This window comes from Marmota monax, unplaced genomic scaffold (genome assembly GCF_021218885.2).
Source record: "Marmota monax isolate L192 unplaced genomic scaffold, Marmota_monax_Labrador192_F-V1.1 WCK01_AAM20220418_F8-fsc00064, whole genome shotgun sequence".
NCBI lineage: Eukaryota > Metazoa > Chordata > Mammalia > Rodentia > Sciuridae > Marmota > Marmota monax.
In genome coordinates this window covers 4,283,611-4,571,968 of record NW_026694542.1, presented here as the reverse complement: position 1 = coordinate 4,571,968, position 288,358 = coordinate 4,283,611, and positions in this window count along the sequence as shown.

Here is a 288,358-nt window from a genome sequence, read left to right as displayed (position 1 = left end):
ACAGAATCTTTAAACATCACAAAAGCTTGTAATACTGCATTAAGCTCTACCTTTTGAGCTGATTGTTTGGGTACTAAAAATGTAAAAGTTTGATCAGGTATAACTATTGCTGCTGTACCATTATTTGACCCATCAGTGAATATATTTTGAGCATTCATGATAGGTGTTTTTCTTGTCATTTTTGGAAAAATTACAGGATGCAATGACCAAAAAGACAATAAAGGATTAGATGGTAAGTGGTTATCAAATGAAACATTAGATTTGCACATGATTATTGCCCAAGTATTTAACTCATTAGCTAACTCATCAATTTGATCCATAGTATATGGAGTAATAATTTTATTGGGAGAAATTCCAAACACTCCCTTTGCTGCTTTTATTCCTTTGAGTATTAATTGTCCTACAGCCTCAGGATACCTAGTAAGAATAGTGTTAGGAAAATAAGATAAATGTATCCATAATAATGGACCTTCTTGCCAAAATACTCCTGTAGGAATATTTTTTGTTGGTAATACAATAAATAATAAAGGCAAACTTATATCAATTCTATCCAAATGCATATTTTCCATATATGTTTCAATGATTTTTAATGCCTTTCTTGCTTCAGGCGTTAACATGCGGGGTGAATTTGGATCTGATGGACCTTTTAGGATATCAAATAAAGGTCCCAACTCTCCTGTTGGTATACCTAGATAAGGCCTTATCCAATTCATGTCTCCTAATAACTTTTGAAAGTCGTTAAGTGATTTGAGTTGATCTACTCGTATTTGAATTTTTGGTGGACAGACCATGGTTGAGGATAATAGAACTCCTAAATAATTAATTGGAAAATTTAATTGTACTTTATCTATTGCTATCTCTAGATTATACTTTTTTAATAAGTTTGTAAGTGTGGCATAACATTCTAGCAATTTTTTTTCTTTGTGTGCTAATAATACATCATCCATATAGTGAAATATTTGTAGTTCAGGATTTTGATTTCTAAGTGGCTGGATTACTTTGTTAACAAAAATTTGACACATAGTTGGGCTGTTAGCCATCCCTTGAGGGAGTACTTTCCATTCATATCTCTGATCAGGACCTTCATGATTCAGTGCAGGGATAGTAAATGCAAAACGTGGACTATCCTCAGGATGAATTGGAATTGAAAAAAAAACAATCTTTAATATCTATAGCTAAAACGTACCAGGTTTTTGGCAAAGCAGACAATTGAGGAATCCCCGATTGAGCAGGTCCCATAATGACCATCTCATTATTAATGGCTCTTAAATCTTGCAATAATCTCCATTTACCAGATTTCTTTTTGATGACAAAAATGTGAGTATTATGGGGAGATACAGAAGGTTGTATATGTCCTTCCAGTAATTGTTGTTTGACCAAGTCATTAGCTGCTTGTATCTTTTCTTTAGTCATGGGCCACTGAGGAACCAATATTGGTCTTTCTGATTTCCAAGTAATTTTTATTGTCTCAGTGACCCCTCCTGAAAATCCAATCCATGTCTGTCTGTTCCTTGATCTATTTATATTGATGCTGCTATACATTGTTCTTGTTCTCCTAATCTTTTTCCTTTCCTAAAACCTTGTCTAGCCATAATAGTGGGCACATTTGGATTGATGTTATTTGTTAATGTTAGTCCTAATTGATCTAGGACATCTTGTCCCCATAAATTTACGGGAAGATGATCCAATACTTATGGCTGTATAGTTCCTTCACATCCTTCAGGATTCTTCCAATCTAATACCATTCCACTTCTATGGGGATTAGTCACCACTTCTAGGCCTCGAAGCGTTTGAGTGGCTTGTTGTAATGGCCAATGTTATGGCCATTCTTGACGAGAGATGATGCTAAGGTCTGCACCTGTATTCAGTAGCCCATTAAATTCATGTACTTGAATATTTAGTTTTAGGATGGGGCAAGAATCTAAATTTAAAGAAAGCATAGCCCAATCTACACCTGTGGAGCCTAATCCCCTGGAACCTCTTTCTACAGTATGACTGGAAAATTTATCATGTAGGCTGGGTATTATTAATAACTGTGCTATTCTTCTCCTGATGAAATTACTGATATACCCTTTGGAGAACTGGCTATAATTTTTATTTCACCTTCATAATCAGGATCAATTATCCCAGGACTTATCATAAGTCCTTTTAGAGTAGAAGAACTGTGTCCCAATAATAAGCCTACTGTTCCTTTAGGAAGAGGTCCTTTTACCCCTGTGGGAATGATTTGAACTCCCATCTCTGGAGTTAGTACTGTTCTGGCGGAGGCACAGATGTCCAATACTACGCTTCCTCTGGTTTGTCTAGTGAGGGATCTAATGGACAATGTATCCTGGGCACTACCCTGATGGGGTTGCTGGGTTCCTCCAGTGCTCCGTATATTTGTGGTCTTGGGCCCTGGAGCATTGGGGCCCCCTGTCCATTTTTTGGCAATGGAGCCCAATGCCTTTCTCCACGATATCATGGATAAATACCTGGTCCTTCTTCATTTTTTGATAATGGAGTACTCTCTATGGTGGCTTGAGAATGGCATTCATTAGCCCAATGTCTCCCTCTACAGCATCGTGGGCAAATACCTGGTATTCTACTCCTTTGATACCTAGTTTTGTTAAACCCTCCTCCTGTGGGACAATTCCTTTTAAAATGTCCTGTTTGTTCACAATTGAAGCATGTTTTTGGCCTGGCATCTAAAATCTATTGTACTGCAGCTGCTAAGACTTGCCCTTATTCATTAATGTCTCTACATAATTTAGTATATGTGTTTAAATCTTCATGTTTCCATGGTCTAATGACTTCTCTGCACCAACGATTCGCTTGCTCATAATCCAGGTGTTTTATTAATGGCATTGCTTGTTCTGTACTCCCAAAAACTCTGGTAGCTGTTTGAATAAGCCTATCTACAAATTCAGCATAAGGTTCATTAGCTCCTTGTATTACCTTAGATAATTGACCTTGTAAACCTCCATGTCCTTGTAAAGTCTTCCATGGCAGGATCATATGCAATTTGTTGCTGCTGATCCTCATAAGGTCCCTTTCCTAACAACATATCTAGATTTCTCTGAGGATAACCAGCTGCTGCATTTCGCCTAGCTGTCTCCTTGCAAAATTCCTCATTGGCAACCTTCCATAACAGGTATTGTCCTCCATCTGGCACAGCTTTACACATATTAGCCCAATCTGCTGGCGTCATGTTCAAGTTGTTAATGGATTCGACCATGCTTACAGTGAAGGGTGCTTGAGGACCATAGGTTGTTACAGCCTCTTTTAGCTGCTTCACTGTTTTTAAATCTAAAGTATGGTGAATTCGCTGCCCTCCTCCTTGCTCAAATACAGGGCATGTTAATATTTGAGGTCCTGTCTCAGGATCCCATCTATCAACTACCAGGATTGGAGGCCTCCCAGCATATGGAGGTGGCGCTATTGGTTGGACACTTACGCCCTCTGGTGATAGAAAGGTGTTAGTAGCAGTCTCCTGTTGTAACTTTTCCCCTGATGGCTTTTTCTGCTCTAAACTTTCTTCCTCTGTCTGACTAGCTGGAGAGACCTTCTCTTTTACTTGAATTTTTTCCTCTGTCTGACTAGCTCGAGAGACCTTCTTTTTTTCTCTGTCTGACTGATTTGAGAGACCTTCTTTTTTACTTGAATCTTTCCCTCTGTCTAACTTGAGAGACCTTCTCTTTTACTTGAATCAATGTCTTCTTTTTCCTCTACCATTGTCTGAACTGAAGGCTTTGGACTAAGTAACCAAGATACCAACACCCACAATGACAATGTGCCAACTGGCAGAGTTCCTGGGTTTTTCTTTTCCTTTTCCCTTAAATCTTCACCATGATGGTCCCATTGTGATATATTTAACAACTCCTCCTTAAAAAGCCATGGGCTACATTTTTGCATTGTATCAACGTATGCCCTGACTGCTCTTGATTTTACTGGGATACCTCCTTCCTCTAACAATTTACTTAAAACTCTTTTGGTTTGTTTTTTACTAATTTCTGATCCCATATTTCTACTATAATACAACCCAATAAGATGATGCCAAACAAAACCGAAACAGAATGAAACAAAAATGGAACAACAAAGAATCATTATATCAGCCTTTCTATCCTCCTGAAATGTCCATCCGTTCTTTCTCCCTATCTGTTCCTCAGACACAAATCATTTTTCCTCAGATGTGAGCAGTTTTTCTTCGGTCTCACTCATCTCCAGGGACAGGCAACTTAAAACAAAAGTGAAACAAAACGAAAGAAGAATCTTAAAATGGCTACCCATCCTCTCGCCCTGCCCTCAGGGGCGAGCAGTTTACCTTATCACTTACCCTCAGTCGTTCCCTGTGCGGGCCACCAAATGCCACAATCTGGCTGGACACAATTCACGAGCCACTTATCAAGCAGAAACGAACTTTATTTTTAAAACACACACACCACACCACAGGAGCTCTTCAGGAATTCCCTCAGAGCCCAACTGCCACCACCGGCTTCCCACAAGCCTCTCAACCCCCCCACTCCTCCTGCTCTTGAGGCCGATTGGCTGGGTCGCATGGGCGGAGCCAAAAAAAGTCCCCCAATGAGCAGCTTCGTGGTCTGAAAGGGCGGGGAAACAGCCCAATGAGCTTCACCGCAGAGGAGCCAATCAGCTGGCAGCTAGAAGTTTGCTGGGGCCGCTGTGAGCCAATCATCAGCTGGCAGCTGGAAGTTTGCTGGGGCCCCTTCGGCTGTGGCTCTCAACAAGCATGTGTGAGGCACTGGGTTCGATCCTCAGCACCACGTAAAAATAAAGATATTGTGCCCATCTAAAACTAAAAATAAATATTAAAAAATAAATAAATAAAATAAATCAGTAAATTTAGTTAACAATTAAAAAAATCAATAGCAACAATTAAAATAGGCTAAGCATGCATCCTGGTTTAATCCCAGGAACAAAAACAAAATAAATAAATAAACAAATAAAAACTTGTCTTTATTCTTCAAATCCATTCCCAGCTCTGTTTTCTTCTTCTAGGTATCCTTTCTCAAATCTACATACAATTAGGGTTTAGGTCATGTAGTTACACAATCTACCTATTCATCTACCATATAATGGATAGAATATACAGAAGGACACATTGATGGATGGTATATGACAGCAGAACTCTCACCATCAGCCTTTGAACTATCCAATCAGGAAAATCAAACTACCAGCAATCATTTCAGAAGCAACAGGGCTTGCTAATTTCCCTAATGCTTACTCTTTTTTCCAACTTGTGACTAACTAGAGAGCCAAATACGCTCTACCAACCCATCACACAGAATGCTCACCTCTAGTTTGCTGCTACCAGCTTCCATGTGCCAAGGACTTCTAATCGGAGCATATTTGAAGCCTTCCTTTAATTGTGTTTTCACTATTGAGCTTACTCACTTTGTTCTCTGCCTTTGAATATCTGCCAAACACAAACCATGTTAATAAGCTTTAAATAAATGCCCTTTGTTTGTTTACATTTGGGTGGTCTTCATTTATTTTTATACCCTCTTCATCTGAAATCCATAATTTCTTTCTTTCTTTTTTTTGTGCATAATATACAGGTGATCTACCATGTCCTCAGTCTTCTTTATTTTTAGTTGAGATGGGTTCTTGATAACTTGCCTGAGTTTTCTTGGAACTTGGGATCTTCCTGCTTCAACCTCCCTAGTCACTGGGATCATAGACATGTACCACCACACCTGACTTTGCCATGTTTTCACTCTGATATTTTGGTAACCTCCAATTATTTTAATCTCTCATTTTTACTCTCATAACATTTATGCATTCGTGCACTCAAAGAAAACTTCCCCCATGGTTACTCTGTTGGAATTTCAAACTCTTATTCTGACTGTGTTTGTCTCTCCTCAAATATTTTCAAAAACTCCTCAGTTCCTGAAAGGCAAATCTAAAATGTATCATATAACCACAGGACTCTGTGATTTGATGACTTGAAGTTCAGCAACACTGAACTTCTAATGTTCCATGTTTATGCCAAGACATGGCAATGCCTTCATTTACTTTACCTTGCTATCTTTTGCTTCAAATGGTCTTTCTTGATTTTTTCATTAAACATACTAAACTAATTCTTTAACTCTCACCTTAATTGTTATTGCCTTTGATGAGTTTTTTGACTTTCTCCAAGGAAATGTGGATCCCATATACAGTTTTGGTATCTTCATTTAAACAAATAGCATGTAATACTAGAAGGCTTGATTACCTGCCTACTTCTTCTGGATTTCATGGGGTTATCGGAGAGTTCCTTTTTCTCTTTTCTTTTATATTCCCAAGATATAGCACTTAATAGGTGTTTTTAAAATATTACTAGAAATAACATGGACATAAATAGATGTTCAAGAATCTGTCCAGAGTGCCAGCTTTTCTTTTCTTTAGATTAGTTAAAAATGAGTTTCTTTTTCTTTTTATATAGAGAATCCTATAAATATGTTTTAATCATGAAAAAATTAAGGGTGGGGACACACATTACTTAAGTTTGCTATACATTTTGACTATGACCAAATTTTCCAATTTCCTGATAGGTAATTTCTAAATATAGTGAAAGAAGCCAGAGAAGATAGATCATGATATATTTTAATCTACAATTCCCCACCACTCCCAAAACAACATAAAGAACATTGTATATTTGTTTGTTTGTTTTACAATGAACCTGAACATAATCTTTTGGGAAGATTCTTCATCATATTTTAGATTAATTCCAAATGTATTTTCACTGGGAAATGTCTTATACTCATTATGCTGAATTTAAAAGCAGTTAGCATGTTATGACAAAGTACTCCAAAACTGTTTGAGCACAAGTGTCATTAAAATTTGCAAACTGAGTGCTGAGCCTTTAGAGATATGGATGAACCATCTCTTCAAATTTCCAGAAGGCTCTGTTCTCCTAATAAAAAGGCAAAATGTGCAAATAATAAAAGAGTTATGTGCATATGTTTGCTATTTCAAAACACATATTGGCTTTTCACTCAAACAAAATGTAGTAAAGCAAGCTGAACCAGATAGAATGGTAAATACTTAAAATGTGTCCAGGGTGATCCATTTGGAAAGCAGAACAACATTTCAGTTTGAAGCTTGACAAAAGGGTGTTAAATGGAAACACGGATATGCGTTTATTCATGTGTAGAGGGATAGTTGAAAATCTGAATGTAGTATGGAAAAGTCATCTGGAGAGAAGGATACTGGTGAAATAAACAGACATAGAGATCAATGGAACAAAATGGCCAGCCCAGATATAGACAAACAAATGTATTCGAGTTTGAAAAAAAAACAAACAGGAAATTCAAAAGAGGTTAGCCATTTTAACAAAATTGTGCCGAAATAATTGCACATACACATGCAAAGTAGATATGCTGAGTGGATGAATATATGACACACATAAACAAATGTAGACACACTTTATACCTTTAAAAAAGTAACTTAAATGGAAGATAAATGTAAATGTAGAACAAAAAACTCTAAAGTTTCTGGAAGAAGTAAGGAGAGAAAATTATGTGATGTTTATATCTAAATCAACAAAATTATGATCTATGAAAGAAAACTGGTAAGGTACAATTTATTAAAATTTAGAACTTTTCTGGAAAATACACCATTGAGAGAATAAACTAACAAGCTTCATAATGGTTGATTATATTTGAAAGACACGTATTTGTTAAATGTTTCATGTATAAAACACATAAAAAAAACCTATTCGAGTATAGCAATAAGGAAAACAAATTTAAAATGGGGAAAAAATGGACAGACATCTCACCAGTGAAGGTATACTAGTGTCAAACAAGCATATGAGAAAATGCTCAATATAATTCATTATAAGGGATTTCAAACTGAACAACGATGAGATAACACACTTATTATTAAGCAGGGCTGTTTATAATGACAATACCAATTACATTATGATGTAGGACAACTAGGACTTTCATACATTACTAGTAGGAATATAAAATGTTGTATTAGGGCTGAGGCTGTAGCTCAGTAGTAGAGCACTTGCCTTGCACATGTGAGGCACTGGATTCGATCCTCAGCACCTCATAAAAATAAATAAATAAAGATATTGTTTCCATGTACAACTAAAAAAATACTTTAAAAAAAAATGCTTTGTTAACTTTGGAAAACAGTTAATCAGTCTTTAACAAAATGAAGCACCTTCTTTTTATATGATCCAGTAATTGCACTACTAAGTGCTAGAATTAAACGTGATGGTGTATTCATTTCCGGCTCTTGCTGTAACAGGTTCCTCCAAATGTGGGTGGCTTAAAACGACAAAAATGTTTTGTTTTTTGTTTTATTTTTTTTCTCATGGTTCTGGAAGCCAGAAGTCTGAAATCGAGGTGTTACCTGAGCTCCACTACCTACAAGGCGAGAGTGGACACTCAACCCTGCCTCTTTCAACTTCTTAAAGATCTGGACATTTTTTTTGCCCTGTGACCCTATCACTTCATTCCTTGCTTCAGAGGTATTCATTGCTCCCTCCTCGTCTCTGTTGTTCTCCCTTGGTTTATTTCTGTAAGAATACTTGTCATTGGAATCTGTCTTGATCTGGGTTGTCATGACACCCTAGTCAGAATTAATGCTCATATATTGATTTCTAAATCTGCTTTTCAATAAAATAAATCAGGACTCATGGGAGAAATTTTTGCTTCCAGTACTAGAGTGAGAAATATTGAGATCCTTTCATTATTATCCATAAAGACCCTTTTATCACATATGTAGTATTCAAAATTTGGTGCATTAGATCAAGGATGTAAATTTGAGGAAGGTCACAATTGAACTAATAGGGATGGATAAACAGTGATTACCAGTGGTTCAAGGAGGATAGAGAGGGTACCTTGCTGAAACACAGGTGATTTTTATAAGATCATAAAGCTGTTTTAAGATAACGGAATGGTAAAAAGAAAACACTATGTATTAATCAAAAATCAATAAAAATGTAACAGTTCAAATAGTAAACCTTATATGCAAATTTATAAAAAAATGAGGTTGGAGAATCTCAGAATGAAATGAAAAAACTGTGGTAAGCTGATCAATTACATACAAATTCAGGGAAAAAAAAAGTTCACGAAAGACCTAAGAAATTTTAGAGATGAGTAAATTTTGTAAAACTAAAGGCATAAGGATCTTTACATGTGCTTTGTACTCTGATTGTTTCACATTTACTATGAGTTAACAATGCAGAAATCACTGTACATGGACACTGGAGTTGAACAATTATACATATGAGAGTGGATTATTGGAACACACTTCTCACTGTTGATATAGAAGAGCTGGGGTAGAGAGCTAAATTGACCCAGCCTATAATAGATTAGAGTTGGACAAATCAGTTTGAACTAATGTCTGCTTAATATAGGTTCAGTGATGTATGTAAATATTTCTAGATGTATCTATATACATTAATGGGTAAACACATATATGTTTCCTTACTGTTTTTGCTAAGAGACCATAAGAGTCACAATACTCTAGTAAGAATTACTAGTGGTCATATCTTGATTTCTAAATCTGTTTTCCAATAAAATGACTGAAGGCTCATTGGAAAAATGTCTGCTTCCAGAACTGGGCCAAAAAATATACAAAATGAGCCTGGAGCATCTCGTAGTACCCAAAAGTGATGAATTTCCAAACAAATAAATAAAAACAAAACGGCAACAACAAAACCAATTTCCCCAAAAAATAATTATGTTAAAATGTCCAAGTGGCACAGGAGCCAACTAAAAAAGCTCCTAGTGGTCAAATCTGAGACAAGGCAAACAACAAAATAATGTTTCTTTGGTTTATAATAATATATATCATGTCCTAGAGTCAACATTCATATAAATAAACGATTAAATAAATAAATACATGTGAGAGAATGGACAAGTCTGCCAGGAATAATTTCAAATTAATGTATATGCTATACCAATGAAGAGGAAAGGTATAACTCTCCACCACTAATATGGGTGGTATATAGTGACTTTTGTCACCATATTTTGTCACTTGTTTCCAAAAAGTACAGTATGGGGGAAAAAAAGTGACAGTATGATAGAGAAATCTAACAAATGTTACCTTGGCCATGTGATCAAGACTAACTTCAACAGTGATAGGTCATGTTGATAGGAGGGTTGATAGTAGGTATCTTTGAAAGGATATGATTCAAATGGTATTATACTTCTGTAATCTTGCTTCCAAAAAATACAGAAGCTCAATCTCATTGTGAAACTCAGATGAATTTCATTTGACAGACAATCTGCAAAATATTGAGCCTATACTCTTCCCAACTGTCAAAGTCATCAAAATCAAGGAAATTCTGAGCCTCTCTTACAACTGAGAGGTGCCTAACAAGACATGATGGCTGAATGCAGTGTGGAATCCTAGACGAGATTCTGGGACTGAAAAGTATGTTAGGTCTGAACAAAGGATGCACTTTCTGTAATGACCAACATATCCACACCAGTTGAAATTGGAACAAATATACATACTAACATACGGTACTGGTAGTAGTAGAAACTGGATGCAAGGTATATAGGAGAGGGTTCCTTACTTTCTTGACAATTTTTCTGTAACTCAAACTCTTCTAAACTTTCATATGGTTTTATGAGTGCATTGTAATTATACATAATAGTAAGGTTTGTTCTGGTGTATGCACAAAACATAATTTGCTCCAATACATTCCATTTCAAATCGGTCAATAATTGAAGGAGGTCTACTTAAAAACAATACATGGTGGAAGAATTAAAAAGAACATAAAACACTGTCCAAATTGACGGACATGCTGATCATTATATATTGTGTATGTCCACTGTGATGTCACATTGTACCCATCAATACATGCAATTATTAATGCTATATTAAAATAAAAATATAAAATAAAACAGTACAAAATGTTGACAAGAAAAATAAAAATCCTCACTGAAAGAATGCCAGATCTGTCCATGGATGTATACATTATTCTGTATATCATCGGCACATGCTCAAGAATATGATGCTATCTAACTTTTCACAAACAGCTGAGTCTCTTACTATTGCCAACATTACACTTTTTAAGTTTTTTATATTTTAATTAATCTCTGATATATATATATATATATATATATATATATATATATATATATATATATATATATATATATATATTTGTGATACATTATATTTTAATTCAGGTTTACTTTGAGGAATAATCAATTCAGATAAATTGGCATATATATCACCTTAAACTTTTTTCATTTCTTTATGGTAGTACCTTCGAATTCTTCTCTTATTTAGATAAATATAATTCATCTTTGCTAATTGTATTCACCACACTGCGCCACAGAACACCATAACTACACCTGCTACCAAACAATAACGTGTCTGTTGCCCAACATTTCTCCATTGTCGCTTCACCCCACTTCCCTCCACCTCTGGTAATCACCACTTCACTCTCAACTTCTATGAGATCAATCTTTTATGTATTTTTTAAGTATTTTTAAAATTCTAATTAGTTATGTATGACAGTAGAATGCATTGTGACATATCATATATAAAGGGAGTCTAATTTCTTATTGTTCTGGTTGTACATGATGTAGAATCCCACTGGTCTTGTAGTCTTATGTGTACATACGGTAATAATGTCAGATTCATTCTACCCCATAACCCAACCTGCCTTCACTCCCCTCTACCAAATCCAAAGTAGATTTATTCTTCCCTAGCTGCCTCCCTTATTATGAATTAGCATCTGCAAAACAGAGAAAACATTCAGCCTTTGATTCTTTAAGATTGGCTTATTTTGCTTAGCATGATATTCTCTGGCTCCATCCATTTACTGGCAAATACCACAATTCCATTCATCCTTAAGGCTGAGCAATATTCCCTTGTGTATATATACTACATTTTCTTTATCCATTCATCTGTTGAAGGGCATCTAGTTTGGTTCAATAGTTTAGCTATTTTGAGTTGAGGGGTTATAAACATTGATGTGGTGGTGTCACTATAGTATGCTGATTTTAAGTCCTTTGGGTACAAAGTGAGGAGTAGAATAGCTAGGTCAAATGGTGGTTCCATTTCAAATTTTCTGAGAAATTTTTATACTGCTTTCCATGAAATTTGCACTAATTTGCAATCCCACCAGCAATGTATGAGTGTCCCTTTTCCCCTCATCCTCGCCAACATTTATTGTTGCTTATATTCTTGATCAGTTCCATTCTGACTGGAGTGAGATGAAATCTTAGAATAGTTTTAATTTGCATTTCTCTAATTGCTAAATGTGTTGAACATTTTTTCATATATTTGTTGATCAATTGTATTTCTTCTGTGAAGTGCCTGTTCAGTTCCTTGGCCCATTTATTAATTGTATTATTTGCTTTTTTGGCATTAAGATTTTTGAGTCCTTTATACATCACCTCTATCTGATGTGCAAGGGTACAGATTTTCTCCAATTCAGTAGGCTCTCTCTTTATGTTATTGTTTCCTTTGCTGAGAAGAAGCTTTTTAGATTGAATCCATCCCAGTCATTGATTCTTGATTTAGGTCAACCTTTTAGATTTCACTTATGATAAAGGTCATGTGATGAAGGCTGTTCTGTGCTTAACTTAATTCATTCAACACAATATCTTCCAGTTTCATCTGTGTTGTTACAAAAGACAGGATTGCGTATTTTTTATATTGTATAATATTTAATCATGTCTATTTACCAAATTTTATTCATCTATTTTTCCTTTGATGGCTATTTAGAAAGAAACCATCCATATCTTGTTTATTGTGAATAATGCTGAAATAAACATGGGGGTGCAAGTGGATGAAATCATCATATTGAAAGGCAATATTATCCCTTTTATTGCAACTATCATTTTTTGATGTTCAACTTATTTTTCAGGATTTAACAAAGACCTTCTATAAGGGCTTTCATATTTACTACCTATAAAAATTTTCTATTCCATGGGTTTAAGAAATTCTCTCTCTCTCTCTCTCTCTCTCTCTCTCTCTCTCTCTCTCTCACACACACACACACACACACATCTGTAAAATATCAGGAATTAGAAATGTATAGAAGTGTTTTATGTTTCTTTTAGTACAGCAAGGGAGTAATCAGAACTAAGTCATACTATAATATTTACATTCTCTTAAAGTCCTAGAAATATTATCTGAATTTATTTGTCTTGTCATTCACTTATTTACCTTGGAAGATCCAGTATGTGCATGAGCAGCTAATAAGTAAACATTTACAAGGAGAATTTGTCCTCCAACAAAATAAACTCCAATAACATAGAAAGTCAAGCACCGTTGAAAATATTTTTATATATGACATATACATATATATATATATATATATATATATACATATATATGTTTTAAATATAATTCAGAGAAAAATAGAGGCAGAGCAGCCTATTGACAGAGCATACAAAGAATAGGAAAGTGATATAGTGACATTAAGAGACAGAGCTTTGTGTTCCTGGTATATTCTCTCCTCTCCCGTGTTTATCCAGCTGAGACTGCTCTTAACAGGCCTACACATGCACACACAGACACACACAGGTTCATATACGGGCACAAACACACAATTTTCATGACTCCTCTTTTCTCTAGAACAAAGGAACACCTTATTCATTCAATACTCTCTTGCCATTTATTGACCTGCCATCAAGGGGGTTCTTCACTTCCTTAAGTATCCATTTCAACCTATGAGTGAACTAAAAGGAGTATCTCCTCAGGAAAGTGGGGAGAATTACGAGAGGTTTTTGTGTTAAAATTCTTTGAAAAGAATAGAAGTTACTATTATTGATAAATTTCCTAAGATAAAGAGCAATGGATCATTTTAAACCAGGATTTATTTCTTAAATTTCTTTTGATGATAGCCACTTTGAAAATAGGAAGAAAATCATAAGCCATCTCTCCAGAATTGCTAACATACACAACACAATTTAACAGAAATCCAAGGTATTTATGGATCACCTGAAGTTGTTTAGGGACTCAAAGATTCCAAATAAGAACTCTTGTTGAAAACGCTTCACACACATAAAATCACTCAATGGAGAAGGGGCAGTATGTGATTTATTCATCCTGATTTCAGATATTCCTCACATTTGCCTTGGCTTCCAATACTCTTATTCAAAATGCAATATTAAAATGCAAGGTGTTATTGGTTAGATTACAACTTGGTTCAGAATTTCTAAGCCCACTAATTTACTGGCGTCTTTGACAGATTTTTTTTGTATCTATTTTGTACAATATCTTACTCCTCTTACATATCACTTTTGACTCATGGTAGAATGAAAGAATGCTTTCAGAGCAGCAAGAAATAATATATTCCCCCAAATAATTTGTTCTTCTTGACCATTATCATTTCCCAAGAGCTGAGAAAAAGCATCATATACAGGAGTTAACTGCAAGATCTTCAGGAAAAAACAAGCTACATGTCTTTTTGAAAAAGAGAGGAAATGTAACCAACAGCTGTTCTGTGGGGCTGACTTTAACTGCTGCCCCTTTTTTATAATCAGAACATTTTGCTTATTGAATTTGCAAGTTGTAGTCTGGCAGCACTTATGTAGGTTCTTGTAATGTGTAATCCAGAACTGGTGAGAAACCATGTAAAGATTTACAAAGCATTTTATAACATCTTACCCTGTGATTAGATTTGCATGTGTTCATATTGTGATTATCCCAAATGTAATTAGCTTTTTCTGTTTACCAATTATCTGGGAAGATTTGCCAAATGCATCTTGACAGTGTTCTGATGGGAACTAACAGAAGTTACAAATTATCCACCAAAAATTCATTTACACCATAGTGTAATTCCATGCTATGTGAAGAATGAACACTATTTATTTGTGTGATAGCAGAAACACTCTAAGGGATTTCTGTCAATGAGAATTGGGTCATTATTTGTTGGAATGAACAAGTCATTAGGACATGGAATATATGAATCTCTACCAAGAAAAAATGTTTTCTTTTCAATTATATCTCTACGACTTAAAGGTTGTGGAAATTAACAATTAATTTAACAATTAATCTAACAATTTAAGATTATTTTTACCAAAGCAAAGAATGAGCTATTCAGCTCTTGGGAATCCATATTAGTAGTGAACAATGCCCATATTTAAAACAGGTATATGCTGAACGTTAAAGGTCATGTGAGGATGTATATTTATTTATTTATTTATTTTTTAAAGAGATAGAGAATTTTTTAATATTTATTTTTAAGATTTCGGTGGACACAACATCTTTATTTTATTTTTACGTGATGCTGAGGATCGAACCCAGGGCCCTGCGCATGCCAGGCAAGCATGTTACCGCTTGAGCCACATACCCAGCCCAAGGGTGTATATTTAAATAAAGTATTTAAATAAAGCTCCCATGGGAGCTCATGCCCATTCTCTTTACTTCCTCTAAAAACTGAAGATGCCAATAGAAAATAAGCTTAAGGATAAGCAAATCTTGTAGCTAAGTCCTCTTGTTATCTTTTATTTTTTTGAGTGAAAAATAATTGTTTATGTTTAAAATGTATTTTTTCTTATTGTACTCTTAAAATAATTGGATAGAGGACAGATATTTTCATGTCAACATACCATGTAGTTAGATGGAATGAATGACAGCAAAATTTGTTGTCAACAGAAGGAAAAAATAAAAGAATGAAATGTGAATGGGCAATAAACCAGTAAAGGATTCAAATTCACCAGTAACCAACAAAATACAATTTCATAAGACAATAAAATTCCTGGAAAAGACAGGTGTAGATAACTATATGAAACTATTCTAACCTGACTGTGTATCTAAGTCTTTATCTAACTTAATGCAGAATTTGAGATAGCCTAATAGAAATGTAAACTATAGAAGGAAAACTTACATATGAATTTTTAACATACATAAACATGTAAAATATAAAGAAGAAAAGTATTATTTACCAGAGAAACTAGTTACAAATATTATTATTCTATAGATATACAGATGATATAAACTTCTCTTGCCTTTAGGGTCACCTTTTACTCTAAGGATATTTGGATGCTGGGCGATATGTAAGATCCATTAGTTGGGTTTGGATAATGGGCAGTTTTAGTTTCCAAGAACACAATTAGATAAGGAGACAATTAGAATATGCCAGGTGAAGGGATAGGTCCTTTGGTAAATGCTCCATGCCTCATTTAGATCCCTAAAAAACAATAACCCAGGAAGATAATTCAACTTAAAAGGGAATGGCCATCACAGACACTGAAGAATAGTTTCAAATCAATTGTCTGATTAGTATAATCAGGATTGCTGATGCTCTAGCCACCTGCACATAAAGAGTTAACATAAAATTTATTGGGAGAATCCCAAACCTACCATAGTTTTTTAGATTTTTTTCACTTATGTAACAAAATAACAAAACCATCAGGCATAAGAGGAGACATTATTTACAATGAAAATCCAAAAGAAGCTGTATGAATTCATTTAAAAAATATGATCAGATAGAGACTCCAACTGCTCAGATTAATATCTTCAAAGAATTCTTAAAATAATTTTATTAGGGAATTGGAAACAATATAGACAAATGGAAATTTACAGAATAATACAATAACTAAAATTAAGAAATTAAAACAATAGACCTGGGATTATAGCACAATGGTAGAGCTCTTGCCTAGCATGTGCAAGGCACTGGGTCACATGCTTAGCACCACATATAAAATAAATAAATAAAAGTATTAAAGATAGAACAATAGCATGAAGAGCTAAAAGAAATAAATTTAAAAATAGGTTTGTTCACAAATTAGTGACAGTTGAAGAGAATTAGAAAAGTAAAAATATGAAATTAAAATATACAAATAGAGCAGTACACATTAGTTTCTTTGGCTTCTATAATAAAAATACCAGACTAGGTCACTTAAACTGCAGAAATTTATTTTCTCACAGTTCTGGAGGCTAGAAGTTCAGGATCAAAGAGGAAAATAAATGTGAAGACAGCAGAAAAAGAAGACCATCTATAAGCAACATAGAAAGGGAAAATATATTTTTTGGGAAAATTCAAGAAAAAGAGATCATGTACTACTATCATACAGAAAAAATATATACCTACAAGAAAGATGTGAAGAGAAAAATAGCCATGTTTTTACTTTTAAAAAAGTACCAGAAAGGTATAAACTTTTAAATATTCATGCATTTAAAATCCCCACCTCAAAGTAAATGAAACAAATATTGTCAGAAATAAAGAAGAAAGGAATCCACAATTTTTCTGGAAAAATATATATACACCTATCCCAGTATTTGATATATAAAATGGGCATTATTACATTACTAAAATAAAATGTTTTAAAAAACAAATTAACAATGATAAATGTGATTGCTACTTATGAACAACTGAAGCATATATAGAATATATAATTTGTCAGTACTCAGAGAACATTTCTATATTAATGTATCATTTTCTGTACTTTTGACAGAAGGCTCTTAACCATTTTAGAATTAGGCTAGGAAATCCCAATGTGTTTAAAAAGTAATCAACACACATCTATACACCTTGAAGACAATGTGCTAAAATGATAAATTATTTAAGTAAATATTAACCCACATGTAAATTAGTAAGAAATATGAGATAAAGCCATAGCAAGAATTCTAAAAAATATACACTTATAAGAATTATATAAAATATATTTATAGATATATATGAGATAAGCATCTATTTTCAAAATAATGACAAAATTGAGAAAGGGAATTGCATGGAAGGTGGAAGGAGACTCTCATCATTATACAAAATACATGTATGAAGATGTGAGAGAAAAAAAAAAGATTATGTAACCTTAGATTGGGTAGAGAAGTGATGGGAGGAGAGAGGATGGGGGAAAAGGAAGGACAGTAGAATGAAATAGACGTTATTATTACTGTGGGTATATATGTGACTGCATGACCAATGTGATTCTGCAACCTATACACTCAGAAAAATGAGAAATTATATCCCATCAGATTCAAATGTATGATATGTCAAGGTCATTGTACTGTCATGTGTAACTAATTAAAACAAATAATTTTTTTTAAAAAGAAAGTAAATGATATACCTATGACTAGAAATTTCAAAATTAGAAATGACAACAAAAATAAGTAGACATCATAAAATAAGGCAAAAGTAATTTCTTTCAAGTTAGGATATTGAATAACTCCAAGTAAGAAATCAGTAGCAAATGTCAGAGGTGACAGCCTTATTCTGAGGTGCTAGTAATATTGTATGGCTTGGCATGTTTCCTTTGTAAAAATCAACTTGGCTCTAAAATCAGTGTCCATATACCTTGGTGTAGAAGTATAGTACTTTAGTAAAGATGTTTAGATTACTAAAAAAGAGGATTTTAAGTGTTCTTACTACCAAGAAATTATAAGTATTTGAGGTGCTGAATATGCTAAGATTTCATCATTCTAAAGTGTGAACACATAACATCATATTGTACCCTAAAAATATACAACTGTCAATTAAAAATAAACCATGTAAAAATTTTGCCCAGAAATCATTTTAATAAATATGAAGTTGTATTTTAATATTATTGCCATGGCAAATTAATCAAAATGAACTATCCTATTCTTCTTTTACCTAAACCATTCTTGATTATCAATGTAAAACTTTAAGTGCAGTGTCCAAGAGTCATGTTAGATAAAGTCATAGTTAAGACATTTTTTTTTTCCTGAAATATCTAGAGAGACAAGGACATTACCACAGGCATGATGAAATCATGATTTTCAGGTGGAAAGATCAAAATACTGTAATAACAAAAAACTATTAGTTTTAAATTAAGAGTTTTGTGAATATGCTGCAATTTAGGCCATGCACCGATGGATATATGATCAACATCTAGACTGCCTGAGAATAAAGGGAAGAACAGTACTCTGGGTTAGAACACAAGAATGATGCAAATGGATAGATCAGAGTTTCAAAAGAAAGTGGCGAAGCTAAAAAAATAACATTATGAGAAGGAAGATCTTGGAAGATGATAGTAAAATGTCATTTAGTTCACACACCATTGGACTTGATCAAGACAGAAAAGGCACACGGTCACTCTTGGCAATACATAGCTAATAATATTTAATAGAAGAAGATTATATATGCCTATGATATATATATATATATATATATATATATATATATATGTATATATATATATATATATATATATATATATATAAATTATTTTAATATGTAAGATATGTCTGACACATAAGAACATATTTAATTTATAAATTGTAGATAATTTTATTGGATATTCCCAGAATGGATCAGATGGCTACAGAGTAAGGCCAGTACTCCTCTCTCTAGGTTGTATATACTGGCTGTTTTCCAGTCAAGATTTATTGTTTAAACAGTAGACATATTTTTATTAGATATAGAAGTAACAAAGTGCAATGGAAATATGCCAATGAAATATGTTTTCCAGGGATAAGAAAACCAAGGACAAGATCCACAGTAGTGGTCATTTACTGAGGAGACTGCCATTTGGGCCTCTACCACCACATGCCTCCTGAATTGCTGGACTCCATAACTCTAGACAAATGCTACCATGTCAAGGAGCTTTTCAATCCGTAGCATCTTTGTATTATTAAATTCCCAAGCGGAAGCATTTAGTTGGCCATACTCTGGTTATATTTAAAGCTCTGGCTCCCAGCAATTGTATAAAAAAAATAAAAATGGGAAACTGAGTCTCTACTTTCACCAAGCTTGTGTTGCAACACCATTAAAATATATATATATACATTTAGATTCTGGTGTAAGAATGAACAAACACCCCTATGGTTGTCTTACACCTATACAACTTTTTATACTTTGGATTCCTACACACACACACACACACACAAATGTGTTTACTTAATAAAAGGCTAGATTTATCTGTCTCTCTATCTTTCTAGTTATTTATTTATTCTAATCAGATATGCATGACAGCAGAATGCTCTTCAATTCATTGTACACAAATGGAGCACAATTTTTCACTTCTGTGATTTTACACAAAGTAGTGTCACACCATTTGTGCAGTTATACATGTACCTAGGGTAATGAAGTCCATCTTATGTCACCATCTTTCCCATCCCCACATCCCCTCATTTCCCTCCCCTTTGGCCCATCCAAAGTTCTTCCACTCATCCCATGCCCCCACCCCATTATGGATTAGCATCCACTTATCAGAGAAAACATTTGACCTTTGTTTTTTTTTTTTTTTGGGGGGGGGGAGGGTGGATTGGCTTACTTTGCTTAGCATCATATATAACAAGAAAATGCACTCTTCTCAAGTGGAAAATATAGTGATATCATTGCATACTATCCACGCCCAATATTTTTAGATAATTAGAAGTTTTAGAAGTTAGATAATATAACTGTCTCTTTAAATTCTGTTATCCTATTCTAAAAATTTTAGAACAATGCTTTAGCTAACTACAAATTTAATTATTATTTATAAATTTAATCATCAAAATATACAAAGTAATGAAGGAGAGGGAGCAAATCTGAAGAATTTGCTGAAATATATAAATATACTTACAACACATTCTATCAACTCAGTTATTAAGAGCATGTTCTGATTTGGGTATCCTCAAAAACATTCTCATAGGCAAAGCATTGGTGGGACCCAAAGTGACATGGTCTCAGTCATTCTTTTTATCTGTTCTGTCAAGAAATTCCACTAAAATATGCAGCAGAGGGGTCTCCAGTGTTCCTCGGGACCACCTGTAGAGAAGCCACAATACAACCTCAGCCTCAAAATTCAGCTGTTGTCACAGCATATGGTGTTACATAAAACAACTGAATAGGAACTTTATTCCACCAACAAAGAGCTCTAAAGAAATCCACATGAGCCATGAGTGTGGGCTGAAGGAGAACTAGTAGGACAGGAGAAACTGGCACCCTGAGAATGTCAGGAACCTACTCATGTGCGTTACCCAATTAAGAGATACTTGGTTCAGCCTTTTACATAACTTACATCCTTCTGATGGGAAAGTGCTACTGGGATGCTTGGTTCAAAAGACTGAGTAGATTTTTATGCATTTAGTTCGGGATGAGCTACTGAGAAAAATAGTCAGTTGATACCTCCTGGACATATGCTTACTCTTTAAAATGGTCCCTAGCAAGCCAAGAGCTATTTTCAAAGGATTATTACATAGTTACTTCGCTAAGTAAGCACTACAGAGTTTCAAAGCCTGAGGGACTCTGCTTGAGTTCTCTCGTCTTGGCTCATCATCAGTTGGCATAGAAAGCTGGAGCCTTACTGAATCCTTAGGATCCTAAGGGAAAAGTAAGTACAGCCTGAACAAGCTCAAAAGTCCTTCTGGAATGGGCTCCCTGAAGAACAAGCTGCATTTGGGGTAACTCAGAAAATATGTTGGTATATTCCCCTAAAATATATATTCTGGCAAAAGCAATCAGGGGCCACTTTCTCAGTGTTTGGGGGCACAGGGTTAGATAACTTTGCCCCATTTCCTCAGCATAAAAACCCTGGCATATACCAAATCCTTAGGTCTTCTGAAAATTCCCCAAGGTGGCAGATTCCTTAATTTCTCTTTCCATCTCAGAATCCGAGCATGTTACCAAGCCATCAGAAAACTTACTGTTTTCTGTAAGCATGTTCTTGAAATGTGATAACATTTACTGGATGATGTTTTTGTTAACCAGTACAATGCTCAAAATCTCAACAGTTTAAATTATATTAAATAATTTTGTCTATCACATATGGTCGCACAGTTTGTGTACTGCATAAAGGCACCGAGCTAAAAGAGCAAGAGAAAACAAAATTCAATCAGCACTGAGTTCTCCCATCTTTGGGCTGGAATTGGGATGCATCTGTCTAGAAAAAGGCATGCAAAACTATATCTCTTATCAAATTGTCCCCTTCCCCTTAGGGTCAAACTTTTCTAGTTGTTTATCCCAAGGATCAAATTTTTCTAATTTGTCAACATTTTTTCCCCTAAATTAAACCAATGGTAAATTAAAGACGAGTGGTAATCCTGTATAGAGGGTGAATCACCCTGAAGCAAATGACAATATTTTATTGCTTGGCTTGTAGGGTAAAAGCAATCCTCTTGTGCTGTTTTATCTTATTGAAATGGAGAAAAAGTATTTGTCAGGTCAATAGCTGCTTGCCAACTAAATTGATCTGTTCCTGTTATAAGACCATATCTGGAAGAACAGCTGCATTGGAATGATGATTAGATTAGACTGAAGATATTCCACTGTGTTTCTCCGAGATACATTTATCTTTCGTATTTTCCAAGATGGGGTGTTAAATGAGAAATGTGATAAGGATCAACATTCCTGATTCTTTAAAGCATTCATGATGACTCTAACATCTGTGATAACTTAGTATGTGGTTTTGCTTTTTTGGGGGGTGGGGAGGTGGTTTGAGTGGTCAGGGGCACTTGACCACTGACCCACATCTGCATCCCTATTTTGTATTTTATTTAGAGAAAGGGTATCACTGAGTTTTTTAGTGCTTTGCTTTTGCTGAGGCTGGTTCTAAACTCCTGATCCTCTTGCCTCAGCCTCCTGAGCTGCTGGGATTAAGGCCAGCACCACCACACTGGCTTGATTTTGTGTTTTTAATTGTGATTTTCACCCATGGTAGCTTTTACTTTGTTGTCAGTGAGCTATTATGGTAATTCTTTCAGATTCCAAGGGTACAGGTTCAGATTATAATTTGGTTTTATGGATCTTATCAGGAGGAAGATTAAGGCAGACATCCTTTAATCATCTGACCCATTGACCTTGACTGCCAGACTGGTAATGTTTGGGTGTCCCCATAATTCATATTCACCAAGAGGTGATATCCAATACCACTGTCCCCCCATAGGCACAGTTACTGGATTGAATTACCTTGGGTCTCTTTGGGAAGATCCAGGAACATTCCCAGTACATAATGGGAATCATGCTATTGCAGTATTCCTCTTCAAGAAGTTCTGGATTTTTCTTTATTTGAAGACTATTGATTATGATCTGACCCATACCCTGGAATAAGGAAAGTTACCAGGACTCCATTTTTATGATTTTTGGTTTTCTTTATGCCAAACGTAGAGAGGTCTTGTTACAAACTGCAATATCAACTTTAGTGGGCTATCCATTTATTTTCGTGCTGAGAGCTCATTAATTATTAACCATCACTAAATGAATCTGTGGATCAGACTGTCCTGAGTACCACATTGGCCTTGCCACATGCAACAAAAGCATCTGCTTTCATCTTGCCTCCTCTGCCCTCTTGATACTGTTACTGGTGAGCACCAGCATCACCCAGGGGGAAAGAGGCTGGGCTGCACGGCTAGCTGTTCCAGAAATATTCAGTCACATTAGTAGGAAGATAGGTTTTATTCAAAGCCATTCTTGAAGGAAGATAGGAAAAACTCAATGCTCCCCGAAGTTTCATCTTTGAAATTCCTGAGCAGAACTTTTAAAGAAGTGACAGCAGAGAAGTGAGACAAAACATAGGAAATGGACATAACTCGGATTTGATTGGCCCTTGTTTGACAGGCCTGAGAAGTGGGTATTATCTGTTCCCTGCTGCTTTGGTGCTGCCAGTCAAGATGGGGGTTACAACTTCAGTCTAATTTTGCAATTAGAGTGCTAGGGGTGAGAGTCCAAATTCACTCTGTTTAAATACTCTACCCCTATGCCCAGCCATAGGCCAATGTTAATTGTGAAGGTAGGCTAGGCTACACTGTGATGTTCAGTAAATGAGATATATTAAATGCATTTTAAATTTCTAGTGGACCTGATCCCACTGTAAATCAAGGAGCAGCTATATATAAATTGGTTGAAAACCATAAAGTTTCTGGCACAAAGAGATAGTTTCTTGATAAAGGAAAGAGAAATAGAGGATGAGGCACTTGCATGTATGAACTCCAGTGGCCAAACTCCTGACTTACCCCTGAAACGTGCTTCCATGGTATCAAATTTAACATGCAGATTAAAAGAGAGAGAGAGAGAGAGAGAGAGAGAGAGAGAGAGAGAGAGATCTGAACTGCTTCCCCAAAAGCACGGATTATAATTTTTGTCAAACAAGTTTAAATACCTGCTAAAATAAAAGGAATTAGAAATCTTTGTAGAAATATGCATTACTCAAAATATAGTAATCACAATGATAAGGATACAAGAAAATTTTCCAACAAAGAATATAAAATGTCAGAGAAGTCACCAAGTACATCACCTGATATGCCACAGATGTTGCAATAGACAAAGATTATAATCTTTCCTGCTAAAAGAAAATATATATTCATATTGAACAAACATATAGGAAATGCTAATAGAGAAAAGACAATGATCAATAATCAAAATTACAGAACTGGAAAAAATGATTAATTAGAAGAGTAGCTACATAAAAACATGCAGGCATAATGTCAGAGTGAAGATGAAAGAAGTAAGGAATTAAAATTTTATCCTGAGAATTATTATTTTGAAGAACAGAAAAAATAAATTTTCAGGGATCTATGGAAAAATGTAAAATATATTATTAATCGGAGTCAGAGACAAAAGAAGGGAGAGAGGATAGAAAAGATTTATTTCCCGAAACAGTAGATAACATACTCTATAGTTGGAGAAGATGTGAAGTGAGAGTGGAAGAAAGTTCTGGAAACCTCCAGCAGAATAAGCATGAGATATCTGTAGGTTCCTCCTAGGAAGGAACTTATAAACCCCTGTGTTTTATTTTCATGTATATAGCAGTCGGTTGTCAGTGGAATTCTTCATACCCTAGTTTTTAACTGGATTGGTCAACAAAGAATGCGCACCACTTCACTCAGACTGGTTATTCATAATGAGTCAAATGCTCCAATCCAAGTGCACAGATGACTGGGAGATGCCTGGGAACCCATGGAATATTTGGTAAGCACAAATAGTCTACCCCAGATTTGAGAGTTTCAAATGGGAAGAAGACAGTATCAAATTCTTTGGAAGAGATGATGAATAAGAATTGCAAATGAAGTATTTACCATTAACTAATAGTTTGCAAATAATAACTCAGAGGCCAAATCCACCTGCTATATATATTTGTAAAGTTTTACTGCAGTACAGCCATGCTCACTTTTAAAATATTTTGTCCATGGCTGCCATAGTTTTAGAAGAGACTATGACCAGCAATGACTAATATTCATACTGTCTGGACATCTTTTGTTAGTAAAACCTTGCCAACTCTTGAGTTACAAAATGAAAATAAAAATTATTAATGATTTTAAGTTCATAATAGGCATTATAGAAAAAAATGAGCTAATAAATGATAGGTGAGGAAGCAGATTAATAAAGCAGAGGTAACTTGTTCTAAAAGTTTGCTAGAGAAAACAAACAATGTATTTTTGAGCTTTTTTGTTAATTCGCTCATTTATTGTTTTAATTTTATTTTGCCAAGTGTTTATTTTGTCAACTTAAGGACAATTGGTAAACCATGATGAAACCTTGAACATGCAGGCATATGATGAAATAGTTGAGTAATTAAACTCTGGACTACTCAGTATAGAAGGAGATCAAAATTGTCCCTGGAAGGACCAGCCTAGGGAAGGACAACAGAACTAAGACTACCTGAAGTCATGTTTACAAAAGAGAAGAAAAATTACTAAATAGTAATTTTATAAATATTTTTTATATCTACAAATTTAATTCAGTGTATATTACACAATTGAATACTACCAAACTTTAGTAAAAGAGAAAATTAATTTCTGCCATAACATCCCTCCGGGAAAACTGTGAATAAAAAGTTGGCATCCTTTTCTCTGTATTTTCTGGGCATGCATTAGCATACCTAATTTGTTACTATTTAATATAAACAGGATCACACAGGTACTATTCTTTGCTTTCTTAACCATGATTTATACTTATGTATAGATCTTTCTTTTAGGAGGTTCACAAAGGAAAGACTTCACACAGTTATTCCAAGTTTTATCTTACCAATTCAAATTCTGTGCACTTATCAAAATTTTGTTATTATTAGGATACTACAATTAGTATGTGTGTGTATAAGTGTAGCTTTTATTAATATTTCTATAGAAAAGATACTAGAAGTAGAATTCAATATAATTTAAACAAAGGAGGAAAAGTTGTTCGGCTGCACCTGAAATAGCACTGAGACTAACCAGGATGAAGCAGCTTCATCAGCTACATGTCACAGAAAAGGGCTGTGTTATGGTTTGGATATGAGGTGTCCCCGAAAAGTTTACCTTTGAGTCAATGCAAAAAGGCTCAGAGGAGAAATGATTGGGTTGTAAGAGCCTTAACCTTATCAGTGATTTAGTCACCTGATAGGGATTAACTGAGTGGTAACTGAAGTGGTAGGGTGTGGCTGGAGGAGGTGGGAATTGGGGCATGGCTTTGGTTATATATTTGGTTCTGGTAAGTGGACTTTCTGCTTCCTGATCAACATGTGTGCTGCTTTCCTCTGCCACATTCTTCCACCATGATGTCCAGCATCATCTCTAGCCCTGGGGAATGAAGCCTGCCCTCTGTGGATGGTGAGCCCTCAAATAAACCTGTTCTCCTTTACAATTGTGCAGGTTGGGTCCTTTAATCACAGCAGTGAAAAGGCTGCCTAAAACAGGTTATGTTCAGGACTTGAAGAGAATAGAGAAGTGCTGGAACAACTAATGCCATATGACACTAATCTTGCAGCATTTCACATTTCAAATTCTAATACTGTTTTATTCTTTTACCTTGAAATCCTTATGCAGCTTCTGGATGTTCCATAGTTAACCCCAAATGTGTTTTTCATTGCTGTAAAAATGTGATGATGAACAGCACACCTTATCTTGTCCTAGTCCCACTGGCTGCCTCTCTCTGGAAACCATGTTGAGTTACTAAAACAGCTCTTTTAAAAGGATTGCATACCATTAATCTGAAAGTGTCTGATTGACCTGAATGGAAGAAATATGCATTGTTCAAAAGTCTGATATTGTGATACTAGTAAAACAAACTCAAATAGACTTAAATTGCAATGAACACCTTAATATTTTTTTTCCTAATATTCTCAAGTCACCCTGCATCAACAATTAGGAAAAAAAATTGCTAATTGATTTTAGCAGTCTTTGCAAAATAACCTTGCAACATTCAAAGTTTCATAGTAAATGTTTTTAGTTCATTACTTTCGTTTAATCTAATAGCTACATAGCTTTAATACCCTTTGCTTTATGCATTTGTTCAATGAATGGATTCTGAGAGCCTACTGTGTGCTACAACTAAGATGATGTGTTTAGGATACAGGATGGTTTTATGAAATTTCCAGCCTAGTAAGAAAAAGAGGCATTTCAAATACATTTTTATCATACAGGAAGTCACGTAGTCACTGGGTCTTATAGAAAGTTAAAATAGGTAATATAAAATTAGAAGATTGAGTAGTTTATTTCATTGTTTTTAGTTTTGAAAATAAGTGTGAATCGTTTATAGAAGAGAATAGTTCAGAACAGGAAATACTGTAAAAGGAGATGAGCAAAGCAGAGCTAGAAAAGATGTGGAATAGGACTTAATTCCACCTTATTTCTTCATGAAAATAATACACATCTCATTTATTTGAAGAAATTAAAGGATTTATGCAAATGTTAAACAAAAATTTGGATTAGCAGGGAATTTATTGATATTTTTCATAGATATTGAAAACCAGCGTGAGCATTTTTATTTACATTTGGTTTTGATAGGAAAAGAGCAAATTAATTTAGTATTTTTTCAAAGCCCTATGCTGCCAGAATAGACAATTATAAAACAGGTTGTAAATCAGATGTGTTTTCTAATATCCAGGTTTAGAGAAAAATCTTCTTACTATTTTTCAAGAACACACAACACAAAATCCAAAAATTAATTAGGTGCAATTCATAGCCATTTACAATCCAAAAGTAAAGCTACCAATAAAGTTAATTAGTCTAAAGACTTGTTTGATTCCTACTGCTAACCTTAAGGAGCACATATTTGGGGTTTGTAGCTTTTGTATATTTTCAGCAAAGGGGTTAGTGAAGCAAATGAAACAAAGAACACCATAGCTGTATATTTAAAACGTTTGGAGACTGCTAAGACTTGATTATTGTATAAACAGGAACAATGTACACAAAGACTGCTAGGACATTATGTAATAATTGTAATCTGCTTTACTACCACATTTCCCACCACAGTGCAATTACATTTAGAAGACTATTTAATCACATTTATCTATCTACTGTTAAACTGGGCATGACACTGTCAGCTCTGCAGAATCTTCCAGTGGGATTGTGGCTTGTTCTGGGAATTTGGGAATTGCCAAACAGGTTGAAAACATTTTTTTTCTATAAATTAGTGAGGTTTCAGATCATCTGCAGTCCTCATCTCCATTGAACAACTACCCAAAATAGCAAAAACAGCAAAGTGATAATGGTTCTCAATGTTGTGTATTCAAATCATAATGTACAAATAAAAATACAAAAGGCTGAGACAGCTGTTAAGAGCTCTAATATACAACAAAACATAAAGTTTAACTCTGAATAAGTGCATGCAAACTATCAACATTGTTTCCACTAGATTCTTATGCAAAACAATTTGTTTTTGACACTTAGGAAAAGAAACACATGTATGTAATTCAGCCAAATTTATTGTTTTAATTTTATTAAATGCCACTGTGTGAAAAACAGCTTGCTAGGCACTGGGGATGCAAAAATAAACAACCCCTTGAGGATATTAACATTTCATTTAGGCAAATTGCACTCTTAATAGTTTTCCTCTAACTTTTAAGAGCTTACATATTTATTTGCTTACTAATTCATATTCTGCTCCCATATAGGATCTGTTTTTTTTTTTTTAAAAAAAAACAAGGGAATACCTAATACTTAGAAGTTTCTCCAGAACTTTTATGAGAAGAGGAGGAAGGAAGGTGGGGGCAGGAGGAGATGTATTTAATAGAATTTTGTTAGGATTTGTATGCAAAGATTTCCCAAAATCCAAGAGAGAGCATACAATGACAGCTAGTCCCGTCTGGGAAAGATTTAAAAGAAACAAAAACTCTATGGAAATAAACTGATAAGACTTTACATTTATGAAAATATACTTATTTAGTCTTCATTTAGACTGTTAGGCTATGTATAATATAACATTCTAGGCTGGGAATGAAAAAGACTTTATTGTATTTTTCTACATTCCAATCTTGTTAGAGAGTTCAGTGTCACTCTGCAATCTTGAAATGTATATATTTAAATGTTTATCTAATTTCTGTGACAGGAAACTTATAGATAAAAACACTTTGGGTATGGTCATCTTTTTCCATTCTTTAGGGACCTTAATAGGTATTTTTAATCTGGGAATATATTTTAATTCTAGAAAAATGTTCTTAAATACTTCAGTTGATAACCTTCTCCATTCCAGTCTGGTGGAGCAGTTAATAGCACACAATTTGCAGTCACAATACCTGATTGGCTATACAAACTGTGTCCTTATTAACCACGGGCCTAAGGACCAATCAGCTTAACATCTCTGTACTTAGAATTACTCACCTGCCAAATGCAGATCATAACAATAGATTATCCACAGAAATTTTTTTATTTGAATTATTTCTTTGTGTGAAATTTTACACTAGTGAGTTTTATTTGGCATCTGTTCTACAAAGGTATGTTAGTATAATTCAAATCTTTCAGAATGATTTCTGCACTTCAACTTGTATTCTCCTTGTTTTCCATATAGGTTTCTTTCTTGTAGCTGCACTTTCTGAGAGATTTCCTCAAATATATATTCTAGACATTTTATTGTCTGTGTCTTCTAGACATTTTATTTGCCTTTCATTTGAATGATCATATTCAATCTTGAACAAATCTTTCCTACCTGATACTAGCATTCTCTATTCATGGTGCACTTGTAATATCATTGATCTATCAGGAGATTTTAATGGGATATAATTTTGCATGTAGTTTTATGTAGTGCAGGTTCATTAGGAAAAAAAATAGCCATCTTCTTACATATCTCTCCCCATCTCTCATGTCACGAAAATTGCTTACAATGCTTTTAGCCATTTCTTTTTACATTTATCTATGAATTTCTACTTAATATAATTATACTGCCCTCCTCCTCCTCCTCTTTCTCCTCCTCCTCCTCCTCCTCCTCCTCCTCCTCCTCCTTTGTCTTCTTCTTTTAGAAATTACCCACTCATTTACTACACAGGGATATAGAAAGTTATCTTTCCTTATTTTCAGTCCTCCACCTCATATTGAACATACACACATACACACACACATATGCACACACCTTTCCACTAATCCTGGTGTAGTTAAATAAAAATTGTGTATGGTTATGCAAGTTCTACTCTTAGGTGATCCATATAGTATTCTATGGTTATTTTTACTTTTAAGAATAAATGCTTATTCTCTCTTCCTACACTTATTTATCTTTAAATTTTGGTCTGCTTGATTGTTTAAATTTTTTTTTTGATTATGACTAATTGTTTTCCCAAATTTCAAAAAGCACCTTTCCAAATTTCCCAGTGTATCATGCACACCTTCAGTTACTTTCATAGCTCTCCTGCAGCCCTATGGAGTCTTTCATTGTGGAGATATGACTGTCCAGGCCTTCCACAGAGCTGTGATCCAGGAACATTCTTTTATAGCCATCCTGGGGCTTCTGTTCAATCTATGACAGAGATGAGCTACAGGTTTAAATTTCAGAATAAACCTAAAATCAAAACATAGCTGGTTCAAACTCAGAAATGATGCCTGTTCTTATGAAACTTTGAGCTTTCCGTATTCCCTTTCGGGAAAATTAAATCAAAATTGTGAGTTAAAAATTAAGTACCACAAATAATATTTTGTTAGGATAAGAAATGGGAGACCATGCAGGCTGGAGTTGTGACTTAGTGGTGGAGTTCTTGCCTAACATATGTGATGCACTGGATTCAAGTCTCAGCATTGCACATAAACAAATAAATAATATAAAGGTCCATCAACAACTGAAAAATTATGTATTTAAAAAAAAGCTTAAAAAAAAGAAGAAGAAGAAGAAGATATAGGAGACCATGTAAAGTACCCACCCAAAAGAGAGGTCATGAAACTATATTACCTTTAAGATTAGACAGCATCTGCAAAGCATGTTATTTAGAAATATGGAAAAAAAATATAAAGATAAACATGTAAAGAGTCAAAACCATTTGCTTTTAATAGGGAGGAGGAACACCTGCTTTCTGTAGAAAGTGTTGAGTAAGAATCCACATCATTAAATGATGCACACATTTAACTTTGATGTAAAAGCAAGGATAAAATGCATCTCTTAAGGAAACTACTAGAACATGTAGTTAAGCACACAGTAATATCGATCTGTGGCAATTAATCAAAAACAATTAAGTCCAGGGAATTCATAAAATGTAAACACAGTGAGGAAAGTGGTCAGTCGAAATGTTTCACAGGAAAACCCTAGTGCTATAGTCTTTTCATTTTGGCCTTAACCTTAATCTTTATTGACTGGTGATGCTTTTAAATCCTTATCCAGGAGTGGCATAGCAGAAGTTAGAGTCCTACCCTTTTATCTGAAAGCAGACTGTCCACATAAAAATCATTATAATGCATTTGTCTTGCTCTTGCCTGAAAAGGGAGCCCATGATCCTTTTCCAGAAAAGGGATAAAAATGCAAACACTTAACAGGACGTTAATTTGAAAGGCAGCATACCACTTGTCAAAAAGTAAAACCAACTCTAAGCTATGACTTGATGGTTTGTTTTTAAATCTATACATATAAACCTCAAAACAGTTCTTTATTTATTGCCAACCTGATTAAAAGCTAAGGAATTGCTCAATATACTTTCCCTGTCATACATGTGTAAGCTTGAGAGATTCAAATTTAAAACTTTATAATAATTTTTTAAAAATATGAGTTCAGGCTTTAATTCTAGTGATAACTTTCAAGGAATTTAGCAATATTTTTAATTTAGTAATAATTTTACAGGCATCAATGCTTACTATAATCTGCAACCTAAACAGAGAAACAAGAAATTTTCAATGAAATATCAATGTTAAATATTTCTAGCTGCACTTTGAAATGCCAAAGTATGCCATTTATATATAAGTTTTTAAATTATTTTTTAGTTGTAATTGCACACAATACTTTTATCTTATTTATTTTTATGTGGTGCCGAGGATCAAACCCAGAACTTTGCACATGCTAGGCAAATGCTCTGCCGCTGAGCCACAACCCCAGCCCTATATATCAGTTTTTATGATATTAATATCCTATCATTTTATATGAAGCATTTTCATTGATTGTTTTTCATACTTAAAAAATAGAGTTCATTTGCTCTATGTTAATGTATATACTAATGCTACCAATGGTGGTAGTCTAAGTCTTCTGATTTTTCCTTTTGAGAAGGGTGAGAGGATAGTTGGTTCCCATTTACACTGACTCTTGCGTTTCCCTCTTTGAAAGTTTACGGAGCCCATGAGCAGTTAACTATGGTACAAAAGTATTAAATGGAAAATTCCTGAAATAAATAATTCATGTTTTAAATTGTACATTATTATAAGTAGTGTAATGAGACCTCATGCCTTCCTGCTCCAAAACTAAGCTGACAGTCCTCCTTCTCATGTATCATCAGTACATCTATAGTAGCCTAATGCCACCTTACCATACTGCACCATTCACCTCACTACTCCTTCTGGCATGGGCTCTGTATCATCACAGGTCTCACAAGACAGGAGTACAGTACAAGGAATTTTGAGTGCGAAAGAAAAAGGTCATGTTCCCATAAACTCTATTAAGGTGTTGTTATCATTCTATTTTTTCAGTAATTATTGTTAGTTTCTTACTGTAACTAATTTAGAAATAAAACTCCGTTAAAGATATGTTTGTAGAGAAAAAAAGTGGTGTTTACAGGGTTTGGTGTTATCCTCAGTTTGATGCATCCACTGTGGATCTTGGAACATATGCCTCATTGATTAGTGGGCTATTCTATACCTTTTATTTGAATTTCCACTTATGTTCACAACTAGACCTTAATCCAAGCAAGAAATCCATGATCAGATTCACTGTTATGGAATTTAACAAAGCCAAAGTCCTCAATCTGTATATAACTATTGTCTTTTTGTTGATCTCTAGGTCTCCTTTGTTACAGATTTTTTTTCTGGAAACCAAGATTAATTGCCTGATGCCTAATTTTTCCCCCAATAGTCTCCTAAATCATTCAAATATAAAGGGCATCCTATGAATTGTAAATAGACTCTAATTTTAAAGAGTTTTGAAATCATAGCAAAATTGAGCAGAAGGTACAGAGGTTTTCTTTACGTTCTTGGCTCCTATATATACACAGCCTCCCTCACTGTCAAGATCCCACACGAGGATCATATATTTTCACAATCAATGAGCCCATGTGGACACATCATTATGACCTGAAGTATGTCATTTACACAGGGTTCCAGCTTGGTGTTGAATATTCTACAGGTTTTGACAAATGCAAATTACATGCTTATCAATCTTTGTCCATATAGTTGCTTCTCCCAGGACACTATATGAGTGGCTGATTTCTACTAAGATCCCTGGAAAGAAGACCCCCTTTCCAATCTTGGACTTCTAAATTCTGCTTGCTCAGTATTACCTTGCATGTACTCTGCTAACCTGCCAGGACCCTGATGCTTCTTTGTATGATGACTTTTGTAGAATTAGAGTTCATATTCGTATGTCCTTTGAAAATTGTGACTTAAATTGCTATCTCTATCCCACCTTCATACAGTGCAAATGGGTCAATTTCTGTGTTTACTTATCTGACTCCATTGGTCTCAGTGTTTGGGAGTGACCTCCTTTGTCAAGAGCCATTCATAGGCTGTGTGGACTATATGGTACATTGTAGACTAATGAATCTGAGAATCTGGTGTCTGGGAATTCTCAGTGGATATTTCCTCTTGCTGACTACCCAGACACATTGTGAGCTCTATTCAGCTCTGCCTTGTCCTACACAGCACCTAAGATAGGGTGACCTGCTATAGCGGCATAGCCCCTCTGAGATGGGTGTGATCTGCCAATACGCCAATCAACCTGCTGACTCTAAGACATCAAGAAGCAAGACTCCACCCTGAAACCTTATCCCTGCCTTTGATGTATCCCCTTAAATAAACCATGGGAGCCATTTTCTAATGTCTAACTCCAACTCCTGTGTGAACTGGACCTATCAGGGGCTCTACCTTTTTGAAACTTTCTTTCCAACTCTGTGTTTTGTTCTTCACTAATTATTCTAGACTTTAATTTCTTACACCCTCCTGAGCAGGAAGAAGAACCCCTTAACGAGGCACAGGCTGCCTCCCCATACTCCTTTTTAATAATTCATTGTCAATGCTGCTGTGAGAAGTACCTCTTTTCTGAATGATAATCTGATTTATTGCTTGAGCATACACTTGCATTTGGTACAGAAGAACAGAATAAAAAATTCTCATTTATTCTGAAATTAAACTTGCATGTCATCTTTAGATTTTATTGTAATCACTGAACAAAAGAGCATACATTTGTTTTAGTTATGAACATTAAAGACTCAGATTTTGTTCTAGGTACTGAGGGTGTGTTTATATGCTGTGCCATTCCTATGAGCTTTCTCATTTGACATAGAGTAGCATCATAGAATTGTGGAACTCAGGTCTTAAAGATTATGTAGCTCTGTATATATGAACTCCATAGGAAGAGACTGAAACCCCAAGGCTTAATGGAAGTCGCACAGTACCATTCAGAGAGTGGATGGCAAAGGTCAGACTAACATCTAGCTCCTCTTAATCATAGTTTATTGTATTTGTCTTATATTATCTATGAGGCAAATGTTGAAATTTGAAGGTGAATGGAAGTTTGAAGGTGAATGGAAACAGATTGCCAGGGGTTACCTTCTAGAAAGTTTCATATTAGAACTCTGTTGTTAAACTCATCACATGCAAAGTGTGAGTCAGAATTTTAGCTTTAAAACTTAACTTTATCAACACCTCCCCCCAAAGTCACATTTTATGATAGTACACACTTAATAAAAATTATCAGACAGTATAGCATGTGGATTTCTAATTTATAGCAAAATAATTGTATATTTATTTTAAGTATCAGGTACTATGTATCTAGGATTTCAAAGCATTTCTGAATAAAATTTTTAACAAGTTCTTTTTAAAAAAGTAGACATAGTGAGTTCTAATCAAAATGGTAGTTACTGTTAGCCTTCTTTATAAAGTAAGTGATTTATCATTAAAAAATACCTAAACTGAGCAAAATGGCTTAGTTATACTAAAGTATATAAAGATGCTATTTTATTATATTTATTATAATGAAGAATTAAAGTCTTGGATATAAGGATACAGGCAAAAATTATTATAACCAATTTCAGATTTATAAATACAAGCACAATTGTATTGTGTCATTGCTTCTATTTTTATCTTAACCACTGTGATTATGAGTAAATATTAAACTAGACTCTTTTTCTATCTTGCTGTTGAGCTCTGCAGTGGTTCAAAAGGGGAGGGGTGTTGTTTGGTTAATTGATGATCATTTAACGTAAAGCCCTAATAGAAGATGGTACCAATTGCCAAACAGATTTCCTCTAGGCACCTCCAAGCAGCAGATGTGCCAAAACATCATTAACAATGGAAATATACCAATCAGTGTGGCATGCTTGCCAATTTACCCCACAGCCAGGGATAAGCTGAGGAGCAGCACTGTCTCATAATCAAACCCCGCCTAAGACTCCATACAGAGATCAACTCACATGTGCAGAACAGAATCCAAGTGAGAAAATATTTTTTTTCTTGAATCTAAACCAATTCATTTATTTAATAAATGCCCTAAATGTAATTAAAAACAACTTCTCTTACATAAGCAATGCAATCTCCTAGCAGGCTCTCTAGCACTTTAACATACCCCACATCATTTAAGGGTCAACATGATCCTTCTTAAACATTTTGTCTAACATTACATACACTGCCAAGAAATGAACAGTAATTCCACAGTGATGGGTGCTGGCTCACCCTCGACACTTACTCCCTCCCTCCGTGAATAAATCCAATTTGTCATCCACGATGTGCCTAGCATTTTTTAATGCATATTTGATCAAATCTATTTACCTATTTAAAATTCTTTGGTGTGTCCTCCCCCTTTCACCCTTACATTACCTATGGAAGAGTTCAGATTCCTCAGGCTTGTTAATGAATATCAGAAGCTGATCCTTACTTATTAATAAAAAGATGTAAAACCCATCTGAAAAGCAGTTAATACCATTTATGTACAAGCATTGAGTTACCATCCAAATTTTTGTGCTTACAAATCTTTCCTTTAATTAGGCTCGGATGCATTTCCATAGACTTGGTAAATTAAATGCCAAATGACACGCCATTTCACCCATTCTTCCTTTCTTTCTCACTTCTATTCATCCAGCTACTTATCTACTGCATCAAAATAAAGGATCCTAAATGTAACTATAAGATGTTATATGTTCTTGATCCTAAGAATTGTAGTACAAGATAGTATAAGAAAAACAATTCTCTTAAATGATATGCCTTTGACCAAATTGATATGCACAGTATATGTAGAAATAATCAGAATGTGCACTCAACATCTAGAAGTTTTGGGTAGACAAATAAAAGCCAAAAAAATAAAAACCAACATTCTATAATAGTCCCATGACAAGTTTAATCAATAATCACTTAAAGAGATTGATTAAATACCTACTCAAAATGTTTTACTTCACGTTATACTTTATAAAGCCATTGTATCATTCAGAGATTGTTATGTATGTTTATAAGCATCTATACACACATGTATGTGTATGTATGTATATAAGAGGGGATTTATTAGATTGCCTTATACTCTCAGAGGCTAGGTAGTCACACAATGGTGTCTGAGGCTGGAGGGCTGAGAAACTATTAGCTCCTCAGTCCAAAAACTTGAAAGCCTCAGAAAAAGAAGGACCAATGAGTTGATCCAGTCTGAAGCTGAAGGTCTGAAAGTTTCCTGGAGATTTGCTGGTGTGTCTATACTCAAAAGCAGAAGAATCTGAAGCCCTGTAGTGGTGCATGCCTGTAATCCCAGCGGCTCAGGAGGCTGAGATAGGAGGATTGCAAGTTCAAAGCCAGCCTCAGTGATGGTGAGACACTAAGCAACTCAGTGAGACCCTGTCTCTAAATAAAATACAAAACAGGGCTGGGGATGTGGCTCAGTGGTTGAGTGTCCCTGAGTTCAATCCCTGGTATGCCCCGCCTCAAAGAGGCAGAATTATCTGGAGTCTAAAGTCTGCTAGTGAGGACAATAGCAGCAAATGTGCCCACTAAGGAAGAACTGAACTTTCACACCCAAGCACACTTCCCACTTCTTCCACTTTTGTTCCCTCTGGGCCTCTCGCCTATTGTACAATGCGGTCTTACATTCAGGATGGCCTTTCCCTTCAGTCTGCTTACCTACATACCCATGGTCTCTGGAGACACCTTTACAGACACACCTAGAAATATGCTTTACCAGTTTCTAGGTGTGTGGAAATCCAGTCAGGTTGACAGGCAAGATTAACCATCATAGTTATAACCGTAAATTCATAAAAGATTTTATGCACAATAATATTTAGTTCATCAAAATTAGAAATGTCTTAAAGTTCAAGAGAGAATTAGTTATATTATTGTGCAATCATAGAATATTACTAATTCATTTATAAATGAAAGCTATTAAAATAGGAATATGATGCTATTCAGTTAAAATAGCTTAAATTTATATATAAAGTATAATCTCAAATTTGCTAACAAGTGTAATGTGAATTAACTGATAGAAATTATATTAAACTATGAGCAATGGTTATATTGGGTAGTATGTGAACATTTTTCTTGTTTTTATCATCACTAATGCTTCAAATTCTCTTTAGCATGTGTTTAAATGCCATAGTTAAAAAAATAAGCTTTACTTTAAAAGGAGAATGAAGCAGAACTTAGAGAATGTGGCAATTCTGCAGCCCAGTTTAGTGGGTCTTAACATTATCTGTTCTAGTCTTCTTAAGATTTTACTTTCTTAAATTATACTTGAACATTTTCATAAACATACAAAGTAAGCTTTATGACCTAGTCACAAGGCATTACTAGGTCTGAAACAAAGCAGCTGACAATTGAGTTTGGCATCACGCACTGGCTTCTTTACTGGTAGACAGCTTCTTAAGTTGTATTAGCAAAAGATCTCCCAGCAAGTTAAAAACATGCCTCCCTTGCCTCATCTATTAGAATTTCAAACATAATCAGAGACACTATGTTTTCCAAACAGACAAATCAAAGGAATACTGAAATTAAATTTTATTTTTCACTTGAGGCTACTTTTCGTTTGAACTTTCCAAATTTTGGAAGTAATTGAGATTTTGTTGAGCATTTTCTTGTTAAAAATTGAAGAGTTCACATAACATTATTTCTCTGCAGAAAATCTCACCAACATTAACCGTCAAATGTTATGACACTTTGCATTTGAAAAATCTAAAGGAGCTTTGCAGAGGTGTTGATTCAACACAATTTCTGAGTGTTCCTAATCAGCTACTCTTCTCCATGAGGCTCAGTGAAAGTCCCAGTTAATAAGAAAAACAGACAATAAACTTATGCCACTAAATCATTCCCCAAAAAGCAAACTTTCATAAGAGACAAATTGCATGATAAAGCCCAAAGCTTTGGCTCAACCAATAAAAATAAAATAGAAACAACTCCACTTAAATTTTATAGTTATGTAAAACACTTTTCTTTAGAAGAACAGCCTGCATGTTTATATTAAATCAAGACATAAAATAATAATAGTAACAATGACCATGTGCAGAGTGATTTCTATGTTTTCCTATTATTAGTCAATTTTTAAAATAGTAAATGTATCTTTCCATTTAATTTTAAATAAGCACCTTTGAGCTCAACATAACTATGTGTGTATATGTGTGTATATGTGTACATACATATGCAAAAATCAGAAGAGCATAAATCAGAAGTACAAAATGCATAAATCAGAAGTGAAAATGTTGACATTTTCACAAAATAAAGATTTCTTACAACAGTCAGTGATATTAATAAATAGAACAGTTTTAAAAGCAGCCTTGAAGGACCTTGATTGTCTCTTTCAGTCATTATCTTCTCTACAGAAGAAACCTACATTTTGCCTTCTATCACCATAAAGAGGCCTATGTGGTATATGTGATTGTGTGGCTGACTTTTTTCATTTATCACTATGTTTATGAGGTTCATCCATGTTTTGAGGTTGAGGCATAATTTGTGAGTTTTTATTACTTCTAGTATTTTGCTACCTAAATATACCTATTTTTTCATTTTCCTGGTGATGAATATTTACATATTTCTAGATATTTTTACTGCAACAAATAGCATTACAATGAATATTTATATATGCCCAAGAGATTTCTAAAGTGGTTGTGCAATTTAAGATTGCAGTGATTGTATATACCAACCATTGGTATTATTTCTTTGTTGAAGAATTTGCATTTCCCTGATGGTTAATAAGACTGAGAACTTTTTCCTTTTTTGGAGTGTGCCTCTAAAGTTACTAGCAATGCTTCTTTTGGTTTGTATATGTAGTACAGATCATATTCCCAAATGTTAAATCCTATAAGATTAAAGCCTATGGTTTAAAATCCCTAACAAACAGGACCCCCAAAATAAACAATACCTAAAGATTAAAATCTCACCTTTGAAATCCTTAAAGCTAAAATCTTCAAAACTGCCATTCTATTGAAAAAGACTCTGTAGGATAGAAAGCCAGACCCTGGCCGGGGGATTATTGCAATTTGGATTGTATGCAGAGGAGCTGTATAATAGAATGATGTGTACCACACAAAACACAAGCATAAGAAAATTGGTGGGGTTTTATTAATATTAATTAAGTTGGCTTTAAGATAGGCTATTTCTAGAAGTACAAGACATATTTCATGAAGATAAAAATGCAACCATGACAAGCATAAATCAAATGCAGAAAATAAAGTTTTAAAATACATGAAAAAAAACTTGACAGGTATCTCACTATGAGTTTAATTTGCATTTTCTGCTGACTTCCAATGCTTCTATATTTCCATACTCACACACAATTCTTGCTGCTGAGAAACATGTATTCAATTTTTTGCCTAGGAACTCTTAAAAATAACCAGTGTTTTGCCATTGCTGGATGTAGTTTTGTATATGTCAATCAGACCACAGTGTTTGATGGTATTATTTAGATATATATTTGTTCTAAATATATTTTATATTCCACTGTCCTATCCGTTGCTCAGAGAAGGGATTATAATAATCACATACAATTGCAGGTTGATATTTTTCTCACTGAATTTTGTCTGGTCTGTAAATAATTGTGTGTGTGTGTGTGCGCGTGCCTGTGTCCCTGTGCTTTCAGGTTTATGACTGCTTATGGCAGGAGAACTTATCTGCTTCCAGTGACTTTATCATGCATTATGTACTGAACTGTAGTGGCTTCCCCTCCTCCACAGAAAATCTTAACTAAGCTTCTCCAGAAATCTTTACCATAATTGATTTTAGGACCATCAGCAAAAGAGTCTCTACAAAAGAATTCAATGTAGTTAAAGTTTCTCTTTTTCTGTTTCTCTATTTTATTTGGCCACTAGCCTGGAAGAGATCAGCACTCTAGGTGCTGAACACTCCTTTACTAGTTTTTTTTTTCCAAACATTTATCCAGCATAATAGTTTGTAGAAGTGTGCTTGCAAATGCAAAGTACAATAGGAAGGAAGGAAGGAAGGAAGACAAATCCGTTAACAAGGCCTCTGGTCTTGAGCTGGAGCTTCACAGAGATGTCTACATTTCTTTCTTTCTTTCTTATTTTTTTTAAACCATGCAGTACTATTTTATTGCAAAATAGTACTACAAACATAACAAAAAAATTTAGGATGTTATTATTCACATTATAGAATTCTTCTTGCTTACTAGGCAAAGAAAAAAATAATTCTGTTTTTTAATTTTTTTCCCACACCTCATGAGAGATTTGTAAGTTATTTATTTTTATTTTTCCCTGTCTTTATACATGTACTTTTTTGTTGTTGTCTGCATTACAATTCTTATTACACATATACACCACAATTTTTCATATCTCTGTTTGTATATAAAGTAGGTTGACACCCATTTTGTGTCTTCACACATGTACTTTGGAGATGTCTACCTTTCTAAGATAGGAGAAGTTATGGGCTGGGGCTGGGGCTCAGAGGTACAGTGCTTGCCTGGCACGTGTGAGGCACTGGCTTGGATCCTCAGCACCACATAAAAATAAAATAAAGGTATTGTGTCCACCTGCAATTAAAATAATATATATTAAGAAATAAAAAGAGAAGTTACCAATTTGGCTCCATGGTAACAGCTGGCAGGGGGAGAGAAGAAAGGGGAGAAGAAGCTGATTTGCCCAGAGCAGTGAAAGAACAAGCTGCATTTGTGTGAACTTGAACTTCTGCAGACTGTAAACTTCTGAGCCCCTGCCCTTACATGCTCAGTATAAAGTTCGGAAACTCTCTGAACTTGGGGTTCAGGGGGATTGATTGATAACAGCGAGCCTGGCTATAGCTAAATAAGCCTGTTTCTATTTGGTGTCTTGCCTCACCTTTCCCCTGCAACAGAACCTCCATAGGAAATGGAATATATGTCCTTTGTTTCTACTGTTTAACATTAACATTATGTTTTACTCTTTTCCGTATTCATGGCTTCTTTATACTTACTGATTTGGGGCTCTTACTGAAAGAGGGATGTTAATATTTCCCCAAAAGACTACAGATTATGTTATTATTCATTTAATTTTTTCCTGATGTATTTGAGGCTTGGTGTTAGGTACATAAAACTTGAAGTTATATGTCATCGATGGACATCTTTATCATCATGAAATAAATATGCCTTTGTATTTCCAATTTTTCCCTTTTATGTCTTCAAATACTGCTCTTTCCAATTAATTTGCTTTCTTTTGTTTTCAAAGATGATAGAATTAAAGCAACAGTAACAACAACAACAAAATCCCCTATTTACTTCACCATGTTCCATTTGATTATTTTCTGCCATTTTTGGTGTCTGTGCTTCAGTCAGGATATTTTCTACTGAGCTACCTTTTACATAACTAATTCTTCTATTAAGTCTACTGTACTAAACCTAATTACTGCATTTATTTTGTTTATGAAATCCATTTCATAACTCATTTGAGTGCAATTTGACTTGCTGTTGTGTATTGTTTTTACTCTTTCTTTTGATTTCAGTACAATTTCAAAGTTTTAGAAAAGTTACAGGAACAGTACAAAGAGCAGTGAATCCCTAAAGGATTGGGGAACAGATCTCTTGCCGTCCTGGTACTCTGTTAGCACCACATACTTGTGCATGTTTCTCTACAAATACTTTCCCTTGGATCTCCACTGACATTAGAAACCCACAATTAATTCACTGCTCCCATCTCATTGACCAGTTTCTCAAATAATACTCTCTGTAGGAAGTTTCCAAACTTGAATGAGGTTTGGTGTTTAGTTTTTATTTTTCCCTAGCCTCCTTCAATTTGAAAGTGTACTTCTATCATGCTAGGAATTATATAACCTGGCCATAATTGAAAATTATCCAGCCATTTATTTTAAAGTATGTCCTTCAATCAGAATTTGTCTGCATTGGATTTATGATATCTGCTCTGGACAACTACATGATAGAAATAATGCTGTGTCTTCCTTTGTATTTTTTTGCTAGTACACAATTTTGACTTGTCTCACTGATGATGTTGCCTTTAATCATTTGATGAAGGCAGTGTCTTACCTGGTTTATCCAGCATAAAGCTGTGCCTTTCACTTTGAAATTAATGTGTGTTTTGTGGGAGGTACTTTGAGACTCAGTAAATATACTATTCCTCATTAAACTTTGAATTAATTTAACCACTAGTGTTTCCAGGCTGACCAAATTGCTCTTTTGATTTTATTCCAACATGTTTTTCTTTATTCTACCACTCTTATTATGTTTATTAATTGCATTCTGCTTTAAAGAAAAATTCACACTTTCCCAATTCACTTATCTATTTTCACCCATCTAAAAATCTTGATTCCTCTTTTATCCAATAGGTTATAATTCAATGACATTATTACTAATGTTAAGGTTCAAATTTTTGAGATTGGGTAACTGGAGTCTCTTTCACACTGTTTTTGTGTTCTTTTAGTACTTTCTACTTTCTAGCACAAAATATTCCTACTTCATCTTCTTCTTGCCCCTGTGCTAATATAAACTATTTCTCCAAGAAGTGGACAGAGATAAGACAAACACACATACAAACACACAAACACACAATGCATGCATATTTCTGAGACACACACACAAGCACATTTAAGAACAATGAAGCCGAGTGCAGAGGTGCATACTGGTGCACAGCTCTGGATGGAAGGCAGGATAATTGCAAATTCAAAGCCAACCTCAGCAAAAGCAAAATGCTGAGCAACTCAGTGACACCCTGTCTATAAACAAAATACAAAATAGGACTGGGGATGTGGCTCAGTGGTCCAGTGCTCCTGAGTTTAACCTCTGGTACCCACCCACCCCTCCAAAAAAAAGAAAAATGAGCTCACGCCAACACCTCCAATTTATAAAACACCTCCAATTATAACTATTGGCATCAGATCAATATTGGCATTAGATCCTCCATTTTATCTCAGGAGCCATTTTGTCTAGAGACTCCTAAATTTCAATTTAGGAGCCATTTTATCTAAAGATCCCGAGGCAATGCTGCTTAGCCTCCCATTAGAACATATGCTTGGTAAAGGAGGGACCCCACCCCAGCCCCTGACATAACCCTAAGTATGCTTGTGAAATTCCTCTTGCGGGCTATGAAGCTGCTCTGTAAGTGCCCACATAATGCTGCTCTCCTCCGAGGGACAGCCTTGTCAGTTGGCTCCATTCTCTGACAATAAATCTCTCCAGTAGGATTCCGTGTTTGGTGTGGTCCTTGGACTTTGCATGGACTCCGCAAGTGTCATTTCAATAACAATTATATATATAAAAAAAAAAAAAAAAGGATTCTTTCAGATTCTCCTCTTTCCACCTTTGTAATTCCTTTATCTGGCTGTGAGCACCCTGCCTGCAGCTCCCCTCCATCTGCTTTCCTCATCGATTCCTCCGCATGGTATTTAATGAAACTGCTGCCCTTGCTGCTGCCCTTCAGTGCAGAGGCCTCCTCACCCTCCTCAGGCACTGACAGCTCTGGTCTGCCCAGGTGCCCTTCTCAGCCTCCTTAGGTTCTAATGTGTCAGGGAGGCTGCTAGGAACATGGCCACTCCCAGAGGCAGCCAGGCTCCTGCCCTAGGTCTTTATTCCTGGACAGACCTCCTCCAGAGGGCTCACACCCACCACTCTGTGGCTGCTTCTGCCCTCTATGAACGCCCCACCCTCTGATTCAGCCTCCCACATTTGCTCTGAGCCTCGGCGGCCAGAATCTCAGGAGGAACAATGCCCCTCTTACTTGCCCTCACTTGTGGGTTGCAGCCCTGGAGGAACATTTAGCCCAATATGGCCCTCCTCCTCCTGAACTCCATTTCTTTTCTCTGTAGGGGATGGGGCTATTAAAACTTCAGTTCCGGTTTTCAGCCATTTTTTCAGGATTTCTTACTCTCCACCTTGCATGTTAACCTGTGGCAAACACCTTGAGATTCAGGCTCCGATCCTGGCTCACTTCTCTGCATCTCTCTTTTTCCAAGCATCTTTGCTTTTCAAGTTCAGTTTGTCTTAAAAGACCCAAATTCCAGTTGTTGGCTTTTTGGCTCTATGAAGTTATCAAAAGTTATGCTGATTTTTCTTCCTAGCATCTCCGTTTCATGCTATCTACTGATTAATCCCATGAAAGACTCCAAGGCACAGCATCATGTAGAATTCAGGAGTCCCCTTAATGAGCTTCTTTCTGATTGGGTCTTGATTCTCAGTCCCTGATTCCTTTAGCAGCTTTCCAATATCTTCAAAAGGATATCTTTTATTCCATTTTTCCCCAGGTGTTATTGCTGGTGTGTTAGTCTGTTACAATTTACTCCATCATAGCCTTATTTCTATTAATGTTTCTAAGACCCAAATGAATTCCTGTCACAGACACTTAACAGGTAAGGGGACTCAGACACAGGAAGACAATCTAACCAAGATCACACAGCCAGTGGGCAGCATCTGGTTCCCAAGTTTCAGGTCTATGACATTAGATCATTTTAAAAACACTGTGTCTTTTATTGTCATAATTTAGTGTTTCCAGTTACCTATATACACTGCCCTTTTTACTCTTGCATTACAAGTAGTCCGTAATTAAGAGGGAGAATTAATAAGAATTAAAAGATTTTTGGAAACCTTCCATCTTTGAAAGGATTCCGAAGAATTGCCTCACAACACGGTGTTGTTGAGGCTAAGGTTGAAGCAAGACCAAAGGTCAGGCAGTGTACTTAGTGTAGATGGATGAATCAGGTCAAGTCTGTAAGATGGAAGCTGAACAAGGTTGGGAAGGTAGAAACTGGTTCAAAGAGGAATGGAATGTTAATATCTTCAGGACACATCCCCCTCACTCAAGGCCAAAGTCACCAGCTTCTGGGGGATTGGAATATTAATACCTTCAGTACACTTCCCCCTCCCCCAAAAGTCACCTGGGAGATCCTCCCTCCCAGCAGGAAATTATTAATGAGTATTCTCTGAGCTGCTCCCCCTGAAGGGGGAGACAAGAGAACTAAGAAACCTGGTAGTTATGAAAAAGGACAAGATTCACCTATCCCACGGACACCCAGCTATGGGGTCCTTTTCTCTGCAGAGAAGCCTGTGTTACTATTCTTTAAATAAAACTTTTTTTTTCTATGTTTGCCTCTGTGTTTCCCAGGGGTTCAATCTTCATATCTGGGGAAAAGGAACTCCTCATCATGGGTAACCAGCCATATCAAGGTTAGCCATTCTTTGTGGAAAGAGGGCTGTCTCATGCACTAGGGTGAGCTGGGGTGGGGGTGGGGGGCTGTTATTTATCTCATACCTTCTAGATGCCACAGCATCCCCCAATTTTGACAACCAAAAATGTCCCTGGGCAATGGCAGACATCTGGGAGATAAAACCACCCTCAGTTGATAACTATTGAGCTACAGCAAAAAAAGTCATCCTGTTGAGGTTATGGCACTAATATATGTCTCACAATTTCCCCTCTTTGTTGGATGGATTTGAAAAGTGCAATTTAATTTGTTTTTCAAATTCCCACCAACTCTGGAAAAGGATAAACCTTCAGTTGACTAGAGCACATGCAGCAGGGTCTGCCCATTCAGTAAGACAAAATGGATGGGAAAGGGTGGCTAGTGTGTTCCTGGTTTTGTGTTTCTCTGAATAAAAATCTATAAAACAATAAATAAGCTGCCAAGTTCAGCATAGCTTACCCTTGTCTTTCATAATTCTCCACAGTGTGCTTAGAGAAAGAGTTTTAATTCCTATTGAACTTTTATCCAAATTTAGTAAAAAAAAAAAAAAAGCAACATCAATCTTTTCCTAGCCCTCTGCTACTCCCCTGCCTGTCACATTGTCACTCTCTCTTCCCAGCATTGAGTTTCACTTTCTATTTTCAAGAGGGTTGGAAACTGTCACTTAGGTAGCAATTATGAAAAATGTGCTATGAATTTATTTCAACAAAGTAGCAATCCTCGAGACCCTGACATGGGTAAGAACATCTCAGCTTAGAATTAATTCAGTTGCCACTTAGTTACTTCAGGGTAGAAACTTCTGTTCACCTTTCATATCTAACTCTCATCACAGTAACAAATCTAGTACTAGCTGAAATCTATCAAGCCCTTTCATAACTAAAATGAATGAATACATATGCAAAGAATATATTTTCCATATTTCTTTCCAGGAAAAAATGTATTTGAATATATATACATAAACATACCTAATACACTGTGCCACACCTCCAAGATTCCTCTTTTGATGATAAACTTGATATCTCAGGTATAGATCATTGTATTACAGAGGCATCCAGTACACTGTATTTAGAGTTTCTATCATATGATAATACCATTATGTTAGTTAATCTTTTATTCTCCAGTAGATATCCAGTTGTAATTTGTAATTGTTTTGGTACCAGGGATTGAACATGGAGGTGCTTAGCCACAGAGCCACATCCCAAACCATTTTTTTTTTCAAGCAGGGACTTGCTAAGTTGCTTGCTAGCTCAGCTAAGTTGTTGAGGCTGGCTTTGAAATTGGTGATCTTCAACCTCCGTAGCCACTGGGATTATCAATATGCACCACTGTGTCTGATCCCAGTTGTAATAATTTAAATAAATTCAAAACATAAGGACAGAAGACTATCCAGACAAATTGAAACAGGCTGTGGTATATAGCTATGGCAAAAAAGAAATGTTTAAAATAGATAGAATTCACTTTATTTGAAAGACAAAAGAAAAAAACTCATAACATATAAAGTCACTGTCACTGTACAATGAGCATGAAAGGCAAACTTAATCAACCCTAAGAAAATAATTAACAGACTCATGACTTACATTATCCACCTGTGTTATGTGTCTCTAGTGAGGGTTTGCTTTTGAATCAATGGAGAAAGTAGAAATTCATGGTTAAAGATGTATAATTTGGCTCTATCATCCATTTTTTTCTTTCTGTTTTTAAACTTCAATCTGCCTTTTAATTCCAATAAAATAATTAAAAGTAAAATTGAAAAGTGAAGTCAAATAATATGCAAAATTTCACTATATACAACATGATTCATACATAGACACCATTTGGATTTGTGCATAGGCATATGCTAACCCTTGCATCTAATTTATATTTGCCTTTTCCTGCCTTTGCCTATATTGTTGTCCTATTTGGACACATGTTGCGGCTTATGATTTCATTATGTTATTTTCATTCAATTCATGCTTCAATGGACTGTCTTGATAAATTTTCTGACACGATCATGTTGAGTTGGATTTCTTTCCTATGAATCCTCACTGCTTCCTCTTCAGAAATTTAATGTGGTGCCCACTGTACTGAATTACAATTGGCAGTTTACTTGCCTGCCTCTCCAAAGTGTCTGCAGATTCCATCTGGGCAGGTATCCCTATTATATAATAAGGGCTTAATATATAAGGTGAAAAAGATAAATGAAATGCTAAGTGCTCAGTGTGAGTGCAGAGACAGGCCAATGTGTGTTACCACAAAAAAACAGTGTAACAAATCTCCAGAGGTCCTTTGGGTTTAATGAACAAAGATAGGATGCTCTAAATAAAAGATTCTTCTCTACCTCTTTAAACATTTTTTTCTTTATATTTCATATGCATCTTAAAAGGAAGAAAATAATTGAAATGTATTAGTATATGCAATGCCCCAGGAGCGAAGATGATGCTAGTCATGTAATGCCATCTAAATTCTCAATCTAGCAGCATCTCTGATTTCCAAAGAGAAATTTAGCCCTCCAGCTTTAGAACTTGATATTTTGCCTAAAATGCATCATTTCTGGATCATTACCTGACCAATATCAGAACTGATTCATTAAATCCTCCAGTGAAGGAGTGTTTACACTTAGACATCTACAAAGGTAATTTGGCTGGTTGTGCAGTAAATATTTAGCAGCAGGGGTCTAAAACTGCCAATGTTTATAGACTTGTGCATTTGATGTCACTTCTTGCTTGCTTTCCGGTACTAATATTGTGCAGTGTAAGCTGAATTCTTAACTACTTGATTCTTTCCTGAGTTTAAGATAGCTTTGGGGCTATACCAAATCTAAGAAGGAATGTTGGTGTTTGGAACTTCTCATATTAACCAGAAAATGTTTCCTAGTGTTTAGTAAGATTAATGCCCCTGTAACCTAATTCACAGCTGATGACAGCTTTAAAAGGTTCTTTTCTCCTGCTAGTGGAAGGTTTCCAGATTGCTATGGAGGAAACTCTTAACAAAATAAATGGTACTAGTCATGAATTTTCAACCAAACTATTACCTTTTGGGTGAAATATTTATACACTCACTTTTTTTTCCTGCCCAAATTGCAGACTTTCTCTCCTTATATTTAATTAATTTTGGGAGAAGTTCAGCAGCTATTCTAACAACATTTCTTTCTTTCAGTTGCAATTCAAAAGCAAGGAACACTTTTCTCTATCCCCGAAGAAACAGAAGAAGAGGAGAGAGTACAGTAATTTTGCAATTGCCATTTCTGAGACTCAAACATCTCTATAACTGGCTGCAGTGATTCATTCTTGCGTGGATGCTCACATAAATGACAATCGTTTTTATTATGGGCCTTGAGAAAGCAGAATTCATATTTATCCGACATATTTAATTCAGCATCTCACACAGTGCTGGTTCACAAGCCTCCATGACACATTGCCACATAGATTGAAAACTACAAGGTACCTGGTGCCAGACGGTGCATACAACTACATTTGATAGGAACTGCTATGGATTACCTGCTGAAGTCCTTCAGGAGGTACTGAAATGTGGTTTTAACTAGCTTAGTTCCCTCAACTCACCAAGAGGTGTGTAATCCCTTATTTTTTCTTAAGATCTCCTTTATAATTAAGTAACTATGAGGCAGTATTTATTTAAGCTAAGCTAAAACGACTCTCTTGGAAACAGTGCAAGTCTTAATAATGCAATATGTTTCAACACCTTTAGAACTAGGATGCACCTAATACAAACAAAAAAAATTGACATTATCTGTACAGGTGAACTCTGAATCTAGTATTTTTTATTGCTTTAAATAAATCCCATGTGCACACTCAGAAACTAACATTCCACATCAATTCCAAGAACAGTGTAGCTCAACAGGAGATTGGTGAGCTTCTATATGTAGGATACCTTATTGCCAGTTGTAAACTTCTCTTAAGTTTCATGTCTAGAGAAGTGTAAAACCACTACCACTAACTATTCATTTTTTTAAGAGAGAGAGAGAGAGAGAGAGAATTTTTTTAATATTTATTTTTTAGTTTTCGGTGGACACAACATCTTTATTTTATTTTTATGTGGTGCTGAGGATCAAACCCAGCGCCCCACGCATGCCAGGCAAGCACGTTACCACTTGAGCCACATCCCCAGCCCACTAACCATTCATTTTAAGGAATGTGTGTTGCTTCATGTATCTTGAAATGAGAAACTCTAACAAATAGGGAGAGAAAGAGGGGGAAAGGGGTAGAAAGGAAGAGGGGGAAAGGGGACTTTGTCACCTCTAGTTATGCTTACTAAGCAAGTGGAGATATTCCTTTGTTCTAATAGCCAAAGTATATGATTTAGATAATGTTCTTCAAATTAAAGTATATAATAGGAAAACCTGATATAATATTGAATTGTTGGTAATGAAATTACACCAAAAACAATTCCATAAAAAGCCTAGGCTAGAATTTAGAGAAAAGGGAAATATGTGAAACCTAAAATCATTTTAGTTTCAAATGGCTTTTCATTATATACAATAAAGAGTCATAATCCTATTACATATGGTTAATTTATAAAGTGATCCTTTTATAGCCTAGTGTAAATATTTATGTGTACCCATCTATGTATGCACACATACACATAGTACTCATTATAGATTATGACTATGATGGTATTCACTGCATGCTTTGGACATCATCCCTAAAATCCTAAAGTAAAAACAAATTACCATAAGTTATGAGTAACCAATCACACGTGCTCATATGTACACGCACACACACACACACACACACACACACACACACTCCTTGCTTTGGTTGTGCAGTATTTGTGTATGTGTTGAAGGATGAAGCTTCTGCTTGCCTAAGTTGGATAACCTAGATAGCTACTACCTTTCACAAAAAAACATATTCAGGGATGTCATCACATTCATTATTGCTTTTTAAATTCTTTATTTGTTGTAATTAGTTATACATGACAGTAGAATGCATCTATGCACTTTGATATATCATACATAGATGCGATATAATTTCTCATTTTTCTGAGTGTACATGTTGCAGGATCATATTGGTCATGTAGTCACATGTATACATACAGTAATAATGTCTATTTCATTCTACCATCTTTCTGTCCCCACATCCCCTCCCCTCCCCTCACTTCCCTCTACTTAATCTAAGGTATGCTATTCTTACCTAGGGCCTCCTGCCTTATTGTGAATTAGCATCAGCATATTAGAGAAAACATTTGGACTTTGGTTTTGTGGGATTGGCTTATTTTACTTAGCATGATATTCTCCAACTACAACCATTTACTGGCAAATGCCATAATTTCACTCTTCTTTAAAGCTGAGTAATATTCATTTGAGTATATATACCACATTTTCTTAATCTATTCATCTTTTGAGGGATACCTACATTGATTCCATAGTCTAGCTATTTTGGATTGAGCTGCCATAAATATTGATGTGGCTATGTCACTACAGTATGCTGATTTTAAGTCCTTTGGATATAAACCAAGGAGTGGGATAGTTGGGTCAAATGGTGGTTCCGTTCATAATTTTCTGAGGAATCTTGATACTGCTTTCCATAGTGGTTGCAACAATTTGCAGTCCTACTAGCAATGTATGCATGTACCTTTTTCACCACATCCTCACCAACATTTATCGTTGCCTGTATTCTTGATGATTGCCATTCTGACAGGAGTGAGATGAAATCTTAGAGTAGTTTTGATTTGCATTTCTCTAATTGCTAGATGTTGAACACTTTTTCATATATCTGTTGATCAATTGTATTTCTTCTTCTGTGAAGTGTCTAAGGAATAGAAAGAAAGAGGGAGGGAGAAGGGGAGTCAGGGAGAGAGAAAGCGAGCATAACTGTGCATACTTTTACACAGTTACTAAATACATGAGCTCTGCATGTATTTAGATAAACACAAGTGTTCTGATACATTTGGAATATACCAGCTTTATAATTTTTGAAATGATTTTTTTTTCTAATTCTTGATGTCTAGTCTGTAAAATGGGGCTAAAGATATACCAAACATCCTAGAATTGTCATTTGGATAAAAAGAAATAATGTTTGCAAAATGCTTAGAGCAAAACAAAGTAATGAATACCTGAAGTAGAAAAAATATTCAATAAAAGTTTAATATAATAATTATAATGAGAGGACTAAATATAATAAGAAAATAATTTGCCCTAAGGAAAAAAAAATCACCATGAACTTGAAATTTTATCTTCAAATATGTATTTTTATTTCATTCCTTTAGTCTTAGGAAAATTTATTGAGTCCTTCTAGTTTTCCTGGACTGTGCTTGCATTGAGAATTCATGGTAGTCAATAGTGACACAGTGCTTTCCCTTTGGATCCTACAAAGTAGAAAGAAGAATGACAGTATTTAAGTATGATTGTAATGTATGATGTTTTCCAAAAAAGAAATAAAGAAGATGCTAAAGGAGCATTTAAGAAGGTCTTACCCAATCTGAGATATGGTGACCAGATAAGATATAGGATACCTCACAAAATATTTGGGATATGGTTATACTAAAAATACCTGCTGTTTATTTGAAATTCAAATCTAACTGGTCATTCTGTACTTTGCATATTAAATCTGGTGATCTAATCTGAGATTCAGTCAAAATTTCCCCAAGATCAACTAGGCACTACACTGAGTATTAAAGATGAGCAGGCATTGACAAGATAAAGGGGTACAGAATAATGGAGCTTTCCTAAGGCAGAAGAGACAGTGTTGAAATATATCCTGAGTTGGGAAGGAACATTAGTGCATTTTAGGAACTGAAAATGCAGTATAGTTGGAGCTCAAAGAGCAAGAGAGTGAAAGGTGGTGTTCCACAGAGCTGGAGAAGTAGGCAGGTATAGATAAGCAAGAGTCTTGATCCATTTTGAAAGACTGGCAGTCAGGGAGAGGTTTTAACACAGAAAAGTAACATTGGATTTGCATTTTAGCTGTAGGCACTTTTCCAACCTCACTTTTCCTGTACAACACTACTTGGCAGGGCTGCTCCAGTGTGCACTTTTTGGGGAATTCAGCCCCTGCGAGAAGGAAAAGCACAAAATATGTGGACATAAACAGCCTCTTGGAAAGGGTCAGCATGTTGAGGTGCTGTAACGAGAAGGTAAACTGCAGAGTTCCAGAGGTAAAATGATGGCTGGTGGCAAATACTCTGGACAACTGTGAGATGACTGTGGCTAAGCATTCATGATTTTATTTATTATTTTGCCAGTAAAATTGCCCTAATACATACATTAGAACTGAAATCTCCAGTTATAAGTTTCTTGAATTGAAGGTGAGATGTTTGGGCAGAAGAGTTTTAGAATCAATATCTTACTGTCAAAGGGAAAATATGTTTGAAAAACTACCCTACTTTCAAGAGGAATGCATGTTTGAAAGAATTTTGATTTATATCATCATATTCTAAGGAGGTGAATTTTGGTGTTAAAATGGCATGAAAATTAAGTTGGTATGTTTTGTCTTATTTTTAGCTTATAAAAGGATTTCATTTTACTATTGCGTGTCCAGAAACAACTAAAAGAGTATTAGAAAGAGGATAAATTTTTCAAAATACTATATTGAGTTTAAATTTCAGGTCTGCCTGTTTTTACCCCTATAATATAAGAATTAATTAGCCCAGCTAAACTCACTCTTAGTTCCAACAAAAAGATTATTCCTGTCCCCTCTGCTCCTTTGCCCAGCTCAGTTATGGGAACTGGTCAGTGAATTGTTTTTGAGATTATATGATGTAATAAGTATGCTGTGTCAGCTATATGGATACAGTGGATACTCATTTGTGTTTTAAAAATATAAATTCAGAACATGAGGGCAGAAATTTGCCCAGATAAAATTGCCAGATAATCTAAACAGGGAAAACATGATATGTAGAAAAAGAAATAATCTTGAACAAATCTATAAATAGTTCATTTCATTTGAAAGAAAAACAAACAAACAACAACAACAACAAATCCTAAAATGTAAAGGTATATTCATTCTATTATGACCACCCAATCTTGACTATTTTGGAAAGAAATTAATGGATACATCACTATGCTATAACTAGTGACTTTATCACTAGTGAAGGTTTGCTTCTGAATCAATGGAGAAAGCAAAAGTTAATAAAGAAGTTTGTATGTCTTGTATATACAAATATATACATCTATTTGTATATGTTGTGGCAGTATTAATAAATGTTATTCATCAACCAATATGATATTTAAAATCAATTTTCACATTAAAATATGATGTTATTAAACATTTGTCTTCATTTTCTCTCCTTAATACAAAGCCAATTATAGGAACTCAGTAAATGTTGGTTAACAATGAATGAGGCAATGGATGACTGAGACATTACTGAGTTAAAGTCTAATAAATACAGAACTTTTACATAGGTAGAGCTGACATAACATGCAGTGGTTTTAATGATCCCTAAATGAATGCAGTGCTCTCAAACTGGTATCTACCATAATATCTGACATCTGTGTATTTGCTCATGTGAGTATTTGCTCATATGCCCTAGATAGACTCTTCTCCAATTTTAAGACGTGTTGAAGTTTCAAGTTCATTAGGCTACTTCCTTGTTATTTAATAATACTTTCTATTAAATACAGCCTAATGAGTGCTTATCCCTAGAATACATACAACACTCTTCTATTCATCTGGTGATAAGATTATGAACAAACATTTTTGTTATGTTGGTCCTGACATCTCTGTGACGTGAAGGTTGCAGGTTACCTTAACTGAGTGCCTAGTTAGGTAATTTGGACATCCTAGGGCCGGGCCTCAGTGGTTGTCTTTGCAGAAAAGACTAATATCCTATAATGAAATAATGAAATATGAAGTGAAATTAAATAAAATAAAGCAAATATATTAAAAACTGAGATTCCTGGTTATAGCGGTCTTGAAATGAAGGTGGAATGTTTTAAATAGAAGGATTTTAGGAATAAATATTCTACTTCTATTTTGGAGACAAGTTTCCCATTTGGGTGGGGATAGGAGATCTTTGAACTCAATCCAAATACATTAGTTTTCAGTTGTCATTCAACATAGTTGACTCTAGAAAGAATAAAGGTCTGAAAAAGTTAAAAAGTCCCATAAAAGTAATCAATAATGAAAAATAAAAGATGTGAAATGAAAAATAAAAGATTTTTTTTCCCCTTTGGAGACCTGCTGATGGAGATGCATATGCTATTGACCACCTTTTAAATTAACAAGAAAAACACAAGGGATACCAAAACAGAGTATCATTATGATAACTAGGTCAAAAATGACGATTTCAAAGGCTATTATTATAGTATCGGCAAGATGATACAAATGGCTCATGGTTAATTCATAGCTTTGTGGTAACAACAGAAAATTCACATACTTCCAAAGATGGTGGACAAAGAACTAATGATGATGTAAGTGGCCATGAAAATCTATCCTAGGGAAGAGGTGAAATGTGAAGGACAAGAGCTTCTTTGGTATGATGCTCTTGTTAGAGGTAGATTTTGATATGACTTCTCTCCTCCTTGATCTAAACTTCCTAAGTGCCAAGTGGAAATTAGAAAGACATAGTCTTAGATTTCATTTTCTGTAACTTGATTACAAATGTTTTGTGAGAAAAAGAAAAGCAAACTTCAAGGATTTTATCTTAAATTTTTGTGGGGCAGATTGCTCAGAGAACACACCAAGTCCCAGTTATGTCCCAACTGAAGAGTCCATATACTGAACAGCTGGGACTGCTCCCTACATGACAAATTTGTCTCTGCAGGAAACAGCCTGATCCTCAACATTTTAGGATATTTAAATGCAAAAAACACATCTGGGTTGACTAGTTGCAAGCAAGCAGGTGCAGAAGCTGAATTGGGCAGTTATGGAGACAATGCAATGAGTGCATTGGTATTTCCCATAGAACTTTCCAGGTTGGCATATCAGCAAGCAAATAGAAGGGAAGTGGGTCAAAATGACCCTAGTTGAGTACAAGTTAGAATGGTTCTAACATCTAGACAATCAATCTCTGACAAGGTACATTGCCCAAGAAAAATGGAAACCAAAGAGAACAATTTTACATTGTATAAGAATTGCTATTTTGTGTTGCCAAGTATGTTATGCTAGGTAACTATTAATGGGTACAGAAGTGGGGCTTTCCCATGGGAGAACCTTTTCTTACATGATATGGAGTCTCAGAGAGTAAAATAGAGTCTGTTTGGTCATTGCCCATATAGCCTGGCCCATAACAAAATGTCTTTATATAAGCATTATGTGGGTATGTATATATAATACCTATATATAATTTCAAAGAATGTATCTGTTATTTCTGCTTGTCACTTTAGATAATATAATAAACTTAATTTGCTTTACACATAGGAAGTACCTAATAAAGGTTAGTTCATTTTCCCCTGGAAGTATTTCATATTTTATATGTTCTTAATATTAACATGCCTTTATATATTATAGTCTACATATGTGAGTGTTAAATAAATGCCTCCAGGTGTGAATGATAATAGCTAAGTAAGTTTATTTCTCATTAACCAAACCTATGGAAGCAAGAACAAATGTGTTAAAAACATGCAGAGCAGAGATGGCTTATTCGGATTATATGAGGCCACGAGGGTTTTCCTGTGAAGTGATGCAGACTATCACGTCTAACTGCGTTAATTATATTCAGTTTTGTACAGCAGATAAATAGAAAGCCATCAGTGATCGCAATTTAATGTGGTGAGTCAAACATCACATTCTGATAAGTATCTATTTGTGAATGTGTCCGGACGAGGTGGAGAATCTCATTTCTGGACACATGTTGCATGTAAAGGACATAATGAAATCACTGTGTTTCAAAATACATGCAAATTGAAAACTTGGATTTTTTTTACATGCTACTAACTGAAATAAACTTCCATGAACACAAATTTCATTGGTCCATTTTATTTAAAAACACACCCATTGCTCCCCAGTACCCATCCAAGTCTAGACTTTGTCTTTGGCTATAGAGCCATACCTGTCTAGCCTTGATCTACTCTATTAACCTTGGCACTACCATACTTTATTTAAAAAAAAAAAAAAATCACTGTGTCTTAAAAAACCTTTTGGTTTATGGACCCTTATGAGAACCTGATGAAACATATGGGCCTGTTCCCCGGAGGGTGTCTACTTATCCAGACTTAGCTCTGCAGCCGTATTTACGACCAGACTTTACAACTCCCACAGGCAGAATACATTCTCATGACTTAATATGTACATATATTATATTGCACAAGAAAATAACCGAAACTGCACTGGTGCATGTGACTTTGAGTTCTCAGAGGCAGGGACCTGGTCTTGTCTTTAAATCCTAGGTTCCTAACACAGAATTGTTTGCTAAAGGGAAGAATGACCTCTGTATCTTTACTTGAGCTATTTTAAAACAGTAAATTAAAAAAAAAAAAAAACAGATCAATGACAATGGTAGAGGAGCCCTCATGGTATGCAAAACTGTGCCATTAGGAAACAAAGTTACTTTTCAGCAGTGAATATAAGAGAGATACATTCCAAGCATGTTATTTGCCTGTCTTTAGCAGTTATCTACCTGTCTTTAATGATTATCCAAATATAAAAAGGTAGAGAAGATTGATCTTTTAATATTACTCTCTTTTGTAGAGACATTTAGCTTCATGAGAAAAACATGACCACTTATGACAGCAAGCATATATTTGGGGGTTCAGTTTCTTCTGTGTGATTTCATGTAAGGCGTGGGGTTGGTTACATGTTTAATCAATTCATACATAAGATGGAGATAATGGTGATAATGATGGCTATAATGATGCTGCTAGTACCAATAGCACTAATTCCATCTTTTTTTTAATATCTGAGTGAATTCTTTTGATGAAAAAAAGAGGCTATAGAAAATAAATATAAATTTAAATGATAGCTATCATTAAATCCTAGTGGTTATGAAACAGTATATCAATCCTTCTAAATAAAGGTTAGTAAGCAGAAGAAAAATCCTTGTTTGACCTGATTACGTTAGAGAGAAACTATTTTAAATCTAATATAATAGAAAAAGAGACAGGTTTTGTCAAATTTTAAGATGATTAACTTTTAAAAGAAGAATAAAAGGAAAACCCAAATACTCAATGTCCTATACATAGATAGATGCAGCTAGTATTTAAGGATTATTGCATAGTTAAAATTTGGTAGGAGTGTGTTGATTTTAATATAAATCAGTGAAGGATATTCTCATATCCTTAAAAATGGAGATAGAGGCAAATATGAGAGATGAAGTAATTCTTTTTTAAAGTAAACTTAACAGTTTATTACATAGTGAAGTTTTAGTTATTCACAACTAAGGGGCTAATTTTTAAAATAATGGAAACATCCCCTTAGCTGTTTTCACTATTTTATAATTTCCTAAATGAATTTATAGTAAATATGATAAGTAATAGGTTAGATAATTTTGGAAATAACCAGGGATGAGTTTCTATATATCTAGTTCATGTTAAAATAGTTTGGACAAATTACTATTGCATATGAATTGGTGTTTATGAGGCAGACAGGGTATTTACACCCTAGGACATGTATTATTATTCCCATTTTGTAGCTGAGAAGGTGGAGACTCAGGTTACTTGAGCATATTGCCTCCTGCAGCACAATTGCGAAGCAGAAGCCTGGGATTTAAGTTCGGATCTCCCTGGTGCTGGCAAGAGTACTCCTCCTCTGTCACTTCCATCTCAAAGAGAACATCCAACAGGAGTGTAAGTAGTTGTTCCTTAGTTCACATACTCTTTTCTGCAGGGAAATCAGCTGACCCTCTCTAACAAGAGTCTGGTGAGAGAGAGCAGAGCAGCAGTTTCCAGAACGCTCAGCCAGCCAGAAACTCAAAAGAGTTCAGGGTGTCAAATCACAGCTACTACCTGCAGCCGTGATTAGCAAGGGTTTGCTGCTGGTTAATAAAAAGGTCCAGGGTCCATCTTGATACCCTGGAGGTATGAACACTGAGGGAAATGTTTCAGCAACCTGCAGGGAATGTGTTATATTTGTCTTCTTGCCTGAGGAACTCACCAATTATGTGAAAATGTCAACTGGTCTCTTTACTTGATTTGAGTAATATCACTCAAGAAGAGAAAAATGTCCACAGACAGTATACAAAAACCACAGGAGATGAAAATATGGAAAGATTTTTGGGGGGTCTTAAAGAGGTAGAGGCAAATTAAAATATTTTGAGAATTGGCAATTAAAAAAAATCATGAGAACAAAAGAGAAGAAATAATCTATTCCTATAGAAGCAATATAGAAATTTTGAGATCAAACATGTTGTCTCAGTATGTAAACAGTTAATTTAGAAACAGAGGATAAGAAGCAGTATATAGTATGATAAGATAAGCCATAAATATACCAGGAGGGACATGCATATTCTTTCTACTATGACACCATATACACACAGGTATATCCATCTACAAGATAAGCCATTCACTTGTACTCATTGCCATTTGGGTGTGGTGGGATTATTTTTTAATTTGTTCCCCTTCTTTGCAAAATTGCCTGTTTACTATTTCTACAATGATAATAGAACACGAACTTGTAAGAGAAGAGTGTGCCTCTTTCCAGAGATGCTTCCACAGCCTTCTACAATGTGTGGAAAGTCCACAACAATAATAGGTTTAAGGAAATGTGTTATATATAAGAAATGTATCACCTGCACAAAGATGTGTAGGAATCCTATTTGGAGAGAGCTATGTACAACATAGTCTGTATATCTAGCCTAATGGAGGAACATGGCTTGATTGTAAAATTTTTGATCCATGTTTTTTTTTCTGAAACTACTTACCCAGAATCATAATATCCCTCTTCTTTGTCTACATACTTTATTTAAATGTGAATAGTAAACATTTTTCTTTTGTCACCTTCACCCCCTTTCATATTTGAAGAATTCTTCCATTATAAACCTGTTTGGGTAGAATTGTCTGCATTTAACCCAGCCTTTTGCCATTGGATGTAGGTATAGGACCCAGATTTGGTCACTCCGAAGAGTCCATTCTAGTAGGTGGCAGTAAAAACAAATGGAGTTTGCAGAGCACCAGTGTCAGAGCACAGCAGAAACCAGTACCACCGGAAGTGACACAAACACGGTGGTTCATTGTTCTGTGTGGATGGTGATAGTGCTCACCCTCTATCACTTTTGTGGAATAATTTTGACTAACTGGCCTTCCTTATCCACTTGCAAAGCTTGATTATGAAGCTTTCCTCTCATTTTGTAATGTGTCTGTTATGACTTTAATAAATTAATTTAATTCTTAATCACAGTTAGTTTCTGTTGCTTGCAGTTAAGAACATTTGACTGATAATAAATGCACGGAAAAAGTTTAAAAAAACTTTCTGGAATGTTCTCTTTATCATTTTGAAGCTTAGGGTTGAAATTTAAAGATTTTTAGTACACAGGTGGTATGTTATGTCTTTTTTCCAAGTGAATGTTGTGATTTTGGAAAAGAAAGGAGAGAAATTAATGTAAATACCCCAGACACACAGATGGTGTTGGAAAATTGAATTTGGTTTTCTGGACCATAGTTTGTGGTATTATTACTGCAGTTTTTGGGCAAAAGGAATAGTACATACTTCACCAGAGTTGGTAGGAATGTTTGTATAGTTGCTCAAAAGTGTGAAACTTTAAAGTTGTTTTAGTCAGCATCCGTGTTGCTGTGACCAAAGGACCCGATGAGAATAATTAGAGGAGAAAAGTTTATTTAGGGTTCTCATGGTTTCAGAAACCTCAGTCAATAGATGGCTGGCTGTGTTCCTCAGGGCTGGAAGTGGGGGCACAATATCATGGTGGAAGTGTGTGGTGGAGAAAAGTAGCTGGGAACATAGGCGAGAGAGAGAGAGAGAGAGAGAGAGAGGGAGAGGGAGAGGGAGAGGGAGAGGGAGGGAGGGAGGGAGGGAGGGGGAGCCAGCCCCCAAATGCACACCCCGAGGACCTACCTCCTCCAATCACACCCTACCTGCCTACCACCAACTTAATCCCTATGATAGGATTAATGCATTGACTTAGTTAAACCTTTTATAACCAAATCTTTCATCTATAAACTTTCTTGTACTTTCTCTTACAATGAGCTTTTGGGGGACACCTCACCTCCAACCCATAACAAAAGTTGACAGGAAAGAAAAACATACCTAATTAAATGATACATGATTATGAGAAAAAAATAGATATTCAGTCATATACTATGCATTTAGTGCTTTCCCTGTGTCAAGCACTATGCTGAAGAGAGAAAAACAGTTATCCCTAACAGTTGTTACTTATACCTCCATAATTGTATTTTATTCATTTGCTTGCATCCTGTTCATTTAAGAATTCCTCTGGGATGTGAACCTGATCTATTACTTTATATTCCTAGCTTAGAACATAGTTTCTGATGTACAGTTGGCTTTCAAGAACTGTACATGCACTGAAAAAGTGAATGAGTGAATACATGAATTGAGGAAAGTGACATTCCCAGAACATGGGCTGAACAATCACCTTCTGTGAATGAGTGTTCTTTGCTTTGCTCAGGCATAAGAAAACACAGAAGGCAAGCTTCTTAAATTCACAGATGCTGCATAGGTGTGAGGAATATCCAAAACATTCAGTGACAATCAGAGAACTCAGTATTTATCATCTAGTGTAACTCAAGCAAGCATTTCAAAGATTTCAAAGTACTCCACTGTGGTTTTTTTTAAAGAAATCTTCAACAACGAAGAAGGGCTGAGATAGAACTGGCTTAAAAGCAGGAAACAGGATGAAATAAATAAGTCAACCAAAAGTGGGGCGGGGGCAGGGCCAAATGGACAGCGCACTTAGAGTAAGACGCCATTGTCACAGGAGTCCTCAGATCAGTCCTGTAGGTGAGGAGGGGAAGAGCAGTCCACACCACCACACCGGCCAGGTCGTGATGAGACAACTGTTCTCAGCTAGTCTGAACTTGAAGGTCACTGGAAAAGTAAAGCATGTGGAGGGTCTGAAAACCATAATGCGTAGTTTAACGACCTGAAGATCTGCCATGTAGGAATTAATTATCCTTTATTGTTCTAAAGGGTCTGGTTCCTTTTCCAGATGAGGCTTGAGGCAGATATCAGGAAGCAAGGCACCAAATTCAGAGTTCAAGGAGGAAAGGAGAGAGGAGAAAGGATAGAGGGTAAACAAACAAATGATTGGGCAGCCTGCGATATGGACCATTGCCAGTGTGACATTGGCTTTGACCTGTTTTCTGTGCTTTCATGATTCGCCAGTACCACATTTATTTTTTTATTCACTTAAGTTTTTGGTGCATCTCAGACACATTTATTCATTCCACAAAGCAAACGGCACTCATGCAAGTGTACAGCAACCTTCCAGTCTAGCAAACCTTCCCAACTTACATAGCTTCCTCAGATTGACAGGTACGATGATATTTTATCTCATTTGCACTCTGAGTAAAGCAGGTGCAATACTTGAACATCTCAAAGCTTTACTTTTATGAGTACCCCTGATATTACATATGAATAAACTCATTAACCAACTTACTCCACATTTCCTGGTAAGTTGGGATACAGCAGAATATCATGGGGTTCCTAACTTATTTAGTTTTTACTGGTACTGGGAGATCAAACCCAGGATCTCACACTTATAAGCAAGCATGTGCTACCTGTGCTATAACCCAAGCTGGATTCAAACTTTTTTTTTTTTTCCTTTTACTGGAATGGAACCCAAGGTTGCTTTACCACTCAGATGACATTCCCAAGTCTTCTATTTATTTTGAGGCAGGTTCTTGTTATACTGATGAAACTGGTCGACAAACTTTCATTCCTCCTGCCTCAGCCTCCCAAGTTCCTGGGATTACAGGCATACTGCACCTTGCATGGATCAAACATTTTTTGGGGAGTACGGGGGATTGAACTCAGGGATACTAAACCACTTAGCCATATCCCCAGCCCTATTTCATATATATATATATATATATATATATATATATATATATATATATATATATATATATATTTTGTTTTTTTTTTTTTAATTTAGAGAAAGGGTCTCACTGAATTGCTTAGTGCCTCGCTATTGCTGGGGCTGGTTTGAACTCACGATCCTCCTGCCTCAGCTCCCAAGCTGCTAGGATTACAGGCCCAGTTCACACATTTTTAATAATACTTTGAAGCATCTCCATGCAAGACAAATGGCTCAGGTCACTGAGAAGCCCTCTGAGAAAATCTACCCAATGTGCAGGTGCCAGGTGGGGCCTGCCAGGAAGGTGTGGGGCATCACATTTGAAAGCACACATTGGACAAAGGCATATGTAGAACTAGGGCAGATAAGTTAAAATCTTCATGGTAAACATTTTTAAAGCATGTCTTTTTTTCTGTAGACTTAAAAAATATAAAGTGTTTATTAATTTCCAGAAATTATTGCAGTAGAAATATGGCACTGAACCCAGGGGCAGGAGAGTCTAGTGTAATTCTTTGCACTGAAACGTCTTTGCAGTAGAAGGTGGATAATATCAGGAAGATCATAGAAGGAAACCCTAGACTGGAAAGTTTATAATAGGAATTCATAATGTCACTTCCAACTCAAAACATCTCTGTTTAATTCCTCAGTTTTTAGATTTTTTTTGGAGTATGAATCACAAATATACTCTGAAATATTTTAAAAGTTGCCTTAAAGAATGTTGAAATAAAACAGGTTTTGTGCATTTCTGTGTATCCATGGAGAAAAACTAAATAGCATCTTCTAATATTTAAAAAAAAATATTTTACCTGTTAAGAAATAATACAGATTTTTTTATCTTCTTGAAATAAACTCTGAGCTTCCATGTATTTGAGGCCTGTGATCATTAACAAATGAGCTAACCTACCTTTGCTTCAGTTTCCTTATCAGTTAAAACAGTGTAATAACAATACTCTGAACTGAATAATTTAAAAATGTTGAAAAATAGATGGCATGGGGTAAGCATGGATGTTAGAAGAAATTGTCATTTTAATATGAGCAATAGTATTTTAGTAATTGTATTTATATATCTGAGAAGTATATTTGATATTTCCTGTGTATATTGTCATACCTATCCTTATATTCTCTGCATAGATAGCTTACTGTGATGTTCAGCAGAGGTGGTTTTCATTTTCTTTTCTAATGCAAATATATTTTAGCTTTTATGTTCAGTTCAGTTGCCTTACTTTATACCTTCTAAGTGTATTTGGTTGGTTTACTGGTTAGATTTAAGGATGTTATTTGTGGGTAAAATAGAATTAATTACACTGGTGCAGAAAATAGCAAATACACTAGCATGTTTTAATGTTTTTAGTCAGTGTTTTGTTACACCAGTTCCAAACACACAAAACATATTTTCAAAATCATTTTCTTCTCTATTTAAAATCATTTTATATTAAAAAGTTTAACAAAGTAAAGTATATGTACAAAGTGCACACATTGACAGTGTATAGCTGGATGAATTTTCACAAACTGAACACCCTCATGTGACCATCAAGAAACTGAATAATCTCAATGCACCAGCAATTCTTCCCCAGCACCTCCTAGTCACAATCTCCCCACGAGTAGTAACTATTTTTGAATCTTACAAATATAAAGAATTCTTTTTTTGTGACTATGCATTTGTACTTAACAATTTCCTTGTTATATTCACTCATATCATTGTATTTATAAATATTTCATTCCAACATCTCTAAGGTATTTCTCTGCATGAATTTGCTTTATTTTCCTTTCTACTGCTGAGGAAAATTTAGGTAGTTGTCATTTTGAGCTATTATTATGCTGCTATGCTTATTCTTATACATAACTGTTAATGAACAGTCATTTCTAAATATTTCGAAAATTTCTAGAATATTCCTAGCTACAACATACTAAACTATAGAACATGCGTATGTACATCTTTAATGGATATTACCAGTTTTTCAAATGGTTTTGCCAATTAATACTCCTTTAGCAACTTATGAATCCAGGCTTGATGTCCGTGTGATAGAGATTATATTTTTTTCCACAATGTGGGCAGTGAATACTTTAAAGGATGATATAACTTAGTGTACTTTGGCCTCAGGTTTAGAAAACCTCACAGATTTATTATTTTCTGAAATGGCTTTCTTTCCATCAATACAACTTCCTAGTCTCTGAACTTGACCCTAAGTTCCTGTTTAATTGTTCACAGTAGCACATGTAGGTCTATATTTTTTTAGATTTAATATGCTTCTATTTTTATGTATTTTGTGGAATTTATAAAGTCTATATTGTTTACTTTGGTATTTCAATGAAATAAAATAATGGAAGTAATAGAGATCCCACAGGGAGTATTGTGTTCCTATGGGAACTTCTTGACTATGCTAGATAACAGTTATAACAAGAATAAAAAACATTGGAATTTCAACCTTCCTGAATGAAACAGTTCAGAAAAAAAAGGTGATTATAATTGCAATAATTACAATAATTCTCATGATGAAATACAGTGAATGATAATGGCAAATCTATACTAATCGAAGATGGAAAGAGGGAAAGAATAAAAAAGGCTTTTGGAAAGAAGGGAGTGAGCTGAATCTGAAGAGCAAAAAAATGTAACTAAGTGTGTATCTGTCTCACCTTCCCAATTATATAAGTTTCCTTTTCTGTTGCTCTCCTGTGACATTTTTTTTTCATACTGCCAATGTATGAGTAATGCTTGTTATACCAAGGAGATAACACAATAAAAATGTGTACAAAGCACAAGAACGACAAAATCTCCCCTGCCCATTACTCTCACTCCAGCTTATTCCCAAACTCCATTTAGTGTTTAAGACCTCACTAGACTCCTTCCCTAACTCTGCTATGTTCATGCATTGCATAGTAAGTAGAAACCTGCAATACTTGTAGCTTGGGTCTATACGTGTGTGTTGACAAGTTTTAAGTTTCTGTTTGCTTGTTCCTATTTAAAAATGAATCAAGAATACACATCCCTTAGTTGCTTGCTTATATATAACATGTAAAAATTTGTTCTAATATTACGGTGTATTTCTCATATACAATGCAGCATATAGCACTCATATATAATATGTAAAATCATTAATGTTATAACACAGTTAATAGATTTGGAGACTTCAAGTGCTCTTCTTCAATTGCATCCCCTGCCTCTTATCTCAACCTATAGCCACATTGTTCCCAAGAGAGAGCCACTGTCTTGAATTTTAAGCAACTTGCTTTTATTATCTTGAGTGTAAAAATATATATACCCCATGTGGGTAGTTATTGATTAATTCCTTTTTCCTAACTTTTATGAATGTATATGCACCGGCATATGTATTATTAGTTACACAGCATCATATTGTACACTCTATTTTATTCCTATGTTTTTTTTCCTACTTACCTCTTACTCCCCTCTTTTCTTCTCTTCCACCAACTTTCAACTCCCCTTATCTCACCAATAATCTGTTCTAAAATCCTGGTGTCCATTCTTCCATTTTTCCACTTTGCCCCTAGCTCATTTAATCATATGAAAATATGGTGAAATTACACATTGTGCTAAAATCCATATTTATTAATAAAAATGATATTATATGTATACATATGCATATTATGTTGGAATTTAAGTGACTATGTACACACACACACACACACACACATATATATATATATATATATATATATATATACATACACACACAAATTATCTCTATACACACAATTATTTTTGTTTTATGTTGTTTATTCAGTGGTTACTGAACAACTGATGGAATTTGCTCCTTGTCAACTGATACAAATATTTTATAATAGCTACATAACAATATTCCCTGTTATGGGTGTACACTATTCATTTTTCCATTTTGGGTTGGTAATTAACCACTATGGGTATGTAGTTTACAGTGAGTATTGCTTGATGTACATATCACTGTATAAAGCCCCTGACTACAGCCATTATCTCCTTGAGATAGATTCTCAGGAGTGATATTACTAAATTTAAAGGTAACTTTATTATAGTAAGTATTGCTTGAAATGGGTTAATGTTTATATAACCAAAGGGCATTCATGAGAGTACACCTTTTTTTTAATATCTGTGGCAGCGATACTTCTTATTTTTCTTCTTTTAAATATTGCCACTCTAGTGGGTAAAAGTGATCTCTCATTGTTACTTTAATTTGTAAGCCCCTTATCAATACCAAATTTGACCATATTATTTCTATTTCTATGATTTTCTTCTTCTCTTAGTTGTTTATTCTTTGTTCATTTCCTTTTGGCTCATTTACCTATTCCTTGATAATTTAAATCTTTTGTAGTATAGATATTATCTCCTTATCTGTCATTTATTTTACACTTTTCCCCTCAATAATATTATTTTCTGTCAATGTATTGTTAGAAAAAAACAGACAACACCACAAAAATGAATGAAAAGAACATGAAACTATTGTGTCATGTCTTCATCTTCACCCCTCACTAGCTGTCTCCAACAAGGAAATAAAACAATTTCTGAAAGCATTCAAAATCTTTTTGTGGTTTTCTAATCTCTCCATAAGGGGAATTGTCTTTTGTGTCTGAAATAAAAGATTTAAAGATTAAACTTTCTGGACAGTTAACAAAGGAGATTTAGTTGTTTGCAACTGCTGAGTTTTCAAAAGAGAGCCCTTTGCTCCTGTTAGCAAGGAGATGTGCCCTTGAACCTAATCATCACAGCTGGAATTAGCACAACTCATTTGTTGTGCTGGTGAAACCAGGATTATAACATTACTTGACCACTTGGAGACTCTCACTCTTAAGAGAGTCAAAATTTAGAATTGACTAACCCCTATGAATAGTATCAAAATGAATTCCCTAAAGCAGATAAATGTGGATATCTGCTACTTGGAATTACTTTATTTGTTTTATATCCAGGTCACATCCTTGGCTATTTTGGAGACTAAGTGGCCTCTAAGAAAAGGAAATTTAAATGACATCAAACACTAGGTGAGCAATATTTAAACACAGTCCATTAGAAACCACAAAACAGGATATTAATTGTACCTTACATGTGCCCTAATTCTTGTAGGGTTGGCAATTCTGTTTCCTAGGAACCAACATTGAGCACTCTGCATTCTATAGACTTCCTAGTCATTTAATGTTGAATCATCCACCCACATTAGTCTTTAACAACTACAGAAGTGAAGATGAAGAGGTTTGAATAGTTTTAGAAATTACTAGAATGTATAAAGATGGGGGAATGTCACTAAAGCCAAAAGGTAAGGCAGGAGAGTAACCTGAACTGACCTGGCAAACATTATTGAGTGGTGTTTTTAGAAATTGAGCTCTGGCTCACTCTAGACCAAGTGTTTGGCTTCCGCTAAACTTAAAACATTTGATTTTCCTAAATGCTTTCAGTGCATCCAATATCCCTGTTTAAGCAAAACTTTATTTTATATAAACCTAATAGCCAGGAGAGGTATATTTAGAAATAAACTGCACACTTATCAGAGTAGGACAATTTACATGATGGATATCTTATTTAAGCCATACAGCAGGCCTGGAAATGAATTATTTCCACTATTGTACAGAAGAAACAATGCAGCAGTGTGAGATTATGCAGCATGCCCAAAGGCCCACAGCTGGTAAATACTGGAGTCGTGATTCCAGGCCAGGGCTTTCTGACTCGGGAGGCTATGATCTATGAAATAAGGACCCCTGCACATGCACACGTGAACCAGTATATGCTGGTCTCTTAGCTGTAATTAGAAAACCATTGGGAATTAAAGGAGATCAAGATTTATGTGAATTTAGATGAGAAGTAAGGAAAAAAGTACAGAAAATTCAAGGTGACAAATTTGGACAGGGCATTGAGAAAAGGTTTGGAATGGATTAAGCAGAAAAAGGGGCACTAGTACATGGTAACAGTACCACATAGAACACAAATGGCAGGTGATGAAGTTGCTCCATCTTCATCATCAAAGACATGAGCTTTTCATTTTCTAAATTCTAAAAGCCAAGAAAATGTTTAATTTAAAGTTAATAGAGAGTCCAGTTAGAGATTTTCCAAGGTCCTCATACCAAGACTAAAGTCAGCTCATCCTGTGCTCTCAAAAAGTAATCGCTTGCTCCATATCCTCATAAAGTAGTCACAAATGAAGCATAATTACTTTTAAACTAGAGAATAGGAAGTCAATCAAGTAGAGGAGCCATAACACATGAAATTAATAGCATGTTGTACTTATTCAGAGAAGATGGGTAAAATGATCCCCACCTTTCAAATTATGTAGAAGCAGCAGTATCTGCACCTTTATAACTTTAAAGGGGGAAATAGGCTCTCTCTCTCTCTCTCTCTATATATATATATATATATATATATATATATATATACACATATACACACACATATATATATATATATTTACAAAAATCATATGTGCTGATATTTCCATTTGATAGGAGATGCTAATCAAATGTTTGCATGTAGAAGTGGAAATAAATCAATGGCCTTCATAAATGTAGAAATATAAAAATTGTCTTCAAATCTAACATACAATGCTGCTCCAAATTTCTGTGTCTCTAAGCTTGGAATATTTCCAAAATTCTCTTTTCACATTACACATACAAATTTCTCTACTATTTTTTTTTTCAGATTTAAGTGTCTCACTCGTTTTTGTTCTTGAATCCTCATGGCATCCAGATATCATTTACTATTCATAAAATGAGTGAAAAACTCTCTGGAAAGAAAGTTGATAATATATGTAGAAATGTTTCTTTTTAAGTTCACGTTCTTTTTTTTACTTATCTGTCCTTATCCATCTCACTCATAAAGAAGGTATTAAGGTATTAAATCACATTGAGATGTCAAACACTTTTTTTTTTGGTACCAGGGATTGAACTCAGGGTTACATAATCACAGAGCCATATCCCCTGGTCCCTTTTATTTTATTTTTATATTTATTTTTATTTTTGAGACATGATCTCATTAAGTTGCTGAGGCTGGCCTCAAATTTACAATCCTCCTACCTTTTGTGACTATTTCTTGCTTTGGGTTTGTCTGCAGTTCAGTTCTCCTGCAGTCAGTGTGGATTTATAGAGTTTTGAAATCCCACCAGAAGTGAACTGCCTTCCCTCAGCATCATATCAGAGGGTGCCTGACGACAACATGAAGTGGTGTTCGCTAGCTTTCTCCACTCTCAAGTTGCCACCTTTGTCTTTTCTCATTCTGATTATTGAAAGCCACTCAGCACAGCGCACATTCCAGGTGAGGGAAATGAAGCTACTTCTCCTGGAGAGGATGTGTGTGTCTGCACCCATCATTTGGAATAGTTCTGTATGGAAGATTTCCACCCACACTTACTCAATTTAGTTTTATATTAGAGTTGACTTGTGATTATTAATTTTGTTCTTTGGTTTATAATGAAGCTTTTACCTAGTTTGCTTGTAAAAGCACATAGAGCACATCAACACTCAACTGGGACATTATCACAGACACCTTTTAACTCGTATTTATCAAACCAACCTTCCTTCCTTCCTTCCATCTCTTTCTTGTGTTTTGGACTAAACCCAGAATTTGTTCATGGTAGTCAAGTGCTCTACCACTGAACTACATGCCCAGCTCTCATCATCTTCTTTTATTTTTTAGTTGTTGATAGATCTTTATTTTATTTATTTATACATGGTGCTAAGAATCAAACCCAGTTCCTCACACATGCCAGGCAAGTGCATTACCACTAAACCACAGCCCCAGCCCTAGCCTCTCATCAACTTCTTTATAATAAAATAATATAGATTTTTTGGAGGGTTGGGTACTGAGAATTGAACTCAGGGTCATTTGACTGCTGAGCCACATCCCCAGCCCTATTTTGTATTTTATTTGGAGACAGGGTTTCACTGATTTGCTTAGTGCCTCACTTTTACTGAGACTGGCAGTCATCCTGCCTCAGATCGCCGGAGCTGCTGGGGTAACAGGAATGTGCCACTGCACCAGCAATAATATTGATTGTTACCCCCCACACACAATAATATCTATGCAAACCTCTCAAAAACAGTACACTAATCAGATTGTTCTTTTTGTTTGTTTATTTTCAGAGTCTCAATACTAAGTTTATTAGAAGGGATAGGAAAGGTGACATTCCTCAAGGAAGAGAGTGAGTCTTCTCAGAAAAGGAATCTGAATAATCTTATTCCCACTAGAACACCACACAAACATTTAGTCACTGCATTTCCCGAGTCTTCTCTAGTATGCGATGTTTACAAATGGTAAATTTAACATGACCAGAAATTTGATTACGATTCATATTCCCCTGCATACTATGGGTCAGTGTATGATGCCCCCCGCCCCCCCGGCCACACCAAGATTGAGCTTCCAGAATGGTGCTGATGTGCTTAATCGGTGTTCACTCACAATGCACACAGGCTGACTTAACAGCAACCAAGCAGATACTCCAAGCTGACTTTTGGGCTTAAGCTATGTCTAGGTATATGGGTTGGTTCTCAGTTGTTTATTTTTTTAATTCTGATGTTACCTGGGTCAATTGCACCCAAAGGTGGTAGGTGTGGGAGAGATGTCTTTGCATTCTCTGTGCCCTGTGCTGAGACCAGGCTGACACTATACATCCATTGTTGGCTCTGCACCCAGGGTCTAGCATTCCTCTAGGAGTAGCTTCATCTATCACCTTCCAAGGACTTCCAAACCAAAAGGGCCCTTCTGACTTAACTTTGTTGATATATGATAAACATGGTGACATCTTTCTCTCTTGAGTTGGTCTTATTCCATGATGAGTTGAGGGATAGACATCCCCTACATGAATGGAGTACTTTTCTTGCTCTTCCTTGACTATCCTCCCCACAGGGTAGAAGGTAGAGGTGGTATCACCATTGAAATGCACTGATTATGACACACCAGTGTCTTTTTAACTATTTTTATCAGTTAAAAATATGGAATATATATGTATGTGTATATGAACTCATAAAGAGAGTTAAAAAGACACAATTTTACATTTATGCAAAAATTTCCAAATGGTAAATTTAACATGAGCAGAAATTTGATTACGGTTCACATTCCCCTACATACTATGGGTTATCTAGCATCTGTGGTCACCATCCTCAAAGCACAGTTATAGCCTTACGCGCATCGTTGGAAGCCAATGGTCACTGGTAAGAGGCTGAATAATGTGGCATCAAGAGTATGAAACCAACATGAAGTAAATGATGTTAGAGACTGGACAGGCAAGGAGATGCATGTGTTTCAATAGAAACAGTCTCCAAGAAACAATGTCATACTGATCAATATCACTGTGTGAGAAATAATAATATCGCTACCTTTCTTTTAGGGAATATCTGAAATTAGCTAGAAACTGTGTAGTTGACCATAAAGAAAATAGAGTCCATTTCTGGATTAGAAAAGGAAGAGATCTTACTTGGACACATATATTACTGATGGGACATATACAAATGCCTCTTTATTCATTTTGCTAACTCTTCACCAATAAGTCATTATGCCTCAGATGGCCCCTAAATTTTATTATTCCTTGATTAATCAAAATATTTATGTAGTCAAGGGTCCCCACTGAAACGTTTACTGGGATACAGAGAATTTAGGGGGTCATCCTTTCTTGACTCTTCTCTCTTCTTCTATACATAATTCTAAAATGCTATATATTTTAATGTATGTGCAGTATATTATGGTTTTGTGTCCAGCTCAGTGACTTCTAATAATCTCCAAAACAATGATCAGAAACAAGAGAAAGAAAGGGAAGATGGCCTGCTATGTTTCCGTCTCTCCCTTTTTTTCCCCAATAGAACTGACAGGTGAGGGTCACTTGTTTTTCCATTAAAAAAAAATGCCTGAGGGTTTCTTGAGGTTTGACACCTTGTATTTCACTGAAGGAGAAGGAAACCACTATTCTTATTAGAGAAACCTCTACTGAGTTGTGATCCTGGGGGTAATGGGAATGTGAGCTCCTGTGGAGTGTTAGCCAGCTGTTGTCCTTTGACCAAATCCAGGTGCAAATGGTCTTAGAACACTGCTTTTTCTGGTGAAATCCTGAAATTCTATATGTGACCAACGCATGCAATTCACTTGTAATTTTATGCACACTGTGTTAGATAAGGAAGGCAAAGTATATGTAGAAACTATATTATAGAGGGTAACTCATACTTTAAAAATTAACTCTATTAGTAACCCAAACAATATAATATACAAGGTGTTTTGCCTGTTGCTTTGGCAAAGTATAGTTGTTTTTTTGTTTGTTTTTTTAAAATATAGCAGTTGGGCTTCTAGGAAATAAGGTCAATGTTGCCCAGAAAAAGTTAAGTGCAACGTAAATATATTTAAATTAAACCAAAGGAGAAATAATGAAGACATTAAAATAATGTAAACATACCTAAAATAGAGGTGATATAATACATATATCATTAAATAAAAATAGTAAGTTTTCCTAGCATGACATCACATTATTAGAATACATATGGAATATATATGTATGTGTATATGAACAAAAAGATTATTTAGAAAACATTATGACTCATTATTTTGGTGGTGGGCTTTTAAATTTTTATTTTCCAAATTTTCTACCATGAAAATAACAATATCAGTTTTATTGGAGCCCCAGAACCACCTGACTGTATATAAGTGCATACCCTGGGATCAAATTCTGCTACACACTAATCAAGGCGAGCTATATGTTTTAAATCTGTAACTTTCTCACATAATTGGGCACATTATCTTCTACCTGCCCTGGATCATTTTTTAATACCCTGTACTAGAATATCAGTTTTATTGAGATGATCAACTTGATGTTTAGGGAAATCGTGAAGTCAGAGCAATGAAGTGATAAGACAATGCTTTCTCACACAGCACACGTTTTAAATGGCAGAATGCCGATATCACAGCTCAATGAACTTTAACATATACTTAAATGACTCAGGTCAAAGTGCAGAGCATTTCTAATTTCTAATAGCATATCTATATTAAGATACAGAACACAACTATCACCTCAGACAGTTGCTTCTAACACCTTTTGAGTCATTAGCTACCCGTTAAACTTTAATTACGGGTCCTACTAATTTTCAGAATCATAAAAATAACAGCACCCTCTGCCATTGATTCAACTCTTGCCATGTGCTTAATTCTGTGCTAAATATTCTTATTCATTGATACTAATTCTAATAGATAAATTAAGACACGAGGGATCATCAGCATTACTTGACTCATCCATCCAAGTCACAAAAGTGGTTAATCAAAAATAGGACATGAGCTGATCAGTCTAACTCCAGATTTGAGAACTTTTTCCCCAAATTTTGTGAGTTCTAGTTTAGGTGAACAAAGGAATTTAGTAATGACTATGTCCTCTAAAAATGGCTTGCAAGTGACACCAGCAAGAAAGCTGACTAGTTGGTTCTTGCCCACCTGTCTTTCCCCGAAACAAAAATTGCTCCAGAATATCACTTCAGCAATTGAATGGAACAACAGTCACCACCCCCACAACAAAAATTACCCAATAGCAAAAACAACAAACCCAAGGATGGCAGCATATGAAAAGGTAGAAATCATTTTACATGTGTCCTCCCATACTGGATACGAACACAGTATCAAGAGGGATCCAACCAGATATGATGTCTCTCAGAGGGGTGAAAGGAGAGTAGGGGTACTCCAGCAGCCTCTTTCCCTGAAAACTTAAGCAGACCTTGCCATCCCATAGACACTGGTACACATGCTGCCACAGAGGACCCCTGGAGCATTTATAAATGCTACGTCAGCTGACAGAGCTTCCTAAGCCCAAGCTGCTGAGTGCTCACCAGCTAGAGCTTCCCCTGTGTCCACTCTGGGAGCTGGAGTTGACTCCAGTTGGAGCCCCAGAACCACCTGACTGTATATAAGTGCATACCCTGGGATCAAATTCTGCTACACACTCCATCTGGTGTGCATTCCTCTAGGAGTAGCCTCACCTATCACAAGTAAAGAAGGTCTGGCGTCATCAGAGCCAGTCAATAAATTGAGGAAGATGGGACTCCTTCTTCATTTCCATGGACTCCTATATAAGACTAGAGGAAAGGAAGGCAGGAAGAAGGGAGAGAAAGAAAAGAAAGGAAGGAAGGAAAGAAAGTGTTAAGTCCCTAATTCCATTAATAATTCCATTTTGGTTCCTGGGACTCTATTTTGACCTGAAACTACAACTTACAAACTGCCAGGAAAAAGAAAAGAAACCTGTTCCTATAACTCCCTTCCCCCCTACACACCAACAAGGTTCCTAAACACACACATACAAAACTGTAGTTACCCAACCACCTGCACCAATGTTAAATCTAGCTTGCTCTTGTTCCTTGTGCAAAAGACATACAAGCTTCCATTCAAGAGATACTGGCTGCTGTGCCTTGCAGAAGGGCAGCCTGGCAGATATTCTCTGTCAATAAAGCTTTGCTTGAACACAGATCTGTGTCTCTCATGGATAATGGAAAGAAAGAAAAAAAGAAAGAGAGAACAGAGAGGGGGGAAAAAAAAGACTGAACCAAAGAAATGTAATAATTCTCGGGTAACCTGCTCCAAAAAAATGAAGATCTGTGAAACGTGTAAGAAAAAATATAATGTGTGTATTTGTGTGCAAGTGTGCACACACATTTGTTAAAAAAAAAGCAAACTCCCCAGCCAAGGTAGGAGGATCATCGAACTTATAAGTTTGGGACCAGCCTAGGCAACATCATAAAACCCCATCTCAAAACAACAAACAAGAACGAAACTCATCAAGCCATAAGAACTCACATAAAAGCAAAACTCAACAAAAATCAGGAAAATGATACGTGAACAAACAAGTAGTGTTATAGTGACAGAAATCTTAAAAGTGAGCCAAACAAATTTGGAGCTGAAGAACACAGGGAATTACATGAATTATGAAATAGCTTCCACAGCTGACTTGATCAAGCGAAAGAAAAACTCAGCACACTGAGATACAAATGATTCAAAATGATCCTCTCAAAGGGAAAAGAAGAATTAAAAAAGAGTGAAGAAAGACCACATGATCTTGCAGTCCCCCCCCCTCTCTCTCTCTCTCTCTCTCTCTCTATATATATATATATATATATATATATATATATATATACATACACACACACACACACAAATAATATGAAGTCAGTATGTTAAAGAAATAGTTGCTTCTCATGTTCTTTGCCATATTATGCATGGTGATAGGACACACAAACAAACTAAATGTCAATCAACAGAAAAATGGGCAAAGAAAAATGTGGAGTGTGTGCATATACATAATGAAGTATCATTTTACCTTAAATAGGAAGGAAATCCTGCTGTTTGTGACAACATAGATGAACCTGGAGAAATGAAATAAACCAGATACAGAAGGTTAAATGCATGTTCTCACTTTGTTTGTGAAATCTAAAATAGTCAAACTCACAGAGGGTAGAATGGAATTTGCCAGGGGCTGGGAGAAAGGAAAAATGGGAGACATGAGTCAAAGGATTTAGAGATTCAAAAACTATGAATTTCTTAGAATCTAACATACAGCAGTTTGACTGTGATTAGCAATATTGTATTGGATACCTAAAATCTGCTAATAGATCTAGAGTGTTCTCACCACAAAAAGATAAAATGGTAATTATATGAGGTGATAGATACATTTAATTTGAAAATATTCTGATTTTTTATGAGGACACTCATCAAAACATCAAGTTATACACAATGGAATATTACTCAGTAATAAAAGAGAATAAAATTATGGCATTTGCAGGTAAATGGATGGAGTTGTAGAAGATAATGCCAAGTGAAGGTAGCCAATCCCCAAATGCCAAATGTTTTCTCTGATATAAGGAGGCTGATTTATAGTGAGGTGGGGAGGGGGAGCATCCGAGGAATAGATGAACTCTAGATAGTGTAGAGGGGTGGAAGGGAAAGGGTAGGGGCATGAGGTTAGAAATGATGATGGAATATGATAGATATTGTTATCCAAAGTACATGTATGAAGACACAAATTGGTGTGAATACACTTTGGATACAACCAGAGACGTGAAAAATTGTGCTCTATGTGTGTAATATGAATTATAATGCAGCTTGCTGTCATATATAACAAATTAGAATTAAAAAACCATCAGGTTACACAGCTACAATGTATACAATTTTTATTTGTCAATAATATCTTATAGTTGGAAAAAAAATCCAGAAATAAATTTGGACATGAAATACTATGGGGGAAAAAGAAGTCTGTAAAACTAATTGAAATGTCAAATAATATAAAGCTGACAGAGCTAAGCTCTGGAAACCTCCGAGTACCTGGGGATAGATAATCCTAAGGTACCCTGCCACTCGGGGACTAGTTTGAAGAGGTTTTAGGATTAAAGTCACTATGGTACATTATATTGTTCAAGAAGAACCCAATCCTCAAAAATAAGATTATACGTTCTTCAGGATTTCCTGACAATGCTCTAGCTTTTAGAACGTTTTATTTAAAAGATAAGAAAGTTTAAAAAATAACAGACACAACCAAAAGGGGAGAATTTTTCAAGGGAAACATCCATGCTGTGGATTTACCCTGTTGTCAAACTCAAGAATTTATTCAAAAATCCTATAGAAAACGGAACAGAACAAAGATTAAATTAACAGGGATATTATGAATCTGAAACTAAATTAAAATTCATTTTAACAACTGTGTATATACAAGTCCTCAGTTCATTACTCTTCCGACAGTTTCATTACTCTACAGAGCTGCATGGAAATTTGCATTTCCCCAGGCTGTGCTTCTGTAAGTAACTGACCAGGAGTGAGACCTACTCCAGGACTTCCAACTAATGGACCACACACCAATTAGCAGCCAGAGCAAGTAGCCTTTACACTGCATGTTAATTAGGTCTACTATCAGCAAGTTTTTCACCTTATCTAAAGTCTTTCTATAGGAATTTGTACTCTGGAAACCTTCTCTCTATCCTTTGCTATAGAAAACAAAATTAAATTGAAAAGAAAAGGTGATTCACCCTCAATTTCACCTCAGAGATAAATTAAAATGGCTATTGCTATCAGGTGGAAAAAGAAAGGGTGATTTCCTACATCAGGGAACCACCATTAAGGATTCAGAACTCTCTCCTCTGGGTGTGTTACTCATATTTATTTCCTGTGGGTTTAGAAGAGCAAGAATTAGAAAATGAACTGCATTCTCTCCTGCTCAGGAGGGAATCTCCTCAAGCCAAACTCCCCGCTTTGACTTTACATAGAAGCTTTTCTTCCAGATGATGCGTTTGAGACTCCTGTGTCAGAAATCTTCAGAGCTGTGGCAGACCCCCAAACAATGAGGCAGGGAAGTCATACAGGTTGGGAGGGAGAAGCAAGATGAAACAGATACTAAAGGCCCAAGGGACGGGATAATTCCAGAAGAGGAATGTTAGGAAAAGAGGATGACCTATAAAGATCATCTTGCTTTCCTTGGACCACGGACAGCTCTCTATTACAGTCAAAAGGACTCAGTCCATAATCAGAGCAAGCCAGCTAACCAACCTCTGAATGAAATATTGCCACTTTGGATGATATATTCTATACTCCAAAAGCAAAAAGACTCATCTGTATTTCAGTTTAGTCATACCATGAGAGTAAACATTCCAAAGCTTTGACCTCTGTTAGCATCAAGGGATCAGGCATGCAAATTAGCACTGGCCCACAGGCCCTTCGCTAAATCACACTCATGCCAAGTGCAATGTTAGGGTGGACTATAAAATACCAGAAATGACTTTAAATAGGCCTAGTTTTTCTTCCACTCTGTTTATGGAGAGTTTCATACAGAAATCTTGCGTGTAATTTCTACTTTGGGAAAATTTTAGATTCTAAAGGGTTTCACCAAATTCTCCATTCTCCTACTCTACTTTTTTTTAAATTTTTATTGTTGGTTGTTCAAAACATTACATAGTTCTTGATATATCATATTTCACACTTTGATTCAAGTGGGTTATGAACTCCCATTTTTACCCCGTATACAGATTGCAGAATCACATCAGTTACACATCCATTGATTTACATATTGCCATACTAGTGTCTGTTGTATTCTGCTGCCTTTCCTATCCTCTACTATCCCCCATCCCCTCCCCTCCCCTCTCCTCTTCTCTCTCTACCCCCCCTCCTGTCATTCATTTCTCCCCCTTGTATTATTTTTCCCTTTCCCCTCACTTCCTCTTGTATGTACTTTTGTATAACCCTGAGGGTCTCCTTCCATTTCCATGCAATTTCCCTTCTCTCTCCCTTTCCCTCCCACCTCTCATCCCTGTTTAATGTTAATCTTCTTCTCATGCTCTTCGTCCCTACTCTGTTCTTAGTTACTCTCCTTATATCAAAGAAGACATTTGGCATTTGTTTTTTATGGATTGGCTAGCTTTACTTAGCATAATCTGCTCTAATGCCATCCATTTCCCTGAAAATTCTATGATTTTGTCTCCTACTCTACTTTTAATCCCAAACATTTTTAACCTACCCACTATTGAATACCTCCTTCTCTGTTTTTCATGCCATTGGATTGTCTTCATTTAGCAAATCTTGGAGGAACTTTTAAAATAAATTATGTATTTATTCTAATTTGTTATACATGATGGCAGAATGCGACTCATTTCATATTACACATATAGAGCACAATTTTTCAAGTCACTGATTGTATAGAAAGTATTTTCACAGCATTTATATCTTCATACATGTACTTAGGGTAGTGATGTCTAACTCATTCCATCATCATTCTTACCCGCCCCCACCCATTGCCATTATGACTCAGCATCCTCATATCAAAGAAAACATTGAGGCTTTAGTTTTTTTGGATTGGCTTACTTCAACTCCATCCATTTACCTGCAAATGCCATTATTTTATTCTCTTTTAATGCTGAGTAATGTTCCATTGTGTATGTATACTAAAGTTTCCCTATCCATTCATTTTCTGAAGGGCATCTGGTTTGGTTCCACAATTTAGCTACTGTGAATTGTCCTGCTATAAACACTGATTTGGCTGTGTCCCTGTAGTATGCTGTTTTTAATTCCTTAGGGTATAAGATAAGGAGTGGGATAGCTGGGTCAAAGGGTGTTTCCATTTCCAAGGAATCTTCAATCTGCTTTGGGGGAGCTTTTTGAAGCAGTTTGGGTCTGAAGAGGTCCTTGTCAAATGTTTGAAGGTGTTCCAAAACCTATTTAGCCTAGCCCTCCTCTATTGTTAGAACAGTGAATCCCAGTCCTGGCTGCACATGAAGTCCTGCTTTGAATATTACCTAAGACCAAAAGGATATCTAAGAATGAAACCTTGACATTGGAAAAACTCCCCAGATGATATTCATCTTCACCTGTATTCAGAACCCTGCGCTAAAAGTTTAATGCTTACATCAGAGGAAAAGCCACAAAACACATCTGACCCATGGATCATTTTGAACTGGCGATTCTTCCTCTGTTACCATCACAGATGAACACTTTGGGCATTTTGAACAAAAGTTTCATATGACAAACTAAGCAGGATACAAGGGAGCATCTCAATGCCAGGGCTCTAATCCCTGAATCACTCTGAGAGATTACAAACTATACTTTTATCTCTTTGTACATCCCCACCCCAAAAAGCAATTTGGAGGATGAAGCTTCAAAACAGAAATAATCAAAATGCTGCAGCAGGAAATCTGATGGGAAACATCCGGCACAAAAAGAAAAATATCAGGTGGCATTCATTAAATTCCCAAAGCCTTGAGAAACAGTGATTTGAGAACTAGAAAAATACTATCAATTATAATAGCAGTATGTCTTCTAACCTGAAAGGAACTAGCATACTCAATATGATGCAAGCAGGCAGAGTTTCTAGGGTTTGTTGTAAGAATATGTATTTTTCTATAAAAACATCAAAGTTTTCACACACAAAAATTTGCCTTTTGAAACTTCTTACTCCCAAGTCTCAAGTCTCAGAGCCAGTGACCTACTAATGATGAATAGCATTGTTATCTGTTGGTCAGAACACCAAAGATAGAGTCCAGCTCCTTCACATTATAGATAAAGAAATGGATGTTTAAGTTTATTTTTAGGACAACTATTTGTATATTAGTTAAGTGATTTGCTTAAGGTCTCATGTTGACAGAGAAAGTTAGAGTAAGCGCAGGTTATTGATCAACAACCCAACTCACCTGGCAATATTTCGGTGCAATATTGCTTTCTGGTTTTAATGAGATGCTGGTCCATTCTTCACAGTAACTATACCAAAACATATGCCTTCCGTTAGAATATATAACACCCAGACCTGCAGCTCATGTCTTGGCTTGTTTATTCATAGTTGTCTTAACTCTTGACAATTCTATCTTGCAGATGCTGTACAGTGCCCATTAAGACCTGTCTTTTCATCAGGGCTTTTCAGTCTCACTAGCAACTGCAAATTTCTTTCTCTCCCCATTTCCCCTCTCCTCCATCTCTGCTTCTCTTTCTCTTTGTCTTCAATCTTTTACTGACTCACAGAAACTGAGTTTCCTATGGTTTGGATATGTCTCCCCAGAGATCTGAGTCTTGAAATTTAATTCCTATTTTGAGATATTAAGTGTGTAGATGGGCTGGGGTTGTGGCTCAGAGGTAGAGCGCTCGCCTACCGTGCGTGAGGCACTGGGTTCGATCCTCAGCACCACATAAAAATAAAGATATTGTGTCCACCTAAAACTAAAAAATAAATATATTTTTAAAAAAGTGTGTAGAAACATCAGGTCAGGCAAAGTGATACCCAACTGCAATCCCATGATTTAGGAGACTGAAGAAGGAAGATCCCAAGTTCAAGAGTAGCCTCAGCAAATTAGTAAGGCCCTAAGCATCTTAATCAGACCCTATCTCAAAATAAGAAAATACAAAAGGGCTGGGGAAGTGACCCAGCAGCAGCAGCAGGAGGAGGAGGAGGAGGAAGAAGAGGAGGAGGAGGAGTGGTGGGAGGAGGAGTGATGGGAGGAGGAGGGAGGAGGGGGGAGGAAACAATCTCTAGGCAGTGGCATCTATAAGTGGGCCTTTAGGGAGATGATTAGCATTAGATAAGGTTATCAATGCAGAGTCCCCAATATTGAATCTTCTTCCCTTTATAAGAAAGGGAGTGAGACTAGAGGAGGTTCCCGGTCTATCCTCAGATGGTGTGTTATGCTGCCTTGGGACTCTCTGCCTGTAAGGTTGTCACTAGATGCAGTCCCTCAAACTTGGGCCTCCTAACCATGAGCTAAAATACCCCTCTTTTTTCTTTCTAATAAACTTATGCAGATTGTGTTATTCCATGAATAGCAACAGAAAACTAACTAGTATGTAGTCACTGCAAAAAATTTTTTGGTACCAGACCTAATAAAATGTCTCTGAGCAAGACCTTGATTCACCAAGTAGGTTCTCTAGAAACAACAATCTCCCTGAAAGATGTTTTAGGAGAGAATAAAATAGCATTGAATCCCTTTGTGTGTTCAGATTAGACTGATTCCAGTAATCACCCACTCTCTTTGGGCCCAAGTAATTCAGATATTCTGCAGAGATATGATCATTATATCCATGTTTATTGCTTAGCTGACATGGTAAAATTTTAATTATACTGCCTTCTTATTTTTCCAATAATGCCTCACAGGTAACATTCTGGAAATGTTGAACAAAGATTCAGACTCATAACAAACTAATCAGGTTAATTTACTGAATAATAATTTTTTATGGAAACATTTGTATCAGTGAACAGCTTTATAAATGCAATTGTGTTAAAGCCTGTTTACCTGAAATGTAAAAAAAAATGATTTTTCCATATGTTGAAAACATCTTAAGCATATGATGCAAGCGAAAATAGGTGTTTGCTGTAAATGTGTTAGTTATAGAAAATGAAAATATGGGTCTAATAATGACATTGAATTTAGCAGGTACAGAAGGTACATTTGATAACTTCTTTAAAAGATAAAGATGAGCTAGTGATAAATGAATAATTCATTTATTCTCCTGGGAAGTCACCACTATTGCTAATGTTTTCAAATTTGCCTTTATTTGTTAGAGTTTTACAAGTACAATTATCACTTAAACCCCAATGATATTTTCAGGATTATACCAAAAAGAGACACTTCCTTTCCTATGACATACCATGGCCAAGCCCTAATTCTCAGAAATAACCATTTCATTATTTCAAAATGGTTTCATTATACTGCTTTTTGCCTTAAGTTTAGATTTTGTTCAGGGTAGATAGATGCTTCTCTCTCTTATTAGCCCGTGTGATCTCTATTCCCTTCCTTACGTCTTCCAAAGTTGTTTCAATTTTTAACATCTTACAGTCAAAATAAAATTCTTTTTTGGGGGGATGCTGGGGATTGAATCAGGGCTTTGTTCATGTAAGGTAAGTGTGGTGAGCCGCTTCTGCCGTTTCTGCAGATTATGGTCGCCATTACAAGATGGCGCTGGCTCCGCTGTGGTCTGTGACAAACAACTTCTTATCTGGGAAAGTTGGCACATGATTTTTCACCACCCTGTGAGAAAGCTCCACGCGGCAGCTTTGCATTGGGGCTTGGGATGCTTTATTAAGGCTGGGAGGGGCATCCGAGAGGGAGAAGAAGAAATATCAAGGGCCTGAATAAACTGCTGAAAGAAGATTCCTGAGTTGCGTCTTCCTTGCGGGCAAGGGGTCGCGACAAGTGGTGCCGAGACCCGGGAACCAGAACTTTCAGCAGTCAGGGGTGGTGCACCGGTTAGTCCCAGGTAAGTGGGATCCGCGATCAAAGCGGGGTTAGTCCCTGGTAAGTGGGATCCGCGATCAAAGCGGGGTTAGTCCCTAGTAAGTGGGATCCGCGACCAAAGCGGGACAGCTCCTCTGTAATGAAAGAGAGAGCCTTACATTTTATTGCAGCTGCACTGTGTACTTTCGCTCCTACTTTCGCTTTCTTTTTTTTGTGCTTCCTTTGTTGTTGTGTCATGGGTGCCGCATCTTCAAGTCCGCTTCTCCTGGCCCTAGATGGCCTGTTACGTTCCAAGGGACTGGAAGTGAAACATAGTACTTTACAGAGATTTTTACAGAAGATAGATATCGCTGCACCGTGGTTTGCATTTTCGGGCAGCCTTACTGTGCCTAGTTGGGATAAATTAGGCAAAGATCTTGACTTTGCTTCTGAGCAGGGCATATTAGAGGGTGGGGTGATACCCCTTTGGAAAATGGTCCGTGGTTGCCTTACAGATGGTAAATGCCAGGAAGCTGTGAGTGAGGGTCAAGCTATTCTCGAGCAACTGCATGAGGAAAAATCTGAAGGATCATGTAGTGAAGTGGCAGAGAGTATTAAAAGTAACAGTAGTGAGAAGGCAAAAGAGCCTGAAGATAAAAATAGGAGAAGGCTCTACCCAGACTTGACCGAATTAAAAACGCCTGAGAACACAAGCGACTCAGAGAGTTCTGAGGACCTTGATATATTGTTACAACAACTACATAAGATAAAAATGAAAAAGAAGAAAAAGGAGACACAGGGCACGCAGGCCTACTGTAAGAAGGGGAAGGGAGTTAACATCGGTCAACAAAACTCTGAGGAGGAGGAGGTAGAATATCTAGAAGAAGATATGGTGCCGATTGCCCCACCTCCGTATGTGGGGGGGAGCCAAGGTTCCGGGAGATCTTTTCATGCACAAGTTTGGAGGACAGTTAAGACAGATATGGGACTTGCATACCCTGTATTTCAGGACAATAACAGGGGAAGATATCATGAGCCTTTAGACTTTAAGATAATTAAAACCTTGGCAGAATCTGTCCGCACTTATGGCATAGATGCCGCTTTCACTCTCACTCAGGTGGAGGGACTTACTAGATTTTGCATGACTCCCTCAGATTGGGCTAGTCTAGTCCGCGCTTGTGTTTCCCCAGGGAAATATTAGGAGTCCAAAGTTGGCTGTTTAATGTTTCTGGCAGTACCCAAGACTCGGAGCGAGGTAGGAGGCTTAAAATTTCTGCAAATAATTCACAATTATCTAATGCTACATTACCCTCCGCAGCAGTCCGTCTCCAATCTCCGTTCCTGTTTCTTTTGGCTAATGTTACATTACAGGGGATGCTTAATTGCTCTAATATTACCTGTTATTTGTCTGAGTGTTGGAATGGCTCCTGGACTATGGCAATGGTTATGAAATTTCCAACCTTTGTCCCGATCCCAGTTACTGCAGATCCAGAATCCTTTCCTATTGTTGAACTGATTAGAGCCCGTAGAGATTTTGGAATTATGGCAGCTATAGTGACAGCTGTGGCAGTGTCTGCTGCTGCAGCAGTTATAGCTGGAGTAGCCATGGCCAGCCAGGTACAAACTGCTGCCACTATTAATCAGGTTATTCAACAAACATCCACCATACTTGAATCTCAAAGTAGAATTAATCAACACACTTTATCTGGGATTCTAGCTGCTAATCAAAGGATAGATCTGCTTCAAGCTCAAGTTGAGGAATTGTCTGACCTAGTACATTTGGGTTGTGTTGATCAACGTGCACATTTATGTATAACCTCTGTCAGATTTTATGATTCCAGAAATGCCTCCCACATCATCGGGGAGTATCCATCCGGAACCTGGTCCATGGAAGCAGAAAACATGATCCAGTCTCAACTAACCCAGATAGCTGTCTTGAACAGTACCCGTGTCGATCCCGTGACTTTGGGTCAATTCACCGATTGGATATCTTCTGCTTTTTCCTTCTTCAAAGAGTGGGTGGGAGTAGGCATTTTTGGTGCAATGTGTTGCTTCGGTGTTGTACTTTGTTTGTGGCTTCTCTGTCGCCTTAAAACTCGCCATGCACAAGAAAAGGCTATGATCATACAAGCTCTTGCAGCTTTAGAAAATGGCAACTCGCCTCAAGTCTGGCTTGCGCATCTTAAGCAGTAAACCTTTGTCATGGTCGTTACACCCCAAGTTATTATAACATTGCACTGGGATCGACATGACTTTCCTTGTTATTCTCTTAGTGTTGGAAAGCCCTTGCACTCTGCCGGTCTTACTGCCATTGCACGCAGATGGGTTTCCACACTAGTACTTTTCTATCGCCTTGAAGTTCGTGCCTTTCTTTCAGGGTGCTGTCAACTTGTTTGTCATTATAAACAGCCACAGTTCAGCCTCAGCTATCCCCCTTCGTCCACCATCGTCACGATACAGGATGCGAGGCAAGGCACTGCACTTGAGTGATCCTTGACGTGGACCTCAAGGAGAGCATGTCCTATTGCATGCGGGTTAGACGCGTCCACGCCCCGCCCCACGGAAAAAGGCGTCGGCTGATATGGCCTCAGATCTGGGGAAGGGCCCTCCTTGGGACTGAGCCATACTATGCAGCCACTTCTGCACAGTGGGATAGGACCTCTACTCTCGCCTGTATTGTTTTAATAAAATAGAAAAGGGGGAACTGTGGTGAGCCGCTTCTGCCGTTTCTGCAGATTATGGTCGCCATTACAAGATGGCGCTGGCTCCGCTGTGGTCTGTGACAAACAACTTCTTATCTGGGAAAGTTGGCACATGATTTTTCACCACCCTGTGAGAAAGCTCCACGCGGCAGCTTTGCATTGGGGCTTGGGATGCTTTATTAAGGCTGGGAGGGGCATCCGAGAGGGAGAAGAAGAAATATCAAGGGCCTGAATAAACTGCTGAAAGAAGATTCCTGAGTTGCGTCTTCCTTGCGGGCAAGGGGTCGCGACAGGTAAGCACTCTACTAACTGAGCTATATCCCCAGCACTAAATTATTCTTATTATACAAATATTCTTAACTATTACAGAAAGTATAGTATACTAATTTTATTTCCCTGTACAACTTTTTGTTTTTGCTAGATTTTATGGGCGGTGTCTGATTTCTATGTGAAATTTGATGTTAATGTTTTTTTTCTTCCTAAATATTTAACAGATATTCCAAACAGATATTATGATTACTTTCCAAATATTTAAATACAATTTAAATTATTTCTTCTCCTAATATTTAAATATGTCTGGAAATTTCTTCTATCCATGCTTACATTTCTATCCCCCACTCTTCTGAAGTATTTTGTATTCTGTGTTCCAATCTAATGGGCTATTCTCAAGGTGATAGCTACAGACCCTACTATGGATAGTTTTTATCAAGTGCAGTTTTCTCTGGACAGGTTGACTGTGTGAAACCATCTGTTTCTTAGACCCCATGTTTGCCTTTCTCTTATTTTGACTTTTTCATAATACATACAAATTAAGGGTGCATCTGAGGCGACAGTTTTGAGAACTTGTCTTTTTTCCCCTTTTTATGCTTTATTAATAATTTCTTCGATCAAGTTTTGAAATTACTTTCCTTAGAAATCTTGAGGTTATTCTTCCATTTTCTCTTAGCTTCCAATGTTTTGTTCCAAAAGGATAATACCATCCTGGGCCTTTGCCTTTTCTGAATATTTTAATTTCTTGCCATGTTTTAGAAAATTTGACATTACCATGAGTCTTTTACTTTTCTTCATTTATTGTTTGGGGCCCTTTATGACACCATAAATATAGAGATTCACATCCTTCAGTTTCAGGCACATGGATTTTTAGAGAATAACCACTTCCTTTGATGGGGGGCGAGGGAGGCACCCTCATCCATTGCCAGTGGGACTACAAATTGGTGCAAACAATCTGGAATGGAGTATGGAGATTCCTTAGAAAACTTTGAATGGAACTGCCGCAGTCTGGCTGGGCACAAATCACGAGCCACTGAAGCAGGAACAAACTTTATTTTTAAACTGCAGGAAAACACTTCACACAGCTCCCGGGGAATCCTCCCAAACGCGCCAGGAGGCTTGTCCAGGAACCCCCAGCCGGAAATATCTCTCCCGGAAATCCCTCCTCCTGCATTTCCCCAACCAATGGGAACTCTCGGGGAATCCCCGGAAATCCCCACGAGAACTCTAAAATAGTGCGAGAACTCAAAAGTTGCGGCAGAGGCGGATAGTAATGCCTCGATTGTCAATCAATACTGTTGGCAAAATGCCAGGGGCCATACAGACTCGGCCGTGGCTCTCAGCATCTCCCCCTTTTTGTTTAATTAAACAACAAGCAATGTGGCTTAGGGACCGTGCCTGTTAGGCAGTCCAATTCAACATATGGTCCTTACCCGTCATCGGATGAACTGACCTCTAGGCGTCAGCCTCCTGTCTTAGGTTGGTACCACTGCAATTGGATCATACCCGTCACTGACTACCGGTCCAGCATACAGCCATACTTGTGGATAGGCCTTTGCCCCAGTGGGGGGGTGAGGTTCTTTGCCTCAACTCTGTTGGCCCTCAAATTTTAGACCATCACTAGTAGAAGGGAGGAGGATGCAAAATGCCATGACACTAAGCCAATTGAGGGCTCCTTTGAAAAATTGTACCACCGGTGACACCATCAGCAAAAATACTCCAGCCCTACCACAATTCGCTGTACCAACAGATAGTTCACAATGCATACAAGTGATACATAGTCCAGGCAAGGTCTGCAAGCAATTCAAAGCAGAGGAATCTGTCAATCTGTCCATTTCCTCCCAAAGTAAATCAACTCCTTAATTGAGCATTACTTGTTGAGTTATTATTCACTGATGCATCAGTTTTTACAGTTTGTTGTGATAACTATCGAAGAAGCTGTAGTTTGGTTTTATCTTTGTCTTCACCGGCACTGGGATGAAGATAGGAATTCTGGCAATGATGCTAAGAAAAAAATTATGTAACATTCCAACAGGCACTAAGAAAACAATTTTTTGAACAATTTACATTATCCTGAACAGAATTATTAAATATAATGAGAAGGAAAGGTGAAAGTAAACAAACAGATCTGTTAACCTCCTTATTTGTTCACATATTAAAACAATTTTCAACAGCTGTTTACCCAATCTAAATTAAACCATTAAAATCACGTGAATTAAAAAATTCGGATCCATTTATTCATGAGCGCTCCTCATATATGATATATGGACATACGCACATACAGACATACGACACAAAACAGAAGTGTGCACACATAACATACAACACATAAGACAATAGTAAAGGCCTTGTAGCTTTACCTAGGTGAAATCTCCATTGCAATGCTTAAAAACTCCACAGTCAAAAAATAAAACTGATCAGAAAAACATCAACCTAGGTCTGTATGAGCTCAAAAATAAAATAGAACATTATGATGTGGGAAAAGGCAAATAATAAAATAAATATTGAAAAAAGCATCCTGGTTAATCACTGTCGCAGATGTAAGAATAGCCAAACTGGAGTTCTGGATATCAGCTGTTATGGATTTGAGTCAAATCATCTGCCTTTTGGTCTGTAGAAATTGTTTTAGTTAATCTCTCTGGAATCCAAATCGGCTGCTGTTCTCCCTGTGGAAAAACACAAACAGAACCCCGACTCCAGACAATCGCTGGGTCAGGACCTTTCCATTGTCCTGTTAGAATATCCTTCCAAAGTACCTTAGGCTTATGTACATTTTTTGGACACATATGCCTTTCCGCAGCACTAAGCCCTGAGGAATCCAAATTTAAAAAGTTTAGAGTAAAAAGGGTTATTTTAAGTTTAGCTTTGGGTGACATATACCCCTTTCCAATTCCCTCTTTTTGCTTTAGTAATTACATTTTAATAGTTTGATGAGCTCTTTCAACTATGCCTTGTCCCTGTGGATTGTATGGAATTCCTGTTATATGAGTAATGCCAAATGATGAGCAAAATTGTTTAAAAGAGGTAGAAGTATAGCCAGGACCATTATCTGTTTTTAACTGTTTTGGAACGCCCACAGTGGCAAAATTTTGTAAGCAATGAGCTATAACATCTTTATTTTTTTCTCCAGAATGAAGGGAGCCCATCAAAAATCCGGAAGAAGTATCAACTGTAACATGCAAATATTTTAATTTTCCAAATTGTGGCAAGTGTGTGACGTCCATCTGCCAAATATGGTTACGTATCAGTCCTCTAGGATTGACTCCAAGATTAACTTGTGGTAAAAAGGTCACACAATTTTGACATTGTATTATTATTTGTCTAGCTTGTTCCTTAGTTATTTTAAAACGCTTTTGTAAAGTATTAGCATTGACATGGAACGTGGTTTTATGAAAATGGGTAGCTTCTTCTAGTGTAGAGAAAATATGTATGTCATGTGTACTTTTATCTGCTAAAACGTTGCCCAAAGTAAGGGCTCCAGGCAATCCTGTGTGTGCTCTGATAAGTCCTATAAAGAATGGATCTTTTTCTGTCCCAGATTAGACTTTGTATAGCAGAAAACAAAGAGAAAACAGTAGAGGAAGGGGAAATCCTGCCAGCATCTTCAAGGGATACTATAGCATTAACTACATACTGACTATCAGAGAATAAATTAAATACAGAATCTTTAAACATCACAAAAGCTTGTAAAACTGCATTAAGCTCTACCTTTTGAGCTGATTGTTTGGGTACTAAAAATGTAAAAGTTTGATCAGGGGTAACTACTGCTGCTGTACCATTATTTGACCCATCAGTGAATACATTTGGAGCATTCATGATAGGGGTTCTTCTTGTCATTTTTGGAAAAACTACAGGATGCGAAGACCAAAAAGACAACAAAGGATTAGATGGTAAGTTATTATCAAATGAAACATTAGATTTACACATGATTATTGCCCAAGTATTTAACTCATTAGCTAACTCATCAATTTGATCCATAGTATATGGAGTAATAATTTTATTGGGAGAAATTCCAAACACTCCCTTTGCTGCTTTTATTCCTTTGAGTATTAATTGTCCTACAGCCTCAGGATACCTAGTAAGAATAGTGTTAGGAGAATAAGATAAATGTATCCACAATAATGGACCTTCTTGCCAAAATACTCCTGTAGGAATATTTTTTTGTTGGTATTACAATAAATAATAAAGGCAAAGTTATATCAATTCTATCCAAATGCATATTTTCCATATATGTTTCAATAATTTTTAATGCCTTTCTTGCTTCAGGCGTTAACATGCGGGGTGAATTTGGATCTGATGGACCTTTTAGGATATCAAATAAAGGTCCCAACTCTCCTGTTGGTATGCCTAGATAAGGCCTTATCCAATTTATGTCTCCTAATAACTTTTGAAAGTCGTTAAGTGATTTGAGTTGATCTACTCGTATTTGAATTTTTGGTGGACGGACCATGGTTGAGGATAATAGAAGTCCTAAATAATTAATTGGAAAATTTAATTGTACTTTATCTATTGCTATCTCTAGATTATAATTTTTTAATAAATTTGTAAGTGTGGCATAACATTCTAGCAATGTGTTTTTATCTTTGTGTGCTAACAATACATCATCCATATAGTGAAATATTTGTAGTTTAGGATTTTGATTTCTAAGTGGCTGGATTGCTTTGTTAACATAAATTTGACACATAGTTGGGCTGTTAGCCATCCCTTGAGGGAGTACTTTCCATTCATATCTCTGATCAGGACCTTCATGATTCAGTGCAGGGATAGTAAATGCAAAATGTGGACTATCCTCAGGATGAATTGGAATTGAAAAAAAACAATCTTTAATATCTATAGCTAAAACGTACCAGGTTTTTGGCAAAGAAGACAATTGAGGAATCCCCGATTGAGCAGGTCCCATAATAACCATCTCATTATTAATGGCTCTTAAATCTTGCAATAATCTCCATTTACCAGATTTCTTTTTAATGACAAAAATGGGAGTATTGTAAGGAGATACGGAAGGTTGTATATGTCCCTCCGCTAATTGTTGTTTGACCAGGTCATGGGCTGCTTGTATCTTTTCTTTAGTCAGGGGCCACTGAGGAACCCATACTGGTCTATCTGATTTCCAAGTAATTTTTATTGCCTCAGTGACCCCTTCTGAAAACCCAGTCCATGTCTCTTTATTCCCTGATCTATTTGAATTGGTGCTGCTATGCCTTGTTCTCCTAATCTTTTTTCTTTCCTGAAACCCTGTCTAGCCCTAACAGTGGGCGCATTTGGATTGATGTTATTTGTTAATGTCAAACCTGATTGATCTAGGACATCTCATCCCCATAAATTTATAGGAAGATGATCCAATACATATGGCTGTATAGTTCCTTCACATCCTTCAGGATCCTTCCAATCTAATACCATTGCACTTCTATGGGGATTAGTCGCCACTCCTAGGCCTCGAAGCGTTTGAGTGGCTTGTTGTAACGGCCAATGTTTTGGCCATTCTTGACAAGATATGATGCTAAGGTCTGCACCTGTATCCAGTAGTCCATTAAATTCATGTCCTTGAATATTTAGTTTTAGCATGGGACGAGAATCTAAATTTAAAGACAGCATAGCCCAATCTACACCTGTGGAGCCTAATCCCCTGGAACCTCTTTCTATAGTACTACTGGAAAATTTATCATGTAGGCTGGGTATTATTAATATCTGTGCTATTCTATCTCCTGGTGAAATTACTGATATACCCTTTGGAGAACTAGCTATAATTTTTATTTCACCTTCATAATCGGGATCAATTTCCCCGGGACTTATCATAAGTCCTTTTAGCGTAGAAGAACTGCGTCCTAACAATAAGCCTACTGTTCCTTGGGGAAGAGGTCCTTTTACTCCTGTGGGAATGATTTGAAGTCCCATCTCTGGAGTTAGTACTGCTCTGGCGGAGGTGCAGATGTCCAACCCTGCGCTTCCTCTGGTTCGTCTGATGAGAGATCTGATGGATAATGTGTCCTGGGCACTACCCTGATGGTGTTGCTGGGTTCCTCCATGGTGTTTCTGGGTTCCTCCAGTGCCCCGTACATTTGTGGTCGTGGGCCCCTGAGCATTGGGCCCCCCAGTCCGTTTTTTGGCAACGGAGCTCGATGCCTTTCTCCACGATATCGTGGGTAAACACTTGGTCCTTGTCTGTTTTTTGATAACAGAATACCCTCTATGGTGGTTTGAGAACGGCATTCATTAGCCCAATGTTTCCATCTACGGCATCGTGGGCAAATACCCGGTATTGTATTCGTTTGATATCTAGCTTTGTTAAACCCTCCTCCTATGGGGCAACTCCTTTTAAAATGTCCTGTTTGATCACAATTATAGCATGTTTTTGGCCTGGCATCTAAAGCCTGTTGTACTGCAGCTGCCAAGACTTGCCCTTGTTCATTAATGTCTCTACATAATTTAATATATGTGTTTAAATCTTCATGTCTCCATGGTCTAATGACCTCTCTGCAACAACAATTTGCTTGGTCATAAGCCAGTTGTTTTATAAATGGCATTGCCTGTTCTGTATCCCCAAAAATTCTGGAAGCTGCTTGAATAAGCCTATCTACAAATTCAGCGTAAGGTTCATTAGTTCCTTGTATTACCTTAGATAATTGACCTTGTAAACCTCCATGCCCCTGTAAAGTTTTCCATGCCCTAACCGCATCTACAGCAATTTGTGCGTATACGCCAGGATCATATTCAATTTGTTGCCGTTGACCCTCATAAGGTCCTTTTCCTAACAACATATCTAGATTTCTTTGAGGGTAACCGGCTGCTGCATTTCGTCCAGCTGTCTCCCTGCAAAATTCCTCATTGGCAACCTTCCATAACAAATCTTGTCCTCCATTTAGCACAGATTTACACATACTAGCCCAATCTGCTGGCGTCATGTCCAAGTTGGTAATAGATTCGACCATGCTTACAGTGAACGGTGCTTGAGGACCATAGGTTGTTACAGCCTCCTTTAACTGCTTCACTGTTTTGAAATCTAAAGCACGGTGAATTCGCTGCCCTCCTGCCTGCTCAAGTACAGGGCATGCTAATCTTTGAGGTCCTGTCTCAGGATCCCATCTATCAACTACGGGGTTTGAGGGCCACTCAGCTATCTCCATAGGGGGAGCTGTTGGTTGAATTACGCCCTCTGGTGATAGAACGGTGTTAGTAGCAGCCTCCTGTTGTAGCTTTTTCCCTAATAGCTGTTTCTCCTCTAAGCTTTCTTCCTTTAAATCTTCTTCCTCTGTCTGACTAGCTTGAGAGACCTTCTCTTTTGCTTGATCTAAAATGTCTTTCTCCATGGTCTGAACCTCTAACAATTTACCTAACACTCTTTCAGTTTGTTTTTTACTAATTTCTAATCTGTTATAAAGATAACGCAACCCAGTAAGATAACACAAAACAAAACCGAAACAGAATGAAACAAAAACGGAACAAAAAATCGTTGTATCAATTTTCCTATTTTCTTGACATGTGCATTTGTGGTCTATTTCGATCTCTTCCTCAGGGGCAAACAACTTCAAACCTTGAGCCAACCATTTTTCCCAATCTGCCTGAGAAAATTCTAGGGATAGGCAGCTTGAAACAAACACAAAACAAATCAAAACAAGAACACATTGTTTTTTAAAATGGTCACCCATTCTCTCGCCTTCCCTTAGGGGCAAGCAATTTCACTTACCCCGAAGCTTCAGACGTTCCCCGAACGGGCCGCCAAATGCCGCAGTCTGGCTGGGCACAAATCACGAGCCACTGAAGCAGGAACAAACTTTATTTTTAAACTGCAGGAAAACACTTCACACAGCTCCCGGGGAATCCTCCCAAATGCGCCAGGAGGCTTGTCCAGGAACCCCCAGCCGGAAATATCTCTCCCGGAAATCCCTCCTCCTGCACTTCCCCAACCAATGGGAACTCTCGGGGAATCCCCGGAAATCCCCACGAGAACTCCAAAATAGTGCGAGAACTCAAAAGTTGCGGCAGAGGCGGATAGTAATGCCTCGCCTGTCAATCAATACTGTTGGCAAAATGCCAGGGGCCATACAGACTCGGCCGTGGCTCTCAGCATCTCCCCCTTTTTGTTTAATTAAACAACAAGCAATGTGGCTTAGGGACCGTGCCTGTTAGGCAGTCCAATTCAACATATGGTCCTTACCCGTCATCGGATGAACTGACCTCTAGGCGTCAGCCTCCTGTCTTAGGTTGGTACCACTGCAACTGGATCATACCCGTCACTGACTACCGGTCCAGCATACAGCCATACTTGTGGATAGGCCTTTGCACCAGTGGGGGGGTGAGGTTCTTTGCCTCACCTCTGTTGGCCCCCAAAGTTTAGACCATCACTAGTAGAAGGGAGGAGGATGCAAAATGCCATGACACTAAGCCAATTGAGGGCTCCTTTGAAAAATTGTACCACCGGTGACACCATCAGCAAAAATACTCCAGCACTACCACAATTCGCTGTACCAACAGATAGTTCACAATGCATACAAGTGATACATAGTCCAGGCAAGGTCTGCAAGCAATTCAAAGCAGAGGAATCTGTCAATCTGTCCATTTCCTCCCAAAGTAAATCAACTCCTTAATTGAGCATTACTTGTTGAGTTATTATTCACTGATGCATCAGTTTTTACAGTTTGTTGTGATAACTATCGAAGAAGCTGTAGTTTGGTTTTATCTTTGTCTTCACCGGCACTGGGATGAAGATAGGAATTCTGGCAATGATGCTAAGAAAAAAATTATGTAACATTCCAACAGGCATTAAGAAAACAATTTTTTGAACAATTTACATTATCCTGAACAGAATTATTAAATATAATGAGAAGGAAAGGTGAAAGTAAACAAACAGATCTGTTAACCTCCTTATTTGTTCACATATTAAAACAATTTTCAACAGCTGTTTACCCAATCTAAATTAAACCATTAAAATCACGTGAATTAAAAAATTCGGATCCATTTATTCATGAGCGCTCCTCATATATGATATATGGACATACGCACATACAGACATACGACACAAAACAGAAGTGTGCACACATAACATACAACACATAAGACAATAGTAAAGGCCTTGTAGCTTTACCTAGGTGAAATCTCCATTGCAATGCTTAAAAACTCCACAGTCAAAAAATAAAACTGATCAGAAAAACATCAACCTAGGTCTGTATGAGCTCAAAAATAAAATAGAACATTATGATGTGGGAAAAGGCAAATAATAAAATAAATATTGAAAAAAGCATCCTGGTTAATCACTGTCGCAGATGTAAGAATAGCCAAACTGGAGTTCTGGATATCAGCTGTTATGGATTTGAGTCAAATCATCTGCCTTTTGGTCTGTAGAAATTGTTTTAGTTAATCTCTCTGGAATCCAAATCGGCTGCTGTTCTCCCTGTGGAAAAACACAAACAGAACCCCGACTCCAGACAATCGCTGGGTCAGGACCTTTCCATTGTCCTGTTAGAATATCCTTCCAAAGTACCTTAGGCTTATGTACATTTTTTGGACACATATGCCTTTCCGCAGCACTAAGCCCTGAGGAATCCAAATTTAAAAAGTTTAGAGTAAAAAGGGTTATTTTAAGTTTAGCTTTGGGTGACATATACCCCTTTCCAATTCCCTCTTTTTGCTTTAGTAATTACATTTTAATAGTTTGATGAGCTCTTTCAACTATGCCTTGTCCCTGTGGATTGTATGGAATTCCTGTTATATGAGTAATGCCAAATGATGAGCAAAATTGTTTAAAAGAGGTAGAAGTATAACCAGGACCATTATCTGTTTTTAACTGTTTTGGAACGCCCACAGTGGCAAAATTTTGTAAGCAATGAGCTGTAACATCTTTATTTTTTTCTCCAGAATGAAGGGAGCCCATCAAAAATCCGGAAGAAGTATCAACTGTAACATGCAAATATTTTAATTTTCCAAATTGTGGCAAGTGTGTGACGTCCATCTGCCAAATATGGTTAGGTATCAGTCCTTTAGGATTGACTCCAAGATTAACTTGTGGTAAAAAGGTCACACAATTTTACATTGTATTATTATTTGTCTAGCTTGTTCCTTAGTTATTTTAAAACGCTTTTGTAAAGTATTAGCATTGACATGGAACGTGGTTTTATGAAAATGGGTATCTTCTTCTAGTGTAGAGAAAATATGTATGTCATGTGTAGTTTTATCTGCTAAATCGTTGCCCAAACTAAGGGCTCCAGGCAATCCTGTATGTGCTCTGATAAGTCATATAAAGAATGGATCTTTTTCTGTCCCAGATTAGACTTTGTATAGCAGAAAACAAAGAGAAAACAGTAGAGGAAGGGGAAATCCTGCCAGCATCTTCAAGGGATACTATAGCATTAACTACATACTGACTATCAGAGAATAAATTAAATACAGAATATTTAAACATCACAAAAGCTTGTAAAACTGCATTAAGCTCTACCTTTTGAGCTGATTGTTTGGGTACTAAAAATGTAAAAGTTTGATCAGGGGTAACTACTGCTGCTGTACCATTATTTGACCCATCAGTGAATACATTTGGAGCATTCATGATAGGGGTTCTTCTTGTCATTTTTGGAAAAACTACAGGATGCGAAGACCAAAAAGACAACAAAGGATTAGATGGTAAGTTATTATCAAATGAAACATTAGATTTACACATGATTATTGCCCAAGTATTTAACTCATTAGCTAACTCATCAATTTGATCCATAGTATATGGAGTAATAATTTTATTGGGAGAAATTCCAAACACTCCCTTTGCTGCTTTTATTCCTTTGAGTATTAATTGTCCTACAGCCTCAGGATACCTAGTAAGAATAGTGTTAGGAGAATAAGATAAATGTATCCACAATAATGGACCTTCTTGCCAAAATACTCCTGTAGGAATATTTTTTGTTGGTATTACAATAAATAATAAAGGCAAAGTTATATCAATTCTATCCAAATGCATATTTTCCATATATGTTTCAATAATTTTTAATGCCTTTCTTGCTTCAGGCGTTAACATGCGGGGTGAATTTGGATCTGATGGACCTTTTAGGATATCAAATAAAGGTCCCAACTCTCCTGTTGGTATGCCTAGATAAGGCCTTATCCAATTTATGTCTCCTAATAACTTTTGAAAGTCGTTAAGTGATTTGAGTTGATCTACTCGTATTTGAATTTTTGGTGGATGGACCATGGTTGAGGATAATAGAAGTCCTAAATAATTAATTGGAAAATTTAATTGTACTTTATCTATTGCTATCTCTAGATTATATTTTTTTAATAAATTTGTAAGTGTGGCATAACATTCTAGCAATGTGTTTTTATCTTTGTGTGCTAACAATACATCATCCATATAGTGAAATATTTGTAGTTTAGGATTTTGATTTCTAAGTGGCTGGATTGCTTTGTTAACATAAATTTGACACATAGTTGGGCTGTTAGCCATCCCTTGAGGGAGTACTTTCCATTCATATCTCTGATCAGGACCTTCATGATTCAGTGCAGGGATAGTAAATGCAAAATGTGGACTATCCTCAGGATGAATTGGAATTGAAAAAAAACAATCTTTAATATCTATAGCTAAAACGTACCAGGTTTTTGGCAAAGCAGACAATTGAGGAATCCCCGATTGAGCAGGTCCCATAATAACCATTTCATTATTAATGGCTCTTAAATCTTGCAATAATCTCCATTTACCAGATTTCTATTTAATGACAAAAATGGGAGTATTGTAAGGAGATACGGAAGGTTGTATATGTCCCTCCGCTAATTGTTGTTTGACCAGGTCATGGGCTGCTTGTATCTTTTCTTTAGTCAGGGGCCACTGAGGAACCCATACTGGTCTATCTGATTTCCAAGTAATTTTTATTGCCTCAGTGACCCCTTCTGAAAACCCAGTCCATGTCTCTTTATTCCCTGATCTATTTGAATTGGTGATGCTGTGCCTTGTTCTCCTAATCTTTTTTCTTTCCTGAAACCCTGTCTAGCCCTAATAGTGGGCGCATTTGGATTAATGTTATTTGTTAATGTCAAACCTGATTGATCTAGGACATCTCATCCCCATAAATTTATAGGAAGATGATCCAATACATATGGCTGTATAGTTCCTTCACATCCTTCAGGATCCTTCCAATCTAATACCATTGCACTTCTATGGGGATTAGTCGCCACTCCTAGGCCTCGAAGCGTTTGAGTGGCTTGTTGTAACGGCCAATGTTTTGGCCATTCTTGACAAGATATGATGCTAAGGTCTGCACCTGTATCCAGTAGTCCATTAAATTCATGTCATTGAATATTTAGTTTTAGCATGGGACGAGAATCTAAATTTAAAGACAGCATAGCCCAATCTACACCTGTGGAGCCTAATCCCCTGGAACCTCTTTCTATAGTACTACTGGAAAATTTATCATGTAGGCTGGGTATTATTAATATCTGTGCTATTCTATCTCCTGGTGAAATTACTGATATACCCTTTGGAGAACTAGCTATAATTTTTATTTCACCTTCATAATCGGGATCAATTACCCCGGGACTTATCATAAGTCCTTTTAGCGTAGAAGAACTGTGTCCTAACAATAAGCCTACTGTTCCTTGGGGAAGAGGTCCTTTTACTCCTGTGGAAATGATTTGAACTCCCATTTCTGAAGTTAGTACTGCTCTGGCGGAGGTGCAGATGTCCAACCCTGTGCTTCCTCTGGTTCGTCTGATGAGAGATCTGATGGATAATGTGTCCTGGGCACTACCCTGATGGTGTTGCTGGGTTCCTCCATGGTGTTTCTGAGTTCCTCCAGTGCCCCGTACATTTGTGGTCGTGGGCCCCGGAGCATTGGGCCCCCCAGTCCGTTTTTTGGCAACGGAGCTCGATGCCTTTCTCCACGATATCGTGGGTAAACACTTGGTCCTTGTCTGTTTTTTGATAACAGAATACCCTCTATGGTGGTTTGAGAACGGCATTCATTAGCCCAATGTTTCCATCTACGGCATCGTGGGCAAATACCCGGTATTGTATTCGTTTGATATCTAGCTTTGTTAAACCCTCCTCCTATGGGGCAACTCCTTTTAAAATGTCCTGTTTGATCACAATTATAGCATGTTTTTGGCCTGGCATCTAAAGCCTGTTGTACTGCAGCTGCCAAGACTTGCCCTTGTTCATTAATGTCTCTACATAATTTAATATATGTGTTTAAATCTTCATGTCTCCATGGTCTAATGACCTCTCTGCAACAACAATTTGCTTGGTCATAAGCCAGTTGTTTTATAAATGGCATTGCCTGTTCTGTATCCCCAAAAATTCTGGAAGCTGCTTGAATAAGCCTATCTACAAATTCAGCGTAAGGTTCATTAGTTCCTTGTATTACCTTAGATAATTGACCTTGTAAACCTCCATGCCCCTGTAAAGTTTTCCATGCCCTAACCGCATCTACAGCAATTTGTGCGTATACGCCAGGATCATATTCAATTTGTTGCCGTTGACCCTCATAAGGTCCTTTTCCTAACAACATATCTAGATTTCTTTGAGGGTAACCGGCTGCTGCATTTCGTCCAGCTGTCTCCCTGCAAAATTCCTCATTGGCAACCTTCCATAACAAATCTTGTCCTCCATTTAGCACAGATTTACACATACTAGCCCAATCTGCTGGCGTCATGTCCAAGTTGGTAATAGATTCGACCATGCTTACAGTGAACGGTGCTTGAGGACCATAGGTTGTTACAGCCTCCTTTAACTGCTTCACTGTTTTGAAATCTAAAGCACGGTGAATTCGCTGCCCTCCTGCCTGCTCAAGTACAGGGCATGCTAATCTTTGAGGTCCTGTCTCAGGATCCCATCTATCAACTACGGGGTTTGAGGGCCACTCAGCTATCTCCATAGGGGGAGCTGTTGGTTGAATTACGCCCTCTGGTGATAGAACGGTGTTAGTAGCAGCCTCCTGTTGTAGCTTTTTCCCTAATAGCTGTTTCTCCTCTAAGCTTTCTTCCTTTAAATCTTCTTCCTCTGTCTGACTAGCTTGAGAGACCTTCTCTTTTGCTTGATCTAAAATGTCTTTCTCCATGGTCTGAACCTCTAACAATTTACCTAACACTCTTTCAGTTTGTTTTTTACTAATTTCTAATCTGTTATAAAGATAACGCAACCCAGTAAGATAACACAAAACAAAACCGAAACAGAATGAAACAAAAACGGAACAAAAAATCGTTGTATCAATTTTCCTATTTTCTTGACATGTGCATTTGTGGTCTATTTCGATCTCTTCCTCAGGGGCAAACAACTTCAAACCTTGAGCCAACCATTTTTCCCAATCTGCCTGAGAAAATTCTAGGGATAGGCAGCTTGAAACAAACACAAAACAAATCAAAACAAGAACACATTGTTTTTTAAAATGGTCACCCATTCTCTCGCCTTCCCTTAGGGGCAAGCAATTTCACTTACCCCGAAGCTTCAGACGTTCCCCGAACGGGCCGCCAAATGCCGCAGTCTGGCTGGGCACAAATCACGAGCCACTGAAGCAGGAACAAACTTTATTTTTAAACTGCAGGAAAACACTTCACACAGCTCCCGGGGAATCCTCCCAAACGCGCCAGGAGGCTTGTCCAGGAACCCCCAGCCGGAAATATCTCTCCCGGAAATCCCTCCTCCTGCACTTCCCCAACCAATGGGAACTCTCGGGGAATCCCCGGAAATCCCCACGAGAACTCCAAAATAGTGCGAGAACTCAAAAGTTGCGGCAGAGGCGGATAGTAATGCCTCGCCTGTCAATCAATACTGTTGGCAAAATGCCAGGGGCCATACAGACTCGGCCGTGGCTCTCAGCATGGAACCATCATTTGACCCAGCTATTCCACTCCTCAGTCTATATCTAAAGGACTTGAAAACAGCATACTATAGTAATGCAGCCACATTAATGTTTATAGCTGCACAGTTTACAATAGCTCAACTATGGAACCAACCAAGATACCATTCAATAGATGAAAATGTGATATATATACACAATGGAATATTACTCAGAATTGAATGAGAATAAAATTATGGCATTTGCAGGTAAATGGATGGAATCCGAGAATATCATGCTAAGCAAAGTAATCCAATCCCCAAAAAACCCAAAGACACAGTTCTGTGAAACTAATATAGTAATTTTTTTTTTGGTCTGAGCCCATAAAAGACTCCTCAGTCCATAATTCTTTAAAAGTTGACACTACTTGTTCTTTAGAATAAGTAGCAAATAATAAGTTCTTTGAAATTAAAAACAAGAGGGATATTACTGCTAACCCCATAACTGAACTCCAAAATTATAGATTAATTTTGATTAGTCTATACATGTTCTTTGGTACTTTTTTCTTCTTTTAACTTAATTTATTTTAATTACGTGTATATTACAGCAGAGTGCATTTTGATTCATTGCACACAATCGCAGCACAACTTTACATTTCTCTGGTTATACATATATAGCTTTTCACCATATGTACAGTCATATATGTATCTAGTATAATGATGTCCATCTCATTCCACCATCTTTCCTACCCCTGTACCCCCTCCCTTTTCTCTCCCTCCCCTTTGCAGCACCAAAGTTCCTCCATTTTTCCCAAGCTCCCCCCACCCATTATGGATCAGCATCCACTTATCAGAGAAAACATTTGGCCTTTGATTTTGGGGGGTTGGATTGTGTCACTTAGCATGATATTCTTCAACTCCATCCATTTACCTGCAAATGCCATCATTTTATTCTCTTTTAAGGCTGAGTAACATTCCATTGTGTATGTACACCACAATTTCTTTATGATAATTTAATAAATAGCAACACTCAGTTTGATCATCAGCTCCACTAAGACCACAATAAAACTAAAAATATATAATGGATCAAATCCAAAATTGACTTTATGACAGTGTGATGCAGAAGATGTACCCCGCTGGTGAGTATCAACTAATTCATTAGAGAAACACAGACCTGCTCTCTTCTCTGGTCAGGAAGTGTTTTTGTTGTTGTTGTTTGTTTTTTAGTAAAACTAAAAAGCAATAAAAATCAGATGCTATAAAGCATGAACAATGTTGTGGTGTTAAGAAAGCTCAAGTGAAAAATGAGTTTAAAAATATGTGTTCGACTAGTGTTCTTTCTTTCAAATTTATTGAAGACATTTGAGGCACAAATGGTTCATCAGCATATACTACCGACATTTAAAAACTGAATTGTACCAATTCTCTACAATCTTTCCAGAATGAAGTTACACATGGAGTATGTCTTTAGTTATTTTATGAGGCCAACATTATCCTGATATCAAAAGCAAATTAAGACATTACAAGAAAAGAAAAATACAAATAAATCTAATGAATGTGGGTGTGAAAATCCTCAACAGAATATGAGTCAATATTAGTAAATCAAATCTAACAATGTACAAAAATCATTATATACTATGACCAAGTGGAATTTTTCCAGGGATTCAAAAATGAAAAATCAATTAATGTAATCTATCATATCAACAGGCTAAGAAATAAAAATTTTATGATCATACAAATAAAATAAACATTTGAAAATAGTCGTTTCTCAATCATGATAAATAGGTACTGTAAACTACTACAACTTGACAAAGGACATATTGCAAAAATGCCTAAAGCTAATATTGTAAGTAATAGTAAGAAACTTGGAGCTTCCCTGATAACATCAGGAATAAGGTAAGTATGTCCATCTCACCACACCTTTTCTTTATTGTCCTAGCTAGTGCAATAAGAAGAGAATGAAGTAAAAGATATACAGATTGGTAAAGAAGAAGCAAACCTATTTGTTTGAAGGCAACATGGTTGTTGATGTAGAAATACAAAAGAACCAAAAGAATTGACAAATTAATCTTTGAATTAAGAAGCAACTGTAGATGAATAGGGGGTCTGAAACACTCTGACCCTACAAATCTATATTTTCTCCATCACCTTTCTTGGAAGCTCAGGGAAGATAAAACCTGGGCTGGGTTGGAATTGGGGACACCATGAAAGTATATGATCTCATGAGATTTAGCTGCCCCCTTCTACAAGCAACAGCTATTCATCTCAAAAAGAAAAAAAATGTGATTATTACAAGCTGGTAGGATACAAGGTTAATAGACAAAAGTCCAATCAGTTTCTTATGCACAAGTAATAAACAAAAGGAATTTGAAATTTAAAATAGAATACCCTTTACATTAGCACCCAAAATGAAATACTTGAGTATGATATAGCAACATATTTATAAGATCTATGAGGAAAACTAATGTAAGAAATCAAAAAGAACAAATATTTGGAGAGCTAATCCATGTTCATGGATAGACTCAAAAATCTGAAGATATCAGTTCTTTTCAATTTGATCTATAGAAATGCAATCCCAATCAAAACTCCAACAAGTAATAGAAAGAAGAAACTTATCCATAATAGCCACCACAATACTGAAAAGATGAATTGGAACTACTGCCCAAATTCTCACCTTACCTTAAAGCTGCAGTAATCAAGACAGCGCTATATTGGTCAAAGAATAGACATACAGTTAAGGGAAACAGAAGAAAGTGTTCCAAAATACATCCAAATAAATATGGACAACTGACTTTTTAAAATATTTTTTATTTGTGTTTTTTTAGATATTTATATGACAGTTGAGTGTATTTTGACATATTATACAGACATGGGGTGCAACCCATTACAGTTTTTATCCCATTCTTGAGGTTGAACATGATGTAGAGTTACCCTGGTCATGTATTCATATATGAGCATAGGTAAGTTATGTCCAGCTCATTCTACTGTCTTTCCTATTCCCATCTCCCCTTCCCTTCACTCCTCTTTGTCTAGTCCAATGAACTTCTATACTTCCCCTCCCCACTCTCCCTTCTTATGGGTTATCATCCACATTTCAGAACATTTGACCTTTGGTTTGGGGGGACTGGCTCATGTTACTTAACATGGTATTCTCCATTTCCATTCATTTACCTGCAAATACCATTATTTCATTCTTCTTTATAGCTGAGTAATATTCCATGGTGTGTATAAACCACATTTTCTTATTCCACTCATCAGTTGAAGGGCACATCTGTTGGTTCCAAAGCTTGCCTATTGTGAATTGAGCTGCTATAAACATTGATGTGGCTACATCACTATAGTATACTGATTTTAAGACCTTTGGTTATAGACTGAGTCAAATGGTGGCTCCATTATAAGTTTTTTAAGAAATCCCCATACTGCTTTCCAGAGTGGTTGTACCAGTTTACAGTCCCACCAGCAATGTATGAGTGAACCATTTTCCCCCACATCTTCACCAACATTTATTATTACTTGTATTCTTAATAATTTAGGCAACTGATCTTTGACACAAATGTAAACAATACAGTGGGGGAAAGGCAGTCTTCTTAACAAGTGATTCTGAGACAACTGGACATCTGCATACACACACACACACACAGAAAAAAAAACAGACACAGACTACATTCAGCATAAAATAAACTAAAAATTGATCATAGACTCTTATGTAAAATGCAAACCTACAGAACTTCTAGAAGAAAACATAGAATAAAAAGGTATAACATTGGACATGGTGGTGGGTTTTTAGATACAATACCAAAACATGGTCATGAAATAAATTATCAATGATAAAAACTTCATCAAAATAAGAAACTTCCACACTATGAAAGACATGGTCAATAGAATGAGAAAGACAAGCAAAAGACTGGGAGAAAATGTTTATGAAGATATATCTGATAAAGGATGGTTTCTCAACCATATACCAAATTCTTTTTTTAATACTTATTTTTAAGTTTTAGGTGGACACAATATCTTTATTTTACATTTCTGTGGTGCTGAGGATCGAACCCAGTACTTCATGCATGCTAGGCAAGCACTCTACCACTGAGCCACAACTCTAGCCCCCATATACCAAATTCTTAAAGCTCAACAATGAGAAATCTAATGACCAGATTAAACAATGGGTGAAAGAGCAGACACCTCACCAAAGAAGGTATACAGGTGGCAATAACCACATGAAAAGACACTCAACATCATCTGTCATTAGAGAATCAAAGACTAAGGTTATGAGATACCACTACATACCTGATAGAATGGCCAAATCAAAAGCACCAGTAACATGAAATTCTGTCAGGGATGCAGAGAAATAGGAAGTCTGGTTTGTTACTTGCAGGAATACAAAATAGTGCAGCCAGGTTTGAAGACATTTTGTCAGTTTTTTTACAAAGTAAACAAACTTGTCTGGTGAAGTGGTTCATACTTATAATCACAACAACTCTGGAGGCTGAGCCAGGAGGATGGAGGGTTCAAAGCCAGCCTCAGCAACTTAGTGAATCATTGAGCACCTCAGGGAGAACCTGTATCTAGATAAAATTAAGTAAAAGTGGGGGTGGGGGGCTGACAGCTGGAAATGTGGCTCAATTGTTAAGTGCCCTTGGGTTCAATCTGTGGTACCAAAACAAACAAACAAACAACAACAACAATAAAAACTTAAACTCTTCTTATATGACCAGAATTTTTGCTGCTTGTTATTTGCTCAAAGGAGCTGAAAATATACGTGGATACAAAAACCTGCATGTGATGCTACATTGTGTACAACCATAGAAATGTAAAGTTGTGCTGCAATTGTGTCAATGAATCAAAATGCATTCTGCTATCGTACATACCTACTTAAAATAAATTTTAAAAAGTCAAAATTAAAAAAAAAAACAGCATGTGGCATGTTTATGGCAGCTTTATTCACAATTACCCAAACTTAGAAGCAACTAAGTTTTCCTTTTCTATGGATGGATAATTCAGAACAACTGATTATTATTCAGGGTCAAAAGGAAATGAGCAATGAAGCCATAACAAGACATTGAATTAGGCTTATTTCAGCAACACATATCCTCAAATAGGAAATCCATTGAGGAACCTGAAATATGTGTCACTAAGTCCATCTGAAAGGTCTACAGACTGCATGATTGCAATTGTGTAACATTCTGGGAAAGGAAAAACAATAAAAAGATCAGTAGTTGCTAGGCATTGGTGGTACAGAGATGGATAGATACTCAGAGTGTGGATGATTTTAGGGTAGTAGAATGATCTGTAAGATATTCTAGTGGTCAATACCTATTATTAAAACTTGTCAAAAACCAACAGACTATACACCACCAAGAGGGAACCCAATTGCAAACTATAGACTTCAAGCAGTAATGATATATTAATATGGATTCATTGATTATATCAAGTATTCCACTGTGGGATCTTGCTCATGGGGGATAATACCTGTGTGTGAAGACTGGGGGTATATGGGAGCTCTTTCTACATTTTTCTCAATTTCTTTGTAAATCTCAAACTACTTTCAGATTCTTAATACATTAAAAATTGAAAGATACAGGTAAAAAAGGATACAAGTTTAAAAGAAAAGAAAACTACTAAGACATGAACATAACATGCACATTAAAAATGGGCTTTTCCTCTTCCTCAGGAATAAGAGCAATTCAAAGAGACCTGGAGGAAGGAATTCTTTGCGGTAAGAAGAATGGGTTTATGTAGGAGTTTGTTAACTTTGAAATATGCCCCCATACCTCTTGGCCCAGGATATAAAATCTGTGGTCTTTGCTAAGACCTTGACTTGAGAGATTTATTTATAGTTTTTTCATATGCACTTCAGTCACTCTACTAAGGTTCCATAAACTTTCCACTTGGAAATTCTCTCAATTTCTAAACATGAAACTACTACAAGCTACGGGTATTTTGGGATTTCAGTTTCAATTTCCTCAATTCCAAGGAATATGCCATACCACTTAGACTCTAGCCATGTATTAGCAGTTGGCAGTTTCTGCCTTTGACAGCTGACAGCTCGGCGAGAGAAAGCGTATTTTGAAGCTATGGGAATTCAATCATCAGCTATGCTTGCATAGACTCTTTTAAGGTATTGGGCCTGATTAAAGGAATGTGACTTTTGGAAGTGGGTATTACTATTTTGCAAAAGCAAAAAGCAAAAAAAAAAATCCCTCAAGATCGAAACAGCCTACGGTGAGGAATCCTCTGTGTTCTGGCTCAGAAAACTTCCATTTACCTATTTGTTTACACTTAATTTTCTTCATATTGTCCTATATGAGATTGTGTGGGCGTGTGTGTGTGTGTGTGTGTGTGTGCGCACATGCATATGTGATCCATAGTTTTTATGTTGGGAGAAACCAGGTCAAGTATAAAATTCAGATATAACTCAATTACAAAGTCCCCCCTTTTATGATCAGAAGGTACCAAATACAGGTGAAGAGATACGTACCTGCATAAAAAGGCGGAGGCCAAATCTAGCAATGCTTATTGATATAGGAAGGCACAGGGTAACTATAGATAGAAGAATATAAGTCATGGTCCCGTATTCATAATTTGGATGTTTGGAAGCATTTTTAAAAACACCAACAATCCAAGGTTAGTGATAATTGACTTCCTCTCATATTTATCTTAAAGAAACAGGAAAAAGAGCAGAACATAAGGAAGGTGAAATAGATATGTTAAAACTGGGAGATTCCTCAGCCTCAAATCTGCAGGCACATGAAGGCGGATTTGTTTTTAATGGTAAGAGGATAAGTAGGTCTCTCACATAGAAGGAAACAGGAGAAAAACTTATATTTTAAAATCAGGAGCGTGCTAGAGCTCCCCACCTGGTAAAGGAAGTTTAAAATAACAACAAGGGAAACTGACACACACTAGCAGAAAGGAATGGATTATGTGAAAACAGTTTTCCAGGGAGCTGAACAGGAAACGGGTGAAGCCCCAGGACCTCTGAAGTCTAGACTAAGCTACAAGCTGGGTTAGGATATTGTACCTCCAGGTAAAGCCTGCTGGCACTCCTCTGAGACTATGCACTGTTAGAGCAGCCTTGTGGGCCTGCCAAAAGGCTATTTCATAACCAACAGAACGGAAAATTGGAGTGAAAACTAAGGGTGAGATAGATAGGAAGAAGGAGGAGGGAAACCCCCATTAAGGTGATCCTGGGATGAACAATTTCAAAACAATGAGAAACTACCATGCTAAAAAGGGAGTCAACAAAAAATAACTTTCTGAAATAAATTTAAGGGATTTAAAATTTTCTGAAAATATAAATGAGGGAATATTACTCATAAAAATAAAGAATACTGATGAATAAGCAAACTGCAACAAAGGATAGAGGTGTATAAACAGAAGCAATTAGAAGTTGTTTCTATGGGAAAGCAGTAGTGAGAAACTCACCCAGAATACAGAGAGGGTGCTTTTAAAGATGGAACATTGTTTAAAAGAATAAAGAATAGAGAGCAGCGCGAGCTGGGAAACGAGGAGATAGCGACGCAGGAATACAGCGCTGCAGTTTCTGCCAGCCGTGCAAGCACCGTACTCAGGGCTGAATTCTGGGTTCGAGATGGGGGAAGGAAGCGGTCCATCTCGGTTCTCCACACCGGTCAGACCACAGAGGAGGCCAGCAGCCACCATGTTGGAAAGCTGATGTCACCATACCTGTTTTCGACTGACCGCAGCTCATTCAGCCATAGAACAGGTAATTTCAGGCTGCAATTCGCCTGCGGCTTGCAGACAGATTGCTAGGGTTCAGTGCCTGGGTGCTTCTTAGAACCTGATCTTATCGGAGCGAACACCGAGCGCGGGGCGGCCGAGTTCCGGCTCCCAGAACTGTCCCGGAACCGCCCTGGCCCAGGGCTGCGGAGCCTGCGGAGGCTGCTTCTTGGACCCTGCTCCTATCAGAGCATACACCAAGCACTAAGCGGCTGAATTCTGGCTCCCGGAACTGAGCCAGCGGGGACTGCTTCTTGGAGCCTACACTTATAGGAGCTTACACCGAGCACGGAGCGGCCGAGTTCAGGCTCCCGGAACTTCCCTGGCCCGGGGCTAGGAGCCCGCGGAAACTGCTTCTTGGTCCGGGTCCTGCTGAGGGCTGGTCAGGACTCACCCGTTGCTTTGGTTGCCTGGCAAGGGGAACGAAATGCTGCCATTTGCATAGGATACCAACATGGAAGAGATCTGATGTCATCAGAAAGCGGCGGAGGAGAGAACTTCATCAATACCAGCGGCAACATAAACAGTTGGTCTCCTGGTAGGGGGGGTGAGGCACAGACACCCGAGTCTCCTCAATTTGTCGTCAAGCCAGAGGGGAGGAGACGGGCTGCCGCCAGCGCCCAGAGCAGGCCCAGTGGCTCTCCAGCGTGGTGACAGCGTGACCCCAATTGGAGAGGGGGCGGAGTGGAGCCGCCACCCGCACCCGCAAGGTGGGCAGACCCGCGACCCAGTGGTACATGGGCGTGGTAGGAGGGGCAGGGCAGAGCCGCCGTTCGCGCTTGCAAGGTAAACAGACCTGTGACAGCCTGGCGGGCCAGGCCCAGTGGCCTGCCAGTGTGGTACACACGTCACCCCAACTTGAGTAGGGGCAGAGCAGATCCTTCTCCCACGCCCAGATCAGGCTCTGCCGGTGTGGTGGTCACGTGACCCCAATTGGAGTGGGGGTGGAGCGGAACCACCACCCGTGCCCGCAGGGTGAGCAGACCTGTGACCAACCTGCAGATCAGGCCCAGGGTTCTGCAGGCGTGGTAGGAGGGGCAGGGCAGATCCGCCACCCGAGCCTCCAAGGTAGGCAGACCTGCAACAGACCGGCGGATCAGGCCCAGGAGCCTGCCGGCGTGGTACACACACCACCCTAATTGGAGTAGGGGCAGGGCAGAGTCGCTGCCCATGCCAGGAACAGGCCCAGCATCCTGCAGGCGGGGTAGTCACGACACCCCAATTGGAGTAGGGGCAGAGCAGAGCCTCCACCTGTGCCCGAAAGGTGGGCAGATCTGCGACCAACCAGCGGGACAGGCCCAGTGGCCTGCCGGTACGACAGACACGTCACCCCATTTGGAGTAGGGGCAGAGTAGAGCCGCCGCCCGCGCCTGCAGGGTAGGCAAACCTGCAACCAACCGGCGGATCAGGCCCGGTGGCCTGCCGGCGTGGTACACTTGTCACCCCAATTGGAGTAGCGGCAGAACAGAGCCACCACCAGCGCCCAGAACAGGCCCAGTGACCTGCCGGCGTGGTAGCCACGACACCCCAATTGGAATAAGGAGAGAGCAGAGCCGCTGCCCGCACCTGCAGGAAAGATACACAAGCAGTATGAAAAGACAAGGAAAGAAAGGACCACAAGCAATGCAGGTCAACGCAACTTTAGAAGAGGTAACAGCTGCAGCAGATGGAATGTCAGATAAAGAATTCAGGATATACATGCTTCAGATGATCTGGAGTATCAAGGAAGACATTAAACAGCAAAATCAGACAATGAAAGATCACTTCGACAATGAATTACACAAACAAATCCAGGAAGCAAAGGATCAACTATACAGGGAGATAGAGGTTATAAAAAACAAACAAACAGAAATCCTAGAAATGCAGGAAGCAATAAACCAACTTAAAAACTCAATGGAGAATACTACCAGCAGAGTAGAACACTTAGAAGATAGAACGTCAGACAATGAAGACAAAGTATTTCAACTGGAAAAGAACATAGACAGCTCAGCAAGACTGTTAAGAAACCATGAGCAGAACATCCAAGAAATATGGGATAACATTAAGAGACCAAACTTAAGAGTCATTGGGATACAGGAAGGTACAGAGCTCCAAACCAAAGGAATGAGCAGTCTATTCAATGAAATAATATGAGAAAACTTCCCAGACTTGAAGAATGAGACAGAATCCCAAATCCTAGAAGCCTACAGGACATCGAATGTGCAAAATCATAAGAGATCCACACCTAGACACATTATAATGAAGATGCCCAACATACAGAATAAGGAGAGAATTTTAAAAGCTACAAGAGAAAGGAAGCAGATTACATTTAGGGGTAAGCCAATCAGGATAACAGCTGATCTTTCAACACAGACTCTGAAAGCTAGAAGATCCTGGAATAACATATTTCAAACACTGAAAGAAAATGGGTTCCAACCAAGAATTGTGTATCCAGCGAAATTAAGCTTCAGGATGGAAGATGAAATTAAAACCTTCCACGATAAACAAAAGTTTAAAGAATTCGCAGCTAGAAAACCATCTCATCAAAACATCCTCGCCAAAGCACTACAGGAAGAGGAAATGGAAAATAACAATGAAAACCAACAGTGGGAGGTAGGACAGTAAAGGGGGGGGGAATAATCAAAGAGGAAAACAAACCATGTTTAGTAACAGAAATAAACAAATATGGCTGGAAGAACAACCCATATCTCAATAATAACCCTAAATGTTAATGGCTTAAACTCACCAATTAAGAGACACAGGCTAGTAGAATGGATCACAAAACAAGACCCAACAATATGCTGCCTACAGGAGACGCATTTGATAGGAAAAGACATACATAGGTTGAAGGTGAAAGGTTGGGAAAAATCATATCACTCATATGGACTTCGGAAACTAGCAGTAGTGTCCATACTCATATCAAATAAAATAGATTTCAAGCCAAAGTTAATCAAAAGGGATAAAGAGGGACACTACATACTGCTTAAGGGAACCATACACCAACAAGACATAACAATCATAAATATTTATGCCCCAAACAATGGTGCAGCTATGTTCGTCAAACAAACTCTTCTCAAGTTCAAGAGTCTAATAGACCACCATACCATTATCATGGGAGACTTCAACACACCTCTCTCGCCACTGGACAGATCTTCCAAACAAAAGTTGAATAAGGAAACTATAGAACTCAATAAAACTATTAATAACCTAGACCTAATTGACATATATAGAGTATACCACCCAACATCAAGCAGTTATACTTTTTTCTCAGCAGCACATGGATCCTTCTCAAAAATAGATCATATATTATGTCACAGGGCAACTCTTAGACAATATAAAGGAGTAGAGATAATACCATGCATCTTATCTGATCATAATGGAATGAAACTGAAAATCAACGATAAAAGAAGGAAGGAAAAAGCATACATCACTTGGAGAATGAACAATAGGTTACTGAATGATCAATGGGTTATAGAAGACATCAAGGAGGAAATTAAAAAATTCTTAGAGATAAATGAAAACACAGACACAACATATCGGAATCTATGGGACACATTGAAAGCAGTTCTAAGAGGAAAATTCATTGCTTGGAGTTCATTCCTTAAAAAAAGAAAAAACCAACAAATAAATGATCTCATACTTCATCTCAAAATCCTTGAAAAAGAAGAGCAAAACAACAGCAAAAGAAGTAGAAGGCAAGAAATAATTAAAATCAGAGCTGAAATTAATGAAATCAAAACAAAAGAAACAATTGAAAAAATTGACAAAACTAAAAGTTGGTTCTTTGAAAAAATAAACAAAATCAACAGACCCTTAGCGATGCTAGTGAAGAGAAGAAGAGAGAGAACTCAAATTACTAGCATACGGGATGAAAAAGGCAATATCACAACAGACACTTCAGAAATACAGAAGATAATCAAAAACTATTTTGAATCCTTATACTCCAATAAATTAGAAGATAGTGAAGGCATAGATAAATTTCTTAAGTCATATGATCTGCCCAGATTGAGTCAGGAGGATATAGAAAACCTAAATAGACCAATATCAATTGAGGAAATAGAAGAAACCATAAAAAGACTACCAACTAAGAAAAGCCCAGGACCGGATGGGTATACAGCAGAATTTTACAAAACCTTTAAAGAAGAACTAATACCAATACTTTTCAAGGTACTTCAGGAAATAGAAAAGGAGGGACAACTTCCAAATTCATTCTATGAGGCCAACATCACCCTGATACCTAAACCAGACAAAGACACTTCAAAGAAAGAATACTACAGACCAATATCTCTAATGAACCAGATGCAAAAATCCTCAATAAAATTCTGGCGAATCGGATACAAAAACATATCAAAAAAATTGTGCACCATGATCAAGTAGGATTCATCCCTGGGATGCAAGGCTGGTTCAATATATGGAAATCAATAAATGTTATTCACCACATCAATAGACTTAAAAATAAGAACCATATGATCATCTCGATAGATGCGGAAAAAACATTCAACAAAGTACAGCATCCCTTTATGTTCAAAACTCTAGAAAAACTAGGGATAACAGGAACATACATCAATATTGTAAAAGCAATCTATGCTAAGCCTCAGGCTAGCATCATTCTGAATGGAGAAAAACTGAAGGCATTCCCTCTAAAATCTGGAACAAGACAGGGATGCCCTCTCTCTCCACTTCTCTTCAACATAGTTTTCGAAACACTGGCCAGAGCAATTAGACAGACGAAAGAAATTAAAGGCATCAAAGTAGGAAAAGAAGAACTTAAATTATCACTATTTGCAGATGATATGATTCTATACCTAGCAGACCCAAAAGGCTCTACAAAGAAACTATTAGAGCTAATAAATGAATTCAGCAAAGTGGCAGGATATAAAATCAACACGCATAAATCAAAGGCATTCCTGTATATCAGCGACAAATCCTCTGAAATGGAAGTGAGGACAACCACTCCATTCAAAATATCTTCAAAAAAAATAAAATACTTGGGAATCAACCTAACAAAAGAGGTGAAAGACTTATACAATGAAAACTACAGAACCCTAAAGAGAGAAATAGAAGAAAATCTTAGAAGATGGAAAAATATACCCTGTTCATGGATAGGCAGAACTAACATCATCAAAATGGCGATATTACCAAAAGTTCTCTATAGGTTTAATGCAATGCCAATCAAAATCCCAATGGCATTTCTTGTAGAAATAGAGAAAGCAATCATGAAATTCATATGGAAAAACAAAAGACCCAGAATAGCAAAAACAATGCTAAGCAGGAAGTGTGAATCAGGCGGTATAGCGATACCAGACTTCAAACTATACTACAGAGCAATAGTAACAAAAACAGCATGGTACTGGTACCAAAACAGGCGGGTGGACCAATGGTACAGAATAGAGGACACAGCAACCAATCCACAAAACTACAACTATCTTATATTTGATAAAGGGGCTAAAAGCATGCAATGGAGGAAGGATAGCATCTTCAACAAATTTTGCTGGGAAAACTGGAAATCCATATGCAACAAAATGAAACTGAATCCCTTTCTCTCGCCATGCACAAAAGTGAATTCAAAATGGATCAAGGAGCTTGATATCAAATCAGAGACGCGCCGTCTGATAGAAGAAAAAGTTGGCTACGATCTACAGTCGGTGGGGTCGGGCTCCAAATTCCTCAATAGGACACCCATAACACAAAAGTTAATAACTAGAATCAACAAATGGGACTTACTCAAGCTAAAAAGTTTTTTCTCAGCAAAAGAAACAATAAGAGAGGTAAATAGGGAGCCTACATCCTGGGAACAAATCTTTACTCCTCACACTTCAGATAGAGCCCTAATATCCAGAGTATACAAAGAACTCAAAAAATTAGACAATAAGAGAACAAACAACCCAATCAACAAATGGGCCAAGGACCTGAACAGACACTTCTTAGAGGAGGACATACAGTCAATCAACAAGTACATGAAAAAATGCTCACCATCTCTAGCTGTCAGAGACATGCAAATCAAAACCACCCTAAGATACCATCTCCCTCCAGTAAGATTGGCAGCCATTAGGAAGTCAAACAACAACAAGTGCTGGCATGGATGTGGGGAAAAGGGTACACTTGTTCATTGCTGGTGGGACTGCAAATTGGTGCAGCCAATTTGGAAAGCAGTATGGAGAGTTCTTGGAAAGCTGGGAATGGAGCCACCATTTGACCCAGCTATTCCCCTTCTTGGTCTATTCCCTAAAGACCTAAAAAGAGCATGCTACAGGGACACTGCTACATCGATGTTCATAGCAGCACAGTTCACAATAGCAAGACTGTGGAACCAACCTAGATGCCCTTCAATAGACGAATGGATAAAAAAAATGTGGCATTTATACACAATGGAGTATTACTCTGCATTAAAAAATGACAAAATCATAGAATTTACAGGGAAATGGATGGCATTAGAGCAGATTATGCTAAGTGAAGCTAGCCAATCCCTAAAAAACAAATGCCAAATGTCTTCTTTGATATAAGGAGAGTAACTAAGATCAGAGTAGGGACGAAGAGCAGGAGAAGAAGATTAACATTTAACAGGGATGAGAGGTGGGAGGGAAAGGGAGAGAGAAGGGAAATTGCATGGTAATGGAAGGAGACCCTCAGGGTTATACAGTGGAGGGGGTAGAGAGAGAGGAGGGGAGGGGAGGGGAGACATGGGGAGGGGGGAGGGTGGAGGATGGGAAAGGCAGCGGAGCACAACAGACACTAGTATGGCAATATGTAAATCAATGGATGTGTAACTGATGTGATTCTGCAATCTGTGTATGGGGTGAAGGTGGGAGTTCATAACCCACTTGAATCAAAGTGTGGAATATGATATGTCAAGAAATTTGTAATGTTTTGAACAACCCACAATAAAAAATTTAAAATATATATAAAAAAAAAGAATAAAGAATAGAAAAGCAGGCTCCAGTATTTATTCAACAGGCATTCAGGAAGAAGAGAATAGACTGTTAGAGAAGCACTATTGGAAGAGAATTTTCCAGAAATAAGTTAATTCAGTTTTACTGAATGCCACATAGTAAAAAGTAAATTAATATATAACTATATATATATTGTAGTAAAACTATGGAACAAAAGGTTAAAGACAAAAGTCTTAAAAATCAAGCAGATAACATGAAACATACAGGGATGATGGCAAATGGCAGACTTCTCTTCAACAATATGAACCAGAGGAGAGTGGAGTATAAGTAACTGACAATTTAGAATTCTACAATTAACTGAGTTAGAAAGAAGTAAGAAAAAAAAAATCAGACCTTTATTAAAAAGCTAGAAGAAACGATTTTGTATGTTTTCACCACAAATAAGTGATACTTATTTGAGCTAGGCATACTTAACCTGATTTGAACACTGCATGACACACTAGTGACTTGGCAGGGTAATGCAAGAGGATTGCAATTTCAAGGCCAGACTCAGGAACTTAGTGAGACCCTCAATGACATAGCAAGATCCTGTTTCAAAATAACAAATAACAAGTGCTGGGGATATAGCCCAATGGTAAAGTGTCCCTGGATTCATTCCTAGTACAATCAATCAACCAATAATCATCAACCCAACAAATAAATAAATATAGGATTAAGGGTGTAGCCAGTCATAGATCACTTTGCTAACACGTAAAGTGCCCTGAGTTCCATCCTCAGTAATATAAAAATAAAATGAAATAACAATTTTACATATATATGTACATACACACACATACACATTTATATAAATATATATAAGTGGGTTTCTAATAAGTTTTCCAGTTTAGAAGTCCTGAAGAATGATTTAGTTTAGAGATGTGGCTAAATGTGATCACTAAAATATAGCATTTAGACTGTGTGTTTTTCACATACTCAAAACTTTTGACAGCTCAACCAAGTTAGTGCATCATCAGGTCATGACTTACTAGGTAAATAATGCTAACTTGTTACTCAGAAGGCCATATTAATATCTATAAAAAAGGCAAGAAAAAAAAACACTAATGGGATGTTATCATCCATAGATTTTCTTGAGAGTTACTACAGGACATACTTCAGCATGAAGAAAAATCCAATGTGTAGGAATCTGATACAAGAAAAGTAGTGTAACAAATTTCTGAAATATATTTGTAAATTTAATATTGTCCATAAAATAATAACCTATTTCATACTTAATTTTTTTAGAAAACAAAAAAAAAATGACCATGGGGTAAAGTGTTAAGAGATAAAATAGGGATCCACATCTACTTGGGAGAAATAGAGTGATACTAAATAATTGTAGACTTCTTAGAAATATGTATAATAAGGTATATCTCTTAAAATTTTAGGCATAATCAATGAAAGCATTATGTGTACTATCTAAAATCATAAAAATAGAAAAATAAATATTAAAAGAATAGGGGAGAAAGAAAACTTTACCCAAGCAAAGCAGAAAATTAGAAAAAAAAGTATGTCTAGATATAATAATAAATGCTAACACAATAAATGCTAACAGAGTAATTTGGTTACCCACCAGTCTCTTAGATTGGATTTTTAAATCCCAGCCACATTTGCAAGAGTTACTTCTAAAAATATTATGGGATCCTTAAAAATAAAATAAGCAAGAAAGTAAATGTAAACAAAAGCTGGTGTAACAATATTCATAACAGACAAAACCTTAAGGAAAGAAATAGCAGTGATAAAAAGAGTTATTACAAAAAAAAGATAATTTAACAAGTGTGAATTAAAACAGTTATTGCACTAACAGCCTTACCTAGTTACCTAAGTACCATGAGATACAGTTCATTTTGCAACTTGAGTTGAATGCTATCAAAACTTCAACCTCAGGGGACCACTGTAGGTCATCTTCTTATTCTGCTTCTTCTCAGGTCCATGTGCTTCAAACCCTGGAATCTGCATTTGTTCAGAAAGCAAAGATTCTCCCATGTCTAACAATCCAATTAAAAATGTTTAAGCTCATTAGAGATATTGGTCTGTAGTTTTCTTTCTTTGAAGTGTCTTTGTCTGGTTTAGGTATCAGGGTGATGTTGGCCTCATAGAATGAATTTGGAAGTTCTCCCTCCTTTTCTATTTCCTGAAGTAGCTTGAAAAGTATCGGTATTAGTTCTTCTTTAAAGGTTTTGTAAAATTCTGCTGTATACCCATCGGGACCTGGGCTTTTCTTAGTTGGTAGTCTTTTGATGGTTTCTTCTATCTCCTCAATTGATATTGGTCTGTTTAGGTTTTCTATATCCTCCTGACTCAATCTGGGCAGATCATATGACTTAAGAAATTTATCTATGCCTTCACTATCTTCTAATTTATTGGAGTATAAGGATTCAAAATAGTTTTTGATTATCTTCTGTATTTCTGAAGTGTCTGTTGTGATATTGCCTTTTTCATCCCGTATGCTAGTAATTTGAGTTCTCTCTCTTCTTCTCTTCACTAGCATCGCTAAGGGTCTGTCGATTTTGTTTATTTTTTCAAAGAACCAACTTTTAGTTTTGTCAATTTTTTCAATTGTTTCTTTTGTTTCGATTTCATTAATTTCAGCTCTGATTTTAATTATTTCTTGCCTTCTACTTCTTTCAAACTATACTACAGAGCAATAGTAACAAAAACAGCATGGTACTGGTACCAAAACAGGCGTGTGGACCAATGGTACAGAATAGAGGACACAGAAACCAATCCACAAAACTACAACTATCTTATATTTGATAAAGGGGCTAAAAGCATGCAATGGAGGAAGGATAGCATCTTCAACAAATGGTGCTGGGAAAACTGGAAATCCATATGCAACAAAATGAAACTGAATCCCTTTCTCTCGCCATGCACAAAAGTGAATTCAAAATGGATCAAGGAACTTGATATCAAATCAGAGACGCGCCGTCTGATAGAAGAAAAAGTTGGCTACGATCTACAGTCAGTGGGGTCGGGCTCCAAATTCCTCAATAGGACACCCATAGCACAAAAGTTAATAACTAGAATCAACAAATGGGACTTACTCAAACTAAGAAGTTTTTTCTCAGCAAAAGAAACAATAAGAGAGGTAAATAGGGAGCCTACATCCTGGGAACAAATCTTTACTCCTCACACTTCAGATAGAGCCCTAATATCCAGAGTATACAAAGAACTCAAAAAATTAGACAATAAGAGAACAAACAACCCAATCAACAAATGGGCCAAGGACCTGAACAGACACTTCACAGAGGAGGACATACAGTCAATCAACAAGTACATGAAAAAATGCTCAACATCTCTAGCTGTCAGAGAAATGCAAATCAAAACCACCCTAAGATACCATCTCACTCCAGTAAGATTGGCAGCCATTAGGAAGTCAAACAACAACAAGTGCTGGCGAGGATGTGGGGAAAAGGGTACACTTGTACATTGCTGGTGGGACTGCAGATTGGTGCAGCCAATTTGGAAAGCAGTATGGAGAGTTCTTGGAAAGCTGGGAATGGAGCCACCATTTGACCCAGCTATTCCCCTTCTTGGTCTATTCCCTAAAGACCTAAAAAGAGCATGCTACAGGGACACTGCTACATCGATGTTCATAGCAGCACAGTTCACAATAGCAAGACTGTGGAACCAACCAGATGCCCTTCAATAGACGAATGGATAAAAAAAATGTGGCATTTATACACAATGGAGTATTACTCTGCATTAAAAAATGACAAAATCATAGAATTTACAGGGAAATGGATGGCATTAGAGCAGATTATGCTAAGTGAAGCTAGCCAATCCCTAAAAAACAAATGCCAAATGTCTTCTTTGATATAAGGAAAGTAACTAAGAACAGAGTAGGGACGAAGAACAGGAGAAGAAGATTAACATTTAACAGGGATGAGAGGTGGGAGGGAAAGGGAGAGAGAAGGGAAATTGCACGGTAATGGAAGGAGACCCTCAGGGTTATACAGTGGAGGGGGTAGAGAGAGAGGAGGGGAGGGGAGGGGAGAGGTGGGGAGGGGGGAGGGTGGATGATGGGAAAGGCAGCGGAGCACAACAGACACTAGTATGGCAATTTGTAAATCAATGGATGTGTAACTGATGTGAATCTGCAATCTGTGTATGGGGTGAAGGTGGGAGTTCATAACCCACTAGAATCAAAGTGTGGAATATGATATGTCAAGAAATTTGTAATGTTTTGAACAACCCACAATAAAAAATTAAAAAAAAAAAAAAAAAAAAGAAAAAAAAAAAATGTTTAAGCCACTCAGAGCAACAGATCAACTGGACTGAGGTACTAAGACATTAAAGGGCCAAACAGTAGTTTTCCTTTGTAAGGTTTGCTTCAGGCAGAGAAGCACCTCATGAATGAACAGCAGAAATAATTTCCCAGAAAAGGAAAAGAGAAAGGGATTCTTTTGATATTTCTTTTTATGATGATAATTCTTGACAGAATAGCCACTTTATCAGTAAATGAATTCCTAAAGGGGAGAAGGATATTGAATCGCTCTACATTTCTTTTTGTTGTTCATAGAATTCTCACATACAGGATGAAATTTAGAATTAAAAAAATAATAAACTGCAAAGAAGATATCATACCAGAGCCATTTAATCTCTTTCTAACACACTATTTTTCTCTCTAAAACACCAGAGTGAAAGCAAAATATAGTATTATTGCAGGAACTGTGAAAACATTTTCTTCTTCATTCTATTGCATTAAAATGTGATTCAGATGCAAATATAATTTTTGTTTTCAAATATTAACTTTAGGATGCACTCATAGACCAGTTGTTCTCAGGGGATACCTACTGCAGAATACAGTTCAAGAGCACACTAACCTCATCCTTGGTGTCCCAGTTCCTCTAAGACTCATGACTTCACATTCTACAATAAACATCAGTGTTATAATGTGTCCCAAACAAATCTGCCTTTGGTTGTTGGCATTGATGGGTCTCCTCCAAAACTTACACATTGCCCAACAAATTGCTCTTGGTTTGGGGAATGTATTTCTGCTTTTTCATTTGCACTTGATTCTACCTCTTTATTCAATATTTGTTTTGCTGTCATTTTGCTAATGTCATTCAGGTTTCATTTTTCAGCCTAAGTTCTTACATTATTGTCTCAGTCAATATTTCCTTTCAAAAAAAAATAGGTGAGGGTCTCCCTAAGTTACTAAGGCTGGCCTTGAACTCACAATGCTCCTATCTCAGCCTCCTGAGTAGCTGGGATTATAGGCCTGCACCACAACACCTGGCTTTCCATTACCTTTTGGACATAGAATTATCTTTCATATGTAATAGTGACCATAGTGCTTCTTTAAAATGTATTTAGATGCAAACAAATAAAAAGAAGAAAGTTGCAACCCCTTGTAATAATGTGAAAAGACTTTAGTGATCTCACATTTTAATATGCCCAGTTTTTTCTTTTACCCTTGCCCTAAATGTATCTTCTTCTTTAGTCATATTGATTTACTAACTTTTCCTTTGTATGTTTCTGAGTACTGTTTCCAAAGCTGAGGATTTTTTTTTTATTGGTTGTTCAAAACATTACACAGCTCATGACATATCATCTTCCATACATTTGATTCAAGTGGGTTATGAACTCCCATTTTTTACCCCAAATACAAGTTGCAGAATCACATCGGTTACACATCCACATTTTTACATAATACCATATTAGTGACTGTTGTATTCTGCTACCTTTCCTATCCCCTACTATCCCCCCTCCCCTTCCCTCTCATCTTCCCTCTCTACCCCATCTGCTGTTGTTTAATTCTCTCCCTTGTTTTTTTTTCCCCTTTCTCCTCACAAACTCTTATATGTAATTTTGTGTAACAATGAGGGTCTCCTTCCATTTCCATAGTTTTCCTTCTCTCTCCCTTTCTCTCCCCCCACTCGTCTCTGTTTATTGTTAATCTTTTCCTCATGCTCTTCTTCCCTGTTCTGATCTTAGTTGCTCTCTTTATATCAAAGAAGACATTTGGCATTTGTTTTTTAAGGATTGGCTAGCTTCACTTAGCATAATCTGCTCTAATGCCATCCATTTCCCTGCAAAATCCATGATTTTGTCATTTTTTAGTGCTGCGTAATACTCCATTGTGTATAAATGCCACAGTTTTTTAATCCATTCATCTATTGAAGGGCATCTGGGTTGATTCCAAAGTCTAGCTATTGTGAATTGTGCTGCCATGATCATTGATGTGGCAGTATCCCTATAGTATGCTCTTTTAAGGTCCTCAGGGAATAGACCGAGAAGGGCGATAGCTGGGTCAAATGGTGGTTCCATTCCCAGCTTTCCTAGGAATCTCCATACTGCTTTCCATATTGGCCACACCAGTTTGCAGTTCCACCAGCAATGTACAAGTGTACCCTTTTCCCCACATCCTCGCCAGCACTTATTGTTGCTTGACTTCATAATGGCTGCCAATCTTACTGGAGTGAGATGGTATCTTAGGGTGGTTTTGATTTGCATTTCTCTGACTGCTAGAGATGGTGAGCATTTTTTCATGTACTTATTGATAGATTGTATGTCCTCCTCTGAGAAGTGTCTGTTCAGGTCCTTCGCCCATTTGTTGATAGGGTTGTTTGTTATCTTGTTGTTTAATTTTTTGAGTTCTTTGTATATTCTGGATATTAGGGCTCTATCTGAAGTGTGAGGAGTAAAGATTTGTTACCAGGATGTAGGTTCCCTATTTACCTCTCTTATTGTTTCTCTTGCTGAGAAAAAACTTTTTAGCTTGAGTAAGTCCCATTTGTTGATTCTAGTTATTAACTTTTGTGCTATGGGCGTCCTATTAAGGAATTTGGAGCCCGACCCCACAATGTGTAGATTGAAGCCAACTTTTTCTTCTATCAGGTGCAGAGTCTCTGATTTGATATCTAGGTCCTTGATCCATTTTGAATTTACTTTTGTGCATGGCGAGAGAAAGGGGTTCAGCTTCATTTTGTTGCATATGGATTTCCAGTTTTCCCAGCACCATTTGTTGAAGATGCTATCCTTTCTCCATTGCATGCTTTTAGCGCCTTTATCAAATATAAGAAAGTTGTAATTTTGTGGATTGGTCTCTGTGTCCTCTATTCTGTACCATTGATCCACCTGCCTGTTTTGGTACCAGTACCATGCTGTTTTTGTTACTATTGCTCTGTAGTACAGTTTGAAATCTGGTATCGCTATACCTCCCGATTCACACTTCCTGCTTAGAATTGCTTTTGCTATTCTGGGTCTTTTGTTTTTCCATATGAATTTCATGATAGCTTTATCTATTTCTACCAGAAATGCAGTTGGGATTTTGATTGGCATTGCGTTGAACCTGTAGAGAACTTTGGGTAATATCGCCATTTTGATGATGTTGGTTCTGCCTATCCATGAACAGGGTACATTTTTCCATCTTCTAAGATCTTCTTCTATCTCTCTCTTTAGGGTTCTGTAGTTTTCATTGTATAAATCTTTCACCTCTTTTGTTAGGTTGATTCCCAAGTATTTTATTTTTTTTTGAGGATATTGTGAATGGGGTGGTTTTCCTCATTTCCATTTCAGAAGTTTTGTTACTGATATACAGGAATGCCTTTGATTTATGCGTGTTGATTTTATATCCTGCCACTTTGCTGAATTCATTTATCAGTTCTAGTAGTTTCTTTGTAGACCCTTTTGGGTCTTCTAAGTATAGGATGATATCGTCTGCAAATAGTGATATTTTAAGTTCTTCTTTTCCTATTTTTATGCCTTTAATTTCTTTTGTCTGTCTAATTTCTCTGGCTAGTATTTCAAGGACTAAATTAAATAGAAGTGGTGAGAGAGGGCATCCCTGTCTTGTTCCAGATTTTAGAGGGAATGCCTTCAGTTTTTCTCCATTTAGAATGATGCTAGCCTGAGGCTTATCATATATAGCTTTTACAATGTTGAGGTAAGTTCCTGTTATCCCCAGTTTTTCTAGTGTTTTGAACATAAAAGGATGCTGTACTTTGTCGAATGCTTTTTCTGCATCTATCGAGACGATCATATGGTTCTTATCTTTAAGTCTATTGATGTGGTGAATAATATTTATTGATTTCCATATATTGAACCAACCTTGCATCCCAGGGATGAATCCTACTTGATCGTGGTGCACAATTTTTTTGATATGCTTTTGTATTCGATTCGCCAGGATTTTATTGAAAATTTTTGCATCTATGTTCATTAGGGATATTGGTCTGTAGTTTTCTTTCTTTGAAGTGTCTTTGTCTGGTTTCGGGATCAGGGTGATGGTGGCCTCATAGAATGAATTTGGAAGAGCTCCTTCTTTTTCTATTTCTTGAAATAGCTTGAAAACGTATTGGTATTAATTCTTCTTTGAAGGTTTTGTAAAACTCCGCTGTATACCCATCTGGTCCAGGGCTTTTTTTGGTTGGTAGTCTTTTGATGGCTTCTTCTATTTCTTCCTTTGTTATTGGTCTGTTTAAATTGTGTGTGTCTTCCTGACTCAATCTGGGCAGCTCATATGACTTAAGAAATTTATCGATGTCTTCACTGTCTTCTGTTTTATTAGAATATAGGGTTTCAAAATACTTTCTAATTATCTTCTGTATTTCTGTAGTGTCTGTTGTGATATTGACTTTTTCATCCCGTATGTTAGTGATTTGAGTTTTCTCTCTTCTTCTCTTCGTTAGCATGGCTAAGGGTCTGTGGATCTTATTTATTTTTTCAAAGAACCAACTTTTAGTTTTATCAATTTTTTCAATGGTTTTTTTTTGTTTCAATTTCATTGATTTCCGCTCTGATTTTAATTATTTCTTGTCTTCTGCTATATTTGCTGTTGTTTTGCTCTTCCTTTTCTAGGGTTTTGAGATGTAGTGTGAGTTCGTTTATTTGTTGGTTTTTTCTTTTTTGAGGAATGAACTCCAGGAAATGAATTTCCCTCTTAAAACTGCTTTCATTGTGTCCCATAGATTCCAGTATGTTGTGTCTGAATTGTCGTTTATCTCTAAGAATTTTTTGATTTCCTCCTTTATGTCTTCTGTAACCCATTGATCATTCAGTAACATATTGTTTATTTTCCATGTGATGCAGGATTTTTCCTTCCTTCTTTTTTCATTGATTTCCAGTTTCATTCCATTATGATCAGATATGGTGCATGGTATTATCTCCACTCCTTTATATTTACTAAGAGTTGCCCTATGGCATAATATATGATCTATCTTTGAGTATGATCCATGTGCTGCTGAGAAGAACGTGTATCCACTTGATGATGGTTGATATATTCTATATATGTCGGTTAAGTCTAGGTTATTGATTGTGTCATTGAGTTCTATAGTTTCTTTATTCAGCTTTTGTCTGGAGGATCTGTCTAATGGTGAGAGCGGTGTGTTGAAGTCACCCATAATTATTGTGTTGTGGTCAATTTGACTTTTGAACTTGAGGAGAGTTTGTTTTATGAACGTTGCTGCACCATTATTTGGTGCATATAAATTGATAATTGTTATGTCTTGTTGGTGAATAGTTCCTTTTAACAGGATATAGTGTCCTTCTTTATCCCTTTTGATTAACTTAGGTTTGAAGTTGATTCTATTCGATATGAGTATGGCCACTCCTGCTTGCTTCCGAGGGCCATGTGGGTGGTATGATTTTTCCCAACCTTTCACCTTCAGCCTGTGTATGTCTTTTCCTATCATATGAGTCTCCTGAAGGCAGCATATTGTTGGATTTGTTTTTTTTTATCCAGGTTACCAGCCTGTGTCTCTTGATTGGTGAGTTTAGTCCATTAACATTTAAGGTTACAATTGAAATATGATTTGTAGTTCCAGTCATGTTTATTTATTTATTTATTTATTTTAGTTTGGCTAGTTTTTACTTTTTGGTTGTTTTCCTCCCCCTTTACTGAGATACCTCCCACTGTTGGTTTTGGGCACTGTTTTTCCATTCCTCTTCTTGTAGAATTTTGCCCAAAATGTTTGCAGTGCTGGTTTTCTGGCTGCGAAATCTTTTAGCTTTTGTTTATCGTGAAAGATTTTAATTTCATTGTCAAATCTGAAGCTTAATTTTGCTGGATACAGTATTCTTGGTTGGAATCCATTATTTTTCAGCGTTTGAAATACATTGTTCAAGGATCTTCTCGCTTTCAAAGTCCGTGATGAAAAATCAGCCGTTAACCTAATTGGTTTACCCCTGAATGTAATCTGCCTCCTTTCCCTCGTAGCTTTTAATATTCTCTCCTTGTTCTGTATGTTGGCTATCTTCATAATTATATGTCTTGGAGTTGGCCTATTACAGTTTTGGATGTTTGGGGTCCTGTAGGCTTCCAGGATTTGGCAATCCATTCCATCTTTCATCTCTGGGAAGTTTTCTAGGATTATTTCATTCAATAGGTTGTCCATTCCTTTGGCTTGAATCTCTGTGCCTTCTTCTATCCCAATGACTCTCAAATTTGGTTTTTTGATGAAATCCCATATCTCTTGGATAGATTGCTCATGAGATTTAAGCATCTTTTCAGTATTGACTATATTCTTTTCAAGTTGATAAACTTTGTCTTCATTATCTGATGTTCTGACTTCTACTTGATCTAGTCTATTTGTAATATTCTCGTTAGCATTTTTAATCTGGTTTATGGTTTCTTGCATTTCTAAAATCACTGTTTGGTTTTTTTTTTAAGATCTCTATCTCCTGGTAAAGCTCGTTCTTTGCAGTTTGAATTTGTTTGTTTAGTTGGTTTTCAAAATATACTTTCAATTCTTGGATTTGCAGTCTCATGTCTTCTCTAAAATTCCGTTCCATCTGAGTTAGGTATGCCTTGATTTCTTTCCCTGTCCGTGTTTCTGATGCTTCTAGGTCCTCCTGTAGATTTAAGTTGTCCTGCATTATCTGTACTCCTTTTTTCCCTGTTTTTTTCATGTTGTTCACATTACTTTCCAGCTCTATTTGACTGCTTTGTAACTGCTTTCTCCTATACATTTGTTTTGGCTTTGTTTATATCTGTTGTTTCTCCTTTGTGGTGGGAGATTATGCCTATAGATGTTGGGTTTTATTGTACTTTAAAGCTGATTCATTCAATTTATAAAGGGCTTACGGATTTTGTATGCATATAGTGATTTGTTTTTTGTTCTTAGGACTTTATGTTGGGTGCTATGAAGGTATACGGGTTAGTATGTCTTGGCTACTTTAGAAGATTGCTCTACTGAAGGGGGATGCTAACCGTCAATTGGATCAGGGTGTTGGTAGTAGCTAGGTATTTAGGAGCACTATAGACGGCCTCGAAACATTCACCTGTTTGCATTTAGACAGTTACATGAAATGGAGGACGTAATGCTTGGGATGAAAGTTGGGGGGAAGGGAAAGGAAGGTGCTCTTGAAAAGTAAGAAGGAGGGGGAGTTAGATAGCATAGAGGAGAATGGAAAGAACAATAAAACTTGGAAGGGGAGAGAAAGAGGGAAAAAGGGAGAGAAAAGATAAAATAAAATAAGAAATAAAATTAGGTCTTAGAGATCCATTTTCTTCTCTTCCCGTAGGCAAAGCTGTGCCCTCCGGGCTGAGATTTGCCCTCAATGTGTCAACAGCAATCCCTGTAAGGCGGCTCCTGGGAGTCCCTCAATCCTGTTGGTCCAGAGCCGTTTCACTTCTACAGCCCCTCCTCCCCTTCTTCCTGCCAGCCAGCCAGGTCCTGTGCACCAGAGGAGGTTCTCCAAGGATTTGGTTACACTTTCAGCCCCTCTGGGTGCTCTATTTCCCTAATGACTGAGCACTCTCTCTGTCATTCATCTAAGCCCCAGTGTTGTGTGGAGCTGTGTTCTGGGAGTCAATAGTTTAATTTTTCCTGACCCCTTTGGTGGGCACACCTTCGAAGTCTGGCGGCTAAGACCATTGGTGTCGCCACTGGTGGTAATGGGAGTTGGGGGTCGAGGATCCCATCTGCTTCCCTCAGCCCCTACAATCACGACCACTCCGCTGGCAGTAGGAGGAGTTGGGGGTCTGGAGTGTCCTCTGTTTCCCTCCACCCCTACTGTCACGCCCTCTCAGTTGGCGGTTGGGGGAGTTGGGGGTGGGGAGTCTTCTCTGCTTCCCTCCGCCCCTACAGTCACGCCCACATCACTGGCAGTATTGGGAGTTGGGGGTCGAGAGTCCTTTGGCCCTTACAGTCACGCCCACGGAGAGATTTTGAAGTTTCCCGGTTGTTTGTATCTGATGCGGGTGGGAGTCACACACCTGCTAAAGTAGATTCCGCTGGGAAGGAATCTCTTTGGCCGAACTTTGGTGACTTCCCCTCTCTGCAATGGCGGGCCCCTGCCTCCTTGCTGGAGTGTCCGAAGGGAGGGGTGGAACTGGCTTGTCTCTGGTCTGACCCAATCTCTGGTTTTAGTTCCCAGTTCACTATTTCATAAAGGCTTGGTTAGATTTCCTTCACGTCGTCTCAGGGGGGGGAGCCGTTTGCCGGGTGGGCGGGGCTGTTCGCAGTGGGGGCGGGGCCGTTAGCAGAGCTGGGAGGGCGCAGGCCGTCTGCAGGGCAGGGACCCTTTTTGAAGCGCAGGGCTGCTGGGGGCCGCCTGCAGAGCATGGGGTGGTGGCCGCGGGCGGGGCGCCAGCAGAGCTCCGAGGGCGGGGGCCCCGTTTGCCTGGTGGGCGGGGCCGTTTGCAGAGCCAGGCGGGCAGGGGGCTGTTAGCCGTGCGGGCGGGGCGTTAGCAGTGCCGGGAGGGCACAGGCCGTCTGCCGGGCCAGGCGGGGACCCTTCTCGCTGCGCGGGCCGCCGGGGGCCGCCTGCAGAGCCGAGCCTGCGCTGGCCGGGGGCGGGTCTGCCAACAGAGCCGGGAGGGCGGGGGGGGGGGGGCCGTTTGCCGGGTGGGCGGGGCCGTTAGCAGAGCCAGGAGGGTGCAGGCCGTTTGCCAGGCCAGGCGGGGACCCTTCTCGCCGCGCCGGCCGCCGGGGGCCGCTTGTAGAACCCGGTAGGCAGTGGCCTCGTGGCTAAGAGCCGGGCGGGCGGGGTGGCCAATCACCGAGCGAGCGGGGCCACCAGGAGAGCCAGAATGGCGGGAGCCATCTGCCGGGCCAGGCGGGGACCCTTCTTGCTGCACGGGCCGCCAGGGGCCGCCTGCAGAGCCGAGCCTGTGCTGGCCGGGGGCGGGACCGCCAACAGAGCCGGGAGGGAGGGGGGGGGCATTTGCAGGGTGGGCGGGGCCATTAGCAGAGCCAGGAGGGCGCAGGCCGTTTGCCAGGCCAGGCGGTGACCCTTCTCGTCGCGCTGGCTGCCGGGGGCCGCTTGTAGAACCCGGTAGGCAGTGGCCTCGTGGCTAAGAGCCGGGCGGGCGGGGTGGCCAATCACCGAGCGAGCGGGGCCACCAGGAGAGCCAGGATGGCGGGAGCCGTCTGCAGGGCCAGGCGGGGACCCTTCTCGCTGCCCCGGGCCGCCGGGGGCCGCTTGCAGAGCCGGTTGGGTGGTGGCTGCGGGATTGGACCTCTGTGCCCGCGTGGCCGGCCAAGATTCACTTGTCTGGGGCCAACTGTCACCTCTAATATAACTTACTACTTCCTGGCAGGTCTCCTTTCAGCGGAATTTTGCTAGAAGTTCCTCAGTAGGTAGAATGTAGCTGTTTTAATGGGTGTTTCTGATCCGGTTAATGTGGAGATACTGAAAGTGCTGCTTCCTTGCTGGCCGCCATGTTGGATCCCAATCCTGAGGATTTTTTAATAATTGAAAATTTACTATAATTGCATTAAGATCCTGCTATGATTAAATAGCCTCCAAAGTTCTCCAGGTTAAAGCCTTGGTCACTAGAGTGGCACTATTGAGAAGGGGTGGAAACTTTAGGAGTTGGGACCTTGTGGCAGATTCTTAGGTCATTGTTGACATGTCCCAAGAGGGAGGAACCTGGGGATCCCAGCATGTCCTTTCTCATTTGCCTCCTGATCCTGAGATAAGCAGATTAATCTGCCACAGACTCCCTGCCAGAGACCCAGTGGGGCCACGTAATCATGGTATACTTGAATCTTCAAAACTGTAACCCAGAATGAACCTTTTCTCATATCAGTTGATTATGCCAGGTATTTTGTTATACTGACAAAGACTGACTAATGCAGGCAACTCTGGCAAAAGATCTTTCCCTTCACAAAAGAGATTCTGTAGCTCCATGTATATTCCTGCTTTTTGACACTCATCTCATTATTAAATACATCAGCTGGGTGGAAAATCTGTAACTAGGTGTGAGGAGGAAACAAACTACTCACAACTATCAACTCCACACAGTAAAACTGACATTAAGTTTAGATTTTTGAGTGGATCTCTTATCCTAGAACTAGTATATTCAATTGCTTCAGCTTCTCCTCCTCCTGAGGAATGGGCTGGTCATGAAGATTTGCCAAGCAGTAGAATAAATTTCAGAGTGGGGAAGAGGATTTAAAAGCTCAGAACAAAGGAGAGCTCCCATCTAGATTAGATCTGCATGGAAGAACACATATTGAACATGACACTAGAAAAATGAGCTTTGAATTTATAGTCTCTCAGTTACAATTCTTGTGACCTGTGAGCAATTTACCTCTTCCCTTTGAATAATTTTTATAATTGATTTTTTATAATTATACTATGTCCATAGTAGTTCCTATTTCATAGTTTGTTGTGGATATTAAAAAATACTTGTGTGCGTAAATAATTATTGCTTATTTAAAGCTACCTTGACTCCTATTGAGGCTGAGTAGAAACTAGTCAATTCCCTTTCTTAAATAATGGATTAAATTCATACACCAATCATTTTTTTATTGTTGTTAGGTTCTCACACCCTGGGGCCACTATGCACCCATTCTAAGTATCTTGGGCCTGTGTTCTAGGGTGGAGGGATGTTTCCTATTCTATGAAACCTATGAACTCATTCAAGTTATCTATTTAACAGGGAATGTGGGAGCAGGGAACCTAGCTAACTATACCTCATGTGCCAAATATGAGTCACCTCTGACAGTGGCAGCTTGCTGTGGCCCTATGTGGAAATAGGCTTCTCTCTTATGGAGCTCTCAGTAACAAAGAAATCTGCCCATAAACAATTTTTTAAAAAATTTTGATAAAACAATAATATATGTTAAGAAGCATGCAGGAAGTTGATCCCTTTCTTTGAAAGTGCAAAAAAAAAAATGGTGCCTACCCATACGCATTTTTCTCCCATGAATTCCACAGTAAGGCCAATTAAAATGTAATCCAGATAAGCTGGGAGTATTATTTAAGTCCTCTGATATACTATTGAAATCCTTACCACTAGGTCAATAGACCATAGAAACGTCTACTTTGTCATCTACATCTTCTGAAGGGGTACTTCTCCAGTACTGCTCGAGTAGTTTAAGAAATAATAGAAGTGCCAGTCACAGAAATTGACAGGGTACATTTTATTTATGGCAGTTGAGATGATGGATGGCATTCAAGTTCTTGTCCTTATTCAATCCTACATTCCGCACTAAAATATGCATAATTTACATTAGAAAATCGTTGTGAAATCAAAGCAAGAGCACTGCCATTCAGTATAAATAAACTATCAACCATTATTCACTCACTGAGAAAATAATAAGCAAAATATCATTACCATGGGAAATATTTTTGATAGAATGTTTAGTGTAAAATGTCACACAGTGTGCTATTTACATTATACATGGAAATTTATCTTAATTACTATTTTCTCTGTGATGTTAATTTTCTTTAGAATACAAAATATAAAAACAAACCTCCAAACATTGTTTTGTGTTGTCTGTAGCTATTTAAATTTATTTACGTCTGACTTCTTTTTCTTACATGATGATATTCATTTTAGCAATAGATAAACTACTGATTGAGCACTAAAAATATTGGATAGTTTGTGTGAATTTAGATCTACTGACTCCAGAGACTAGTCTCATAATTGTTATTATACAGTCTCTCCATATGATCTACTAAATACCTCTCTGATGACAGATTTTTCTCCCATACCTGATGTTTCTCTGCAGAATTTGTTGTATTTGAAATTAGCAGCAAATATCGCTCTAATAATTACCGCCTTGTCCCAGCAAATATCTCTCTAATAATTACCCCCTTGTCCCCTTGAAACTCACTCTACCTTGTTCCCAGGTCATTGAATTTTTTTTATATTCCATATATTTTTATTTTGTTCATCTGTTTCTTTCCTTCTTCTTTCTTTCCCACCCTACAAGGACTTCACTCAAGATTAAGTCCTTGATTTGTACTGGCATGTGTGTTCTTTTCTATTTGACTGATCCTCATTTAAGGCTTCAGTTCTGTGCTTATGGCCATTTTCTAAATGGACATTTTTTTTGCATTTCTATCTCCACCAATACTCAATCTGTCTTCTTAGTCTCAACTCAAAATCTACTTCTTGGACTCTTATTTTTTTTTAATTTCATCTTCCTATTAGAAGTTTTGCTAGCAGCCCCTAAACCATTGCAGTGTTGTGCTCTTTTGCAGAGACATGCAGCTTGAAAATAAAACGTACTTTGTGATTTCTTCTTCACCATTCTCCATCTCATGTACAGCCTTCATGAAAACAAAGAAACCCTTCTCAGTGGATACCTACAAACTCTGATGATACTCATTCTGCAATAAACTTTTAAGAACTTTCCTGATATACCTATGTCAGTATGCTACTTTCCTTTATATACATACAACTCTCAATTTTTATTGATTACATAGAATTATAATTTCAAAGTCTCCTGCATCCATTGTCCAAATGTAGTTTACTTTTCTTCTCAAAACATAGCCAAAGATATTCACTTTGGTCAAGTGTGTCTTCCTAATGCTCCTCAAGAAAGTATAAGGAACTCTGTAGCAGAACCCTAAGCCCCAATCTGAGATCTCTCTTCAAGTAAAGACTTGTGCCCTTGTCATTTGGAGTGCAGTTCTAAGAAAACCTGTAATTCCCATTGCATTCAGCATTGACATCAGCAGCAAAGCCTGCTTGTTCAACCTTATAACCTTGCCTCAGTTGCCTATATCTACCACAGATGGGGCATGTATACAGTAGTACCAGTCACTTTTTAACATTTGGATTGATATTCCTTATGGATCAAAAATATGTTCTTTGAAAATGTAAAATTCAGTTATTCCTAGAAAATGTATACAGTTGTGCAACCATCACAGCAGTTCAGCTTTAGAATATTTATGTCACCCACAAAGATCCCTCCTGCAAAACTTCAGTCAATCTGCACTTTCTGCTGTAAGTCCCAGGCAATCACTGATGATTTTTCTTTCCTTATAGATCTGCTTTTTATGGACATTTTTATAAATAACTATAACCCTACAACCTGAGGTCTTCTCTGCCTGGCTACTCTCATTCAGTGATGTTTTTGAACTTCATCCATGTCTCCACCTGTATAGATAGTTGATTCAATATTATTGATTGATAGCCTCCCACATTGCAGAGATGAACTACAATTTGTTTATTCATTCATAAGTCAATGGAAATTTAAATTATTTCTAGATTTTAGATAACAGGAATAATGGCCCTTACTCACTTGTAAGTGTGTGTGGAAATATTTTTATTGATTTTATATGGATACCTAAGATTGAAATTTTAGAGTCATAAGGTTAAATTTATACTTAATTTGAAAAATCCTGCTAAATTCAGTTCTAAAGTGTTTATTCCAATATGGATTTCTACAGTAATATTTAAGGCTCATAGTCTTTTTTTCATATCAACACCAATACTTGTATTGTCTTTTAAAAATTATAATTTTAACCATCCTACTAGATGTAAAGTGTTGTCTCATTAAGGTTTTAATTTGCATTTTTCCAAATTACTAAAAATCTCCCCACATTATTAGTCATTTATATATCTTCTTTGGATCAATATGTATTAAAAATCCTTTGCTTCTTTTTAAATATTGTTTTAAAGGTTACTCTTGTATGCATTATTTACATATATATGCTGTATCATTTCCTTCACAATATATGATTTAAAAATATAATCTCTTAATCTGTGTTTTATCTTTTCATGTTCTTAAATGTGACTTTTGAAGCATAAAATATTATAATTTAGATGGAATATTCTTTACTTTTTAGTGTATCATTCATCTGTGTCATATATAAATAGCTTTCTATAGTTTTTTAAAAATAATTTTTATAGTTTTAACTATGATCCACCTAGGTAAATATCCACATTGAAATTATGGGTATAGTGTGACATGTTTATTTTTGCACATATATACTTAATTATCTTACCTTTAATTGTTGAAAGAATTAATTTTTTTTCCAATGAATTGTCTTGGCATTTTTGGTGAAAGCCAATTTTTCTTTTGGGCCATCTACTGTGTTAATTGATCTGTATATCTGTCCTAATGCCAACACTATAGTAAGTTTTAGTAATTAGTATAAGAACCCCTGCCCTACTCTTTTTGTTTCAACTTGATTCTTTGCAGTAAGAACTTTCTAACTGGTTTCTCTCCTTTCAACTGCCCTATCTTAAATCTATTCACCTGAATGCAATCAGTTACATTTCTAAAACAGAGACCTTTCTTTATATCTCTCATATTTATAACTTTTGGTGATTTTCCCATTGACCATATCATACAAAATCCATTATATGTAGAACATGAAAGTCTATTCCTGGACTGTTTGGTACCTAACACACTTCATCCTATCTGCAAGCACTCCTTCACAATCTGGGGTTGGATTGTAAACCTGGGTCCACCTCTTACTATTTATAATAATTTTCAGATGTTTCTTCTTCTGTGAATACTCCCTTGCCTCAAGAGATGACATTAAGTACTTTTACTTTTGTGTCTGTCTAGTATCCACCTGTATTTTAGCACCCAAGACACTATATTTTAATGAATATTTGCATAGTAATATTTGGATAAGGGTCTCTATTAATCTTCCATTGCTACCTTAAGGAATTCACAAACTCAGTGGCTGAAAACAGCATCCCTTTATGTTTTCTCTCTCTACAGTGGTATTTTGGAGAGTAGATGTCATAACCTTTGCAAATATTTACCTTCCCCAACCCATCATCTAGTAGAGTTTTTAGCCCATGATAGGCACTGGAGAAGTGTTCAGTGACTGAAAAAAATAAATGAATGAAAATTGAAAGTCATATACTGATGATATTAAGGATGATGGAAATAGAATACATTGTTTCTGAAAATTGATTACTTGCATTCAAATCAATGTCCTAGATTCTGAAATTCTTAATGTTTCATAGGGAGCGACTTGTGTGATAGTTTAAGATAGTTGTCTATTTTCCTGTCCTAGAGGTAACTGGGTTTTCATGATATAAGAATTATGATTGAATTTTTCTTGGACTAGGCTCTTGAAATTTTTCTGAGAACAAACTATACAGCTAAAATGTAGCCATAGAAGTCTTTAAACCATTACTGAAATTACCATTAAAATTCAACTATAGAAAATGATATTTTAAAGAGTGACAAAGAATATATTTCTCAGTTACATAACTAGGGCTTATCACATTGAGAAACAAATGAAACCATTCAAATTCTTTCCTCATCGCTTCTGGGTAGAAGAATTACTTTCACATCAGCTGTTTTATATTGGCTACATGTACAGAATCAACACATTGAAGACAAAGTTTAATTTGTTCATCCTCAGGAGGAGCATAAAGGCTGTATATTAAGAGATTGAATTCAAAAGTATATTCCAATCAAAGATAGTTTGGCTTTATCTTTAATGCATAAGTATAACATCATGATATATATTCAACAAAGACATATTACTGTGTCTGCCACAGCCTAGGATATAAAAACACAGAAAATAGTTGCTCCAGCAATGATGTCTTTTTGTTCTCTCTGTAATGTAACATATGTATGAGTTCATGGGAAGATTGCACTTGAAAATCTCACATTCTGTCATTTTCAGTGTAAAACAGATTTGATGCCAAACACAGCAAAGCTTGTCACAACATTATAAAACTTTGGGTAAAGGTCTCTATTAGACTCTTCCATTGCTACCTTAAGTAATTCACGAACTCAGTAGCTTAAAACATCATCCCTTTATTATCTCATATTTCCCTGGGTTAGAAGTGTAAGCACAATTGAATCCTCAGTGCAGGGTCTTGCAGGGTCTAAGGTGCCTTTTCATCGGAGGCTCTAGGAAAGACAGCTTTTATGCTTCCTCAAGTTTTTGGAAGAATTCACTTCTTTCAAATTGCAAGACTGAGGATCCTTTCATTTCTAAGCAAACAATGGCATGTTGAATCCACATTCTACAAATCTCTGACTTCTGCTTCAGCTAAAGGAAAATCTTTTAAGCGCTCATGTGATTATCTTAGGCCCACTTAGATAACCCAGGACAATCTTTCAATTTGAAGGTCAGGTAATTAGTAATCTTAATTACATCTGCCATGTCCCCTTTGTTATGTATTCATGTGAGTAGCACCAGGAGGTCAAGATTATGAGGGCCAACATTCTTCCTATTATGGTCTCCTGCTCTTAATTTGAAATGAATGTAAGAAATTATATTGAGAATAAAAGTTCTCCTTTTGTTATTTTTTTGAATTATTGCCCCTGTAGCCAGTTGATCTCAAGAATTGAGATAAATGAAGCTCAAATTTGCTGTGATTGTTTTTTGGCCCATTTTCTTCACCATGCAACCTCCATCAAAACATCTCTAATCCTGTAAAGAATTCAAATGGAGATATTAGGTTTGATGTTTTATTTTTTTTTAAATTAACTTTGTACGTACTTGTTTAAGAAAATCATCCATAGCCTTTTTTAATCACTGGGTTTTGGAAGTTATTACTCCCTTTGCTGATGACTTCAGGCCATATTTTTAGTGCAAATTAATCTTTAAAAGGCTTGCCAGTTAAAAAAGCATAGTAAGAACTCTCTGAATTCCTCTTTCCAAGTGCATTTAAACTTATGCATATACAGGTAAGTGTGCCTTGCTAAAGTTAAAATGAGATAATAAGAACTTGATTATAACAATGATTGTAAGAAGGATCAGAGAATAATAATTACTTTAGCATAAATTTATTTAATATTATGTCTTAGCATCTTAAAAGTCCTTTCATAAATATCATATATATTTTGCACAAAGCATTATTGCTTTGTCCATTTACTCTTGTCTATCCTTCCATCTAAAACTGACTTTAGGCCATCAGAAAACCAGGCACTAACCCAGAGAGGCTCAGGTAGCCATGTACTTCATCTCTGCTGCCATTTGGATGAGGACAGTCCTTTCTCTGCTCCACATTTCTGAGCTTTGGCATTTGTACCCTAAGCTGACTTTAACCAAGAAATCGTGGTACTGGCTTGACATTTTCCCAACCAATCCCAAGGGGAATGATATGGAAAGAAGAATAAGATCTTAATCTTCACTATTATTAAGATAAAAAATATTTTAAAAATTAAACAGGTCATCTTAAAGACCTAAAAGTAGATTTAGATTACTGACTTGTCTGTTTGCCTCATATTTGCATAATCTGAACATTTCTCACAAGGTGTTCTCATAGGAGGAGCCAGAGACCTCACAGAGCTATCACCTCTGCCTGGACCTTATTTTATTTTGACTCTTGGCATCTCCTGGATTACATTAAAACTTCCCTTTAGTCCTTCAGGATCATGACACCAGTTCAGGATTATATTGAAGGTCTGCAAGCTGGTGCAGAACACCTTGTATAATCTTGCTCTTCTTTACTTCTGTTCCCAACACTCTGTACCACACTTCCATTAATACAGGGATGTGCCATGCCCATGAACTCTGGGCCTTGTTCTCATCCTCTCCATGTCCTGGGCATGCTTTGCTGCATCTCTCAGGAATACCCATCCTGGGTTTTAAGCAACATATTGATAGGGATATTCCCAATTTGGAAAGAAAGAAATTCTTGTGGTATATAGTCTTTTAATTCAGATTTGCACTTATTGATATAAGATAGGAATAAGTGACCTGTCGAATACAATGGCAGCTGCGTAGGGTATGAAGTGCAGGTTGTGGCAAGGGATCCTCATTAGCACTTCCACTGTACCCTGTGACTTGTCCTGGTTAGACAGCCTCCCAGTTGTCCTGTTCTCTAGTGACTTGCCTGGTCCCCCTATCACTCATCTGCCTTCTGCCTATTGTTACTTTCTTCCTATATGCAGGCATGGGAGAAGGGGGGCTGCATCCCACTTAAAATCCTTCCATTGGCTTCCATTGGCTCATGGTAAAAATCCCAAACTCGTCAAAGCCTCCCTACTCCTTCTGATCTTCCTGTGACATTCCCCCACCATGTCTTTTACGAAGCCCCCACATGCATGATGAATTTTAGCCATACTGAACCCAACATAGTTTCTCATGACTCTGTCTTCGCACATTCTTCTTTCTAGAATTCACCCACACAATTTTCTAAACAGCAGTAAGTAAAACAAAGAACCCAGTTAACCTGTTTTACTGTTATTTATTTTATTTGGGGAGGGGCTGAATTCTAATTAATTCTGATAATTAGGATTATTTTCTGATACCTGAATCCACTACAGGATCTTACGCTGCATGCTCATATTGTTTGGATCTCTGATAAGACTTATTGCTTTTTGATTCTGTACACGGATCCTCTCCTCCTCCCCCTCTCCTTCCTCCTCCTCCTCCTTCTTCTTCTTCCTCCTCCACCACACATTTATGTTTGTTGACAAAAACTTGCCATTCATTTGTTCCCAAAGCTCTTGGTAAACTTTATTGCTGGTTTCATTTTAACCACAGATGTTTAAAAATGCATTTAACCCCTGAACTAATTACAGAAAAGTCACCAATGCCACTTCTTCTGGGAAAGTATTAAAGGGTGTTTGAAGAGTCCTGATGCACCTGACATAGAAAAGAAATAATCTTTACCTGCTGTCTTTCTTATAATTGCTTTTTGGTTTGTCTTGTCTAAGGTCAAGGTACATGGGAAGCGTTGGTGTCCACCTTTATCTACAGTGATTCGGCAGAGAGAGCTCCAGCACTTTCCAACTCGACCATCTTTATTCTGCAGAAAGATGCTACAGTTGAGGTAGGTGGAGAGATAGGAGCCTGGAAATGACTTAAAACACATACTATCTATTGTAACATTCTATTTTAATTAAATGGACCACAAGGGCTGCAGAAGAGCAGGTCAGTTGGCAATATAAACACGAGAAAATACTTAGGGCAGAGTACAGGGTGGACTATGACAGAGATTTGTTTTCTCACAGAAAAAAAAAATGTGGTATGATCTTTGTAACACAGGACTGTGTCCTTCTTTGGGGTAAGGTTGTTGCTTTGCAGAAAATAAATTGTGTGATTCAGGAATGAGGAATCAGAATGAGAATCCACGTGCTACTTCATAAATCACTGTGCAAACCAAAGTCATCTCCCAAGCCCCCGAATGTAAGAAATGTGACCACTTCCCTTTGGGAAATGAGAGAAACGAGGCACCCCTTTAAGTGTTTCTGAGGTCTTAATAAAGGTCTTCAGCTACATTCTTAATTTGTTCTAAACATACCCTTAGGCTGCATCATTACAATCTACCATAAAGTGAGCAGAAGGTTTCTGGCTTTTGTTCTGATTGATATTGGAAGTCCAATCAAGTTTTAGACTGAAGACCCTTTTTAAAGGATAGCTCTGTTGGTGAGGAATTGTTGGGGTCACGAGATTTCTGGGATCCAGACGAGGAGTGAGAAAGGGATGTAGTTATAACAACCCAAGCAGAAGAAAATGGTGGCTGGCACTAGAATAGTAGATGTTTATGTGGTAAGGAATACATCTTGGATGGATTTTACATTTTAATTCAGTGGAATTTGCTGGTGACTTAAATGTACAGGGGAAAAAATAGGAGTTGAAGATGATATCAAGGATTATTATCTGTGAAAGCAAAACCACCAATAGGAGCTATTTTTATGTTTGCAGTTAATAGGTGGGTACATTGGTGAACTTTGAGAGTTACTTATTAGGTACGTGGAGTTTGAGAGGACTCTCAGATATCCCAGTGGAGATGGGACCAGACAGTTGACTGAGTCTATAGGTCAGGAATGACGTCAGGATTCTCTCTGATCACTCTTACATGATTTTGTCAAAGCAGAAAATTGCACAGGGAAAAATCTGAATGGACAACTAAGATATTACTCCAGCCTCTTGCAATAGGGAGAAGGAACAGAACCTAACTCCACTAGTACCAAGAGATGAGGAATTTTTAAGAGCTGAGGTATTATGTTGGGGGCCCAGCAAATGTGTGTGTGTGGGTGCACACACCCTAAGTGACCTTATGCAAAGGAAAAAATCGACTTTCTCATATTTTAACCACAAATAGTTTTATAACATGGAACAAGGTGCCCACTGAAAGGAAGTTAGGCTCCTGCCCTCCCCAGAGAATGGGGGATAAGGTCACCATCTTCCTGGATATGACATTTCAAGGGGTGTTGCTCAGAGTCTAGAGAAAGACATGCCTGGCTTTGGCTTGTAAAACTGACAAGAAAGAAATTACAAAAAAAGATTCACATCTCAAAGTGGCAGAGAAAGAATTTACAGCTACAAATTTTTGAAAGTAGATGCTCAAAGAAAAGGGAGAGGAGGGACTCTTTTAGTTATACCATCCAGATTCTCTAAGGATAGGGTATGATCAGGAAGTTAGAGGACAGGTCTAGACACAGGGAAAAAGCCCAACTAAAATTTAATCAAGCTGGGAGAAACCCAAAGTTCATCTTGGCCAGTATTTATTAGAACATGGAATTTATGGTGTAAGCCAAAACTATGCTAAGGGTGGATAAGAAGTATAGATCAGGATTTTCCCATCAAACTCACAGGGATAATTTCTCTACTGTTAACATTCTTCATGCCACTCTAATGAAGCTTGGAAGAGCATCACAAAATATAATATTTCTGTGAAGATACATAAAACTTACCTTAATAACTGGGGCCCTGTGCACTGGCACACACCTGTAATCCCAGTGGCTCAGGAGGCTGAGACAGGAGGATTGTGAGTCCAAAGGCAGCCTCAGTCATGGTGAGATGCTAAGCAACTCAGTGAGACCCTGTCTCTAAATAAAATACAAAATAGGGCTGGAGATGTGGCTTAGTGATTGAGTGCCCCCGAGTTCAATCACCAATACCCCCCACAAAAAAAAATAATAATAACTTGGCAAATTTCAAGACAAAGTGTACCAACTCCAAATATTTCTGAAAGGTCAATTACAAAGATGGTTTGACCTGGCTTCCTCCTGCAAAAGATAGCTCCAGTAACATTTTTCGTATCTGTAGATTATCCTTTGTCTTTTTCAAAAGTAGAACTTAAAATTTTTCAAACATTTCTCAAAGCAAAACTTTGGCACATTGAGAGTATGAGTACTGCTACTTCAGCACATGACTGTGCACCTCATATGTATTAATTAGATCCTCAACAAATATAGACTGATTAAAGTAGGGGCTTTAAAAAGGGTCAAAGCTGGCACAAAAATTTTAGTCTTCAAAGACTGCAAGAACAGTTGAAAACAGAAGGTGTGAAGCACTAGTTTTTTTTTTTTTTTTCCATATGGGATTCGGATTGTAGTACACAGGCAGGGGGAGAGGAGAGACCAATATATTTGCCTAATGGTATCTACAATGCTATTTGTTGTATTCTGTTCTGTATTTTCTTCCTGTGGAATGTGCTTGTTTCCCATTAGTGCTTCATGAATTAACCATAACTGCCACCAATGTAATTAAAATATTGATTGCCAAGAAGAAGTGAAGATTCAGCATTAATTCATTCAGCAAAAACTTATTGAGTCCTATTATATGTCATTCTTGCAATAGGTTCCAGGAATATATATAATAGCAAGTAATTATCTCGGCTGCACCAACTTGGGGGTAGAATTGAATTATGAAGTACTGCAAAACCTCATTTTATGGCTCTGAACCCACCAGATATATTATTTTGTATGGCCAATTCTATGTGGTAAGGACTCCCCAGGATATTTCACAGTGGCATCTAGTACCAGGTCAGTGTTTGTGGCTGACTCTCAGTGGGATTCCCAGGAGCCCTGCCATGCCCAAAGAATCCAAGAACTCAGGACTATGTTTAGTGAATATACTGTGCCTATGCCTATTCTATGAATCTCTTTTTTAATAAACATTATTTGTCTTTCCTTAATCCTCCTAATATATTTTTATACACCTGACTCTATCTTAGCAGGGTGAGTCCTTCCCACAACTGTACAATGGTGAACCTGGTTTATAATATTCATATGAGCTAACATATTGAGAACATATGATATGAAAATCACTGCATTAATCTTTGCGATAAATGAATAAGTTTGACATTTTTCTTATCCTTAGTTGGCATAGAGGCATTTAAGTCACTTCCTCTGAATCAAACAGTCTGACTCTAGAGCTTATATTTAAACAGGTTCTACACCAAGGGATTTGCTGTCAGTCACACATGCTCAATTCTTGTTCATTATCATCAAGCACCTTGGTGCTTCTGTTAGAATTATATAGGTATTCTCACCACATTTCTCTCCAGGAATGTCTAGAACCCACCTAATAATTTGGATATGCAGCATAGAGTCACAGGAAGTAAACACTCTTGTGACAAATAGGAACAAGAGGTGGACACAGAATCCAATGCCTACAGAGTATCATATGTTACAGTAAAGTACTAAATGCCATTGGAGAATGATCGTACTGAGGCCTGATATTGAAAAAAAGTCATTAGTCAATTCAGATGAGGTACTCATAGGCTGCTGCAGATGTAGGAAAGAAAGCTGGGGATGAGGGCATCACCTGCTGATAAAGTTAAAAATTAAATTGAGATGAAATTTTTCCATGTCCTGAATACTGTGCTAACATTTGAGCTTCTTTGTGCTTCAGTGAAATGTGTTTAAAGTGCTTTTGTGTTTGGGAGTTGGGTATGAGAAATACATCTCTGGTGTGAATGCAAAGGATGGAAAAAATCATGGTGCTCAATTTGACAACTATGGTTACTGTAAAAGCAAGGGATGCTGAGAACTTGTATACTTCAGCAATGGTGAAAAGTGAAGAGAAGCGAGAGAAATTAGACAGACATGCCTGGAGTAGCTCCGTAGAATTTAATTAACTATTGAATGGCAGGGATGAGGAGAGGAAAAGGTCAACAATGCTTTCAAGTCCTTAGAAGGATTCCCTATGATGACTGTAATCCCCTACCCAGTCACCTCCCTCAACTCACACTGCTCACATCCTCCACCTACCATGACCTTCTGACTCTTCCTGGAATCTATCAGACAGGACAGGTTTTCATTGGAAGGCATGTGACTTTTCCCAGGAAGTATTTTTCTCCCAGTGATCTCCATGTCTTAGGTCCTCAAATCCTTTAGCTTTTTCTTTACAAGAAAAGCCCAAACTGATCACATATGTAGAATTGTGTACATCCACGCACTAACACACATTCACACTCACACATCCTGCTGGGCAAAGTCTGAATACTTGCTTGTATCAATCTTAACCTGTTTTGCCATTTGACCTCCTACTTTTTGTTTTAGTTAGTGTGTTTTTTTTTAAATTTATTTATTTCTCTTTTCTTCCACTCTAAAGACAAGTTTGTTAAGATAGAATTTTTATCCTTTTTTTTTTTTTTTGCTCACTGTTGCAACTCTGGTGTCTCTGAGTGTCTCTAAATATTAATTTAAGACAATAAATTAATTCATAGATCAGCCAAGTCAGTGAGTGGTCCCCACTTTTAAAATGCTGTTTTCACAAAGTTAGATGATTTCTGACTACCTTACAAAAGTACTTGTGTATTTGAAACAGGAAAATATACAAAAGGACTCTTAGCCCTACATACCCTTATATACATAAAATGTTTCCCTTCTCTTGAAGTCTTCTCTTGGGACTGAATACGGATTTGGGGTTATGGCATCAAAATATGCATCATTGTCAGTATGAATCTTTGAAGTTGCATTGAACACCTGCCTTATGCCAAACCTTAGCAGACACTTGGCCCTTCCAGTTTTTGAAACAAGCTATGGAAGCAACAAGATTTTGAAAGGGTCATAGTTATGATCTGTGGATTGTGAGAGTTCTGACAAAAGTTGGTGATTGAATCAAAATGGGAACAGAGCTAAAAATTGGGCAATCCCATTTGGAAGCAAGAAATTTTTAGTTCTCTGGAACTTGAATAGTTTTCAACAACAATAATAATAAAAATGAAGGAGTAATGTGCTAAATTAACATTAGGGATTATCTGAGGTGTCATCTACCCTTGGCATGATGTGGGACCTCTGTGTTGGAGACACCCACGAGAATTCAAATTGTCCCCCATCCATCTATGAAACCAACCCAGTTTGCTAAAAATAAAATCACCAAATCAAATTACTGAAATTCAGTTTGCAATGTAGTAACTCTGCCAAAAACCAATCTTCCTGATGAATACTTTGCTAAATGACTGATTTAACAAATTTATGAAATTTGGTAATTATAATTTTTAACAAATAAACAGAATGATTTGAGAGCTTCAAAAGGAACATTTGTGAAAGTTCAACAAGAGTATACAATTTAAGTTGCTACTATTGAACCATGATTTTACGAACATTGCAATTCGAAGTATTACGTTAAAATTCTAAATATGTGTATATATTCTTTTCCAAATGGAAATTGTATGTCTATAACCCAAATTTTATTACTCTATATGGGAAATGTTCAGTTTCATGTAATTAAAAAAAAAACCTTTATTTTGGTTTGTAATCTCTAACAGCTTTAGGAATCATTTGACATTTTCAGGTGGAGTTACAATTCATTTGCACTGTCTGGAAATTAGTAGCTGTGATTTATGATGTGATGTGGTTGCTCCTGTCACTTCCTAGTTTATTTCTATTCATAGAGTCAATTATAGTTTCCGCTTGAGGGCATCCTCACCCCGCTTCCTCACTTGGACACTTTTAACCTTTGATATTGAATCTTTCTCCTTACAGCTAACAAGTTGATGCTTCTCATTGCTTCTTGTTAGAAACCAAACATTCAGCAATTCATTAATGATGTGATCCTTTCAGCTTCTTTAGATTGCTTTGAGAGGTTTTTGGATGTTATTTCTTTTACTCTCCAAATTTAAGGCACATCAGCTATAATGTATTACTTTTAGCAACTACCTTAAAGATAAATTTAACATCATTATTAAAAGTAAATATTTATGTACCTATATATGCATACTACAGTTGTGTGTAAATAGATGTGTATATATATCATATTCTGTATATTTAGAAGTGTGTATATATGCATGCACATGTATATATATATATATATATATATATATATATATATATATATATATATATTTCTGTATCAATAGAGATCAGGACTGTATATTCTAACAGAACTATTAAGAAATCATCAAATCTGTGAAATATGTGGCAATATTTTTGATAATAAGTATATTTGGTAATATTGACAAAATCAATTGAAAAATTGATCACTTAGAAAATGGCTTTTCATTCATTTTGTCTGAATTAACCACTCATCCAATTGATTAATCTGTAACCTTTACTTCTATGAATGTTTACAATAATAGCATTCCACATCAAAGCATATCCATGACTCTCCACAGAGAAAATTTGTTCAGGTCTAGACACCTGATTCTAGCTGAGAGCATCAGTATCTTTCCCAGAACTTTGGTTACTGCAACCATAAAATGAAGCCAATCTGTCATTTGGGTCCTATGATTGCTTGGCTATTGATGGAAGCCAGGTAGACAAAGAAGACACAGGGACACTGGAGGTGAAGAAATCCAATTTGAAGAAAATAAAAAGACAGTCAGATAGACAGAAAAGAGCAGAAATAAGGCTAAAACAATCTTGAATAGAGAGTGGGTTCTAATTGTTCCTGAGACTTAACTGCATTTACATTTCTGAGTGTCTTGAGTCAGGGAGATTCTTCCATGTGCTAAAATTGGTCTTCCTTTTGGGTAAACTGAATAATTTTGAGTTTCTGCCACTGCTATAATTTGGATATTGAATGTCCCCCAAAGGCCAATATGTTAAAGACTTGAGATTATTAGAAGGTGGTAGACTCTTCATGAAGTAGGACCTGGTAGGAAGTATTTAAATCACTGGGACTGTGCCCTCTAAGAAGACTGTGGGATTCAACTTTAGTAATTAGTTTATAATAATAATTTTTTTATTTTGTTAGATGAATTAAAATTTGTTTGTAAATAGTAGCCTCAAATTTCAGTGTGAATATACCCCTAAAAGTTTCACCCATTGAAATAATCAAGTTACACATTCTGTATACCATAAGTTCTATAGATTTTAAGAGAACTAGAAAATTATTAATGAATGACATTGTAGAGCATCATGGATATATGTTCATAACAGATTTACTGAATGATGTTAAGTACCTTCAAGCTACAATTATGCAGCCATATATATTAACTTCATTCTATGTAGGTAAAATCAAAGAACAAAGCCAATGCAGACTTTGTGTGCAACAGAGGGCTGATTCTTACCAAGTCCTTGCAGTAGGTAGGTGGGATGTTTGCCAAACATGAACAAATCTTTCCTTCTGAAGACATCCATAAAACCATAGTTTCAGTATTTCTTTTTCTATACCAGGGATTGAACCCAGAGGTATTTAACCATTGAGCCACATCTCTAGCCATTTTTATATTTTGAGACAGGGTCTCACTAAATTTCATAAGGCGTTGCTAAGTTACTAAGGCTAGCGTTGAACTTGTGATATTCCTGCCTCAGCCTCCTGAGCCATTAGGATTGCAGGCATGCACCACTGTACCTAGCTAGTTTCTATATTTCTTTCCTGTATGATTGTGTCTTTTATATTTCAGTGAGTACATGCAATCCTGGACTCTTAAGTTTGAGTTTTGATTTTCTTAATATCAATCTCACAGCCATAAGATATTATTATTCTCAATAAATATAAATACATATAAATTTTATGAATGTGGAGGTATTCATTCCCTAGAAACTGAAAAAGAATTTTAAAAAGTCTGCTGTGTTCTAAGGTATAAAGAAATGGCTACTAATGCACTCATGCAGGAATGTTCACCGGTAGAACTAGAACATTTGTGCATATCATAGCAAGTATCACGAAGCAACAACAAAAACAAAACCTTCATTTATCTTAACCTTGAAATTTCTCATGAGGAATTTATCCTTAGAAAATAATCATGAATGTGGACATCAATTTGTATTCATCACATAATTTGTCATAGCAAATAACAAAGCATGTTCATCATATCATTTGCAGTAGCCAATTGTTAGTACCAGCCTAAACATCAAACAAGAGAGAAATAATGCAGAAGAAAAGAAACATAATAGTAGATTATGTTGTAGTTAGTAAACAAAAATTTGTGAAGATTGCTTAATAGTTGCTTACTTAATAGAATTCTCTTAGAATAGAATATTTGGTTATAAATATTCCACATTAAATATAATAAGATTTAATAAATAGCCATACAATTATAGTTATAAATATAAGCTTGTCTATGTATACATATATGCAAATGGTATTCTAATTTTGTCTACTCCAATTCTGTATATTCTGGGAGATAACTCTAAGGCCTCTGGAGAGTCAGAGCGGTAGCATCAGCAGAGGTTGCCAGAGGTCACCACCAGTCACACAGCCAGACTACATATGCCTATATGTAGTCCTTAGTAGTCAAATGATGTTTGACATCTCTTACTCTCCCTCTTACGTGTCTTTGTGAAGTGTTAAGGACAATTTTGTGAGTTTGAACTCCTGCTGATATGTCCACCCCCATATCATTCCCCTGTTTGTTCCTCTTCTGTCAACTTGGATTCTGTGTCCTGTGGTATCATCTCAAGATTGGCTGAACCCTGGACAGGAACTTCAGTGGGTTAGTTTTGAGAGTTCACTGGGTCCCAGCCAATCTTCTGAACATATTTGAACTACTTGAACTCAGTTTCACAAGCCCTGGCCAGCTCTGTCTGTTAGTCTCAGGTCACACTCCTGCAATTTCTAGTGAGGACTCCAGGCTGTGTTGGGTCTGTCTGGATGATGTGTCATCAGGGGTCCCCAGGACTCTCTTCATTTCCGGCTGCACAGCCACGGGTATCATGCAGGTCTTGTTGCCTTTGGTGGTTGGCTTTCAGTCACCCATGTTTGGGAGTTCATGGGACTACCTTGCTATCTAGCATTTTTATACATCTAGGACTTTGACTTTGCTCTCCTAGTTTGTGTTTCAGTTTTATAGGGGAATATGGAAAAAATTAAAGAACAACGAAGATTTAAAAATGATATCAGAGTCACCATAATCACATAATTGGGAACAGTTCTTCTAGTATAAAGCACCAGGATTGAACTTGTCATGATAGAGGAATTAAGAATGTAAATAAAAATAATGATATTAATGATAATATATAGGATTATAAGACATAATTCATAGCATTGAATAGGAAATGGAAAGGATATTAATATAACATGATATCTGAATTTTTATTTTAGAATAACACCTGGCTATTTATATACTCTTTGGTCAAGGATCTGTGATCTTAGATACAGATTTCCCATGTATAAAATAGTTGGATTGTGATACACATTCGCTTAGACATCTTATAGTTTTATATGAGAGGGACACATACCTTTACATTTACATGGCCATCCATCCAGCCCTATTCAAAAACTTAAAGGTTTTTCTTTCCAGAATAAAATCTAATTTCTTTATCATGATACACAGTATCTAGTGTCCACATTCAGCCTCTCCTTTATCCTGCCCATTTCCAAACCTTCCCTATGATCCTGAAGCTGCAATTCATACATACACACACCCACACACTACACACACGCACAGACACACACACACACACATATTCACTCCTCTGTTCTTGCTCATATGATCTTGTAATCTGTTCAGATATAAACAAAAATGTATTTGCCTCCAGCTCTGCATATTGAGAATCTACCTCTTCATTGCACCACCTGCTTCCATTAGGACATCCAGTGTTCTTTCTGAGATAGAACTTTAGCCATATCATGCCTTAAATTATAACCAATATATGTTTATTTCTCATTACCATGTAGGTAGAATAGAGCAGAGTGACACAAACCAATCATATTAGCGTAGGAGTCAGACCAGGATTAGAACTGTGATTTTTGTCAATTAATACTTGTAACAGTGTAACTGTGTTATTTTAATGTAGGGACAATAATATAAAACATTTCATAAATATTTAAGATAATCTGTAACCATCTATTTCACATTCAGGATCAGTTACAAAGATGTCCACTTGACATCTTAGAGTCATGCTTACATGTCTCCAAACCAGGTGTCAATCAACCCTGTCTTGCCCATTGGGGGAATTACACAGGCATTCCGTTTCTTAAGCCAAATGCCTTGGAATTTTTACTTACATTTTTGTTGTTTTCTATTTCTACCTTTCCTCCTCCTAATTTATCAGCCAGCATATTCTCTCTAGTTTCAAAATGTATCTCCCTTTCTACTGCTGTCTGAGCCAGAGTCCATCAATGGGCAAAAGCAGGCTTGGAATGTTTCACTTTTGCTCCTAAGAACTATTCTCTGCTCATTAGAACAAGCAGATGCCCTCTGAAATATTTAAATTAAATAATATAACCTTCTTTATCAAACCATTGTTTCACTACTCTTTGAACCAATCCAGACTCAGTATACTCTACAATGTCCTACAGAAACAGTGCTCTGTATCTGTCTGAGCCCAGCTGGTAAAAATCATCCACCTGCACTTTGCTTTAGCCACCGTTGCCATGTTGTCCTTTCTCAAACACTCCAAGATTGTTCTCATTGCAGAGCATTAATATTTCTGTTTCTTCTCCCCAGAGCACTCTGTCCTCAGGCTTCTTTAAATTCCTTGTGAATTTCTGTACATCAGTTATGCCTCTGTGAATTCAATTCACATCAACAGATTTTTATGATGCCATGTACATTTCATTTAAGCTATATATGCTATTTTTTTCAGATATTTACTTCAAAGGGTCATCAATAATAAAAAAAGACCCTGCTTTCATGCAGAGGATGCAATGGGAGAGTTAGGAATTGAATATCACAATAGCAAACATGAAATTCCAAACCACAGTCTACTATTTTAAAAAGGAACTTCCGATCTTCACACCAAAATCCCTTGTGACTTCCATGATATCAACAACTGGAGCAGGAGCTACCTCTGCCACAGGTAGAAGAGGGAGCGGTGGCAAACAAATTTTATGTCATAAGACATTGTCATGATTTAAATCATATCTATCTAACGGGCATTGTGACATATCACTGCATATCTCATAGCCCTCATCCAATTTAAACTTTATTTATGTCATTTCTGCATTTGAAATGCCATACTTATCCTGCCATATTCCAGGTTCCTTAGGATATTTCTAATTTTTTTTACCTAGGTAGTATCTGTGTGTTGTGAAATTACTCTAGAAGCTTTTATAATGTATTGTCAGACCAATTATATAGCATTTTATTGTCCCTTTTTTATGCAACATATTCCTAGATGGGAGTATCTGGCATATTTATTTTATATGTGGCTAAAATATTTTAAGTGTTTAAGTATTTTAAAGAATAAATAAAAAATAAGCTTGACAGTTTAAAAATCACCCTATACTCTTATTCAAAAATTAAAATTAAAATGAATAGATATTTTTCTAATTTCTATCTTATAAAGAATTTAATTTTTGATTCTCAAATAATTGGTGCTCCATTTACAGGAATCAGGTATTAGTAAAGATCCAGAAGAACATGTTAATGTTTCCAACAGTCTGGACTTGGGAGGCTGGCTACCTCTAATCCATCCATCGAAAAAGTTCTGAGGCTGAATTTCTGCTTTATACATCATGTGTGCCCATCATCTGGGACAATCACTAAAGCCTTTTTGAATATCTTTGCTTTAAACAGTAGCTATAATTAAATGGGAAAAAGACAAAATTGCCTGTTTTTATGTTGAGCAAATTTTTTTTTGCATGCACAGTTATCACAATTGCTCTCTTCTTTGAAAAATGAGGAATTTCTAAGAGGTAGCTGTAACTTCTAAAGAACAGAGCACAACATTTGTTAATATTTTATTTTGAAAAGTGACATTAGGTGTTTATTTTCTAGTTTGTTCATATATTCACTTATTCTTTGTTTTTGTACAATCTAGTGGTTATCTTCTAACTTCTTATGCTGAACTTAATAATTTTAGCTTTGATGTTTCAATGTAGCTCCTTAATGCTTTAAAATTTTCTTTAATGGAACATTAGCTTATCAGGTACTTTATTAATTTTATTGCTCAATTATAAATCACACTGTGATTTTCAAGAATGGAACATTCCCATACAACTGCCATCCAGATTATGAAAACACATATCAGTAATCATACAAAAGTTACCTTCTTCCAGGTTCCAGAGGTAACCACTACCCTGACTTATATTACCAAAGATTTGTTTTACCTATTTTTCAACTTTTTGTAATTGCAGTGATGTGGTATTTAAAAAAAAAATGTTAAAAAAAACTGTAGAAGGAAAATGGATTCTGGGGTTAAGGGAGGGAGTCTGAATTTATTAAAGAATAAAGTGAAGAAGCCAAAGAAACAATACACAGAAATTGAGCCAATCTCAAAAATTAAGAGAAAGTCCAAGAAATGACAACTCTTGTGGATTTGCAGTAAGAGCTTACAAAACACACACAACATTGGATTTTAGATAGTAGATATTGACTACTATCATCTTGTAAGAAAAGTGAAGGAGTTGTTACAGTATGAGCTGTCAAATCTGATGAGCTTTGCTCAAATTTTGGTTTCAGAAGCTACTAAATGTGTGGATTTGGTCAGAGTGGGTAAGTTTGTTGAGCCTCAGTTTCTTTACCTTTAAAAATAAAAATGGTGATACTACTTTGTACTGTTTGAGCATTGAATAAGATAATGGATATATCTTGGCATTTATTTATATCTATTCAAAATAGTAAACACTTTTTAAAAGTACCTATTATCCACTAGGCATTATTCTTAGTGTTTTCTTGTGTTTTAATTCCAACCATATGAACGTAGTCCTATTGATGTCATCATTTTAAAGATGAAGAAAAAGACACACAGAAACAACAGGCCCAAGATCACAGATTTTATGCCCAGCTTTGTTAGCACTGGGCCAAGAACCAAGTGGTTCTTGCTTTTGTGCAATAAAACCCAGTACTGTACTACTTCTCAAATTATGTTGGTTCCCTAAATATTTCTCCTTAAAAAAAATTGTTTACAGAAATAATTGGATGGAGTATGTTTAATTCATTCTGTGTGTTCAATTAAAAATATGTCTAGATTTTTTCCCCCATAGTGCTCCATTTGGGTTATTCCAATAAATATTATCTTCCCCAAATCCCCTAACAAGGAGCTGGTTTTTGCATCTCAAAATCTCAATGTAATGGCAGTGTTACCAATGATGTCCCTGCTAGAGCTCTGGCATGAACATGTAGTTCCTGATTGGCCTTATTTCTGCTCTGTTGATTAAGAGACACGTGCAAGCAGAGATGTATGATATTTGAATTGCAATTAGCACTACAACCTAGAAGCATGTGAAAGATTCAGCACAATTTTTAAGCTTTACACAACTTTATTTCATTGTTTATTCTTATATTAAAAATAATATAATTCTACAAATACAAATTTAAAGAGGACATGTTCTTTTCTCCTGAAGAAGGCGTTTCTAAACTGAACAGAGTTCTAATTTGTGGAGATATGGGTAATTGAGCACTAGTCCCAACTTCACATCTTTATAAAAAAAATAAGAACAGCTTGCTTATTATTTCTGTATTTTATAAGCATGGCCAGAGGCTTATCCCTACCAATTAGTAGACCCATGCATACAGATTGTAAAAAAAATAAACACACTTCAATCTCTTGTGCTGAGAGACAGGAAGCACATCTATCCCAGGTTACTCTGATACTTGCTTTCCCCATCACTGCAGTTCAAATCAGCAAATATATTTTGAGCACAAACATCAGTTACGGGAAAAGCAGATCTAAAGTGTACTATGTCGGTAGATGGCAGACGATGTAAGAAGACCTCATGCAACATTAATGTTTTTAACAAACTCAACTGGACCACCACCGTATCTCCAGCACTATTTTAGGTACAAGTTCTTAGCCACAAGGACCTTACATTGTAGGAGGGGAGAGAAATAACATGACTTCAACAGATACATAATTAAAACCATCACAGATAGTCACATAGGCTCTGAAAATAAAAAGCTAAATGGGAAATGGGCAAGGAAATAGAAATTGATAATCATGTATTTATGATTGGTATTATTTTCAATGGCTCACGTGACCTGTAAGTAGTAAGTTTGGCTGTACCTTCAACTTTTCCTTCCCACCCATATCTTCACTCCTCTTCAACCACAAGGCTCCTGTCTATTCTTCAGACATACTTGGCACTTTCTCCAGGTATGGTCCTGCACTGAAAGTCCCCTTTTTCTGGATCTTTCTTTACCCAAAGTTAAGATTCTGTCTTCTCCATTCCATCATTGTTGATAAGGCAGCTTATCTATGAGCTCCTTTCTGACCACTCTTTAAATTTCAGTTGCTATTATTTCTCTGGCCCCAATGTGGTTTTTCTTCTCATTTTGAGATTACTTTCAAAAATACCATCTAATTATCCTATCTAGTGTTTATTGTTTATTTTAATTACCTTCCTATCCCTATTAGAATATAAGATAATTGTGGGCAGAGGTCATTGTCTATTTTATTCATTGATGTATTCCAAATTTATAGAACTGTACCTGGTTAATAGGCTTTCATTGAGCTATGGGAGTTTCAAATAACCATGTAATAGCCATAAAAAGAAGGGAGCTCCAAAAGGAGAGCTTGAGGGAGCATTGTATTGGCATCAAGAAGTGAGACAGCTATACACACATATGGTTTGCTTAGAATTAAATAGAACACTTGTAGAGGAGAAGTGAAAATGAAGAGCATAGTCAACAGTGCTTGGAATGAAGAATAACGTGACATTTGCAATTAGGTATAGAGATAGAAGAGCATATCCAGAGAAGATCCACTGCTATACTAATGAAAAGAGAGAATGCCACATAGTCATGCTTTGCAGGAAAAAGTCTGTTTATGTCCATTGAATGCAGAAGACACAGAATGGTTTGATAAAGTATATAAGTGACACAAACAGTAATGAAATGGCCATGGCGAAAGTAGGTAATACATTTTGGAAAGTATAGGAGTTTAATCGGCCATATTATGGAGTGTCTTTAGAGTGACATTATAGAACCTGGATACCCACTTGCAAAAAATTTAGAGTTAACTGTTTTAAGGAGTAGATTCCTATGATGAAATCACACTGGTGTCACTTTGAGAAGCTGATGTTGTACTTAATATTTTATTAGACTCTAGATGCAAAAATGAGTATCACAGAGACCCTAAAGTACCGAGGCTCATATTTCACATGTGGAATTATGTATGTGTAAAAAGTAATAGGAGATGTTTTGAGCTGAACTGTATTTCCCTTAAAAAAGGCATGTTGGACTCCTCACTAGCCCTAGTTTCTGCAGAACATGATGTTGATTGGAAATATAGTCTTTCCAGAGATAATCAACTTAAAATGAAATTATTAATTGGCACCTGATTCAATGACTGGTGTGCTTTATTCAAAGGCAATTTTTTTCCACAGAAACTTTCTTATGGAGAGAGTGCCATTTGCAAATGAAAGCAGATGTGTTGCTGATGCTTCTGTAATTCGGGGAATGCCAGAGGTTGCTAGCAAACTACCAGAAGCTAGGACACAGGCATGAAGCTAGTTCTCCTCCTTAGCTCTGGAAAGGAAACAACCCTGAAAACATATTGAGTTCACATTTTTGGTCTCCAGAACCATGGGACAATAAACTTCACTCATTTAATTCATCCGGTTTGTGGCACCTCCTTGTAGCAGCTCCAGTAAACTCACATGGAAGTAGGGCTGGAAGTTACAGAAGACAAAGATGAAAAGGTGTGGAGGGGACATGTGATTATCAAGATTGTTAGGATGTCAAGTTTGGATTTTGGTGGCTCATAAATACCATCAGGAATGAGAGTGGAATGATGAGTTTTGCATTTTACAAAGAAATTCTGGCATCCTTGAGACCAATGCATATAAGCCAGATGAGATGTCAGGAAGCTAGAAAATAGGGTATTGTAATTATGCAAGTGAGAGCCAAAGAAGGACTGAACTTGGAAAGAGTGGTTAGAATGAAGATGCATAGATGGTTTGCAAAGACATTGAGAGGAGAAAATCGATAAGATTCAAATATTGATGAACTATGTTGAGGAAGATAAGAGAGCCATTGAGTATGACTTTGTCATACCCAAATTGGAGAATGGGAGAATAGTAACACTAGGTTTATAAAATGGTAAAACTAGGTTTATAAAAAGGTAATAATCATGATCTAAGGTTGGGTAAAGAGATGGATTATAGACAATGTTATGATCAATCTATGTATAAGATGGTTTCCAGTGTACAAATGGGCTTGTGGGTGGTCTTCTGTGAGTTTTTTTTTTTAATTATTATTTTGAGACAGGGTCTCCTTAAATCGCTTAGGTCCTCAATAAGTTGGTGAGGCTGGTTTTGAACTTTTGATCCTCCTGCCTCAGCCTCCTGAACTGCTGGGATTATAAATAAGTGTGTGCTACACGCCCAGTGAGTTTTGAATTAGATAAAAAATATGATAAAATTAAAATTTTATCAATAATATTTTTGTACAATTTGAAGGCTTAATAATGAGGATACAAACTCTAGGGTGTATGTATTTGGGTGTAATTTTGGCAATTATGACAGTAGTTCAGGAAAGATCAGCTTCCAGTAACCAAAAGAAAGCAATAATGACTTGCAATGAAATAGAAAGTTTCATTTTATCAAAAACAAAACAAAACAAAAATACAATGAGAGAAGTACAGAAGAATGACGGCTTTAATAAGAGAGCTAACCTTGCCATGACCTTCTAAATAATAAATTTGATTTAAATTTCCAATGGATGTTTACTATATAAATAAATACAAACATGCTAAGAAGAATTAACTTCAATATTTTCATCTAATATAAAGGTATGAACTTTCTGGATGATCTTTTATTGATACACATAAAGATAAAATAGCTGTCAAAAATTTCTTAAATTATAAAGAGTAAAATGCAAAATGAGAGAGATTTGACCCATACCATTTACTCCTTTAATGTGATATTTATAACAGGAAAAAATCATGCACCACAATGCTACAGAGAATTACCATTTGCATATTTCTCTGCAGGAAGAAAAACAAAACCAATAAATTTTTTTTTGTGCAATTTATGGCTAGAAATCCTATTGATTTATTATGCTTGTGACTGATATTGAACTTTAATTGTAATCCAAAGAAACTTACTAGCCTAAAACAAAAATGTAAACAAATCAAGCATTTAAAAAAATAGATAGCAAGTGGAAAGGGGTGAAGAATAGTAAATAGAAAAGAAATTAGTAGCTTGAGTCAGAAAGCCTGCCTTCAAAATCTATTTTAAGAAATAACTAGTTGTGTGATTTTGAGGAATTTATATGACTGAATTTTCTCACTGGGAATGTAGTCTAGAGATTTGCCACTACAATATGGTGTTTACAGAGGGAGAAATTTTATTTATGTGAGTTTTTATGAGAAATCATAAAAACTCACATAAATAAAATTGGTGATTGATTGCAATAATGGCACCAATTTTAAGGCTTCCTCATATCCATTATTTTGCTAATATGCTCCTTCATTGATTTGAAGCCTATCCTTATGACTTTCTTTAGCCAACTGACTATTAGAAAATTTGACACAAGCAGAAATTTGAAAATACACAAGCATATTGCCATTTCTACTCTAGTGCTTTTGTTACTAATACTGAAACATGTGCAGGCCAGACTAAAAGAAATATGTGAGAAAGAAACACAAAGACTGGCCTACATATACCTAGCCAACCAGGCACACATGAGAAACCTAAGCCAATATTAGCAGGGCCAGCTTCACACTTTTCACTAGACTGCAGAGGAATGCGTGAGTCCAGAAAAACTAGGAGATCTACCTGCCACCCTTTTAGTTATATAACAAGTAAGACATGGTGATTGCTCTCAGACCCTGAATGTCTTGGCAGTTTGTTACACAGTATTATTATGATAGATAATTTTAACATCAAGGAAGAGAGAACAGTAAGGACAGAAAGTAATAAAAGTTTGGCTTTATTGTGGTAGAACTATGGAGGAAATCCTTGCCATATCTGTATATCAGTGTAAATGATTCCATCTGTACCCATTTCATTCTTAAAATACATGCTTTTAAAAAAACTCATGTACTCCCAGGCCTTAAGTAGTCAATCAATCAATATTCTTTAAATATGATGACAAAGAAGTTATTCCCTATGTTCTCATAACCAGTTACACTAACAGAGCAAGTCAGGTCTAGATATCTAATACAAAAATGGCCTTCATCTGTTCTTCTACAAATAAACTAATACTGTATTTGTATAACATTGTAATAAATAACTATGAGGTTATAATTTATTCTAATTGCCTTTTTAAATTACCACAATTAGATAGATGATCCAATTTTTCATTGGCCAGAACAGTAGAATGATATTTCAATGTATTTGAGAATTTTTCCAATTTATTTAAAAAGTTGTCAGGGGAGAGCTTTAAAACACAGTTTAATTATTACTGATGATGGAAAGGGGAAAATATATTTTTGTTTGGAGAGCGTCAGCACTATTTTAATAGAGATATATCTGAGAGAATCTATAAATTATTCTTAAGACATGTTATGAACCCAAAGGATCATAGATATGCTCAGCCAATTATTTTTCACAAGTATTCTTGTACAAATAAATGGGTAAATATGTTCGTAATTAATAAATAAGCACTGGGACATGAATAATACAAAATACAAATAGTTTATTGATACTAAGGCAAGACATATATTAACATATCAGGTAAAATAATGTTGAAAGAAGTTAAAGGAGATCAAAACTAAAGTTAAGATCTGCTATTCTTTCAGTATTATTGAGATAAATAATTTTATCCTTTATTACATATGTGAATTAGAATTTAAGCATCAGCACTTGAAAATAAAAGAATTAGAATATCTACTTTTGAAACCAATAACAAAAATAAAAGATAAGGGAGAAAACCAAACCAAACTAAACAAAAATAAAGAAACCAAGTTTGGCAGATTGAAGTCAAAATTTCGGGGGATTGTAAAAACAAAACAAGATCAATAATCACCTATTAATATAGATGGAATAAAGTTACACCTTGAAAACAAGGAGTCTGAAATGGGATATGAAGCCATCAGTCAAAAGAATACTTATAGATAAAGTGACTCAAATATATAAGGACCCAAACAATAATGAATGAGGAAAGTGACACCAGGAAAATATTAACCCCAAATATCTGGTGTTCACCTGTCCTTGAAGACATTTTTAAGGATGGTGAATCCTTATTAAGGACACAATGATGAAATGAAATGTTTTCCAGAAAGACGTAACCACTCAGGTCCAGGATTCATCCAAGAGCTTTAATGAAAAACAAAAGGCAAAATTGCAAAGAGTTCTTGATAAATTCATAGAGACAGATTTTAATATCTCTCAGCAATTAACACATTTTTAATAACCAATGATACTTTTATTTTATAAATATATAGAATCTTATATTTAACAATTAGAGCAAATGTTGGAACCATATAGTAAAGATTTGTGTTTCAATCTCTGTATCTGAAACATCATCCCATTCCGTTTAAAAGACATGCAAGTTTTTTAAGAATTAGCCATATAAAAATCCACTTAAGTAAAATGGAGAATACCTTAAAAAGAAAACTAACTTGTAAAAGTGGACTCAAGTAGGAAGGATATCAGACCAAGCTAATAATTATAAGAATATAAAAGATACATTAAAATCCACCCAGTTTTCCCCTCCTCACCTACATATACCAGACACAGATGGTTTGACAGGATATTTCTACTAAAATTTCAATAACCCAGTAAACCTCATGTTACAAAATTATTTCACAGGATAGAGACAGAAAACATGTTCCAGACACAGCTAGTATAACTTGATATAAAAAGGAGATGCAAAGATTAAACAAAATTGCATTATACACTGATTTTACTTACAGAGGTAAAAATACTCTACATAAGATTTTTATCTGATATGGCAATACTCTAAAAGTTATTCCAATATCATAGTAATTTCTTATTTCTACCATAATTTTTAGTCTCTTGACCTCAATCTATCAACAAGTTAGAAATTTTATAAACAGCCATGTTAGTATTACTCTTAACTTTTTATATGATCCTATCAACTTCGTGTGTATTCATAATTTTGAAGAGTTTGGCAATAGGGACTGGTTTTAATGATTATAGATTATCAGTTGATAGTTTTTCTAAGTATTTTTCTATGATTTCCTCAAAAACCACCTCTGCAGTAAATAAACGAAGAAATTAAGGCTCTGTAAAATTAAATGAAAATTAGAAGAATGGTTTTGAGGAGTTACTCCATGACAATTAGAAAACCTCTTAAGGAGCAGAATATTTTACTGTTTCATTTAGGTTTCACATTTACATTTTCCCTTTAACATACTAATCCATTCATATCTTGGGTGGTTTCATATTATGCAATGTCACTGCCTGTTATAGTTCATGAACACACATTAAGATGTATTTACTAAAGTGCAGTTCCAGAGTCAGAATTTCAATAATACCTTTAATGTTATGAATATGCTAATTTTGCTATAAAATCAAGCGAGGAAACCTAATTTTATGTTTAAAAATAAATGTGCAAAACAAACCTGTTGAAACATACAAATACAACTGGATAACTAGTGGAATATTTTGCATAGTAAGGATACCTTCTGAGACCAAGGTTCATATTCCTGTAAAATGCATACTATAAATTGTATTAGGTAACTGCATTAAGTAACTGTATAAGGAAGATCAGGTCATAAGTTTTCAGCTGATGTACATTAATCTCTGCATACCCCAGTGTTACATTTCTGAATTCTAAGTAATTTGACACTCCATCACACACACACACACACACACACACACACACACACACACACACACAAATTCCTAAATCCTTATACTTGAGTTTTACTCTTCAACCTTTCTCTGGATGAGAAGGAAAACCCAAGTAGTATAGTAACTTCAAAGTTATTATGCTTGAAATAGCATAATTAAGTGATGAAATATTTGAGGAAGTATATAAAGCTGTGAATAACTTCACATTGTGACTTGCTATAATATAGTGATATAAAGTATTATTTTGTAACTATGTATGCTTGCTTAACAGCACATAGTCTTGATTTGGATAGAATAGGGACCTTTTTAGTGTATTTGCCACAGTATTTATTAAGTCATCTGTTACATGTTGTGTGACTCATTTTCCTTTCAGAATGTTAGGAATTAACTCTTATTTTCTTCTCTCTAGTCATATTTAATCCCTTAGTCTCCCTCTTCTTACCTTCCATTTTATGTCCTTCTATTGATGTTATCTGTGTGTGTGTATGTGTGTGTGTGTCCAAACTACTTTGCTCTGATTGAATCCTTCAGGTCTCACAGGGAATTGTTGGTCTCACAGGGAATTGTTGGTATCAGTGATATATTTCAGTCTCTGATCATGGGAGTCAGGTTTGATTTCCCTATGTTTTCTTCTTCCAAGTGCCAATTGAGTTTCCTTAAAGCTGGAAGATAATGATACTGCAAGATGAAAGTATTCTTGTCCTTGAGTCCCAAGTTGTAGGAAAGATTCTTATAGGATAGTTAGAAGTAAGAGCTCCATAACCTACACTCAATATAAAGTGACATATAGACATGTGTTGGTTGAAGACAATGAAACACTTTTTTATTAGAGCAAATTACCCATTTAATAATCTCCTTCTCTCTCTTTTTCTCACCTTTTTATTGGATCATGTTAGTTATACTTAACATTAGGATTTATTTTGACATAATTACAAATGCATGGAATATGACTTTCTCCAAGTAAGTCCCAGTACTTTCCCTTCATCTTTCTTTTCTACCTCCCTCTATTTTCTTTCCTCTACTGATTTTTCTATTTTCTCTATTTTTTTTATAAAGTTAGTGTCTTGTGGATATACGTAATGTTGAGATTCACTGTAGCATATGAATACATGTAGATTGGAAGTTAGCTCAGATTCATACCACTGATTTTACCTTATCCTGTCCTTTCTCCCTCCCACTTAATTTCCTTGTTCTACTTCCCGTTTATTCTTTTAGTTTGATAGAATCCTTCCACCCCCCTGCAATTTATTTAGGAAGGAACATTGTCAAATTCATTTTGTGAATCCAGTATAACCCTGATACCAAACCCAAGGCATCAAGGAAAGAAAACTTTAGGCCAATATTCTTGATGAACACAGATGTAAAAATTCATAATAAAATATTGGCAAACCATGTATAAAATCACATTTAAAAAGAGTACATTATGATCAAGTGGGATTCATCCCAGAGATCCAAGTTTGGTTCAACATACACAAATCAACAAATGTAATTCATCACATAAATAGAGTTAAGGACAAGAATCACATGATTAGATCAATAGACATAGAAAAGAGTTTGACAAAACGTAGCACCCATTTATGTTTAAAAGGCTAGGGAAGCTAAGAACAGAAGGAACTTAACCTCAGCATTGTAAAGGCTATATATAAACCCGAGGACAACTTTTAAACTATTGATTATTCTTTTGGTGGATTAGGTACTACATCAGAGCCACAGAGGTAAGACTCTGTCAACAAGAAGCTCACAAGATAATATGGAGTAAAGGATAAAAGTCAACAATTACAATGCGTTTTGATGAATGCTGTTCTGGGGTTATCTTTAAAGACCCCATGACATGAAGGACTCTAGGAGAGCCATCCTAAGATCAGAAATAGCAAGTGTTCCTCAGGGTTTCCACTGATATACCTCAGAGATCACGTGAATGTGTGAGTCAGTTTATCTTCACTGTGCACACAACAATTGACAAGAACGACTTTGAGGGGGAAAGTTTGACTTTGGCTCATTGGTTCAGAGGGTCGGTCCTGGTCTGGAGGCTCTGAGGCAGAGCCTCTCATGTTGAGAGAAGAAAGCTGCTAAGATCATGATAACTGGGAAGCAGAGGGGAAGACACAGGAAGGGGCCAGGGACACATACAGTACCCTCGACCTTACCACAGTTGATCTACTCCCTCTAGCCAAGCCCCATCTGCCCATAGTGTTCACCATCTTCTTGTTGATCCACTCAAATTATTAATTCAACAAATGGATTAATACACCCATGAGGTCAGAACCCTCATGATGGAATCATTTCACCTCTGAGCATTGCTGCATTGCCCAATGTGTGAGCTTTCGTGGGGCATTCCAGATGCAAACCCTAACAGAGATCTTCCAGTCATTCAACTCTCTACATTGAATGAATCATTCCATCCTTTCATTTTTATCTTCTTAATGCCTGTTGGATCCATCCATCATTTTTCATTCCACCTCCTTAGAACTTAAGGAGGATCACCAACATCTCCCATCTCCATGACAATGACAGCTTGTACCTGGACTTGAAGTTCATTACCCCCCCACAACCATCTTCCATACAGTAGATAGAGCTATCTTACTATAATAATCTCCCTTCCATGGATAAAACTCTTTGATGATTGATCATTTCTGTGAAGTTTTAAAAAGAAGTCCAGACTCCTCAGTGTGGTATATAGTGTGGTGTGCTATGACATTGGCTCACCTCACAGATGCCAATGGCCACCTCACAATGTATGGTTGAAACATACTAATTCTCTGCCTAATCCTGAAATACCAGTTATGATAACATATTGTCTGTAATTTGTCTATGTATCTGATGCAAATAAAATACAACCACAAAGAACTTCCAAATAGATGGTGTGCAGAGAAAATGAATGCAGTTGAGATCTATGCCATGGAAGGCCTTGCAAACCATATTACAGAGTCTAGACATCTGAGTCAATTTTCAGAATAATCCCTAGGATTGTTACACGTCAGCATTAATCCCAAGTGAATTATTGATTGTTATAGACAATTCTGTCAAAATGCGTCCTTGGGTTTTTGATTCAGTTATCTTCAGGCCATGTCTTTAGAAACTGATTTTTTTTATTATTATAAATCCTAAAGAAAACGTAATAAAGGAAATTGGAAATTCATACCTATTTCTCTCTAACTCCTGCCTAACTTCTTATTCCCTAAGAGAGAGGGAGCTGCTAACAAATTAGTGGGGATCTAAGATGCTGACTGTGTCTTATTGGCAAGAGGGCAGTTTTGCTGTGTCTTAATGGTGGAGGTCCTCTCTTGGACTTGCCCTTGGTTGTGCTGGGTGAGTGCATTGGCAGCTGCATTCTCTGTAGTCTTTGCTGAGTTGAGCCCCTTCCCTCCTGTATTTATTTTCTCAGTGTTGCTATTTAGACTACCAAGTTTCTCGTGTGCATGATGGTATGGCAGGTGGTATAATATATACTTGATTTTTTTTTCTTTTAAATGCTGTCTTGACCTAGTTTTGAGGTTTTAGTTTCTTGTTTGAACAGCTAATTAAATCCACATCCCAGCTACTTCCTTTCTTGGGTTCCAACACACTAGGGCTACTATGTACCTGCCTGCCCTAGTGGCTGCAGGGCCATGTACTAGAGAGGGACAGACCCTAGGCACCAGAAACCCCCACTCCCAAAATTTTTCAAATTAGCCACTCTGCAGGGAGCTCATGAACTCTAACTGTACCCCAGTTGCTATAAAAAAAAAATCGTCTTCTACAGAGCTGCAGCTTGCTGTTATTTTGTCCCTGAGAGAACCTTCTGTGTCCCTGTCTGGCAGCCTTCTCACATTCAGAACTGTAAGTAGCAAAATAGTCTGACTTTCATCTATCAGTGTCCTTGAGTTGTGTCTTTCAATCAGAAAAAAAAGAAATTGAATTTTATAAAACAGATGGTAAGAGAATAGAAGGTGTGATTATCTTATATTCAAGATTAATGTTCTAACTCAACTTTTACAAAGTCTACACAGGCATTCCTGAGGGTTCGTGAGGTTTATATTTTGTGTTTTTTGTTTCTTGTATGATTTTCCTTCCTTATATATAGTTTCTACAATAATCTCAACAGAGATTTAAAAAGCAAAGTCACCATAAAAAGGCAGAAAAGTATTCTAGTTTTTCTGTTTCCTTAGTGATAACATTATTAAGTATCAAGAGGTTTACCATCCGCCCTGGGACAGGAATATAGGGCGGGTGGCTTAGTAGGTGTATGCCTTAGCATAAACAATTGGGGACAAAGCAGGATGCAGAAAAATTAAGACACTGTAGGATTCTGGTAGCTAGTGTAGACATGGGATTATGAGGCATTTTTTGCTTTTATAGTTTATCACTTTGTTCAGCTGAGTCTAAAAAAAGGATATATGGTTCTATTACAGCAGAAATAGGTAATTAGTTAAGACTATCATTGGAATACAGAAGGTTAGGCAAAACCTATGGAGTTTCAGGTAATACTTGGAAGTAACTATATAAAGGTTCATGTTGCTTCACTTTGGGACTCGGAGACAATTCCAGAAACATGTATGCAGTGTGAAATAAGCACTGAGTTTCTTTAACATCTGAATGGTAACTCAGTCACTAACTGAAAATGGTTCACAATGTATTGGTATTATCTCAATTATATGTGATGAGTGGATAATGTGATTGATTTCTACAGTATCCTAGGTACTAAATGATGGTATACCATATCTACGTCAGTGAGTGAGGAGCCAGAAAATTCTCCAGAGAAGAACAATAAGTATTTTGCTTTGAATTATGGCTTTACAATGTCATTAGCTCAGGTCTGGAAAGAAATTGAACTGTGAAATAGAAATGTAAAGATCAGAAGCTGAATGGAAGAATTCTATAGAGTTCTGAGGAATGTTTTATCCTAAAAGGTCAATTTCTGTAGCACAATGTTAATAGAGTCTTTCATATGTAAAAAACTGGAGAGAGAAAATTAGGGAAAAAGTCTCTTGAGTATAGGTAATAGTGTTTTTCTCCTTTTTAAACATTTATTGAACTTTAATTTCATACTGTATCCCATTTGAAAATTATAATAATCCTACTTTTTTTTTTGCTATTTTTCAAGAAGAAAAATGTTTATTCAGTGAGGTTAAAGAACTTTGTTAGATTTGTTCTGTGTGGACTGTTCATGAGACAGAATCAAAACTGAATTCTCCCAAGCCAGTGCAGTTTCTATGACATCATGCTATCATTAAAGATATGAGGTTATTTCACAACAATTTTACTTAGAGAAGGAACTAAAAGTAACAGGAGGAACAGAGAAGCGTGGAAGTTTATTCTACATGAGTTCCCATTTCTATACTACGATATTCAGGATCCGAACTATGACCCAGTGGGTTGTGTTATATTGGCTGCCATTTGTAACCCTTTAACTTTTACAAAAGTTGTGCCTGTCATGTTCTATAAGAGAAACCCAGGAGAGGAGACTTTGCTGTGAGTCAGGAGTTTACATTTGTGATCCCAGAAGTGGAAGTTTTCCAAAGAACTACCAAGGATGGTAACATTCAGAAGCAAAGCCTGAGGCGGCTGATCCAGTCTTTCCAATTGGCAAATCTCTTCTCAATCCTCCTTCCTCAGGACTCTGGATAATGAACCTATTTTAAAAATAAAGATTTCTCCACATGGGACTCTTATAGGCCTTCTCCATTTTCATCTTTCATTCTTGTCTGCCTTTCTAGAATAGCATTCATAATTTTGTGACTGAACTTTGGGAGCTTTAGTAAAATTATGACAGTTCTTCCTGTTTTATCAAATCAAAGTGGCCGGAAGAGAATGTGTTGGACATGACTAAGGAAGGTAAATTTAGTGATTCAGAAATACAAACAAATTTAGTCTCTACAGCATTTAAATTAAATCATACTTCTAATGAGACTTTTTCTTGACTTTAAGAAGCAGTTTAATGACTTTATTTAAATATTTTGAGTGAAAGTAGAAGTGATATCAATGAATTAAATATTAATTTCACTTAAAATGAATTCTTCAAAATGATGCTTAGAATATTTTAATAAAATGCTATATTCAAATAATTGAAATGAGCTTGAGGTAGGTCTTAATGTACTTATGAGCTAAGAACATAAGTCTATAATTGACTTATAAATGCTAACAAAACTGTGGAAAATTCATGTCTGAGGAATATCAATTTAAATTTTTTTCATAATTTCACTCCCTATCAATCATAATTTTGATAATTCTACAAATCTCATAAAAATAGAACTATTATTTAAATGTTTACAAAAACACAAAGGTGGATCAAGCAAGACCCATAGATGTTTCAATGACTGTTATACTGTATATCTCAGTGTTATAATAGTGGCTGGTGGCATTTTAATTTGTTAGATGAAGACTTAGTAATCACACCACCATGGAACTAATAACAATAATAATAATGATGAAAATGCAAACAACAACTACAATAAAAAATAACCTTGCACCTATTAGAATAACAACTTTAAGAAAATCTAGAGATAAACACAACACGTTATTAAGACTGTGGAGAGCTGGCACAGTGGTGCATGCCTGTAACCTCAGTGGCTCAGGAGGATCACAAATTCAAAGCCAGCCTCAGCAACATAGTGAGGTCCTAAGCAACTTAGCGAGATGCTGCCTCTAAACAAAATATAAAAAGGGCTGAGGATGTGGCTCAGTGGATAAGTGTCACTGGATTCAATCCTGAGTACCAAAAAAAAAAAGAAAAAGGAGGAGGAGGAGTAGGGTAGGGGGAAGAAGGAGAAGGAGGAGGAGGAGAAGAAGAAGAAACCTTTGAACATTGTTGAAGGGAACATATATTGTTAATAACCATTATGGAAAACAGAATAGATATTCCTCAGCAAATGAAAAATATAACTGCTAGTGAGATCCAATAATCCACTTCTGGGTATATGTGTAAAGAAATTGAAAGCAGTATCTCAAAGACATAAATGTACTTCCATGTTGATTGCAGCATTATTTATAGTAGGAAACATAGAAACCATTTAAGAACAAATAAGATAAGATACAAATAGGATAATAACAAATTAAGGAAATGCACACACATACACACAATAGCATATTAGTCAGTCTTTAAAAAGAAGGTGATTCTGCATTTACAACAATATGGGTGAACCTAAAGGACTTCATTCTATGCAAAATAAACCAGACCCAGCAAGGTAAATACTGCATAGCATCACTTATATTTGGAATCTAAGTGAAAAAAGATGAACTTAGAGTAACAAACAGTAGAATAGTGGTTCTGGAGATGAAGCAGTGGGAAAAGGGGGGATTACTTCTCAAAGGGTATAGACTTTCAGTTATAAGATGAATAATTATTTATTATTTAGTCACCATGCTATACATGAGAACTTATTATTAATTAGAAGTTAATAGCAATGTATTGTGTATTGGAAATTTGCTGAGAGTTGATCTCAAGTATTCTTAACACACACAAATGATGAAAAAAACACACAAAAACCATAAACTATGTGAGATGATATTATATTAATTAGCTTGATTTTGGCGATTTTCTCACAAAGTGTGTGAGTGTGTTTATGTGCGTATATAAGAAAAACATGAGTTGATCACCTTAAATGAATTCCATATAACTTATACCTCATTAAAACTGAGAAAAAATGGAGCATTACCTTTACAAAACTTCTTTGTCTATACAAGATTGGCATGAATGCTTTCATTTATTCCGTTAACATGTCCATCTGTTGTTTACATTTCAATTATAGTCATCATAAAAATGAAATAATGTTTCGCATTTCCAAATGGATGTGCCTTAGATTAGGCAAGTAGGATGTATAAAGAACACCATGTAGAGATTTAGAGTCAAAAACATTTCCAAAATTTTGTCCATGTATTTTCCAGCTCGACATCTTTGTCTGTATGAATTCTGTGTTCCTATTCTAGGCAGGTGTATCCAAGAACATGTATTCCTAGTCTCCTCCACAAATGTAAATGGGTTAACAAATGTTCCCAAGACATGACCTCACTGATTGTATCAGTGCTTTTGCCTGGAAAATTCTTCTTTACTGGAGAGACTACTCAATCATTATCTTTACCAGGTGTCACTATCTTTTATTTTATTTATTTTTTTTCAGTTATTGAATTTTAATTATACAAAATCCTGGGTTTCATTGTAGCATATTTCTACATGTAAATAACATAGTTCGATCTCATCTACCTCACCTCTTACCTTCCCTGATCCTCCACTCTTTGTTCTCCCTATTTTCCCATCCTTTTCTTTAATAGTCTCCCTGCTAAATTCATGTGGCCCCCCTCCCCAGTGACCACATATGAGGAAAGACTGCAACACTGTCTTTCTGTGTCCTGCTTATTTCTCATAACACCGTTCCATTCATTTGACCTCAAAGGACATGATTATGTTTGTGTGTGTGGTTGAATAATACTCCATTGTGTACACACACCACATATTGTTTATCCATTCATTGGCTGACAGGCAACTAAGCTAATTGGATAACTGCTTTTGTGAACTGGGCTGCAATAAGCTTGTGCAGGAAAATCTCCCTACAGCATGCTGTCTTCATTGCCATTAGGAAGGTATCAAGGATTGGAACAGCTGGAGGACATGGTAAGTTCTATCTTCTTTTTGAGAAACCTCCATCCTATTTCCATACTGACTGTTCTAATTTACATTCCTACCAACAGGATTTAAGGGTTCCTCTTCTCTGCAGTCTCACCATCATTTATTGTTTTTTTCTATTCTTGATGATATCCTGGGGGGTCAGTTAGAATCTCAGTGTAGTTTTGATTTGCATTTCCCTAATGGCTAAATATGTTGAACATTTTTTGCATATATTTATTGACCATTTGTACTACTTCTTCAAGAAGTGTCTGTTCAATTAATTTGCCCATTTATTGATTCCATTGTTTGTTTTTTAAGGTGTTCACATTTTTGAGTTCCTTGTATAGTCTAGCTATTTATTCTGTCAGAAAAGTAGCAGGCAAAAATATTTAAAATTACATAGGCTGCCTTCACTCTTAATTGTTTTCTTTGCTAGGCAAATGTTTTGTTTTTCACTTTTTAAATTTGTTCTTTTTAGATATACATGACAGTGGAATGTATTTTGACATACTATACATACATGGAGCATAACTGATTCTAATTAGGATCCCATTCTTGTGATTGCATGTGATATGGAGTTTCACTGGTTGTGTATTCATATGTGAACATAAAAAAAGTTAAGATCATTCTACTGTCTTTCCTATTTCCATCACCCCTCCCTTCCTTTCATTCCCCTTTGTCGAATTCAGTGAACCTGTATTCTTCACTCCCTGCCCCTTATTGTGTGTTAGCATCCATATGTCAGAAAGAACCTTCGGCCTTTGGTGTTTTGGATTGGCTTATTTCACTTCCAATGATAGTCTCAAGTTCCAACCATTTACTGGCAAATGGCCTAATTTCATTCTTCTTTATGGCTGACTAACCTTCCCTTGTGTATATAAGGGAACATTCATCTGTTGAAGGGCACCTAGTTTAGTTCCAAAACTAAGCTATTGTGAATTGAGTTGCTATAAACATTGATGTGGCTATGCAGACGACTTTTAATTTGATGCAGTCCCTTTTGTCTATTCTTACTATTTTCTTAGCTATTACAGTTCTACTCAGGAACTTATAGCCTGTGCCAATGTCTTCAAGTGTTTTTCATATTTTCTTTTTTTTTTCACTTTTTATTTTTTTTATTGGTTGTTCAAAACATTACAAAGCTCTTGACATATCATATTTCATACATTTGATTCAAGTGGGTTTTGAACTCCCAATTTTACCCCAAATACAGATTGCAGAATCACGTCGGTTACACATCTACATTTTTACATAATGCCCTATTAGTAACTGTTGTATTCTGCTACCTTTCCTATCCTCTACTATATCCCCTCCCCTCCCCTCCCATCTTCTCTCTCTACCCCATCTACTGTAATTCATTTCTCTCCTTGTTTATTTTCCCATTCCCCTCACAACCTCTTATATGTAATTTTGTATAACAATGAGGATCTCCCTCCATTACCATGCAATTTCCCTTTTCTCTCCCTTTCCCTCCCACTTCATGTATCTGTTTAATGTTAATCTTTTCTTCCTGCTCTTCCTCCCTGCTTTGTTCTTAGTTGCTCTCATTATATCAAAGAAGACATTTGGTATTTGTTTTTTAGGGATTGGCTAGCTTCACTAAGCATAATCTGCTCTAGTGCCATCCATTTTCCTGCAAATTCCATGATTTTGTCATTTTTTAGTGCTGTATAGTACTCCATTGTGTATAAATGCCACATTTTTTTTATCCATTCATCTATTGAAGGGCATCTGGGTTGGTTCCACAGTCTAGCAATTGTGAATTGTGCTGCTATGAACATCGATGTAGCAGTATCCCTGTAGTACGCTCTTTTAAGGTCTTCAGGGAATAGTCCGAGAAGGGCAATAGCTGGGTCATATGGTGGTTCCATTCCCAGCTTTCCCCGGAATCTCCATACTGCTTTCCAAATTGGCCACACCAGTTTGCAGTCCCACCAGCAATGTACTAGAGTACCCTTTTCCCCATATCCTCTCAAGCACTTGTTGTTGTTTGACTTCATAATGGCTGCCAATCTTACTGGAGTGAGATGGTATCTTAGGGTGGTTTTGATTTGCATTTCTCTGACTGCTAGAGATGGTGAGCATTTTTTCATGTACTTGTTGATTGATTGTATGTCCTCCTCTGAGAAGTGTCTGTTCAGGAATTTGGCCCATTTGTTGATTGGGTTATTTGTTTTCTTATTGTTTAATTTTTTGAGTTCTTTGTATACTCTGGATATTAGGGCTCTATCTGAAGTGTGAGGAGTAAAAATTTGTTCCCATGATGTAGGCACCCTATTTACCTCTCTTATTGTTTCTCTTGCTGAGAAAAAACTTTTCAGTTTAAGTAAGTCCCATTTGTTGATTCTTGTTATTAACTTTTGTGTTATGGGTGTCCTACTGAGGAATTTGGAGCCCGACCCCACAATATGTAGATCGGAGCCAACTTTTTCTTCTATCAGATGTAGAGTCTCTGATTTGATATCTAGCTCCTTGATCCACTTTGAGTTAACTTTTGTGCATGGTGAGAGGAGGGGATTCAGTTTCATTTTGTTGCATATGCATTTACAGTTTTCCCAACACCATTTGTTGAAGATGCTATCCTTCCTCCATTGCATGCTTTTAGCTCCTTTATCAAATATAAGATAGTTGTAGCTTTGTGGATTAGTCTCTGTGTCCTCTATTCTGTACCATTGGTCCACCGGCCTGTTTTGGTACCAGTACCATGCTGTTTTTGTTACTATTGCTCTGTAGTATAGTTTGAGGTCTGGTATCGCTATACCGCCTGATTCACACTTCCTGCTTAGCATTGTTTTTGCTATTCCGGGTCTTTTATTTTTCCATATGAATTTTATGACTGCTTTCTCTATTTCTACAAGAAATGCCGTTGGGATTTTGATTGGCATTGCATTAAACCTATAGAGAACTTTTGGTAATATCGCCATTTTGATGATGTTAGTTCTGCCTATCCATGAACAGGGTATGTTTTTCCATCTTCTAAGATCTTCTTCTACTTCTCTTTTTAGGGTTTTGTAGTTTTCATTGTATAAATCCTTCACCTCTTTTGTTAGGTTGATTCCCAAGTATTTTATTTTTTTTTGAGGATATTGTGAATGGAGTGTTTTTCCTCATTTCCGTTTCAGAAGTTTTGTCACTGATATACAGAAATGCCTTTGATTTATGCGTGTTGATTTTATATCCTGCCACTTTGCTGAATTCATTTATTAGTTCCAGTAGTTTTTTTGTAGACCCTTTTGGGTCTTCTAGGTATAGAATCATGTCACCTGCAAATAGTGATAATTTAAGTTCTTCCTTTCCTATTTTTATGCCTTTAATTTCTTTCGTCTGTCTAATTGCTCTGGCCAGTGTTTCGAGAAATTTATTGAATAGAAGTGGTGATAGAGGGCATCCCTGTCTTGTTCCAGATTTTAGGGGGAATGTCTTCAATTTTTCTCCATTGAGAATGATGCTAGCCTGAGGCTTAGCATAGATAGCTTTTACTATGTCGAGGTAAGTTCCTGTTATTCCTAGTTTTTCTAATATTTTGAACATAAAGGGATGCTGTACTTTGTCAAATGCTTTTTCTGCGTCTATTGAGCTGATCATATGGTTCTTATCTTTAAATCTATTGATGTGGTGAATAACATTTATTGATTTCCGTATATTGAACCATCCTTGCATCCCAGGGATGAATCCTACTTGATCATGGTGCACAATTTTTTTGATGTGCCTTTGTATCCGATTCGCCAGAATTTTTTTGAGGATTTTTGCATCTAGGTTCATCAGAGATATTGGTCTGTAGTTTTCTTTCTTTGAGGTGTCTTTGTCTGGTTTCGGAATCAGGGTGATGTTGGCCTCATAGAATGAATTTGGCAGAGCTCCCTCTTTTTCTATTTCCTGAAATAGCTTGAAACATATTGGTATTAATTCTTCCTTAAAGGTTTTGTAAAACTTCGCTGTATACCCATCCGGTCCTGGGCTTTTCTTGGTTGGAAGTCTTTTGATTGCTTCTTCTATTTCAGCTATTGATGTTGGTCTGTTTAAGTTGTGAGTATCCTCCTGACTCAGTCTGGGCAAATCATATGACTTAAGGAATTTATCGATGTCTTCACTATCTTCTATTTTATTGGAATATAGGTTTTCAAAATAATTTCTAATTGTCTTCTGTATTTCTGTAGTGTCTGTTGTGATATTGCCTTTTTCATCCCGTATGTTAGTAATTTGAGTTCTCTCTCTTCTTCTCTTCATTAGCATGGCTAAGGGTCTGTCGATCTTATTTATTTTTTCAAAGAACCAACTTTTAGTTTTGTTAATTTTTTCAATAGTTTCTTTTGTTTCAATTTCGTTGATTTCCGCTCTGATTTTAATTATTTCTTGCTTTCTGCTACATTTGCTGTTGTTTTGCTCTTCCTTTTCTAGGGCTTTGAGATGAAGTGTGAGCTCATTTATTTGTTGGTTTTTCCTTTTTTTGAGGAATGACCTCCAGGCGATGAATTTCCCTCTTAAAACTGCTTTCATTGTGTCCCATAGATTCCGATATGTTGTGTCTGTATTTTCATTTATCTCTAAGAATTTTTTGATTTCCTCCTTTATGTCTTCTGTAACCCATTGATCATTCAGTAACATATTGTTCATTTTCCATGTGATGTAGGATTTTTCCTTCCTTCTTTTATCATTGATTTCCAGTTTCATTCCATTATGATCAGATAAAATGCATGGGATTATCTCCACCCCTGTATATTTACTGAGGGTTGCCCTATGACATAATATATGGTCTATTTTTGAGAAGGATCCATGTGCTGCTGAGAAAAAAGTATATCCACTTGATGATGGTTGATATATTCTATATATGTCAGTTAAGTCTAGGTTGTTGATTGTGATATTGAGTTCTATAGTTTCTTTATTCAACTTTTGTTTGGAGGATCTGTCAAATGGTGAGAGAGGTGTGTTGAAGTCACCCATAATTATTGTGTTGTGGTCTATTTGATTCTTGAACTTGAGGAGAATTTGTTTTATGAACGTCGCAGCACCATTATTTGGTGCATAAATATTGATAATTGTTATGTCTTGTTGGTGAATGGTTACTTTTAACAGTATATAATGTCCTTCCTTATCCCTTTTGATTAACTTAGTCTTGAAGTCGATTTTATTCGATATGAGGATGGCCACCCCTGCTTGCTTACGAGGACCGTGTGCGTGGTATATTTTTTCCCAACCTTTCACCTTCAGCTTGTGTATGTCTTTTGCAATCAGATGTGTCTCCTGGAGGCAGCATATTGTTGGATTTGTTTTTTTAATCCATGTTACCAGCCTATGTCGCTTTATTGGAGAGTTTAAGCCATTAACGTTTAGAGTTACTATTGATATATGGTTTGTACTTCCAACCATGTTTGATTATTTATCTTCTTCTTTTTTTTAATTTAATTTAGTTTGTTTCTCCATGGTTAGCTTTCCCCCCACCCTCTGTTTTTATAGAGGCACTTCCCACTGATGGTTTTGGTTATTGTTTTTCATTTCTTCCTCGTGTAGTGTTTTGCTCAAGGTGCTTTGCAATGCTGGTTTTCTGGCTGCAAATTCTTTTAGCTTTTGTTTATCATGAAAGATTTTTATTTCGTTGTCATACCTGAAGCTTAATTTTGCTGGATACAGAATTCTTGGTTGGCATCCATTGTCTTTCAGTGTTTGAAATACGTTGTTCCAGGATCTTCTCGCTTTCAGCGTCTGTGATGAAAAATCCGTTGTTAACCTTATTGGTTTACCCCTGAATGTAATCTGCCTCCTTTCTCTTGTAGCTTTTAATATTTTCTCTTTGTTCTGTATATTGGATATCTTCATAACAATGTGTCTTGGCGTTGGTCTACTGTGATTTTGTGTGCTCAGTGTCCTGTATGCATCTAAAATTTGTATATCCGTTTCCTTTTTTATTTCTGGAAAGTTTTCTGTAATTATTTCATTTAGCAGGCTACTCAGTCCCTTGGTTTGAATCTCTGTACCTTCTTCTATCCTGATGACTCGTAGGTTTGGTTTTTTTTATGTTATCCCATATCTCTTGGATGTTTCTCTCGTGATTTTTAACCAGCCTTTCTGAGTTGGCTAGGCTATTTTCAAGATGATATATTTTGTCTTCATTATCTGACGTTCTGGCTTCTACTTGCTCCACTCTGTTATTGATACTCAATTGAGTTTTTAATTTGGTTTATTGTTTCCTTCATTTCTAGAATTATTGTTTGATTTTTTTTTATAATCTCTATCTCCTGATAAAGATGCTTAACTTCTTCTTTTATCTGTTTATGTAATTCATTTTCAAAGTGTTCTTTCACTGTTTGGATTTGCTGTCTCGTATCCTCTTTAAGGTTCCATTCCATCTGTCTAAGGTATTCCTTGAGTTCTTTATATGACCATTTTTCTGCTGACTCTAGGTCCTCCTGAATATTTAGGCTGTCCTTTATTGTTTGTACCCCTTTTCTTCCTTGCTTTTTTATGCTGCTCATGTTACTTCTTGTTCTGTTTGACTGCTGAGTTACTGTTTACTCTTATAAATTTATTTGATGCTTGGGAGGAAAGATATTAGAAGGAAAGGGAAGAAGTCACTAAAGAGAATGAGAGTAGGCAGGTAGAATTCAAGGAAGGGGGACTAAGAAAATTAAAAAGAAATGAAAAGACAAAAGAAACAAAAACAAAACACACACACAAAAGTTAGAAAATAGAGAAAGAAAGAAAAGAAAAAATTTTTTTTACAAAAATAATAATGATAATAAAAATAATGAAAATTAAAATTAAAAAAATTATAATAATAATAAAAATAAAAAAAATTAAAAAAATTAGAAACATTAAAAAAAGTTAAAGAACAACAACAAAAAAAATTGAAAATGAAAGAAAAAAAAAGAAAAAGAAAAAGAAAAAAAATGATAATAATAATAATAATAATAATAAATTCAGTCATAAAGTTCGATTAATTTCTCTTCCAGTAGGTGGAGCTGTGCCCACTGGGTCAAGCTTCTCCTCTCACTAAGTGGGAACCAATCACTGTGTAGCAGCTCTTCCTCACAGACTGGGTGGGTCTCCAATCCTGAGTGCCTAGGGCCTTCTCTTGTGTTTCCTCAAGCCAGGCCCCACTCACCTGTGACGCTCACCACAATACTGGCTACATGTCATGTCTGCTGCTCCTGGGAGCCCTGTTGCGCTGGTTTCAATGCAGTTATCTCCTCCGCCCGTGAGGTCAGTTCTCTGCCAAGGTGGTATCACATGTAATTGGTGACCATTCGTTCCCTTTGCCGGGTGACCAATGCAACGGGTGGGTCCTGACTGTCTCTCCCAATCCCCGTTTCAATCCTGTGGCCACTGCCTATGAAGGCTTGGTTGGTTTTTACCTCTGAAAGTTCCTAAGGGCCAATCAGTTATTTCAGCGGGATTGTTAGTGCTGAGTCACGAGAAGCAGGCGAACCGGAGCTTGGATGCAGCCGATCCGGGCTCTGTGTGTGTGTTCTGAGGGGCCCAGACTGTACACCCCAGATCCACGTCAGCTCAGCATTGCCTAGTGATCCTGAGCAAACAGCATTTATACAGTTTACAGCTCCCTATGCCCGCGCAGTTGAAGAGGTCAGAGACTTGATCTCTCCCCGCCCGCTGTCATGTTAGATCTCCTCAATGATATTCATGTTGCCCTTACAGCTTCCTGGCATAAGCAAGTTCTTGGGATTATACAAACTGCTGCTTATCTTTCCAGTCCAGATTTCTAGAAATTAAACCCTGCCACCGTCGCCTCTTCCCCGGGGCCACGCTCAGGGGCGCCGCGCTCGTCCTCGACCGTAGCTGCGCCACCGACCGGTGCCCAGCCCCCGGGGCCCAAGGGGCTGCTGCCGCGGCTCTCCGGCTCCCTCCTCTGAAGCACGGGTCCCCTCGCAGGGGCATGCAGAACGACCCCAGAGTAGGCTCTGCCCAAGGGTGCAGTGGCGAACAGGCGACCCAGGCGCTCAAGGCTGCGGTCCAGCCTTTGGAGGACAGGGCTCGGCACGCAGCCCAGCTCCAACCTCTAGGTGCGGCTGCCGGACAATGTAGCCATAGCCATCAAGACAGCCGGCAGAAAGCAAATGGCGGCTCCCGTGGAGTGGATTTTCGGCACAGAAACCGCAGCCCCGCCAACGATCCCAATCCACAAACTCTCCCTGTATAAAAAATATTCAAAAAAAAAAAAAAAGGCGGGGCGCACTGAGCTTTCTTTGCCTAGGGTACTTACAATCCACTGCTGATTACACATTCACCTTTTCTGCCCGGAGCGAAGCGAAAGAGGAAGCAGATGGGAGCAAAGCGCCTGCGGCTCTGGGCAGCAAAGCGTCCAGGAGCCAAGAGTCTCTTTTTCGATCTCTTTGTTCTTCCTGCTGCTTGGCAAAGTGGTCCGCTACAGATTAACGGTGAAAGGAGCTCTTACATGTTGTTCGAAATCTCGATTAAAGCCGCTGCTCTGAGCACCATGCTCAGCACTTCAGCAAACCCCGTGCGCAGCGGCCATCTTTTTCCAAGATCTGTTTTTCATATTTTCTTCCAGCAGTTTCAAAGTTTCATGTCTCATAGTTAAGTCTTTGAACCCTTTGAGTTTATTTTTGTATGATATGATAGGGATCTAGCTTCATTTTTCTGCATATGGATATCCCCTTTTCCCAGTAACACTTATTAAAGAGGCTGCCTTTTCTCAATGTAAGCTTTTGCCTTGTTTTCAAGAATCAGATGACTGGCTGGGCATGGTGGTGCATGTTCATAATCCCAGGGCCTCAGGAGGCTGAGACAGGAGGATCACAAGTTCCAAGAAAGGCTCAGCAACTTAGTGAGGCCCTACAGAACTCAGTGAGATCCTGTCTCTAATTAAAATATAAAAAAGGCTGGGGATATGGCTCAGTGTTTAATCATCCCTGGGTTCAATCCCCAGGGGGGGAAATATATATATATATATATATATATATATATATATATATATATATATATATATATATATAATATATATATTTATATATAATATATGAATATATAATATAATGATATATTATGATATACATAAACTATATAAAATGTATATTAATTATATAAAAATATATATTTTAATTCCTTGGATAGGTGTATTTTTATTTTTTGCAGCTATTGTGAATGAATTTTTCCTTATTTCTTCTTTATAGGGTTCATTATTGGTGTACAAAAAAACCTATTCAGTTTTGAATATTTATTCTATATCCTGCTATTTTGCTATATTTGTTGATCAAATCTTATTGTATTCAGGAATCTTTAGTTTTCAGAGGCTTTGGGATCATATTATCTGCAAATAGGGAAAATTTTATTTGTTCCTTTCCTGTTTGCTTTCCTTTTCTTTCATTCTCTTCCCTAATTGTTCTGACTTAAATTTCAGGTACTATATTGAATAGGAGCACTGAAAGTGAGCATTCTTATCTCATTCCTAATTTTAGAGAAAATGCTTTTAGTTTTTCTCCATTCAGTATTAAGTTGGATGTAAGTTTTTAGTAGACAGCTTTCATTATATTGAGTTAGGATCCTGCTATATGTAGTCCCTTTAGGACTTTTATCGTAATAATGTTGAATTTTGTCAAAGGCTTTTTCTGCATCTATTGAGATGATCATGTAACTTTTATCCTTGATTCTATTTATATGGTGTTTTATGTTTATTGATTTGCATATGTCCAAACATTCTTGAATCTCTAGAATAAAACCAACTTGATCATGCTGTATGAACTTCTCAATGTGCTACTGATTTCAATTTGCAAATATTTTATTGAGAATTTTTGAATGTATGTTCATCATGGATATTGAACTGTAATTTTTTGTTGATGTGACCTTATCCATTTTGGGTACCAGAATGACACTGGCTTTATTCAAGAATTTGGAAGTGTTCCTTTACTTTCTTTTTCATCGAATGGGTTGGGGTACATTGATTTTTTGATTGTAAAAGATCTTTTAACATGTATCAGTGAATTCATCCAGTCTTGGGCTTTTCTGTGTTTGGAGACTCTTTATTACTATTTCAATCTCATTGCTTATCATCTCTGTGTCTTGCTTCAGTGGTATTCTTCTGGGGCCATACTGAGCCACAGGGTAGTTTCCAACAAAATTGGTGTGGCAATATGTGCTGTGGTCTCCAGAGTACCCAAAGCAACAAGTTCAAGCATGACTTCCATAAGATGGCTCTTTGCTTCCTTATAAGCACTTCATTTATAAGTTGAGAAGCTCAGTACTTCTCAAGCTGTGCCATTAGCAGATCAGCTAAGTTCAACTGCCTTTCCATGATGATTTTGTCCACTCTGTGTCTGCCTCTCCCTTACCCCTCTCCTTCGCTGGACCACAATTGCAGCCAGACTTGGTGCTGATGTATTCTTTCTTGACCTCTGTTCTACTGACTAGAATTTCTGGGTCTCTGATTGTTCGGTGTTCAAGATCAGTGAATCCCCTCAGTCATCCACCTTTCTAAATAGGCATTCTCCAGTTGCCTTGATTCCTAGATACAGAGAAGCTACAAGGTGCTGCTTGCCTCTACGCCACTATCTTGGATCCTTGGAATAATGCCTTTTTGTAAATGGGGAGGCTCTTCTTCTTTTTCTCCCTCTTATCCTTTTCTTTCGTTCTGGGGATTAAACTCAGGGTCTAGGGGTGCTAGGCAAGTACTCTACCACTGAACCATCTTCCCAGCTCCAGTGGATGCATTTCTTTAGTGAACACACCAAACCAGATTTTGTGTCCATGCCCAGGCAAGCCTCTATGTTGATTGAAGTTTTTCTTTGTATATTTCTCTCACTGGATTATGATACTTTTAACTCTACCTTTTTTACTGTATTATACCCAGGCATCAGCCAGCATCTAACACATTGAGTATTTGATGTCTGTCTGTTCATTGAATGAAATTAATGATTTAAGAAAAGAAGATATGGAATTCCTGTCACTCAAATCCTAAGCAGGTGACCATATGTCTCTATGGCCAGGTCATTTATTACAGAAGTTAATATCAACAAGTCACTTAAGATGTTATGACAATACATTACAAGCATCACTTATCTATTCCTTTTGGTTTGAATAATCCTAGTATTATCAATGCTACACTGGAGACAAATGAAATCAAGTTCAGCAATGTTGAATATGTTGTCTGAGCCTACATTGTTTGGGACACAAGTTTCCTTGGCTTCAAATCTTGGGCACTTTCTATCATGTTATGTCTTCCTTCATTTATTGATGGCCCATAAATTCTGAGTGCATAATTTGGACATTCACATGTTGATGAAACATGAAGGACATGATAGTTTTCTTGTGTTTTGAACCATATAACTTTTCCAAAGAGAGAATCTCACTCCAATAAGAAAACAACAAACACAAAGTCTCCTGAATAACAAAGACAAGTTTTCAACCATATTATTTCATCTACTGTGTTTTCATTTTTTAGTTAAATAGTAACCCAATTAGTAAAATTAGGTGTGTTATTTTCATTTGCTTGTTTTTAATGTTGGGGATGGAATCTAGGACTTCTCATATGCTCCTCATGCTCTCTCACTGAGCTGCCCTGCCAGCCCTAAAAATCATTTGGTGATTTGTAGTTAAAAAAAAATCACTCTATGCCCAAATGACAGTAGACAACAGATAGAGAAAAATTGTGTGCAATAATTTCAAAATATGCTCAGAGACTCAGAATCTTACAATGTTTCAAAGCATTCGTGATAACTTTATTTACACTGTAATGTCATGAAGGAGACAGGTAAATGAATTTATTAATTATAATTGCTCTTAGCAACCCAATCTTGCTACGTTCGCTCTTAAAAAATGACCCAAGCTCAGGATTCTCATAATTATTTAAATACATGTCCTCCAACACACATGTGTTTGTATACAGATGAACATCTTTATCATATTTCAAAAATATATAGTTATTTGAAGAGATGACATCTTCTTTTTGATATTTTTCAATCTTATTGAGTAGTACTCACAGAAGGGAATCCACAGGCATTTGTCTTCAATACAGTCATTTGTAACCTGTTTGGATAATTGAACTGTCAACTTGGCTCCAGCCAGAATCCCCTGGCTATTCTACATTTGTTTGCTTTGCGGTATTCAGTACTTCTGTTTTAATATGCCTTGTTAGTGCAAATAGCACTGCCTCAAAACTACTATTAAGGAGAAAAAAAATAGGGTTACACATGAGAACTAACTGCCAAAATAATGTATATATAATTGAAACGATAAGTAATCTGTCATCAAATCCAATGTATCAGTTTTATTTTTCTTACCAGAAATCTCCAGCCTGTCTCTCTTATGCTTCAGCTGTCTTTGTTAAGCATAAATATTTTAAATTTTAATTTTTTCATGTGTAGTAGATTGATGTTTTATAGCCTTATTTGTTCCAGAATAGTACCAGAAAGCATTCACAGTTGGATGAATTTGTGCAATTCTAAGAATTATTTATGTTTTCTTGATGGTAGATACATTCTTTAAAAAAAACAGCTAAACATATTCCATTAAAAAAGCATATTCTCTCTCTTGACAAGTCTTTCAAAAATGAGTTCTGGGTTCAGTTTGACCATAGATGACTCTAGTAGGCCAAGATGTCAAGAACTTCAGGGATCACAAATAGCTAATACTACCTCAGGTTGACCAGGAATACAGACTTGGTTTCAATGCAGAAAGGCGACAATATAGTTGCTACTTCCATCAACCCACAAGCAATAAAAATTGAACTAAAATTTATTATAAGAAACACTTTCCTTCCAAAGTTTAAAAGAAGAGTTGCTGTTTGAACAGCCTCCATCTGTCTTAGATACTTGCTCAACACTACACTCATGCAAACTTTTGTGTTGGAAATTGCTAAAGTTGCAAATACATGATTGATCTTATCAGAATTAGAAAGCAAAGAAAGTGAAATATAACCTGATTCTGTAATTTAGGACAATTGTTTTCCTTTTTATGATCCTCTACAGGAATGTTAAAAGGAAGTTTCTTGCTTTGATTACACATTAAACTGCTCAATGCATTCTTCAATAAACAGTTAATAAAATATAGGACTTGAAATAACTAGTTTTTCTTTCCACTTATTTAACATTTATACCTTACTTAAAGATTTATGTATATATTGACCTCCAAATAGCATTCTTAGACCTCTTAGGTGATGTGATCTTTAGATTTTCAGGAAGCCACTGTTTCCAGCCCTCACCAAATAAACTCACCGTAGTTTATTGGGATGGGTGTGATCATGATACTTTGATTACTCTTAATTCTTAAACTGTGCTTAGATTTACAAGGCCATGGATGGCTTTTACACATCAGCAGGGAATGAGGAATCCAAGAGCAGGCTTGGGAAAGTACAATTTAGAGCCTAGAATTTCTAGGACTGAACTTCTCATTTGGAAATATAAATACAAAACCTGACTTTGATTATCTTCCTGGAGAAATGTTTGCAATTGTCATGTTAAAAATATAATCAGAGATGGCCACAGGCCCTCTGGAAAACTTGGTCCTGGGTTGCATTAGGTAGCAAATGTGACTCTGAGTAATCAGAAATTAAGTATTTGGAAGCATTTATTCACGTGGAAAGAAGAGAACTATCTCAAGAAGGCACATGTAGTTCTGGTGGTCTTTGCTGAAGTTCTACACCATTCCTTCATTTATTCATTTATTCTGACACTTGTTTGGTAAGGACCTACCTGTCACTAGATAATGGAGATCAAGAGAGGGACATGGAAGCACCAACCCAAGCACTGACCCACCAAGAAATTAAGGACTGAGGAAAGTGATCAATAATAGGCTCCAAGTGAGAAATAATTTTGGAGTCTTGGAACGAAGAAGTCCAAGAATTTATGCAGAAAAAAAGTATTTGGGTGGGCATGACTAGAGAGAAGAGAGGTATAAAGTTGGCATACAGATATGTATCCTTTCATGGGAGAGTGAGTAGTTATTCCCAAATAATTCCTGATTCAAAGTAATGATAAAGTCAGTGCCAAAGAGTTGTTTTAAATATTCAACAAATATTTACTAAACCAAGAGCATGAAAATCAGAAACAAGAGCCATATAGTTAAGTAGAACCTAAAGTTGAAGTTGGTTGTTCAAGCAGGGGTCAGATGTCAAGAGTTTGAACTCATTAGTTTTAATAACCAGATGGAAAAGTCAGAGAGAGCATTGTATGTGGTAGGTGTGAGCTTGCCCTGGGGCGTGCCTATCTTCATATTTGCTATAGACACATTCTCTCCACTTTGGGTAAAAAGGGCATAATCCATGTTTGCTGGCTAAAATTTCCTAAATTCTAAAGAGTATAGACAATCCAACCCCAGAGTTAGTCATTGCTCATAAGGCTGCCTTCCTTCAAGTGCATGTTACAAAGTAGAACAAGTCCTGCATAACCATTTGGTCACTTTATTCATGGGACATGACCAATATCTCCTTAAATATTATACTTTCATTCACTACTCAAGAAAAGTTCACTTTTAGCTGTGAAGGCATTTTCTCTGTTTCCAATAATATCTCTGAAAAGTTCATGGTCTGTGATCTTAATTATCATCATCATAATAAACTATCGTCTTTATTTTTGCTTCTGATTCCATATCCTGTTTCTCACTGAACATAATTTGTATCAGCCACAGTTCTACCTAGAACAATTCATCAAGGGTAAGAATCTTGAGGTCTTATATCCTCAGGTCCTTGTTCTCCAAACTCCAAATCTATCTAGATATAAGAAGAAAATAAACAAAATGTTTATTACAAAATAAAAATTTACTAAAAATGCACGTGCATTCGGGAGTACCTAATGCTCAAGGAGCTGTATATGGAATTCTGTATGCAATCCACGTCTTCTGTATATCTAAAAGCTACATTTCTATTTTGTACATATTACATAAAATAAAAATCTTCTCACCAATAAGCCTTCTCGCTAATCAACTATAAATAGCCACACACCCATTCTTGCTAAAATTTTGTGCCAAGCTCTTAGTTGCCATTTCAAGAATAATTGTCCTAAATAGCATACTTTATTTTTTTTCAGAATAGATGCTTTATATATATAAAATCTATCCAGTATTGGATACTTTATAATATTAGTATTAATATGCTACTAACACTAATATGGTACATTCAACTGACATCTTTGAGAAATGCTATTTTTACACTTGTACACAACATAACTATTAAAATTGCATTAGTTGGAAATACAAAATAATGGAAACACAGTTCAGTTTTTCTAGAGTTAGTATAAAAACCTTAATGAATATATCTTTGTGATTTAGCTACCCAGAACCACCTTCAAGGAAAGTGATATTCCTCTGTGCTACTCAAGAGCATATATGAGTTTTAGGTTGCAAAACTTTCATTAAAATTGTATGTAACCATTCTCTGGAGCATGGACCTTGCATAATACCTTTCTATCAATGAATTATGCATGTCAGTTTCTATACTCACCCTATTTTTATGTTTAGTCTTTAAACATATTTATAGCAGGGTTCCCATAAACTCATTATGCTGTAAATGTGTTAAAGTAAGTATACTGTGTCCCTGATTGAAAACAACAAAAAAGTATTATGGAGGGTCAAATTTACATGCATTAATATATAATCAGAAGCCCCCAACTGTGACTCACCATCAAAAATTGAAGACATTCAGAGACATAATCTGAAGATTTACAGAAATTTCTAGAGTGCCTAATGCCCAGATGCTATAAATTAAAGTTTAGGGTCTAGGGACTAAATTTTTAAAGGTAAAATACGTGAGATGATGTATGTATCAATTAGTTCAATTGTGGCAATCATTCCAGAATGTAGACATGTCAAAACATCACATCGTACACCTTAAATATATGTGATTTTTATTTGCCAGTTATACACTTCAATAAAGCTGAAAAATAAAATTTTAAATATTGGTAGTATCAAATAGGAAAATAGGTCCTAAACTTGAGGGCCAGACTCAAGAAATCTAAGGTAAGAATTTTCTATGACAAAGTCACCTTTATGTCTATATATTCTTTTGACTAGCTAAGCTTATATAATGCTATCTTTGGAGGTGCAATACCACCCTGAGTTTCAGTCACTTTCTAGAAACACCAAAATCATCATGAGACACAGCAAATTATACAAAGTAAACCCAGCAAAGAGCAAAGGTATAGGAATCAATGTCCAGAAAAAAAACAGGTGTAAGCTTCTATGGATCTTCTTCCTGTGGCATCACACATAGGATATACTTAATTCCCTCCATGATTAAATATAACAAAAAAGTGGTGTTATCTACCACTGAAACTCATTTGCATTTAATGCCCAAGATGTTTATGGGGTTCAGTTAAGTCACATACCTTTTGCCTTAGCCACTATTCCTAGTTCTGGGAATCATGGGAAGCTTCCTCAAGTCCAAGTTCTCAGACACTAATCAAGGTGCAGCCTAGAAACAGGCTTTCCTATGTAACTAGTTTCTGCACAGATGCTATATTTGGAAATGACTTGTTTCAATTTACATATATTTATTTCACATTGTTTATATGATTTTCATCTTCATATTGCCAACTGTGTGCTCAAATGTAAAACTGGAAAGAGATGTACACTCTTACACAGAACTCACACCCAGGTAGACTTAATGAATGCAAATAACCTGAGAGCATAGATAACAGTAAACGGTAATAACATAGTTATGAAACAGTGAGTTTTTAGAATGTATTACCATTGCTACTAATTTTACTGATTTTTGATGATGGTTTCCTTGGAACCTGGTTTGCCAAATTCCTGAAAATTTAGATTCAGTGTGAGTTGGCTTTGGCACAGCCAAGAACACAAGCACCTATAAATCTTCTGTTCCCATAATGTCTACTAATACCTTATTGGCCAGTTCTTTATATTGAGGGCTGGGGCTGTGGAGTCCACATGTGGAAGTGAAGTAGAAGGACAGAAGGTTAATTAAAAAAAAAACTCTTATCTGCCACACAATCTTCTATTCTGAGTGTCATTGTACAAGTATTACAGTGTTTTCACCTCCCATATCTTATTTAATCCCAACTTAATTTTATGGAAAAGGAAATTAAAGTCCCAGTTTTATTCATTTTAAATAGTTTGATTGACAGTGTTTCCTTAACCAATGCCATTCACAGGGAGAGACTACAGACAAGGCAGAGGAGGCCGTCTGTACTCAGGTTTTGATTTATTTAGGGGGTCCCAAATTTAAACTTAGAGCAGTGTTTCTCAGCAAAGAATAAAGCTAACCTTGCCAAGAGGCTGGTGACTTTTCACAGGATTTTTTAGTTTATGGTTCTGGCAATTTCTATACTTCTTTCCATGATTCTCTTTAAGGTCTCTTCTAACGTGGTCTGTGTATTGAAATGGAAGAAGTTCCATGTCGTTAGTCCATAGAGTTTGCTTACAATTTCCAAGTACCTCACAGACTCCAAAGGCTCTGCTATGTATGTGTATTTGTACAGCTGGGTCATTTAAAGCAACAGTCCAGAGCACTGCTACTTTCATTTTTATTCTGAAGAAACATAGCCTACTCCTAAGGTCAGTGAATATATGCTCTACTATGCCGGAGAAACCCTGTTGCTTTCATAACATTATGCCCACACTGGTAATGAAATAGAAACTGGGAGTCACCCCTTAACAGAGAAATCCTTGTGTGATTTATATATACTTCCCCACCATCCACAGAACCTCTCTTAAAAATAAACTAATTGCCTCTGAGCTGAAGTCTTTGAAAAGTATGGAGGCTCAAAGAAATGACCAGCCCCTGTGTTCTAGTGCTAAAGAAGGTCTCCAGGTGATGCTTCATTAGGAAGCACCCCACTGGTGCCACATCTGTCTCTTCCCCATCTTCTCTTTGCCTGCAGGTACTTTTCATGTATCCCACCTTGCATTAGGAGTCCCTTCAGGATAAGAACTTTATCTTTGCTGCCCATTTTATTTTTTTAGACCTTAAAGCCTGTAGTGAGAATAAGGACAGAAAAACAGGACTAGCAACCACTGTTTACAATTCACTTGTTAGAACCATTAGAGTATTTTTCTCACAGATCCATCACTCATGAAATCATTAATTCCATATCTGCAATTACTCCATGCCAACAAATGTTCTGGGGTGCTATCCCAGGAAACCCTCTGCATTCTTGCAGTAAGTATACAAACCTGTTCCCCTACCACCACTTACTTGGCTGCTTTGAAATTACCCCACCAAACCACTTTCCTGTCCATCACCTCCCAGTTCATGCCTTCGTGTAGTGGATTTAGTGCCTAGAGTTGCCATCCTTAACCTGCTACTACTTCAAATCTCAACTTTATTAGGATTTTCCTAGAAGATTATCCTTGATCCCACAGCCTGGGCTAGAAACCTATTAGCATTTCTACCATGTTCTATGGGCTGTGCCATTCTTAAATATATACCACACCATAATTGCTGATTAATTTGCACATCTCTACCAAATTTAAGCCCCTCAAACAGAAGAGACCTACTATTACTAGATTGTTGTTACCAGAACAAGATAGGATCTATCACCCAACAGGCCTTCATTCCTGCTTATTGAGTAAATCAATGGACATTTAAAAAGCTGCAGAGAGGCTGGGCACCATGATGCATGCCTGTAATCCCAGCAGCTCAGGAGGCTGAGATAAGAGGATTGCAAATTCAAAGCCAGCCTCCGCAAAAGCAAGGTGCTAAGCAACTCAGTGAGACCTCGTCTCTAAATAAAATACAAAATAGGGATGGGAATGTGGCTCAGTGATTGAGTGCCCTTGAATTCAATCCCTGATACCCCCCCCAAAAAAATAAATGCTGCAGAGACATATTTCCCCACTTGAAACTGTCACTGTCAGTACCATATTTGCATATTAGAAATTTTGGCAACCATCTCCACTTGAAGTCCCAGTGGAAATCTACAAAGATAATTAATAATGGAAAAAAGCTTTATTCTTTTTGAAATATAATCCTTTAGTACAGTTAACTCTAATGTTTTCAAAGGATAATTCCATGAATCCTATAAACACCAAAGGGAAACTCCAAAATATACTGGAACCGTCTGAAATAGATACCCATTGATACTAAAAGTTTAGATTAAGATAAACTCTTCCATTTGTAGCCTTTTGAATAGGGAGAATTTACCAATGTGGTCTGTCTGTCCCTCTCAAGCAATGATAGGATTTTGTTGCTGAGGTCACTATATTCTTTTCGATTTTATCACATTGTCAAGGGCATCCCTCTGGCTTTCTATTTCAGATGCGTTATCTATATTTGACAAAATCATGATTATAATATGGCTCAAGTAAATGTACTTCATTGTGAGCTTTGGTTTTTCAATGCCTTCTCTTCTCACTAACCTTTGAATATTCCACAAGTTCTGATTGCTTAATATGTAACATGTTACATTCATTACACAGTGTATAAAAGAGATTCTATATGATTCCCAGCTGACAGGTGTCTTGCTAGGATTTTTCATAGTAAGAAAAATATACAATAAGAAGGCTTGGCAATACATTCCCAAAATTTTATACAAGTAGGTTTTTGGTAAGTTGAACAAATAAGTCCATGAATAAATAGGCGTAAAGAGGTAAGATTAATGACTTCATGGAATAACTGTGTTAAAAAATAAATGAGTGTGAAATTATTCTAATTGTCCATATTAAGCTGTAGCAGTGTATCAACTAATGGATGCCCAGCTATTGAACATTGAAAGTTTTTTTAGAAACCTATTTTAATTAAAAAAATATGATTACCAATATATACTATATACTTGAATCATCATACTTATTTTATGAGAGATTGTGTATACACTTGCTACTGCAAGATCCATTGTTCTCCCCATGTGAGTGATAGTCTACTAACCTAAACTGGCAGTATTTCTCAGAAATTCCTTCTGTACTCTGGGGTGAGGCTGACTACAGAAGGAATCAGCATGGGTTTTGATCACTAATGTGAGAAAGAAGCCCTTATGTGCTGAAGGCTAGAATAAGAGACCACACACTATGGCTGAGATCATCTCTGCCCCGCTGATTTAATTTGTTGGGATGGTGTCACAGCTGTGTCACTTTTTCTCCTGTCTCCTGATAGCTCCTTCAACTTCTGAGTTCTGTGATGGGTAGTTGATATGTCTATGGAGCTCACAAGGAGCTCACTGCTGCTATTCATCACTTCATCACATGTAATAGAGACCATAAGGACAAATGTGGCTTTAGTTTGTCCCCACAGATACCAGTTTGTATGCATCCACCCTTGGTTCACATCCACTACCTCTTTCTGATGACTGGTCTTCCTGATCTATGGGAACAACAGGTCCTCCATTTGACAAAGAGGCAATGGTTTTAATAGACTTATTCACAATTCCATATGGACTAAGCTCTATAATTAATCTCTTATTTCATGTAGATCATGGTGATCTTGATTCTTTGAACAAAACCTATTATATCCCCTTTTATATTCTGACTCATATAGGTTTTTATATGGCCTTCATGGCACACGTGCATTACCACTGACATGATTGATTATAATGATCCAAAGATCCTATAATATGCATTCTATAGTGTGAGGACTTGGAAGTGCATGTAGCATGAATGGTGAAATTTGGGGCATGTTGTCACTCTAGTATTCACTTATAGGCACTTATTTATATGGTTACTAAGAAACTAGGAAAAAAATATGCAATTGTAACAGGAAATTTCAGCACTTGGTAATTGGTAGAATAAATAGAAAGTCAGTGAAGTTATGCGGACATGAGTAACACTGTCAACCCATTTATTTTACCGACCTAACGTTACTATGACAATGATAGTGTGCTCCAAGAGCCTAAGACACATTCTTTTTAAGTGCACATAGAACATTCACTAAGGCTGCATTTTGAGCCTTAAAACAAGTCTTAAAAAATGTATAAGTAGTTGCTACTTTTGTAGCATTGGTAGATTTTGGAAGAAATGAAAATTGTTGAAATCAAAATTCAAATTCAGATTTGTGTGACTCCAAATCCCTCTTTCTTCCACTAAAAAACAAATAGAAATTGTTTGTGCACACATGTGAATGCCTGTGTGTGTGTGTGTGTGTGTGTGTGTGTGTTACATAAGACAAATATAGACTGCCGTGGAAGATTGCACAAGGAAGCATTTAATTATTAGGGTCAATAATTAAATGGTGGGGATGAAAGAAGTCCTTAAGTAGGAATTAATCTGAGAATAGAGTTTTGAGATATCAAAGGCAATTCATTGAAATAATTTTAAACATGAGGTTTACTATGTGTAATATTGAAGGGCATAAAAAGTCATGCTTGAGAACAGCTCAGTGTGACAGGCTATTTGAAGCTGTCCAAGAAGATGTAGCTACATGAGGATTTTGTAGCTGTCCTGTGAAAGGCCTCAAAAGCTATATAGAGAAGGTGACATTTTATCATGTAAGATATGGGAGCTATGAGTTATTTTTTATGGCTTGGCTATCTAATATGAGATTCATGTTCTAAAGTGATCATTGATAATAATGTAGGAAACAGTTTGGAGCAGGGAAAGAATGGCATGACCTCAAGATAGTGGGGAGATGACATAGAAAATTGTGGTCCAGAGACCAGCAGCATCAGTATCACCTTGGAGGTACTGTGAAATGCAGAGTGCCATCTCTTCCAAAACTTCAATGGACATGCAAATCACCTTAGCATATTTTTGAATTAGATAACAATTTAGAATTGGAGGGTTAGAAGCAAAGATAATATTTTTATGCAATTTTCAGGTGATGAGACTGTTATATGAATGCAAAATATGCTAATAAAGTTTTTGTCTATTAGAAAAGCAATATATGCTTGTTATTGTAAGTCTGCACAACACAGAAATGTGGAAAGGAGCAAAACCAATTTTCATCCATTTTTTTAATACCACAAAAAGAGCCACTATTAACAGTCTGGTCATTCAAGTCCTTTTTTTCTTTTTGCTCCATATTATAGAATCTTATAAACATCAAAAAAGGAACTTGAACTGAATGGTGATCAAATACAGTTAGATTTAGGGAACTTCAGGAAGAAAGCACATTTTTATACCGTTTTATACATGCCAGATATCAAAATACAAGTTTTGTTTTTCTAAAATGTCTCCCTTGAGCCTGGAGGAGTCTGTTATCCTGTGCCACTGTCGTATAAATAATGTGGTACTTCAGATGTCTGTGTAGAGCCATCGGGAAGCAAGTATCCTCCATCATTCTCAGTGGGTTTACACAGAAAACATCACGGCACAGTCACTTCAAAGTTAACAAGAGCACTGTTGATCTGCTTAGGGACAGAGCTCAAGAGCACAGTTTGGTGACAATTCTGAGAGAGACATGGCTGTGGAGTTGGGTACAACTTGATGATGAACTAACTTTTCGATCATGATGTTGTAAAGCAAATAACAACAACAACCACAACAACAACAACAAAAACAAAAACAAATAAAAAAACACTTACACAGGGCTACATGCTTGCCCAGCCCTTTTTATGGCTTAGACAATAAACTCTGTTCTCACTCCTGGAAAGCATCCATTTCCTTTTTCTTTTCCGTTCAAAGGAGCCAGGCAAACTGACAACCTTCCTGTCCTTGAAATGTAGGACTCAGGGCTCCACTTGTCTTTCACCTTGATCATGATTCAGCTCCATAAACTCCAATTAAAAACAAATAAATAAATAAATAAATAAATAACCATGAAAGTGGAAGACAATGGAGAAATGCCACATTCACATCATTGCCCCATCTCCCAACCTTTTCAGTCCTACTTTCTCTAATGGTATTTTTGTGTTGCATCTAGGATTTTATTTGTCTTGGTTTGCATATTTTAATATATTATTTTTAAATATGAGGAAGTTTCCAAAATAGGTTGTATTTGTGACCACATTTTTTTTTAAGGAGAAGCCAGGGCATTAACCTGGCAAGTGAAAAATATTTCTGGCTCACAAACAAACCCCTGTAAGAATCAGGAGTTTCTATGTCTCTATTAAGTAGTTTATTCTGTTTCAGTTGACAGAAATGAGTAGCTATAAGTGAGGTTGTCAAGTTTAACAACAACAACAAAAAAAAAAAAACACATAAAACACAGGTATACTTGAATTTCAGATAAACAACAAAGAGCCTTTGTGGTTTACATATGTCTTGTGAAATATTTAGGACATACTTACACTAAAAGGATATTCCTTTATTTTAAATCTGAAATTCAAATTTAACTGGATATTGTGTATTGTTTTTTCTGAAGATCCTATCTACAAGGCAACTTGTCCCCGAAAAATATCCTAGGCAATGGTGACAATTTTGTCCAAAGAACATTCCAGAAATCTCCCAGTTTGCTTGTTCCTCCTTCAGTGCATCTTCGCTTTGGGACCAAGGGGGAACAGGGAGCCCAGTGCCACTGGGCAGCTTGCTGGCTTCATGAGCACCATGGGGCTCTGCCTCCCCATAGGTTCTGCCTGCTGCTTTAGAAGTATCTATTCTCTTAAAGAAACTTCATCCCCCCTTTCCCCTTCCTCCATTCTATTGAAATTCCTTCTGTTTTTATGATATGCACCCTGCCTTCTGCCTTTGCTTTCCCTAGCTTCCACATGTAATAGAAAACATAGGACCCTTGACTTTCTGAGTTTGGCTTATTTCACTTAATGCTCTCAAGTTCCACCCATTTTCGTGAAAATAATTTCATTCTTCTTTATGTTTGAATAAAACTCCATTGTGTGTATGTGTGTGTGTGTATGTGTGTGTGTGTGTGAGAGAGAGAGAGAGAGTGTGTGTGTGTATCAGATTTTCTTTGTCTATTCATTTGTCCATTAACACCTAGGCTGGTTCTATAATTTGGCTGTTGTGAATTGAGCTGCTATAAACATAGATATTCATGTATCCCTTTAGTATTAGCTGATTTTAATTCTTTTGGAAAAAATACTGAGGAGGGACTTAGCCTAGGACTGATGGTGGTTATATTCTTAGTCTTTTGAGGAAGGTCCATACTACTTAGTGATTGTCCTAATATGCAATTCCACCAACAGTGTGAAACTGTTCCTTTCCCCCCATATCCTCACCAGCATTTGATCCCAGTATCCTTGATGACTACCATTCTAATTGGAGTGAGAGGAAATCTCTTTTTTTTTTCTTTTTTTTTACCTGGGGGTCTATGTATTCCATTTAATTGCTCCATCAGTAGCTTTTCAATTTAATCTTTCTTAGAATTTCTACTTTCTATTTATTTATTTATTTATTTATTTATTTATTTATTTGTTTTACTTAGTTACACATGACAGTACCGTGATCTTGACATATCACACATTTGAATCAGATGGGATATAATATCTAATTTTTCTGAGTATACAGGTTGCAGAATCACATTGGTCATGCAGTCACATACATACACACAGTAATAATAAGAATTTTTACTTTCAATCTTTGTATTTATTCTTTTTTTCTATTTTATAGTCCATAATGTTGGGAAAAGTATAAACGGTAGCCATACCCCAGAGAAAAAACCCCAACATGGCGCCTAAGCACCTCTTCTTCCTACCTTCTTCTTTTCTGCAGTGGCGCGAAAAGTTCCCGCCCGTGTGAACTCTCCCACCAGCGCCAATTTTAAATCTCGCTGGCGGGGAACCTTAGCCCCAATGAGAACTAATTCCTGGGCTCCAGAGCTGATATCTGAAAGAACTTGCCAATAAACGGGTTGCCTGCCATTTATCTAAGCCCTACCATCTCCCCCTTAGTTCTATATAAGCACACAGCTTTTTGCAATAAAATTGGAATTCTCCCAGCGAAGTGTCTTTGCGTGGGGAATTCTTTCATTCTGGTGCCCCGTGTGAGGATACGGGTGAGCTCTTTCCAACAAGAGCCCCGTCCCCCGCCCCGCCGAGACACTCCGCCCTGGTCCGCTCTTTTCAGACCCCGGCTTCCTGCACTCACCACTGATCTGGCGTACGTAAGTGTCCCCTGACCCCGGCTCGCCAACTCCCTTCGGGCTACCGCTGGGTTTGTGACCGTGATCCTCCGGCACACTCCAGACGCCCGGTAGGGGGTTGGGAATTCCTCCCACTAAGACCTTTACTGGCCGAAGTGGACCCTCTGGTGATCCGTTTCCCTTTGGGGCGTGAGGCTTCTGAGTTTACACGAGAGGCTCTGTAGTGTTTTTCCCTCCTCTGCTGCAGCTGCCGCTGCTGCTGCCGGCTAGAGTTGCTGTTTCCTGCGGGGCTGCTGTGTCTGGCTGAAGCTGCCTCTCTGCTCGGGGAAAACTGAACTCCCGGCCTGGAACTGCATTCTGCCGGAGCCAGAGTTCTGTTTTCATTACTGACTTCTTCCGCTGCGGTCGAAAACTTTCCTGACGTCAGGTTGCCCATGGCTCCGACCCCATTGGGTCTCACAGATCGCACTTCCCTGGTGACGACCAGGTAGTGCCCTCTGTATTTCCTCACGACGGCTGGTCATTTTGGGGACGCCCACCTGACCCCCGTTCGCCCTGAGCTTTCTGGAAGCCATTCCAGCCCGGGTTTTCTCTTTGTCTCTCTCGCTTACTCTTATTCTCTCTCTCTCTCTCTCTCTCTCTCTCTCTCTCTCTCTCTCTCTCTCTCTCTCTTCCATCTCTCCCTGTGACTATGGGCACCTCTTTGTCTATACCTGAAGCCTCACCTCTAAAATGTTTAATAAAAAATCTGGCCACACTCTCCCTCACACCAGACATCAAGCCCAAACTTCTAATCAAATTCTGTACCCAAGATTGGCCTACATATCTACTGGATAATGGCAATCATTGGCCTCCAGAAGGCTCCTTAGATCCAATCCTCCTCTGGGACCTTTTTAACTATTGCCAGCATCTGAAAAAGTGGAAGGAGATTCCCTGCGTTGAAGGTTTTAGCCTTCTCGCACAGCACCCTGCTCTCTGCTCCTCCTGCCCTCCCTCTCAGGTCCTCCTTGCTTGCAAACCCCTCTCTTCCCCTACTTCTACTCCTGACTTTGCAGATTCTTCCTCATTTGACCCAGCAGATGAACCCCCACCTTATCCCCCAGCCCCATCTGCCCCTTCTCTCCCGCTATACCCTCCTCTTCCTCTGCCTGATTCCACAGATCCTCAGCCTTCCGTTTCATCCCCCTCCTCTCCGCCCTATTCTGTCTGCTCCACCTCCTCCTCCACAGAGACACTCCCTTCCCCTCCCTCTCCTTCCTGTCCGCCGCCTGCCTCTTTCAGTCCTCCTGTTACCAGGTCTAAGGGACTCCTTCCCACCCCCAAGACAATCGCACCCCTTCGTGAGGTAGCTGGTCCTGAGGGTGTTATTAGAGTACATGTGCCCTTCTCCATGTCGGACATTACTCAGCTAGAGAGGAAGTTAGGCTCATTTACCACTGACCCCACCACTTACATTCGGGAGTTTCAATGGGTCCTACAAGCATATAGCCTCACTCATCATGACATCTACATGCTCTTGGCCAATACACTTCTCCCCGAGGAAAGGCGACGGGTCTGGGAGCTAGCCCAAGCCCATGCTGATGAAAATCATAGGACCAATCCTAACCACCCCACGGGCCCTCATCCCAGAGCAGGATCCCCTATGGGATTACAACACCCCTGAAGGCTTACAGTCTCGTGACCTTTTTACATCCTGCCTCTTGGCGGGCCTGAAAAAGGCCACCCGCAAGGCTGTTAACTTTCAAAAGGTGCAGGAGGTCATTCAAAGGAAGGAGGAAACACCTTCAGAATTCCTGGATAGACTAACCAAGGCCCTTCAACAGTACACAAACCTCGACCCAGAAACCCCTGATGGCTGTCATGTCTTAATGACATATTTTCTGGCCCAAAGCTACCCTGACATTAAAGCCAAGCTTAAAAAGCTTGAACAGGGCCCTGCTACTCCTCAGACCAAAATCCTCGCTGTCGCTTTCAAGGTCTTTCATGGTAGAGAGGATGAAAGTGAACGCCGTAGGCAGAGGGCTGAAAATGCCAAATTCCAAATGTTGGCCCAGGTCATTCAGAGAAGGTCATCACCACGCCATCCTAATAAGACACCCCCTGGAGCTTGCTTCAAATGTGGTAAGGAGGGACATTGGGCCAGGGATTGTCCTTCGCCGAGGACATCCTCCAACCCCTGCCCAAAATGCCATCAAAGGGGACACTGGGGGGCAGACTGCCCAACAACCCTGAAGGAAGGTTGTTCAGCCGCCTGGCAACCCCAGCCTCTCCTGGGCTTGGCAGAGGAGGATTGACGGAGCCCTGGGCCTTCCCTCCCGACTATTACCATCAAGAAGCAAGAGCCTAGAGTCACCTTCCTGGTGGATGGACGCTTCATTACCTTCCTCTTGGATACTGGTGCCGCCTTTTCAGTCTTGAGGGAGTATTGGGGTCCTACCACACCCTCAAAGACTCCTATTGTTGGGGTAGGAGGTAAACAGATTTTCCCTCGAACCCCCCCCCCCATCATGTTATATGCAGGGATCCCTTTTGTCCTTCACACACTCCTTTCTCGTTATGAGCCATTGCCCCATTCCCCTTCTGGGAAGGGACATACTCTCACTATTGAAAGTCACCATTCACATATCACCCCACACCTCTCCTACCTCTCATTTCCTCATGATGTTCCTAGGGGCAGATACACCTCCTTCACGCACTCTTCCACAACTATCTAAACCAGTTAACCCTGAGGTTTGGGACACAACTACACCCTCTATGGCTAAATGCAGTCCTATTCATAAATTGTCTTACGGGACCCTTCAAGATATATTAGTCAACCACAATATCCACTCACAACCACAGCCCTACTCAGATTAGAACCCATCATCCAGGATTTATTACGAAAGGGGTATCTTAGGCCTACACACTCTCCTTTCAACACCCCCATTCTGGCAGTTAAGAAACCTAACGGGTCCTACAGGCTGGTTCAAGACCTTCACCTTGTCAACTCCTCTGTGGTCCCCATCCACCCGCTAGTGCCCAACCCTTACACCCTCCTCTCTCAGATCCCTGCCACTACTACCCACTTCTCGGTCCTAGATTTAAAAGATGCATTCTTTTCTATTCCCTTGTCCTCAGAATCTCAGGATATCTTTGCTTTTACGTGGACTGACCCTCACACCCACCATTCTCGTCAGCTTACCTGGACTGTCCTCCCACAGGGATTCGGGGATAGCCCCCATCTCTTTGGCCAAGTTCTTGCCCATCCTTTCACCCCACCTGTCCTGACTCTACTCTCCTTCAATATGTCGATGACCTTCTTCTATGTAGTCCCTCTTGGGAACACTCTCAATCCCACACCGCCCAGCTTCTCAATTTCCTAGAGGATAAGGGATATAGGGTGTCTCCCCACAAGGCCCAGGTTTCCCAGTCTTCTGTCACCTATCTTGGTTTTCATCTTACACCTGGGAAAAAGGAAATAACTCTGGATAGGAGGCAACTCCTTTCTAATCTTCCAGTGCCCCATACGAAAGCCGAAATACTATCATTCCTAGGACTAGCAGGTTATTTTAGGGCCTGGATCCCAAATTATTCTCTTCTAGCCAAACCCCTGTATGACCTAGCAAAGGGACCCCCTAGTGAATCTCTTGCCTCCTCCCCCAACTACCACTTCCGCAGGCTTCAGCAACTCCTCCTAAAGGCACCCGCCCTTCACCTTCCTGATCTTTCAAGACCATTTCATCTATATGTCCATGAAAAAGGGGGACAAGCACTTGGGGTCTTAGGTCAAAACTATGGGCCTACATTTGCACCTGTGGCATATTTGTCCAAACAACTAGACCCTACCATCCGTGGGTGGGCCCCTTGCTTAAGAGCTCTGGCTGCTGGACAAATTTTACACAAAGAAGCCTCTAAGCTGACTTTGGGGCCCCTTTAACTATCCACTCCCCACATCACTTGAAGGATCTTTTAGCTTATAAGGGCCTTCAAACCCTTCCTCCATCCAGAGTTCTGTCGCTCCTCACTTCCTTTCTGGAAAACCCTAATATTACTTTCCTCCCCTGCTCTGTACTGAACCCTGCCTCACTGCTCCCAATGACTCCCACATCTAACACACCAACTCATAATTGCTTGGAAACCTTAGATGATTTCCTCCCCTCTCATTCTTCCATTTCTGAGGGACCACTCACCAAGCCTGACCTTATCTGGTTCACTGACAGCAGTTCCTTTAGGCAGAACGGCACTCATTACTCTGGATACGCTGTAGTTTCAGCCACTGAGATTATAGAGGCCAAAGCTCTGCCTTCAGGAACTACCAACCAGCAGGCTGAACTTATAGCAGCCACTCGTGCCTGCCTTCTAGCACAAGGCAAATCCCTCACCCTTTATACTGACTCAAAATATGTCTTCCATATCTTATTATCCCATGCTGCAATATGGAAGGAGCGAGGCCTACTTACCACCAAAGGTAATGCGATCACTAATTCGGCTCTTATAACCAATCTGATAGAGGCCTCCCACTTACCCACCCAGTTGGGAGTTGTCCATTGTAGGTCCCATCAGAAGGACGGCTCTCTTATCACTGAGGGCAATGCCAAAGCTGACCAGGCAGCATGAATGGCTGCTACCACTTCCAATTATGGCCGCCCTGGGGGACATATAATGGCCACTTTAGACAGCTCATCTGAAGCCCCTACTTCTTCCAGTAAGAACAAGGATCTTTTCAAGTTCCTTCATACTCTATTCCATTCCAATTCTCAGTCTTTAACCCTCTTTTTACAGAGCTTCTTCTCCCTCACCCCCTCTGACAAAGCCATGCTACAAAATATAGCCTCTAATTGTCAGATCTGTCAGCGGACCAACCCTCATACTCCTTTAAGGCCCAAACCTTTCCCTTCCCACCAAGCCCGGGGACACATTCCCGCTGCTGACTGGCAGGTAGACTTCACCAACATGCCCACAGTACGGTGCACTAAATACCTCCTTGTCTTTGTGGACACTTTCTCTGGTTGGGTTGAGGCATTTCCCACTTCCAATAAAAAGGCTTCCACTGTAGCTTCAATCTTACTGACAGACATTATCCCCAGGTTTGGTATGCCCACTTCCTTACAATCTGACAATGGCCCTGAGTTTATTTCTAGGATCACACAAAAGGTCTCTCAAGCCCTCTCCTTCAAGTGGCATTTCCACTGTCCATATCACCCCCAGGCTTCAGGGAAAGTGGAAAGGGTAAATCGTACTCTAAAGGAAGTCCTTACCAAATTGACAATGGAATTAAACTTAGACTGGGTCAAACTCCTTCCCTTGGCTTTGCTTCGAATCAGAACTCTCCCTAAGAAACCATCTTTACTGTCTCCCTTTGAGATAATGTATGGAAAACCTCTTATACCCCCTGGGCTGGTTGTTTCACAAGGACCTCTCACCCGAGATTTGTCTTTGCCTCTCTTGTTTCATCTCCGCTCGGAACTCTGGAAATATCAGGACTGGCTTCTTCCGGACCCAGTCTCCTCTCCAAACACTCCTCCCTTAACACCTGGGAGTCTAGTCTATTATAACACCCCAGAGGAGAAAGGACCTCTTGCCCCCAAATGGGAAGGCCCCTATCCTGTCATTCTCTGTACCCCCACCGCCGCCAAACTCTCCTTACCAGACAACCGTCTCACTCCCTGGATTCACATTTCTAGGTTGAAGCCATATCACCAGGAGGCCTCACCTGCTGACGACAGGACCACCCCAGAGGAACTCCAAGAATCACCTCCTGAACCTCCCCTTTACTCCTGCTCTCCACACCCATCTCACCCCTTTAAGTTGCGGCTCACACGGTGTTCCCCGCAGCCCAATTCCTCTTAAAGAAGGCACAATGAGCTCTCCCAACACCCTAGTCTTCTCTCTCTGCTTGTTTTTTGTGCTCTGCTTATTTTCTGTGCTCTGTTGGGACTCGTCTTTACCCTCCTCTCCTACCATGTATTTATTCACTCTTCGGGAACGATACTTAGAACATGGCATGCAAAAGGTCCGCGCAGTGGATGCAACTACTTGCTTCATCCACAACTGCACCTCTATTTCCTTAAAATTGTCACCTTCAAGGACCGTCGTCCCTGGTAGCTGGAACTGGCCTTTCATTTGCTTCCTTTTTGATCAAACCAAAGACTATTGTCATTGGTGGCCTGAGATATATAATGGGTGCCCCTATTGGTCATGCAGGTTCCATGATGAACGTGGTAGCTATTCTTACCACTCACTTGGTTACCCTGAAGGGTGGACTTCTAGTTACCTAAAGTGGCATAAAGGCTCTTCATCCGATAACAATGGATGGTATACTTTAGATATACCTGACCCCAAGGCCAAACATTGCGACTATGTTGAGTTTGCTGTCTATGCTCAGACAACCTCAGCCAGACCCACAGGGTGGATGACTGTTGGCCGCACCCTGATTACGCCACCTAAGGCAACCATCCAGGTAGTCGAACACATCAAGGAGTCAGAATCAAAACTTCGAGATCTTATCCATAGCCCATCCAAAGAGGATTCAGAGCCTTCAACCCCCTTAGGCCCCCCTCCCACATGGCTCAATTTGCTACACCAAACTCTTTGATTATTAAACTCCACCCCTCTTTCTGTGCCTACTTCTCAGTGCTTTCTCTGTGCTTCACTTAGTCGTCCATTTCTAGCAGCAGTCCCATTAGCAACAGGAAATATTTCAGCAAAAACCTACAATTTCTCTAAGAAAGGAGAACCCCTACATGTGACACATATCCCACTGTGGGAAAGTTATTCCACCAATACTTCATTTCCTTTCATCTGTTTCCACCTGCCAACAATGAATCCTTTACCCATTTGTTCCTTGAGCTATAGCACCCCATCGAGCCCTGCTTTTATGCAACCTGGACATTTCCTCTGGTGTAACGGGTCTTTAAGTACCTCAACAATCAATGTCTCTGGCACCTGCTTCTTGGTTACTGTAGTTCCTCAGCTGTCTTTGTATACTCCCACCGAATTCCGGCAGCTGGCCCTACCTTCCCGCACCCGTAGGGCAGTCTTTCTGCCGGTTCTGGTAGGCCTCACTTTAACAACCTCAGTGGCAAGTCTTGGACTCTCTGGTGGAGCTATAGGTCATGCTCTATGGGCATCCAATGACCTGCAACAAAAACTGCAGGAAGCACTTGATGCCACTGCTGAGTCTCTGGGCTCCCTGCAGCAGCAGGTTACTTCATTGGCACAAGTGGCTTTACAAAACCGAAGGGCGATTGATCTTCTCACTGCAGAAAAAGGGGGTACATGCCTGTTCCTCAGAGAGGAATGTTGCTGCTATGTTAATGAGTCTAGGCTAATAGAAAAAAATGTTGTTAAATTGCAGGAATTATCGACCCAACTGCTCAAACCCACCTCCTCTAATCCCATAACGGGGTTCTTCCAATCCTCTCTTGCCACGTACTTACTACCTATCTTGGGGCCCCTTATTGGGATGCTCCTTTTTTGTGCTCTCTTGCCCTGCATAATGAAGTTCCTTCAAACCCAATTGCAGAAAATTTCTAATCAAACTTTCAACCAGCTTTTGCTTAGGCACTACCAGCCTCTGATGACCGATGAACCCCCAACATCTCCAAGAGAACAGTTCACTCAGTGCTGAAGCTCACTACCAGGCACGATGGAATGCAACGGACATCAGACAGCGGGAGACAATGAGCTCGGAGAACCTCTTAATCTGCCATCCTGGATTCATGAGTCTTTATGTCCTTCTAAGCTTCCTCATGGCCCTTGGCCTCTTCTCTGTCAGTCCCCCAACATGGAACTTCTGCCAAAAATTGACCTTTGCTTTAATTTTTATCTTCATTCTGTTTTTATTCGCTCTGATCTTCTTCAGGTGCTGGTGACGCCATGTCCAGGCAACGCTTCCAGTATTTCCTAGAGTCTCTGTTACAGGACCAGTGGCTGATACCAACAATCTCCTCCATCCAGGACTGGTTCGATGCCATCGACAACTTGTGGCTTCAGGGAACTTTCATAGACTTCACCCCTACGGAAGTAGCTGTCTATAGCCACTGGGTTTTATTTCTGGCTGCCATGATATCCCCAGACCTGCCCCCCGAGCATTCCTCCACTTCCCTTTCGAGGCCCCACAGCGCCCCCACACAGCAGGAAGCAGCCAGATCTGACCAACGACGCCCCACTTCCTAAGAAAACAAAAAGGGAGGAATGTTGGGAAAAGTATAAACAGCAGCCATACCCCAGAGAAAAAACCCCAACACTTAATATCATAGCTATTATTTTTCAGTGTTCCTGGTCTTGGAATTATTTCAACATTTCCCTTTGTTTTGTTGACCCCTCACTCCATACTACTGTATTTTTTTTTATTAACTTCAGTTTTTAATTTTCAATATTTTCCATTATTTCAATGCCATTAGATTTCATTTTTACTTTTCTATCTTCTTTGATTAAATGCTGACTTTATTTTAACCCATCTTTTTAAAAAACAAAAATACATAACACTAATAATTATTTCTGAGCGATAGGACTCATATCCTATTCATTTGAATGTACAGTGTTATTACTCCCTGATCAAACTATTTTTTCATGATTTAAATCTGTGTTTAACAAAATAATGATAAATCAACATTTCCCCTCACTAAATGCTAGGGAACTAAATATTTTTAACTTAAATACTATTAAACTATGGCTGACTTATTTCTTGCTTTTTGAATTGTGTCTAAAAAATATGAACTCTTAAGTATTTTTTAAATTAGTGGCTTTTTTTTTGGTAGGGAAATAGTAAGAATGAAGCTTTAATATAATACTATAGAAAAGAAGTGGCTATACATTTTCTCCTGGATCATTTGCTCTTGGTTGGTGGGGGAGGATAATCTTCCTAATATTTTAGACCAGCAATGTACTATTGGTATCAGATACTCTCCCCCAGCATCTCATGTTTCAGAAGATAAACATCTAAATCAAGATGAACTAATTTGGGGACAGAGGAAATCAATGAGTCTTACCCCTAGTAGTTTAAAATTGGGACATTAAATAATTATTCCTGTAAGCTGTGGTTTCTGGGAATAAAAAAAAATTGTAATAAGGTACAATTTTGGACTGTCTCTATTGGGAATTGCTGAAAACAAGCCATCAAAACACTCAATATCTTCCACAGCATCCATGTCTTAGCTTATGATTCTTTAGGGTCAGCAAATTAGGTGCTTTTTGAATTGGCTCCCTCTTAAAACTTTGATCATCTGCAAAGTAGATGGGCATCTCTCTTTCTGGAATATGGCTGGGTGTCAGCTCTATTGCCTTGGTTCACCTTCCTTTGTCATCATCTTGTGCATGTCTTGTAACCATCTAGCAGTCTATCCTGTCAAGGTTACTCTAAATACAAGAAAGCCTTAAAGTGGAAGAAAACATGTAAAGAGTGTTGAGGGCCACAGCCAAGTCGGGATGAGGCATGGCATTTTTGCCAGAAGTAGTGGTTGAGAGGCGACGCCAGTGAGTTCTCGCGGAGTTCCCGTTGAGTTCCAGTTGAGCTCTCGCGGGGATTCCCCGAGAGTTCCCATTGGTTGGGGAAGTGCTGGAGGAAGGATATTTCTGGCTGCTGGTTCCTGGATGAGCCGCGTGGTTCGGGGAGAATTCCCGGGGAGCATGTGTGGACTGTGCTGGTGGAGTTCAGAAATAAAGTTTGTTCCTGCTTCAGTGGCTCGTGATTTGTGCCCAGCCAGACTGCAGCAAAAGAGTATAAAACCTTTTGAGGTCTAGACTCAGAAGTTGCTTATGTAGAAAGGCTATCTGAGAGCTTTGGAGAATGCAACAGGTACAGATCTAGGGAGATCATTAATTCCTACCATCATCATGGTTACCATAGTCTTTGTTTACAACCATTCATTAATGTGCTTCTTTGCATGTAAAATACTCTCAATTTCTCTCCAAAGGACCAAAGTTTCAACATTTCGAGCCAGGCTTCAGGCATAAAGACCAGCAATTTGAAGCCTATGTTAGCTGTAGATATGGATCTCCTAATAGAGAAAGGTATAAATTGAAAAAATATGTTATTCAATGACCCCTAACCTACCCAGAGTAGTAAAACATGGAAAGACAAGAAACCAGCAATAAATATTTTCATTTGCAAGAAGTATGAATAGGGAGCACAGAGCAGTCACTAATCCTTAACCATTCTGAAACTTACCAAGCAAATATTTCCAACTCTTGTGATTCAGAGGATGAATAGCACTTTTGATCGGGCTCCAGTTCTTCATCTTGCCTCATACTACATCATAGCTCCATTCAATTTGATTTTTATGCTGAATCCATTTATTTCCTGGTGGTAATATTTCATTTGCTTAAGATGCTAGATAGGTGAGAAACAGCGGACAGAAATTAAGAAGTTGGAGGGCAAAGGTCCCAGATAATGTGAGGCTTTAATACGTAGTACCATGAAAAGATAAATTCACACAATATTCGAGTGGAGTTTTTGCTAACCCTGAGAAGAAGCCAGTCAACATAACAAAGAAATAAGTAAGAAAGAGTATTGCACAAAGAAAACAGTTACAGAAGTGGGACTTAAGGGCAATAATATTTGTATGGTGTGTGTTCAGAAATTCTAATTCCTGGTTAAAGCCTCCTATGAAGCTTCATTACATTCTTGGGTTTCAAAAGAAAATTGTGGTCCTTTTGTTTACCCTTCATTCTTTTCTGGAAGCTAATTTGGGCAGCATCTTAATCTAAAGTAGCAGGCACCTAAACTCTTTGTTGAAAGAGAAATTTGGTCTTCTATTTTAATCTTTGTTATGTTGCTGGTTTTCTCTTTTCTCCTTTTATATTGATGTCCTTGGGTATATAAATGAAATATGCCAGCATGCAACCATGTTAACAATTCTACAAGACTATTTATATCATTATAATGCAATATGAATCTATTAAAAGAAACAAATACAAAAGAAAGGTTTAACTGTGGTAGTTCCCAGGTGGTCATACTATAAATTATTTTTCTTGCTGCTATTTGCTTATTTTTTAACTGAGGATTACCCACAGATTCTTTTTGTTCAGTTTAATTATTTTCATCAGTTCTACATGTAGTTGAAACTTCACAACAAACAAACAAAAAACAACAAAAAAAACAGAATGTTTTGATCATACGAGCAAATAAATACCAATATTTGGAAAGCTTTCAGTTCATTTATAAAATACATAACTCCAGAATCTCACAGGTTTTTAGATTCCAAGCCATACAGAACAGAGGGACTTAAATTAGTTAGGAAATAAATTAGTCCTACCTGTTTCTAGAGGTTATATGAATGGAATAATACAATTAATCCTGTGTGTGTATGCCTGTGTGTGTGTGTGTATGTGTGTGTGTGCGCGCGCTCACGTATGTGACTTATTTTGTTCAAAATAATAAATTGGGAATTTAGCATAGCTATTGTCTTAACTGTTTTCACTTTCCATCTATGAACCCACTTGTACTCATGCTAGATGATTTGATCTATGGATCTTAGACCCTCTGTTTATACCTTTCTTTCTCTTTATGTTTCCCTTTTATATTCTACTGTTGTGTGTTCAAATTCTGTTTTATATACTTAGTCTAATCTATTAAACCCAACTAATGTTTTTTTTTATTTTAGATAATTTTCATTTGTAATATTCTCATTTTAATTTTTAAGTTTCTCTGCTGCTTCTAAGATTATCTATGTATTTATACATGTCATCCACATTTTCAATTAGAGCATTTACCTTTTTATCACAGTGTTTAAGTTCCTGAATGATAATTAGAATATTTGAGCCATGTCTACATCTACTTCTATTATCTATTTCATCTCTTGATGATGACTCCCATTCTCTCTCTTCTGTAAATTTCATATTGTACATTGATCACCTGTATAAAAGAAACAAAGATTTGTATCTATATTTATAAAAGGGAGTACACCTTTAAGTGATAGGCAGTTATAATTGGGGGCCATTTCATCTGTATCAAACTAGCCTGAGTTTTGTGGCTTTCTTTGTATTACTTCACTGATGATTTCACCTGTTAGACACTGAGCTGAAGTCTCCCTGTTCTGTATGGCTTGGAATCTAAAAACCTGTGAGATTCTGGAGGTTATGTATTTTATAAATGAACTAAAATCTTTCCAAATAGTGTGATTCTTCTCTTTGCTTTCTACCAACACAAAGCCTTTTTTTTTTTTTTTTAGTTTCTGGAGAACTTCATTTGCTCTCCAAACCTCCTTCAGATTTTTCACACCTAGGAGAAAGGCCTCCACCTAATTTGCAATCTCTGCTTTGTTTCCAGCCCTTGCCAAGTGAATCACAGCTTGTTTTGGCCTTATTACCTCCACTATCCTCTGTATCCATATTCAGTTTCCTGGTAGTTGTGAGAGACCACAGGAAACAAGAGATCTTTATGAGCTCTCAGTTCTGCCTTTGTCCTTCTACCACCACAACTGGTGAAGGTCCATGAGACAGCTGGCGAGAGACTGCAAACTTGTTCAGTATCTGGGGCTCCTTGGAATTGTAATTGGTTGTGCAAGCCAGGATGTAGCTCTTAAAAGTTATTAAGCAGTTTCAATATTTTAGCTTGTTTCTTCCTAATCCTATTAGCCACAAATTCTCCATTCTCTGATCATTCTGCCAAAGATGTGTCTAGATTCCCTATTATAAAAGACTCATTGCTTTCTAGAGTTTAGATAATGGTTTATTTGCATCTAGAACTCTGATAGGTTCAGAGAAACTATAATTTTATAGTTTATTTAGCTTGTTTTTGTTTTTATGAAAAGAAGGATAATCTCTTCTGACTTTCTATATACTAGTAATATGTTACTGTTTGTATTTAATTTATTTCCAAATTTTATTCCAAATTAGCGTATTGCTTCATTTATCACAATAACGTAGAGATGAAAAAATAGGATAAACTCATTAGGTGGATCCCCTTGTTCAAAGGACCTAGTTGAAAATCTGTAATATTAAATGTTAGAGCTTAAAAGAGATATTTCCATCATATTAAGAGGTAATTTACTTGTTGGAAGAAAGCATGTCCTATAGTCTTGCCTTTTTTTTGTCACTTTAATGAATGTTGAATTTATAATAGAACTCTGGGTTTTTCCTCCTCTGTGATTGTAGATACTTGGCAAAAACATTAGTGTGTTAGACACAACAGCTAAAAGATACTCTTTCATTCCAATATACATAACTAACTTAGAGAATCAACTAAATTCCAGATTTTCAGTAATGTGTGATATATTGTGATTCAAAAAATAAAAATTTTAGCATAGTAAAAACAGAATCAAAGCAAAGTAAAATAAAGCTATCCAACCACCACAAAATTACATACATTGAAGTTGTAATTTGCATATAACAGATCTATCAGTACCGTATTCATCTCTAGACAAGCATACAGTTCTACCTCATTCTTCTGGAAGAAATACAGACTCATGTACTTTATAAAAATTGCTATGATGTACAGTGAATTGAAAAATTAATGCAGAATCAATATCACTACCAAAGAGTCTATCTGATTTATCTTATACTCATCATGGGAAGACCATTTTGATGTTATGACTCAGCAGATGTCAAGACCTAAACAAATCCAAAATGATTCCAAGGCAGGAATTTACTTGCTGACTCTGCAGAAACAGGTTAAGAGAGAAAATGTTGGGAGAAGCTTGCCCAAGGATGTACCTCAAATGTATGAAGTGTGCTCTCCTTCTTCCTCCCTTCCTCTCCTCTCTCCCCCCGCCGCCCTGCTCTCTCTCTGTCTCTCTTTCTCCCTCCCTTCTCCCCTCCACCACGGAGTAATTTCTACAGCCACTGCTCCTGACCACAAATGATGCTGCCTGCAATAAATTGAACAGAATTCCAGTGCCCTAGAGAAATTATTTAAATGTGAAAGGTCTAAGTGAAACCACTTAACCAAAACTTGCCTGGAATGAATCAAAGCTACCAAATGAGATGTAGAGACTATTACAGCTATTTAAAATTTACAAATACAGTTTTCTCTCTGAAAGTCATCCTTCTGGACTTGGACTATTGGAGCCCACCACACTACCCACACCTCAAAAACAAAGGACCTACTGAAGTGTGTCAACAGTAGGTTAGCCAAAGCTGCAGAAATTTTAATCCAGCCAATAAAAATTCAACAGGCTGAAATAAATTGCTCAGGGTTCTGGAAAACAAAATATAGCCTGAATTCTAAAGTACCCCACAAATTTTATAACATAAAATTATTTCAACTGCAGTAAAATCCTTTGCATCTCGTTTGCTATGAACATTTGCACCCTACCACCATGCACATTCATAGAAGTACTCCCTCTCTTTACTATAGTTTTTGCATGGACAGTTCCTTCATATCCTTTAGCTGGAGTATAAATACCACACAGAGAAAGTCTACCCATATTTCCCATTGTTAGCATCCTGTTTGTTTCCTTCATAACCCTTGTCTGAATATGATACTTAAAAAGATTTTTTTATGATTGTCTCTGCCATGACTATGTATTGATGAAGACAGGGGTATGTATCATGCTTTGATGTATTAGACATTTCGCATCTTATACATTATAATGCACAGAAAAGGAACTGATAGTTGTTGCATAAGTAAATGCACTAATAAATACATCCTTCCTGGGGTATCCTTTGTTTCTTTCTTGTAGTGGTATCCTCTTTCTTCCTCTCTATCTTCTTTCTTCTTCTTCTTCTCTGAGTCTTCTCTAATAGACATTGGTTGCAAGTAAAGCAAACCCCTCCAGGAACTAAATTAAGCCCAGAAAAGATATGGATTCTGGCACTAAATATGTGGAGATTGTCATTCAGAAGTGGCATGAACCAGGGTTTAGAAATTGTGTTGGGATCTCAGATACTGCTTTCCTCTTCAACTTCCAACTATGTTTTCCACTGTATCAGCTTCATTCTCAGGAAAATTCTGTGCTGGTAGGAAATGTAGTTTCTAGCAGCTCGAGTCCAAGGTTCAATCAGCTTAGCAACCACAGAACAACTTCTTCCTTGTTTCCAGAGTAAATGACCACCAAGGACACCATTCAGTCTGCTTTGGATGAATTGTCCAATTTTCCATCGCTAAAACAATGAAGACATTGATTTAGCAAACCTGATTCATTGTCCAAAGTCAATCACTCCACATCCAATCCCTGGAAGCTTCTTGGGATTTTTCTTTTTTAACACATGAAAGAAAGGTCATTTTACTGAAATTAGAAGGCAAGATCATAAGGTACCATGAAGACTAAAAGTACAGCTAATCTGATTTTGTTTGTAACTGTTCTAGAACAGCTGAGATTTTACACCCTTTACATAGTAGCAGATATGCAAGTTCAAGAGGACTAGCAGCCTTTACCTGGATGTATTTGAGTTTCCTTTGTATTAGACAGAGCCCCTTGCTTCCCACCATCTTGCATTTTTTTTTCCATTTTTTTTAATTTAAAAGGAGCCAAATTTTCAGTTAAATTTAAACTATAACATTGTCTTATGAGAATCACCATTTTGCTGGATAGATATACTGGGTGAGAAAAGGTGCAAAATACACAACACAGAGACTCACACACACACACACACACAAACACATACTCAGATTCATGTGTTACAGGACAACATTTGGGTCAACAATGAACTGAATGTACAACATGCATCCCATAAGATTATAATGAAGCTGAAAAACTCCTATCCCCTAGTGATGACATAGCTACCATAACATCAAAACACAATGCTTTACTCACATGGTTGCTGATGTAAACACACCCAGGGTGCTCACAGTTCTATAAAAGTATAGCACAAACCAGACACAGTGGAGCACCTCTGTAATACTGTCTACTTAGATGCTGAGGTAGAAGAATCACAAGTTCAAGACCAGCCTGAGAAACGTAGTGAGATTCTGTATCAAAATCAAAATAAAAAGAGCTGGGCATGTAGCTCATAAAATTATGTACAGATAATGATGATCAGCAAGTATGTTACTGACTTATGTATTGAGTATACTATAATTTTTGTTGTTATTTCAGTGTGCACCTCTCTTATTTGTTAAAAAAAAAAAGAATTGTAAAACAGCCTCATGCAGGTTCTCCACGTGGTGTTCCAGAAGAAGGTAATGCTATCATAAAAAATAATAGTTCCATTCATGCTGTTATCGCTGAAGAACTTCTAGTAGGACAAAACAGAGGTGGAAGTCAGCCATGTTGATAAGCCTATGATCGAGACCCTGTGCTTATCATGCCATCAAAAAGTTTTAAAAGTACTACATACAAAACTAAAATTTAAAAATAATTTAAAGTAGTTTTGTGGAGTATGGTTCAGTGGTAGAATACATGTACAGGGCCCTGGATTCAACCATGGAACTGCAAAAAAAAAAAAAAAAAATCACAAAAGATTATAAAATAAGGATAATAACTTCATGAAGTAAAAACTTATTGAATAAGGACACAAAGCTTATGAAATAAAAATCAATGTAAGCTATAGTTAATTTATTATTGAAGAAATAAAAATTTTTAATAAATGTTGTGTAGCCTCGGTGTGCAGTGTTTGTAAAGTCTGTAGCAGTATTCAGTAGTGTTCTATGCCTGCATATTCATGCACCACCCATTGATTGACTCACCCATGCCCAGATGAATTTATCATTTTTTTAAAAATTTTAAACCATATTTTAGTACATTTTCTACTTATATACAAAAATACTTGCCACTGTGCTACCATTGCCTGTGACATTCAGTACAGTAACATGCTATAAGGGTTGTAGCCTTGGAGCAATAGGCAACAGCATATAGCCTAGAAGTGTTTGGGTTATTCGTTTTCACTTGTGTGAATACCCTCTGTGAGGTTAACATGACATCATCTATCAAGGCATTTCTTAGGATGCATCCCTGAGGTTAAGCAATTCATGAGTACCTATAACATTTGCAAAGTTCATAAATATCAAATCATCTACAATTTGAGCATGTCCGAAATGATATCGTGATGCTTACTACTTTTTGTAATTTTCTAAGGCCTCCGAATGAAACAAACATCAAAGAGCTCATAGGATCTTTGTTAATAAAAAAGCAATCAAATCAGCAATTTTCAATTACTTATCATTTTTGCTTCCTCTATTAAATACTACAAAGGGAGCAGTATCCAAAACCAATTAAAATATACATTTCAGAACCACATGGAAAGTTTATTTATTCCTCCAAATGATTCTTGTGAGAGATGGTTAATGCAGTTATGGAGGAATCTAGATCTATGAAAAATTTCTGCAAAACCATAATTCTAGTGTCCAGGTCTTATCATTTAATTACTGTAACTGCTATCTCATTTTAACAAACACTTTCAAATAGAATTTTCATAACACATGGATTTCAACAATCACAGAAAAGTATAAATAAGCAGATGTAGACAAAAATTTTTAAATTAAAAATTTTAAATTAAAATATTAATATAAGAGACTCACATGTCATCAGCCATCAAAATATATTTTAAAGACATTTTTAAAAATTTTTTAATTCTTTTAATGTTATACATGACAGTAGAATTCATATTTGTACTTTGATATATCATACATAGTTAGGATATAATTTCTCATTTTTCTGAGTGTACGGTGGTCATGTAGTCACACACACACACACACACACACACATATATATGATGTCTGTTTCATTCTTCTACCTTTCCTATTCCCACATCCCTTCCCCTTCCCTTCCATCAATTCCCTCTACCTAATATAAGGTAATGCAATAGTGCCCCCCACCTTATTTTGAATTAGCATCTGTATATTAGAGAAAACATTTGGCCTTTGGTTTTTGTGGGATTGGCTTATTTTGCTTAGCATGATATTCTCCAACTCCAACCATTTACTGGCAAATGCCATAATTTCATTCTTCTTTAAAGTTGAGTATTAGTCCATTGAGTGTACATACTACATTTTCTTTATCCATTCACCTATGGAGGGACACCTAGGTTGGTTCCATAGTCTAGCTATTGTGAATTGAGCTCCTATAAACATTTATGTGGCTGTGTCTCTATAGTATGCTGATTTTAAGTCTTTTGGGTATAAACCAAAGAGTGGAACAGCTGGGTGAAATGGCAGTTCCATTCCCAATTTACTGAGGAATCTCCATACTGCTTTCCATAGTGGTTGCACCATTAAAGATACATTATTATAGATATTTTAATGACATGTGTAGCACATTTTTTTTCTTTGTCATTGTGTCCTTCTATTACTTTCCCCAGCCAAAAATAAAACATCCATATGCTTTGACTGTGACTGAATTGGTCCCATATCAGTATTATGTTGTGGGTGTTGGTACTGGTATCTTCCTGTGTTTAACTTTATAACAGAAGGTCTGGAAGTGTACAGTTATGTGACTACCAGGAGGAGAGTGACTCTAATAAAATCAACAGAAAGGAGTTAAGATATTTGCTGAAAATTGGACCAATTCCCATTTACCCAATAAAATCATCTTCATGAGGACTGCCATTGTTTAAACCATTTTAAATTACATGTTCTGTAATGTGAAAGAAAATACCTTGTTATGTCATATAAATAGCACACATAAAAACTGAAACAGTATGTTCTATGGAAAATAATATTTAAAAATGGTGAGTAAAATAGAAAAGAGCTCAAAAACCTGTCTAAAAGCCATAGAAGAACTTTAAAAAATAAAGATATGTTGAAAGAGAACCACTTAAGAAATCCGAAAAAATTAAAAATCCAGGACTGATGTTTTTCTCTTGTACTAAAATATTTTATACCACCCACAAAAGTAGAACATTTTAAAATTGATTCTATAATGCCAGCATAATGTTGATTTTAAAAGGAGAAAATGATGGCCCAGAAAAATTAATTATGAATATAATGAAGTTGAATTTAAAAGAAAGTGTAGCCAGAAAAAGAAATTCCTGTGAAATATATGCCATAATTAAATATATAGGATCCATTTTAGAAAATTGAGGATGGTTTGATGGTTTAAAAATGCTAATCTATTACTTCAATTCACCACAATAATACATTAAAAAAATACACAAGCCAGGCTTGGTGGCTCATGCCTATAATCCCAGCGGCCCTGGAGGCTGAGGCAAGAGGATCGTGAGTTCAAAGCCAACCTTAGCAGTTTAGCGAGGCCTAATCAACTTACAAGACTTTGTCTATAAATAAAATATTAAAAGAAGATTGGGGATGTGGTTCAGTGGTTAAGCACCTCTTGGTTCAATCTCTGGTACCAAAAATAAAATAAAATGCACCATACTTAATACATTACTATTGACAGATTTTTCCAGGAATAATTTAAAAGTATTATCAAACAAGTAATAGAAGAAAACTTTATTTAATTGATAAAAAAACATAATGTTACATGATAATAAGCATTCACCATTGTTTGTGTCTAGCCAATGAAATAAAAATAAAACCAAAATAATAAAATTGTAAGTATTAGAAGAAAAGGGGAAATATGTTTAGTATTTAAATAGTGTAAAAAAAATTAATGGTATTCTAAGAGGAGTAAATTAACATCTCTACAACTAGGAAAATATTTTAAAGGTGAGCAGTTATAAGACAAATGTCACAAAGCAATTTATTTTTATAAATATTAATAATACATTAAACAAAGAATGCCCACATCATATAAGAATACAAAAATGAAAACAAATCGTATCATACATGAAGATGAAAAGTTGGAGGAACTCTTCCATGTTACTGGATAGAAATATTTATGAATATTTCTATTAATTTATGAATTAATTTTTTTAGTAAAATGATCAGCAATTTTTTTATGTTTGCAATGTAATGCCATTTAAAAGAATTATGGTCAAAAACTGCTAAATATATATTTACTTAGTTCTTAGGATTCAACCTAGGGCTTTGCACATGCTAGGCAAGGGTTATACCCCTGGACTATACCCCAGCCCTGAGAAGAATATTTTGGAAAAAGAAAAGAAAATGTAGTGGTGGGCTTTGTATGAATGTATAAAACAGAGAAAACATACAAGAAAAGATACCTATATCAATGGAATAAACTAATCATGTGTGCATATACATATAAAATATAAAAAATATTTTGTCATATTAGGAAGTAAGTTCTTCAATGCATGCTATATGATTAGTTGGGTATTCATTTAGACAAAGTTAATATACAAAAGTACAAATATATTCACTATCAAAATATGTATATAAAATTACAAGAGCATTTGAAGGCAAATAGGAAAGTTGGTTTCTATTATCTAGAAATGTGAAAGACTTCAGTTATGACAAGAACATTACCAAATTTGACTGGAAAAAATAACTTCAGTGACATTAAAAAGTTATACATAAATAAAGATAAATAACAAAAAACAATAGGCAGAGTAAAACAAGAGATAAAGGTCAGTATCTCCTATGTAAAAAGATTCCATATAAATAAATAGAAAAATGGTAAATAAGCAGAAAGAATATATTAAAATGATAGGAAAGTACTTAATAGAAAATCTCAAATAACTGAAGAGTAGGTATAAGTTCACAAAGTTCCTAGTGAATAAGAGACTTCAAACTAAAACAATGATATGGCATTTATAGCTTATAAGATTGGCAAAATATGTTTTACCTTCAGTATTAGCAAGGGTATGAGGAACATATTCTCAAAAGTGCTGTAGAATATACATTATTACAAAGATTATCAAGGTCAATTGATGCAACTCTCAGCTATTTATTCATTTATTTTTAGTGAGTAAATCTGTTCTAGAAAAGTTTACATGAGATATGTATAACAATGCACATTATAGCATTACAAGCTACCTAAATACTCCTCAATACAGGAAGATTAAATCACTTTTGATACATCAACTCCCTGAAACCCTATGAGCTATGAACCAAAAAGTAATAGTGTCTATATTTTTCATGAAAAATTAGAAGTATGAAATAATATGATTCCTTATTTATAAAAGTAATCAAATATATAAAGTATATGAATGTGTATACTGGAAATTTTAGAAGTATAAATATCACATTGTTGACAATATTTTGCGGTTATGTGGTTGGAAGAAAAAGCAAAAACTAACTTTTTAGTAGTTAAATGTTTTTTGCTTCAACATGTTAAGCAATCATGCTATTTTTTGTATTTTTAAAATTTACTTTTAAAATCACGTTCTTTCTGATAATAAAGTATTATTTGTTACACATCTTTTAATTAACGTTATATACATAGAAGTATAAGACTCTACTATATTAAGAAAATATATCAAGGAATTAAAATACAGTTTTTTTAATAAAATTATTTGGACAGTATATTTTTGTTTGTAGTGATAAATCAAGTTTCAAATCCTTGCATTTGAGAAATGTTGCTATATTGGTTAATGTATCAGTATATTTTCATTTGTTTATTGCACTCTTTAACAGGTGAAGGTTTGATCTTATAAAAATTATATCATTTATTTTTGTAATGAATATGCATTTATATTGACATGGTGTATTTTGACCATTAACAAAATTACCTATTAACTATGTGTTTAATATCATGAATTTTAACTTCAAAACACAACAGATTAAAATGAAATTCTGAGTTTTCCTCTTACTATGCATCTTATAGTCCAATTAAGTAAGAAAATGAAATTGAATCATATATACAAGGCAATATAAATCTATAGTAGAATTTCTAAATTTTTAATAAATGTTACTAAAAAAGAAAGATATTTTCACTAATTCATGATTGATCAACATAACATTCAGTTTTCAATTATATACTTATCTGAAGGCAATTATAAACCATAAAGTGTATATATAGGCATATGTATTTTATATGCATATATGTGTATATATTACATACAATGATATATATATATATACACATATATATACATATGTACATAAATCCTGTGGAATAGGTAAATTTAGATAGCATCCACATGATAATGATGAATAAATTTAAATAACTACATAAATTTTAAAAAAACAGTAGCATTTTATCAACCTTTAATTGTGGTTAAAGTAAAGCAGAGACCTGAATGACATCTAACATAGACTACAGCATTTGCAGTAATTATCTTCTTCAAGTTTATTCATAAATCACTTTTAAAGTAGATGAGGGACAGAAGGTATTTATCACACATCAAAAATAAATTGGCTTTCCCTCTTCTCCAGGCAATATTGCATACTCTTGTATTGAAAACTGTAGTATTCTGGAGCTAGCTTGTGCCTTAATTTACTCATCTATTATACAAAACTGTCAAAAAAGAAACACTCTCTAGATGCTCTGAATAGTATCATCAATATACATACACTTATAGTGGTTGAAGACATCAATTTAAGAATCAGATACCCTAGAATTTGGTTCACACATCTGCCATACTTCAGTTGTTCAACTTTGGGTGAATTACGTGACGTTTAAGCCTCCCCTTTCTCATCAGAAAAACAGAACTAGGTAATAGTATCTAGCACATAGGTTGCATTCAAGATTAAGAGAGATGCTGCCTGCAAATGCCTAGGTTTTGGCATATCCAGGTGATTTATACTCAGATATTTACACTCCATGTTCTTCTGATGTTCCCATCCTCACTTCTACCCAGTGAGCCAAGATCCTAGAAAAATTACCTTATAAAGAAATAAAGGAGAGGAAAAAAGGAGGAAGGGAAGAAGAGAAGGAAGGGAGGGAGGGAGAAAAAGAGACAAAGAGAGAGAGAGAGAGAGAGAGAGAGAGAGAGAGAAAGGAAACTTTGAGGGTAATGGTCAGTTTTTTCTCAGATCAGCATATACCAGCACTCTTAGAATTATAGTTTTTAAAAATTAATTGATGATGATTTTTTATCATCTCAAAGAATTTATGAATAAATTGTTCCTTGATGTCTAACTACAATAATTCATGGCCAGCAAACATAAATCTATTTTGAAACTTTCTCGTATTAATGCTTTCAACAACCACAAGACAAACTGAAAAAGTTACAGTACACAAGTTCCTCATCTTGCCTTTGGGAAACATAGGAAGTTTTAAGATATCCCAAGTTACTCAAGACACACTTTGTATACAACATCCCTCATGAGGTGTGACTTGAACCTCTTGACTACATGTCTAACCCTCTCTTGGTGCTGTCTTCATCTTTTAATGGTGCCACTCTATCCAACCATCATGTTTCTCATACAATATGACAGCACAATATGTAGCTATTGGTATAAACTTCAAATATTTTTTTCCTGTTACTGTTGCTTATATTTCTCATGCTATTTCAACATGTATTTAAACAAACCTAATTTTCCCCATCCTAGATTGGGGGAGAATCAAACTGACATCTCCTGTGAGCAGGAGGACATCTCCTATCCTCTTCTCAGATTCCATAAAATTGGTTAATGGCAAAGAATGTCAATTTACAATAGCAATGAAAAGGGTGACTAGTAAAATAAAGTGAAGATTTAAAGATTAGGCACACTATGCTATAAAGTCCTTATACTCCCACATCTGCATCTGTATGGTGTGGAGAACATTTCAGGGTCAAAATAGCAGAGAACAGAACACTTGTAGAAATTAAACCCAGACCTGCCCATTATTTTGTAATAATTAAAGTTAAACAATTTACAGATCTCAGAAACAGGTAATGCAGAAACACAGCAGGCATGTTCTCTGTCTCGGTGTAAGCCTTTCACGTAGATTTGTGGACCATGATAACAGAAGAAAGTCCTCTGAGATGCGGTTATGTTTTTATTGACATAGTAAACTACCCAGCATCCAAGATGTTCTGGCTGAGAATTGATCCCTCCGTAATGCTTTTTATAGAGTCTTGCTTCTTTTCATCACTGTGACTTACTATACTATATCTTGAAAAGTAAATATGTACTAAGATACCTTTAATAAAAAAAAAGGCTTAAAATTATGAAACTTATTTTCTTCCTGGAAAATTTTTCTTAATACATGTATGATGACTGAATTCAACATGTACTTGTCTACACCTATTTGATGAAAGTCTTAAGTAATGATATTAAATATTTAAAAATATGGGAGATCTGTCTAAGTGTATAAACCAGCTTCATCAGCACATGTGTAAACATATAATATTATAATATACTGTTCTATTTCTAATTATTGAATTTCCTATACATCAATGAATTTAAAAATCTATTAGGCATAATTAAGCATGTCTTCACTTTTTCTTCTTCTAAGTCAGTATATATTTAATCCTCTTTAATAATAATGAAAATATATTTACTTCATTAGAGCATGTCTAAACTATCATCCCAACTGCTCAAAAGCATGAAATTAAAGAACATATATAAAAACATACTTGCATATAAATCACATGCTAACCCTGGCCCATTTGTGCATTAAATTTTGACAAATTGCCCACTGTTTTTTTTAAAGGTCTGATACTTTATTGGGTGTTTAAAATGTCATTGGAGACAGGGTTGAAAGTTTAGCAAGAGGGTCTTTCAGCAGCTTCTCCAAGACCACAGAACAAATTTAAAATCATACTTCATAAAACACATCTGAAGGGAGAGAAAATTCACAGCCCCAAGAGCTCAGTGCATCATTGAGTGGACAGCTCTGAGTCAAGGGTCCTCCATCCCTATAGGTGTCCCTAAGAGCTGGTGGCGAGTCCAGGTGGCAGGGACTGGAGTTGCAGCTTTGCTCCTGGTTGATGCTGCATCAGCCCTCCATGGGGATCAGGCAGGAAAACCTGATCTCTGCTATCAGAACCCTCCAAGGAGTGTCCTCACAAGCACCACCCTTAAACTTTTTGAAAAATGGGTTATTTAAAAATTTTGTCACAGTGCCTCTGGTGTGGGGTAAGAATAATAAGCAATTTCAGCCAGTTATATGAAAACCCGTTCAGCAATGTTTCTTCATATTTTAGCAGTTACATTTCCAAACCCTAATTCCTAACCAGTGCCTTTTAAAAGGATACAACATTTCCATTTATTTGCTTTGCAAAATTACACACAACTCTCCAACTTCCCTTTTAATAGGTCTTATTCAAAGTATGTTTTATTTTAAAAATTAATTTGTTTTGATTGATTTTCATCACCAAAGGACAGAAGCAGTATCTGAAAGGTCAATTTCTTCACTAAAGCATTATTGTACCTAATGCATAACCATAGAAGCAGGTTAATACTCAGATTAACCCCATAAATGTAGCTAAGGTCAGGTGCTACCCCCCCCTCTGACTCACAAAGCTAGGTCATTTCTAACCAAAGACAAAGTCTGATCTGTGATTGGAGCCTTGCATCAGGCACCTCAGGGAATAGCCAGACCTATTAAATACCCATAGATTTAAAATGAGCAAAGACCAACTGTAAGGCTCATTTATTTTTAGAGTATTAGTCCTGTAGGTGATTCACAGATTCATTTTTTAAAACCTTTGCATAATCCTGACTTTCCTTCTGAAGGTTGACACTCTACATTAGAAACAATGTGTTTATTTAAATTTAAATCTTTGCTTCTAATTTTATTCAGATTGTTTGTTAATGGTAGATGATAAGCAACCAGAACAAAGATTATGATGATGGAATTAATGAAAACAATAGTTACCTTTTCCTTATTAGATTAGCTTATTGATCTTTTACTTACATATATTTATATTAACTATCCCTGATGGTAGATAATAATAAACCTGTGTTACAGCTGAGCAATCTGGTTTCAGAGTGATAGTGACTTTACTCAAAGTCCCAAGCTAACGAAATTCAAGGTTCAAGCTCCTTAAACTATATTGCAATCCCTTTTATTGTTTTAGAAAGCCTCATGCTGCAAATTTGAAGCTCCTGAAGACAATATACATTCAAAATGTTGAGTAAGATTTTTCCAGGTGCCCATGTGTGACTAAGATGATGCTAAGCACAGAGGCGAGAATTGATGAAATATTAGATAAAATAATCTTTTTTTTTTAGCTAAATGCAGATGGTCTTGCGTTGAAACAAATGGAGAAGCCATGTAAACAAGATATTATGAAAATATCTCAGATGAAAGAGTTCATTTTCTACTTTCCACATTCCTTGAAGACAGAGATTAGGCCTAACCCCTCACTTTTATCTCAGGGAATGCAGTCGGTTTTCTGTAAAGGGAATACTTAGCTGAAATTGATGTATGAGTGAATGAAGGCTACTCTTTGGTTCTGATGACAGTCTTTTTATTTATTTTTTATGTGTTCTAATTAGTTATACATGACAACAGAATGCATTTCAATTCATTGTGTACAAATGGAGCACAACTTTTCATTTCTCTGGTTATACACGATGTAGAGTTTCACCATATGTGCTGTCATGTATGTACTTAGGATAATGATGTTCACCTCATTCCACCAAATTTCCTGCCCCATTTCCCCTCCCCTACTTTGCAATCAAAGTCCCCCCTCCCATTATGGATCAGCATTCACTTATCAGAGAGAATATTCGGCCTTTATTTTTGGGGGATTGGCTTACTTCGCTTAGCATGATATTCTCCAACTCCATCCATTTACCTGCAAAATGCCATAACTTTATTCTCTTTTAATGCTGAGAAATTTCTATTGTATATGTATGCCACAGTTTCTTTATCCATTCATCTGTTGATGACAGTCTTTTTAAATCTCTCTTGAGCATGCCCCTTTTCCATTTCTCTGTCACTGGTGGGCTCATACAATGCCAAACTCAAGCAGACATATAGAAACAAATAAAATGCCTCCTATCAGTAAACAAAATTCATTCAAAAATGTATTTTTCAGGAATTTCCAGGACTTATTATAAGCTCATGTTGCATATTAACTCTTTAGTTTTCACCAGTCAATGAAGCTTACCAAAGGAAAAATAAATAAATAAATCATGAGATAGTTGGTGGGGAAAGTATGGTTCTTGGAGTTTTAAGACTGAAACAAAGGTAGACTGAGAGTCAACAATGATCAAAGTATATGTCAGCTACAACCCACAGGTTCTGATGTTTTACTTGATGTTGGGAGACACGTAGTAAAGGAGAAGAGGGAGTTGAAGATGGCTCTGTGGCTTTAAATTCAGACATGTTGATGGGTGTAGATGTCATTCATCAATGCCAATATGGAGAAGAATGAATTCAGTACAAAAGTTTCATGGAAGTTACGTAAATTCAGATATGAACACACTGGATTTAAAGTGCTATGGGACAATGAAATGCAAATGTCCAATATTATTCTTGGTGGCTGATTGCCTATGTAAGAAGAAATCAGTTTCTTCACATAAAATGCTCTAGATTGATTAAACTAGAATTTCTGGGAATATTTGAAACGGGCTGTCCAAGTATAAAACTAGTGGCACAGTCCATGCTTTTACCCTCGTTAGGACCACTTTTTCTAAAAAAAAAACCAACCAAACAAAAAACAATTCATGAAGTTGTCCATATGCCTTAATTTTATTAGTGGTCAGACTTTGCATAATTTTGTATCTCAATATTTATAGCTAGTAATTTCAGGTTTCCTTCTAGAAACAAAATTATTCTTAAAAAATAAATAATACTTAGAATTATGATATTTGAATCTGATGTCTAATTTCAGTTCTATTTTCCCAGGTTTTAAGAAACAGAACTTCATTTCTGTTTTTCCCATATTGACTCAACCCATGACTTGTAATAAAATACACGCAGGCAAAGAACTTCCAAGAAAGACAGGAAGGGAAAGATGGGCTAGCAAATGGTTTCTTTGACAAGGAAGATTGAAGACTCCTTTTAGGTTTAGTAGAATAAAGGGAGAAGAGTTGCCCTGGCCTTCTATAGATTTTTAACTACTTTGTGGCCTCTAATTCAGCAGGTCTCATGCCACTTTAGTTTGCAAATTTAAAATAATGACACTTTTGCTAAGTAACCTTATTTAGAGCAAAAGTGGTATAATTTTATGCTGCCTTATAAAAGAATTTAAAGATTTTTCGATATGCAGCCTTTACAAATTTCCCAATTATGCCTTTATGTAATATTCATTTGTTTGAGAAGCTTGAATAACTTGCTACATTGTGTGTTCTGTGCTTTATTCAGTTAACAAAAGATAAAGATTGAATCTATATATTTGACATGTATCTCACAATTAGTATTTTGTCATTTTGTTAAAATTCTTAATGCTGAACAACAATTCCAAAATATCATGCTGCAATAGATTTTATAAAGATCAGAAACTTTTTTCTAAGATTTCCCATGAAGCATTGGTGATAAATACATGGGTAAGCCAAGTTAGACTGCATCCAGTATTCAAGCCTTAATTCTCCACCATGACTGCACAGTAGAATTCATCCTCACTACCACCACTTGGGATACTATTTCACTTTACCACTGCTTAAACCTTACCTCAGAACTCATATATCTGGGATGAGTCCCAGACAATAGTTTGTTTTACAGGTAATTAAAATGTGCATTAGGTTTGAGAATTCCTGAGGCAGATCAAGATGTATAATAACAATAAAGGGGGATGGGGGCAGATACATATGAACTGAAATATCTAGTAAGAAAATGAAGGCCAGAATCCTGGGAACACAATTATGGTGTCAAAATATGGTATAATTAGTGAGGTTTCAATAGAAAGGTGTCATGGCTTAGAGGTGAAATGTCCTCCCAAAGCTCATGTGTGAGATAGTGCAAGAATATTCAGAAGAGAAATGATTGATTTGTAAGAATATTAACCTAATCAGTGATTTAATTCCCTGATAGGGATTAACTGAGTGGTAACTGAAGTGGTGAAGTGTGGCTGAAGGAAATGGGAATTGGGGTGTGGCTTTGGGTATATATTTATATCTGGTGAGTAGAGTCTCTCTGCTTTCTGATTTATCACCATATGAACAACTTTCCTCTGCCACACTCTTCTGCCATGATGTGCTGCCTCACATCTAACCCAATGAGTGGAGCCAGCCTTCTATGGACTAAGACCTCTAAAACTGTAAGCCCTCAAATAAACCTTTCCTCATTTAAAATTGTTTTGTCACATCCTTAAGTCACAACAGTGAAAAAGCCAACTAAAACAAAAAAGTATTTCTTTAGGGAGTCTATTATGCATGGCTAGTGAATCCTGCCAAGGAGTGGGCTTAAAATAATCATTTAAAACTTATGGCATATAGTCATATTTCACACATGAAATTGAGAGACTTCTGAATAATAGAGAACTCTAGGGATAAAATGTCACCCAGATGATTATTCGCAGTTAAACCATATATAATAGAAAAAAAATTGGAGAATACTAAAGTAGAGATTAGAAATTAGTCCTTCAGTAGCCATTTGAGAGCAAAAGTACAATTGATTTGGTAAAAGTTTAAATAGTTTGCTACATTAAATGATAAAGAACTAAAACCAGATTGTTCAAAGCATCTAAATGAAGTTCTTAGTGCCTTAAAAATTCTTGATTGTAACACAGACATCTTGAATATGGGTTATATGGCTCTCCAATACTTTTCTATATCAAGTACAACACCTCCAAAATATTTATTCTTCCTCATTTAAAATGGGGAAAGCCACTTGGGACAAATAAGGATAAAATGATAGAACCTCTAATGGAATGACAAGTTTCTTGCAAATGAACTTGTGGCCAGGCAACTTGAAGTTCAACCCTCTGTCAACACACCTGGTTATGCTTCTTTGATACATAAAAGACACTTCTCTGCATATTAATGATGGAGTTTGCTGCTATACTCTCAATATCAATGAATATGAGCTTAACATTTTTGTTCAAATATTTCAATTTTGCCTGTAAGTCAACTGCTTGATTGTTAAAACAGTCAATTTGGTCATTTGGAAAAAAAAAGAAAAAGAAATCAAACATTATTTCATCATTCCAACATATTTTGGTATGTTTCCACCTAGTTGATTTTCAAGGATTTTGCATATAATCAAAACCATGCTCTACAAAACTTTTACATCTTGCTGTTTTCAAAAAAAAGTTATTTCCTCTTTTAGTGATTGCATAGCCAGTATTTTAATGACAATACAGTATTCCGTTGAATGAATTCTTTACTCTTGCTTGGCATTTCAGTTCATTTTCTTAAAGATAAACTCTTAAAAGTATTTTCACTTCTTTCTGATCAAGAGTGTTATTCAAACAAATCAATAAAAGAAATTTAAAATATCTTCACAATACCAATTTCAAATACTGTAGGAAAAGAGATTCCTGCTATTCTTCTTAGTTCTTCTGTGGGCTTTTTGGATAGACCTAGGATCTCAATTAATACAAGAGATAATTGATGAGAACAAAGCATCACAGTTTTCTTAATATATTGGGGGGGGGGTGGTACCAGTGATTGAATTCAGGGAAACTTGACCACTGAGCCACATCCCCAGTTCTATTTTGTGTTTTATTTAGAGACAGGGTCTCATTGAGTTGCTTAGTGCCTTGCCATTGCTGAGGCTGGCTTGGAACTCGTGATCCTCCTGCCTCAGCATCCCGAGCCACTGGGATTTCAGGAGTGCACCATGATGCTCAGTGCGGTTTGATTAATTTTACACATGCATGAGGATGTTCAAAAGATAGTGAAGTATGAAGAAATGACCAAAGCTTGATGCTTACTACTTTCTAAACAAAGCACTATTTGCAAAGACACAGCAGGACAGATGGATGTTGGGTCTAGAGTAGTAAACCCTTGGGATAGTACTGAGAGATATCTAGGGGATATAGAAGCTAGATGAGGGTTACATTGGAGTTTGTTTGTTCGTGTTCAGTCCCACCCCAATTATCAGTCTCAGGTGATTGAGCTTTTTTGTAGCCATGATATGTGAATAACATCTATACAGCTTGCTGTGTATAAGGAAGTCAGACCAAATGTCCTTTTGTGAAATTACAGTTGCCCAAGTGATTTCAGCTTTAAACAATCAATATGTCAGTTTGGCATGTTAACACCTTCAATGTCTTAGGTAAGGCAAGACATTGTGGGGAAGAGAATGTGTCATGGGGACTGAGGTTTAAGAATACAAGACCTAGCTGTTCATGAAAAAGAAAATTTGACATTTTTACAATACCCTCTCTCAAATATTTCTGACAATTCACTCAAATGATGATATAAATGAGTACACAAATAAAACATATTGTTGTATACTATTTTGCAGATACCCACAGCCATTGAAATTGAAGTGGCTGGTGCCACTTTCAATTACCTTAGGGGTACCAGCAGATCTAGAGTTCTCTTTTCCATTTGTTTTGAGCTATTTTGGAGATATATTAGGAAATTAGAAAAACATACCCTTGAAACTTATTGTACCACATCAGTTAGGCAATGTATTTTGAAATAAAATGGATAATTTATCTCCCCATGGGCCAAGTTCCTTTATTGAAAAGGTCCTACAACAAAGTTCTTTGAGTTTGAAAATTCTGCGGTGTTTAGTGAAACTCTTCTTTTAAATTGTAAAATTACTTCTAGATAGATTTATTTGCTTTCTGTTTTGGAAATCACAATGTGAGGGAAAAATTCAATTTTTTCTTAAGTGCTATGGTTAAATTTAGTTCCTGAAGCCCGACTCTTTACTTCAAGATAAATACATTTCTCAGAATACTTCTTAATTCTTTTAGAACTCTGGCTTCAAATGCTTCTACTCAGTGTTGACACTTATCTGAATATCTATACTTGTTTGAAACCCAATTGTGGTCAAGGTTTCAATGCTAGCTATCTGTTTATTGAGGCATATTTACTGTATATACTTAAAGTATGCAGTTCAATATGTGGGATATAAATGTGATATAAATGTGAGGTACATGCAGTGTATATGAATATATATATATATATATATATATATATATATATATATATATATATATGAGACATAGATATTGCTACAGTTTAAAAATCATTTCTACAATAAAGATAATGTATATTCATTTCCCCAAAAGTTTTTTCATGGCCTATTATAATTTGTCTCTCCCACTCACCTCTTTCCTGCTTATCCTGTCACTAAAGCAAACACTGATCTATTCTCTGTCACTATAGATTAGTTTGTGTTTTGTAAAACTTTATATAATAGAATTACACTGTGTGCACTGGTTTTGCAGGATGTTTTTACTCAGCAGAATTATTTTGAAGATCATCTATATTGCAGTCATCAAGAATTTGTTATTTGTTTATTGCTTAGTAGTATTCAATAGAATGACTTTAGGAATTTGTTATCCATCCACTCTACTTGTTGCTGAATATTAGCATATCTAGGTTGAGGCTACTACAAATAAATCTGCTATAAACATTATGACACATATCTCTATGGACATCTGCTTTCATTTCTCTGGAGTAAATATATAAAAGTCAAATATCTATATCATATGATACATGTATGTTTATGGGTTTAAGAAACAAAAAAAAACTATTTCCCAAAAATGATTTTACTGTTTTGTATCACTACTCTTCCTAGGATCATTCAAGAGACTGCTAAACATTCATATAAACCAATGGATGGAAACAGACATATGGGAGAATTTTGTTACCTACAGGACCTGCTAGGAGTTAGTCCTTTCCCTGAGGCTTTGCCGTGAAACCAAGCTGTGGTCTGTGTGGGTTAGGTAGGGCAGAATGTGTGTCACAAAAACTCTTTTCCTGCACCTATGTGCAATTTTCATTTTTTTCCCTTAAGACCTATACCCCAATCTAGACATGTTGGGGTAAATGGACAAAAATAAAGCAAAGTAAAACTTTATAAAGGGAGCATATTAAGAGAAAAATAAAGAGAAAATGGATTATTTCTACAACTTAAAGCATAATTAATTTATCCATTCAATTTAGGTATTTGAACAAATAAGTGGAAGATGATATTCCAAAAAGGGAATTAATGTAAGAGAATTCATAAAGTAAACACAATGTATATACCATAACTTTGATTATTTTCTCTTGCTTCTTTGATAGCCCGGCCTTTTAATATTATGATCCCAAATGCCCTTGGTATGGATGCCAGCTTATAGGTACTTCACTCATTTCTCTAACCAGAGCAAGGGCTAAGATGTCTTCAGTTATAGAAATGTAGAATTCACATAATTTTTCTTAATTTAGATTACTTCTTCACATAGATTGGAATGGACTGGAATATTGATCATTACTCTCCATGTGCCATTGTTTTTATGCTATTTAATTTGCCTTTTTCTCTCTAATATTTTGTTGTACATATTTATTCGCATATCTCTGTTTGCATATTTCTGTCTCCATGAATTTTCTATGCTTATTTTCTCTATGCTACTAAATTTTGTACCTGTTCACAATGCTGTTCTTTCTCTCTTATAAGATTAGATGCCCTATGTTATAAGTTAGATATGAGGTGTTCCCTAAAAGCTCACACATGTGAGACAATGCAAGAAGTTTTAAAGGTGAAATGATTGAGTTATTAGAATCTTAATCCATTGAATAAATTAGTTCCCTTATAGGGATTAACAGGGTGGTAACTGAAGACAGACTGGTTATGGCTGGAGGAGGTAGGTCATTGGGGGAATGCCTTTTGGATATATAAATTATCCCCCGTGAGCTGAACTTGTTTCTCTCTGTTTCCTGGTGTTATGACCTGAGCTGATTTCCTTTGCCACACTTTTCCACCATAATGTTCTTCCTTGACCAGAGAAATGGAGCTGCCAGACTGTGCACTGAGATCTCTGAACCCATGAGCCCCCAAATAAACCTTTTCTCCTCTAACTCTCTCTGTCAGTTCTTTTGGTTTACAGCAACAAAACAGTTGACTAAAACATCAATATTTTTCAAATATTTCCAATACATTTTGTGAATGGCAGAGTACATTGACAGGGTAGTTTAGAGGTTGAAGGAACAATCTGAATTTGCTATCACATTCTTAGTATTTTAAATTATATAAAGATATTTTGCTATAATATAAAAATAAAGATTGTTTGGGGTGTTTTTGTGTGTGTGTGTGTGTGTGTTTATTACAAATGGGTTAAAAAGATGCTCCAGTGAATTTATCATGGCACGTGACGGCTGATCTACTCTTAGTACTCAGTTCACTGTAGACTTCTATTCAAGTAGTCAATTGTTTGGTAGCATGTCTTTCTCATATTGTCTTTTCCTCATATGATTTAGCTTATTGCAGATGGTCAGTAATATCAACTAGAGGGAAAGGATGAAGTGGATAATGAAGAGAATGGAAATATATATTGAAAGAGGAGAAAAAAGAGAAGGGCAAAGAAACCTCCCTATTATTTAGTCTCTTCCACTCTGTAGAACATCTGGGCTATGCTCAGTCTCTGTTGATATGCTCAAAATGAAAATACTCTTTAATAGTTGAATTTATTAAGCAAGCATTTCATTTACATTTAATACGACAGTTTATGCATTAAGCAGAGAAATCATGTAATCAGATATCTACAGTGTTAGAAGATCAATCTAAATGATTTTTAATTAACCAGGTTTGCATCAAGAATGAATATATTGCTTTAAAATGGAAGAAAACCAAGGAACCATATTATCTTGCCTGTCTTGACCTTGAGTCATTTGTCCTGATATACATCATATGGACTTTAATATACTTAGGAGACAGAATAATTATCAGGTCTCTGAACTTATGTCTTTTTTTTTCACCACTGAAGGAAGAATGTTACCTACTGGCACACTTTTCCTTCCAGATTCAAGGCATCCAAGTTTTAAAGGGTTGAAATCATGGCTCCTTTTGCTAATGGTGATTTCTAATGATTTGTGAGTTTCAAGAGTAAAAATGGAAGTTGTCAAGTACTTGAACATTAGTCCCACTAGGATTTCTGTAGAGTTAAGGTCCCTCTGCAGTCTACGGAAGAAAGTTAATTGTTCTCCAAAAAGAACATAAAGATTGGAGGGCTTGCAAAAGCCTGAAAATACAAAGCAAATTAACCTAGCCATGAAAGTGAATTGCTATTTATGAATTTCTGCAACTGATGGAGTGCTACAAATGCATTGTTTAAAAATTTGCAGATGGATCAAGCAATGGCTGTGAGCTGCCTGAGAAGGGTAAACACTAATGCTGTGGCTTTGAGGATGCCATTGGTTTTCTTTTTACAAAAGGTAAAATCTAAATCTAAACTGCATCTGGGCATGGTGGCACATGTCTGTAGTCCCAGTTACTCAGGAGGCTGAGGCAGGAGGGTTACAAGTTCAAGGTCAGCCTGGGTGATTTAGCAAGATCTTGTGCCAAATTTTTAAAAAGACAGTGATGGGAAGAATTGGGTGTTGGGGATGTAGCACAGTGGTAGAACACACAGCTAGTATGCAAGGGGCCCTGCATTCAATCCCGAGTAAGTAAGTAAATAAATAGGAATTTAAATAAATATATTTCAGTGGAAAGTACTTCTACGGAAAGCAACTTTGAGCCCATGGAAAAAGTGTAGCTCATCAGAAAGTGAATCATCTCTTGATATTAGCAATGGTAGAATTCTCATGATGGATAGGAAATGGACCCTTTTGTCAGGTTTTTGGAACCAGAGAATGCCAGGATTCTTCTGTGAGTTTATGGGGAGAGAGTTTCCACAGAAAGATTGATGCTCTTGTTCACACTGATGAGTAGGGATTCTGAGCCAGAGTCAATTTCCTTTAGAAAAGGAATGATAGGTATCATTTTCTAGATTCATATTCACTACACTGCTGTGCATCTTACATGGCATAGGAAGTCTAGAGTAGGATTGAAGAATCATTAAAAAAATGCACTTCTGAAAGAAATTGTGAGAACAATTGGCAATTCCTTCCAAACCAATTTAGATACCCAAACATCACAGTAGAGTCTTAATCTTTTCACAGTGAAAAATAGTTGTCAAATATTACATTAAAAGTCTAGAATTGTAGTAAGCACACATGCAGATTGCTTCTTTTCAGTTCATTTAAAAATGATTTATATTCATATGCAAAAAGTAGACATGAATGTCTCAGATTATTTTGCTGTATTGAAGTGGCCAATCTTATTATTGTTTTGTTTCCAAACCATCATTATATCTCCTCTCCTATATTTTTATTTCTTTTCTTTCTGTAATACAAGGAGTACTTAAAGGAATGGGGAAATAGAAATCATTTATATCTGAATTGTTCTTTTGGTATAGGAAAACCCTGATACACTGCTCACCACATGCTTTAAATATCTGGTCCTGGCTTATCCAAGGTGTTCTGTAACCTGTGTTCAGGCTCCAATGACATCTTTTCCATTGGAAACTGACATAAAGAGGTAGAAAATAATTTATTGTTTTCATTATAGTGTTTCTGACCACAGCTTTAAGTGCAAAAATGTTTGGTATGATAGGCGAGCACTAAATTAAAATGTCACTTTGTCACTGTCTCAGGAAGAAGGGATGGATGGAGAGTAGGAGGTGTGGAATAACACAACTTCATGATCTTCATGAATTTCTATCGAAATGAAGGCAATCATCCATGCTGTGGTATTTAACAATAAAGATCAATAGTTGAGCCTCTTTTGATATACTGCATAAGCTTCAAACAAAAAATGTATTAAGCTAGCCCATTTTATGGGATTCTATGTGTGTACTTATTGACTTTTCTTCACATTTTGAGCAGTATAAAATACACTAGTAAATAGCACCATAGTCGAAGGGGGAAAAATGTAGTGGTTGTGCTTACTGAAATAAAATTGCTTCATATTCTAAATGCATTCATCTTTATCTACTGAAAGTTTAAAAGAATGTGATCTTTTGATGTTTAAAGATGAAGCATATTTTGAAAATTATGCATATAGTTTTATCTACATCTTTGAGTTTGCTTACATATCAAATTTCCCCCACATTAATTTAATTAAAATTGTGTGTAGCTTTTGGATTATTATTTCATTTTGCCCTAGAATGTACTTAAAATTCCAAAATAACATTATAGTATAGAGCAATGGAATTATTTCAAAAGTAGGGGAAAGACCATTTTATAATTATGTGTCATTTCATTAAACTAAAGGAGAAAGAATGACTATGATATAATCAGAGTTTTTGAAGTTTGCTTTAGTAAATGAATAAGAATGTACTTGACATTAGTCATACAGAAATGACTGCTTATAATTTTTCTTGTTTCTTAATCAAGTAAGTTTTTCTTTTCTTTTCCTTAACAACTCATGGATCTGATTATATTGTCATTGCTTTTTGCCCTACCATGCAACTGTTAAAATTCAAGAAATTTTTGTCTTAAAAAGTTGTGCTTTTAAAAAAGTCACCAATTTTAAATCATGGAGGATATTGATTCCATTCAATTGAATGGCCTATATGTTTACTATAGATAACCTCCAGTAAAAGAGAATGGGTACAACATTATATCAGAGAACTTAAAACAGCTCAAAAGCTTGCAGAGGATAATGTGTGAGTTTATGATCAATAATAAAATAAGTGCTATATTAATATTATAAAGAATATGTTATAGAGATGTGAATATGGACTTATTTTGTTTTAGCCTACTAATACAAAATGGATTGCTATAAGAAAAATAAAATCAAAAGGGCAAAAAATAGGAAGAAATTTGAAGTAATAATGCATCTGGAACAGAATAAAAATAATTTAAAAAATGGTAACCTGAGAATATGCCTAATTTTGGAAATATGGGATCATCAGTATGATAAGGACTTGTTATACTTTTTAAGGTGGGAGACATATACTTTTTAAGGTGGGAGAGAGTGGACTTGAATAGTGGGAAGACAGAAAAAAACAAATGTGGGCCTTTTATTGACATTACAAACATGCTAAGGACTTTGAACTTTGTCTTATGATTAAATAATCTTTGGTGAATCACCTAATATTTTTGAAAATAAGATAATGTTTATAAACACAACTGTAATGATTATAATGAAAGATTAGAGGATTTCAAAAGAAAATGTTCATAACAACAGCTAAAATGAGGTGCTAAAGGCTTATATAATTTGAGGTGGATAATGCCACTTCTAAAATAGGTATGTCCTCCAATTTTGAAGGCTTATCACAAGTAAAATGTACTTCTTATTCACTCAAATTCTAGTGCATATAGATTGAGAAGAAAGCAGCCTTCTCCATAGTTATTCAAGGACTTTAACTGTTTTAATCTTAAGATTCCTGGGTTTCCTAGGAAACCTGGGTTTCTCTAGGACCTGGGTTTCCTCTTCTATTTTCTTCTGAATGGAAGATAGGGAGAAAGTAGAATAGATTAAGAACACGGGAGGTTCTTATGGGCCATAACTGAAAAATGGCCAGATCCAAATTGCTGTGTTCATCTGGTCATGTTTTGTTGCAAGTGAGGTCGAAATCATCGAATAGCCATGCACAAGGTCAGTAGATGATACAAGTCTTGGTGAGCACATTGCAGTTTCTGCTAGTCTTCCCATCTTGTACTAAATAGCTATTTCACTCCTCTTTCCACAAGGAAAATAAACTCATTCTCTTCCTGAAGGGAAAAATATAAAGTCCTATCAAGTTACTTCTTTAATGCAAAGGCTAAAATCTATGATTATGCAAAGTCCTTCTTCTAGCAAGTCTGAATATGGATCCTTGCAATCTTATGAACTGTGAACTAAAATAATCTCCCTCTCAGAGTCTCCCAACCATTGTAGGAAAACCTTGTTGCTTCAGCTTGCCGTGATATGTTACAAATGTTAGCATGCTGAGAAATGCTTCAGAACCAGCTCTCCAGGGTAAGGAGAGGGAAGACAAAGACGTAGTTTGTAGTGTTCACCAATATCCCTAGTGTAAATATACCCATTATATCCGACTTCAAGCAATTATCTTTATTGACGTCAATGAAGATGGAGTGGGGACAAAGGTTCCATGACAAACTCTCACCAGCCTATATGAGCTGGCTCCTAACTAACATTAATTCATCTTTTAAAGTAGAAAAGTAGCACAGAATAAAGAAATAGTTCTCTACTTTGGAACATAAACTGAGAAGAGTATAAATCATAAATAAGTAAATAAACAAACATGAACCACAGGGAATAGGGACTGATCAATATGGCAACCATTTGAGGATCCAGTTCTGGTGAGGGATTAATAATGAACATATCATTGACACTGCAGTGGAAACCAGAGAAAGAACTTAAAACTGCACTGAAAATGTGTAATTTTGATGGAGAACTGAGTGACATTCCCTGAATTTATGAAGCATTCTCTGCATAATTTTTTTGTTGTTGTTAATTCACTTCTTCATCCATGTACTCTGTTTACCCATGGTTTTGGTCAGATCTTCATATTAGCTTACTTTTCCCTCATATTTTGTACAAAAACAACTGAGAAAAGGGTCACTATCAAAAGAGAACTGAAAATGTAAGCATTGTTCACCCAAAATAGGTAAAGATTCGGACAGTTGTGACTGTTCCAGAATATTCAGATTATTCAGTCACAGTGGGAACCACTGGCTCAAACACTGAGAAAGCCGTGATTTTATCATAAGCATGTTGGAGTTATTTCCTCAAGAAAAATATTGAATGCTATAATTGGGGTCTACAAGGCCACACTCAAATAAAATCTATTACATTCCCAACAAGTTTCCAGGTAACCTATTTCTGAAACCCAAACTGATCATACTAACACAATGAGTGGTATTATTATATTCATCCTTCACTTTCTTTCCAAGCTAATGGTAAAAAATGGCTACTTTTCCTTGAGTCCACAGATGGTAGCAAACAGGTTCCAGTTCCTTTCTCCTCTTTACTACATGATGTGAGCGTCTCACTGACAGATACAACAGGAATTCCAGGCTTCAATGAGCCTGAGCTTATGCACACCATTGATGCTGAGTACAAGGTAGCTCTCAGCATGAGAACCATATCACTCACTGCCTCTAACCACCATTCCTGGTTTCCACCCACTGAGGAATGTGAAGGAAGTCAATGAGCAGTTTCTTAGCATGCAAAGAACAAGAACAGATCCTCTATGAAATCAAGACATCAGTCTCTGGGATGATTCACTAAGTTACCCAAGAGTTTTTTGCGCATTCTCTAAGTGGTGCACTACAAATTTCATCAAAAAAACATCCTGTACTGGCATACATAGGGAGAAGTGGACAAAATAATGGTGAAGTTCATGGAAGGTGAAAGCAATGTTAAAAACAAATATCTTCTTAAATTCAGAAAGAGAAGGATTTTGATGAAGACTTCAAGAAAAACATCTAAATTCTTTAGCCTTACCTGTCTTCTCGAATTGTTTCTTTACCTCCCTCAGAATTTGCATCTTTTTAGCCTATTTTTAATCCCAATCCCAATCCAAAATAGTTCATGTATATGTTAAGCACTTAGTTAATAAACATGTAGTTTTAGATGGAAAACACCACATATTCTTCATGTCCCAAATGCATGCTTTCTCTCTTCATACACACACACATATACCATGGTAAAGCAGGGCAAAGGTATCATAGTAACAACTTCTAATATTTAGTAAAGAGAGAGTAAAAGACACAGTAGAATCACACCCAGTTACCAAATTCTACTGTGCATCTACTGAGATTACCTCTTACCTGGTTTGGTGAAGTTTCACTCACAGGCCTTAATTCTATTAGTTGGCATGTCCTTATTTATATTCTATCTCGTGCTCCATCACCTAGATGTCTTTCTGTGACTACAGAAAGCTTAGGCTACACTCAGTATCTGCACTCAAGGCATGTGTGAGCCGGGAGGAGTCATGTTTGCTGATTGGTGACTCAGTACTACAGCAGTTTCACAGAGGTGGATTATATCACAGTAAAAATTTGGGGCAACAGAATGAAGCAACTTATTGTGATGAGGAATGTAGAAGAACAAAAAAGGTCTGTAGATTTTAGTCATTGTTTTATTTGTAGAAAAAGAGCAAATATCCTATTTGGTCTTAGACATATTGATTCTGAAGGTGCCATTAAGACATTGAATGAAAGAAGACATTCTCTATAATATTAGGCAAAAGGATTTAACAAGCAGGAAAGATAAAAATAAAGTACTATATAAGCAAAAGTATACACAGAAGTATGCATCTCAATGCTTTCTTAATTCAGAAATAAAAACATTATTTTTAATCCAACCAAATTGATACCACACAAAGACACAAACTAGCCAGATAAAATTAAAATAAAAGCAATGACAATATCCTTTCCTTTCCCATCCTTTCTAATCACAATGGGAGGAGTAGGAATTATATGAAGATTCAGGGTATGAAGTTTCATCATTTTAGAGATCATGGTACAGGGCAAATGTACGGCAAAATAAGGAAGAGTGTGATGCCTCACCCCTTTCTTGTAGTTCCTCAAAGAAATTATCCTCATTGATTAGTCAAGGGATGCAGAAAAAAATCTGCAATATTTCTCTGCCAGTTTCTAGCCTACATAATAGCAAAACAGAACACTTGATATATGTCTCATAATATTAGATTGCTGTCATCAGAGGGCAAAAGAATCTTCATTTTTATAAGGTTAAATGAGAGTTATCATGTTTCTTATTGAGAGTAGGATAGCACACACCCACACCTTACTTGATCCACTAATTCTTCAGAATTACATTAGTAAATGTCAATACAAATTTTACAGTTCAAAAGCCGGGTGTGACAGTATGTGGCTGTCACACTCAGGAGGTAGAGGCAAGAGGATTGAGAACCCAAGGCCAGACTGGGCATGGGCAATATGGCATGATCTTATCTCAGAAAAAATATTGTAATTCAAACAGAAGTGATTTCTGTCTATATTATAATCGCTGTGCTGTAACAGGGTTATATTAGCTTCCTTGTCACTTAAGACTTTCTGATAGTTAATGTTTTGATAATTTGGTGATTAAAGCCAAATTAAAAACCAGAGAAACCCGAAACCCTCTCCCATCATAAGAACTTTTTCTGCTTATACAGAGGAGGGTAGAAAACAAGGTGATTGTAGAGACTAGAGAATGAGATTATGTTTTTCACAGATATAATATCTGCTTGAAAAACTCTTAAAAACATTCTTATTTATAGAAAGGAAGAAAAAAACAAAATTATTGTTAAGAAGCAATGAACTAGGATTTGCAAGCACGTGTCTATATATATATATATATATATATATATATATATATATATATAGTATTATAATGAATATTTTGTTTTAGTGGTCATCAATTATTTGCTAATTACCACATGCTCCTGCTTGTCTTCAGCCCTAAATCTTTGTGACCTCTTGTCTTCATTAGACCATGCTGATGATCTGGCACAGCTTCTTTGTGCTTAGTCTCTCAGATTCCACTCTTTATTAGGCAACTTTTTGTTGCTATGACCAAAAGACCTGACTAGAACAACATAGAAGAGGGAAACCCTTTGGAGGTTCATGGTTTCAGAAGTTTCAGTACACAGGCAGCTGACTCCTTAGCTTGGGTCAGAGTGAGGCAGAATATCATGGCAGAAGGATGTGGTGAAGGAATACAGCTCAGAACATGGCCACCAGAAAGGAGAGAGAGTGTGAGCGAGAAAGTGCTAGCTCTGCTCACCAGAAACAGAATATAAGACTCAAAGCCACACCCCCACTGAACTACTTTCTCAAGCCATACCCTACCTGCCTATTAGTTACCACTTAGTTATTTCATCAGTGGATTAGTGCACTGAATAGGTTAAGGTTTCCTTAATCTCATCATTCCAACCTCTGAATGTTTTTGCATTACTTCGACATAAACTTTTGGGGACACCTCAGATCTAGACCATAACACACTCATTCCTAAAGTTATCTGAATATATGCCCTTTTGTGACATTTCACATGTTAAAAACAGAATCTTTTGGTAGCCTCTCTCTTCTATCCAGGGAGTATTCTAATTGCCTTTCTTTTTCAAACATTGTTTCCCTCTTTGTATTAGAAAGTTCTATAGGTTCTGCGAAGTCCTTTTTATGGGACTACCTGCCTTTTAAGGTTTTTGCACATTCTGGTTATAAGCTTTGAAATCTACATGACATTGTGTTCTGTAAATGAGAATTAATTGAGTTGAAGATAAGACTAGAGAGTTGAAGTTAGTTTTGAAAGTTTTGGAATAGCTGTTATGTGGTTATGAAAAAGGGATGGAAAGATTGATAAAGAAAAAAAAATTCAAGTTGCTTCAGCAAAGTTGTTCATAAATGTATAATGGATATAATAATGGGAAATGTGAGATTTTATCCAGTAACATTTCCCAACCTGGGAAAGAGATGGTTGGATTGGTCAATACGTGGGCATGGCCAAAGAGGAGCCATCAGCAGAAGGTGAAGAGCGACCAAATAGATGGAAAATAGTACGAACAAAGACACCAAGATGAGCAATCACGGGACTGGTCCAAGGATGGCCTGGGAGGGATGTAAGGCCAGAAAGGTTTGACATTCTAATGCAACAATAGACTAAGAAGAGTTGAAGTGATTGGGGGCAAGAGAGGTGAGTAATAGCAGGTCTGGCTGAGTGGAAGAGAAGGACTTATCAGGACATTTGTTCTAAAATGGGTAATTTCCAGTTCTAGAAAATGATTCATTAAGCTGATTCAACCCTCCAAATTTACGAAAAAGGAAAAAGCATATGGTTATATAATAAAGAGAAAAAGAGAACATTTGATTTGGGGAACATCAACTTGATTTATCATTCATGCTAGTTTCGTAGTAACAAAACTGTTAAACTGAAAAGCTCTAAATCAACATCCCAAGTAGATTTCATTTTAGTGGCTGTGTAATTAATTAAGGCTAATTCAAATGTACTCTATAAAAATAATCAGAGGTTAAAACTCATATTTAAACCCAGTTATTAATGGATGGCTGGATAATAGTCATGTTTAAATACATCTGGGCTTTAAGTTCAGAGAGAGTGACAGAGTGTACCAGTCATTTACACACTGATGTGTCTCGAGTGTCAAGGCCTTCAAAGTACTAACCTCTGACTCACCTTGGGTTTGCTGAGCTTGAAGAACTTTAAAAAGAACATGCTGAAACTAAGCAAAAGGAAACAAATCAGCTAAATATTATATAGCATTTAAATAACTGAATCATTGTTCATTGAGGGTAAAAAAAATAAGGTAATAAATAGATAAATAATAAATGCTATTTTGGAATCTCAAGCTAAAGAACCAAGAAAGCTAGTAAAAAGGTACCCATTCTAAAAAAATTTTCTTTATTTTTAATCTATCCTATGTCCCACCAAGTTTCTTAAAAAATACGTATTCTCTGTGATTTTGTTTGCTTTTATCTCTTAATGTGTGTGAAATCCTTTCTTTTCATTTATATAATTTTAGCCTCTTGAATCAGTTACTTACCTTTCTTTACTACTGCTTTTGTCTTAAAATAATACACAGAAGAAACTCATTTATTCTTGGAGGATAAAAATAAAGATGAGCACACAGTAATGTAAAATGAAAGCCATCCCAACTTTTGTTATTGAGAGGCATGTGAAACCTATGTGTTGTAAACATTAATGCACGGCCATATGTGTTACATTGTAAGCAAAAATCTTACAAGGTTTACCTGCCTTTTAAGGTTTTTGCACATTCTGGTTATAACCTTTGAAATCTGAAATTTTGACAGTTCTCTCTGGTGAAATCTGAAGCTATTGGCAAAGAGCCCTTTAGAGAATCAACATTTTTTCTACATAGATGATGGTTTTTAAACCATTCACAGTCTAAAGATGGACTTCACTTTTTTTCACTTTAATTCACTGATTTGACTTTATTTCTTAAACACTGGGATTTTTTATCACGGATATCACAATCTTGTCCTTCACAAGTGTTCTCCATGGGAATATTTCAGATCTGAGATTAATTTGCAAATGTAGTAAACATATCAACTGACAAAGATTATAACTTACTGTAAACTATTTACCGACTAAAACTCATTAGTCCTTTTTTATGCAAGCATGTTGCAATGTTAATGGTATTAGATGTTCAATAACTGATATTGCTGACATTCTGAATGAAGATGTTATTTATTCTATCCTCATATCTTAAACAAGGATGGATGCTTCTCTGTTATAGTGAATGTCACTGACTTTAAGACATTTGGTTCAAGGCAAACATTTTCCCAGAGGAGAAAAGTTTTAAAAGGGAACATGAAATGACAACCATAGTAAGAAACAAATCGAAGGGCTGTAAATAATATCATATGTGATATGATATAACATTTCCACATGTTGAATTTAAACTATGTAAATTGCATCATTAATCCAGAATTCTATAAGAACTTTTTCCTAACTTTAAAAATGGATTATTATCTTATAAGAAATATGTAGTTTAAAAGATTTCTAATTTAAACAAATTTGAATGCCAAATCTCGTGAAAGACTTATGAGAGCTATGTGTCTATTATTCAGGAATCTGTCCTGGAGAAAAGGTTTCAAGGATGTAGCAATCAACAAAAATATGTGTTTAAGCATATAGCAAGCACTTAGTATTATTGTGTGTCTAAGATGTGTTGGTCTAGAAATTTGGGGTAATGACAAAATAATTATTTAGTGATTGCCTTTTAATATATATTTAGAATGTATAAAACTCTAAAAGAGAAAAAAATGCATTGTTTGTATTAAGAATTAAAGCTAATTTGCTAGTAACATCCATAACTATAAACTCTTAGTATGCCTAATGAAGGTTTTCAGAAACTAAATTTCATAAGATTTCTTAAAATTCATCTTTAGGATTGTCATATCAATCAAAATAAAATAGGATTCGTTCAAAGAACAAGTCTGTCTTCAGAAACATTTAGTGCCATGATCACTTCTATGTGTACATTGCTATATCCCCAAAACGCTGCTCAGAGAACTCCCTTTTCCTTATCTATAAGATGAGAAAATCAAATCCTATCATACAAATCACAAGATTGACATGAGAAACAAAGAGTAGAAAAATTCAAATGTTATCCACCTACTGTGTGCAATGTAGTGTGCTAAGAATCCAAAGCAGGATAGAACGTCAATTGTTTTCTCAAGCAATTTAGAGATTTAATGGAAAGAAAAATTACATGTGTCAATAATTATAATTTAGAGTAAAAAATTATAAGTGCCTTAAAAAGTAAAGGTAAATTAGAAGCAAATTTCTTAGAGGAAAGAAGTTACTTTTAAAGAGCATTCAGTGTGGTTTCATATACTAAGTCTCATTTATCTTGACCTTCAAATAGGTGTTATTTGAATATACAGTGATCAGATGGAAGCAAGCTGGAGAGTGTGTATAGTAAAAGCAAGGACAATAAAATTAAAGCATTATATGGAAATACAGGAACTGTAGTTAAAGGAATGCCCTGTTGAGCTGGTCAGTTCAGCAAAGTATTCTTTCTCACATATGTGAGTCTTCGAATGTTAGATAAATAATTTATCCTTCTCATCTGTAAAATGGGTATGATAACAATTACATTTTTACTAAGATTTGTTTTAAAGAAAAAGAAAATGTACAGAAAGTTCCTTGTGCACATTATTATTGCTGTTATTTTCAATGTAATTTTTTTATCATGAGGTTGGGAAAACACTACAGCTTAATTGAGGTTTCAGTAGTTAACCTTGCTGTACCATGGAATAAATTGGTGGTGGTATATCAATCTCAATTGGTATACTTCTATCTAATATGGAAGTGAGAAAAATAACTGACATTGTCACCAAATTCATATTTACATTTTAACATGTATAATTAATAACTGATACATATGGAGTAATGCATGCTAGGGGTGTGCTTTATATCACTGGCCAAATTTAACCTTTCCAACAACACAGCCTCATTTTACAGATCAGAATAAGAAAGAGAGTTCATGCTCTGAATTCACCAAAGTGCAAGAAAAATTACCTTAAGAACACAGAATACAGAATCTCCCCAGCCTTACTAAAGAAACCGTTGGAAGATACAGAATTAGTCATTGTCAGGGAGATGTATTACTTACACCATTTATAACAGTGTTGTGCAACTGTAGTTTTGGTTAATGCATTCTGTAGGCATTCACTATGTACTTACTCCTTTGCACCAAACCCTGCTTCTTGCCACTGTAAAGGATGCACCAATTTCTCTTAACACAGGAAATCCTATATTTACATGCTTTTCTATATAAAATTGTCATAATACAGATGTAGGCGAAGTGTTAAATTAGCCAAAGTAAGAAAAAAGATGAACTCTGCATGATTTTAGTCAGGGAAAGACTACGTAAAGAAAGGATCATATTAGCATTCAAATTTGAAGGAAGAACTAGGATGGATCTTGTGGAGAAAAAAAAATGTTCTACATAAATGAGAACAAGCCAATGTCTGAAATAGTAATTGAGTGGTTACTACAGAAAGAAATAAGGTGATATATAGAGGAGATGTAATTAGGGAAAATGGTGGAGGTTTTAGAGACTGCTAAATCTGAGATCATTCTACAGGCAATCTAAGAAAAAAACTTTTCTGCCTCTTGATACCTGTGACACAGCTACATATAAATTCTCTTTATATGATGGAGTGGTATCTCCACTGGAGTTATGACTGATCAGAGAAAAAAGGATGGTGAGGAATAGTTCAGACATTGTTTCATGAATCAGGAAGAGAGACAATGAGGACCTGCTCTCAGAAAATGGCTTGGGGAAAGAAAAGGATGTGATGGAATCAACAGAATTTGAGGTTACAACTCAATTTAGGGAAGGATAGGGCTCTGGAATCTGCACTTGTACAGAAAATTTCAAAATCATGTAACTGTGGGAGAGGGGAAAGAGTCAAACAGGCAATATGGCAGTTATGTATTGGATGAAGTTGGGTGGGTATAATAATGGCATGGTAGTATTTATTTTCCTAATAGATATGTGTCTTTACAATACACTCATGCATTTTTATCTGTATAAATTAGAAAAGATCAATTCAAGCAATTGTAAATAAATTAGATGGCTTTGAATAAAATATGAATTATACTAAAACCAAGAAGGACTGAATAGCACAGCGGGTGTATAAAAACCAGGGGTTGGGGGAGAATATCCAATGCTGTTTTGGGCAGTGATGAATTAAACAGAGGTCTTGACTGGACCCTATTTATTGGGAGATAAAAACCTCTGTCTGCTCCATTGGTTATGAGATGACAAGCACATAAAGTAAATTGTAAAATGCTGTGAGACATTTAGTAACAAGGACTTGATGGAAACTAAGAGCAAAGGAAGGCCCTGGTGAGGAATTTTATTCCACAGACTCAACTCTATATAAAGTGATCTCCCAAGAATATTTTCAAGTTTAAGTTTGGCAGCATTAGTAATGGACTGTCCAGGAATATAAGGAAAGTCAAAGTGCAATCAATAAAAGCAGCTCCTGCTTCCTGTTTCCAACTGTGGCTAAGGAGATGACTGGCTAGTTATGAACAGATAAGAAAATAACTAGTCCTGAATTAATTAATCCTGAACAATGTGAGGCTTGCTGATGGCAGGTGGCTCATACACCAGAGGCACCATCTCATGTTTTCATTGCTAAAACCTTGGGAGGTAAATATGGACCCATTTTCTACATAGTGTTTCTGGTCAGCAGTGAGACAGGCATGAATTCATACTCATTGTCCTGTTGGCCAGAATTTTAAAATGAGTCCTGAAATTCAAAAATATAAATTAAGGGAGACTCTCTAGACCTTGTAATTATCAATAAAAAGCTTCTAGTTGAAGTCATGATGTTAACAGAATATATAGAACGAGAAGAAAATAGGTCTAGAATCACAACCTTGAGTAGTTCTGAATTCTTGTGAAGCTTTTAGGCTATACCGCAGATTGCAATCAGGATTTTAGTATTAAATGTAAATATATTGAGACTACTAGTTCTGAGTTGGTCATCTATTACAATTAAAAACTTAGCTTATGTAAATCTTGATTGTCCTTCTGAACTCATCAAGATGTTGTAACCTTGACAATTTCATGCGATTTTTCTTCACAACATCTTTGGTGCTAAAAAGAAAATTGGGTAAATAAAACAAGGGTCTTGGGGACTTCCTGACAGGTGCAAGAAAAATTGGAATGGATCTACATTCCAAAGCTTGGAGAAAGAGTTCTTGAAAGAAGGAGGACGTGATTGTCATTTTCAAATATTACAAAGAAGTTAAGCAGACAAAGGATTGAGAAGACACTTTGGACCTTTAGAGAGGGCAGCTTTGGTGGAGTGAAAGTGAATGAATCCAACTAACAAGAGGCTGAAGAGGGAATGACTTAGAGAATCATCAAGTGCTATTGGTAGTGTTTTATTTGCTTTCTGGGGTTTTATAAATTCTTAAAAGGACTGATTTGTATTTTGCCTTTGAAAGACTGCAGAGAAGTTGCTCAGAGATCTATGTCTGGATGAGGTAGGGAGGGAGGGAGAGAGGGGAGAGAGAGAGAGAGAGAGAGAGAGAGAGAGAGAGAGAGAGAGAGAGAGAGAGAGACAAAGAGAGAGATCATCTACATCTGAGGCCTAGTCTTAGAGAAATGGTTCAACATAAGGAATCATGATCATTCTGTGTGACCAGAAGGAAAAGCCAGAAGGTGCTGAGGATTCTTGTTACACTTGGCATCCCTTCCTCCCAATATGTACTACCTTAGAAGGCAATGCCTATTTGTGTACTTTACACATACAATTTATTTATGAGTGGTGGTAAAGGAAGGTAGGTTAAAAACAATAAAAATGCAAACCAGTAATAAGTCATGTAAAAAAAGAAAGAATTCTTAGCAAGAACAAGAAGAATGTCCAAGTTAACAATGCTGATAAAATTCTAAAGCAGTACCAAAGCTAGGTATGCATTAACACCCCTCCTGTTATCATATAATTAAATACAAGATGGCTAGAGAACAGAATTCGGAGGTGAGCAAGCATATATTCCACTTGGCTGACTTTCCAGCTGAGCAAATGTTTCTCTTGGCTTGAACACAGACCTTCGTTTATTTTCATTGTGAATTATTTTCCTGGAAGTCACTGTAGCATAATTGGTGCTTCCCTGACTCCTGATCTACACAGACGGCTGATGTCAGTAAGTGTGCAAATAGGCTTAACAGGCAAAGTTGTTTTTTCTAAGATATTTCCTGTGGTGAGCTGTGTTTGTAGACCGTTGCCGCCATTAGAAGATGGCGCCGGTCTCCGTTGTGGATCTTGGTAAACAACTCCTTATTTGGGAGAGTTGGCGCGCTGTCCCTCAGTACCCAATGAAAAAACCCCGCGTGGCAGCTTTGGATTGGACTTGAGCAAGCTTTATGAGGCTGTGTGGGGGTGCGTGAGAAAAGAGAGCGCTTGAGAGAAAACTAGAGTTAAGGCCTGAATAAACCGCTGAAAGAAGAATCCTGTGTCGTGTCTTCCTTGCTGGCAAGGGGGTCACGACAATTTCCTGTAAATTTTCTTATTCTGAACTGTGAAATGGTCTTTCTGCAAAGATCCCCAAGCAGTAGTTATAGAGTTTGTCCAGATTACCTTCCAGCTTTACATTTCCTTCTCACCCGTGTTCCTGACCACCTTTGGATCTGGTGGGAACACCTCATTCACTTTGAGATGATCCGACAACCTGAGTTTCCCCCTCTACACCTTACACCAATGGTAGAACTTAGAAAGATAACAAGGAACTTCTACAGACATGCAGAAAAGAATTTTAAAACCACTACAAAACCTTAAAAATAAATCAGAGTTATTTTCATAGCTAAAATATATATTTTATTGCTGTAGTCTGGCTAGGCACAAATCACCAGCCACTCAAGCAGGAACAAACTTTATTTCTGAACTCCACCAGTACACTCCGTGGGAACTCTCCCAAACACCACCCATACAGCTCCTCCAGGAACATACCACACACCAACCGGAACTCCCTCCCCCGGCTGTGGGCACACTCATGGCGCCCAACTCCAAAGTAGCGGGCGCCCGAGGCAGCAAGAGCCATCCTATTACAGGACAGTAAAGGTCTAATATACAATTGAATACACAACCTGTTTCAATCCAACATCATCTTAATGGCTCGCCTCTCAACCATACTTCTGGTAAAATGCCAGGGGCCATTCCAACTGGCTGTGGCTCTCAGCATTTTATTATCATGAAAATTCCTTATAAAGTATCTTTTCCTATAAAATTATAGAGAGCAGCCAATGCTAAAATGTTGACTATTCATTTCTGGAATGTATTGTTTGAAGTAACTGTGATATGCCTTCTTTGTGGGCATTGCTACTATCTAAAATTTCCACAATGATTTAAGAATTGGACTATATGTTCAAAAATTAAAAACCAATGTTATCCAGAAAGTTATAAACATAAAGCAGCCTGATATAAATCATGTAAACTTTGGATTCATTGAAATCACAGAATGCTGCCTGGAAGAAACTTAGAGATCGTGTCCCAGTTGTGAGTTGCAAATGAAGAAAGTGGGTCCCTGACAGGGTATGAAATGACATGTCCACTGTCACTAACTTGAGGCAGATATATGTATCTTACCTTGAAGATTAACCTCAGTTTCACAAATATCTCTATTGTGGTGGAGGTCAAGCCTCCATTACCGAGAAATAACTGGAAAGTCTACTGCTCTGAATGATTTTGAATACTCTAAATATCCCCTGATTTTCAGCAGAGAGTCTGGTGTATACACCGTGTTCACACAGTGCCCACAGTGTAGCTGGAGCTGAATGGATGAATAAAGGCCAAGTGGTTCAGAGGGATGATATGTCACAGGACGTATGTGTTCCAGCAGAGCTCCTTATATCACAGCACACTGGTGGAAAGGGACATCAATTTGGAAACTGAGGACATGTGCTTTCTTTTATTTGCTGCCTGAGATAGATGCTAGCTCAAAATGGCAAAGAAATAAAAAATTGGAATTGGAAAAAAATTACCAGTCATAAACAAAAGAGACTGCTACCAAATTAGTAATGATGTCAATAAAGCTGCCTAGTGTTACGCTTTAGCTTCATTTGACCCATCTAGAAAAATTAAAGAGGGAAAAATATAATGGCAGAATAGGGCATATATTACCCTACGGAGACATTTCTGGCTCTGAATCTACATCTAATTCTGCTTTTACAAAATATCCTATTTAAATTGTCTCTTTCAGCAAGCACATGCTAATACTAATAAATTGGATTTGAGGCTTGGAAATTTGTGTGTGTGTGTGTGTGTGTGTGTATGTGTGTATATTTGCATACAGCCCCAGTTGGAGGTGTCAGCAGAGCATGAACCTTAGTTGTGAGGATGGCAATGTACTCGCTGCATTGGGAGATGCAATTTGTACATAAACCAGTTCAACTGCTGATTACGAAAGTGGCACAGGACAGGTTGACGTGCCTTTAAACTCAGCTATAAACATGAATTTGATACCCTTGCTCTTTGCATGTTTCCATATATCTAGTTTATTTCCACACAATTCCTAAGGAATTAAAGGTGCATTTTACTTACTGATCATTAATGAACATTAAAGAATAAAAAGCATGGAAGATATTCATAGTACATAATTTTTAGCACCCTATGGACTGTGCTGCATGAATGATAATGGAAAAATCAAAATATAAAAATTGTTTAGAGCCAAAAAGATAGGTCAATGTTGTAGCCATGTGACCTTGAGCAATTTATTTACTTATTTTTTTATGGCAGGCAGTGGCATCAGTTTTCTAATCTGTACCATGGACATGACAATACCATATATCTATTTCTAGGCACATATATCAATTGAGATAATGGACATAAAAGACTCATAGCATCTAGAAAGCAGTAAGCTCCCATTAATCATTATCATGTTCAGAAATAAGTTATTAGATGTTTCCTTGATGTTGATCTCTGGTGGCAGTTAAAAAATGAGAGCTAGAGCTGATAGTCTGAGGTGAAACTGATAGTCCAGAAGGGTGAATGTTACTAATTACATAAATAGTGTGCATAAACCGGGTATATGCACAGCACATCCAAGGGTCAATTTGAAAGCGGGACTGAGACTATTACTATTAGAAAAGACTATGGGAAGAGGTTTGGGACTTACTTAGCTTTAAAACCATGAGGTCAGAGAATGATTTATTTTTTATTGTTACTTATTTGTGTGTGTGTGTGTGTGTGTTTCTTTTCCTGAATATATCCCAGATCTTTCATTTAGCTTTGTCCTTGGCCCAGTCCCCATGCATTCAATCACATTCGTGCCCTCAGGTGAATGAAGACTAGATGTGAAAGAAAAAGGAAGTAGCCATGTTATGAAAAATTCCATGGGATTCTTAAGCACACACAGTGGTGCTTCTGTACTCCCATTACAGAACCAATTATAAGAGAGAGAGAGAGAGAGAGAGAGAGAGAGAGAGAGAGAGAGAGAGAGAGAGAGACAGGCATAGTTCTGTCCTTTTGCCATTAACACCATGCAGCCCTGCAATCTGAAAGGCATCTACACACTAGTGATTGGGCTGCTCCCCAAGGAGACTGCAGAAAGGTCCAGGGTGCAAGGGTAGATTGGAGTGAGCGGGGCAGTGCCCATGCCTAGTAGGAGCGCTAAGTGTGTCAGACACAAAGTAGGCCCTCAAGAACTAATTTGCATGGTCCCTGTCATATATTCATGTGCTAACCCTCACTAGTTGTGAATGCAACCTTATTTTTTTTTTTAAGAGAGAGAGAGAGAAAGAGAGAGAGAATTTTTTTAACATTTATTTTTTAGTTTTCGGCGGACACAACATCTTTGTTTGTATGTGGTGCTGAGGATCGAACCTGGGCTGCACGCATGCCAGGCGAGCGCACTACCGATTGAGCCACATCCCCAGCCCAACCTTATTTTGACATAGGAGTCTTTGCAGATATTGTCAAGTTAAAACTAGGTCATATTGGAGTAGGGTGACCATTGACTGCTGTCCATATAAGAAGGAGATTTGGGTACAGATGCATAAACACAGGAAGAACACTCGGTGACTGGAGGTAGGGATGGGAGTTAGCCATCTACAAGCCCAGGGATGCTTAGGATTGCCAGCAACTAGGAAAAGTAGGAAGATGCACAGGAGAACTCCCCCCAGAACCCTCAGTGCAAGCACAACCCTGCCAACAACTTGATTACAGACTCCTAGTCTCCAGACCTGTAAGAGATTATATTTCTTTTTTAAAAGGCATTTGGTTTGTGGTGCTTTATCATGGCAGCTCTAGAAAACTACAGTCCCAAAGAAAAAATATTTTTCAAGTACCTAGCAAGGTCAGCAGTGCTGTGGTGGGGAGTTAAGATACCTATTGGGAGAGTCCCTGGTATCTGGTAAGATGGTCATACGTAGTGGCAAGCAGAGCATAGTGGAATCCAGGGATCTGCCTGCTGGGGACCAGAGTAGTTAAAAAATGCACTTGGAGAGCTGACTCCCAAGAGGCTACAGTGACTGAATAAGACTAAATAAAGGTGGGGGGGAGCAGCTTTGTGGAAAATTGGTATTCATGGGCAGATGAAGGCAAAATTCATCTCTCAGTGGCCATATTTAGGCTGAGAAATGCAAGCTGCAAGAATATAGAACAGGTTCCACTTAATTACGTGAAAAAGCTGCATTAGAGAGTCTCTTCCTACACGGGGATCTCTTTGACTTGTAACCATTTTAGGGTCACTTATGACCCAGAAATGTGCTTTTTCCTGGAATGATGATGCCAACTGCTCCACTTAAAAGTCCCTTGATCACTGAGCACAGTGAAAAAGTGATTCAGATATGCTGAGTCTAGAAAAATGTTTTGATAAAAGTTGCCGAGGCAAAGCCAGAATGAAAGCTTTCCTTAGCCTCAAATTGAAAATATGTAAAAGAAGCCCAGTTTAAAAAAAAAACAGTAATAATGAGCCTTCAAGAGCTGATAACAAACATACATTAGAAGTCATGATGAGATAAATTTTGATTAAACAAGATACATGAAATATCGATTACAAGGCCTGGGTACATTAAACAACAATGACAACAAAGGGTTGAGAGCAGTAAGAAGATAAGAAATATTAATGATAAATTGCATGTAGAGGCATGGTATAAATATATAGGTTTAAACTGTATTTCTATGATGGAGCACTTAGAGTAGATAGCAAGTCAGCCAAGACCTAAACCACTACAAAGAGATGCAGGCAGACTTTGTAGGTTAGAAAGGTCTTGCATGAAGAAAAGGGATTGAAAGCATACCCTATGTAGAAAGATATGTAAGTAGCTATTCATTTTAAAAAAAGATATGGAAGAAAGTATTGAACCAAATTCATTACAGAACTAATTTTCAAAAAAAAAAGTTAGTATTTAAGGAAGACTGACAAGAAAAGAAGGATGCACCGAATTTCTTAGGCATGTGGAAATTCTTAAGTCTCAGTATGGCTGTATAAGATGGGCAGAATAGGAACAGAGATTATATGAACAGGATACACCTGAAGACCTGAATTTGGGGGCAAAATGTAAGCAAAGGTACATGAATAACTGAACAACGTGAGAGCCACAGGAGCAGGATTTCATGCAAATCAATGGCATAAATTTCCTAGGTCAAGTCACTTAGTTAGAAAATATTTTTTGAAAGCATGTGATGTAATACTAATACACTACCAATGACAGGTTACTTCTAAGCATCACTCAGCGAGTACTACAGTAACTCACACCCTCCTGTGGTGAGTAGAATTATATCCTGACAGATGACCATATCCTAAACCCTAAAAATCTATGATATGTCACCTGGTATTGCAACAGGAACTTTGAAGATGTGATTAAATTAAGGATCCTGAAGGAAAATATTATCCTGAATTATCCAGGACTACCATTGCAATCACACAAGGGTCCTCATAAGTGAGAGAGCAGCAGTAGGGTCAGATTCAGACACATGCTAATGAACGAAGATGATGTGACCAGGAGCTAGGGAAAGAGGGCAACTTCTAGACATTGGAAAAACAAGAAAAAGATCCTCCCCTAGAGTCTCTCTAAAACCTACAGATCCATTTTAGACTTCTGGACCTTTACAACTGTAAGAGAGTATATATGTGTTGTTTTATTTTTTTATTTATTCTTTTTAGATATTCATAAAGTAGAGTATATTTTGACATATTATACATACATGGAGTATATCTTATTCTAATTAGGATCCCATTTTTGTGGTTGTACATGATGGGGATTTTCACATGGTGGTGTATTCATATATGAATATAGGAAACTTATGGCCAATTTATTCTACTACACAACGTGTTGGTAGTTGTTACAGCAGCAATAGGAACATATACACCTCCAAATGTTGATTGTTTGGAGAAAGAGCAATTGTATAGGTACTATATTGTGTATATGAGATAGAGAAATAATTGATAGATATAGCTGCCAAGAAACCCATTACAATGTGAAATTAAAATTGGATGGCTATAGGGAATTTAGCAGTGTTCTTCATAGTCAAAGTGACTTAACTATGGACATTGGTGAAATTTGTGAATGGGATCCCAGACAGGTCTTTATGTTTAGTTACACCTTAAGGATTAGAGGAATAAAAGTTTTCCTTCAATTAAAAATGTTAACAACCCTCTTCAAGAAAAAAATGAAAACATTTGATTGAGTTTAGGGGTCTGAGAAGAAAGTGGCTATCGATGTCCATTTCATTGAGCCCAATGTAGTTCAACCTAGAATCATATTTAGCCTGGGTTACCACAAAAAAATAATTTCACATATTTCTTCAAATTTCCTTACATACTTCCAGCAGGTTCCATGAAAATTATCTTTTCCAGATTCAAATCTGAGATTTTTTTTAGTTCCTTGAGAGTTTTTAACACCTTGCCTCTGCCATTTAGGCAATATTTCAAACTTTTACTTTATCTAAAAAAAGGTCCACCTACTTAATGAACATATATTTGGTCTTTCTAGGACCTTTCAGGCCTTTGAAAGCATCAAACTCTCTCTTTCCTCAGGTCCCTCATGATTGATGTCTTCCCCTTTCTTCTGAACACAATCCCTCCAACTTCACAAATACTTGTGGCCAAAAAGTCACAAAGCTTACTGTGACACTATTCTGATCACTAGGTGTGAACTTATCCTAGTAATGCCCTCAGCGTCCCTATGTTTTAATTTGTTCTTTCTATACATGACAGTAGAGTGTGTTTGGTGTATTATACATACATATCCTAATTGTTCCAATTAGCATAGCATTATAGTGGTTTTACAGGATGTGAAGATACATCGGTCACACATTCCTACATAAGGATAGGAGAGGTAGGTCCAATTCATTCTACTGTGTTTGCTATTCCCAACCCCCATCCCTTCCCTTCATTCCCCTTTGTCTAGTCCAGTGAAGTTCTAATTTTATCCTCCCTTGTTATGGGTTAAAATCCATGTATCAGAGAGAGCTTCTGCCTTTGGTTTTTTGGGGACTGGCTTATTTCACATAGCATGATTTTCTCCAGTTCCATCCATTTACCAGCAAATGCCATAATTTCATTCTTCTTTATGGCTGAGTAATAGTCTATCATGTGTGTGTGTGTGTGTGTGTGTGTATCACATTTTGTTTATTCATTCATCCATTGAAGGGCACCTAGGTTGGTTCCATGGCTTCGCTGTTGTGAATTGAGCTGCTGTAAACATTGAAGTGGCTGTGTCACCGCTGTATGTTGATTTTAAGTCCTTTTAATATAAACCAAGAAGTGGGATAACTGGGTCAAGTAATGGTTCCATTCCAAATTTTCTAAGGAATCTCTATATTACTTTCCATAGTGGTTGCACCAATTTGCAATCCCTCCAGCAATGTATGAGTGAGCCTTTTCCCCCAAATCCTCCTCAATCTTTATGGTTACTTGTATTCTTGATAATTGGCATTCTGGCTGCAGTGAGATGGAATCTCAGTGGTACTTTTGATTTGCATTTTTCTAATTGCTAGAGATGTTGTACATTTTTTAAAATATTTTTGTCTATTCATATTTCTTCTTCTATGAATGCCGTCCAGTTCCTTAGACCATTTATAGATCAAGTTATTTGTTTTTAGAGGGGTGTTTTTTTGGTGTTAAGCTTTTGGAGTTCTTTGTATATCCTAGAGATTAATGCTCTGAGGTGCAGATGGTAAAGATTTTCTCCCATTCTGTAGGCTCTCTGTTCATGTCATTGATTGTTTGCAGTTAAGAAGCTTTTTAGTTTGATACCATCCCATTTATTAAAATTTTTTTGGAGGGGGGTGTATCATGGATTGAACTCAGGGAGTCTCAAATACTGAGTCACATCCCCAGTCCTATTTTGTATTTTATTTAGAGACAGAGTTTCACTGAGTTGTTTAGTGCCTTGCTATTGCTGAAGCTGCTTTTAACTCCCTATCTTCCTGTCTCAGCCTCCTGAGCTGCTGGTATTCTAGGCATGTACCACCATGCCTGCTCTATTTGTTGATTCTTTATTTTACTTTTTGCACAATAGGAATCTTATTGAGGGAGTCCATTCCTAAGTTGACATGGTGAAGAGTTGGGCCTTCTTTTTCTTCTAGTAAGTGCAGAGTATCTGGTCTAATGCCTAAGTCCTTGGTCTACTTTTGAGTTGAGTTTTGTACAGTGTGAGACATAGAGTTTCAATTACATTCCACTACACGTGGATTTCCAATTTTCCCAGCACCATTTGTTGAAGAAGCCATCTTTTCTCCAATGTATGTTTATAGCGCCTCTGTCTAGTATAACTGTGTTTATGATGGTAAAACTCTGTGTCTTCTATTCTGTTCCATTGGTCTTCATGTTTGTTTTTGTGCCAATACCATGCCATTTTTGTTACTATAGCTCTGTAGTATAATTTAAGGTATGGTATTTTGATCAGCATCCTTACTAAGTTGATATTATTATTATTTTTTATGGTAGCACAGAGAAATAGCTCGTCCAAAGCCATAAATCTAAAAATAGGCATCAGAGCAGGGGTTTAATTTCATACTGTCTGCTTTCTGAGTTCACTGATTGCTCAACCAATATGCCACCCTGCCACATTTCTTGAGGATCCACTTAAACATCATTCTACAAGAAAGATTTTCCAGCCCCCTAAACTTTGTAGCACTGTACTGCCCGCTTTTGTAACTTTGGTCACCCATGATCCCAGAATATTAAAAAAAAAATATATATATATATATATATATATATATATATATATATATATATATATATATATATATATATATACACACACACACATACACACACACACATATATACATACACACACACATTCATTCTCTGTTCCTGATTGGGGCAAAGTTCAAGTTGGAGGATTACTACAATATTATTTAAATTCTTGTAAATAAAACCAGGCTTATAATCCCCTTATGGCACATGAACTTCGAAAGCCTCATTTCCTGAAGAGATTTTTCTCCTTCTGACTGAGCTTAATTCATACCGTTTCTCCTACTGATGAACATGTCAGTCTATAGATAAGTAACAGGTGTTCTAGCGCATGGATGTAAGTGGGTATTTGAGCTGAGATTTAAATGCTTCACATCCCTGCTTTGTCCTTGCTATGTACACAAATCAAAATGTTTTCTTGAAAAACAAATCAGAAATTCATATCAGCCTTTATTTAGATGGAGTTCTTAATAAGTGTTATTGACATAAATTCAACTTTTCTATCTTTGACCTGAGTCCTAGCCTGATATTGTCCTGGGATCTATGGCCTTTGTAGAAATCGTGATGGTGAATCATTTGTATCCATTTGGAGAAAGCACAGTCCTGGTACACTCTTTATTCTGACTCACGACTTGAGGTTAAGTGGAAATAGTTTTGAGTCTTTAATTCTCATTCCTTCTGCTTCTGTGGCATTTGGGGAGGTTTCTCACAATGCATTCTTAAATCTGAGCTTTTTCTTGGTTTGGTTTCTTTTGCTCCAAAGTTTTAGAGACAGCCCCAGCTACCAAACGTCAGGTAGGCTTAAGCAGGGTGGGGGGAAAACCTATTCCCAGTTTTGGATTATGTCTTCTTTCCTCTAACTTTGTCTCATATACTGTCAGCAATCTCATTTAGTTGTTTTTACAATAAAAATGCCTTTATTGTTGTTTCTAAATTAAAACCAATATGTGTGGCATTGAGGAAAAAAAAATCACTCTGAAAAGTGTAAAGAACTTCTCACTTTGCTAGATCACCATAGTTAATATTTTCAGATCTGAGAAAAAGACAGGCATTGTCTCTGTCTGATGTGTGTGAACATGTGTACATGGGTGTGTGCCCATGTGTGGGAGTGGGGTGGATTTGTGTGTACCATGCCATGCTGGGTCTCTGTGTCTCTGTTCATCTTTACTCTGTCCCCAAAGGCGGTTCTTCATAGACTTCCTTGGCCTCTGGCTTCCAAAGGCATTAGGGAGACTGAAGCCCCAACACAAATGAGCTGAGGGATGAGAGTAGGATCTCAAGAGTGGTTGCTCTAGTTCCCTTTCCATTTGCTTGCCTGATGCAGGCTGTGCTCCTCTAAGACTACTCCATCAAGGCAGACTTCTCTATGAACCTCTTGTCCTCTCAATTCTGACCACTGCTGCTTGCTGCCTTCAGACATAGAGGTAGGAAGCGCTCCACAGAGACTAGTCCCAGGAAACAAATTATTTTTTATTTCTCTATACTATGCCCTCTCCTTTAAAAATTTTGTTTGTTTGTTTCAGGGGCTGGAGTCTTAGCTCAGTGGTCAAGTGCTTTGCCTACCATGTGTAAGGCTCCTGGTTCGATTCTCAGCACCACATACAAGTAAATACATAGAAGAAAGGTCCATTGACAACCAAAAAACATATTTTTTTAAAAGTTCTTTTATCATATATTCCTGAAATTATCCTGAATGTGCTATCTTTTGGTGTAACTCTTATGGACAACCCCCCATATACAACTTGTTCTCTACACCCCACCCCACAACCTTTACTTTTAGTTTTGTCTTGATTGACATTTACATTATGAATTTTTTTTCTCATAGAATATTCAATGACAAGTGAAGTTAGCCAATCCAAAAAAAAAAAAAACAAAAACAAATGCTGAATGTTTTATTTGCTATAAGGAGGCTGATTCATAGTGGGATAGGAAATGGGAGCATGGGGGGAATAGATGAACTCTAGATCGGGCAGAGGGGTTGGAGGGGAAGGGAGGGGGCATGGGGTTAGCAATGAGGTGGAATGTAATGGTCATTATTATCCAAAGTACAGGTATGAAGACACAAATTAGTGTGAATATACTGTGTAAACAACCAGAGATATGAAAAATTATGCTATATATGTGTAATAAGAATTGTAATGCATTCCACTATCATATATAAATAAAAAAGGAAAGAATATCCAAATGACACCATTAACATTCATATATATATATATATGTGTGTGTGTGTGTGTGTGTGTGTGTGTATCCAATTTTTTGTAAGATTATTTCATGATATATTCCTAACAGTGGAGTTTCTATGTCAAAGGGTACATGTAACTTTTAATCTGAAAAAGGCTTCTTTTCCTTTTAAATGGTTGTAACCCATTTGTATCCTGTCTTAGTTTGGGCTGCTATCACAAAAATATCACTTGGCATTATAAAGAGCATTTAGTTTCCACAGTTCTGGAGGTTGAAAGTCTAAGATCAAGGCACTGCCAGATCAGATATGTTCTTAGAAGGTTCACTTCTTGTTGTCTCCTCATATGGTAGAAAAAAGTGAGAGAGCTCTCTGGGGTCTGTTTCCCATCAAAGCCCAAATCCCATCAAGAGGACCCCCACCTTTATGAGCCAGTCACCTCCCTCAGACCCCAGGTCCCATAACTAACTCTGACATTGAAAGTTGGGATCTCAACAGGAATTTTTCTGAGGACACAGACACATCATCCAACACACCCATCAACAGAATGAAAATTTCTTTTTCTCATACATGCTCACCAATACTTTATCAGACATTCTAATGTTTGCCTAAGTAAGATATATCATTATCATTGTAATATTCATGTCTTGGACCATGAGCAATGTTGAAGATGTTTCCTCTCTATTTAGCCACTTGTATTTGTTTTCCTGGAAAGTCCCTATTCTTATACTTAACTCAGCAGATTATGATGCTCATTTTCTAGTCAAGAAGCAGCATGTCTTGAGAGGGGAAAAAAATGTGTAACCTTAGAGTCTTCTTGAGGTTATCATGACAAATGACTTGAAGTCATATTAGTCCAATGCACTTTTCCTTCAGACTTCCAAGTTGTGTGTTTCTAAATTTGGCATGATTGGAGCTCCAGGGCTGGAGTCCCAGGGTTAGGCCCTTTGATGGGTGAAGGCTGCCTCGCTGCTTCTCAGACTCTGTAATAACCTCATTTTTCAAAACCAGTCAAAGCTTTATGTTCTTTTCCTCCTCTCCAGTTTCAGGCAATTGTCTTGCATTTCTTGGCCTGGACTTTGCCCTTCTGAAGTGAACTTTAACCAGTAGAGCTTATCACTATGTTTCAAAGCCCCAACCTGTTAATTTTTGACAGTCAAGGAAAGAGCAGCATAGAATACATAACTACATGTGTGAGCAGTGGGGTCCAGTTTCAGAGATACCTAGAAATATAAGGAAAATGTGTGCAATCCTGTGAGGCTTTCATCAATCTGGGTAGGTTTGACTTGTATCCAGGTTTTCACATGAATGGTTTGGAGCACAAGGGATAACATTATCCTTTTACTAGTGATGGCAAAGAAAAATAGTGCATGGACATATAGTAGGAAGGATTTAAAATTGGCAGTATATTTATCAGACTTGGGTAAAAAAATATTACTTAAATATTATATATATATATATATGTTATATGTTTACATATAAAATATAAAAATATGTAGTATATACTTAATATATATTTAATACATATTTAATATATAATATCTAAGATATATGTAAAAAATTGTTTTCTCTATTTTTATGCAAAGAATTTTAGTCTACACTTAATGATTATTCTATCTTACTGATTTCATTAGAAATGATGCTTCCTATGAAGGACTAGATTTGACCATCTTTACAGTAGTGGTGTCTTCCTTAGTGGGAAAAAAACTACAGGAACTGAAGTTAGTTGGATATCTGTGAAGCCTCACTGAGTACTGTGTGTTAAAGTCAAAGCATTCCATTTAAACTTCTCAATGAACTTTAATGACTCTCTATCTATCTATCTACCTATCTATCTATCTATCTCTGCTTTAGTGGCATTCTCAGGATTACATGAGCTGTGAAGAATATGGTGTTAAATCTTAACTAAGGTCTGACTCCAAAGTTTATGCTCTTCCTAATATGCCAGTGTTTCTCAAACTATTTGTGATACTGGACAAATTTTTTCCTTCCCTGTTACAGACCAATACATGTTCCACTCTGCATAATTAGTATGTGTCTCATGCTATATGAAACTTTTCATGCAAGTTCAACAACCCATAAATTGGTCTAGATTGTATTGAAGGAACAGAGTTCACTGACCACAGGTTAAGTTATATCACAAGGATGTCAACTTGCTCAAAAAGTTTTAAAAACTTGTACTCAATACATTCTGATAAAATAAATAAATAAATAACATGCAGAGCCACCATGGTCTACCAGGGTGGTGGTGCAGTCTGGGTTTCTCTGCCTTAGGAAACACTACGAAAACCCACTTTATCATCGACATTCATAAAAGACCACATGTTATTGTTGAATTAAAAGTATGGAAATCAGAATTCTGCCTTTTTGGTGAAGTAAACCTAATAAAAAAAAATGGTCATTCAAAGCCTTTGGGGGAATAAATTACTCCTTGTGGGATGTGATTGATAAGCAATAAACACAGAAAGCTGTCATTTGTTCTCCATTAGGCAGAGGAAAACTAATTTCACAGTTTGTTGTAGCTGAATGTTTGACATTTGTTATCTTTATTCTTATTCTGTGTTGCGGATATTTCATCTTTCTCTTGGAAAATTACTTTTTATTTAATGAGACATTTTGCTCAGTCCATTTGTAAATAAAGCAACCATATTTAAATAATTCAGATTTCTGTGCTTTCCATTTTACATCTGATTTCCTTCTTGGCCGATCTACCAGTCTACATGACTTGATTATCTCCCCAAATTATCTTGCCAGGATTTATCTTTCCTATGGAAACTATATTAAATCTTTAATAATTCAGCAATTTTGGCACTACCACACCTTCCCTCTAGTACAATTATCTGCAGCCCATTCTTCCATGAAGAATATCACAAAGCCATTCTAGTATCAGCATAAGTAGTAGGAGAATGATCCCTAGATACTTACAGAAATGCCTTCAACTAATTAAAAAGATGTTTTCATATTTACCTCCACATTATTTCTTTTCAATGTGTTTTGACCTACACAATGGGTTTCCTCTTAGAAAATTCATTTACTTTGTAATTAAAATAATGCACATTCCCTTTGTTTGGTGAGATTTTTTTCTTTTGGTAGTAAAGAGAGGAGGGTTCTGTAGCAGCATATCTTTATTAATTTAATATCTAAATTCCATAAGTAGTGCTTTTTATTCTTTGGGTGGTCATGAGATCCATTGATTTGCATTCATTTCCAAGATTCTGAATCTGAAGGGTCAGTGGTAAGCCACTGAGTTTGAGGAGGCAGTAATCTAATATTTTGAATTGGCCTACAACATCATTTGGATTAGCAATAAGCTTGAAAAGAGATAAAGAAAAAATGTTCTGACAACATCATCTACTTGAGTAAATGACAGAGAAAAGACTCCAAATAATAAACAGAAGAAAAATATCCAAGACCAAATCAATTCCTCATGCTCCACATAAAAGGAGGGCTACGGTCTCTGTAGTACATGGGATATATTTCTTTCTTGCAATTGTCACTTCCTTAAATGGCTGGGAACCATGCTTCTTTGAGTGATTCTGCACAGCCACCCAGAGTGCCAAAAGCTATTTCCCACTGATTTCTCCTATTTGTGTCTAACCTGTAGGTCTGTATTAGTTTCCTAGGGCTGCCATAAGGAAGCATCACAAGTTGGTGGCTAAAAATAACAGACATTTATTCTCTCCCAGTTCCAGAGTCCAGAACAGTCTGAAATTACGGAAATCTAAGACTACGGTGTCAGTGGGTTCATGCACCCTCTGAAACCAGTAGGGAAAATCCTGTTTGCTTCTACCCAGCTTCTGGTGATGTGACAGCCATCGTTGATGTTCTTTGACTTAGGGCTGCATCATGCTGATCTCTGCCACATGGCCTTTTCCCTGTGTCTGTCTTCACATGGCCATATTCTGAGGACATCATTCATATTGGACCAGGGGCCCATGCTACTCCAGTATGACTGTGTTTTAAACTAATTATATTTGCAGTGACCTTATTTCACATAAGGGTGCATTATGTGGTACTAGGGGTTAACACTTTAAGATATATGTATTTTTTTTTTTTGGTGTGAAGAAGGGACACAATTCAACTTATAATAAGGCCTGAATGACATTTTTGTAATTTCAAATAAGTATTCTGAATAAAGCAATGGTTTCCACTACTAAAGAAGTATTTGTGAAAACCTCACTGAGGGAAAACTTTGTCACATACACATAAGCTGTGTCTCACACACATACTCGCTCACTCTTTGTAGCAATATCAAACTATATATCCTGATTCCTTCTATGTATAAATTCTAAATGGACTTGATAAAGCTTGGGTGGCTTATCCCAAAGTGGGTGTTTGGGTTGGGGTATAAATTTCCCTGCACGTCAACTGGTGGTACAATTACTGCCCTGGGCACACTCATTATCCATCCCATTTCATTCTTATAAAAACACTAGAAGATATTATAATAATCAATTCTGTTAATGAGGAAGACATGCATTAGTTGTAGAAAATAGACTGGTTCTAGAAATCTATTATTAATAAGTCAGTATCCAGACTATACCACACAACATTCTAGATTTGGGGGGACCAGGAAGAAACAGCTGAAGTGTGCCAGACATAATGGCAGTTTCTTTGTAACAATGCTTGCAGTATAAATATATACTGAAACTACTTATTTTATAGGTTGCTCAGTATTGCTCAGAGATCAGTAAATGCCATATCTCTTAAATCATCATTGAAGTATGTTGGTAAATTTAGTTAATTAGTTGCTGTAATTTAACTTCTAATATCAGAATTGAATCAGGTTAGTGGAGGCTCCACAGAACAGATGAAGACTTAGAGCATTAAAACACCAACAGTCTAACTCATGAAAAGCAGTGAGCACATAGCAGTATCAGTGATAATGATTGCTGTGTAATTACAACCATATACTTGTAATTATTTCAACAAGCCTTATTGACCATCTAATCAGAAGCTGTCAATATGCCAAAGGTCAGTTGCCCTGTGTAGCCCCCATGGTAAGCCTGCTAATGCCACAGTCTGTAGGGGCTATAGTACCAGACCGCCATGCCCTCCAACTCCAGTGCTGTGGCTTTTACCTGGCTTCACTGTAGATGGCAAGCACACACGCTCACTGCCACATGCCCTGGGTTACTCATTCTTGTTTCTCCAGAGGTTATCTGTGTATTTCTCAAATATATTAACAATCAATCCCAGAATCCCATTTAAGGATTTTCCCTTGGGATCATCCCTTATTTACTATAAGCTGTAGCTTCCGTGTGTTCCTCAAAGTTCACAAGTAAAAAACTTGGGAGGTGTACTCTAATCAGAAAATATCTGGTCATGGGGACCCTTACAAATGGATGAATGTCATTATCAGGGGAAGTGTGTATGGTAACACAGGAGTGAGTATCTTCTAAAAAAAAATGGTTTTGGATATCTCTCATGCTTTCTCTTTCTCCTCTTCCACACTGTTCTCTCCCTTTCTTCCTCCATCTCTCTCTTATTCTTCCACCCTCCATCATGGAGGACATTGTCCCTAGTCCCTCACCTGATGCTGGGCTCTCAATCTTGGATTTCTCAACCTCTGGAATTGTGAGCCAGTGCAATGCTATTCATTATAAATTACTCAGCCTCAGGTATTCTGTTGTAAGAGCACAAAATGGACACAGATGCTGCACTTATTACTAATCTAGCAGAAAACAGCTTACCTAAAGTAGGTAATTTGGGAAATACATTTGCAAAGCTGTGGGTAAGGTATAGGGTGACTGTAAGGTATAACACACTATTCCAGGACTAGAAAGAGTGGACCATCATGACTACCCATAGGCTTGAAAAGCAAAGCAAGAGATAATTAGCAGAAGATGGAAGATAAGAAAGTTGTGCATAAAAAGCCACATAGCAGATTCTATAATCTTCAGTTTAAAAATATGATTCTTCATACAGAGCTCAATTAGGAGAATAATAGGGGAAGTAAAACTTTTCTGTCTTCTTCTCCTCCCATGTCCTGTCCTGTCAACCAGATTCAACCAGTATGTAGAGCACAAGGAATGCAGTCTGCACAAATCCACCACAAAGTGCACAGTGTGGGGTGGGGAAAGGTGAATAGCACAACCACAGGAACATACATTTTAGCAAGGTCAAGTATTTTCACTGGTATCAGTGGAAGTCAAGGGCACAGAACCTTTAGGGAAACATTTGCTCTCTCCTTGTCAGAGATTCCCTGACCTTAATCCAAAGGAGCATCAATAGCATAGAGTCCAAATAATACTAACAACTCCTACCATGCACCCAGAAAGTTTTAAGGGAGGCCACTGGGCTCTGCATACATGGTAATGTTTTTCCACATAGCATGGCATTGCTCAGAGCAGTGTTCAAGGAGTTCTTCAGAGATACTGGTAAGTTCTACAATCCATCTCCCTGGCCAACTTCCATTTTCATCTGGCCTCAATTATTAGCTGCTATACCAACCTCAAAAATTGATTATTCACTTTTGACCACAGGGTTGGAGAACCCCAGTTTTTCATCAGTAAAAGCCATTGCATCATTCTCTTAGGAAATGGCAATTACAAGTCTTTCAGGAAATGATTTTGTTTTCTCATACTTTGATTTTATGCAGAGGACTAGAGGTGAGAGAGTTAGCGTGTTTCTGTTTCTTAGCTTGTGTTTCTAGACTTTTCTTTCTTTCTCTTCTTTTCTTTTTTATTTTGGTACTGGGGATTGAACTCAGGGGCACTTAACCATCGAACCACATCCCCAGCCCTATTTTGTATTTTATTTAGAGACAGGGTCTCACTGAGTTGCTTAGCACCTCACTTTTGCTAAGGCTGGCTTTGAACTCATGATCCTCTTACCTCCACCTCCCAAGCTGCTGGGATTACAGACATACACCACCACACCCAGCCTTCCCTCCCTTCCTTCCTTCCTGACCCCTTAAAAGCATCTGCAATAAAGTATTCTTCACTGATACTATCAGTCATTCCTCATTAATATACACCAGCTTCTGTGTCACCTCATCCAAAGTTTTAATACATACCTTGCTGATCTCATGTCTATGCTACTCTTGGTAATATTTTAGACTTCAAAAATCTTTACCCTGAATGTATGTATTGTGGTCACACTATGCTTCGATCCAAACATCTAAAGTTTGTACAGAGCAGAATACACCAACCTTCTGACAGATAACACTTTGAACTCATGACCATCAATCTGAAGCAGGCTCTCTACACTGCCAGGTAACCCTATTACATTATCTTAGTGAAACCTCTTTCCCATTTCTGTAAGGGTACTGGTTCACATCTCCTACCTGGGGTCTCTCTTTATCCTTTTCTGAACATCAGCTGATGCCCTTGGATCTTTTAAAATAAAACATTGAAACGGTAAGAAGAGGATGTCCTTATTCTTCTGTCATGGAATTAATAGACATCTACCTCTGCACTCCTATACTTTGCCTTCTGCCTATTTTTTAACTGTTGAAATGTCTCCTGTGGCTCTCTCGAACTGTTCCATCTGTGCATTGAATTTCATGTCCTCTGGACCACTCAAAAATTTGCTTCCTCAATCATTTCCCTTCTGTTTTACATTAAAAGTAAATATTTCTTCTTTCTTTGACTTTAAAATAAACAGATGCCTGTCTTGATTTCTCACCTCCTTCCAAATGCTACTGTTTATATCGGTTACTTTTGATGGCAAGACTCAAAGGGGAAAAAAAAAACTGCCTATATTAGCTGTCTCTCTTCCCTTGCCTCCTTTCCATCCTGAATTTATGCTTACCAGTTTGTTTCTCCCACCTTTGCACACAAACTTTCCTTGCAACATAACTTTCGACAATATTAAGTGTGGAGGCCATTACCCAATACTCATTATATGCAATCTTCATCTACATGGGATCTTTCTGAAAATTATTTCATCTCTTATTTCCTGGGGCAATGGAATCTCCTAGTTTCTCCCCCAACTATCATATCTGTTCCTTGGGGTCTTTTTTCTTCTTGATCTCTTTATGTTCCATGTGCAAAAGATTCTTTTAGACTCTGACCTATCTTCTATTCATATGTATTCTTTAGGTTATCTCATCTATTCATGCACCTTTAAACACCACCTGTTTTGTGAAGATTCTATTTCTGTGCCATACACCTTGTTGTTTGCTTGGTTTACTCTTATTTTCCAAGGAGGAGATAGCATGGAGCATTATTATCTATCCAGGTCAAGAAAGTGCATGCTCAAAATAGAACTGTGTTTCTTTGCTATCCACTCCAAGCCTGTTCCTCATCTTAGAAAGCAATACTGCCTCTTGTCCAGTTGTCCAAAACAAATTTGTCTCTTTCTCCAAGAATTCTTAACTTTCTCCCAGAATTCTTATCCAAACCATTGGCATCTTCTTTACCTGTAGATTAAAAAATTTCCATATGTGACCATTAAATGTCATGTACATGGCTTTCAGCTAGTGACATTTACCATTATCCCACATCAGGATTCTAGAAAAAGATAGTTTGCTGATCTTTCTACTTTTTATTTTTGTTCCCTATACTTCACAAAGCATCCAGAATAATTTTCTCAAAACATCTATCAGATCTTGCAATTTTCCTACTCAAACTCTCCAATGATTCCAATTATATTCACAATAAATTTGCATCCTTACCACTTCCCAGTCAAACCTTCAACCACTCTCCCCATGCTCATTGTACTGTGAAGAATTTTTGCTGTTTATGTTCATACTTTGCCCTGCCTTATAGCCATTCCCTTTCTTGGGGATACTATCTGAAATATTCATTTAAACTTGTTTTCTCTACTTACTCAAATGCATCACTATCAGAGAAACCTTGCCAAAGCAACCTATCTAAAATGGAGCCATCTTCTCAATTTATAAAAATTAAAATCAAGAACATTTTTTTATGTTCTTGACCTAAAGGAATAATGATGCTCAATTCTAACTACTCCATGGAAGGTAAAATAAAACCAAATGAGCTATAAGGATTAAGACATTTTGTGTAACATTGAGGGTCTCCTACCATTTCCATACGATTTCCCTTCTCTCTCCCTTTCTCTCCCCCCACTTGTTAATGTTAATCTTTTCCTCATGCTCTTCCTCCCTGTTCTGTTCTTAGTTGTTTAATGTTAATCTTTTCCTCATGCTCTTCCTCCCTGTTCTGTTCTTAGTTGCTCTCCTTATATCAAAGAAGACATTTGGCATTTGTTTTTTAAGGATTGGCTAGTTTCGCTTAGCATAATCTGCTCTAATGCCATCCATTTCCCTGCAAATTCCATGATTTTGTCATTTTTTAGTGCTGCATAATACTCCATTGTGTATAAATGCCACATTTTTTTTTTATCCATTCATCTATTGAAGGGCATCTAGGTTGGTTCCACAGTCTAGCTATTGTGAATTGGAAAGGTAGCAGAATACAACAGTCACTAATATGTCATTATGTAAAAATGTGAATGTGTAACCGATGTGATTCTGCAATTTGTATTTGGGGTAAAAATGGGAGTTCATAACCCACTTGAGTCAAATGTATGAAAGATGATATGTCATGAGCTTTGTAATGTTTTGAACTACCAATAAAAATAAATAAATAAATAAATAAAGGATTAAGACATTAGAGTAGAATAATGATTCTAATTCTGAGCAGCTAAAGTCAATTTTCTATCTAACTTGTTATATCTCAGAGCACCACATGAACAACTGAAGGCCATGCATTATAATTATGCACCCCAACATATAAAGCATAAAGCATGATATTTGTAAAAATTATGATTGTATTGTGCATTTTGAGGAATGGAATTTTTACAAAAGAGTTAAAATATGGTAAGCGCCGTTTTAAACTTTGCAATAGTGAAGCTATGTTGACATTGATTTAAATTTTGCTGTTATAGGTCCAAGCCATGCCTCAAAGGAATACAACATTTCTCCATGGGTCTTTATTTTACTTCTAAAGGCAATCAAAGTACAGAACCACTTATGAATGGATTAGAAATACCAAGCATCAATCATTGTCATAATATTATCAACAAGGAAACTAATTCCCTGAAAACATATTTTTGTTGAAACAGTATTAGAATTGAAAGTTATATCAAAATAGCAGACATGAAAAATATGCCCACTTCTGAAAGTATAGAAAAAACATGCCACACGTCTTAGTCTGCAGTTGCAGAAAAAAAAATGGATTCAGCTGCTACATGCAAGGTTCACTTAATCTGGGAATGCTTAGTGCAAAAATAATGAGGCTATTACTTTTTTAGCTTTGCCTCTGATCCAATAAAGAGGGTATTGTTTTCTACTGTCAGGTGTCTCATTATTAGATCACTAACATTTTCAAAAATGCTTCTGCATAAAGATAAGGTTAAAGCAATTCACATAGAGCCACACAACTTTCTAGTCTCACTATATAAAGGACAGTAATGAAAATTTATCCAAAGCATTTTCTTCTCCCACTTGATGCCAGTTTCCTCACTTCATGACTCTAGATAGTTATTATAATAGAAACACACCGGATCTTTCAAAGGAAAAATAAAAACACATACAACTCATATCAGATACCCATGAGTGTAAAACAAAGAAAATAGTTTCTGGAAAAATAATGTCCATGTAGCCCCAGGCGAAGGGAATAAAGGACAACTTAATATTAGAAAAGAATATATTTGAATCTTCTCTCATTTCAGAAAAAGTTACCCAATAAACATTATATGAGTCAGAATTTTATTAAATCTATCCCATTATTTCCTTCCTTCCTTCCTTCCTTCCTTCCTTCCTCCCTCCCTCCCTCCCCCCCTCCCTCCCTCCCTCCCTCCCTCTCTCTCTCTCTCTCTCTCTCTCTCTCTCTTTCTTTCTTTCTTTCCTTTTTTTTAAAATCATGGATGTTTGCCTGGGTTTCCTGTTCTCGTAGTTCTAAGTAAATGGCTTTCCATCTGTCCTTCATTCAGAACATACCTCAGTGTGCACATGTGCACTCAACAATATTTGCCGATCGCTTCATGTTTTGACACCCCAAACAAATTTAACAATAAAAAGTGATGAAATAAATCAATTGTTGTTCACAAAGCATTAGTGGGACCTTAGGAAATGTTTCATGGTACACTGAACAATTATTTGTGTTTCATTTTAGAAAATTTTACTTATTTAGATATATATCAAAATGTTTATAAATTCTTTTATTTCATTTATATTAAGTTTATGTGTATTTATTAAATACCTAAGGCATTTACTAGAGACTATAGCAATATGCATAAATGGCACAAATGTTAGGCACCCATCTTCTCCTTACTGTATCTGAATGGACCAGTGTTGAATTTTATTCCGGTCAACTCATCTGCTAGCTATTTTGTGAGCTCTGCCTAGTTGTTAATTATTGTGCTGAGTGCAAAGCTAAATATAAAACTATGCTTTCAAAGCAGTGTATAGTCCCTGATAGAAAAAGAAATATGTATTTGGTTATATCAAGAGTCCCAAGAGATGTGCAAACACAATTCTCTGATAGATCAGAAGAACTAGAAACAACACCCAGGTGGAGGATATTAAGAAAGGCTTTATGGGAGAAGTAGCAATGATGGGACACTCGAAACAGATGAATTCTCACCATCTGGGATGAAATGGGAAGGCCCCATTCCAGGCAGCAAAATGTACCAACAAAGCACGCGGAGACATTTGCAGAGAGAAGAAAATCATCTTTAAATACCACAGTGGAGTCGAGGAGGGCTTAAATGGAGTTAGCTTTTTAGAGAGGGCCAAAAAAAAAAAAAAATGACTTCCTTTTCTACTTATCTGAACAAAGTGTTTCTTAACTGAGATTTTTACCTAGACCTGATTATATTTATTTGAGATCTCATCTTTTGACTATGGAGGCATTTTTAGCACGACTGGCTCATTTAAAATCTATACTTGGAAATGTCATATTTTCTAAATCTCAAGAGGGATTTACTATGATTTTAAAAAATCAATTTTTAGGGGAAAGAGCTTTTATATATAAAACTTAATCCCTTAACATACAACCACAAAGATGAAAATTTAGCATTCATGAGCATGTTGGTATTTCTACTGCTGGTGTTTCTGTCCTCTTAGATGGTTTCCTTGATCAGAGTAGTATAAATGGCCCCGGTTCATCACCAGGAAGTTTTAATAACAGGTATATTTAAAAAAAAGAAAACTGTTTTAACCTTTGACTGCAGAGTTCATATCACGGATTCTTGACAAATAGCTGCCAGTATATGTTTTTTTTTTTTTTTTCCCCTCTTGGTTCCATTTTTTTCTAAAAAATATTTTGGGTAGAAACAAAAATTATGCAGATAATGAGTTAAACTGAAATCCATTAATAATGGCTTTAATCTGTTTGTAATCATCTATTATGAAAGTGATACACTGCATTTAATGAGAGTATGGATTTCCCAAAAGAATGTGTTGCTGGGTAAATCTCCTTGGATTGTTTCTACCTAAATACCCACCAGCTGCTGAAGTTGACAGACCATGATGCTGGAGCTCATTCCACAGAGCTTAGAATACTGAGGGACAGATTCTAAATAATCCCATTACTGCTGGTTATCCTGAGGCTACACATCTACCCACACAACATTTAAAGAAGCACTGATTCTTGGCAAAGTTAGAGTTCCAACATGAGAAACACACTGAACATACTATTATTTTTTTATAGTTTCCTAATACAAATTAAGTTCTTTGAGAACTGAGAATTTCTCATGTTTTCATATTATTATTATTATTTATTTATGTTACAAACTGTTATTCATTTCACATATTCAGGTGGAAATACACATTAAGATTCTCTTTCTTTCTATTCTAAATTTCATAGTTGTAAGGGGGGGGCAGAGGTGTTGCTAGGGATTGAACTCAGGGGCTCTCAAACACTGAGGCACATCCCAGCCCCTTTTTATTTTTTGTTTTGAGACAGGTCTGAGTAAGTTACCTAGGACCTTGCTAAATTGCTGAGGCTGGCTTTGATCTTACAATCCTAGTGCCTCATTCTCCCTAATTGCTAGGGTTACAGGCATATGTTACCATGCCTGTCTACACAGGTAGTGTTTCAGAATGGGTCTTCTTTCATCCAGTAAAACCAATTCATGAGGGACCATAATAACATATTTAATTCACTGCCATTTTTCTTTCATCCTAGACTTTATAACTCATTCAGAAGGAAAAATAACTAAAAACAAAAATCAAGTCTAGAGGTAGGTGTATGTATTATGGTTTGGATCTGTGCTGCTCCCCAAAGGTTCCTGTGTTAAAGCTTTGTTCTTCAGTGCAGCAGTATCCATAGGTGTGGAGTTGGAGAAATGATTGGATCATGAGGGCTCTGAGCTTATCAGTGGGTTAATCCATTGAGTTCTTATAGCTGATGGTATTATTGGGAGGTGTAGAAACTCTGAGAAGTGGAACCTAGTTGAAGGGAATGGATCCTTGGAATGATCCCATTGAGAACTACACTATGTCCTAGGCCACTTTGTGATTCTCTATTTTCCAGATGAAAGGAGGAGAGCAGTTTTCTTACCACACCCTTCTGTCATGTTGTTCCACCTCAACCAAGGCCCAAAGCAATGGAGCCAGCCAGCCATGGACTAAAACCTCTGAAACCCTAAGCCCAAACAAATTTTTCACCCTAAGTTGTTGTTCTCAGGTATTTTGCCTCAGCAATGGAAAGCTGACTAACATAGTGTGTTTTAACAATGTATATCCCTTAAAGAATCTTTGAGCATTGTCAAAGACAGAACAAAATTAAGTTAAACTTTGAATTAGAAATTCAGAAAGGGCCATGGGTAATAAAAATGCAAATAAGATGAGCATAGGAATGACATAATTAAAGTTGTTTAAAATAATATAATAATATTGTGTGACTATTTTTTTGCATAAGTAAGGAAGGAAAAGAAAAATATTTATATTTATTTCCTTACATTTGCAAATAAAAACCCAATATGTGCACACATAACCAAGAAATGTATTACCTTTAGGCAGAAAAGGACAGAGTAGGGCACAGTAGGAAGAAACAGAGTTAGAACAAGATAATTCTTTTTTTATTATTTAAAATTATTTTTTTAGTTGTAAATGGACACGATGCCTTTATTTTGTTTATTTATTTTTATGTGGTATTGAGGATTGAACCCAGGGCCTCACATGTGATAGGCAAGCACTCTATCACTGAGCTACAACCCCCGGCCCAAGATAATTCTTGAAGAGTACATTTTAAAGTATTTTGATTTTTGAGTCACATGAATATTTCAAATTAAAACAAAATGAGATGCTGTTGCATTATTAATACAAATAGTTTATTTGCTTAGAGGGGAAGAGTTCAAACTTTGAATATCTCACAATATTCCATGTTCATTTAATATGTCTTTTTTATAGCATAAGAGAGCAATATATAATGAAAAGGTAAGAGGAGACAGAAAAACTGGAACTGTTTTTGTGGGGTAAACATTGTTAATTTATAAGAAAGTGGAACTGAAACTTCTGGTGAATTTAAAAATTAGCAGTAATTTGCTGTATCGGCTATCACACACAGCAGTAGCAGAGAGATTCCAAAATGATAGTGGAATGTGATGGACATCTTTATCCAAAGTACATGTAGGAAGACACGAGTTGGTGTGAATAGACTTTGTATACAATCAGAGATATGAAAAATGTGTGCTCTATATGTGTAATATGAATTGTAATGCATTCCATTGTCATATATAAACAAAAAAATTAATAAAACAAAAAAAAACAACTCCCCCCCAAAAAAAAGAAATTTGATAATCTCTGAATAGTAAATGAAGCTATTACATTTTATTTGTTGTTGTTGTTATTGCAGTAGATTTGGTCCTGGCACTTGAAAATTTCCAATTTGAACTGAAAGATTTGTAATGATATATATATAATGTGGAAGGTCATTACAATTTCTGCTCTAATTGTCTTCTTCCTGTGAGTTTATCTGAATAAAAAATGGGTGGCTTTAAAAAAAAAAAGAGTGGGAAAAAAGGCAATTATATTTTAGAAAACAGAAGACAAACTGATGAAATTGTTCTTCTTCAACTTTTGAGAATTAAATTGTTGAATCTGATCTATCCCTAAAATGATCTGTTATAAAGGATACACTGTTTGGAGGTGTAGAAAACGCACATATGCACACGCCCAAAATGACACATAGAATTGGAAAGTTAATATGAAAGCCATGGATCTCAGGGGACAGACCACCACAATTTAATGGGTAAGACACTGAGTCAAAGAGAATGTGGATTAAATTCCAGCTGTTCCACTGATCGCTAAATGAATCTTCTCTAAGCCTCAGTTTCCTCATCTTCAAAATGTACTTTACTGATCTCTGGGCTACTAGCAAAAAGGTAAAATTCAACACATGTTAAATATTAGCATTGTTTCTGTAATGTGATGGGTCTCAAAACAGGATGAGGAGTCATGTCACTGTTTGGAGAGATGGTTTGCTCATTCCCAGGAGGGTAACTGATATGTTCTTCTTCAACAACTTGGGGACAAACTGATATTAAGAGGCAGGTACTCTGAATCATTTTGCTCTCTCTCAGAGGATGTCTTTTTTCCCCCCACTTTTCCTCCCAGTTTAATCTCAGGGAAGTTCAAGAGCATCTTCCAACAAATGGTGTTGGGCTTGGCTCTACCATTGGAAGAAGTGGATATTCACTCAGTCTGAGTTCTGGAATTTGCTTTTATTAACTGATAGTCTTATGATCTAATTAAGTACTTAAGGCTCATGCCAGCTTTGAGAGTTTGGCGGTAATTTGGGTACAAAGAACAATTTGGGGGGAGATCATTTGTTGAGGTAGTTTGATTGCTGTAAAATACATGATAATAGGAAAACATGACTTCTGTGTCACTGATAGCCTGAAGATACAGGGTATTTTAAAAAAAGAACAGTATGCTAAACTTCCCTTTATTTGAAGGGGACAGGAAAAAAATCAAATCCTTTTTAAATAGGACAAATTAAGAAAAAAAAAGATATCACCTTTCCTTTACCTTTTAAACTGCCAGGGGATGTTTTACCTATCAAATCAGTTCTAGTTCTAACATGCTAAAATCTTAGAAAAACTCTTAGAGAAGCATTGATTTATCAATTAACTATTTCATTCTTTGACCCACTTTGCATAATTATGCAAAGAGCATAATTACATAAATAAGTTCACAACTCAGCTTCACCTTAAGTCTGAACTTGCTTCCTGTTAGTCGTCTGGTTTAAAATAGTATAGTGTTGCTTTACTCTTTCTGCATTACTCTTTTTGTTTTCAAAGATGAGCTAACAATGATTGAGATGAATACTTAATGGGTTCAATTTTTAGGGCAGCTGAATGGCTATGTAGTTTACTTAAAGAACAGGAGCAATCAACATAATTCTACCTACTTTGTGTCCTGCTGTACCATTAGTCTACCATAAAAAAAAAAAAAAAATGGTTTGAGGTTTGAGATTTAAATGACAAGTAACAAATTGATGACATGTACTCTTGACTAATTAGATGAAGCTCTCATTCTGTATGGTTCTTGACCTTTAATAACCATAATAATATCAGCATAATACTAGTAATCTGATATGATGCATTTCAAGTGTCCACTTCACTGCCATTGAACATAGCAATTAGGAGGACAGCTCCTAATGACACAAGTATTTAGCTAGTGCTGTTTCAGTGATAGAGACCTTTCAAATCGGTTCATCTTCACTTCTTCCTGAGAATGGCTTTTTCAGTATCATTCCACACTTTCCAAACCTTAGTAGGCTTCCCACTCACTTTATTCAAGTAGTTCTCCATACTAATAATCACCCTATGTTCTTCACAGTTATGTCAAGCAGATTTGCTTTCCACTCTCAAACTGCTCTCTCAATGCAGGGACAGTCACTAAGAAATTACTGGATTTAGTAAGGAGGCTCTCACTCTGAATCTGATCTTTCCCATAAGACACTCAAATGTTTACAAGTAGAGGCTTAGATCATTCTCTCCCCCGCCCCCCCCCCCCTTTTTTTTTCCTTCAATGTTTTAGGAACCTGAATTTCCAGAGTTATCTATATCCTTTCTGCACACATCCTGGCCCATCTTCTCCTTCTCCATCTCTTGCACAGATTGCCATTCTGTGGATGACCAACAGTGACGGATGCTGGGTTTCTCAACTTCCCATTCTGTTAAAAAAGGGAGGACATCTGCAGTCTAGGCTAAAGTTGTATCAAAAGTTTTGCTACAGTATAACATAATTCTTACCTTTTCAAGGTTGTGTATTTTAGATTTTGTTCGGATAGCCCCCCACCATACAGTACCAATTTGTCTTCTGATCAGGATAGGTGAGGCTACATTGAGGTAACAGCTCTGAAAATTCAGTGGCTTAAACACATTAACATTCTATTGTGTTTCTGGATTCCTGCTGCTCTATGTCCAGAGGCTTCAAGGGCTTTACTGCTGGAAGTCCCTTGGCTACCCAGAGTAAAACAAACCCTGTCATTTCTGAGATGTCCTGCCATTGGAAATATTTGGCTTCTCTGGAATTCTCAGCACAAGAATGCAGGGCATACTGAATTGATTTTGTTTTTCGGTGGCTGAGTCCACAATGATACATGTCCCTTCTGCCATGGACTTATTGGTCAGGAATAGTCCCTTGACCCTGTGTAACTGAAGAATAGCTAGTCTGTATAGGACAGTATGTGGCTATTGAGTGGTAAATATGTCACAGTGTAGGTAAAACACCTTGATTATTGACTTTATAACCTTTTTATATAAGATTCCTTTGGTTTCCTCTGTTCTCCTTAGGTGATTATAGCTGCTTCAGTATTTCCTTAACAATCTATAAACATTCAAATTTCCTTTTAAGTCCTAATATCCAATCCTATATAAATTTTAATTCCTAAATGATTAAAGTCTGAACCTCATTGTTCAAACCATTTATTATTTTATTTACTTTATTTTTAAAATATTTTTTAGTTGTCAATGGGCCTTTATTTAATTTATTTATATGTGGGGCTGAGGATGAAACCAGTGCCTCACACATGCTAGGCAAGTGCTCTACCACTGAGCCACCACCCCAGCCTCCAAACCATTGATTAAGTGCCTGGATAGCTGTTGTTATCTAAGAAAAGAAGTGATAAGAGATAAAATATTAGAGATATGCAGGTAAAGAAAATGTGGAACCAGAGCTTCTAAGCCTTGAAGAACTGAAATGGCAACACCTGGAATCAATTATACTCTTTGAAATATGAACACCAAGAAATGCATCTTGAGAATGGTCACTGATGTAACATGTTAATAATAGATTACAATGTCTCTTAGAAGTTTTTAACTTTTGCCTGTCAACCTAAAACACTGAAGTAAAAAATTAAATATACAACCCTCTCTATAATCCATACATAATTAATGCTTGTGAGATATATTATAGTCATGAACATCCTGTAGAAGATGCAGATGGAATTCACATGCCAATCTGAACCTCAGAGGCAAATCTTACCCAGGAAGGAAAACGTAGTCATGATAATACTACTTGGAGAGGGAGGATGACTGAATCTACAGCCCAAATTCAATATCTCAGATATTAACATGAGGGGAGAACCATGGATTTTTAATAATCAGCAGATTTGAAGACTCCAGTTCTCAGAATGAACAGATTCTGTAGTTAATATTTCCGCCATGATCCTTGTGTGAAATACCAGTTTTAAAAGAACTGGGATACAGTATAAATATCTTTTTTTTTCACTTGCCATAAAATCACTCAGTGTTACTTTGATGATTCAAAAGGCACATAAGGATCTCCCAGAACTTACCCAGTAAACACCAACAAACATTTCTCTGAAGATTAGGGGAAAAATGCCATTTAATTAATGTTCCTAAAAGTATATCATTTGGGGAATAATGCAGACTATAGCTTGTATTCTTATCTTGCTTCTTCTTTGCTAAATATTTTAAGCAATTTATTCTTTTCTGAGGAGATTTCCTTTCCATGGCAATATGTAGCTATTTCTTAAGATTATCTAGAATATTTTTGAATTGAGTGAATTCTGTGGTTATATTAGAGCAAAGATATAGATTGTTCATCTTTTTAATTTTAGTTTATTTTGTTTTGTTCTATTTAAAATCTAATTAATTAAACTATTCTGGCTATTTTTCGTTTTTGGACCAGGAGTGGACATTTGTTTAGCAGATTAAGTTCATTTGGTCTCAGTCTGTAGAAACTCATAACATTTCAGATCAACGCTGTACCTCAACATAAGTCCTTCAGTTCTCATCAAAATTCACTCTCCAATTGAGGAAATTATCCTTTGTGCTTTTAATAAATTCTGCAGTGTCTCACATCCACACTTTTGTTTCTCAAAACAACAACCACCAAAAAAGCAGGGTCTCCCCTATTCCTCCCCCATCCCGTCTAGCTGGTGAAGTTCTCTGCATCTTTCCAGGTCTCTCTCAAACATCTGGTCTTCTCTGAATTGCTCACATTGAAGGCATGCCATGTGTCAAGGAGAGTCAAGGAAGAAAATAGCAAGATGAATGGGATAGTCACTGACTTGGGGCAACCTAAGGTGTAATAGAAGAGACCCATAAAAAGATCATTTGTACATAAAATGATTCTAGTGTTAGAAGTGTGCAGGGCATGTTTCCCTTACTTATCTGAACCCTCCAAGAAAGTTGCTGATGCCCCTTATATAGCAATAGTCTTATTCAGTAGTAAACTACAGTAGAAAGAGAAACTTCACCGAATCAAATTTTAACCTAAGTTTGTTTACTTACTTTTCATTATTCAAAGAAAGCACTGAAATAGTTGACTCTTATTGTTTCTTTTTGTTGTTGTTGATTCTGGTACTAGGGAGTGAATCCAGGAGTGCTTAACCACTGAGCCCCATGCCCAGCCCTTTTAAGTATTTTATTTAGAGATAAGGTCTCACTGAGTTGCTTACCACCTCACTTTTGAGGCTGGCTTTGAACCCACAATCTTCCTGCTTCAGCCTCTAAAGCCCCTAGGATTACAGGTGTGAGCCACGGTGCTAGGCTCTTCTTGTTTTTTAAAGGTCTAATTGTAATAAAATAAAATGTAAAACAGACATTTTTACCACCAGAAATGACAGTTCTGTAATGTTTAGTACATTCCCAGTGTTTTGCCATCCATCTCCAGAACTCTTTTTTCTCCTGCCAATGTAGTATTTTTGAATGATGGAAATAATGACAATTACAGGTTATTCCAGTAAGTAAGATAGTGTATATAAAATGCCCAGTTCAGAGCCTCCCATAGAGACAATGTCCAAATGTCAGTCTCTTCTCCACCCATGCTTCCTCCTCCCCTTTCCCTTCTTTCCTTCTTTCCTTCCTCTCTTCATTTCTTTTTTCTCCCCCCACCTTTCCCCCTCCCTCCCTTCCTCTCTCTCTCTCTCTCTGTCTTTTTTTTTTTCCTGAAAATTGAGCCCAGGACCTCACATATGTTAGGCAAGTGCTCTACCACTAAGCTACATTGCTAGTCCATTTTAGTATTTTCATTTTTGAGACACTGTCCTGCTAAATGTCGAGTCTGAACTTGCTTGAGCTTGGGATCCTCCTTCCTCAGCTTACTGAGCGATTACAGAAATGTGCCACCACGACACGCCAATTGCAGTTATTTTGGTTTTCCTGCAGTTCACCCATCATGAAATAGTATTGTTCTCTTCGAGGACTTCTCTCCATGATGTGTCTAATCTAAATCTTATGTATTACTTTATGCAATGCATCTTTAACAGGTGCCTTGTAGATACTCTAAGAGAGTAAATGAAGAGAAGTGGGCAGAGAGAAAAGCAGATGGGTAAACAAAGGTAAGGATTGGAAGACTGCTCAAAGCAAAAGTTCCATTCCAGTTCTGTTGCAAGGGAAAGGACCAAAGAAAAGAATGTTCAAAAGAAGCCTCATGGTACAGAGTATGAATCTGGAACTTGATGAATTAAATGAAATTCTAAGGCCAGGTCTTAAGTTATCATTATACCTCCCTTAACGCACACATACATACACACTTATTATTATTATTATTATTATTATTATTATTATTATTATTATTACATCCCAGACAATAAAGAGTGGACCAAGTTGATACACAGAAGAAGCAACTCTGCTTATTGCTAGAACAGTCTCACTCTACAACCTCTTCCTCTGAAAATGTTTTTTGTATTGTTTAAAAAAAAAAAAAAAAAAACTCTTGGTCTGGGGATGTGGCTCAAGCGGTAGTGCACTCGCTTGGAGTGTGCAGGGTGCTGGATCCCATCCATCCTCAGCACCACATTAAAAAAAAATAAAGATGTTGTGTCCACCAAAAACTAAAAAATAAATATTAAAAAATTCTCTCTCTCTCTTTCAAAAAAAACCCTCTTAATTTTGACTTTTAATTTTTATACATTTCTATTAAAGTCGTCTAAAAAGGATGCTAATAATCCCTGCCACTTCCTCTTTTCTGGTTATGGAATAAAAAGGAAATAGCAAAAACAAGTAATTAATTCTTCCTCTTCCTTTCTTAATAATACCATTGAAATTGAAGCAAAGGGAAATGCTTTTAGGAAATCTCTTGGCTTAAAATGCTTCAAAGAACTTCACATAAGACTTACACAAGGGAACTATTCAACTTCTGCCCAAATTATTTAATTGTATCTTGGAGCCTTAGTGTATTAAAAAATGTAACAAGGAGGTGGAGATGTAACATAAAATTTGTATTTTAAGGAAATCTCTAGCTTAGAGTAAATGAAGGAAACAGGGAATCAATTACACTGGGGTATGTAATTTGAATAAATAAAAATGCCAGAATGATTGAAGCTTATATATTCAGAATGGTGGAAAGAGTCTGATAGCGGGCGACTGAATTTTAATTCTATGAATACAAGAGAAAAAAGAAGAAAGAATATGCAAAATTGCAGGAGAGAATAAAAGTTATATCTCTGCCTTAAATATTACAAATGAAGAATCAGTATACAGTTGCAGAAAAGGTGTCATCACTGAAAAATTTAGGATTGCCCCTGACAGAGAATAGGAAGTCCACTTACATTCTCTGGAATAACACTGAAACAACTTAAAGGATAAAGTGCTCATAGATTTTATGTCTTTTTAAGGAGATATTTTGGTATCATAAAAAATGGCTTAGTTGAAGTTGGGCAGTCATGAATTATCTAACTAATGAGACACACAGGTAACATTAAAAATTTAATCATGCCCTTTACTTATTTTTATATACACCTCCCCAAATTTATAATTATAAATAATCAGTAGTATCTTAACTTCCATACATATGTACTCCATATAGGTATGTGTGTGCATGTCACTTAATGCACCCACAATTTTGTATTTCTGTGTGTTTATTACTATTTGTGTATGTGTAAGGTGCTTCTTGGTTTATGATGGTATTATAGTCCAACAAACCCATGGAAATTGAAAATATCATTGGGTTAAAAATGCATTTATTGCACCTAATCTTCTGAACATCTTGGCCTAGCCTGTCTTCAATGAACTCAGAACACACATCACCGTATAGATGGGCAAAATCATCTGACACAAGCCTATTGAATATAAAGTGCTTAATATGTAATAAAATTTACTGAATATTGGTGTTTTAGGCAGCTTTGCATTGCAACAACTTAGAGGAGGGGAAGAAGTTTATTTGGGGCTCACATTTCAGAGGACTCAGTCCACAGAAGCCCACTCCATTGCTTTGGGCCTGAGGTGAGACAGCACATCATGGGGAATGTCCAATGGAGGGAAACTGCCCAGCTCATGGTAGAGTCAGAAAGCAGAGATAGGAGAGGGATAAGGACAATGGGAAAACATCCCCTCCAGGGCATGCCCCAGTGACTTACCCCCTCCAGTTACCACCTAGTCAGTCCATTCAAACTAAGACACATTAGAGTACAGTTCTCATAAACTAATCATTTCACCTCTGATAGGAATTTTGTATTAACAAGAACTTTAGTGGGGCACACACCCAAGCAATCACTACTCTGTAGTATACTGTAGATTATCTGTCGCTCACCCTAATGATCATGTGACTAACCAGGAGCTGCAGCTTACTATCACTGCTTGGATCCCAAGTATCTATCACTAGGCCTAAAAAAGGATCAAAATTCAAAATATGATTTCTACCAATTGTACCTCACTTTTGTAGTACCATAAAGTCAAAAAATCTTGAGTAAAATCATTTTAAGTGGGGCTGGCTATATTTGGTTACTGGTAAGAAAAAAAAATAAGGCTTTTCTTACATGATTCTTTAGAAGATTAGATTAGATCATATATATATTTTAAAAAAGACTAGAATTCATGAGAATTTATAAAATGTCCAGAAGAAGAAAGTTAAAGAGGAAATTTCAACAGTATTCAGGAGAACACCATCGTGTTACATCAAATATAGGGCCATTGCTGTATTTGAACTAAATTCAGCTAGGGGAATTATTCAGAGCCAAAGGAAAATTGTGAGGAATTACCTTGCTCCCATGGTCTAACAAAAAGAAATACTTAAAACTTTACTGGCATAATTTAATTATTACACAAAGGGACTGAAGCAAAACTGATCTCATTAGTATGATAACACTGAAATAAAATTCAAAATACATATAGTTGGACATAAAACAGAGGGGTAAAAAGCCTATGCAAAAATTATTGATTCATTTTACCAGAGTTAGAATGAATAGAGAAGGTAGAAATAATATCGCATCGAAACGAATCCATAGAGCAATCAATCTGTTATGGAGAATAATGAAAATAGAATCCTCGATTTACCTTACCTTGCATATCGAAAGTCATCTTCTTTACCTATTTTATTTTTATCCTTGGTCTTTTTATTTCAGAACAAAGAATAAGTCAAAACAAGAAATAGTCAAAAGAAGCACAGTGCTGAAATTTTCAGAACAGATAGAATATGGTAGCCACACAGCAAAAGAGGGACATTTTGCCATGAAAAATTCAGAGGTTTCTGCCAAGAAACCTCAGTGTTGGGGCAGGATGCTGAAATTTACAAGGGATTCCAGGCAATCATTCACGGGGGATCAACATGGCGGCTTCTGGGACAGGAAGTCTATCTCTTATTTTTCTCTTTAGTGCCCATGTGTTTTATGAATCTGCACAGACAGAATTATAATGGAACTCTACAATTTAGCCTTGTTTTATAATCTATGGCTGCAGTGTTCATTGTTTCCCTTTCAATTGAATTGCTCCCTCTAAACTTAAAGTAGTTATAAAATGGTGCAAATAAGGCCAGGGCAGGCTAAGGTAAACTTTTAGGATAGTAGACATTTTTATGAATATTAGAGATATTCTATCATAGTCTTGTATCAGTAGTAACTAAAATGAAGATTACTTGTAAAAATATTCTTTGTGGGCTGGGGATGTGGCTCAAGCGGTAGCGCGCTCGCCTGGCATGCGTGCGGCCCGGGTTCGATCCTCAGCACCACATATAAACAAAAATGTTGTGTCCGCTGAAAACTAAAAAATAAATATTAAAATTCTCTCTCTCTCTCTCTCTTTGAAAAAAAATTCTTTGTGTTGCTTCTACCATTTATTGCTAGAATTTCCTTTATAACGTTGAGTGTTTTCATTGTTACTTTATTAAATATGTATAGTGTACTAACTCTGTCGACCACTGTTAGACATTAAGGATATATTTTTGAGTAAGACAAAATTCCTGAATTCATGATTTGTTTATTCAAAAAAGGGAAAAAATACAATAAACAATAAGTACATATAGAGTACATTGAATTTTAAATGTGGGTAAATAAAGAAGCATGGATATAAAAGGCATCAGAGTATTTAGAAAAGACTTATTGAAAAAAAAAAGTGATGCTTGGCTGAAAACCTGACAGAAATTGGGGAACAAGCAAAGCAGATATTCAAGAGAAAAGTATTCCAAGAAGAGGAGATGGCTGTACCAAGGTCTCACTCTACTATACAGAAAGCTTCATGAACATGTTAAAAGTGCGAATTTTAATTTTTTGGTCCTTCCTTACATCTATAATGCCTGATTACATATCTGCACATAGACCAATGTTTGATATGTATTTGTTTAAAAAATATCAATCTGAACAACTTTTTTCATCTTACTAACTCCTACTTTGTTCTCAGTTCAAATGATGGACACTTCAGGAATCCATTCCCTCATCATATCTGAACTTTGGTCATGCACTTATAGCAGTGCATGCCTGACCATTAAGAACACATATCCCCAATCCTAAAAACACAAAGGCCCAGTGTTCTCTGTGATATGTGGATGCTAAAACAAAGGGAAATGAAGGGAAGGGGGAGGGCATGGGAATAGGAAAGACAGTAGAGCAAGTTGAACATAACTTTCCTATGTTCCTATATGAATACAACCAATGTAATTCTGCATCATGTGTAACCATAAGAATGGAGAGTTATACTCCATGTGTGTATAATATGTCAAAATACACTCTACTGTCATGTATATCTAAAAAGAACAATTATTTTAAGAAAGGTTAAGAGAAAAGAACATGTATCTCAGAATCAAATTTGATTTGATGAGTCCTTACCAAACTTTACTAGAGATCTGATTTGATGTATATCATTCCCAAAGACTATTGTTTAATGTTTAATGCACAATAGATGCCCAATAAAAGTTTGCTGAATAACTTCTCATACATTTAGAACTTTTCCTCTTTGTATACAAAGAGTCTGTTTTTACATATTTTACATACACGGATAACCATCATCCTGAAAGTAGCATGGACTAGGTCAATAAATGGTTACAGTACCAGAGAGAAAAGTTGCATGAAGCAGCACTGATGCACCAAACTATGAATGAAGGCTATGTGGACCATTTAACCCAATCCCACCAGCAAATAACTGTAGCTGATTGTCTCCAACCAACACCAGGTGGTCCAAACAAGCTCCAAAACCATGGTTCTTTATCCATGGAATCATGAAAAGTAAATTATTATTCACAATCCTCATTCCTGTAGCAAATTACTTACCATTTACATAAATTCTAATAATATACTTTTGGGAAAAGGTAGTCTACTTATGCAGTTTGGATATCCTCTCTTTCAGAAAAGAATGAACCTCAGATCTAATACATTTTCTTACCAAGAAATAAAGATAAGTCTGTGCTGAAGTTAACATCTTGTAGGTATATTATAAATGTTTCTGTTATTTCTGTATATTGAATTTTGACATCTCACAAAACCATTCTGACTAGGGCAGGTCTAGCTAATTATTGGAGATAGGAAATAGTCCATCCGGTAGCATGTCTTAGATATTCAAATAAACCATTCCAGAGTCATGCTTCCACTATCTGACCTGTATATCCCAGGATGCAGCACTCCTCTGTTTTAATCATCCCAGAGCCAGGTACCAGGTAACTAGAGATCACTTCTGCAGTTCACACATCTCCAAAATTATTCAAACTAGCCAATCTTGCACAACCTTCCCTGCCTTGCTTTTCTTTTGGAAATCCCTATCGAGGCAACGGTTTAAACCTTCACCTTACTTATATCATCTATCTCCTGACAATTCTAATATCTCTCTTGTATAGTCCTGGGTGTCATCATGCCATGACACTTTGTCTCTAGGATCTATGAGTAAATACCTCATTTAATTTCATATGCTTCTTCCAGTGGAATTTCTGCAGCCATGTTAGAGTGATCCTTAGGAACCACACAAGAACTTACTTCTCCAGGTATAAGATATGAGAATATATTTTCTTGTTTCTGACACTATGCTTATCCCTTCATTCTATTTCAGTGTGCATGTCATATGGTGCCTAACCAAACCTGCAAGATCTGTCCCTGCCAGGCAAGGAAGAGAATGCTTCTTTTGCAGAACAAGAATTGCAATGCCTATAAGTCAACTGCCTTGTGTTGGTCATTAGAGAGACTCATCAGACACAGAGGACTGACATCCATTATTACAGCTGATCTGACTCTGTCTTTTCTCTATATGAGTCAATTGTTGCTCCACCCAGTACCTGACTGTGTTATGTTCTCCTTGGTGACTCCAATACCAAGATGCAGTAGGTAGAAGAGCTTATAACTTTTCCTCCTGATAATAGGCAACAGATGCCACTTGCTCAATTACTATCTTTTTATCCCAATAAACTGGAAAATCTAGGAGGAAATACACCACATGTTTTGTATTCTATTTTATCACCTGGACTTCTTTGGGGCAGACTTATAGAAAAATTTTTGATTGACTGAATTAGTGATTATATGATTATCTTTGAAGCAGTTTGCCCCAGAGGGTTGTACTTCTTTGGGGTATTTCTTAACATGTATTTACTCTCTAGAAAGTCCTAAATATATGATATAATTTATATAGACATTGTGAGTTGGCACATGTGAAATAATAAATGTCCAGAGTTATCTCCTATTAGATAATATCCAGGATAGCTACATGAAAGGTAACAAATATTATTTTAATTTAATTATTAGATTCAAAGAAATGAAGAATGATTTTAAAAAATAAATAAAAAGATAAGAAAGAAGACAGGTAAGAGAGAAAAAACTGCATGTGGGTATGAGCTGATGATAGTACCATGGTCGTATTTTACCATTTCAACAGAATGACTGGTTTTGGTAGTCAGAAACTATCAAGAAATGAATACATGAACACTATATTTGAAGATAAGACTCAGGAATTTTTGGAAAGGTATATATATTAAAAATATGTACCTGACAGCAAAGAGAGGCTTGAGGAAATTTGATTGTCTCCACCTGGCTGTCAATTGTAAAAAATATGTTCCCTGGAAATCTGAAATCACATGTGGGGTCTTACCTGGAATTTGTGCTTTAATTTATACTGCTTGAAATATCTGGGAAACTCCATGCCATGAACTAACCATGTAGTATTAGTCATATTGCAGCAGATAACACAAATATCCTCTAAAAGGACATCTCTCCAAGTTATACCCAATAGGATTCCCCTAGAAAAATATGATCCCCACATCCAAATACAAGTTCATAATCAAATATTGAAAAAAGATGCAAAGTCCTATAAGAGTCATCTGCAACAATAAGTAACAAAATTAGACTCAGAACTACCAAAAGTATTTTTGCTGTAGTAAGGATATAAAAATATTCAAAAACATAATGAAAGGTAGGACCTGTATCAAAGGAAAATAGTCAGATTTGAAAATGAAGCAAAATTCTAATCACAAAGGTTATAGTCCCTGGAATTAAGAAACTCAATAGGTTGTTTCATTAGCAGCTCAGATGCAGCCAAAAGAGAATTCCTGTGGTAGAACATAGGTGTGAAGAAATTACCAAGAACGTAATGCCCAGGGTAGAAGAAACAGTGTGAAAGAAGATCTTAACAATAAGAAGACTAAGTAACAAGTCTATTCAGAATTCAGGAGCAGAAAACAGGAGGAAGAGAAAGAGAGGAGCAGTATTTTAGGAGATAATAATGACTGGCCATTTTCTACAATTAAAGAATGACCTAGTTGCCCTGATTCCAGAAATATAGTAAATTAAAGCGGAATAAATGAATCCACATATAGGCATATCATAGTTGAACTCAGTGACAAAGACAAATGTAAGATCCTGAAATCCATTAAAGAAAAAAAAAACTACTTGCTAAAAGAAGATGATTTGACTATTACATGATTTTTCTGGACACCGGGAGACAGGATAATGCCATCTCCAAAATATCAATTAACTGTTAGGCCACAGCTGTGTAAGTAAGCACTCCATCATACAAAACAGTGTGGAGATGAAGAAATCTGCAGACAGAAATAAACTGAGAATTTTACCATTAATAGATGCCATAAACAGATTTAAAAAGACTTTCTTTGAGTAAATGAACAACAACAATAAATGAATCAGAGGAGGAACTGAGCGATCAGAAATGATAGGCAAAAACACTGATAAATATATAAGTAAATTCAAGTAAACATTGATAATATAAATATTACAGTAATGTGAATTCTGTTTAAGAGGAGAAACCAAGGTAGGTTGAAAACACTAAACAGCAGTAATATAAGACAAAGTCCAGGATGACATGTGAAGCATTTTAAGTTCTTTCAATTGTTCTGGAAGGAGTAACAAACTGTGCATGTTAAATATTTAGGTACTGCAATAAAAAAGCAAAAAGAAATATTTTTCATATTATGAGGGGTGAAAATGGAATGAAAAACTATTACATAAAGATAAAAAAATAAAAGGAGTATAGAAAAATCAAGTTTAATAAATCACAGTAAATGAATGGGATAGAAAATCTTAAGTTAATTAGTAAATGATAATATAAATATATTAGCAAATGATAAGTTTAAATATATTTGCATCCTGGCTAGGAGTCAGAAGTAATCATATGAATGAAAAATATATACAAGTCTACGAAGTTTATTTATTGATTTATTGATTTATTTTAAAATAAATGACAGCAGAATGCATTGCAATTCTTATTACACATTTACAGCACACTTTTTCATATCTCTGGTTGTATATAAAGTATGTTGACACCAATTCGTGTCTTCATACATGTACTTTTAATAATGATGTCTATCACATTCTACCATCCTTGCTAATCCCCTGCCTTTTCCCTTTCCCTCCCACCCCTCTGCCCTATCTAGAATTCATCTAGTACTCCCATGTTCCCCCTCCCTATCCCATTAGGAGTCAGCCTCCTAATATCAGAGAAAACATTTGGCATTTGTTTTTGGGGGATTGGCTGACTTCACTTAGCATTATCTTCTTCAATGCCATCCATTTACTAGCAAATGCCATGATTTTGTTCTCTTTTATTGCTGAGTAAAATTCCATTGTGTATATATGCCACATTTTTTAATTCATTCATCCACTGAAGGGCATCTAGTTTGGCTCCTCAGTTTAGCTATTACGAATTGTGCTGCTATAAACATTGATGTGGCTGTGTCCCTGTAGTATGCTGTTTTTAAGTCTTTTGGGTATAGACCAAGGAGCGGGATAGCTGGGTCAAATGGTGGTTCCATTCCCAGATTTCCAAGGAATCTCCATACTAAGGCTATGAAGTTTTTGAGAGGTATTCCAAACCAAACAGACAAATAAATTTTGAGGAAAAAGGACAAAAAAAAAAGAAAAAGAAAAACAACTCCCAAAAATATAAACAGATTTTAATGACTCAAAAGAGCACCTTTCAATATTTTGAAGTAATCCTGGCAACAGAGACAAAGGTACACAGTGAATTGAAATCAGCCCTTCCATAAGACAGGTACACTTACAGCCTAATCTTTAAAGTGCACATTTTATTCTTCTTTTTCTTTTCATACAAAATATTATGTTTTCTAGATTGCTTATTGATGCTTTATTTTTCTGAGATATTGTCTATTTTATTTATTTTTTATTCTCTATCTCAGTCCAATATAATGGAAGCTCTAAATGACCAGAAGTTTCTGTGTGGTTAATTTATTGCCATATCCTGGTGTTTTAGAGTACCTGTGGAAATTAAGCACTCAATGTATTTGTGTTACAGGATTGTTAGTAAATCTGGAAATCTGGCCACCATCAATAAATCAGTTTTAGGTGATAAAATGCTTATTATGCAATCTCATTTATACTCAATATTTTAAGCATAACTAATTTTTGAATGAGGCACTACTTTTATTATGGCATTTAAATATATACGTAATGGAAGGATGGAAGGAAACGAGCAATCTGCCTTTAGTTTGTACTTCTCCCATTATTCTGTGTTAATTGTTTGTACTAAACAGTTTCAATCTCTTAACTAATAGGACACTTTCTAATCAGAAAGAACATCTTTATGTTATAAAAAAAGAGGAGGCTGTTTGATTATTTACGAATGAGGAATGTATTATTTATTGCCACGGCTGTTGTAATGTTAACTCCTTTTAATTTTAGTGAGTGTTACACTGCAAAGACTCTTGCAGTTGACAGACATCTTTCTGGCACTTAAAGATTCCAGAAAAACTAATATATCTTAGGCAGTTATAATAAAAATAAAACCCAGACAATAAAAATGACTCTGATAAAATTTCTCCATGTTTCTAGCTCTGCTTTAGCATTTAAAGGACTAATAGTTCACAGTACTGCAGTGCTTAGTACTTACTTATACTCTTTGTATATTCAATTGCTGTGTTAGAATATATTATGAAGATTAAAACCCAAATGTAATCTATTTTAGGAACTATTCATAACCAGGAGCTCACATCTGCATAAATTAAAGCTCAAAAACCATGTCATACATATTTTATATATAAGCTATCTTTTCTCAATACAAATAAACTCACTAACTCAATGAATAAATTATGTTTGATTTTATCATTTTGACCTATGAATACATACATGTGTAGCTAAGTAATAACTTAGTTTTGCATTTTTCTTACACATTTCCTGCTTTATTATCTTTACTCATTGGCAAAAGGAAGATTCTGATATGTGCTCAATGGCTCTTTGACCAACTGTGTCATTTGAACTCACTGAAAAGGGAACATTAAACTGTGAGAATGATGTTCTTTTGGCCTGAATACTTTCCATTCTCCTTTACTTTAAGAAACAGTCATTTGGTTTTTCTAGTGTGGATCCACCTACCCCTACTTATGTTAGCAGGTTTCATAGTTTTGGAAGGGTGAGTCCCACTCTTTGGCCATATGGATTGGCATGTGACCCAGATCTAGCCAGTCAGAGAGCTAACTTTTGTGATATTCAAAGATAAGCACTTGATCCATCTTTGAATTTTGTTTTTGTTTTGTTTTTTGTTTTTTGTTTTTTTTTGCTCAAAGTGCAATCAAACAGGACATGGGACTGGTGGGAGTGGCAAACTTTGCTGAAGTCCACATGGGAATAATGGCAATTAAGCAGGGACGAGAGAGAGAGAGAGAGAGAGAGAGAGAGAGAGAGAGAGAGAGAGAGAGAGAGAGAGAGAAGATCTTCCTGCTGTCACTCTGCCCCAGGTACATGGCCTTGATTTCTACTTCTCTCACACACAGGACCAGCTCCCTCTCCTGGGCTTCTGCACTTGCTATTACTCTGCTAATGATGCCCTCCATGGAGTTATGCTCCCACTTCTACCAGGGCTGCATTTAAATATAGACTTCTCAGGAAAATCACCCTGACTTTTCTAGCTGATATACAGATGCCCTAACCTGCTTTGTTATTCTCCATAGCATTTATCCTTTAACCATGGTTTTTAGAATTTAATACTGTTCTTGTTTTTCTCAGTAGAATGAAAATTACTTGAAGACAAAGATTTTGGTCTCTGGCTGATTTCTCTAAGCTAGCATATAGAATAGCAGTTGTTTTTAGTTTATAGTAGTCATATTCAGGTCTGTTGAATATGTTGAACTATAATAAATTTGGCCTCAATGGCCTAAAATAGCCTCTGCAGATAATGAACTATTACCTAGTTTGATGTAAAATAAGTTGTACCCTAACAGAAGAGTATGCTCTTGTAACCAAGCATAATAGCTAAGCTTTGAGCAAATCACAGGCAAAAAAAAAAAAAAAAAAAAAAAAAACTGTAGAAAGTGACTGTATTAGGACAAATGCTCAATACAGCCAATCACTTGCTTTTCTCTGGCTATAAATGTAATCTGTACGTGTAATAGCACAAAACATTCTGGATCATCTTTGGTCTGGAATGCTGGCAAGTTCTAGAAACATTTTTGAAAGAAAAAGGAGAAAGAAAAGAAAGAAGCTTTGTTATCTATAACACTTTGGAAAAGAGTAACTGGTCTCAGTTTTTCATTTAAGAGAGAGTATCACTTTCAGGGCATCTATATCCAACTGGGCTGGAAGCTTCTAGACTTCTCACTCATCTAAGTCAATGAGTATTTATTCTTGAACCAATTATTTCATAACAGTTTTAATTTTATATGTTCTAAATACTTAAAAATTTCATAGATATAGTTGCATAAATTTAAGAATGATGTCTTATTTCCTTAATTGAAATCACTAAAATGCTTTAGTGATTTTATTATATATATATATATATATATATATATATATATATATATATATGTATATTACATTGCTATCGCTTAGCAATATAATAAGATGCCCATTGATTTCTCGGTACCTATTTATCAGAAAGCACTGAAGTTGTATTTTAAAAAGAACAAAGATTATGCAAATGATAAACAAATAAACAAGATATACCTTATTAATAAGGGTTTTACAAATTAGGGCAAAAAGTAGTTTACAATGTGGGAGACAATATGTGTTAAGGAAAGAGGTGTATGGTTATGAGTAAATGGTAATATAAAATGCACTCTATTTAAGAGGAGCTTTCATGCTGCTTGAGACAGAGGGCTTAGTGAGCAAGCAAAAAGTGGAGTGACTTAGCTTGCTAATATGCAAATGTGGAAGACCCTCTAAGCCATTTGAGAGACAACATGACTCAGCCACTTCTCTGCCATTTTTAGGATGAGGGGCTGAATGTTTTCATGTTACTACCATAAAATTATCTACTAAGCATCTTCATTTGCATAGGATGGCTTAAATTTATGCAGTCTGATGTAGTGACATCTAGAGTCACAGACAATTAGAGGAGTTTTTGCAACACAATTTCTATTATAGTCTTCATGAAATTATACTACAAACTGCTGAATAGTAAGGGCTTATTTAATTCCCAATTTACACAATGATGGTGTTTAACAGTTTTGAATGATTTAGTAAATCTTTAATCAATAGATAAATACATAAATTTATGCACTTCATGGGAAAATTTTACATTTATAAAAAATGTGAACTCATTGAAAATAAAACCAGTGCTAATGACATTTCTGAAAGAATGGATTTTGATGTGCTGATATATATTTTAGAGATATTGAATTTCTTTTCCAATCATCTTCAAATTCATTTCTTTAAAATAAAAATCTTACTCAATTTTGAACATAATTTTTTTCTAAATAAGTCTTAATAATGATAATACATCAGGAACACAGATAACATACCTTTTTATACTTATGTATTGAATACTTTGAAATTTTTTAATGTAATTTCAATTGGTCTTATTTTATGTCATGCAATATTCAAAATGCATATTTTTATTCTCTTGAATTAGTTTCTCTTGATTCTAAAAATAGAATGTAATAAGTTTTATAAAGTAGATCCTTTCACTCCCAAATGCATTTGAATTTTCAAATAAAATCTAAAGTATAGGTAGCTGAATGTTTCCTTTCAGAAAAACATGTGCAGAATGGAATAAGAAACTCATGCCTGTGATACAAAGGGAATGAATTTACAGTCATTCAGGGTTTTGTTGGTTTGCATTTGTTTGGTTTTGTGTTAGTGACTTATATGCTGAATGTTATCCCAACAGGTTATTTCTACACTATTTCTCCTTTGCAGATTTCCAATTGATCTGCTTGCTTCTGAGACTCAAATCTAAATCAACTGACTAAAACACCAAACAAATATACAAAAGTATACACACACACACACACACACACACACACACACTCACAGCCGTATAGTCTAGCAATGGGCTTCTCAGACTCAACATGCAGATAAACTACCTGGAGATCACAGTGCAGGCAGATTCAGGTTCAGTAGGTTTGAGTCTGGGTCTGGATTCTGCACATGTGGCAACGTCCCAGTCAATATCCCTCCTGCTGCCTTTGGATCACACTTTGGGCAGCAGGAGCTATTTAACTGAATCCAAACCCCAACATGTTATTACCACAAAGATCTTTTCTCCCTTGCCCTCTTCTTTTTAATATTGCAGGAAAAGCTTAAGATGCTATATTTCCCTTATCTTTTTGCTTTTCCTCTATGATTGATATTTTTCTTATAATGATAATGTTAAGATTCTTTAGATTTGAAACAAAACCTTTTTTCTGGTCATGTCCAAATATGCTTCTACATATCTATGAATCAGTAAGAAATTTATCTGTAGAATCAATGTTTTCCAATTTTAAGGCTTTCTGAATTTTTTCTATCATTTTCCCAATATTCTGCTATTTCATTGGATCTCCAAATGTTATCATCCATTCTTTGCCACTTA